At 52.1% G+C, this 258556-nt stretch overlaps 76 protein-coding genes and 5 non-coding genes across 81 annotated transcripts; 46 read left to right on the forward strand and 35 right to left on the reverse strand.

Annotated features, from left to right (window-relative positions):
• The first annotated feature begins 463 nt into the window (after nt 1–463).
• Nucleotides 464–3046, forward strand: B0T23DRAFT_143035 (uncharacterized protein). Its single transcript, XM_062832387.1, has 5 exons — nt 464–632; nt 710–842; nt 903–1187; nt 1250–2036; nt 2087–3046. The coding sequence occupies exons 1-5, from the start codon at nt 559–561 to the stop codon at nt 2980–2982; spliced, it is 2175 nt and encodes a 724-aa protein (XP_062692938.1). The 5' UTR covers nt 464–558; the 3' UTR covers nt 2983–3046.
• A 528-nt stretch (nt 3047–3574) lies between these two features.
• Nucleotides 3575–4934, forward strand: B0T23DRAFT_143114 (histidine phosphatase superfamily). Its single transcript, XM_062832388.1, has one exon. The coding sequence runs from the start codon at nt 3839–3841 to the stop codon at nt 4706–4708; it is 870 nt and encodes a 289-aa protein (XP_062692939.1). The 5' UTR covers nt 3575–3838; the 3' UTR covers nt 4709–4934.
• An 830-nt stretch (nt 4935–5764) lies between these two features.
• On the reverse strand, nt 5765–6209 carry B0T23DRAFT_428750 (uncharacterized protein; the record flags this gene model as incomplete). Its single annotated transcript, XM_062840154.1, has 2 exons — nt 5765–5954; nt 6172–6209. The coding sequence occupies 2 exons, from the start codon at nt 6207–6209 to the stop codon at nt 5765–5767; spliced, it is 228 nt and encodes a 75-aa protein (XP_062692940.1).
• Nucleotides 6210–8038: 1829 nt separating this feature from the next.
• On the reverse strand, nt 8039–9023 carry B0T23DRAFT_428751 (chromo domain-like protein; the record flags this gene model as incomplete). Its single annotated transcript, XM_062840155.1, has 4 exons — nt 8039–8122; nt 8181–8550; nt 8618–8697; nt 8757–9023. 4 exons carry the CDS (start codon nt 9021–9023, stop codon nt 8039–8041), a joined length of 801 nt encoding a protein of 266 aa, XP_062692941.1.
• A 2399-nt stretch (nt 9024–11422) lies between these two features.
• Nucleotides 11423–13837, forward strand: B0T23DRAFT_143158 (uncharacterized protein). Its single transcript, XM_062832390.1, has 2 exons — nt 11423–12456; nt 12514–13837. The coding sequence occupies exons 1-2, from the start codon at nt 11756–11758 to the stop codon at nt 13757–13759; spliced, it is 1947 nt and encodes a 648-aa protein (XP_062692942.1). The 5' UTR covers nt 11423–11755; the 3' UTR covers nt 13760–13837.
• A 920-nt stretch (nt 13838–14757) lies between these two features.
• B0T23DRAFT_143186 (putative nicotinamide mononucleotide adenylyltransferase) lies at nt 14758–16697 on the reverse strand. Its single transcript, XM_062832392.1, has 5 exons — nt 16162–16697; nt 15716–16090; nt 15460–15625; nt 15272–15344; nt 14758–15198 (listed from the first exon to the last, which is right to left on the reverse strand). Exons 1-5 carry the CDS (start codon nt 16334–16336, stop codon nt 15028–15030), a joined length of 960 nt encoding a protein of 319 aa, XP_062692943.1. The 5' UTR covers nt 16337–16697; the 3' UTR covers nt 14758–15027.
• Nucleotides 16698–20434: 3737 nt separating this feature from the next.
• B0T23DRAFT_143222 (uncharacterized protein) lies at nt 20435–22849 on the forward strand. The gene is made up of 3 exons (XM_062832393.1): nt 20435–21044; nt 21111–22334; nt 22409–22849. The coding sequence occupies exons 1-3, from the start codon at nt 20600–20602 to the stop codon at nt 22591–22593; spliced, it is 1854 nt and encodes a 617-aa protein (XP_062692944.1). The 5' UTR covers nt 20435–20599; the 3' UTR covers nt 22594–22849.
• A 1974-nt stretch (nt 22850–24823) lies between these two features.
• B0T23DRAFT_143262 (P-loop containing nucleoside triphosphate hydrolase protein) lies at nt 24824–30072 on the forward strand. Its single transcript, XM_062832394.1, has one exon. It carries the CDS (start codon nt 24968–24970, stop codon nt 29954–29956), a length of 4989 nt encoding a protein of 1662 aa, XP_062692945.1. The 5' UTR covers nt 24824–24967; the 3' UTR covers nt 29957–30072.
• A 780-nt stretch (nt 30073–30852) lies between these two features.
• On the reverse strand, nt 30853–32689 carry B0T23DRAFT_317626 (C2H2 type zinc-finger-domain-containing protein; the record flags this gene model as incomplete). Its single annotated transcript, XM_062835010.1, has 2 exons — nt 30853–32473; nt 32538–32689. 2 exons carry the CDS (start codon nt 32687–32689, stop codon nt 30853–30855), a joined length of 1773 nt encoding a protein of 590 aa, XP_062692946.1.
• A 1310-nt stretch (nt 32690–33999) lies between these two features.
• Nucleotides 34000–38466, forward strand: B0T23DRAFT_316227 (uncharacterized protein; the record flags this gene model as incomplete). Its single annotated transcript, XM_062834920.1, has 2 exons — nt 34000–36373; nt 36440–38466. The coding sequence occupies 2 exons, from the start codon at nt 34000–34002 to the stop codon at nt 38464–38466; spliced, it is 4401 nt and encodes a 1466-aa protein (XP_062692947.1).
• A 1893-nt stretch (nt 38467–40359) lies between these two features.
• B0T23DRAFT_395844 (uncharacterized protein) lies at nt 40360–40845 on the forward strand (the record flags this gene model as incomplete). The annotated part of the gene is made up of 1 exon (XM_062838216.1): nt 40360–40845. The coding sequence occupies one exon, from the start codon at nt 40360–40362 to the stop codon at nt 40843–40845; it is 486 nt and encodes a 161-aa protein (XP_062692948.1).
• Nucleotides 40846–42276: 1431 nt separating this feature from the next.
• B0T23DRAFT_317781 (uncharacterized protein) lies at nt 42277–44459 on the forward strand (the record flags this gene model as incomplete). The annotated part of the gene is made up of 5 exons (XM_062835022.1): nt 42277–42723; nt 42783–42884; nt 42982–43021; nt 43298–43350; nt 43740–44459. 5 exons carry the CDS (start codon nt 42277–42279, stop codon nt 44457–44459), a joined length of 1362 nt encoding a protein of 453 aa, XP_062692949.1.
• Nucleotides 44460–45851: 1392 nt separating this feature from the next.
• Nucleotides 45852–46553, reverse strand: B0T23DRAFT_428760 (uncharacterized protein; the record flags this gene model as incomplete). The annotated part of the gene is made up of 2 exons (XM_062840156.1): nt 45852–46150; nt 46547–46553. The coding sequence occupies 2 exons, from the start codon at nt 46551–46553 to the stop codon at nt 45852–45854; spliced, it is 306 nt and encodes a 101-aa protein (XP_062692950.1).
• Nucleotides 46554–47646: 1093 nt separating this feature from the next.
• On the forward strand, nt 47647–49049 carry B0T23DRAFT_404554 (glycoside hydrolase; the record flags this gene model as incomplete). Its single annotated transcript, XM_062838917.1, has 3 exons — nt 47647–48241; nt 48399–48545; nt 48706–49049. 3 exons carry the CDS (start codon nt 47647–47649, stop codon nt 49047–49049), a joined length of 1086 nt encoding a protein of 361 aa, XP_062692951.1.
• An 872-nt stretch (nt 49050–49921) lies between these two features.
• Nucleotides 49922–50992, forward strand: B0T23DRAFT_442127 (uncharacterized protein; the record flags this gene model as incomplete). The annotated part of the gene is made up of 1 exon (XM_062840807.1): nt 49922–50992. The coding sequence occupies one exon, from the start codon at nt 49922–49924 to the stop codon at nt 50990–50992; it is 1071 nt and encodes a 356-aa protein (XP_062692952.1).
• A 2087-nt stretch (nt 50993–53079) lies between these two features.
• Nucleotides 53080–53577, forward strand: B0T23DRAFT_143304 (uncharacterized protein). The gene has a single exon (XM_062832395.1). The coding sequence runs from the start codon at nt 53183–53185 to the stop codon at nt 53519–53521; it is 339 nt and encodes a 112-aa protein (XP_062692953.1). The 5' UTR covers nt 53080–53182; the 3' UTR covers nt 53522–53577.
• Nucleotides 53578–55175: 1598 nt separating this feature from the next.
• On the forward strand, nt 55176–57065 carry B0T23DRAFT_143316 (UDP-Glycosyltransferase/glycogen phosphorylase). The gene is made up of 3 exons (XM_062832396.1): nt 55176–55841; nt 55898–56454; nt 56517–57065. The coding sequence occupies exons 1-3, from the start codon at nt 55413–55415 to the stop codon at nt 56917–56919; spliced, it is 1389 nt and encodes a 462-aa protein (XP_062692954.1). The 5' UTR covers nt 55176–55412; the 3' UTR covers nt 56920–57065.
• A 1203-nt stretch (nt 57066–58268) lies between these two features.
• B0T23DRAFT_395850 (uncharacterized protein) lies at nt 58269–60459 on the reverse strand (the record flags this gene model as incomplete). Its single annotated transcript, XM_062838217.1, has 6 exons — nt 58269–58442; nt 58627–58715; nt 58814–59020; nt 59109–59157; nt 59334–59552; nt 59842–60459. 6 exons carry the CDS (start codon nt 60457–60459, stop codon nt 58269–58271), a joined length of 1356 nt encoding a protein of 451 aa, XP_062692955.1.
• A 668-nt stretch (nt 60460–61127) lies between these two features.
• B0T23DRAFT_379819 (uncharacterized protein) lies at nt 61128–62536 on the reverse strand. Its single transcript, XM_062837171.1, has one exon. It carries the CDS (start codon nt 62259–62261, stop codon nt 61200–61202), a length of 1062 nt encoding a protein of 353 aa, XP_062692956.1. The 5' UTR covers nt 62262–62536; the 3' UTR covers nt 61128–61199.
• A 252-nt stretch (nt 62537–62788) lies between these two features.
• B0T23DRAFT_358088 (uncharacterized protein) lies at nt 62789–64274 on the reverse strand (the record flags this gene model as incomplete). The annotated part of the gene is made up of 3 exons (XM_062836199.1): nt 62789–63521; nt 63589–64036; nt 64101–64274. The coding sequence occupies 3 exons, from the start codon at nt 64272–64274 to the stop codon at nt 63157–63159; spliced, it is 987 nt and encodes a 328-aa protein (XP_062692957.1). The 3' UTR covers nt 62789–63156.
• A 1739-nt stretch (nt 64275–66013) lies between these two features.
• Nucleotides 66014–67182, reverse strand: B0T23DRAFT_315939 (uncharacterized protein; the record flags this gene model as incomplete). Its single annotated transcript, XM_062834893.1, has 3 exons — nt 66014–66512; nt 66572–66894; nt 66949–67182. 3 exons carry the CDS (start codon nt 67180–67182, stop codon nt 66014–66016), a joined length of 1056 nt encoding a protein of 351 aa, XP_062692958.1.
• Nucleotides 67183–67980: 798 nt separating this feature from the next.
• B0T23DRAFT_395854 (uncharacterized protein) lies at nt 67981–69189 on the forward strand (the record flags this gene model as incomplete). The annotated part of the gene is made up of 5 exons (XM_062838218.1): nt 67981–68047; nt 68152–68204; nt 68285–68440; nt 68931–68962; nt 69012–69189. 5 exons carry the CDS (start codon nt 67981–67983, stop codon nt 69187–69189), a joined length of 486 nt encoding a protein of 161 aa, XP_062692959.1.
• Nucleotides 69190–71209: 2020 nt separating this feature from the next.
• B0T23DRAFT_143419 (uncharacterized protein) lies at nt 71210–71808 on the forward strand. Its single transcript, XM_062832397.1, has one exon. It carries the CDS (start codon nt 71326–71328, stop codon nt 71653–71655), a length of 330 nt encoding a protein of 109 aa, XP_062692960.1. The 5' UTR covers nt 71210–71325; the 3' UTR covers nt 71656–71808.
• Nucleotides 71809–71874: 66 nt separating this feature from the next.
• On the reverse strand, nt 71875–75262 carry B0T23DRAFT_317510 (TUP1-like enhancer of split-domain-containing protein; the record flags this gene model as incomplete). Its single annotated transcript, XM_062835005.1, has 4 exons — nt 71875–71987; nt 72056–74719; nt 74790–75083; nt 75226–75262. 4 exons carry the CDS (start codon nt 75260–75262, stop codon nt 71875–71877), a joined length of 3108 nt encoding a protein of 1035 aa, XP_062692961.1.
• Nucleotides 75263–76562: 1300 nt separating this feature from the next.
• Nucleotides 76563–77119, reverse strand: B0T23DRAFT_395856 (uncharacterized protein; the record flags this gene model as incomplete). The annotated part of the gene is made up of 3 exons (XM_062838219.1): nt 76563–76640; nt 76714–76806; nt 76925–77119. 3 exons carry the CDS (start codon nt 77117–77119, stop codon nt 76563–76565), a joined length of 366 nt encoding a protein of 121 aa, XP_062692962.1.
• Nucleotides 77120–79311: 2192 nt separating this feature from the next.
• On the forward strand, nt 79312–80954 carry B0T23DRAFT_143473 (nucleotide-diphospho-sugar transferase). The gene is made up of 3 exons (XM_062832399.1): nt 79312–79965; nt 80030–80468; nt 80539–80954. The coding sequence occupies exons 1-3, from the start codon at nt 79421–79423 to the stop codon at nt 80857–80859; spliced, it is 1305 nt and encodes a 434-aa protein (XP_062692963.1). The 5' UTR covers nt 79312–79420; the 3' UTR covers nt 80860–80954.
• Nucleotides 80938–82720, reverse strand: B0T23DRAFT_143478 (uncharacterized protein). Its single transcript, XM_062832400.1, has one exon. The coding sequence runs from the start codon at nt 82343–82345 to the stop codon at nt 81050–81052; it is 1296 nt and encodes a 431-aa protein (XP_062692964.1). The 5' UTR covers nt 82346–82720; the 3' UTR covers nt 80938–81049.
• A 614-nt stretch (nt 82721–83334) lies between these two features.
• B0T23DRAFT_379837 (uncharacterized protein) lies at nt 83335–84002 on the forward strand. Its single transcript, XM_062837172.1, has one exon. It carries the CDS (start codon nt 83469–83471, stop codon nt 83691–83693), a length of 225 nt encoding a protein of 74 aa, XP_062692965.1. The 5' UTR covers nt 83335–83468; the 3' UTR covers nt 83694–84002.
• Nucleotides 84003–84315: 313 nt separating this feature from the next.
• Nucleotides 84316–85178, forward strand: B0T23DRAFT_143491 (uncharacterized protein). Its single transcript, XM_062832402.1, has 2 exons — nt 84316–84657; nt 84758–85178. The coding sequence occupies exons 1-2, from the start codon at nt 84432–84434 to the stop codon at nt 85087–85089; spliced, it is 558 nt and encodes a 185-aa protein (XP_062692966.1). The 5' UTR covers nt 84316–84431; the 3' UTR covers nt 85090–85178.
• B0T23DRAFT_143488 (uridine-2'-O--methyltransferase TRM7) lies at nt 85091–86611 on the reverse strand. Its single transcript, XM_062832401.1, has 2 exons — nt 86401–86611; nt 85091–86333 (listed from the first exon to the last, which is right to left on the reverse strand). The coding sequence occupies exons 1-2, from the start codon at nt 86501–86503 to the stop codon at nt 85267–85269; spliced, it is 1170 nt and encodes a 389-aa protein (XP_062692967.1). The 5' UTR covers nt 86504–86611; the 3' UTR covers nt 85091–85266.
• Nucleotides 86612–87020: 409 nt separating this feature from the next.
• On the forward strand, nt 87021–89626 carry B0T23DRAFT_143518 (P-loop containing nucleoside triphosphate hydrolase protein). The gene is made up of 2 exons (XM_062832407.1): nt 87021–87342; nt 87404–89626. Exons 1-2 carry the CDS (start codon nt 87118–87120, stop codon nt 89492–89494), a joined length of 2316 nt encoding a protein of 771 aa, XP_062692968.1. The 5' UTR covers nt 87021–87117; the 3' UTR covers nt 89495–89626.
• Nucleotides 89626–90580, forward strand: B0T23DRAFT_143499 (uncharacterized protein). Its single transcript, XM_062832403.1, has one exon. It carries the CDS (start codon nt 89758–89760, stop codon nt 90376–90378), a length of 621 nt encoding a protein of 206 aa, XP_062692969.1. The 5' UTR covers nt 89626–89757; the 3' UTR covers nt 90379–90580.
• B0T23DRAFT_143506 (uncharacterized protein) lies at nt 90581–92869 on the forward strand. Its single transcript, XM_062832404.1, has one exon. It carries the CDS (start codon nt 90783–90785, stop codon nt 92586–92588), a length of 1806 nt encoding a protein of 601 aa, XP_062692970.1. The 5' UTR covers nt 90581–90782; the 3' UTR covers nt 92589–92869.
• A 54-nt stretch (nt 92870–92923) lies between these two features.
• On the forward strand, nt 92924–93011 carry B0T23DRAFT_t175. The gene has a single exon. It is a non-coding gene; the product is annotated as a tRNA-Lys (tRNA).
• Nucleotides 93012–93333: 322 nt separating this feature from the next.
• On the reverse strand, nt 93334–94311 carry B0T23DRAFT_143510 (trimeric LpxA-like protein). The gene is made up of 2 exons (XM_062832406.1): nt 93730–94311; nt 93334–93621 (listed from the first exon to the last, which is right to left on the reverse strand). The coding sequence occupies exons 1-2, from the start codon at nt 94192–94194 to the stop codon at nt 93433–93435; spliced, it is 654 nt and encodes a 217-aa protein (XP_062692971.1). The 5' UTR covers nt 94195–94311; the 3' UTR covers nt 93334–93432.
• B0T23DRAFT_143509 (uncharacterized protein) lies at nt 94312–94714 on the forward strand. The gene has a single exon (XM_062832405.1). The coding sequence runs from the start codon at nt 94430–94432 to the stop codon at nt 94631–94633; it is 204 nt and encodes a 67-aa protein (XP_062692972.1). The 5' UTR covers nt 94312–94429; the 3' UTR covers nt 94634–94714.
• A 205-nt stretch (nt 94715–94919) lies between these two features.
• Nucleotides 94920–97007, forward strand: B0T23DRAFT_338019 (NADH-ubiquinone oxidoreductase 51 kDa subunit, mitochondrial). Its single transcript, XM_062835835.1, has 3 exons — nt 94920–95379; nt 95455–96442; nt 96504–97007. The coding sequence occupies exons 1-3, from the start codon at nt 95056–95058 to the stop codon at nt 96671–96673; spliced, it is 1482 nt and encodes a 493-aa protein (XP_062692973.1). The 5' UTR covers nt 94920–95055; the 3' UTR covers nt 96674–97007.
• A 601-nt stretch (nt 97008–97608) lies between these two features.
• On the forward strand, nt 97609–99291 carry B0T23DRAFT_317285 (uncharacterized protein; the record flags this gene model as incomplete). The annotated part of the gene is made up of 3 exons (XM_062834995.1): nt 97609–97997; nt 98072–98238; nt 98384–99291. The coding sequence occupies 3 exons, from the start codon at nt 97609–97611 to the stop codon at nt 99289–99291; spliced, it is 1464 nt and encodes a 487-aa protein (XP_062692974.1).
• Nucleotides 99292–99453: 162 nt separating this feature from the next.
• On the reverse strand, nt 99454–100874 carry B0T23DRAFT_143544 (uncharacterized protein). Its single transcript, XM_062832408.1, has 3 exons — nt 100027–100874; nt 99859–99934; nt 99454–99788 (listed from the first exon to the last, which is right to left on the reverse strand). The coding sequence occupies exons 1-3, from the start codon at nt 100622–100624 to the stop codon at nt 99617–99619; spliced, it is 846 nt and encodes a 281-aa protein (XP_062692975.1). The 5' UTR covers nt 100625–100874; the 3' UTR covers nt 99454–99616.
• Nucleotides 100875–101552: 678 nt separating this feature from the next.
• Nucleotides 101553–103622, forward strand: B0T23DRAFT_379852 (SRP40, C-terminal domain-containing protein). Its single transcript, XM_062837173.1, has one exon. The coding sequence runs from the start codon at nt 101709–101711 to the stop codon at nt 103191–103193; it is 1485 nt and encodes a 494-aa protein (XP_062692976.1). The 5' UTR covers nt 101553–101708; the 3' UTR covers nt 103194–103622.
• A 2727-nt stretch (nt 103623–106349) lies between these two features.
• Nucleotides 106350–108929, forward strand: B0T23DRAFT_143696 (uncharacterized protein). The gene is made up of 4 exons (XM_062832409.1): nt 106350–107555; nt 107612–107991; nt 108051–108441; nt 108498–108929. Exons 1-4 carry the CDS (start codon nt 106561–106563, stop codon nt 108721–108723), a joined length of 1992 nt encoding a protein of 663 aa, XP_062692977.1. The 5' UTR covers nt 106350–106560; the 3' UTR covers nt 108724–108929.
• A 1993-nt stretch (nt 108930–110922) lies between these two features.
• B0T23DRAFT_404569 (uncharacterized protein) lies at nt 110923–112563 on the forward strand (the record flags this gene model as incomplete). The annotated part of the gene is made up of 1 exon (XM_062838918.1): nt 110923–112563. One exon carries the CDS (start codon nt 110923–110925, stop codon nt 112561–112563), a length of 1641 nt encoding a protein of 546 aa, XP_062692978.1.
• A 3639-nt stretch (nt 112564–116202) lies between these two features.
• B0T23DRAFT_143846 (cross-pathway control protein 1) lies at nt 116203–117730 on the forward strand. The gene is made up of 3 exons (XM_062832410.1): nt 116203–116466; nt 116525–116543; nt 116601–117730. Exons 2-3 carry the CDS (start codon nt 116534–116536, stop codon nt 117395–117397), a joined length of 807 nt encoding a protein of 268 aa, XP_062692979.1. The 5' UTR covers nt 116203–116466; nt 116525–116533; the 3' UTR covers nt 117398–117730.
• Nucleotides 117731–118457: 727 nt separating this feature from the next.
• B0T23DRAFT_379864 (P-loop containing nucleoside triphosphate hydrolase protein) lies at nt 118458–121182 on the reverse strand. Its single transcript, XM_062837174.1, has one exon. It carries the CDS (start codon nt 120954–120956, stop codon nt 118707–118709), a length of 2250 nt encoding a protein of 749 aa, XP_062692980.1. The 5' UTR covers nt 120957–121182; the 3' UTR covers nt 118458–118706.
• Nucleotides 121183–127473: 6291 nt separating this feature from the next.
• On the forward strand, nt 127474–131652 carry B0T23DRAFT_143902 (uncharacterized protein). Its single transcript, XM_062832411.1, has 2 exons — nt 127474–127785; nt 128078–131652. The coding sequence occupies exons 1-2, from the start codon at nt 127768–127770 to the stop codon at nt 131480–131482; spliced, it is 3423 nt and encodes a 1140-aa protein (XP_062692981.1). The 5' UTR covers nt 127474–127767; the 3' UTR covers nt 131483–131652.
• Nucleotides 131653–133128: 1476 nt separating this feature from the next.
• B0T23DRAFT_379876 (beta-tubulin) lies at nt 133129–135612 on the forward strand. The gene is made up of 7 exons (XM_062837175.1): nt 133129–133438; nt 133677–133700; nt 133775–133800; nt 133869–133910; nt 133976–134030; nt 134104–134894; nt 134952–135612. The coding sequence occupies exons 1-7, from the start codon at nt 133427–133429 to the stop codon at nt 135343–135345; spliced, it is 1344 nt and encodes a 447-aa protein (XP_062692982.1). The 5' UTR covers nt 133129–133426; the 3' UTR covers nt 135346–135612.
• A 732-nt stretch (nt 135613–136344) lies between these two features.
• B0T23DRAFT_t176 lies at nt 136345–136416 on the forward strand. The gene has a single exon. It is a non-coding gene; the product is annotated as a tRNA-Cys (tRNA).
• A 14765-nt stretch (nt 136417–151181) lies between these two features.
• B0T23DRAFT_420295 (uncharacterized protein) lies at nt 151182–152629 on the forward strand (the record flags this gene model as incomplete). The annotated part of the gene is made up of 3 exons (XM_062839731.1): nt 151182–151194; nt 151685–151860; nt 151909–152629. The coding sequence occupies 3 exons, from the start codon at nt 151182–151184 to the stop codon at nt 152131–152133; spliced, it is 414 nt and encodes a 137-aa protein (XP_062692983.1). The 3' UTR covers nt 152134–152629.
• A 1-nt stretch (nt 152630) lies between these two features.
• Nucleotides 152631–153912, forward strand: B0T23DRAFT_379889 (uncharacterized protein). The gene is made up of 3 exons (XM_062837176.1): nt 152631–152919; nt 152984–153540; nt 153605–153912. Exons 1-3 carry the CDS (start codon nt 152679–152681, stop codon nt 153725–153727), a joined length of 921 nt encoding a protein of 306 aa, XP_062692984.1. The 5' UTR covers nt 152631–152678; the 3' UTR covers nt 153728–153912.
• A 13598-nt stretch (nt 153913–167510) lies between these two features.
• B0T23DRAFT_338041 (uncharacterized protein) lies at nt 167511–170061 on the reverse strand (the record flags this gene model as incomplete). The annotated part of the gene is made up of 6 exons (XM_062835836.1): nt 167511–168773; nt 168833–168988; nt 169053–169135; nt 169207–169429; nt 169507–169851; nt 169954–170061. 6 exons carry the CDS (start codon nt 170059–170061, stop codon nt 167775–167777), a joined length of 1914 nt encoding a protein of 637 aa, XP_062692985.1. The 3' UTR covers nt 167511–167774.
• A 1348-nt stretch (nt 170062–171409) lies between these two features.
• On the reverse strand, nt 171410–172838 carry B0T23DRAFT_379902 (DOPA-like domain-containing protein). Its single transcript, XM_062837177.1, has 2 exons — nt 172280–172838; nt 171410–172201 (listed from the first exon to the last, which is right to left on the reverse strand). The coding sequence occupies exons 1-2, from the start codon at nt 172453–172455 to the stop codon at nt 171820–171822; spliced, it is 558 nt and encodes a 185-aa protein (XP_062692986.1). The 5' UTR covers nt 172456–172838; the 3' UTR covers nt 171410–171819.
• Nucleotides 172839–173519: 681 nt separating this feature from the next.
• Nucleotides 173520–175045, reverse strand: B0T23DRAFT_144106 (peroxisome biogenesis factor 20). Its single transcript, XM_062832412.1, has 2 exons — nt 174732–175045; nt 173520–174653 (listed from the first exon to the last, which is right to left on the reverse strand). The coding sequence occupies exons 1-2, from the start codon at nt 174849–174851 to the stop codon at nt 173553–173555; spliced, it is 1221 nt and encodes a 406-aa protein (XP_062692987.1). The 5' UTR covers nt 174852–175045; the 3' UTR covers nt 173520–173552.
• Nucleotides 175046–178285: 3240 nt separating this feature from the next.
• B0T23DRAFT_144130 (protein transport protein sec-13) lies at nt 178286–179717 on the forward strand. The gene is made up of 4 exons (XM_062832413.1): nt 178286–178372; nt 178465–178512; nt 178581–178696; nt 178760–179717. The coding sequence occupies exons 1-4, from the start codon at nt 178370–178372 to the stop codon at nt 179505–179507; spliced, it is 915 nt and encodes a 304-aa protein (XP_062692988.1). The 5' UTR covers nt 178286–178369; the 3' UTR covers nt 179508–179717.
• Nucleotide 179718: 1 nt separating this feature from the next.
• Nucleotides 179719–182076, reverse strand: B0T23DRAFT_144147 (uncharacterized protein). The gene is made up of 3 exons (XM_062832414.1): nt 181946–182076; nt 181662–181857; nt 179719–181577 (listed from the first exon to the last, which is right to left on the reverse strand). The coding sequence occupies exons 2-3, from the start codon at nt 181823–181825 to the stop codon at nt 179816–179818; spliced, it is 1926 nt and encodes a 641-aa protein (XP_062692989.1). The 5' UTR covers nt 181826–181857; nt 181946–182076; the 3' UTR covers nt 179719–179815.
• Nucleotides 182077–182273: 197 nt separating this feature from the next.
• Nucleotides 182274–185259, forward strand: B0T23DRAFT_144173 (voltage-gated potassium channel). Its single transcript, XM_062832415.1, has 2 exons — nt 182274–182750; nt 182823–185259. Exons 1-2 carry the CDS (start codon nt 182638–182640, stop codon nt 184945–184947), a joined length of 2238 nt encoding a protein of 745 aa, XP_062692990.1. The 5' UTR covers nt 182274–182637; the 3' UTR covers nt 184948–185259.
• A 695-nt stretch (nt 185260–185954) lies between these two features.
• Nucleotides 185955–187633, forward strand: B0T23DRAFT_316766 (soluble quino protein glucose dehydrogenase; the record flags this gene model as incomplete). Its single annotated transcript, XM_062834955.1, has 2 exons — nt 185955–186242; nt 186320–187633. 2 exons carry the CDS (start codon nt 185955–185957, stop codon nt 187631–187633), a joined length of 1602 nt encoding a protein of 533 aa, XP_062692991.1.
• A 227-nt stretch (nt 187634–187860) lies between these two features.
• Nucleotides 187861–190122, reverse strand: B0T23DRAFT_144191 (uncharacterized protein). Its single transcript, XM_062832416.1, has 4 exons — nt 189670–190122; nt 189123–189614; nt 188626–189065; nt 187861–188570 (listed from the first exon to the last, which is right to left on the reverse strand). The coding sequence occupies exons 1-4, from the start codon at nt 189761–189763 to the stop codon at nt 188106–188108; spliced, it is 1491 nt and encodes a 496-aa protein (XP_062692992.1). The 5' UTR covers nt 189764–190122; the 3' UTR covers nt 187861–188105.
• A 579-nt stretch (nt 190123–190701) lies between these two features.
• B0T23DRAFT_144218 (ribosomal protein L6, alpha-beta domain-containing protein) lies at nt 190702–192002 on the forward strand. Its single transcript, XM_062832417.1, has 3 exons — nt 190702–191133; nt 191354–191467; nt 191560–192002. The coding sequence occupies exons 1-3, from the start codon at nt 190848–190850 to the stop codon at nt 191925–191927; spliced, it is 768 nt and encodes a 255-aa protein (XP_062692993.1). The 5' UTR covers nt 190702–190847; the 3' UTR covers nt 191928–192002.
• B0T23DRAFT_144219 (uncharacterized protein) lies at nt 192003–193503 on the reverse strand. The gene has a single exon (XM_062832418.1). It carries the CDS (start codon nt 193362–193364, stop codon nt 192078–192080), a length of 1287 nt encoding a protein of 428 aa, XP_062692994.1. The 5' UTR covers nt 193365–193503; the 3' UTR covers nt 192003–192077.
• A 1019-nt stretch (nt 193504–194522) lies between these two features.
• On the forward strand, nt 194523–195747 carry B0T23DRAFT_379917 (uncharacterized protein). Its single transcript, XM_062837178.1, has 2 exons — nt 194523–194921; nt 195005–195747. The coding sequence occupies exons 1-2, from the start codon at nt 194609–194611 to the stop codon at nt 195610–195612; spliced, it is 921 nt and encodes a 306-aa protein (XP_062692995.1). The 5' UTR covers nt 194523–194608; the 3' UTR covers nt 195613–195747.
• Nucleotides 195748–196471: 724 nt separating this feature from the next.
• Nucleotides 196472–196561, reverse strand: B0T23DRAFT_t208. The gene has a single exon. It is a non-coding gene; the product is annotated as a tRNA-His (tRNA).
• A 127-nt stretch (nt 196562–196688) lies between these two features.
• Nucleotides 196689–198649, reverse strand: B0T23DRAFT_379920 (3-carboxy-cis,cis-muconate cyclase). The gene is made up of 3 exons (XM_062837179.1): nt 198010–198649; nt 197833–197941; nt 196689–197760 (listed from the first exon to the last, which is right to left on the reverse strand). The coding sequence occupies exons 1-3, from the start codon at nt 198154–198156 to the stop codon at nt 196916–196918; spliced, it is 1101 nt and encodes a 366-aa protein (XP_062692996.1). The 5' UTR covers nt 198157–198649; the 3' UTR covers nt 196689–196915.
• A 942-nt stretch (nt 198650–199591) lies between these two features.
• B0T23DRAFT_453605 (Intradiol ring-cleavage dioxygenase) lies at nt 199592–201461 on the forward strand. Its single transcript, XM_062841182.1, has 2 exons — nt 199592–200286; nt 200360–201461. The coding sequence occupies exons 1-2, from the start codon at nt 200030–200032 to the stop codon at nt 200994–200996; spliced, it is 894 nt and encodes a 297-aa protein (XP_062692997.1). The 5' UTR covers nt 199592–200029; the 3' UTR covers nt 200997–201461.
• Nucleotides 201462–201575: 114 nt separating this feature from the next.
• Nucleotides 201576–208586, reverse strand: B0T23DRAFT_379923 (uncharacterized protein). Its single transcript, XM_062837180.1, has 5 exons — nt 208170–208586; nt 207934–208000; nt 207731–207843; nt 205781–207666; nt 201576–204717 (listed from the first exon to the last, which is right to left on the reverse strand). Exons 1-5 carry the CDS (start codon nt 208211–208213, stop codon nt 201977–201979), a joined length of 4851 nt encoding a protein of 1616 aa, XP_062692998.1. The 5' UTR covers nt 208214–208586; the 3' UTR covers nt 201576–201976.
• A 609-nt stretch (nt 208587–209195) lies between these two features.
• On the forward strand, nt 209196–210516 carry B0T23DRAFT_144344 (NADH-ubiquinone oxidoreductase 30.4 kDa subunit, mitochondrial). The gene is made up of 2 exons (XM_062832420.1): nt 209196–209680; nt 209802–210516. Exons 1-2 carry the CDS (start codon nt 209335–209337, stop codon nt 210305–210307), a joined length of 852 nt encoding a protein of 283 aa, XP_062692999.1. The 5' UTR covers nt 209196–209334; the 3' UTR covers nt 210308–210516.
• A 1713-nt stretch (nt 210517–212229) lies between these two features.
• B0T23DRAFT_t207 lies at nt 212230–212301 on the reverse strand. Its single transcript has one exon. It is a non-coding gene; the product is annotated as a tRNA-Pro (tRNA).
• Nucleotides 212302–213289: 988 nt separating this feature from the next.
• B0T23DRAFT_358161 (C3HC zinc finger-like-domain-containing protein) lies at nt 213290–215837 on the reverse strand. Its single transcript, XM_062836200.1, has 2 exons — nt 214646–215837; nt 213290–214589 (listed from the first exon to the last, which is right to left on the reverse strand). The coding sequence occupies exons 1-2, from the start codon at nt 215343–215345 to the stop codon at nt 213466–213468; spliced, it is 1824 nt and encodes a 607-aa protein (XP_062693000.1). The 5' UTR covers nt 215346–215837; the 3' UTR covers nt 213290–213465.
• A 91-nt stretch (nt 215838–215928) lies between these two features.
• B0T23DRAFT_420311 (E1-E2 ATPase-domain-containing protein) lies at nt 215929–220614 on the reverse strand (the record flags this gene model as incomplete). Its single annotated transcript, XM_062839732.1, has 2 exons — nt 215929–219927; nt 220566–220614. The coding sequence occupies 2 exons, from the start codon at nt 220612–220614 to the stop codon at nt 216026–216028; spliced, it is 3951 nt and encodes a 1316-aa protein (XP_062693001.1). The 3' UTR covers nt 215929–216025.
• Nucleotides 220615–221908: 1294 nt separating this feature from the next.
• On the forward strand, nt 221909–225597 carry B0T23DRAFT_379938 (uncharacterized protein). Its single transcript, XM_062837181.1, has one exon. It carries the CDS (start codon nt 222217–222219, stop codon nt 225307–225309), a length of 3093 nt encoding a protein of 1030 aa, XP_062693002.1. The 5' UTR covers nt 221909–222216; the 3' UTR covers nt 225310–225597.
• Nucleotides 225598–225719: 122 nt separating this feature from the next.
• Nucleotides 225720–227952, forward strand: B0T23DRAFT_379939 (iron-containing alcohol dehydrogenase-domain containing protein). Its single transcript, XM_062837182.1, has 3 exons — nt 225720–226005; nt 226080–227124; nt 227246–227952. Exons 1-3 carry the CDS (start codon nt 225976–225978, stop codon nt 227674–227676), a joined length of 1506 nt encoding a protein of 501 aa, XP_062693003.1. The 5' UTR covers nt 225720–225975; the 3' UTR covers nt 227677–227952.
• A 141-nt stretch (nt 227953–228093) lies between these two features.
• B0T23DRAFT_442164 (uncharacterized protein) lies at nt 228094–230002 on the forward strand (the record flags this gene model as incomplete). Its single annotated transcript, XM_062840808.1, has 1 exon — nt 228094–230002. One exon carries the CDS (start codon nt 228094–228096, stop codon nt 229525–229527), a length of 1434 nt encoding a protein of 477 aa, XP_062693004.1. The 3' UTR covers nt 229528–230002.
• B0T23DRAFT_144403 (uncharacterized protein) lies at nt 229926–233553 on the reverse strand. Its single transcript, XM_062832422.1, has 2 exons — nt 233265–233553; nt 229926–233208 (listed from the first exon to the last, which is right to left on the reverse strand). Exons 1-2 carry the CDS (start codon nt 233421–233423, stop codon nt 230101–230103), a joined length of 3267 nt encoding a protein of 1088 aa, XP_062693005.1. The 5' UTR covers nt 233424–233553; the 3' UTR covers nt 229926–230100.
• Nucleotides 233554–234007: 454 nt separating this feature from the next.
• On the forward strand, nt 234008–235852 carry B0T23DRAFT_412589 (DHHC palmitoyltransferase-domain-containing protein). Its single transcript, XM_062839490.1, has 2 exons — nt 234008–234432; nt 234492–235852. Exons 1-2 carry the CDS (start codon nt 234344–234346, stop codon nt 235690–235692), a joined length of 1290 nt encoding a protein of 429 aa, XP_062693006.1. The 5' UTR covers nt 234008–234343; the 3' UTR covers nt 235693–235852.
• A 1-nt stretch (nt 235853) lies between these two features.
• Nucleotides 235854–237539, reverse strand: B0T23DRAFT_379947 (uncharacterized protein). Its single transcript, XM_062837183.1, has one exon. It carries the CDS (start codon nt 237431–237433, stop codon nt 235919–235921), a length of 1515 nt encoding a protein of 504 aa, XP_062693007.1. The 5' UTR covers nt 237434–237539; the 3' UTR covers nt 235854–235918.
• A 339-nt stretch (nt 237540–237878) lies between these two features.
• On the forward strand, nt 237879–238232 carry B0T23DRAFT_428815 (uncharacterized protein; the record flags this gene model as incomplete). The annotated part of the gene is made up of 1 exon (XM_062840157.1): nt 237879–238232. The coding sequence occupies one exon, from the start codon at nt 237879–237881 to the stop codon at nt 238230–238232; it is 354 nt and encodes a 117-aa protein (XP_062693008.1).
• A 1837-nt stretch (nt 238233–240069) lies between these two features.
• B0T23DRAFT_144476 (uncharacterized protein) lies at nt 240070–242905 on the forward strand. Its single transcript, XM_062832423.1, has 2 exons — nt 240070–240337; nt 240401–242905. The coding sequence occupies exon 2, from the start codon at nt 240403–240405 to the stop codon at nt 242608–242610; it is 2208 nt and encodes a 735-aa protein (XP_062693009.1). The 5' UTR covers nt 240070–240337; nt 240401–240402; the 3' UTR covers nt 242611–242905.
• Nucleotides 242906–242910: 5 nt separating this feature from the next.
• B0T23DRAFT_453618 (uncharacterized protein) lies at nt 242911–245109 on the reverse strand (the record flags this gene model as incomplete). The annotated part of the gene is made up of 3 exons (XM_062841183.1): nt 244117–245109; nt 243794–244036; nt 242911–243723 (listed from the first exon to the last, which is right to left on the reverse strand). Exons 1-3 carry the CDS (start codon nt 244900–244902, stop codon nt 242911–242913), a joined length of 1842 nt encoding a protein of 613 aa, XP_062693010.1. The 5' UTR covers nt 244903–245109.
• Nucleotides 245110–245991: 882 nt separating this feature from the next.
• Nucleotides 245992–246075, reverse strand: B0T23DRAFT_t206. Its single transcript has one exon. It is a non-coding gene; the product is annotated as a tRNA-Tyr (tRNA).
• A 58-nt stretch (nt 246076–246133) lies between these two features.
• On the reverse strand, nt 246134–247866 carry B0T23DRAFT_404595 (uncharacterized protein; the record flags this gene model as incomplete). Its single annotated transcript, XM_062838919.1, has 4 exons — nt 246134–246319; nt 246363–246385; nt 246550–246604; nt 246712–247866. 4 exons carry the CDS (start codon nt 247864–247866, stop codon nt 246134–246136), a joined length of 1419 nt encoding a protein of 472 aa, XP_062693011.1.
• A 1082-nt stretch (nt 247867–248948) lies between these two features.
• B0T23DRAFT_144549 (carbon-nitrogen hydrolase) lies at nt 248949–250742 on the reverse strand. The gene is made up of 2 exons (XM_062832425.1): nt 250401–250742; nt 248949–250185 (listed from the first exon to the last, which is right to left on the reverse strand). The coding sequence occupies exons 1-2, from the start codon at nt 250443–250445 to the stop codon at nt 249184–249186; spliced, it is 1047 nt and encodes a 348-aa protein (XP_062693012.1). The 5' UTR covers nt 250446–250742; the 3' UTR covers nt 248949–249183.
• A 799-nt stretch (nt 250743–251541) lies between these two features.
• B0T23DRAFT_144512 (activator of Hsp90 ATPase) lies at nt 251542–253027 on the reverse strand. Its single transcript, XM_062832424.1, has 3 exons — nt 252595–253027; nt 251720–252455; nt 251542–251652 (listed from the first exon to the last, which is right to left on the reverse strand). Exons 1-3 carry the CDS (start codon nt 252815–252817, stop codon nt 251634–251636), a joined length of 978 nt encoding a protein of 325 aa, XP_062693013.1. The 5' UTR covers nt 252818–253027; the 3' UTR covers nt 251542–251633.
• Nucleotides 253028–258556: the final 5529 nt, after the last annotated feature.

The following is a 258556-nucleotide window of genomic DNA, read 5'->3' on the forward strand; positions in this document are numbered from 1 at the left end:
GGAAACCTACAAGACCCCGCAGCTCCGCGTCTACAAGAACACAACCGAGCGGGACAGGGGGGAGGTAGGTACGTACCCCGGCCCTTGGATGCGCTACAGGCACTGGGTCACCTTGGGGGCTTGGGCCGCGGCAGAGCATGGATGGTCGGGGCTCATGCCGCCTGTCATACGTAACCAACGGGCAGGCAGAAACGACCTATGTATCTAGCGACAGGCACTCGTTGTCAGTGGCTGGGAGAGGTATCCTTCCTGCCATCTCCTACCATACTTGCCGTCTTCCTGCTCCAGGTCAGCATCGTATCTTGGTCGACATCGGTCCGTTGATACTACATCATTGGCCGGAGAAGCTACTCGGCAACCCAGTATAGTATTGGATGCCTTTTTGGAAACAGAACCGACTTTGAATCATTCGGCTGGTCAACAACGACAACTACCTACCCAACCACTCGAAATACCCTCCCGCCTTCACCACGCGACACGGCGATATCATCCCCCTCTCCAGCCTGTCCAGTTTGACGCTAAGCACCAAAAGCGCGTACTCGAGATAGACTGTCCAAGATGATGAGTTGGTGGTCTTCGGGGGCCAACACTGCCCTTGACGAGCAGATAGAAAAGGCCACCAGTAGCAGCTTGTATGTTGTGTCGTCTCGTGGTTCCCTGCTCGCTTTTGGTACGAACCTCTGTCTAACCTGTCCGGTTCCTCATGTAGGGAAGATATCGCACTCAACCTCGAGATCTCCGATGTCATTCGCTCCAAGACCGTCCAGCCCAAGGAGGCCATGCGCTCGCTCAAGAAGCGCATCAACCACAAGAACCCAAACACACAACTGAGCGCCCTCAACGTATGCCCACCGCTACAACCGTACCCCGCGCCTAGGCCGCGTCATGCTAACAGGCACCAGCTTACCGATACATGCGTCAAAAATGGCGGCGCACATTTCCTTGCCGAAATCGCCTCGCGCGAGTTCATGGAGAACCTGGTAGGCCTTCTCAAGGCCGTGGGTCCCGCCGCTCCGAACCCCGACGTCCGAAACAAGATCCTCGACTTGATCCAGTCATGGGCTATGGCTGCCGAGGGCCGCTACGAACTGTCATATATTGGGGAGGTCTACAAGACGCTTCAGAGGGAGGGCTATTCTTTCCCACCCAAGCCTACGGTAGCAAGCAGCATGATCGATAGCAGCGCGGTAGGTGTTAGTTACAGACGGCTTTGTGACCATGTGCCAGAGCTAACTAGGAACAACCACAGCCTCCTGAATGGGTTGACTCGGACGTGTGTATGAGATGTCGGACCGCCTTTACGTTTACCAACAGAAAGCACCACTGTCGCAACTGCGGCAACTGCTTCGACCAGCAATGCTCGAGTAAATCCCTTCCGCTCCCTCATCTCGGAATCATGCAGGCAGTCCGTGTGGACGATGGCTGCTACGCAAAACTTACCGACAAAGGCGGGAAATCCGGAGGGTCCGACCGAAAGCACCATTCATCAAGCCGCCATCACCACCATCACCACAAACACAAGAGCTCTTCGTCGATGCAGCCGCGTGACGCTCGGGTGGACGATAGCTTTGACGAAGACCTAAAGAGGGCTTTGGCTATGAGTCTGGAGGAAGTAAAGAGTTACTCTCGCGGTCACTCAGAACCAGCGAACAACACACAATACAAACCGGATAAGCAGTCTACTTCGGTTTCCAAGATTGCGGAGGAGGAAGATGAGGATCTCAAGGCTGCCATTGCCGCCTCGCTCGCGGATATGGAGGAGCAGAAGAAGAGACATGCAGCCGCCCTCAAGGAACAGACTTCCAACGTCGGAAGCTCTTCTTCGGCCGCCCCCTTTACGCTTCCAAAGAATGATTATGAGCTCACTCCAGTGGAAGCCGAAAACATCAACCTTTTTGCTACTTTGGTGGATCGTCTCCAAACGCAGCCGCCTGGGACTATCTTGCGCGAACCCCAGATCCAGGAGCTTTACGATTCTATTGGCGCCCTACGACCGAAGCTTGCCCGCACATATGGGGAGACGATGAGTAAACATGGTAAGTTGGGCCTATTTTCTGGATAGGCGTCTCAAGCTAACCTGAAACAGATACCCTTCTTGACCTACATGCGAAACTGTCGACTGTCGTCCGCTATTATGATCGAATGCTTGAGGAACGTTTATCCAAGGCGTATGGCCAACACAGCATTGGCGGATACAATCTTCCGGCTCCTCGACAACCTACTGGACCCTATCCCACGTTAGACCCGAGTGCTCCCAGCGCTCCGGGGGCAGCAGAAAACTTTTATACTGGCGAGCAACAAGCAGACTACAGCCACGCACCTTACGGACAATACCCACCGCAACCACCACAGTCACAGTACATGCCATACGATAGACGAAGCTCCATGGTTGGGCCGTCGAACCCTCAGTATCCTCAGCAGCAGATGCCACAACGGACAGGCAGCTGGGGCAATGCTCCTCCAGCACAGGCACCACAGTACAGCTATCCAGGCAACGAGGTGGCCCCTAGCCAACCGGGTCATGCTCAACAGGCGCAGCCAGGTGCACCGGAGTCAGCTCCTGGTGCGCCTAACAACGATCCGAACGCCTCATATTACTACAATCCCGGTCAGCCTCAGCAACAACAGCAGCAGTCAGCGCAGCAAGCCCCGGCGGCAGCTCCTGACCATAGTTATCCCACCCTTCCTCAGCAAGGAAATTCTTACCAGCCATCAGTGCCACAAACGCCTGCTTCTGTACCTGTCCAGCCATCGCAAACCCCACAGCAAGCCCACCAACGGGCACCACCGCCTCAGCAGGCTCCGCAACAGCCATATTGGCAGCACTCAGCGGCGCAACAGACTCCTTTACCACCTGTGTGGCAGGCTCCTCAGCAGACTACAACATATCCGGGCTATGATCAGGAAGCGTTCCCTTCAGCGCCACAGCATGCGCCAGCCCCAAAGCAGCCTGTTGTTGAGGAAGCACTTATTGAACTTTGAGTAATTGTCACTTTTGGAGATTGTGCCATAGTAGTAGTGCAATTATCTGCATGGGAGGCGATGTGATTGAGACAAAGGAAGATGCCATGCGTATCATAAGATAGGTATGCAAATTGAAGCTGTGGCCCTCAATGGGTTTTACAAAGCACGATTTGGTTGATGATTGTACTTTTGCGTGCTTCTCCCAGTTGAATGCCACTGCTGATCAGTATTGAGGTTCCGGGGTTGATTTGGAGCTGCGGCTTACTGCGTACATCAACTGGACCCGCCTCGGGGTCCTTTACCCCGGGACCCGGGAACCGCAAAGTGTGGAATCCACCGGGACCCATAGCCGGTCTGGCGGCATGCGGAGAACGGACCAAGATCGGATGAGACTTGAGAACCCTGAGGGTTGCCGGCCGACAGCGCTGCTTCGTCGTTGGTTGTATGGTGCGACGGTCACCTCTGATGGGCCGTATCAGAAGCTGCCAAGACTGTGATCTGGGAAGCCGGTTGACGTATTCGTTGTTCCAGATGTTGGGATGTGCGTTTCATGACTTGTCTCCGTTGACAAGAACAACTTGTCTCGATTTCGACTCGCCCTTATTAGTCATCTTCCTGACTACCTACCTACACTGACTCATAGTCAACAATACTGTCCGACAGCACCGTATCTTCTTTAAATCGCGAATTTCCCAACTTGTTCCAAGAACAAACACCAATTCAATCTACGTACACGTTGTCGCGAGATATCCTCCCATCTCAGCTCAGCTTCTCACAGCAACAACAAAAACCCGCACCCACCCTCAAACCTCACCATCAACCAATTGTCTACATACCCAACCATACCCAACCCGTACTCGCAACCACATTCAAAATGTCACCAAAAACCTACATTCACCTCGTCCGCCACGCCCAAGGCCATCACAACGTCAGCCAAGCCAACCACGTCTTCGCCGACCCACTCCTCACGCCCCTCGGCGAATCCCAATGTTCTGCTCTCCGTGACTCCTTCCCCTACCACGATAAAATCACCCACCTCGTCGCCTCGCCCATGCGACGCACGCTTTACACCTGTCTGTTGAGTTTCCAGCCGGCTGTTGAGCGTTTGGCAAAGGGGGGAAAGAAGGAGGGGGTGGTGGTGGCCCTGCCAGAAGTGCAGGAGGTGTCCAACTTGCCCTGCGACGTGGGTTCAGCACCGGAGAAACTGCACCAAGAGTTTGACGAGGCCGGGTTGGTCGATTTGTCCCTGGTCAAGGACGGGTGGCAGGATAAGCACTCACCTGATAGTCCGTGGAAGCCCGAGATGGAGAAGGTGAAGCGCCGGGCGGAAAAGGCGAGGAAGTGGTTGTACGAGTTGGCGCAGCAGGATTCTACTTCTTCTGCTATGGCCGGGGCCGGGGCTGAGTCCCAGGCTGATGGAGGAGAGCAGCAGGAAAAGCACATTGTGGTGGTCACCCATGGCGGCTTCCTCCATTTCTTGACGCAAGACTTTGATGGAATGGACTTGAATAGGGGGACTGGGTGGGATAATACCGAGTGGAGGACTTACGAGTTTGTTACGGACGCTCAAGGACAACATGGGGATGTAGGCTTGAAGGAGACGGAGGAGAGCTGGAGGAAGAGAAAGGGAAGCGCGAAGCCACTGACGCAGACGGAACAGGAGGAGATAATGGCGGCTGTTGATGAGAGGTTGAAGCAGGCGTTTGGGGATGGGGTTAGGAGAGTGGGGGGAAAGAGGGTGTAGGGAGAGAGGGTTGATGTTTAGAGCCGGCTGGGTTGTGGGAGGGGGAATTGGGAAAGATGAGTGATTTAAGCGTAGACTAGAGCCTTGTTATTGGGTTGTAGAAGAGTTAGTATTTTTTTATCCTAGGTTGAGACATGTCTAGCAACTTATGCGGACCCTGTTCATAACTGATAGGCCCTGAATTGCAGTCTCACACAAGAAAAGACCCCTACTTTGCATCGCCTTCCTCATTTCAGAGAATGATCACTTTCATATGTTCCTCTATTCTCATACCAGACCCATACCATAATATTTGCGTAAATAATCTCATAATCATTCATATATCATCTCCGTACCTTGTCATCCTTCACCGACATCCAGATATCCAAGAGAGCCAGCGAGTAGTCCCGGAATGAAATCGTAAACCATACATACATCCAAGCATAAAAGAAGAAAAAGAAAACCCCAGAAAACGCCATAGTGATGGTGTCAGTCAGTTAATAATAACCCAATCCAACCCGACCCGATCCGATCCGATCCGATCCACCTTCCAAAGGTCTCCTCCCAATGCGCCCAAAGTATATCCAAAGATATAAGGTGATCAGGTATCATATACTCGTGTGCCATCAATTTTCATCCGTTTCTTCCCAAGTGTCGTGTCTCGTGAAACTCAGACACGTGTGATATGGGTGTGCATAGCCATGTCCAGTCTCAGCTTATGCTTTCTGTGTCCCGCGTTCGTCCCGTTCGTTCCCATCAATCGATAGAAGGTATCGAAACGAAGAGACGGTTCCTGTTCGTCTGGTCTTCTTCTTCTTTCGATCATTCATCCAATGCCGTGAAATGAAACGACCCGTTTTGGCGTGATTTGGTTCAGTTTCCTTCCCATGGATTGGGGGCCAAGCTAGAGGTACCTAGTAGCTAGGCAAATACCTATGCATGTGCAAGGTTCGCTGAAAGAGCGCGCGCACAGTTTTTGTGCCCTTTTCTGCCGGAATTTTAATCATTCCACCACCCAGCTTCTTCCGAGGAAAGAAAAAAAAAAAAATTTAGTTCAGCGCATGCGTTGCACTTCACTTAACGCCCCCTCGAATGCGAATGCTCATCGTCATCCGTCAAGCTGGTACTGCTCCCGCTCGACGAGGTGGTCACGGTGCCGTGGGCCTTGCGCGCCACGCTGACGAGGCGGTAGATGCCAAAGGCGATGGCGGCCAAAACAATAAAAAGGACAATGATGATGATGGCGATGACGTCGTTTCCCTTCATTCTGGGCGATTGGTGTGGTTTTGAGGGTTTACTTTATTCGGATATTGGCGTTGTCAGGTTGACTCGCGGTCTAAAAGTGTTGGGAAGTGTTGGTGGTAGTTCGGCTTGGAAGTTGGAATCGTCAGCGTTGGAAATGGTGGTGGTGTTGTTGTTGTTGTCGTCGTTTATGTAAGTGGTTTGAGATGAACGATGGGATAATGAGACGGTTCTTCTATTACATCGTGTTAGCTTCCTGGAGTTCTAGCCCTCTCTTCATATCTGTGTGTCTGTGTTTGAAAAGCCATCGAGTGATGGGGGATTATATTGCCCCTTGGGATTCGATTCGCGCAAACTCACCCAAGAAGCATCCGTCGCTTTGTGTTCGTCTGAAGATAACGAGAATTGGAGATTGTGGTTATGGGGCAGCGTCTGACAGAACAATCCAGATCGCCGAGCTTTATACTTTGAACTTTTTAGGCGTTCTTCGTTCCAGACCGCTTTGGCGCTCAAGAAGCTGTTCTCCGTAACCGATGCTGGCTAATGCAGGTGGTTTGTTGACATGAAACTCCGTATTCTGTGATAGGCGGTATAGCTTTGGTCGTTGTCCTCTGCGGATTCCGAGTCGACCTCTCTCTACCTTTGCCGTTATCTTTCTCAACTCAGTTGTCTTTAGAGACCTGTTTGTCGGATTGGAGAAAGTAGAATACAAAGCAATTTCGGAATCGCAGACAATAAGATCAGGAAAAGCGGTATAGCATCACAGTCGCATTTCAGATCCAACGGCGGCAAGCAGGGCAGCGCGTGGTAAGTGGGCGGTGGGCGGGCGAGCATAAAATAGTCAGATCTGCCCAATTCACCCCGCCACCTTCTTTACCATTTGCTTACAAGCAGTTCGTAGGTAAAAGACCTGCCCGAAGGCGCATCGTAAGTGGTCTCAGGGCGGAAAAAGAAGAAGGCTGGTAAACATTGGAGCGTCGTACCTTGCGGACCCCGCCAAGTTTGACCTTTATTAGGGCGCGTCCCCCGGTTAGGCTGGCGACGTTGAGATGGACAGGGGTGCAGTTGGGCTGGCTGGGCTGGAGCCACTCATCCGTCCGCATTTAGAAACCAGCTGGACATGGAAAGCTACATATCTAGGAATTGGTCAGTACACTACATAAGGTCAGGCACTTGGAGCTGTTACCCCTGTACTGGAACTGACGGGAGCATCTTCATGTGCAAAGCTCGTGTTGGTTTTCAAGGCAAAACTGTGTGATGGAATTATTCCCGTGATGTTGAATTACTTGTGAGCTGGTGGCTGGAATATGCTAAGCAGTACATCTATGACTTCTAGATGTTGAGTTCTGTAGGAGGAAAAAGTGTTCTCTGCGCCCCTTGAAGATGTCCTAAGTAGGAGGCACTGCCTCTTCAAACAGAAGCTCAGAAACGGGACAGGTATTTTCCTTGAACGCCGCACCCAAATATTGCTATGCCTCGAATGGATACTCGACTGCACTCCCTCGTTAAATGCTATGATACAGGCCTTTTGGATCCGCCACTCCTTCAAGTGAAATTGTGAAGATGAAAAAACTCGCCGAGAAGTGATGTGCCGAATTCGCTCTAATGATAGAGAGCCGCAAGGCTCAGGGACTCTTCTCGAGCCAACTTTCATTTCCAGCATGATATTTCAAACCCCCATCCTCCAGGCACGCGTTAAAACCAAAAGAGAAGGAAAAGACTACAGACCCAAGCCGATTGAGATCTTGATGAGAAACAAACTTAAACTGAACAATTCACACGTTTCTGAAGGAAGCGTGTCGAGACTCAAGTCACAAATGGAAAGCCCTTCAACGCGCAGCCGAAAGGTACAGGCAAATCAATGCCTTCGCGGCCAGCTGAGCAGTAGACAACTCGAGCCGATCATGGCCAGTTCCGGGGCCCGACCATCAGGGGTACCATCCAGCGACCTCTTCGCGGATCAGAAGGGTTGATATGCGGCTCCATTTGGGTGACCTTAACCGAAGAAGGATGAACGTAGCGGTGTCATTTCTGTGCATGGCGGTCGCTTCTGCGCCGAGCAGGAGGGAGTTCTGACGCGAGTTGTTCGAGAAGTGCTACCTCGGTCTTCTATTGCGAGACGCTGCCCTCGCGATCCTCGGAGTCGGGGTCCCTCTTGATAATCCTCACATGTCGCTCATAAAATTGGAGCATCTAGTAAATGATATCAGCCGAGACTCCTAAGACATACACAGGAACAGGCAGAACATACCTTTTGGGGGCACCTCTTGTAGATGACGTCAGTTGTGTGCTGGGTCTTGTGGCCATTTTTCCACGTCAGATAAACCATGAGCTTGTGTGTTTCCTCATCTTCGCAGGCATCGAGTTGAGCAATATGCTCTTCCCAGCTTCCCGCTGGGGGCTTCCAGGCAGCGTTCTTGGCGGTCTGGGGCTCCTCAGAGTTGAGGGGGTGGTCGCCGTTCTTCCTCGACCGTTTGTTGCTGCTTGCTTGGGGAGTGCCAGAGTTTGAAGAAGGCCGGCCACGCTTCTTGGTCTTCTGCGCCGCAGCGGAAGCTTCGAAAATCTTCTCTCGACCGCCAATCTTGGTAAAGTACTCCTTGAGCCTCTCCGACGCGCCCTCTCTGTCATGAGCAACGCTATGTTAGCAAAATAGAACGAGTCAAGATTCAAAGAATTCGCGATCCCTACATCAAAGTGTCCTCGGGCTCCCAGGTCTGGTCGGACTTTTTCTCGTAACCCTCCCACTTCACGAGGAAGAGTGGTTCGTTCTGCAGTTGCGCGTTAGTACCGCGTGCTGGATGACTTTGGATGCGGCAGTGTAGCGTACATCGTCGTTGAGCATATGGTCGAGAATTTTCTCGACGACGTAGACGTCCTCCTCCTCCTCGTCACCTTCCTCGTCATCCTCACCGCCTTCATCGGCGCCGTCTCCGTTCTGCTCCTCGTCTTCAAAGTCCTCGGGCTCTGGAATTGTGTACTTGACGGACTTTTTGTCGCGAGACTGTTTCTTGCTGCTCGAGGTAGCCGAGCGAGTGTCGGGCTCAACATCGGAGGCGGCCTCCTCGTCGCTGAGAGCCGATGGATCGTAAGGCATGTTTATGAGCTGGTGTGAAGATTGCGGTTGAAGTGATGCGACGAAGTGTTGCGCTGTGGTCGGAACGGGGGGCGTTGCAGTCAACCGTGATGCGTGACAGGGCGCGACGCGAATTCGTTCTCGGTGGTTGACGGTATATCGATGCGCCGGTAGTCTCGTTACCGACTCCCAAGAGGTAAGACTGTAAACACGAGACTTATAAGTAGTAAGATGAGGCTGAGCTGAGAACTGTAGAGATAGAATCCGTATGGACGACGGTAGAGGTAGGTAGTAGTTCCCGGTCGATGCTGTGCACTATCTAGTAGGTGGTTCGCGAACGGGGAAGATCCGAACGGTCCAGATTCAGTGCGCTACGTACTGGAATTCAGTTCCAGGCCTGCATTAAAAGTGATAGAGCTGGTTGCAGCAAGTGCTTGTTCGTTCCATTGCCCGCCGCGCCGACGCGAAGAAGTGGGGAGTGGCAGTGAGGCTGGGACCCAGCGAAGTGTGGCTCGTGTGTTGCACGTGACCTCGCGTGAGAGAAGTAGGATATGATTTGTGGCTAGAGTGATGCCGGTTGGTCAATTTGCAAAGTCTAGACTCACCAGATCATTTGCCGACTTGATAGTAGTAACCTATGCAGAGTGATATGACATACATAATCAAGTTCTGAACGAGAGAGAGAAAGATGATGAAGGACGAAGAAAACCTCAGCTGAAAGGAAATTCCGAAAGTCGGTCAATTGAAATCATCTTGGGAATTCAGTTCCGTTTGCTCAGCGAAGTGAAAGGAAAGTGCCGTGCACATCATATGGCTTACAATCAGACAACGCCCCTTTGGTGACGTCAAACGAACAAGCGGAATCATTGACGGTTATTTTTTTGTGCAGCGGCTCCTTTCCAACCGGCCTCCAGCTATACAATTTGGATGGGGTAGAGGCGACGGAAGCTCTACTACTGTGCAAGCTGGGTAAGTAACCTCATCGAATATCAGGGCTCTCGGATAAAGTATTGTTTGGAAGACTCTCAACACACAGTACTTATCCTTGCAATCAAAACCAAACATCCGTCGCATGGCGCACCAAACACAAAGCAATCACAACATCAGATTAACTCTCAGAAGCTGCAATGTTATGTTCTCTCTTTCTCCGCCGAGCAGATGGTAGAATGCACTACATGACAAAAGGCACAACCAGCTGCATGTAATGGAACACAACCCACATAGGACCCTTTCGTTGTGCCTAATGGAACCAGTCATCGTCAAGCTATGTATGGTGCCAAATATAAAGAGTCGGGTTCACGCTTTTACAATTGATTGTATCGCAGATGGCCGAGACAGTTGACAGCATCTCAACACAGAACCTTGCGTCGACAGAGTAATAGGAAAGGGGCCCATCAGATCTCTTGTCCACTATACATAGTAGGTCTGAGTTTGGATATTACAGCGCGGCTCGGATGGCTCATGCTCGACTGAGCGAGGAGATGGGACAAAGCCGTGCTCGATGGCGTAGATAAACCAGAGTACTGGAACTAGACATCAGTTTTCCGACCTCTAGACAACTGGTATGAGATGGCAGCTGCGTCCATGGATCTTGGTGTCTTAGTCGAAACATGTGCAAATTTGGCGATGCATCTTTTACGCATATGCAACTTCTCCACCTGCAGATACCGTCCCGCCCCGGTCCTGGGTCAGAAAGGTACGATCCTATTCCTAAGGTTTCCGAAGAAGTTGAGACTACAAGTATATCCCATGAAGTAGAAGAGTATGTGTCGATCTGAGTGAGCGAGCACTAGCATGGTCTTTATACTGAAAAGATAACTACCTCTACACTATGTACTCAGGGCACCTACTTGATCATTGGATAGTCAACTAAGCTCGAAATGGGAAAAGGTGTAAAGTACCTAATGCCAAGCCGAGACATGAGCTGCTTACATACAGAAAATGTTACCGCTACCCCTTGTTACAGTGCGGTCCATGAGTCCTTGTTGGCTTATAGTGTACAGTACCCCCTATACTGTGCGGAAAGACTAGAAAAGAATGAAACGGAAAGGGTTCACGGCGGGTCTGGGGTCCTGGGCCGCTCGTGAATTGGACGCGATATCTCGAACTTGTCAAGTTTTCCATTTCCATGGTCAAAGTCAGTTGGGACCCATTTTCTGAAAATACTCACATTACCTTGCAACTTTGACATACTCACCCAGCTAGGTCTGAGTCTCTTAACGCAGCAACAGTATCTGATGAGACCTCAGCGAGGCAGTTTCCGTCCTCAACCCTCGACAAGACAACCACTTGGGTCTTCATCTCAACTTCCCCAGCCGTTGTTACGTTGCGCGTACTTGTATGCCGAACGTTCATCTCATATCGACCCGATGAATCACTAACTACATACCGCGCATCCATCCGGTAATTCCAATTGAGGAGCTTTGCCCTTCGCTCCGAGACAGCAAAATACAACTTTCACAAGAGCGCCGTCAACTGTTTCCGAACCCGAGTGGTAAGGTCCGGGGATCCACATCCGATAGACCGGATTTCTCGAGCAACAAAGCGCTCCTCTCCACCAATACTGCGCAGTCCCAGTTGCGCGTCGCGGGACAGCCCCATTGTTACCGTAGTTGAAGCTCTTTCATTCCGAGTCTGGGACCCGAGATCTCGGGGCTCGACATCTCAGTTAGCGTTCCGGAAGAAACTCCGCCTCTCTGGAACCGGCACCGGCACCGGCACCGGCACCAGCCCGGGATTGCCTCACAGACACAATGGCCGGGACAGAAACACCAGCTCTCTCGGTTGAGTCAAACCCAAACACGCCAAAGCACGTCAAGGACAAAAAGTGCCCTTGGTGCGGCCAACCATTCACTTCATCCTCCCTTGGCCGCCATCTCGACCTCTACATTAGACCTAATAATCCCAAAAAGCCTGACGGCATTCACGATGTCACGGCTATCAGACGTCTTCGCGGCACGATAACCAGGAGGAGAACCAAGGGTACCTGCAGACGAAGAGACGCCTCAGCATCTGCTGTCGGCAGTGCAACACCATCGGGAGCACCCTCTAAGGATGGCATCAGTCCTGCACCCTCCGATGTCGTCCAATCTCCGGCTCCGACCCCTATGCTCGCTGGAACTCCCGCTGCCACCCACAGCAACCGGAGAAGTGTGAGCACGCCGTTTGGGAGGAATTTCCCCTTCAACACCCCTTGGGAGGCCACCGGGGTTATTGACTTATCCCGAAGAAGCAACGGCGTTCCTTCACATCTTGAAGAGAGGCAGGCTCTCCCAGATGGCTCGAGGTCGCTGGCCCCTGTACCACCACCACTGCCACCTCATACGTCTTCTTCTGGCCAACAGCCTCTGCATCACCAACCTGATCCGAGGCAACTGATTCAGGATGCCCAGGATACAGCGAGAGCTGCCGAGCTTGCCCTGCGTGAGATGATCTGCTCATGGAGGGCTGCTAAGTAAGTTGTCAGTTATACACAGTAGTCCGATGTGAGTTGCTAACTCCAATTTTGAAGGCTACACGTCGACCTGCATACGATGCCCTTTGACTTTGACCCTCTAGCTCTGGATTTCCCTGCACTCGTCCTCCAATGCCTCGAACCACCACCCACCATATTCTCCTCCACTTTCTACCCAACCTCCACTTCCTGGTCCCTCCAGCCGCCCGGGTGGGATCAGTTCAAGGCCCTCGAGAAGTACTTCCAAGACGAGTTCAATAAATGGCACATCAACTGCAGAGCCGCCACCACCGCCGTCAACGAGGACCTCAGCTATCCGCCGCCCGTCAACTTCATCAATGTTGACATCAAGGAAGCCATCCGGCGCTCCGAAACCATCAACAAGTCCCTTGAAAAGTCCGTCTCGGAGCACCTGAAGAAGACCTTTGGCGTCTGGGAAGCCTCGAGCCAGTTCGACCGCGAGAAGATGTGGCAGCTCGAGTTGGCGCGCAGCGTGGCCCGCAAGCAAAAGGATATCAACACCCTGAAGGAGGAACAGCACCGCGTCCGGCAGGAAAACAACAACCTCAAGCTGCAGATCGAACACCTTAACGTGCTGCAGCAGCCGCGCGAGTACAAGTTGCAAACCCCCGCCACACTCCCCATCGAGAAGAAGCTGATCGACTACATGTCCGAGCTGATAGTCGTTCATGAAATATCTGGCGTCGGGCTGGAGCATGGTCATCGTCATCATGACCTCAACACCGTTTGCAAGGAGGCAATTGACCGCTGGAAGAAGGTGGTGCAATCTGGACGGCAAGGCCCACCGCCACCGGCACCGGCGCCGGCCCAGGCACCGCAGCAGCAACAACACCAGCCTGTCTCTGAACCTCAATTTCCTCAATCTACGTCTGTGCCTGGTGGCGGCCCCTCTTCGCACAATCCGCTAATGTTGTACAACTCAGCGATAGCGGCTAATTATGCCACGAAGAATCCTTCAACCTCGTCAAGCGCAGCTCCATCGCGCCCCCAGCAGCAGCAGCCAAACACAACGGCCCAAGCCATGAGGGATAGAGACAAAGACAGAGACCCTGCGAGTGACGAGGAGGATGGTGATGGTTATGAGGAGGGCGAAGAGGGCGAGGAAGGGGATAATGATGAAGATGAGGAGGGGGGAGACGAAGATGCCGAGATGGCCGACGCAGAAGCAGAAGCGCAACGACCAAATTCGAAAAGGCAGTCACATCAGCAGGCTGACGGCTCATCGGGAGAGATTGGAGGAGGTGGTGGCAGTGGGGCAGGCGAGCCGATGAAAACAAACTAGCAGTCTTCTGGAGATGGAGAAAGTAAGAGGGCGGGAGTTGCACAAGGCTGAATGCATTTGCGTAAAGTTGATGCACCTCCATCAACCCACCAAGTTGGAGATAATGCATGCTTTTTACCTCCACCCATTTTTGGATACGAATGCATATTGTGAACACTATAACCAGCACTTGGATGTCATGTACGTGGGAGATTTTGAACAGTGAAGTCTAACAATCACCTTACCTGCATTGGACAGATTCGGTTTCACTCCTCTCTTCACTCCTCTTATATGAAGAACGAGTGATTGATAGTCCCAACATTGATTGTTTGTCATTCAGCGACAGGTCAAATGAATGTAACTGATTACTCAGTGGGTTATCGTACATGTGTGTCTGCTCAGAAAGTCTCAATACGTGACATATGCACCGTTTAATTTCCTCAACTTGAGAAGGAGGAAAAGGGGAAAGAAATGGGTATCATGAATTAATTGCCCGGCTGCCTCTCACACTCGCTCGAGTATCTCTATAACAGAATCAACAAGATAACTGACGGGCTGGCTGACTGGCCCCGGCGATGGGTAAAAGGGTATCATTCTGAACGCTTTTCAACGCACGATGGATTTGAAGAACAAGGGCAGACTGGGTGGTATTCCAATCCATTTGCCTCAACAGAATTGCATGAAAAAGAGTCAGCAGATCACGACAGCGCCTTCAGACAACAAATTACCCTCGTCACCCTCAAAGCATGAAGAGTAGCAGCAAGCGAATCGCAGCACCCAAGGAACCAAGCGACAATGGAGAGTGATGTGATGATCATGATGTGAACAAAAACCTCCTTTCCTAAATCTCACTATCCATATCTTGCTCAGCGCGCGTGTAACCAAAATGGCTCGAATCAGTCATCAAGAAAACCCCCCCTTCCACCCGCCAGGCTCTTCCACCTGTAATGAAGAAACACCATTCCATCCATGACCTGAATCATTCGTGTTCATGTTCATTCATAGCCCGAGTAAGAGAAAAAATATAGTCAAATGAAAAAGCCAAAACCCCGTAAACGCCATTTACCCGCTTTCTCCGCGCCTCAAATCTTTCCTGCCCCAAGATCAATGATCTCGCTCTTCTACTCCTCTCTCTAAAAGGCGATTCTCGTCATTTCCAAAAAAAAAAAAAAAGAGTGGTTCATCCTCCGTGAACTCAGGTGCCTGAAGCTGCCACGCTGACTGAAGGTACGACTTTAAGCGCAATGAAGCCGTTCATATCGATGCATAGAAGACCAGCTCTTAAGCTTCTAGCTCTGTTGCGTCGTTTCCTCGGTCGAGCTTGAAGGGGTACTTGTGCCGTCGGCGGTCGTTGGCTTCTCCTTCTCCTTCTCCTTGTCCTTTCCTCCTGCTGATGAGGTGTCACTGTTCTTCTTCTTGCTGGACTGTTCATCCTGAAACAAGCCGTGCTCTTCAATGTACTAGATGTATACCGTGTTAGGGTCAAAATTCCGCCACACTGGCTGATAGGAGGGCAACACGATAATAACATACCTCGACAACAGGATCAGGAATGAGATATCGCACGCTCAGATCCTTCTTCAAGAAGAGACGGACTTTGGTGGAGCTAAATGTTGCGGTAAGACGAGTTTTGCGTGTCAGTCACTTTGCCACTAGCTTTACCCGATGGTGTGGTGGTACAAGGGTCCCCTAAGGGTCCCATCCCAACGGGATCGACGAACCTGATGTCATTCTGTATCACTTGGCTGATAACCCAAATGTTGTCTTCGTACTGCCTCAGCGTAGCAAGCGCCTCATCGATATCGGTTCCCGAGCGCTCAATGATGAAAGCGCCGTACTCCCCGAGGATGACTCCCAAATCAACCGGCGACCAAAGCCCGGGCTCTCCTGTACAAAGAGTCAGCTTATTGTGCTATGATACACGGCAATATCCTTCAATGCGACGTCGGTGGCGTGTGGAAGGGAAGGCGTTCATACCCATTGACATGACCAAATCTGCGCCAGCAAGAAGCGCAATCTTTGCCTTCCTTCGCACACCATCGGTGCCCTCAATGCCACCCAGTACGGTGTTGATCTCGTGGTCGAAGTGTCGAAGCACCCGCGCCGTGGGAACGTAAGCGGGCTCGCCATTTTCGTCGCAGTTGACCGTCTCAAAGGGGTCGACCATTAGCCAGGAAGAATGTTCGACGGCGCGGGAGCACATCTCGACGCGATGATGACCGGGAGCTAGGCCAGCCTTCTTGTAGGCGTCGCTGACGGGGGAGAGGTAGCCGCCGCAGACTTCGAAGCTGGTATTGAATCGGACAAAGTCGGAGGCCATTTCGAACATGCGAAGGTGGAGGAATGTGATGGCTGCAGAGGAAGAGGGGAAGTGTTAATGGAGTCCTTTTTGCCAAGATACTGTATTGCATTCGAGTACTCACGGGAGAAAGAGCCGCAAGCCACGAGAACCAAAGGTGTCCTCCCAGGCTGCGTTTGTTGGAGCTTCAGCTTGGCCTGGGGGAAGGTATAAGGCACTATGGTGTTGCCGGTGGAGGCTTGCTCGGGAGGGGGATAGGTGACGGGGGTCGCCATGCCCGTTGAAGTTTGGGAAGACATGGTGACTTGTTGTATTGTAATGTTTGTAGGTGTCGTTTGCCGTTGAACTAGGTCAGTGTAGATGTTGCGATACTAGGTACCGGCAGGGTCGGGTGTCGCAAAGTAATGCGTCCCGGGAGACGGGTGACGCAGCTGGGGTGGAATCGGTCGCTCAAGGCGGCTTGCCGTGGATGCGATGCGAGATGATGCAGCGGCCAGGGCGCAGAGTGTGCTGGGAGGGGCCACAATGCGGGGTGTCCCAGATGTTGTATAAGCGGCGACGGCGGATCTTGTTTGACGAAGGTGACCGGGTCAAGGTGGATGTGATGATGTGAGAAGGCAGTTGCCGAAAGCCGGATAGGTCGGTAAGGTGTTCGGAAATCCTAAGATACGTCTTGGTGTGTATTCCAATTTCGGACTGCACTGTTCGAGAGGTCACAGTTCTTCCAGCGAAGTAGGATTCGAGGGTATATTTAAGGTAGGTAGTTGTAGATAGCTGCCGGCTCGGATGTGTCAGGTGTTGCGGCCGAATTGATCTGACTAGGGAGGACGAGCGCGAGAGTTGGGTGGAGGGCGGATAGTCTGAACTTTGAATCGATTTGAAAGCAGACTAGGAAGTGTGTGAAAGGAGCAAGGAGAACTGAAATTCTGGAATCTCGTGGACAACCAGCGCGTCGGGTGTGTGCGTCTGTCTGGCTGCTTGGGAAAAAAAAGAGCTGATGAGCAAATTGTAGCTATGCACAGATGCAGGGCGACAGCGATGGCGTGAAGGATGAGCGGGCCCTTTTTTCTTTTTATCAATTTTGTCGAGTTGTTGAAAGGTTTTTGATGGGAAGAAGACGACGACGACGACCACAACGGGAGGTGGCACAAGCAGGCATCAGTTGCGCGGGGTCCAGGTCGGGCGAACGGGGAGGATTGCCAATTGGTTTGAATAGGTAGTTATATACCAAGAGATATGATCCAAGAGGGTTGGTTGTTGGATGATAAATACTACAAGTACGGATGGTTCCGATCTCACTGTCTCAATTCAGTTCCTCACTCTCGGGGCAGTGTGTTTGTGGTAGGTTGCTGCGCCCGCTGTCGGCGGCGGGGGCACAGGCTTTGCGGTTGCATTCCCACAATGACTCCATCGGAGGCTGATCCACTCGACAAAACCCACTAAAAAAAACGCAACCCACTTAGCGACTCCTCTCACCATCCTCAATTGCAACCGACCCTTGCGCTTATCCATGGTCACTTTTCTGTCCTGCAGGTCTGCATGTACAATTGGCTGCTTGATAGGTACCTTTTGCCTGGGGAAGTGGATGCACATGAGATACCCACCGGTCGACCACCGTGACTCCAGCTCCCGCCGTCAGCCCTCCCGTGCTCCCGTCTCTTGTTCAGTCTGCGGTGGGGGTACAACAGAAGTTTAGTGTAGAGAGGGCCGAAGGGCTCAGAGATAAATTGGGTACTAAGGTAGGCAGCGGTGGTGAACTTGGGGCATACGAAGCTGTGAACGGCCAAAACCTGTGTTGCCTGAGTGTTCTTAAGACTCGTCAGGGTAGGTATAAGTGACCCAGACAGCCTGGTTGACCGATGACGGAAGCCCAAAAAAACTGGGATGTGAGGGAATGGAACTCCGGTAATTGATGTTCTAACTTCCATCTTTCCTGGCCGGACACATGCGCTTCAAGTCGAGTAACATCCACGGAAGTCTCCGATCAGAGGAAGAAACCTCATTTTGTTTTCTACCTGCAGGTCTTCACGGTTATTCACGGAACTGTGACGATTGATCGGGGGCAAGTTGTCAGGTTGAAAATATGTGCTCTAGACAGCTACCTGTGCTGATTCTCGCCGTTTCTACCTATATTCGATCCTCCCAAGCTTCATGACCTATCCCCGGGAAGCCGGACTATACACAACCTCACATAAGCGTTGTATCAACCAATCAACTTTTTGTGTACGTTTCGAAAGCAATTATTGCTTGTCGGGGTTTTATAGTCGGTAAGCCCAACGGGTCAGCGCTTACCCTCCAGATGCCGAGGAGTGTTCGGAGTTCTCTCGCAGTGGGGCGGCCAGGCACTGGTGCGATTTATAAGCCCAGCTTATGCGGTCCAGCTCTCCTTCTGTTCGGTTTATTTGCGGAGCAAATAATGATTCTCACGCCTGAGTTGTCCTTGCAAATATTAGTTAGCCAGCTCTTTTAATTTGGTGATATCTAGATCACTTCATTTGCTCTGGACAGTTAGGTTTTTTTTTTCTTCATCTTTTGACTTGAGGGAGTTACTAAGTTGTCAGTACTAACATTGCTGCCTGTGACGTCGCACTTCAATCCCCTCTTTCCAGCAATGTGTCTAGGAACAAGAGACCGGAAACATTCATGCGGGTAACACACACCCTGTTCAATTCCAACACAAGGTCCAGAACTACCTTTGCTTTTGTGACCATCATTTCGGGGTTTCTCCATGATGCCTGCCGTAACCAGTTCACGTGGCTTCGATTGCTTCATTCAAATAGATCGCCTGTACTCTTCACTTTATAGTCCGTTGCAATCATCAAACCTCCCAAGAATAATGGGGATGTTGCTGGAGCCGTCTGAAGCGAAGAATTAATGGCAGACAGCCTTGATTTTTTCGACAAAACGATTGGCAGCTGGCGGGGATAAACATCAGTCATCGAGGTGCTGGGGAGAATTTCCATTTGGTGGTGGCATCGATGCCCTACATGGATAAATAGATCCGTGGTCCGTGCGTTGATGTTCATTGATGAGGACGGTGAGGACGGGTCTGTCGGATAGACTGGCCGTCCGGAACGGGCTTCTCTCTTGCACCTTGCAACTTCATGTTGTCGGCGAGAAACAACTGGTCGTCTCCTACACGTGAAAGTCTAAAAGTGCCTTTTCACCGAGATGGCGAATAAATGGCCACCGCTGCGCTTTGCTAGTTTAGGACACGGGAAACAGCCTCTCAAAAACACCTAGAGGTTTTTACTCGTTTCTATTGCATAATGTGCTAGAGCTGTGACAGGCGAGCCTCGAAAGGAACTATTGCTTATCACGCCAGGGTCGGATATGCCCGGTCAGGAAGTCAGGTGGGTGGTTGTTTACTTGGAGAGCTTCAGAGGCTTGTGATCCCTCCTTATGTCTAAACCTTTCATGGAAGAGACATTACGTTGGGATCAGCTGATGGTATTTGAACGACGTATGCGTCACTGCCAGGTGTTCTTGAACCGCTTCATGATAATATGAACTTTTTGGAGTGGCGTTCATATTCTACTGTGCTGCTTTTCTTGTGACCTCCAAAGGCAACTTGTGACATGTCGATGGTGCATCTCATCGCGAGTTTCCATCCTGATAGAATATAGGCCTGGCCCAGTATAGCATTCCTCTTTCTCTTCTTACTATCCACACCACCAAATTTTTCAACTCTTTTTTTTTCTTTGCGCTTTAGTTCACTTCAACGTAGTTAGCCCTGCATAGGTACATATTTCCTACAAATATCCCACTTCACTACATCGCGGTGCATACTAGAGGTACATACCTGATCTTACATTGCGTACACCACAAATTGTAAAGCTCATTTGATGAAGAGATAACGAAGGGTAATTGACCTCTTTTAACGCTACTCGGCGTTGGGAAGGTGTGCTGCGCGCATACTAGGAAAGGCATCAAGACTTGGAATGTGGGGGCCGCCGTGGTCAGCTTTTTCGACGGAATCAACCTACCAGGGCAACTCTTTTTCCCAAATGACTCCCTCCTGGCCGACTGCACCACAATGGCTTTGAGAATTTGCTTAAAGACAATTCAAGGTACAATAGTGAAGCCCTAGGGAAATATACTTAACATCAATATCGTTCTCGGAGCAACTTGAACTCAAACGTTGTCTGGCGAAAGCCGAAGAGCCCTCACTCACCTCGCTCGCACCCCCTTTCAATGTAAACATGTGGCAGTGCTGATAGCCACAGCGCATGAGCCACACTTGAACAGAGTCAGTACTACCCGCCTAGGTACTGGCCCGGTACAGTGCCCTGACGGCGGCGATTGACTGACTCACCCCGCCAGCCGCCTGTAGGGCGGCAGTCCTTCCCGTCCCCGTTGACGGCGCTGAATCGAAAAAAATACCCCGCTGTGGATTCCAGTGTGTCAATTGAATCGCGACCGCTGCAGTGTCGCCTCTAGCAAAAAAAAAAACTAAAAAACTAGACGATCTCCCTTGCAACCCGCCCGTCAAAAAGTCGCAACTTGTATCTGCGCATTGTTTCTTGCTTGTCCCTTTCGTCCCGGACAAACACATCATAACCATGGCGGATTCGAGTGCTACCACCCCCGCGGCTGCGGCCGACCAGCTCGCCAACCTCCATCTTGACGAGGTCACCGGAGAGCGCGTCTCCAAGAGCGAGCTCAAGAAGCGCCAGAAGCAGCGCCAGAAGGAGGCCGAGAAGGCCGCCAAGGCTGCTACCGCTCCCCCCAAGGCTACCTCCAGCAAGCCCAAGAACGCGGCCGGCGGCGAGGAGGACCTCAACCCTAACCAGTACTACGAGATCCGTACCCGTCAGGTTAACGAGCTGCTCAAGAACCCCGAGACCAACCCCTACCCTCACAAGTTCCAGGTCAACTACGATGATTCCAACTTTGTCGAGGAGTTCGGCTCCCTCAAGACCGGCGAGACCCTCCCTGAGAAGGAGCTCAGGATCGCTGGCCGTATCTACAACATCCGTACTGCCGGTTCCAAGCTGATCTTCTACGGTACGATTTCCTGTTTGTCGAAGCCAGACAAGGACAATGCGCTAACCTAAGTGTGATGCGCAACAGACATCCGCACCTCTGCCGACACCAAGAGCATTGGTACCCGTATGCAGGTCGTCTGCCAGGCTCAGTTGGCGAAGGAGGGTGGTGTTCCCTTCGAGAAGCAGCATGCCCACCTCCGCCGCGGTGATATCATCGGTATCGTTGGTTTCCCCGGCCGCACGAACCCCAAGAACCTCAAGGAGGGTGAGCAGGGTGAGCTTTCCGTCTTCGCGACCGAAGTCCAGCTTCTCAGCCCTTGCTTGCACATGCTTCCCAGTGTCCGCTACCCCTTCGCCGACGCTGAGCAAAGAGCGCGCATGAGGTACCTTGACATGCTCTGGAACGACAGGAGCCGTGAAACGCTCTGGCAGCGCAGCAGAATGGTCCGCTACATCCGCGACTTCTTCCACGAGCGCCGCTTCATCGAGGTCGAGACCCCCATGATGCACGCCATTGCCGGTGGCGCCACCGCCCTTCCCTTTGTCACCCACCACAACGATCTCGACATGGACATGTTCATGAGAGTCGCTCCCGAGCTCTTCCTCAAGAAGATGATTGTTGGTCAGTTCGGCAAGGTTTTCGAGATGGGCAAGAACTTCAGAAACGAGGGCATCGATCTCACTCACAACCCCGAGTTCACCTCTATCGAGTTCTACTGGGCGTACGCTGATGTGTACGACCTGATGTCCATCACCGAGGAGCTCGTCTCTTCACTCGTCAAGGAGCTTACCGGCTCTTACAAGACCAAGTTCACCAACCAGCACGGCGAGACGTACGAGGTCAACTGGGAGGCTCCCTGGCGCCGCGTTGAGATGATTCCCGCCCTCGAGGAGGCCACCGGCGAGAAGTTCCCTCCCTACGACCAGCTCCACACTGACGAGACCAACGCCTTCCTCCAGAAGATTTGCAAGAAGATGAACGTCGAGTGCCCGCCACCCCTTACCAACGCTCGCATGATTGACAAGCTTACTGGCGAGTTCATCGAGGAGACGTGCATCAACCCCACCTTCATTCTCGAGCACCCCCAGATGATGTCTCCTCTGGCCAAGTACCACCGTTCCAAGAACGGTCTCTGCGAGCGTTTTGAGGCCTTCGTCTGCAAGAAGGAGATTGCCAACGCCTACACCGAGTTGAACAACCCCTTCGACCAAAGACTCCGCTTTGAGGAGCAGGCCCGCCAGAAGGACCAGGGTGATGACGAGGCCCAGCTCGTTGATGAGAGCTTCCTCAACGCCCTCGAGTACGGCCGTATGTATATCCCTACCATTGCAATTTTCTTTGTTCTGTATAGAGGAAGTGGTGCTAATACGTGATGTATACAGTGCCGCCTACCGGTGGTTGGGGTCTCGGTATCGATCGTCTTGCCATGTTCCTGACTGACAACTACTCGATTCGCGAGGTTCTTGCCTTCCCCTTCCTTCGTGAGGAGAAGACTGCCCACAAGGAGAAGTTTGCTGCCGAGATTGCTGGTGTCCAGCCTCTTCCTGAGGAGGGTATTCGTAAGTGATTTCTGGTGTTCATGGTAGAATGCTTGATGTAGAGACGCTGACTGGTTTGATACAGCCCACAAATAGATGTCTGAATAGCGTAGCGTAGTCTAGATGAATGTCGATGAATACCATGGATGAACGAACATGACATGTCCTCGGTTCGCTTTCCTTATTTCCTTAAAAGTAGGCCATGTTGATTGTCGAGATATACTCGAAAAGCGAATTGCTGATGAAGTCTAAACTACATTGTGGCCATCGATCTAAAGGGAGACGAATGTATCGGCCTACTTTGGCCCGCCACTAGCCAGGCAGTCGATGTTGTCGACCTGACGAGTATACCACTTGGCACCGTGATAGCGAGGCGCAGCTTCTTGGAAATGCTTGGGATGACATCCTCATGCATCTGATATTAGGACGACCCTGTGGACATGTCAAGAGTCCCCTCCAGCGATAACCACTCTGCTTCTCAAGCTGTCCGTTGATTGAGCCTTTACGAGATATACCTACAATATATATAGCACAGCACATGTCATACGATGATGTGAGCCGCCCAGACTCTTGGCGCGAAGCTCGCAAGCGCCTGAGAAGGTTGTTGACTTCTTGGTATCTCCAATACGGTAATGAATATTTGAAGCCAAGAAATGGTTCTTACGTGTACAACTGCGTATATCACTGCTGACAAAGTCACACAGCAAAGAAGCAGAATCGAGATTCTGGTAGGGCTTGGCAGGTTTAGAGATCTCGCTGGATCATACCTGAATGGGGAAAGCGGGATTTCGGTTCCAGGAGGGTTAGCTGCGTTGTGAGGCGTCGTGAGTGGATGGTGAGTTGCAGAATTGCGAGGCGGTGGATATTCTGGAACGTTATTGGTGGATACTGTCATGAGTAAGGCATAAAGTGGGGGGACGGGGCAACAGAAGAGGGTTGAATTAATATAAAAAGCGTATTAGGTCGATGATATGGAAGTCTTTTGGTCGGTTTGGGGAACGATGGGAAGGTGAGTGAGTCTGGAATCCCTGAAAAATAGAGCTACAATAGGGGACTGCGGTGACTAGACTGGGTGGGATAGGTAACGAGGTGAGAAGTCCGACGAAAGCGATGTGAAGAATGTTAGATGGGAGTTGTGGCTGTCACAGCCGCAGCCTGACAAAGTTTCAGCTTGTCTTTTGCTGGCTACATAGGTAAGGTACCCTGCTGTGCACGTTCCCGTCTTTGCCTCCGGTCTAGTGTACCTGATGTATAACACGCAGATGTACAGCGTGAAGAGCACATTGGATTATCTCCGGCAGGCGTCCGACGCAGTCGTGGCAGTGTTTTACGGACAACGACGACAAACAGACTGTATTGGATAATTTCAGTGAGATGTTGGAAGATATGAAAGATTTGATGGATACACTGCCACTGCCACGACGGACTTGGTTGAAGATGTCAGGGACGACAGTGCGGTACGGCACCGGCTCGGTTTCCTAGCAATGGTTGAGTGTCAGGGTGTGAAAAAGGACCCCGAAAAAGGGTACATGTAGTGTATGATTCACAAAAGGGAACCCTTCCAGATCCGGTAATTCCTGGCCTTGTTTCGTTGGAGATAACGAGTGGGTGGGGCTCTCTTACACCCGGACACTTTAATTTTGAATCTCGGGCTGCCCAAGAGCCCGGCTTGTGTCCAACTTGTCTTGACTGACGATCTATGTATCCCCGGATCCTTGTATTTTTCTACAGTACTTTCGTGGGCATTCGGCGGAGAACTGAAGACAAAGGGAACAAGGGGCCGTATGGCAAGAAGGATATGGATATATGGACATGGAGAAGAGAGTGGGCAAAAAGGGCAGGGGAAAAAATTGAAGGCCAAGACCTTTCGGGAACTAAGCCTCTCTTTTCCTTCTTCATGCCCGCCTTGGCTGGATATTGAAGGCACCCCTCGCATTCGTACACTACTTGACAACCTTGAAGACCGAGCCGAGCAAAGCCTGGTCGAGGAATCTGTGATAGATACTGTGTGATGGAAATTGATCGAGGGAACCAGTGAACTGGAGAGGAGCGGATTCCGGTTGCCTTCATCAATCTGCTTTTCTCTCTCAATCCCCCTTGCCCCCCTTCCATCCATCTCTTCAAACCCAACCTGTGTTATTAGTACTTTTGCATCTTATATCTTTATTGTCCATTGTGTTCAGGTTATCGCATCCACGGCTTCCATTCATCTTTATACACCAGACTAATCCCTCCGAGGCCGCACATCAGACGAACGACTTTCATCTCATCCTGCTGTCGTGACACCTACTTTTCGGCAGCCACCCCCTGTGTACGCCATAGCTCAACGCCAGAATATAGGGCTGAGATATCAGTTCTCATGGCTTCGCGGCGCTAGTCACCCTAACGGAACTAACCGCCAACATGGCGATAATCAGTCAAACATGGACGCTCACGCGCAAGAATCTGCTCATCGTCCTTAACCGACACACCAACGCTACAATCATCCGCGCTTTTGTCCTTCCCGTTCTTGTTGTCGCCTTCCTGAGTTTCGCCAAGAACCTCTTCGTTCCCTACGCCGTTTTCGGCATCAGCAAGGTCCATCCTGTGCGCTCTCTTTCCGACGGCCTGCAAGCCTCCAGCGGGACCGGCCGCAACACAGTCGCCTTTGTCAACAACGGCCTGCGCGGCGGAGAGATTGATCGGGTTATCCAAGAGCTGGCCACCGTTGTGCGTGATGCCGGCAAGAACGCCTCCATTGCCGAATCCGAGCAGGATTTAATTTGGACCTGTCGCGCCTCGCTACGCGGCGTTACCCCTTGCTATGGCGCCGTCGTCTTCTACTCTTCGCCTGATGAGGGTCCTGGTGGGATTTGGAACTATACGCTCCGTGCCGATAGCGCGCTGGGTACCGGAAAGATCAACGTCGATAAGGATGACAACGACGCCCAGGTCTATATGCTTCCTCTACAGCACGCTGTCGATGCTGCCATCACCCGCAATGGCCAGCAGAAGCTGCCTGAGAGACAGGACGAGTATCCCTTCACCTCTTTGACCAAGGAGGAGCGCGCCGACCGTGTCAGACAGCTGTACCAAAAGACCATATACAACGTCCTGGGCGTCACCTTCCTCATCAGCGTCATTGGTGTCTGTTACCATCTGGTTGGGTTCATGGCTTCGGAGCGCGAGACGGGCATGTCGACTTTGGTGGAGGCCATGATGTTCACCAAGAGAACCTGGGAGGGCCAGGCCGCGCGACTGCTGTCATATCATCTCGGCTTCACCCTCCTGTACCTGCCTGGTTACATTGTCAGCTCCATCATCATGTGGGCGGCCGTCTTCAGGACCAGCAGCGTTGGTATCCTCATTATCTACCATATTCTCGCTGGTCTATCGTTGGCTTCCTTCTCTATCTTGGGCGCCGCTTTCTTCAAAAAAGCACAGCTCAGCGGTATCTCCATCGTCATTCTTTACATTCTGCTCGGTGTCATTGCCCAGATCATCACGGCACCCAAGACTGCCACGGTTGTCGTCCTCAGTTTGTTGTTCATGCCTTGCAATTACACCTACTTCATCGCTTACCTTGCTCGCTTTGAGGCCAAGGATATGGCAACCAACCTCGGCAAGAGTGCTCCTGATAGCCCCTCGCAAGTGGCCGGTATCGTGTTTTGGATGTTCCTGATTGTTCAGATTTTTGCTTATCCCATTCTCGGTGCTATAATCGAGAGATACCTCCACGGAACCACTTCTTCCACCCGCAACATCGCCTACGGCGAGAACTCGGAGCTGGGACCCGACAATGCTGTCCAGCTGGATGGCTTCACCAAGATTTACAAGCCGGGCCCTTTTCGCAACATGTTTTCCTTTCTGTCTAAACCGAGAGAGCCCGTTATTGCTGTCAATGGCTTGACCCTCACTGCCCGTCGCGGTCAGATTCTCGTTTTGCTTGGCGCCAACGGTAGCGGCAAGAGTACCACGCTCGACATTATCGCTGGCATCAACAAACTTTCCAGCGGCAGCATCACCGTTGACGGTACCGGCGGTCTCGGAATTGTTCCTCAGAAGAACGTTCTTTGGGACGAGCTCACGGTCGAGGAACATCTTTGCATCTTCAACCGGCTCAAGTCTCCCAACCAGCTTGCCACCAAAGAGGAGATCTTGGAACTTATCAGCGGCGTTGATCTCGCCCAAAAGGTTGACGCAAGATCTGGTACTCTCTCTGGCGGCCAGAAGCGCAAGCTCCAGCTCGGTATGATGTTGACAGGTGGCTCCGCGGTCTGCTGCATCGATGAAGTCTCCAGCGGTATTGATCCACTTTCTCGTCGCAAGATCTGGGACATCCTCCTTGCCGAGCGTGGGCGTCGCACCATGATTCTCACTACTCATTTCCTGGACGAGGCTGATCTTCTTGCTGACCATATCGCCATCATGTCCAAGGGCACGCTCCGCGCCGAGGGGTCTTCTGTCGAACTCAAGAACCGCATGGGGGGGTACAGAATCCATCTGAACAACGCCAAGTACATCTCCAAATCGCCCAACGTCTCTGGTGTCCAGAAGAAGGTTTCCCCTGAGGAGATTACCTACATCGCTTCTACCTCGGCCGCGGCAGCTCAAGTTATCAAGGAGCTTGCGATTGCTGGCATCTCGGATTATCGCTTCTCTGGACCTACTATTGAGGATGTGTTCTTGCAACTTGCTGAGGAGGTTCGGGCGGAAGATGGCGCGAGACTCGACCAGTTCCAAAGCACCGCCGCTGTCTTAGGCGCGCAACGGAGTACGGAAAAGCAGTCTTCGAGCGAGATGGTTAACGATGCCCCTGTTGACGACACAACCAAGCCCGGCCTTAACCTCCTGTCTGGTCAGCGTATCGGATATTTCAAGCAGGGTGTAGTTCTCTTCCGCAAGAGGATGACCATCCTCAAGCGCAACTGGTTCCCGACCCTCGCTGCATTTGCCATTCCCATCATCGCTGCCGGTTTAGTCACTCTGTTCGTCATGGGCAAGGACCCTGTTGGCTGCAGCCCTGCAGATCAGTCTTCTCGTCGTGTTGCAACTAACCTCTTCGCCTCCGATTTTGACCTCTTCATGATAGCTGGTCCCTCGGACAAGTTCTCGGCTAATAACCTCGCCCGTCTTTTTGCTCCCATCTACATGGCTACCCAGGACAACGCTACCAGCAGCGGCAACTCTTCGGGTATTGGCATGAACCCCCTGGACCTGTTCAAGAACATCACGCTGGTTGACACTGTGGATGAGTTCAACTCGGCTGTGGTGCAGTATCGCAAGAACATCACTCCCGCCGCTGTCTGGCTTGGGGACGACAACTCTGTCCCGATCATGACCTACAGGTCCGACAGCGTGGAGATGTTCACCGCTTGGTTCGGCCAGTGGATCACCGACATGATGCTGTCCAACACTACGATTGCTTCTCAGTTTGTCAACTTTGACATTCCCTTCGCTCCCGACACCGGCAAGTCTCTCCAGATGCTTGTCTACATGAGTCTCGCGCTCTGCGCCTACCCCGGTTTCTTCGCTTTGTACCCCAACGTCGAGCGCCGTTCGTTTGTGCGTGGCTTGCAATACTCGAACGGTGTGCGTCCCCTGCCACTCTGGCTCGCCTACACCACCTTCGACTTCCTTATAGTCCTCATCGCGAGCGCCATCATGACCGCTCTGCTCGCCGGCCTGGCCAGTGTCTGGCACCACGTCGGATATCTGTTCATCATCTTCGTCCTCTACAGTCTCGCCTCGATTTTGCTGGCCTATGTTATCTCGCTCTGGAGCAACAACCAGCTTTCGGCCTACGCATTCACCGCCGGTGGCCAGGTAGTCATGTTCCTCATCTACCTGATCGCCTACATGTGCACCATCACCTACGGCCCCGTCGACAGGGTGGATGATATGCTCGTCGTGGTGCACTTCGTCGTAGCCATCTTCGCCCCCATCGGCTCGCTCACCCGCGCCCTCTTCATCGCGCTAAACCTTTTCTCAACAGCCTGCGACGGCGACAAGCTCGCCTCGTACCCGGGTGGCATCCTCCAGTACGGCGGTCCGATCCTGTATCTGATTCTTCAGTCCATCATCCTCTTCATCCTCCTCGTCTGGGTCGACGCCGGCAACCCCGGCTCAACCCTCAAGCAGCTCTTCAAGCGCAAGCCGCGCTCCGCCCCGCCCACCGTCGCCCAAGAAGCAGACGGCATCTCCGACGAAGAAGTCGCCCACGAGCTCGTCCGCGTCAAGTCCACCGCCACTGGCAGCGGGGTCGCCGGCACCAAAAACACCGACGGTCTACAGGTCGTCAACCTAACCAAGACCTTCGGGCGCAACACAGCCGTGGACAACGTAACCTTCGGCATCCCTCACGGGCAAGTCTTCGCCCTCTTAGGCCCCAACGGCGCCGGCAAATCCACGACCATCTCTATTATCCGCGGCGACGTCAAGCCCGACTATAATTCAGGCGGCGACGTCTTCGTCGAGCAATCCTCCGTCGCCCGCTCTCTCGCCGCCGCGCGCTCCCACCTCGGCGTCTGCCCTCAATTCGACGCAGTCGACACCATGACCGTTCTCGAGCATCTGCGCTTCTACGCGCGCGTGCGCGGCATTCCCGCTTCCGGCATAGAGTACAACGTCGAACAAGTCATCCGCGCCGTCGGCCTGACCCAATTCCGCGACCGCATGGCGCGTGCGCTATCGGGAGGTAACAAACGCAAGCTGTCTCTCGGTATCGCTCTGATGGGTAACCCCACTGTGGTGTTGCTTGACGAGCCCTCCTCCGGCTTGGACGCGGCCGCCAAGCGCATCATGTGGCGCACCCTAGCCGAAACCGTGCCCGGCCGCTCGATCCTGCTCACCACCCACAGCATGGAGGAAGCCGACGCTTTGGCGGGCAGAGCCGGCATCCTCGCCAAGCGCATGCTAGCCATGGGATCGGTTGACTCGTTGCGCAAACGCTTCGGCGATACATTGCACGTCCACCTCGTCTGCCGTGGCGCGCCGCGCACGTCGGACGCCCAGATTGCGCACATCCACGCCTGGGTTGAATCTACCTTTGGCTCTGCCGCCGCGATGGAGGGGAAGACATATCACGGGCAGATGCGCTTTTCCGTACCCGCCGCTGTCGTCCTTTCCCTCACCACTGGCATTACTGACCAGCGGGCAGATAAGGGAATGACAGCGGAAGATATCAGGGAGACGGAAACCCAGCAAAGCACGACGAGCGCGATTGGGAAGTTGGTAGTGTTACTTGAAGAGCAGAGGGAGGAGTTGGGCGTGGAGCATTTCAGTGTTAGTCCGACGACGTTGGATCAGGTCTTCTTGGAGGTTGTGGGGAGACATAATGTTAGGGAGGAGGGGTATGCGGCTCCGGAGGAGGGGAAGAAAAGGGGGTTGAAGAGGTGGTTTAAGAGGAGTTAGGAGAAAAGTTGTGATATGGAAAAGGGGGGGAAATGTGTGAAGAGTAATGTTTAGGCTTTACATGTGTTTTGGATATTTGATGGTAATGTTTGGTTATATATCTTCCATGCTGCTGCTGCAAGCGTTGTTCTAGAAAATGAGTAAGCGAGCGAGAGCGTTTTGGAGTTGAAACATTGAAGAGGTGGTGATAAGAGAAATGATTGCATGATGAACACAAGCGACCTTTCAGGGTTATGATGGACGGCACATCAGCCAATTTATCCTCGGTTGGCTCGGAAGTTCTCTTTACATCACACATATTTTGTTTTTTTTTTTTCTACTTGGTTTCAGAGGATTCAGGTTTGTTGTATATGCCCGATCTTTCACTATCAGGTTTCACGCATCAAATATCGTACAAACGAATTCTATGTTAGACATTCTCACAATCGACCGCGCTGCATGCCGTTATACCCGGCGTAATGGTCGTATGAACAATTTGAAGACGTTACGGTCCAAGTATCATTACACGTTATTGTGTGGCATTAGGCATTTGAAAGCATCTGGATTGCGGCCTTGAAATTAACTTGTAGACAGTTACTGTAAGGAAGAACCCCTAAATAATACTAGCCGCTATGCTTTCAAAGCAGTGTGATTTCTGACGGCCTTTCCTAGCCGTAGCAAGCCGTAGTAGATTGTCTATATCCGGTTTATCATGCATCAAGAGACCATGTCCGTATGTGTAATCATCCTGACCCGTTGCGAAGTAGTAGAAGCGACGACGACGACGACGATGCATAAAATGGTATCGGTAATATAAAGAGAACTCATGCAGAAAATCCTAACAGAAACATACAGGAAGGAAAGAAACCCAAGCCAAACCCCAGGACACAAACGCGTGGCAACAAGCAAACGACCGCTCACCTGAGGTAAGAAACAGGATTCCTGTGTCTCTCCTTGAAGTGCTTCTTCATGCCCACCACCTCAGCGCGCTTATACGAGTCCACCTCCCTCTGGCGACCCTTCTCCACCACCTTCCGCACCTCCTTGCTCTCCACATCTCTGATACCGTTGGCGCCGATAAGACCTCTTGTCTCACGCGTGATGACGTGCCTGCCGTGCGCCTTGCGGTCTCTAAGCTGAACCTCCATGTTTCTCCTGAATCTCGGCTCGCCGTCGCTGTCGTATTGCATCTCCGCATCTTCGCCTTCTTCACCACCGGCAGCTTCGAGAAGGAGCTGCTGCTGGCGCTCTTCGGGCGTGGGGTAATTGTGCAGGTTCTGGCGGAAGTAGCGGTTGAGCGAGCGGTGGCCGACGGAGCGGCCGGATGGCAGGTGGAGCTCGTACTCGTCGTAGTAGACGGCGTTGACGCCCTTCCTGCTGTGGGCATGGAAGCCGTCCGCCTGGCGGTGGGGACGCGGGTCGTCGCGCGAGTGGTGGCGGTGGCTGGCCAGACGCTCGTACTGGTGGTAATGGCCCTCGCCGGGGACGGCATGGAGGTCGTCCGAGTCGAGAGACGAGGCCGAGCTGTCAGTCTCCCAGCCCTCTTCGTCGCCGCCTTCACCTTCGCCTTCTTCGCCTTCGACAACCTCGACCTTGGCTTCGCGTTTGCCGCCCAGCTTGGCGCCGCCAGCTCCTTCCTCTTCCTCTTCTTCCTCATCCTCGGTATCCCAATCGTCGCCGTCGGAGTAGGTGCTGCGGAAGTCGTAGAATTCACCGATCTCAAGCTGCTCCTCCTCGGTGGTGTAAGGAATCTGGCAATGGCCCTTGTCACGCATGTGTGTTTGCACGGCGAAAGTGTTGGAACGCATTTTGCCGCACATCAGACACTCGTTCAGCTCAAACACACGTCTCCTGAGCGAACCGAGAAGACCCTCCAAATCAACGAGGTACTGCTTCTCGGGGATAAACATGCCGTGTATCCTCTCCATGTGGGTAGCGTTGAGAGCGGGAGTGGGGGACTCGTAGTTGCAGAACAAGCACTGCTTAAGGACGGTGGCATCGGCTTCGGGCTGGGTAGGGGTGGCGGTTCCGGAGGACTCGGGCTGTTCGCTAGCAGCAGCGTCTTCCACGGGGTGGTCCTCCTTGTGCTGGTCGGCGGCAGAGAGATGGGGGTTGGCGGGACGGTCAACGGGCGAGGCAGTGTCCTCGATCTTGGCCTGCTTGATACCCTCAACAACCTCGTTAAACTCCTCCTCAGCATCAGAATCGACTTCGGACTTGGCCTCCGAAGCGGGCTCGCCCAGAGAAAAAGTCGAGCTCATAACCGAGCTAACCTCGTCGTCGGCCTTTGTGCGCCCAATGGCGGCAGGGCCCCTCGAGGCCAAAGCAGCGGCCCTCATTTTGTGGTTCTTGCTGCTGATGTGGTTCTTGTACGAGTTCTCGCTGTAGTAGGTCTTGGAGCAAGCTTCGCAGGTCATCTCGAAGCTGGCCTTGTCTGTTTGCGCGGTAACCTCGGCGCGGGACTGGAGAACCTTTTCGGTAAAGACCTCGGAGGAAATGGGCGGGAGGGATGCGACGCGGCGCTTGAGGTTATAACGACTAGTGAACGAGATCAGTCATCTGTCAAAAATCAAGATCACGAGGGTTCTTGGAAACAGCATACTGCCAGTCACTGCGCATGTGACCCTTTTGCAAGTCGATGTTGCGGAATGCGACTTGACAAGTGTTGCACGTAAACGGATGAGTGGTTCCCTGGTCCATCCTCGAGACATCGGCGGCCATGGGGACCGTCCTGCTGACGGAAATAGTAGCCATTGTGGTGGTGTTGCTTGGAGATGATGGTGTTTGCGACACAGAAAGATCTCGTGAGGCTCGGGAAAAAAAAAAAGAGAGTCGGTTTTGTAGAAGTTACTCTTTATTAATAATCAGGCAATATGCGCGTGCGGTTCGTAGTGTAAAGCCGGGGTCGTGATGGGTTGGCCCGAAGGATGAGGAAGCCGGGGGGAGTTCCTGCTGCTTCTCTTTTTGCCACTGGGTCACTCGTCTGCTGGCGAGTGAGGTGGTGACTGGCGTCCGGTGATGATGTTGACAAGAGACAAGAATCGGTGGTGGTTTATCTAAATTTTCCAATGGCGGGTGGACACTTCGGTCGCTGTTACTGCACTGATAACCCGGTGCAATGGGTAAGGTGCGTCAGTGGGTGGGGGACTAACAGGCATCCGCTGAAGGAAAACACAGCGACGCAAATGTGCTTTCTTGGTGGCGGTTTTGCCTTGCCTGCCCGCGGCTTGCTGACACTGCCCCTCCAAACGCCCGCTAAATCGCAAATCTTTTGGTGGGGCAACCAAAGTCCCTGGAAATCCGGGCTGGACCCGCAGGGGGAGCCCCATTGTGAGCCATTCTGACGCAACTGAAGTCCCGTCACACACAGTGGGAGTTTCTCTGCTGAGTCAGACGACGGACGGAGAACGGAAATCCGATGGTGCCGGCAACAACTTCACTATGTATTTTCAACAGTGGGCATTTCTGGGGGAGGCCCGTGCGCTTCACGCGAGCATGAGCCCAGGATTTGACGCCGGCCGTGACGGTGAGCTTTCCAATCCCCTTGGCTCCGTTCAACGGTAGCAGCAGCAGCCAGCAGCAGCGACCCCAGGCGACACCACCAAGGGAACAGGGGCATTGTGCACTTGATGACCCCCCAGCACTGGCGGCGCATCCAATATCCATCGTTCGATCTTCAGCCTTGCCCGGATTCAATCGACATTCCATTCTCCGGGGTTTTCCTGGTCTCGGACTTGCTCCAACTTCCACTCTGGCGGCTGCTTCCCACTTCCACGATATTGCTATACAATACTTATTTCCTCCATCGCCTCGTACGAACCTACGGCACCGAAAGCGCGGCGACTTACGACGGAATAAACGCCGATTGTCCCGACACCAATCTCGACTGGACCTCCCCATGCTTCCATCCGACCCTTGAGCTGCTGCTTTCGTTGCGCCGACGTACTCGTTCGCATCGCAAACGATCGCATCATATCATATCGCATCCCGTCACACTTTATACATTGCTATCGCGACACTTCGCTTTCCCTGCCCGACGCCAAATCACGCCGCCAGTTGATGTCATGACTCGAGATACTCTCCGCCCAGCCGATGCTACCCATAACAGCAGCCCCGAGTTAGACGTTCTGGCCGGCCTGTGGGAGGAAGCGCGCTTTGCCAGACTACCATGGGATGCCCCGGAGGAGTTGAGGGAGTTGGTGGAGGAGATTGACAATCCCAGGAAAGTCTACGCTGTTCACAAGGCTAGTCGAAGACACAACTTCCAGCTTCTAGTCCAAAAGTTCATTTTCCAACTCCGCGAGGGCTGCGGTAACGAAAACTGTACAACGCCAACATGCTTCACCTGCCGTAGGAGGCTTGCTGGCCGAGCACCCATCCGACGATACAATACCACGAGCGCGAGGACCTTGGCCATTTACCTGGCGAGTCAGGACAATCCTGAGAATGGACTATGTCCTGGTTTGCGATTACCCAAGGCACCACCGGCCGCTCTCAACTCACTTCGTTTCTCGCCAGCTCCGAAAGCATTTTCCACAAAGGGGCCCAGTGTTGCTGGCGACGCAAGTTTATCCAAGAATACAGGAGGCGGGAAAGGAAACAAGACACCAAATAATGACAGTGGGAAGGACAAGGAACGGCCGAAAAGCCCAACTCAGCATGCAGAGAAGGACGGGCCAGGTTTCAGGGTGATAGAGAGGCCGACAAGCAAAGATTACCGATCCTTCGCCGCAAATGTATTTGGGACCGTTGCTTTCAAGATGATGGAGTGGCTCACCCCGGCTGCCATGGAAGAGATGTCGCGACTTGCAAAAGCTTACGAAGCAAGCGAGCCGGCACTTCCACTAAATGGCCAGGCTGGAGCGCCAAAAGCCTCAAAGAGCGGGTCGTCAAGTCAACAATTGGGCGCTGGACAAGTCGTACCGCCCGCTCCTCTTAAGGAGGACAGGCCCAAGGATGCAGAAACGAATGGCGAATGGAAGCAAAACGAGGACAATGAGAAAACGACAGTGAAGGAGGTCAGACCAGCAAGCGAACAGCCAAGCCAACAACCACATCGCCCTAATGGCCACCGCCGGAACTCGAGTGCAAGAGTTCGGGCACCATCCGGCCCAAAGCCTAAGCGCAAACTATCGATTGACCATTTCACCACGGATACTCGCCCCAACGGTACCGCAGACAAAGGATTGCGAGGTCTCAAGGCAGCTGGCTCGTCACTCACACGTCCCATCTCCCAGCTTTCGTCGGCCGGTTACTTTGACCATGTCAGTTTAGAGAAGATGCCTCCCAAGTCTGCCGATCTGAGACCCAAGGCTGGCATTCGCGGGCAATTGGATGGGTCCAAAAGCAACGAACCGAGTCATCCGTCAAAAGTGACCTCCAAGTCCGGGGCTGCTGGCGTTCAAGGGGGAAAACGAGCAGTTGAGATCGAATCCGATTCCGAGGATGATCACATACTGCCTCAGACTTTGTCAAGGCTCGATCCCCGGGTCGTCGACTTTGTGTGCGATGTGATACAGGAGGATGGCACCGCCGAAAGCCACATCCTGGAACCACGAGCAGTGACCAAGTTCCACAAGGGATACGCGGATCAACGTAAGGAGCTGGAAAGGAAGATTGAACCCAAACGCGCTCGTTCACCCAACATGAAACTGGAATGGAAGCTGTTTGTGGAGCAATCTCTCTTCCATGTGTTGAGTGATCCACATCAAGCTATCCGATCTTTCACCACAAACGGGCAACTCTACGATTCGAAAACGCTGTGGTATTGCATGCTACGCATGACACGAATTTGCCCCACCCTAGTCTTCCATAGTCTGTGGATGGCTGCTGCCAGTCTGTTCGCTCCGCCAAAGACGCTCCAGTCTCTTCGTTCGCGAACCACAAAGCTTTTTCCCAAGTCCGAGAAGGCACTGTCAAACGAGGAGGCTGGTCGGCTTTTGTCCATTTGTCTACACGCCTTGGTCGCTGCGGCCCCTTTGGTGAATGACGATAGACAGCTATATGACATGTCGAGAATAAGGGCGCACGGTCTGATATTTGCTGGCAGTGGCTCGCCAGCCTCTCAACCCACTGATCTGTGTCTCCAGTACGAGGATGCTTTCTCTGACGAACTGGCCCTTCGTCTTGCGAAACGGGTTCTTGCAGCCATCCCCACACGTCGTTATTTTGATGAGCTGAAGAGGTCCAACTCTGCAGACGATGATACCAAAGAACATGACGTGCTTACACCCCTATTCTCGCAACTGGATTATTTGAACGAGGATGCCTTGTACATCCTCAACTTTCCCTTTTTGGACCGCACCGTTCATGAAACGCGCGTTCCTATTCTTTTGCTGGACTGGGCAAGAGCTGTGATGATCAAAGAGTGGGATGGTAACCCCGAGGTGCCTGGAGATGGGCCCTTTGGTGGTGCCCTGGCCCTCATCGATACTATGCGTATGTTATTTCCTGACCAATTCTTGATAGCTTGTCCACAATACTGACGTTTCCCTTCAACGATAGACAAGAAACGGGAGGACCTCCTACTCCGCGACGTCCAGTTTCACTCCAAGTACTTTGCCGATCGATTAGACGTAGTGGAAGCGCCAGTTGGCTGGCTCGCGCACGCGTCTACCCGCAAGAAGCTGCACTTGCTAGATTTCCCTTACCTGTTCGACAGCAATACGCTAGTGGGCTTCTTCCGAGCCATCAACCTTTCACGCATGAACCGCTATTACGAGCAGTCGGCCTCAATCCAGGAGAGGTTCGAGGTCTATATGGGTAGATCGAGCCCGATGAATGAGCACCATAAACGGGTTATCATGGACAAGCTCAAGGTTGCCAGTTCCAAGTACCTTGTCCTAGAAATCAGACGCAATAGGGTTATTAGGGATGCTTTCGACCAGCTGTGGCGGCGCGAGGAGCGGGAAATCATGCGGCCGCTCAAGATCCATCTCGGTGAGCGTGCTGGCGAAGAAGGTTTCGACTCTGGTGGTGTCCAGCAGGAGTTCTTCCGCCTGGCGATGGCAGAGGCCTTGAACCCTGACTATGGTGCGTTCACGGTAGACGAGAGAACCAAGATGACATGGTTCCAGCCTGGGTCCGTAGTAGAGGAATGGAAGTTTGAGCTTATCGGACTGCTCATGTCTCTAGCCGTCTACAATGGCCTCACCCTTCCAGTCACCTTCCCCAAGGCGCTTTACGCCAAACTCCTTGGCGAACCCGTTACCGACCTCGACCATATCGCAGACGGCTGGCCAGATCTAGTCAGCGGGCTAACCATGCTCCTCGACTGGGATGAAAAGGAGATGGGTGGTTCGGTCGAAGATGTGTTTGCACGCACTTACGAGTTCTCGGTTGAGAGCTTCGGCGAACAAGTGACGAAGCTCATGACTCCTCCGCCTCCGCCCATTTCCTCTCGCAGCGGCAAGTCGGCCGCCGAAACGGACGCCTTCTCTCGGGAAGAACCCTGGCCTCAATTCTCCCCTGCGTTTCGAAGACTCAGTGACGCCTCGTCTTCCGCCTCTGCCCTCCCACTTGAAGAAGAAGCACCACTCGTCACAGCTGCCAACCGCGAGCAGTTCGTGTCTGATTACATCCGTTACCTGACCGATGTATCCGTCCGCCCCCAATTCGAGGCCTTTGCGCGCGGCTTCCGCACTTGTCTCCACCCCAAGTCCCTGTCACTGCTCACCCCTTCGCTCCTGCAATCCCTAGTCGAAGGTGTACAGGAGATCGACATCGCCGAACTCCAGCGGTACACGCGCTACGTAGACTGGGACGCATCCCACCGAACGGTCCGCGATTTCTGGAGCATTGTGAAGAAGTACGACGATAAGATGAAGAGGCGGCTGCTGGAGTTCGTCACGGCCAGCGACAGATTGCCGGTCGGAGGCGTCAAGAATCTGGTTTTTACCCTTCAGAGGAACGGTAAGGAGGATTACACTGATGTGGATGATGAAGATGAAGAAGATGAAGAGCCATATACTACGGACGAGGGGTGGGAAGTGCAAGGTGAATATAGCACTGATGAGTATACTTCCGAAGAGGAGGATTTCTGGGGGCAGCATGAGCAAGAGGAAGAGGAGGACGACGGGGTTCGTCGTGGCGAGGTCGTTATTGAAGATAGTGGCGAGAACCATGCTCGGGCTCGGGCCCAAGCTCAGGCCCAGGAGGCTCCTGAAGGTTCTGCCACCAACAATAACAACGCCGCCGAGGATGATGCAAGGCAGCAACAGCAGGAAAACACGCCGCCGCCGCAGCCGGCGACGCCGGCGCAAAGACCCTCTACTTCCTCAGCTAATGGACACAGAAGACGGAGGAGCGAAAGAAGCTCTCTTAGTCATCGGGCAAGACGTCCCAGTACCCGCAGCGGCAGTGGGGAACAGCAAGAGGAAGCACCAAAAGAGAAGAAGAAAAAGGCTCCGAGACTACCTACTGCTTATACGTGTTACGGCATCCTTCTGCTACCGGAGTACAAAGATAAGGAGATGTTGAGGGAGAGGCTGGCTATGGCGTTGGAGAATGCCCAGGGTTTCGGGTTTGCCTGATCTTTGTCTGTCGAGTTCACGATGGTGGGGTGTGGTAGTGTGGAAATAGGGGAAAAATGACGGGCTATACATAATGGCAAAAAGCGAAGATATGATACGGAATAGCGAAATTGTTCAAGCAGGATTCGCTGCTGGGATAATTGGAAGGCTGGTTGGAAGAAGCACTTATCTACATAGCGGAATGGGAGAGGAAAAGCGTTGTCAAATTTGGAATTCTGACTTTGTGATACACTTCCTTTTCTTTGCACGACTTTACTTTGATAATAAACTTGTTCACTCGTTCCTCTATATCGTGATTGCTCGCTCATCCAGACAGGGTATGTCTGTCTCTCTTTCATCAACCTCTCCCTCGATTATTTCACCACGTTGCTGACACCAATTCAAGCTGCTCGTCGCTCGTCTACCATCTCTTGCTCAACCATCTGTTTCCTCTCTTGCCTTACCTAGACGGACCATACGAACGGCACAACAAACTACGCGAGCTGTGGTAACTAGGCCCAAACCCAAACCCAGACTCGAATCCTCTGCCCGGATGTTTCACGAACATAGTAACTGCTATAGTACCCACTACCTGGACTCCTCGGGGGCCTGATCTTTGGAACCCTTCAGTCTTTTAATTGTCACCTTCAAGTGGCTGTGGGGTTCCCTGCCACCTCCGGGTTATTCTTCAAAACTGAGTCCTTGATTACCACCATAGACGCGAGGGCGTCAAGCGGGGCGGGGCTTTTGGGGGGGGGGGGGGGGGGGGGGGGGGGGTTGTTTCTTCCATGCCCGTTTTGCTGGGGGGTTTTTTTTTTTCGTTTTTTCCTTTTTTTTTCCTTTTTTTTTTAATGGAAAGGTCGTGTCCGGTTGTGTGCCCTTTTTGTAGGGCTCGGATAAGGTAGGTACAGGTATGTAGTGAGCGTGGTGTAGATAGGTAAGGTGAGATACTGCTTAGGCTGTTGTCGGTTGCGTTGGGGTCTCTTTTTGACTTGTTTGAACTTGCAAAAGAATGGTTGGCTTGAGAATATACCTCTCTGGTGCGTTGATTGGGTTGGAATGGATGTCGAGCATGATTAGGTCGGACTGGTTGAGTGTGGCTTGGATGTGTAAACGGTGTTTGGCGTGCATCGTACCTCGGCAGCGCGTTTACGGGTGTATTGGGAATAAAGGGGTGTTGAGGGCGGTGATGGACTCACACACAGATGGCGGACGGCGTCACGAGCGTTGGCGCTGTTGCTCAGGTACATTTGTCCAACGTTCACAGGAATGGAGTATAGGAAGAAGATGAAGGGTGAGATGATTTGACGCCATGGTCCTGGTGAACGATTATCCGCTTCGGTGTTGTTCAATCTGTCACTGATGGTTTGCTAAGTAGTTTTTGATCTGAACCTGCTGCCACTAGACTTGGTTGTATGAACGCTGAACCTACGAATTTTCGAGTTGTGCATACCAGGTCTTCGGTTCCGCCGCTGACAAACGGGAGAGGACGGGAAGGTTCCCTATCCAAGATCCAACGGCCAGTCCTTTGTTGGCTTGACAAAGACCCTCTGCGAGCCCTGTTCAGCGGCACGGAAATCGGACGGCGCTGGTGGTACAACGGCCTTTAACGGATGGCGGTAAAAGCGCTCGAATGGCTCATTGTGGGTTGAATGTGCAGAAGCAGTCGGCACTGGCTCGTGAAATCTTATATCTGTCTCTGACCCCTCGGCTCATCTTCCCGAGGAGATCGATACACGTTCGGGATTTCCATTACGCGGTAACTCATCATAGCCAGCTAAGCCCTTAGAGCCTCTCAGTGGAGATTTATTGCGCTCAGAGGTGTTTAGTATGCCTTCGCACAGCAAAAGACAACGCTTCTCACTCGCCATACCACGCCGTACATGTACACAACCGCACAGCCCGCTAGTAACCATGGAGAACCCGATTGACAGCCAGGATGTCTCGCAGAAGGACCTGTTTCCTGTAAGCGAGGAAACATTAGTGTCCCTCCTCGTTGATCCGGAGACCCGTCGTTTTCACAGTTGGCTTTTCGATATTCTGATGGATTTTTTCTTCGAAGAGAACGAAATCCAAGGCGATCCTCGCGAAGAACTCTTGGAGACGCTGGTCAGCCGTTGCCACGATGCCAACGGTATGAGCCAAGAAACTCGCGAGTTTCGCAAGAATGTCTTGAAAATCTTGATACAGGAAGGGCTATGCAAACCACATGCTACCCTTTCAGGTCGAGGTGCAGACATGGAAAATTCAATACCCAGCTCCGAGGTGCTGCAGGAGCTCAAGGACGAGTTAGACGACAAGCGACGCGAAGAAAGGCTGAAGAGGAAAAGGGAGGAAGACGAAAGTCAAAAGTTATTTTGGCTCAAACTTGGAACTCGGAGACCTTTAAGACCACAGTGAAGTGCGCGTTTCACATTTATGTTCATCTTCGTGTATAGCTTCATCCAATGTACAAACAGCTGACTAGGATTTAGGCGGACATTTAATGGTATCTCTCTACCATTGCTTCAAGAAATTGTACTACGGAAGATGCAAGCGTTGCTCAAGGCAGTGAAGGGAACGGGTCTACATCTCTTTCCGATAGAAGGGTACCTGGGATAGGCGGTGGATCGAAGCGGACTAGGTAGATAGACTGAGGGAACTGGAAGACTAAGGGAACTGAAAAGACATGATACGAGCTTAGGGGGGTAATACCATCGTTTTTTGGTTTGAGATGATGAGATAGTACAACCTGAAACGATATTAATTCTTTTCCTCCAGCGGTGGCCACTCGTCCGTCATTTCTTGTCAGAAGGTCGAACCCTTACAATGCCCACCGTTGCCAACGGAACCAACAGTTTTGGCGCTATCACTTTTACGATTACTACCGCCAACACCACCATCACTGCCTTGATCTTGGAAGTCGCACGTCTGCCTTTGTGAAATCTTGGTGGCCGACGTCGGATGTTTTCTGGTGACATGGTTGATCTCTGTGTTGCTTTCATCTTTGCACATCTCGTCGAGTTTTCTTGTGAGGAGAGTTCGGTGGTTACTAGACTACGAGGATGGGAGGTAAACTGATGAGTATATTTACAAAGGTATATGTAGCAACAATGACGCTTCCTTAATGAGCGATTGCTCGTCAGCCAAATTCTACGATGACGATGGATCTGGTCCAAGTAAAAGCCCCAGGGAGCTGATCGAAGCATGACTAAAACGTCAGCCACTGACCCGGCATCTAAGTGCATCATATGAAAGACATAAGTCCTGTCTGACCCAACAGATTACTGCTACAACTGCGGCTCGTTTGTTCTTTGACTCGGAGCGAAGTGTCGTAGCCGCTTCACGGGCAGCAGGCGGCACCAACACACGTCTCGAAATCAACAAGGGATACTGACACAAAGAGCACCATGGGAATCTTGATCGTGCACAAGGATGATACCCTACCTATTCTGATGATTCATCCTAATCGGGCGTATCATCACAGATAAGGGCGGTTACACACTTCCAGGTTGCTGAAGCCCTTCTTATCCCCTTACGAATTTCAGGTGTATATAGATCACCTTCCTTCGACCTCGTATTCACGGAGCACAGCATGTGAAATGCATCTTTCTCCGTATAATCAACGAGAATCAGTCATTACCCAGGACACCACCTCCGAGCTCTTTCACATCTTGAGCGAGAGAGCACAAACTCCTTGTACTTGTATATCGAGAATACGAAGATCCATCTCACTGCTTTTAGCGACGTAACCAAGCAACAATGCCACTAAAACCTCAAGAAGTTGCCAGCGCGCCCTTCAAGTTAGCTTGGAAAGCTAAAGCTGTCCAGGAAGACACCATAATAACTGCCATGGAAGCCCGGAAGCCATTTGAGGCGCAAATCGAGCCGGCCCAGACTGTCTGTCAGCCATCATCGGGCTTGGATGCCGAACCGAACCCAGAGAGTTGTGTGGAATCCCGTTATTCGTTAGGAGCACAAACGCTGGATAATCGTCTTGAAGCTGCTAATGAAGCGGTATCGTCCATCGATAAAAGCCTCCCTGGACTCCTCAGACTGTTTTTCCACGGAAAGAAAACAAAACTCACGCGGGAGGCCAGAGCAGCAAATGAGCCGGTTGCCCCGACACCGATGGCCATCGAAGAAGAGTTGGCAAAAAAACAGAAGGAAGACGAGTTGGCAAAACAGATGGTAGACCTGCACAAGCTCGTGTTGGCATATGGGGCAAATTTAAAGAAGCATAATTCGGAATTGGGCAAAGGGTATTATAAGGATGAAGCTAGGGAAATAGGTGAAGAAGTAGGTGAGAAGAAGGCATAAAGATGGTTGATGCTTGTCGTGTCACGGACACAAATCAGACGTTTGACTCCCACGTGTTTGCTAGAAAGGAAATTTTACAGGAAGGAATGAGATATGTTCGCTTCGGTGACGGGCTTGAAGCGCAGAGAAAGAAGACCTGGGTTCCATAGAAGACTGAGCCCAATGCGGGTCTTGTTGTTCTGAAGAAGAAAAATACCTATCATATGATCACGGCTATGGTAGTAGTACGAATGTGAGGCAGAAAGCGTTGTGATCCAAGGCTTGCCAGATGCGGAAAGTGTGGATGTCAAGCGGCAAGTCTTTGAGGGCCGGGGACCTGGCACCTGCAGGCCACACCGTACGAATTCGGCATAATGTAAACAATCGAACAGCACTCAAAACATCACATCCTTACATGACTTATTGTTGAAATATGTAAGTTACTGGAAACGGGAGGCATGATGGGCTCGGTTGGGACTCAGACAAGGGCGATGCAAAAAGGGAAACAAGCACCAACACTGCTGTTGGATCGACCCTTTGGGTGTAAAAACCGCTTCACGATAAGCATGGAAAGATTCAAGTGTCGATTTCGCAATGTTGCTGCCACAGTATAACCTGCCGGTCGAGGTACGTTGTTAAGTCCAATGCAACATGCAGGATCCAACTAAACAAACAGCGATATGCAGGATCCAACAAGCAGCAGCATCCTCCTTTGACATACCCCGCCGACAAACAATGGAACGAACAAAGCGCAGGTCTGCCAACCTTATCAGTTGGGAATCGTGAACGAGCCTCGACTTGTCGGCTAGCGAAGGAAACAAGGAGACAATTGATGGTATACATAGTGTAGGGGTTCCCCGTCCACCGTCTCTTCCACACTTCTCAACACGCAACACGCCGCTGAGGATCTTGGACTTCAAGATACACATGTCCACAGAACGGTAGAAAGAAATACCCAAAATTGCCATAAAAACATCGATTCTTGCTGCGATCATATCTACGCTACATTGCGATAGTCGATTATCCTCGAGATGTTCTCTCTCTTTTCCCACCTTCGGAAGCTCTTCAGGGCAAAACCCTCAGCCAAAGAAGAAGCGACCGACGTAGTCGAGACCAAATCCATCGAGACGACCCAAACGGACGCTTCCTATTCAAAAGAGGTTGAGCATCATCAGCCCATGCCAGCACCAACATGGGCTCTCCCTCTCTGCGGTCCTCTATTCAACAAATTTTCACTCAAAAACGATACGCAAAACAAGACGAGCTACAACAACCTCAAGTCCACATCAACTCTCTGCGCGCCTTGCATCCCCGAGAAGGACGATCTCGTCATCATCGATCCACCTACCACAGAAGACGCTCCAGAGGCAGATTCCCGGCCTGTCAAGGAGCCCCTATGCGACTTTGAGATCCAGAACGAACCAGGAAGGAGAAAGTTCGTGATGTACTTGACGGAAGACATCGACGAGACTATTAACGCCGAGGGAATGATGCTTATCGCGAGCCTTTTGGGGACTCTGAGGAACGGCGTGGTGGGGAATGCCCCCATCAATTATTCGACCCGGCGCTCGGCGAACTTGATCAAGATTAGAGCCGCGAGGTGGGCGGATGAAGTGGGTAAGGAAGCGGACAAGTTGCTCAAGAAGGAGGCTGTCAAGGTAGCGAGGATTCGGAGAAAAGCACAGGAGGACAAGGAGGTAAATGGTGAGGAGGCGGATAGTAACGATGTCAAATAGAAGGAAGGGGTTGTTCGAAAACGATATCCGTGAGAGGGTGCTCAAAGGTATTTGGAATGATGGAGGTTGAGGATGGATGTTTGGCATGGGAGGTTAGGTTGTTTTGGGTTTTGCATCTCCAGGAGGCAATTTCTATCTATGCGCGGAACAAATTCCGAGTAGGGCGTGGAAATCGGCGCAGTCATTATTTTAGTTTCTTATGCTATTCCCAGCTGCATACATACGTGACAACTACAGCTTCTGGTCAGATTCACTTTCAGTTATTCTTTGTTCATCCTTTTGTAGAAGATTGCTGGCGGACTTCTCCAGAACGCTCACATGCTGAGACAAGATCCTGCAAGTCGTCATCGGCTCTCGCGAGAGCGCTTTTTAGTGCTGTAGTTATTTTGTCTAGCTCTGCAAATATCTTGTTGTAAGTATTGAGCACCTCATCAACTTCTTTCTCTTGGTATGCTTCGAGGGCTTTCGCTTCTGCAGCGTCTCTTGTACGTTCGAGGTCTCTCAATCTCGCTCAGGTAAGCAGTTTGGTGGCTGGGTCGGCCGGCATTTTGAGCTGTGGGCTATGAGCCTTCAAGTAGTCTGTGCCAGTGATGCAAGTGCAGGAATACGATATGTATTGGTGGTTGGTTTGTGTGTGAAGTGTTGATTGTAGGCCAGGCGTAGACTGAAATGAGAAGAAAGCTACCGAATTTATGTTCGCTTTCTGTATCATAGAGCATATTTTCTAAGTGATTCCTTCTAGCAGTACCTATGATCATGGTCCATTGAACCCATCCCTCGAATGAAGCAGTTGAATAAGGTATGAAACCAACCAATTCATACCCACAGAAATCGCAGCATCTTAGCAATAAGCAAGGTTTCCATTGCTATCTCCGAAAACGTAACGTGATTTGACATTTTGGGAGAATCCAATGGGTCAGTTCGGCACTTTCATCTATCGACAACAACACAGGCAAAGACCGCACCATTCCAGACGGCCACCACGGTGAAGGAAAATAATAATACCACAAAGAAGATAAAAGAGCATAATTCTTGAATCCTACTCTCTCAGCCATATTATTCTTTATTTTGGTGTACCATCTGTTCACGAGTGTCCCGGTTGTGTCCATGCTGACCATGCCAACGTGGAGCCCGCACACAACACAATTATGGGAAAGAATCATCAAAGTTCTTAATGTATCACTCCTGAATACTTCCTGTTACTTTTATTCTTTCTGTGTGTCTGCATAAACTTCATGGCTTCCCCTCTTGCCAACTCCAGCACTTTTTGATTCCCTCCTTCCGTTGATGCACATTTTCGCGGTTTTCCGATCCTCGCAACATGCAACTGGGCTTTCCCACACGAACCCCAACTCCTCATCCTGAACCTCTTCAAACCCTTCTAGCTTACATCTAAGAAGCCCTCGAAATCTCTGCCTCAAGGTCCTCCTTTGCCTTCGGAATATCAACAGTCCCGCCATACTCAACAGCATCCGCCAAGCGCTTCACTGCACGGTAGATCGACGATATGAGGCTGTCTCGAGAACTTTTGCCTGATGTCTTCCACAGTAACGACTCGCCCATCCTGCCAGCCTTGGCGACCTCGGGGTCGGAGTCGCGGGCGTACTCGCGGATGTCACTCTCGTATTGCTTGGTGATTTCGGACATGGTGAAAGTCGTGTTCGAAAGTGTGAGGATGTAAGTGGGGTGGACTGTTTAGCTGAATGTCAATGGTAATTGCGATCAGGTCGAGTGCTGATTCTGCGTTGATGACGCTTTGAGTGTCACACTGGCTATCGAGAGCCTTTATGTACAAGAATTCTGTTCGTGCTTTGCTCGTTCAAGCTCTTCGTAGCCCAACTTGCACCAAAACCGATGCATCACTCAAGTAACTGGAAATATTAACCGTTTGTCGAACAGTCTACAAGCAAACCGTGACTCCATTGGGACGAGCGACATCTGGAAAACAATCCAAGGGTATCACACCATCAGATGCTTTTACTAAAATTCAAACGTACCCCTTGGACAGCGAAAGATCGTGGCATGGTGGAGATCTCGAAAACCACATTAATTACGAAATTCCAGCGAAATTGGTCTGTGCAACATACAGAACATCGATATAGGTCTGCCTCCTATGCACTCGAGGTGCGTCAATTATCCATGGCTGAACTGCATGAGCACGAATGAGGCGGGTCCGACAGCTCTTCGGTCGTGGCAAATTGTTACTCCGTTGTTTGACCGGGCGTTTTCTCGTCAGATCGGCAGGTTATGCCGCAACGACTCGCCCAACGGCCCGTCGGTTCCCTTCAGCGCCAACGAGATGACAATGCCGTTCATTCAACAACGAACAACGAAATCTACTCATGACCATCTCTAACGCCGTACGTTCGTCTCAGATCCGTTCAGAAGTTATGGACTATTCTCATAGCACTGAGTTCGAAGTTCCCAGAAGGGAAGCTGACGAGAATATTTTGAGTGATTATTGTGACCAAACATGGGAAGAATCAAATCACACCAAGACACGAATATTATACACGTTTTGGGATTTCGACCTCGGCCTATCCACTTCTCTAGCTAGGGCTGGAAAGGATAGACGTCAAGCACCTGATCTGGATACGTACTGAGAGAGGGAACGGTTTTTCTACGACATATTTCACGACTGGAACAGGATGATTTGTACCAATGACGTTCTTGGATAAATTGGATGGGGAGACAGAAGGAGAACTTATTCAAAAGCTGACGGATATCGAAGAGAAACGTTGGTCGGGTAGGGGACCAAGATCACGTCCGGGTGGAGAAGTGATAAAGATCAGTTTGCTAGCTAGGGAAACCCCCCCAGCAGTGTTGCCCATATCTGGAGTTAGCTGTTACACAAGAGATTGACGGATTTAGTGCCCATGTAGGTAGCTTCGACAACAAGAAAAGGAGCAAAGTGGAGAGCAGAGACGTGTTCACGAGCACACTCGAAATCAGGGCCGGATCCATGAGGATACAAACATTGGGGAGAGACAAAGGCTTTCTTGCCCCCAAGTCCCAACCAAAGCAAAGAAGTACAAGTGCCAACATACCGAAACAAGCTCCTTTGTTCCCGCCACAGGAACAATCCTTCTTCAACACTCAAGGACGCGACGCAGTCCACTCAGCGGTTACTCGAACATCCACCATCGTCAATTTCTCGCGTATGCACTTTGCATCCAAACTAGCAGTCATGATCCGTCGAAAACTTAGCAGTTTACTGCTATCCACCTTTTTTCTCTCACTCTTTCCACAAGTAGCAACCGCCCAACAAATCGACACCGGCATACCTGAAGTCCATCCCCGTTTCCGCACCCAAGAATGCACCGAATCAGGCGGCTGCAAAACGCAGCAGACGTATCTCGTCTCCGACGCCCGGCACCGACCCTTCCACAACACCGAAGGCGAAATCGTCGAATGCTCCGCCGCCAACAAGGTGCTCTGTCCCGACGAGGCCAGCTGCGCCAAGAACTGCATTCTTGAGGGCGTAGAGTACGGCAGCTTAGGCGTGCTGGCGAGCGACACGGCCGTGACGCTACGCAACTATCTTTTTGATGGGAGGAAGCACAGGAGTATCAGTCCGCGCGTGTACCTACTTGCAGAGGATGGCGAGAACTACGAGCCGATCAATTTGTTAAATCAGGAAATCAGCTTTCAGGTGGACGTGTCAAACATTGGTTGCGGTATGAACGGCGCGCTGTACCTGTCCGAGATGGATTTTGCCGGGGGGAGGAGTAAACTCAACCCGGCTGGGGCGAAGTATGCGACTGGGTACTGCGATGCGCCATGTCCCAAGAGCGACTTTGTTAATGGCGTGGTAAGCGAGAAGCATCCCATATTTTATCCAAACAATCCGTTTTCGTCCCTTATAACTCTCCATTTCTGCAGCCCAGGTAAACCTGGATTCCTCCGGCGCTTGCTGCAATGAAATGGACATCTGGGAAGCCAACTCGCGCGCCACGACCATGACTTCGCATCCTTGCAATCAAACAGGCCCTTTCCTTTGCAACGGTGATCAGAGCGACGAGTCAGAGAAGAGTGGAAGCGGTATGTGTGCCAGAAAAGGTTGCGGAATCAATCCGTTCAGGCTTGGTTGGTGCCCCAGAGTTCTACGGCAAGGGCCAGGAACACAAGGTTGACACCTCCCGGCCGTTTACAGTCGTCACCCGCTTCTTTACAGATGACAACTCGACGACTGGCGCCCTCACCGAGATTAGGAGGGTCTACATTTAGGATGTAAAAACGATTCCAGTCACCTACAGCTCGAATATTAAAGCTCCCATCCATGCCAACATTTCGCCCAGCGGTGGCAAGTTTGAAGGCGCGTTGACGGAGGGGTACTGCAGTGCTCGGGATTTCGACCACCATGCGCGGTTGAGTGGCTTGAAGACAATGGGCGAGGCACTGGGTCGTGGTATGGTCATGGTCTTGAGTATCTGGAACTCCGAAAGACACTCAATGGCGTGGCTGAACGCCGGAAAAAACGGGTCATGCCAGGACGGTGAAGGGAAGCCGGAGAGGATTGTCAAGAAGACGCCGAACGTCACAGTAACTTTTTCTAACATCAGGTGGGGCGATATTGATTCGACTGCATAAAGGGATGTACTGTTTGCAGGTAGGCTGGAAAAGCGAGGGGATAACCAGCGGTGCGGCCCCTCTGATATTCACCCTTCGATGGTGTTGTAATATTGCATGGCTCTTCCTATTCCAAGTGCCGACCTGGAGTAACCAGCTACAAGTAGCCAACAAACCCTGAATGCTGGTAAGTGAACTCGTGCTCGTGGAGAGCGGTGTGTCTCCAACCTTGTCGTATCTCTGGCCTTTTCATCCTTACTCTACCCATTCACTTGGGCACAGCCTTTCCATCCGAGGCATTGAGTTTTTCCTCCTGCAAGCCTCAAAGAAGCCTGCAGAAGCTGGTATCTTCACGTGCGGTATAAAATCCCTCCTCACAAGTAAGGCACCTCCTTGCTTTTTCCTCCTAACCACCAACAAAACCGTCCCCCAACTTTTTGTCAGCACAAGAACTCCTATGTTGACAGGCTCAGGACCACATATTCCACTCCATATCCATCAAGAATAGCACAAAACAGCGACTCTATCGACCCTAGCTTAAATAGCAACGGCACTGCTTCATATTGAGTGAGTCCCGAAGTGACGACCACCAGCAGGGCGCTGCCCGGTTGGCAACCTCCGCCCTCACCACCACTCAACCACCCTCGGTCCTAGCTCGATTCACAACGTCGCCGAGCCGAAACCCTGACAAGAACCTCAACCACAACCCTGATCACAACATTGCTCACCCGTTACCAGGCCTCGGCCGCGGCTCTGACCATAGCCTCAACCTTCTTCTAGCAAAACCGGCTCTGTACAAGGCTGTTCGAGGGTGACATTGCTACACAGAAACCTTTTTCTGCATCGAGATTCCACCAAACTCCCACGTATCAATATCTCGTCAAATATTCACCATGTCAGCCCCCGTGTCGGTTGTTTGCCGCAAGCGATTCTCCTTGGGCAATGAGGACGCTTCTTCCAACGAGAGCTCGAAAAAACGTGCAAGGTCGAGTTCCCGCACTCGGAAAGCCGACCAGAACCAGTTTAACGATGTGGATCCGTTTAAGATGAACAATATCAAGCAGCTTATCAACGACGTTGCCGAGAAGATCGAGAAAAGCCGTCATGCCAGTAGCAGCCATACCTCCGAGGCTGCCATGAGTGTCGGCTCCCCATCCTCTCACACTTCCACCAAATCCACCACCTCCGGCCAGGTCGACTTTGGCTTCGGCGTCGACACCAGTGGTGATGCCTTCACTTTCGATCAAAGGCCCGTCTACAAAGAGTTGGCTGAGTTGCTCACCACTTCGCCGAGAGCTCGTAGCGCTTCTCCGTCTCCAGAACCCCTTCAGAAGAAACGTAGTAAAACCCAGAAGCGCGCCGATGCCTTGCGCCGGCAAAAAGCCAGACAGCAGGCTGAGAAGCAAGCCAGCCAGGCCGAGGCAATCAACCAGGCCGTGGCAGCCCCAGCAGCCGAGAAACGCAGCAGGACCCAGAAGCGAGCCAATACCAAGCGCCGACAGAAGATTAGAGAGCAAAGTGAGAGGCAAGCCAAGCAAGCTGAGGCAGCCAAAGAAGCCGAAAAGCTCAGACAGGCCAAGAAGCTCCAGAAAAAGCTCAACGCCATCCAGAACAACAGCATTCCGCCGGCGCCGCCGTCGTCACCGATGTTGATGCAGTTGGACGCACAGATGGACGAGGATGTTGAAGCCTGGAGTGCCCGCCTCCAGAATGAGCTTATCGAGGCCAAGAATGAAATGTTGTCGATGAAAAGGACCAATGACTTCCTCACGGCCCAGGTCCAACATTTGCAGGCGAAGGCGGACAGTCTCACGGAAGCCAATCAGGCTGCGCTGAGGGAGATGCAGGCTGTTCGTACCGCTACCGCACGATTCCTTGACAGCGGTCCGGAAATCACCATTGAAGACATGGAGCGTCGAATTTTGAACGACATCACGGCCGAGGTGCCATCGTCGCCGCTCTGAAAGGGATTGGAGATCGCCGATGAAATTTTTTGACCGATCCGCAGAGCTATAATATTCTGATTTGGGTCTGGATGGCCTTCCACTCAGAACAAACGCAACAATGGTATCAAGTTTTTCGTGGAGTCTGGCAGCAGAGGATTGATTTTGGCTCCCACGGCTTTCAGAGCGATGGCATAGCGATGACAGACAGGCGTTGGTGTGCACCGGGCATGGTTTTTGGCGTCAATCTGCATATGGATTGTGGTTTCTCGTCTACTTCATCATTTCTTTCTTTTCTCCTTCTTTTCTTGCTATGACCGATAGCTGGCGCTGGATGCGAACTTCTTCTCACTCCTTTTGGTGGTGGGGAAATCGACATTATTTGGGGGTCTACTGTTTGCCAAATATTATCTGCGCCAGGAGAACGAATCGTCAGCTCTCTGTTATCACTGCGGCGGAACTGAGCGTACTGCCCTCATTCTGGCATGGACTAGATGGGCGCAAGTACAGGATTGAGCTTTTCGGTGCATGTTCGTCCGGGGCGGGCAGTTGGGAATCCGAAAGACGGGGAAAGCAAAATGGGAGATACACATACAGGAACAGAGATTAGTTGCTTTACTTCCACCGTTCTGATGATTCAGTAGTAGTTGGATACTCATCCATGAGCTTGTAAGTTGTGATTTCGAAGGCCGGCCTGGATGCTCAATCTGAACCAGAAGATCGCAAACAAATATAACGCTTCAGAACTGTGATTGAGTACTGCCATACTTAGGTACCTTTACCTTGACTGTAGAAAGACTCTTGTAACTGTGTGGTGGTGATATCTAGTGATCTTGAGGGGCAGATGCCTTGGCTTTACAGGACGTTACAGTTACTTGTGATAACTCCCATCTGCACCTTCCGCCCCTTGCTGTTGTGAAAAGTCGGGTTTTCCTCCTGGACAAGCAGTGGAAGGAGGGGCTGATGCAGCTTCGAGCTGATACTTGGGAGAAGGAAGGAGGAGCGGAGAAAGTCGGAGATGACGAAATACCTCTAGGTATTGTACTGTAGGTATACGGGCATCGGCCATACATGCGATGCTGGAAAAGTGGAAACCTGATGGAGTCTACAAGAAATGGGGATGGTGAGAAAGTTTGGTTAGACACTCGCTTACAGAACCGCTGGTCTCTCAATGAGCCCCTCGAGAATCACCTGAATGGTTTGAAGACCTAAATGTATTTACTACTTAGCCCTCTTCCCTGAGTAACACTTGATGTGCTTCCTCAAAATGTGACGATCTGGAGTATCATGACAACGGTTCGAATTTCTTGTGCCCCGCTTTTTGTAGGATTCGAGATTGCCGAGGCGTGGCCGCGTGGGAAGGTGCAGTGCGCAGCGGGACGGAAGTTGACAGATGGTGTGCTCGGGGGAGCCTCAATTCCACACAGGCTGACTCCTGTCTCCTTAGGTATGCTGTCCTACATGTGGTACTCTTAGATCCCAAAATCTCGTTGCGAGTAGTAAACCCCGTCAATATTATCAAAGAAGAACATCGGCCCTGCAAGATCTCGTTTGGGGGTGATGTGCGACAAATGCGGAAGTTTGTTTGTCTTGGCACACAGCACCCCTGAATTGTGGATCACCGCTGCTCTGAGGACCCCGCATCTCCCCCAAACTCCCCGCCGGTCAACGCTTTCCGGGCCCTGATTTGCCTGAGGAAATGACAGACTGAAGAGTGCACTCAACCTCAACTCCGATGTGTGCTTCAAAGTCGCGCTCAATCCTTCAATAATCAAATCCCATGCGCTATTCAAGGGTGGGAATACCCTTATGTCATCTGAAGCCATGATCACACACTTCTCTCTCTACGTTGGGGCCCTTCACGAATCCTTGAGGAGTCGTTTACTGCCTTGGAATCCAGTCTGTCGACATGTGGAAGCTCATGACGCGCAGCCAGCTTTGCAGATGACTCTATGCATGGTCCCTGAAGATATATCTTCCCAATTCTCGACACACTTCCCTTGAAGGCGGCGCTTTGGACCAAGAGCCCTTCAACTCCAGTGTGTTCTTCCATTCAATTGCCCAAATGCATCAGGTTGGCTATTCGATTCATTCACTCTCTGAATATCTCGGTGCTATCTGCGACGGTATCGTCACCACAACACAATGTGCGCCAAGGTCGGGAAATAATGCCACCTTAAGAGGTGACGAGGGCCTATTTCACAAGGAAAAATGGACGTCATGTCGTGGGGAGCGAAGTCTACCACTACAGTGGCTCAGTGGTACCCTCTATCATCGTATGGAGATTCCGCTTCGAGCGAAGGGGTAGTCGCTGTGGACGGCATCCGCAATGATCGCATCAAGATGTCGAGGTGTCGTGGCGCCATATCGCGCGAACCTCGGTTTATGTTGATTTTTTGGAATTTTAGGCGGGGCAAGTCGCCGCGGCAGCTGCGGTTGCTTTTGTTGGACGAGGAAGTAGGCGACGCGTCGGCAGCAACACAGGCTATCGGTATTAAGACACCCACGTCGTTTCGACATTCCGTTACACGGCTGACACAGAGACTGTAAGCTTCAGGCTTCGAATGGATGCTGTGGACGTAATGTTCGACGAACCGGGCGAGTGGACGGTTTACATATGGAGGACCGTCAGCTGGGAGAAGATTGGTGATGGACTTCCAATCACAACCACATTGGAGACGGGAAAGACGGGAGTTGGGCTAGCACCGCGAGTGTCGGCCAGCAGTGACTGCGCTCAACATGGCACTGCGCCAGATGAGGGCAACCAAGGCGGAGCTGGGCCATTTTACTAGGCTGGCCATTGCAGGGCAGGACTGACTTTTCTCTGATGACCTCCTTTTTCTTGTTCATTTAAAGATTAAGTTGTACATGTTGCACAACCGAGCGCACAGCGGTAGCTTGGTAGCCTGAGCTGTTGCCTGTTCCAGAAAGTCTCAATTGCCTCGTCGGCTGCCGACGCTTTGCTGCGGGCGTGGCAACAGAGAGGGAGGGAAGGCGCTGTGTCGCAACCTTCACCATTTAGCCTCTTCATTGGGTGGTTTCCGCTCGGTTTGCCCAAGGCAGAGATACCGTTTACAATACCGTACTGTGAAAGGCAACGTACGAACTAACAGTCACGACGTACTGACTGCAATGTTCGTGTTACACCTGACTCAAACTCGCACAACGGATGCTTCCCCGTCCTTCTGGTGTATGCGGTGCTCTGAGCTCTGATTCAGAGTTAAGCTGCACTTCATGCTCATGACGACAGGCCTGCCATCAACATTGTTATGGCGGGTAAGTACCGCTCATGCCCGGGGTGCCCTTATTGGCCTTGAGGTTGCTCTCACCATGAACTTGGCGGATAACTTCCATAGACCTGAAGCGGGCTACTCACATCCGATACCCTACCATCTTGTTCTCAATGTTACACACGCAACTCCGTCTACACATGGGCGCCTTCCGTTGGGGACCTGTATGGTGGAACTCTCATATCGGGCCACGGCAATTAGAAGCCTGCACACGGCCAGCACGACCCGAGCTAACATGATCCCACGCGCTGGCAACCCACGCTTGTGGTTGCAGCTTGTTTGGGACACCCATCTTCAGAGAAGTTGTTCCTGCAAGTGCTTGGACTTTGCGCTGCAAGCAACAAACCGCTTTCGAGCGACAGAAACTGAAAGTACCGTGAACCTGCTACGTCTGGGTACATTAAGCCTCACTGTCCCTCAGCTTTCATGGAGCTTTCTTGCTTTCGCACGACTGTATCTGACGTACTCATCGGCCAAGATGGCCTACCTACCACCTCCCGTCTAGACTAGGTAGACTAGTCCTCAAGCTGCCTCGTCAGATCCCTCATCCCGCTTGCTGTCGATTGTGCCCGTTGTAGGGTTGAACGGGCTGTTTGTATCCCCCTGCACAGGCTTTTCCGTCCTTCTGGCCGAAATCCACCTTGGGTCTGTATGCAGTCAAGATACAAAGTGCGCATTTCGTCATCCCATCAGGAAAGCGGCCAGCTAGCCCGAGCTCCCACCGCTACACTTTCGAATGAAACGCTTGAAGCACTGGCGCGTGACAGATTTCAAATGAGGCTCATTGTTAGAGATGATAGGGGGATTTTGACTGATCCCGTTCCTGGTATTGAAGTTGTGGGGTGAAGGAAGGCACTTCGCAGTTTCGCACTTGGGACGACAGGTAAAGTTTCTTATATCGTACCTTCCAGTTTCCCTCTTAAAGCCCACACCCTGAACAAAACCCTTCTCCCCCTCCTCCTCTCCTCCTCCATCCTCCTCTTTCACATCTTCCTTTCCTCACCAGCACCATAGAGACCTCACAGCTTTCTTCGTCATTTTGACTAGGTTGCGAGACTCGACTTCTCTTCTTTTTTGAGCTGACTTGACTTTTCAAGTTGTTCGTTCCTTTTTTCCCTCTCGACGGTCCTTTTTCTCTCTCGACGGTCACCATGACCATCTCGACCGACGCTCCTTACGGACCCTGCGGGGTGTCCAACGGTGTTCTGACGACGACCAAGATGCGCGTCTTTTTGGTTCAGACTGCGCAAGGTCTCACTCCCTCCTCAGGAGGCTACAAGGCCAACGTCAATCTCCTTCGCCAGTTGCGCCTGTTTGGCCATGATGCCGCTCAGATCTGCTACGGATTTGAAGACGAGGTCGAAAAGTACGCCGAGCTGGCCAGAGCCAAAGGTGTCGAACCTAACGTGACCCACCATTCGGGTCTGCCAGTCATCGACTCCAAGGGAAACCAACACGAACTTGATGTCAAGACATTCATGGACGAGCATGGCATTCACAATATCGTCATTTCTCGCGTCCCTTTCAATGAAGCTTACCCCACTAGGGAATTCTGGCGGGACACCCAAGATTACCTTGAGGTACCTTTTTCCAATCCTCCAAACATCAAGATCGAGGGCTAACATTCGTTTTCTAGGACCGCTCCATTACTCAGCGCATGCGGACCTTGATCGACATCTTCTCCAAACATATCACTGCGTACCGTCCTACTCATGTCGTCTTCAACGATCCCGTCACGATGAAAGTCACGGCTGACCACGCCCTGAGGCCCACGTTCAAGAGAATCAATGTCATCCACACTGCCGAGCAGCTGCCTTTCGGCCCGTACTGCAACGGCATTTTGGGTCATTGCTCGTCCCCTAAGGTCGAGGACCAACTGCTTAGAGAGCTTGAAGGAATTTGGGTGGTCTCGAAGGCCATCGGAGACTACGCTTGGCAGCACGGCAGACTCAAGACGACGTTCCTTGTTCACAGCCCCCTCACCTACCTCGATGCTCGCACTGGGGGCATGCCCGTTCAGCGGTACAACATCGACAAGTTCGAGGTCGGCATGGTTAATCCCTGCCCTCACAAAGGCCTTTCCATCCTTGTTGAGCTCGCCAAAAGACTGCCGCAGATTCAGTTTGTCACTTGGAGCAGCTGGGGCTCCCGAAGCAAGCACCTTGATCAACTTAAGGAACTCCCCAACATGAAGTAAGTCCATATTCCCTTGTCCTCGAGCACAACCCAACGCTTACTTTCCACTACGAATCAAGGGTCATGCCCACCACCAGCAACACGGATGAAATTTGGGACCGCATCAAGGTCTTGCTTGCACCTTCTGTCTGGCTCGAGGCGTGGGGAGTTGTCGTGACTGAGGCCCAGCTTCGCGGCATCCCCGTCATCGCTTCCAATGCCGGCGGTCTCAAGGAAGCCAAGATTGACTTGCCTTACTGTCTCCCTGTTAACGTTGTCACTGGCGCCAAGCACGAAAATGGTGACTATATTGTCCCGGAGCAGAACATCGACCTTTGGGAGGAGGCCGTTCTTCGGCTGATGACCTGCCAGCAGAACTATGACAGGGTTGCGCGAGCAACTGCCCAAGGCTCTGTCAAGTGGCTCAACAGTCTCGACCCCCGTGCCCACGAGAAGTGGTTCCTTGGGATGATGACTGCTTGAGCTAAGCATATTTCCTCCGAGCATCACTGCATATCACACCATGTTTGGCGTTATTCTCTGGATTTTTGCTTTTATTGGTGGGAAACGGCATCTTTGTTTACCATCACCGGATTGATAGCGTATGCCAGATCGGACATCTACGGAGCAATACCAATACAAGTCATTCTTACTATCTCTTCATGTTCCTGACGGTTGTAAACTCACGTTCTTGGCACTTATTACCTCTTTCTCACAGGTTATGACGCGGACTGGCAGTTGGAATGCGCTTCCTTGACACAAGAGCCTTGGAAACATGAGGCTGGGTAGTGTAGATGTCCAAACCCTGCATGGTGTGGTGGTTCTGGCTCCAATGTATACTAGACAGTTGCTTCGAGCGACTATATCAGCAAGGCCTGATATCCGTTTCTTGCGCTTTGGCAATTTTCCGCCGAGTTTCCAAGTGAAAACCAGTGCTTTCTCATGTGTAGGTGTTTCATTATGCCTGATTGACCGGACAGGTACATTATCCCGAATATCGAGGCATCTCCGTGGGGGCAAGTCTCACAGCTGCGTCGAAGCCAAGGCTGTTCCCTCAGTAGGATCTGTTCTTTCCACTACCATGGCAATCCATCCATACGCGGCCGCTTAAGATCGCGGGATCTTGCCAGCCGTTGTGTCCCTTCCATACTTTGGTCGAATCTTCCATGTTGTGTTCCAGAGATGACAAGTAGAATGACAAGTACGCGGCGGACGCAAGCAACCTGACGCGTGTGCTACTGCACTTTTAGTATGTCAGATCTGAAAAAGTGTGCTCCTGCTCTAGAAGCATATGTCGCCGGTCCAGTCATGCCGTCCCATGGAAACGTCATTTCACTACATGAGGAAGGCGCAACCAAAGGTAGCAGGAACAAAGCGAACTGGAAGCAGCGGGTGTGTTTGGATCCAGGGCTCTCGTTTACCACGGCCACCAATTGTGATGATTTTTCTATCGAGATTGCAATTCTAGCTAGCTAGGTAACCCATTCCCAGTCTTTGTCCGGCGTTCTTTTACATGCTACAGTATGGGACAACCTTTTTCCAAATTCTCTGTCCAGAAGAGTGGAGGACAAACGGCTCCAGGGGCAACTGGAACAAGAACAACTTCTCTCTGACACGCTCAGCATCTGTACAAACCAATGGCAAGAGGATGGAAGCTGACCAAACGGCAACTGCATAATAAAAATACCTGTAGGTTGATTGATCCATTCATTTCAGCTTCCGTCCTATCATTCCATGTGCCGTTTATACCCGTTACCCCTATTTCATCATAATATCGTACATTATCCAAACGGTAAAATCTAGCGTTCGCCGTCATGGCTTTTATTGTTCCATCACTGCTCCTCCTCCTCATTCTTACGGTGATGGTGTTTGTTTTTGAAATGGGTCGCTCCAGCAATTCCTTGCTTGAGCTTCTGCTCCTTCTTCCTCAACTCCGCCGCATCCTCCTCCGCCAACTCCTTGTCAATGAGAGCGCCCTTGCAGGGCTTGTTACCATGGAGTTCTGCCTGTGGGAGCAGGACATGATGTCAGTCAGTCATCCCTTTCTTTCTGAGACTCGAAAATTGGACTGAAGATTTCATGTGGACAAACGCGAGGAAGAGGAAGAGAAGAAAAATGATAGGAAAAAAAAAAAAAAAAAAAAAAAAAAAAAACCGAGTCACGGAGTGGAGTATGGGTGGTCAAACTAACAGCACGTGTGGGATCCTTCTTCATAGCCTCTTCCCTCAACTTTTGAGTCTCTTCCACGAGATGTTCGTTGAGCGCGGCGGCTTGTTCCCCTGTCATGGTGTCATGGAAGTCAGTATGGCATTACACAAGGTACAGCACACGTCTGTTTGTTTGGTAAGTGCTGAGAGAGAGGGACAGAGAGACATACGAGGGCGGTAGGCCTTTATGTTCTTTCCGCTGTGCTGAACGAGGTTATCGACCTCGTCAGTAGGAACGTTACGCTGATCGCCATCCTCATAGATGTTGGGGAAGCCAACTTTGGAGTGTCCGGCGTAAGACATGATGATGGTGATAGATGGATGGAAGACTTGGGAGGGGGTGTGATGTGTCTGTGCGTTTGTCCTTGATAGGTGGTCTGGACTTGTCGGTCAGCGGCGGTTGTTTGTATGATTCGGTGGTCGTGGCTCGAGATTGTTTCGTCAGAAGTCTGGTTCTAGACTTACTCTGGGGAATGTTTGTTTGAGAGAGTGTGCTTTGTTCAATCTCTTCTTTCTATTGCAGCTTTCTTTCATTGGGGTTATCACTTATATCACTGTCGAGGAGTCGAGGGGATGGGTTCCACTCTAAACGTCATCCACTCGGACGCGAATCACCGGAGCATTGGGACGGACCATCGTTGAACGACCCTGCAATGACAGCGCAAAGCGTCATAGGTACCCAATAGATACCCTGTCGAATGTACCTTTCGGCCTCAATAACTTCTCAGTTGGTGAAATGGAAAGGTATGGTCGTCGGTCGACGCTGCTCCGATGATGAGTGTCCATTGGGTGGTGATGGGGAGGTGGGAAGGGGGACCAATGTCGAGACCTAATCCCCGTTGTGACGACGACTGTAAAAGTATTATTGCAGACGACGACACTGTTATCGTCAGGTGCCAAACTTGAAGCCTGAATCAGTGTTTTTGCTTCGAGTTGTATTGCTAGGTATCATAAGGGATAGATCGATGAGGTCTCAAACAACATGGCTAACAAATGCCTTCAATTATCCAGTCGCTAGTAGACTGATTCTATACGACACCACATTTCGAACCGTTCCTCCAAGTCACACACACGCAAAATAACTTCCCATCCACAACTTATGTCAAAGCCGATGAGCGCGTCTGTCCTCGTTCTTCCCCATTCCCAGTCGACCAGCCAGTCTTTCCAATCCTACCTTGATATCCTCATCTTGACTCACCTTTCCATCTTTACCCTCATCGTCCTCCCCATCTCCATCCTCATTCAACTTACCCAACACCCCTACCAAATCTCCCAGATCATCCACCTCACCATCATCATCCTGTTTTACCTTTCCTTTTCCCCCTTTTAGCACGTACTTCCCGGCCTTCTTGAGAAATACCCCTCTCAAGTCCTCCACCACCCCAAGTACCCTCCTCAACTCTCTTCTCGTCTCTTTTTCTTCGGCAGTCATGTCTAGAACATGCCATCCTTCTTCCTCTCCTTCTTGTCCTTCTTCTTGTTCTCTGTGAATTCCAGAGTAGAAATCCGAGCGGCGTAAATAAGCATCAAAAGACCGATTCACCTCCTCATCCAACAAAACATTGGCATCGCGGATGAAGCATCGGGTTGCAGAGTTGAGTCGGGCAAGGGAGGTGCGGAGGAGTTTGTGGGTTTCGGATGCATCAAAGGCGATTTCAAGTGAGGAACGTTTGGAATCGGACACTCGGACGGTCAGTTTGAGGAAGCGAAAGTCGCGCTTGAGAGAGAGGGATGTTTGGAGGAGGGAGTGGGTGATGGAGGGGAGGGTTGGGCTAGTGGTGGTAGAAGGGCTGGAGGCAGCCGAGGAGGATGGCATTGTTGCGGAAGCGGTGATGGTAGTAGTGATAGTTGGGTTGTAAGTTCAGCTGTGTGCGTCTCTTGATCGAGGTGAGTAAGACTTGGAACTATGCGTTTGACTTGGTGGGCTTTTACTTGAAGACCTACGCACTGGAATCTCGTGGTTTTTATGTATTTTGACAATCGTGTTTAAATCCCAGAGAGTGTTTCGAGCTGTTCACAGATTTTTATAACAGAGCGGAAGAACAAGCCCATTGTCCGGGTGAGTTGTGTGCTGCCCCGGTTTCAAATGCCTTTGTGAGCCTTGTCTGCCCTGCGCTGCGGCTGGATACCGCGGGTAACTTGTCCGTTGGTATCCATTGTGCTTTTCGTTGAGGCATTGGATCTTGATAACAAAGAACGGGGTTGCTCAGATATGATGATGTTCGGACTTCGGAATTGGTGCCGCGAGACGGTGAGGACGAGAGCTTGTCCTTCTTTCAGGCTTATTGTTCTTGTCTGAGTGGACAGGGCGATGGTACCATGGATGTTTGAAGATGGTTCGCTGAACAGGAATGTTCAGCATGAATACGTTTCTACATCATCAGTATCTGTGTCGGTGATGTTGGTCACCACGCCGATAATCGTAGCAACGAAACTAACCTTCAATGCGGATCAGAGCTCGGTCACAGGCCACACTGATCTCCAAGGGTTGTAAGAGGGTATCATTGACAAAATACAACATGAGAGGTTTCAGATATTCCTGAAGAATAACCCCTCCTACTTCTGACGCACATTCTTCGGTTTCCGCTTCTTGAACACCACAGCCGGAACCGCGTCCGCAGCCGCAGCCGCAACATCAGACTCGCCCGTAGCAAGCGGAGGGGCAACTTCATCAGCAATCCCCGACAGAGCCTCGTTGGGCTCGCTCTTGATAGCCGGGATCTTGGAAATGGCGTTGTCCTCCTCTGCATCGGCATTCTCTTCCTTCTTCACACCCCCTTCTACACCGTCCTCCTCTTGCTTAACACTCACCTCCCCGTCCTGTTCATCCCCGTCTTCCCTCTTGACATCCTGCTCCTCCTCCGTCTTGACGGTTCCCTTCTCCTCCTTCTTGAGTGGAATCCCCCCACTCAACAACTCTTCCAACTCCTTATCCTCCTCCATCTTCGCCACCTTGCTTCCCACCCCCCACTTCTTCGGTCTCTTAAACAATCCTTTGATAGCCTCCTCCTGTTCCTTTTCCTCTTCCGTCCGTTCCCTCTCCCTCTTCACACCTACCGCTCTCCCCTCTGCTCCCACAGGAATCACACCTGCGCCACCTGCACCGGCATTCTGACCCGCCGCTGCACCATCTGCATCCTCATTGACAACCCTAACATTAGTAACCTCCCAGTCCCCCGCCAACGCCATACTCCCCCTCAGCTCCGTCGGGATATTCACGCCCAACTCAGCCAACTGCTCCAATTGCCTTTGTCTGTCCGCTTCGCTTAATCCAACAGCAGCAGCATTAGCACCCGTCGGTCCTGCTCCTCCTGCTCCACCACCAGGTTTATGTCCTCCTTTTGGTCCAGCGCCACCACTCCCGCTCCCACTGGCCCTTGGTGTTGTTGAGCCAGAGCCAGTAACGACCCCATTCAACCGCTCAACTTCCCTTCTCGCTCGCTCTTTTTCTCGTTCTTGTTGGTCTGCGGACCGGTGTAGATCGCGCAGGGAGCGCTTGATGGCGCCCTGGTGCTTGGCGGTCGACTCATGGTTTCTGCGCTCCAGAGGGGTGTCGCGGACGAAGACGGAGCAGTGTTTGCACCAGTATTTGGGCGTAGATTTCCAGTATTCTGCCATGGTTGCAAGATGGCGCAAGTATACTGCGGCTTGCTTGATAGTCGGGTCTGGAGACTCGAACGCAATGTTGGATGGGTGCTTGGAGTGACAGATGGGCGTGCGAGGAAGGGGGCAGCTGCCACAGATAGCTTCTAATCGTGAGCTTGTCGTAGATTGGATGGTGTCTTTTGTTGATTATTAAGCCCCTCGTTGGAAGCAGCAATAGCGCCGTCGGCTTTGGAAATGCCGGCGATTTTGTGGTCGCAAAAAAGTAAAATGGGAAGTGGACGTTTACGCGACAGCGAGGGTTGCAGGGCGACCTCGAGCAGCCGTGACGTTTAGTCCACTGAAAACCGGGTGGGTCCTGCAACGCTAGGCTGCCTGCCGGTTGCACTTGAACGCTACACTACTTCCCTTTATGTTTGTCCCGCAATTGGTTCAGAGGGCTTCAAGGCCTAGCGTACGGTACCTCGGTATCTACAGAAGTGGTCCCCATACAAGAAACCGAACATAAACAGCATCAATAACAATTCAGCATGTCGGCCACAGCCCATTAACAATTTCTCCATTCAGGAACTGCCCAGAAATCAACTTTGAAGGTATATTAAAAACTTTTGAATGCAAAACAAGAGCATACCGAAAGTGGAATGTCCTGATCGAGATGCGTTCAGTTACGACCACTCGGGAATGTCAATCAACACCACGCAATCGAGAAACCCATGTGCATCACCAACTTCGTAGTCACCAACTTCACTCGGCATCAAGAGGTGGAGAAAGAAAGGACAAAGTTAGCCCCAAAACCTGTTAAATGTGCTCGCTCTGGCGTGACTCCCTAATTTATGTACATCACCGACTTCTAATCATGTATTCATCCCCTCCTCCCTAACACATTATCTCACTCCGCCACGACATGTGCTCAGATGAACCGCATGCCACCGAAAACGCCCAGGGCAATGCCTATGTATCCGTTGATACTGGATAGCCAGCGGCGGCCGGCATCGTTGGTGATCACGACGCTGGGCTTGGGCGGCACGACAATGACCCCGGGAGGAACCTCGGTATTCTGGGCTGGCGGCGATCCGGAAGCAGGAGTAGTCGTCAAAAAGATGTTGGGAACTGAATTAGGGGGCGTAAGCTGCGACTGGGGGTTTCCAGGTGTCTTAGGGGCAGGAGGTGTCACTTGGATCTGACCATCGGCATACTCAGAAACAGGTACCAGGTCCGTCAGTGGCGTGGGGAACTCAAATTCGGAACAGAGGGTCGGATGTCCCTGAATCTGACCTTCATTGGTAACGTCAGTTTCAACACAACACTTACAAAAGGTAGGAAGGGAGAGACAACGGCATACCATCTCCGATCTGGCCAACAGAGCATAGCGGAACAGCTGCCGTAGTAACCACGGCCTTCCCCTCACCATCACTCTGTGGGATAACCACTGTCGTGGGTAGGATTGTGGTCCCGACAACGACGCCGTTGATCGCAGCGTCCTGATGGCTGTCACCACAAGGGATTACCAAGATCTCTGCAGGACTGCACTGCTCAGCCCACCAGCGGTCGTAAAGGTTTTGGAAGTCACCGGAGCGGCATTGATAGAAGACGGTGGACCCGCCCAACGCCAAAGAGCCGTTGTTGCACACCGAGAAGCCAGCCGTGTAGATTGCACCAGCCTGAGGGGGACCGTCAAACTGGAACTGGAAATTCGAGGCAATGTATCCGGTTCGACCATGGGCGTCGGTCAACACACCATCCACAAGCTGGGAAACGAGAGTGCCTTCGCCATGGCACTGGCGGAGCTGCTGTTGTACGGTGGTATTGTCAGCATCCATCTTGGTCACCCGAGTCTAGACACTCAGGCCATACCTCGCTTCTTTTGGTTGGGTTGCCGAGTTCCAAGATGTCCAGCTCGAACCTGTCGTTGAAATTCAGGCCACATCCCGTGGGGGCCTTGGCTTCGGGGGCGATCTTGGCCGTGACACCCTGGGCAGCGGCCGAAGCCACGCAGGCAAGGAGAGTCAGGATCTGATATTGCTTCATCTTGTCGTGATGGAGCACTTGCTGAGAGTTGTTTTCACTGGATGATGGTGGGGGGTATCCAGAAAACAGAAGGCGAAAATGGAAGCGGCTAAGGAGAGACCGTGATGGTGGCAGCAGTCATGAATGGGAGAGAATGCGGCGGACAGTGTCTGGCAAAAGCTATGTTGGGGATGAGAATATCATAAGCAAAAAGTAAAAAAGCTCCCGAAGCTGATCTTGTAGAAGATCTGGAGGCGGAACCGAGGGGACGGAAGGCCGGATTTAAGTGGAAAACTTGGAGAGCCGAATCGACGTGACTTGGTCTGGCTTCTTCAATTGTTTTCGTGTCTCCTGGGATACGGATGTTGTTGCTTTTGTTCACCCATCTTGTGGTCGGACTGGGCAACCACGGATGTCCGTCATTCGGGTACCTGGGAAGCCGGTCTGCCAGGTATCACCCGTCAGACCTCCACCATTCTTTCCTGGATCAATTCGACGAGTCCTTCCTGCATGGGCTCATATCTTTGACCACACTGTTCGCGGACTACAGTAAGGCACTATGGTGGTGTTACTGGGAGGCACTCAGGACAAAGAGGCGTCGATGAAATGGCACATGCAAGAATGAGTGACACCTTCAAAGAAAACTGCGCTTGTGGTTTCGATTGAGAGACAGAGCTATGGAAAAAGTCATGCTGTTCTGACGTCCTGTTGACCGAGCCTGGACACATCGACACTCAAGATTGTTTGTTGACTCGGCGGATCGTGGAAGGATCTGGGCCAGGACTGTGATCGGTACCTTCCTTGAACAACCCGAGACCCGTTGGACTCGGTGTTGTGATCACTGGGCATGCAACCACTGTTCGGTCCCAGCCGCGTGAGTTGCATATGTCAGAGTGTCACTTGGTCGCGACTGGCTGAACAAACATGTCTCTACCAGTCGTGACTGCTTGGAATCATTTGAAAAAGAACAACGAACTTGTGAAGAGCGTCGCCAGGAACGAAGGAACTGAGTGAACCACAACGACGACAAATTCAGCCGGCCACCATGATGATTGTCCACTGAAGTGTGGCCTCCCGCTCATATGACAGTCGTGACTACCCTTTGGGCAGCTCCCTCACAGAGTACGACATCTGTGGCCCCACCCTGAGAGCCTCAAGTTGGCAGTAGTACCTTCCAAACTATTGAGCAGCAGGGGCGAATCACGACACACCGTCCAGTCTTGCTACTTCATGCGGCCGTACCTGCCTTTTGCTCAACTAGAGGTATGAAAAAAAAAAGCAAAGTGTCCGAGGCGAATACACGGAGCAGGCATCAATGGTCCAGATCAGAGTTTCACACCTGAAGGACGGCACTTGAGGTTGTGTATTGTTACACGCATCATATCGATCTCAGCTTCTGCTAGTCAACACACCCTGCAGCTGTCAACATTCAAAATTCAAAAGTGGTATCATTAGCTCCTGGATCATGGTGGAAACAGGCCCTCCATCTGGTGCTACACAGCATGCCCAACTTCTCCAAAAGGGTTTCAGGACCGAAGATGGATTCTTCTCGGTGTTACCTATCCCCAGCTAGGTATCATAGATATGCACCGGCCAACGGCACAAGACATTCCGCACGCATCAAAACCTGGACCCCTTACACATTCATTGCCGGATATCCAAAATAAACATCAACCAAGACAACGCGCCTCATGACTTGTATGGGCCAACTTCGCTCGCCATTCCTCAGCACGAGTCGACCATCGCACAATCACTACGTCTCACTGTGGGAATGAGGTAGGTTGTGAATATCCTTGCGAGTGAGTGGGCATCTCATGCGTGTTGGGGCTGTAGGACTGGGTAGTTTGTTGGTACTGGGCTGGGGTGTGACCTGGGGCTTCGGCATACTGCTGAGGAGGGTGGTGAGCCGGGGCATACTGAGCGGGAGCCTGCTGTACCGGATATTGCTGTTCGGCATGTCCATATGTGTATGGCTGTGGGGATGGGGTCGGGATTGAGCCCGGTGCCGGAGACGTTGTAGGCGTTGGTTGATACTGCTCTACCGGCTGTTGTACGGGGACCTGCGGCTGGTATGCTTGCTGATTGGTGTACTGTGGGTATGATGGTGGTGCAGGTCCTCCTTGTTGGACGCTAAGCATCGGCGTCTGTTGTGCGTTCATCTCCAAGGCCCCGTTGTGAGTAGTCTTGGGTCCTTTGTTGGCCTGGTAGTACAGACGGAACTTATGCGCGTTATAGGCAAAGGTTGCGACGAAGAGGAGCCTGGTTCAACCGCCAGTCAGCGACAATCAATCATCAGGAAATCCATTGCTGAGACTCACATTTGGATGGCACTCAGACCGGCGATACCAGACATCATTGCGAGACCGGCTTCGCTAGCGACGGCGCCCCGCTTCACAAGCTCACGCTTGCTCACGATGCAGTGATGGGCACTGATGCTGCTTCCGTCATCGTAACATCCCTCGACATTGACATCCACTGTGAACGTTGCTCGGTTCGCCGCATTTGCACCCATGGAGGCCAGCCAAAGGATGATCATGAAGAAATCCAAAGACAAAGTCGCCCAGATATTATACGCCTTTCGAGCACTCAGGACCTTTTCGCTGACCAGTGACCAGATGCAAATGATCCAGGTGAACAGCGACTTCACAATGTGTCAGTCGATGACATCAAGGCCGTCCACGAAGACGTGACTTACACAAACAAGACCAAACGCGACAGCGTCCATCAGATAACCATGAATGAGATAACCAGCCAATCCGGCAATCACAAGACCGAAAAATATCTGGAAACCTCGCACAACGGCATGCCAAATCGGTGTTTCGGTGGTCCAGGGCTCCTCACTCCCCGGGGCGGCCTTGGGTGCTGACCAAGACTGCTTCCATTCTGCGGATGTCGCAACAGTCGGTTGTTTTGGTTCATATGATGCCATATTGAGTCGAGTCTCTGTAGTGCTGGCTGAACAATTATGCTGTCAAAATCCTTTGTGAGACTCGGAAAGGAAAAGGAGTCGTAGGTCAGAAGAAACGACTCGAGCCTGAGTATATACGCGGATGGCCTGACTTAAAAGAAAACCAACATGTCAGGGGTCCGCCAGACACACTGCATCGAACTCGACCCAAAGTGGCACCGAGCTCGAGGGGTATCAAGCCCAAAGTGACTTGTTCTGCCGATCTCCTTCAGCCAGCTTGACTTTTGGTCGGTTCTCTTGCATTGGACGAGGCAGAATCTGTGGACTCTGTAGCCAAGAAAAGACACACGGCAAGCCATGAAGGCCCCTGTTTGCATATTCTCTGGTTATTAGGATCCAATGAGAAGTCAGGGCTTGGTAGATTATTGCTTCAGCCGCAAACCAGACAAGGAAGCATCCTGCCATTTAGGTCGGTGGTTGTTGGTGATGATACCCCAATATCGGGACCAGCCATTCACTTGCATATCTCGCAAGGACGTTGGATTTCGGAGCTCGCAAGCCCCAGATGATATAGACCCCTTGCACAATGGTCTAGCCCTTGTGAGGTGGCTGTTGTCCTCGTATTGGCTTCGTTGAATCACGGACGAGTTGAGGCGAGAGGTCATAAGTGCCATCTGAACCACATTCCACCAAGGGACTTGTTTATCTCCCATCTGCGGTCCCTTGGGTTTCCTAGTGAACGGCTTTCATGGTGAAGGATAAGGTTCAGTTTCTTGCTACGGCTCGGCTAATTTCTCCATTCGATGACTGGTTTCCATGATGTGGCTGTCGACAGGTATCGCGACTATTGGCTTGGCGTTTTACAGCCCATCTAAGAAAGGAAACGGTACGTAGCAGACTGTGTCACATTGTATCTTCGAATATCTTTTCCCCCTCTTTATCACCGCCGTGGAAAAACAATGTAACCCCGTTTTGATGTTGCCCCGCAAGCCTCATCCGACGCCTCGCTGAAATCCTATTTCTGGCAAGACAGGTACGAAACCGTAGGTATATATATCCCATTGGGCCTCAACTAATTCCTCTTGTCGTCCTAGGAACTCCTCTTTACAAATTTTTGCTACAGCTTATTCTGAATTTCCGAAGAAAACGGGGACCAGGTACATACCAGACAAGTTCTTTCCCCTCTGACAACCAAAAATGTGACCCTGCGTCAATCACCACTTCCCAAAAGGGCTTGCTGTGCGAAAACGCCAAGACCCGGGCCGTTGATGTGGTGGCTGTAAGTGACTTTCGCGTTATCAAGGGAAACTGGGGTGTTACATCGCGCAAAGAAGCTTAACCATAAATTGACAGCGTGGCGAGGCCCTGCTTCATCATTGGTTGAGGTGCAGTGTAGTCACCCTTCGTTCGTTGAGTGCACTGTTTCCGTGTATGGGTGAACCAGTTTGGGTTGACCGCACGCCTTGAAACAAAGAGATCGGTTGAGAAGAAGTCCATACTCCAAAGAGTTTGGCCGGTAAATGTATTTGTTTTGTGAAGAAAGACTATAGGATGAGGAAGTCTTCATGAACCGCCTAACCTATATTTTCTAGCCCCGTCGTGTTGCTCATCAAGTCATTTGCAAACTTTTCGCTTCTCTTTCAACATCTCCCATCCCTCTACCTTGAACTCGCCACGTTATTTGGTCTACTTATCAAGCATGGGACTTGTAGGTGTCGAAAAATGCACAACTATAGGTTTATATTCAAGCCTAACTGTTTAACATACAGGATACCGGACTGACAACATACGCCGAGTACGGGTAATAAATTCAATGAATACCTTGCACTACTGTGTCTCTTCTGTGCAAGTTTCTCGCCGAATATCCAAACGGACTTCCAAGATCTACACTACGTGGGGGCCGGGCAGACCCGCACAATCACTCGACCCACCCGGGCCGCTCCCGAGGACCCACTCACGAGTTTTATGGGACCCTCGAATCCGGGATCCGGAAAGCCGCCGGGTGCCATGAGCAATAGGACCTCATAGTGTCTGGGGCCAGTACAATCCAACAAAAGCTTCTAGTTTCAAAGTTGATATCATCGCAAATTGGTTATACATCAGCTATTCTCAGCAACGACACTTGCCGACAACACTTGCATCGTCGACGACCATCTTTCCCCTGGACACATAGAATCAGCAGGTCAATGTAAAGTTGCTTCTCTTTTTCTACATTTCCCGTCCACCCATATCGTACATATACTCAAAACACCAAGTCTCTCATCCTCACAATGCAGTCAACCCTTCGGCTTCTCCACCGACCGAACCTCCAAAACGAAACTACACCAGACATCTCCCTTCATCCTTCCATCTATAGCTCACCAGATCCGCCAAGTGCTCGATTACCTACCACCAACGACAATCCACCTTATACCCCTTCAGCCCTTTCTCCTCATCAGAAAAACACCCGTCAATACCAATCACCACTCCCGGATCTTTGCATCCCTGCTCTGTATAGACCGTCACTAGGTAGGTATCATCAATGTTAGCACTCGTCTTTCCACTACCCTGACTTTATATACCTCCTTCCCTTTCAAACCCTTCTACCACATTTTGATTCCTTCCTAGGTAGTATAGCTCTTCTCTTCCAAAAGTAGAGTTCCCTCCCCCATACCTTGACCAAACCCATCCGCTTCCCATACCTACCTACCAAAAAGAAAAACAACAGCCAGTGATGATATCAAGAAGAAAACCAGATGAGAAAGGGACCGCCTACCATGACATCTAGCATCCAGGAATCCCACGCTTAGACTCCGGCTCTCGTACAATCCTATACAAGTCCCCGTGGCCTGCGAGCGAGAGAGGGTGTACCCCGTTGACCAGTGTTGCTCGTCACAGTAAAGTTCGGTGAAGGATCGGAGGGAGATGATTACGGGGTCTGTTGTTGTTGTTGCATTTGTTTTTGTATTATTCTGACAGCGGACGGTTGTGGTTTGGGCGAGGAGGAGGAAGATAGAAGTGAGAGTGGGGGATTTCATATTTGCAGATATTGGTTGGTGGCTTATTGGAGGAGGTCGGATGGGTTGGCAAGACGGTGAGTTGTGAAGTCAAGGGAGAGATGGGAAAGAAGAGAGAGAGGGAGGGAGGAAACCATAAGGGTGCCCGGGTAAGGGGATGTTACTTGGTTGGTGCCTTGGAAGTATAAGCCCCTGTAGTTGCAACATCCCGAACCTCTGATGCTTGCACCCTAAAGAAACTTACTACAAAACCAGGGGAATGTGCCAGATCTGCAAGCCCATACTGGGACACCTAACTGCTGATTGAAATGCCGGTGATGACCTGAGTTTTGAGTCAACAAGGGTAAAGTTTTGGTAGGAGCAAGCACTTACACCCTTATATCGGGGTTTATTGACCAACCTTTCCGGTCCATCAGGAAACTTCTATAGTGAAAGCCCCTGCAGATGCCAACCCCCCCTTTTTGCTAAAACCCCACTTGTTGCAAGAAAAATCGTTGCCGGAGCTCGGTTCCGACCATAGGCGCTTTCACAGTATATATCCCGTATGAGAAGGTACTAGTTATATTGCATGCTTGTTGTGTCTGAGGCGCGTAATCATAGCTGCATTTCTTCTTCGCGTGTCATTCATACGTCTTCGTCAAGTACAATATTGGGGACTGTGGACGACACTATCCCTATTTATATTATAGGAGGATCCAATTCACGAAACGAAGGCGCTGTTCCATTCTCCTCCCCCGCTTCAGGAAGTTGTGGAGAATGTGATGCCACACTGCTATGCCGGTGGTCAACTACAGCGTGGGTCAGCCCGACACCATCACTATATATCCAGTCGTGCTACAAGTTACGCCTTTTGTATGCTTCGCCGATAGCCTCAGAGGTTATGTGCGCAAATTCAATCAACATGTTTACCTTCCTGCACGGTCGATGACTAGCTGAGATGTTGCCAGATGCTAACATTAAGATCAATAATATCTGCAGAGCGTAGAAGTCTCGACAGGTGAAATTAATACCCGCGTAAGCTGTCTATTTGTTTGATGGTAATGCATCACGTTGCTATCTCCTAGAGAAACCTCCTGTTAACGCCGAAATGTAGTAAAGGCCTCCCGAACCATAACCCAAGACAGATTTGACCCTTTTGATCATCTGACAGGCGAAAGATGTGAAGATAATGTTTTTGGTTTGTTGGCACAGGGGGCTTGAGAAGCTATTTTGGTGGTTCGCATTCCTTCTTCGAATGCCTGCCTCTTCCTATTTTGGGGGCAAGAGTGCGTCGCTCGTTAGTTGCGAAAGTATTTACGAAGTCTCGCATGGAATAGCCCTTGTTCCCATCAGTTCTCCCCCGCTTCGTTTGCTCTTGCCGCAAAGCAACAATCGCCTTGTGTTTCAGTGCATACAGCACAGGCCTGTGTGGGATCCCCAGGTTGAAAACTTGTGTCATACCCATTGTATAGAGCTGGCGCTTACGACAAAGATACCTGGTCCTTCATCCGCTAGATGAAGCCTTAAGTTTTGAGGCAGAACGGGTGACTATAGGGGACTTTGCTTTGGGACCTGTCCCCTTGTGGGGGGTCTTTGGACTTCTGGGCGTCTTGGTCCTTTGTTGATCTTCGACTCCGGTGCCACCAGACAGGGAGGTGGTTGAACTGATGGCATTGATATGCTTGGGCTGCACAACCGAGGGGCAGGGCCCAACCAAGTCAGACACGAGGCTAGACGCCTAGTCCTCCACCTCCATGCCCTCATCGGTGGTTTCCCTTTCCTCGTCACCCAAAGTCATGTCCAATATTCTAGCGTATTGCACAGTCAACCGGTGGAGATCGCGGAATTTGCCTGTTTTTGTGAAGTTAGAACAGTCATGCATAACACGTGTTGGAAGGAAGTAGCACTGGTAGACTCACCCAAGATTAGGACAACACCCTGTAGAAGGTCCTTACGGTCCCACCCGCAAAGCTTGTCCTGCTTGCTAAACCAACCCTCTCCATCATCTGCGTCTTGCAAAACACCTCCAATCAGGCTATTCAGTAGCTCCTCAACCTTGGTCTTTTGATTTTCGGCCCCAATCCTTTTGGCGTACATGAAAAGGTAGAGCCTGAACTCTTCCCGTGCGCCCAAGGCAAGAGCACCCGCAATGCGGTTCTCAAGGTGAGCAATGCTGACACTGCTTTCGAAGTTCTCAAACCCGTCTCTTGCCAAGAGGGCCTTGACGAGGCGCTGAAGTGTGTAGGCCCGGCCTTTGAGCAGGAATTCAGTCGTGGTATGGCGTTCGAGGTATGGGATGATTCCGGCTGAGACGTTGGCCTCTCCTTCCCCGTTCTTAGCTCCCGAAACTGGGCCCACGGCTGTTGTCTGTAGCGCGCTGACTGAAGAGTCGTTGCTGTTCCAGTACTGGCTTCCCACGGCCCACCAAGATTCCGATAGCCGTTGCCAAGCATACAAGCTCGTTGAATAGTAGAAGCCGTCTCCGTTGCTCAAAGTCACAACAATAACACCAGAACTGTTCAGATGAGCAGATGTCACACCAGGCGCTGGAGTCGCGCCGTGAGGTGACAGCGAGGTCATTGCAATGTCAAGAATGGGAGCTAGAGAAACAGGTGGGTGAGGTGACGACATCGTCTTGATGTTGTAAACATGGCATAAGCCAACCGCAGTAACGCAAAGCAACCACGAATCTCTTGCTTCGAGAATGACAGGCTGTGATTCCAGCATGATGGCATTCATAAGCCTACGTCCCGCTGGGCTCCATGTGTGAAGCGTTCCATCCTCACATGCCGCAGCCCAGAAATGCTTGCTTCCAGCGACCAGGATGATGGCACGGGGTAAGAAATCCTGCCATAGCAGGGCACCACGTTTAGTGGCAGTGATACGTGCGGGTTCGCGGATATGCGCGGGATTTTTCGCCTCCAGAATAACGTTCTCCGGAACCTTTGTTGCGTCTTCTAGGCTGGTCTCCTCTTGCAGAACGCCCCTTTCAAGCGGTCGAAGAATGTGCGATCGAATCTTGGGGACAGCCAGCCTGACCTGAGAGTAGGCAATGTTGGGGCTAATGACGGCCGGTCGTAGGAATTCAGGGGTAGGCACAAGGCCGTGAGCGGGTGCCGAAAGAGGCGCTGGCTCCAGACCCTCAACCCCATTTACTACTATAGGGACAGGACCAGTAGCTGAGCGTTTGGCAGAAGGCTCCTCCTCCTCCTCATCCTCCACAATAACTGCCTTTCTCTTGTTTCCCAGTAGCATCGCCGCAATACCGCCCCGAGGCAGACCGTCATATGGTTTTGAGAGATCCAATATCGTTTGGGGGGTGTCGCTTTGCACCGGTTTTGTCGAGCTTGCGCCAACAAGCTGTGCCTGCGGTAAAGATGATAAGCCTGTTCCGGATGATGAAACAAGCAAAGGCGCAACTCTCTTCTTGCCATCCTTTGTGATGGTAACACGCGATTTCAACTCGGCAATTCGCTCGGCCGTCTTATCGGCGCTTTCCTCCTCGGGCTTCTCTGGGGGAGCTGGGGTTGTTGTGCCGTTTGTATCGGCAGCCTTTCCTGCTGGTTTGACCCCATTGGTTGTAGTGGCGGTTTCCTTTTGCGCAGGACCAGGATCCCCCATCAGCGCACCCATTCTTGATTCAGCTCCTCGTAATTCCTTCTCCTTGCTGTGGTTCTCTAGGTGAAGACCGTCAACGTCTTCGGCGGTCCCCATTCCCTTTCTGGACCCGCCATACTTTTGCAAGGCCTTGTCATTCTCTTCTGATTTCGCTACCCATCCAAGCTCCCCCGTCTCGAATTGGGCAGCGATCACACCACCATCTAGACTAGCAGCGAAGACTGTCTGACCATCTGGAGTCCAAGCGAGATCGGAAATCGATTTGGACGCTATGTCCTGGACTATCAGGACTGGCCGAGATGTGTTCGTGTTCCAGATAGTCAGGGTTTTATCTTGTCCGGCAGAGGCAATGACTGTTACTAAGCCGGGGGAGGCAGCGCCATTGGCGTTCGAGTTTTCGTCTGGTTTTTGGGTATAGAACAAGCGAGGTGAAAACATGCAGACCTCAGTAGGGGCTTCATGTCCAATCAAGTTGATCTCGCTGTCCCAACCAGTACGCTCTATGATAGCAATACTGCTAACGGGGCCGTTAACTGCATTGGCCGCAGCAATGTGGTTACCGTCAGGAGACCAGCTGCACCTCCGGAAGTATGTCGTCAGCGGCGAGTGCTTGAACGGGACGCTAATCGAGGTTTCCAGGATGAAGTTGTTGACCATATCGTGCTGGGTTGCGTTGGGCGCTGGCGCGGTGTAGCGGAAGATCTTGATAGTCCTGTCATCGCTTGCCGTGGCAAAGAACTTGTTGGCCGGATCGAACGTGATGCCTTTGACGTGGCTCTGATGTACCGCCAGCGTCTTGAGTTTCTCAAACGTATGCCCAGACCACACAACAATCTTGGAATCGAGACCGACAGACACGAGGAGCGAGTTGTCAGGGGACCAGGCGAGGTCCTGCACATCGTTGTCGTGGCCAACTAGTCGCTTATACGTCTTCCAGTTCTCGACTGGGGGCGGTTCGTTCGTACCTGAGAACCTAGTCAGCACTGTGGCCCTCTGCCCTTGACTGCGCATCTGTCCCAGCATGTCTGACCATACCAAAGGTGGATGTGTGAGATGGCGGGTTGCTGTCGAGATGGTAGATGCAGATGATTTTGTCGTCGGCGCCGGAAGCGAGATAGCGGCCGTTGGGTGAGAACCGAACGGAATGGATAGTTCCGAGATGGTGGCTCATGTGGCAGAGCTGCCGGGGTTTCGTGTAGTTTCTGTCATGGGAGTTGAAGATGGCCTCGACGGACCAGACGCGGACATGGCCATCTCCGCCGGCGGTAGCCAGTCTCTTGCCGTCGGGAGAGACGTGGCAGCTGTAAACTTCAAAGTCCTTTTGTTCGCCTACAAGCCAAGACGAGACAACAGTTAGCTGGGGATTCGATCATAAGCCAAACAATGTGGCGTGCAAGGTTGTCGATTGCCGCAAGCTGGAGACACAATGGAAACAGAAGGCGTGCTCGGAATCTGACAAGGTCTAACGCACCACTATGGCTTAGCCATGAAGGCTTGATAAGATGCATGTTTGGATCGAGTCTCTCAATCGATATGGTGTATTCATGTCGGGTGTGACGCCGCCAGTCCAGGGGAGTTGTCCGAGCAAAGACAACAACGGCCGGCCAACTTTTTTGTGAAGGTGGTACTGTAGTGGAAATGGGTGGAATGGAGGGATTGATTGGGATGCGCGACGGGCAACGGGGACGATGGATTGCCCGCGCCGCGTCAGGCAGATGCCCCGGCCTCCTTGCTCTTCGTTCCGCCCGTCCAGGGGTGGCTGTTGTAGGTTCTACCTCTAGTTCTGGAAACAGCCAATTGATAGGCACAAATAGGGCCCAGAGACACTGCTGTGACGGTTGTTTTGACGCCCGGCAAGAGCCTTTCCTGCTCTGGGGCTGGCTGGCTTTAGTTGGGATGGAGCTTGGGAGCTTCCACGGATTGATTCCGTCCCCGGCCGGCTCCCCTCTGTGTGTGAGATACATAGGTGTACACGTCTTGGCAGGCCCAGCACCTCAACCTTGCAGTGAAGCCGGGGTTTCCAAGGCGCTATTGCCCCCGGCATCTACGTGACGGGATGGGCGGGCGGGCTTGCCTGCCCTGTGAGAGATGCAGCTAAGCTGTGGCCGAATAGCTCTGTTTCCTTCCACCAACCTTCTGTAAAAACTTCTGTGGAATTTCCTCATCCGTTCCAACTTTGAACAAATCATCACCAGGCAGGACCTCGACGGCCTTGGTCGCTTTCGTCGGTGTTTTCCGGCTCTTTACTCACTTTTCATATCAAACAGTCCCTTTGATAAAATGTTAGCATGGAAGTTCAGCCAAATCCCGTGGAATCGATCACGAGCGCCTTGATTCTAGACCACCTCCATCACCTTCCCGCTTCAAAACACTTGGCCAGGTACACACAGCACCCTACAGTTTCACGGCGCACATCTCACGCTGTGCTTTGTCACCAGGAACATAAAAAAACGGCAAACCTGGTCAAGTCCTTATAAACTCTACCCGGTCTCGATTGGCCTCACTGGGCAAGACTTGTCCCACATATCATAGTCAATCAAACGGAATATGGCCGGAGGTCCACCAGAGTTCGGTAACACATTCGCTATTTGCGCTTTCATACACACATGACACACCGACAGACAGACCAAACAAAAGACAGAATAACCCAATATCCGGATTGCACGATTCACAAACTCCAAACATCAACCGGCAGAGATATCCAAACAAAGAAATGCATGACGAGTGACGACAAACATGGGCCAAGCTCCTCCCGCCTTCTGTCTCTCAGTGAAGAACGGGCGGAGACGGTTCGGATGGTGATCCAGTTTACTCGGCGGCAGCAACAGGAGCAGCGACGGGGGCAGCGGCAGCCTTCTTCTTGGGCGCAGCCTTAGGCTTAGGCTCCTTCAGTGCCAGACGTTAGCCAAAGTGAAAGATGCCAGCGGGGGAATCAGGTGGTAGGTGGATGACACGGTACCTTTGGCTCCACGGCCGCCTTGTCGGCCTTCTTCTCCGCCTTGTCGGCCGTCTTTCCAGCCTTCTTCTCGACCTTCTCCGCCACAGCCTTGACCTGTAGCGTGAGTTAACATCGAGATGCCGCACAGGGGAGTGATCATGCACTTCGGCCAAGAGGGCCGGACATGACCACCATAAATCTAGTAGGGGAGAGCGCTTGCCTTCTTCGCAACGGTGCTCTCCTTCTTCGGGACCGCCTTCTTGGTTACGCCCGTAGGCTTGGCGCCCTTCGCGGGCGCAACCTTGGGTTCCTCAGAAGCTGCGGGCTTGGGCTTAGTAGTCCGCTTGACCGCCGGCGCGGTGTCGACGACGGGGAAGACGCGCGGCTTGGAGTTGCCGGTTTGCGACCGAGTACCTTCGCGAGCCATGTTGTCGTGATTAAAGTATATATGAAAACTGAAAAGGCAGACGTATGAGCGTATTATTACGGTTGAGAGAGCGCGACTACAACACAGAGCAAAGCGTTGGGCGCAGATGTGGTTGCGGAGGAGATCTCGCGAAACAGGCCCCGCGCAAACCTTGCGCAAGCGACACAACGTGCGATGCGCCAGATGTCGCAAGCTGGGGGGTTCGACTTACAGTACAATAATACAACAGCAGCGAAAATGAAGCAAAAATGCTTTTCGCGAAGATACCGTGGACTAAAGCTGTTCTCACAAAAAGGCCAGATGGGAAGGAGGAGAGGAGGGGAGGGAAGAGGAAAGAAGAGAGGTGTGTCTTGAGGTACGTCGTCGCGGGCCGCAAACGAAAAACAACAATGGTACGGTAGGTCGGGCGGCGGGCACCACACACCAAAACAACGAGGTTGGGGCCTCGAGCATCGGCGGACTATTGGACTCGTGATAAACACCCACCTTTTCTGATCAAGCAGGGCTACGACATTCGTGGACCTCACAAGCTCCTCCTTTCCGCTTTTCTCGTTGCAATGGCGGCCAGAGCCAGCGCCGGGAAAGGAGCTCCAACCGGGCCTCGAGCTGGCGGATGTCGGGCGCTGTGCCGTGCTGTGCTGCTGGCGCTGCTGAAATGAGCAAGGAGCTTGTTTTTTCTGGCCGCTGATAAGAGTAACCTGTAACGCTAATAGCTTCTCCAGGAAGCCCGGAGGCGTCTCACCAAGCGGCCGCTGGCGGTAGACCAGGCAGTGGCCCGGCCCGGCCTAGGCTCTGAGTGGATGGGTCCATTGGCGGTAGTGGTAAGAAAAAAAAAAAAGCTACCTCACCACATGATGAAAAAGGACATTACCGCCCTTTTGCTCAGTCGACCGACTCCCTGACCGGCAACGGGAAAGTTGCAGAAAGTCGGGTGGTGAAACAATGTGTTGTAATCCCTCGGTAACAGGATAGCCAAGGCCTTGTTGGAGATACTTGGGTATGGTCGCCATGGTTTTGCACAGTCTGTACTGACTGACCGTAGGCGGTTGCCACGTTGTCAGCCTACACATTAATTAAGCCTGTGCCGCACGGAACCCAGATGTGGAATGGAATGGGCTTCTGAGCATGACACTGACGTAGCCAGGGCAACCTGAGCGTCCGAAGACCGGCGGTCCAAGTCTGGGTGACTGGAGAGAGCACCACTGGAGGATGTTTTAGGAAACAGGAAGATGGTCAAGATCAATTGTTTATGTCGAATTCGAGAGCACCATCTGATCTCTGTCTGCAAGGGAATGCCCTGTCGGCCCGAACGCCCGTTTTCCTTTGGTTCCCAAGCTGACGGATCATAGCTCTGCATAGCTTTGTCGAGATCGCACGGTAAGGATGGGACCCACAAACGTCTTTTCCCAGGGGTCATCGGTCGGTGAACCCCACGTGCATGGTCCCTGGGATCGGTGCTTGGGTAGGTGAGGATCTGAAGCTATTCAGACATTTGGGTTGCGTGGTGTTGGTAGCTCACCACGGCGGATGGATAAAGCTTCGGAGTGAGGCGTAGACCACTTGACACCTGAACGGCCAAGTGAAAACATGTACTCATATCAAGCCATGCTCACAATAAAGTCGGAGAGTCGAAGCTCGAGGCAGGGAAATGGAAAGAGCGCAGAAGCCACGATCACCGACAGGCATCATCCGTCGTCGAAGTACCGGGACGGTGTAAATCACCCACAGCGGGTACAGTAGAAGGAACCCCACGCTTCAGGGGCAGGAGCAACTGCAGGGTCCAACAGAGCAGCAGGGTAGCTATAGCGCACTACACAAACACTACTGCGCAGTAGGTAGGTAGAGGTATACAGAGAGGTACCTAGTTGAACGTATTCCCATAGATTTTATCTAATCCTGATCCAAAGAGTTCACAACAGTAGAAGTACTCACAACTGAGGCAGGGTGTACACGGTACTTGGTTCGTCTCAGTCACTGGCGGGACTCGCATCGTTCCCAAACTCAGCTGGAGATTGGTCGATTGAATCCTATCCAGACACTCAACAACAATCCACCTCATATCTCTCCTCCATGGTTTTGCCATGGTCAGACTGCGGGCATCCTTATTTGTTATGAGGATGCTCAGATAGTGATCTCCACCTGCCGTCGAACCTCGACCGTCATCGCACTAGCAAAGCGGATCACCCAACCTTTAATTATTTGCCTACGACTCCCGCATCTTAAAGCTTTCAACTTTCAATCTGGCGGGCACCCGGAGCCTGACTCTTATCCCCCTACTGTACCCTTTGACACCCGCGGGCGATGGCCCGCCTACGCCCCTCCTTACGGCTATTCCCCCCAGGTCTACCGCGCCTTACACTCAGCCGCCACACGCGATTCGCGCTTCTCCTCATCCTGGCAGCTGCCCTCATCCAAGTCTTCCTTCACACACAACGATGGGCCGTCCGACAACCCGACCACGAGCTCGACGAGCCCTTTTACACGTCATGCCAAGAACCCGCCATTGACCAACCGCGCGAGAAGGCAGCGATGGTGATGCTGGTCCGCAACCAGGAGCTGATGAAGGCGCTCAAGACGGTGCAAAGCATTGAGAAACACTTCAATCAGTGGTTTCACTACCCCATCGTGTTCCTGAACGATGAGCCGTTCAGCAAGGAGTTCATCAGCGCGATGAACGCCACTGTGAGTGGGGAAGCAAGGTTCGGGCTCGTGCCGAAGAAGGACTGGCTGTTTCCCGAGTGGATGGATGTGGCGGATGCGAAGGCATCTATCAAAGCACAGGGGGAGGCGGGGATTTTGTATGCTGGGTTGGAAACTTATCATCACATGTGTCGGTTTTACTCTGGGTGAGTCTAGCCACGGTCTTCCCACCACGTTTCTTCTAACCCCCCATTCTGTTCCCCTTTACAGCAAATTCTACACCCTCGAAGCACTCAAAGACTACGCCTGGTACTGGCGGATCGAGCCAGACGTCGAATTCTACTGTTCCATCACCTACGACCCTTTTGTCGAAATGGCCAAGCACGACAAAGTGTACGGTTTCACCATCGCTCTGCCAGAGGAGCCGCGGACGTGCCCGAGCCTCTTCCGCAAGATGGCCGACTACAAGGAGTTGAACAACATTCCGACCACCGAGCTGTGGAAGGCCACGGTAGCTGCTTCGTGGGTACCTTGGCCACTCCGCCCCTTCATGGGTTGGTTTCGGCACCGCGACCGCTCTGGCGATGGGTGGAGCTTGTGTCATTACTGGTCCAACTTTGAGATTGCCAACCTGGACTTTTTCCGGGGAAAGGACTATCAGCGGCTGTTTGAGTATCTCGATAAGACAGGCGGATTTTACCACGAGCGGGTACGTTGTTTCTTATTCCCACCAGGACAGTCTTCAGACCAAAGTATTAACACCTCTATGTCGTTCTCAGTGGGGTGACGCAGCCGTCCATTCTCTCGCTTTGCACATGCTTCTTCCCTCCCACAAAGTTCACCACTTTGAAGACTTTGGTTACCGTCACGACTGGTATTACCAATGTCCAGCCAATGCACCAAATGGTCAACTGTTCGAGTCGAAGCTACTTCCTGATGGACCATACAGCCCAGAACGTGAAGGCGGTATTGGATGCCGGTGCGAGTGTGACGGGCGGAGGACTCGGAACTTTCCAGCGTATTGCACGAATAAGCTCAAAGAACCTAATACGGCCAGGCGTCTGAGTATGGTAGAATCGGTTCGCAGCTGGTTCCCATGACGTCTTCCAGAGATAAGGAGAATCTGAAGATGAAACCTTTTCTGAGCTGGCACATAGAGATGGAAAACTTGAGAACACCGAACGCTGAATAAAGTGTTAACCGCACCATACCCCTCCAAACCGGAACCTTAGGATACCCAGGGGTCGCCCATTACAACTCTATTTCCTCTTTCCGACCGCACTCCCCCATCTACAAGTCATCCTCCAAGAACCTTCTCACCAACAAATTAAACCTCGTGTCCTTCGTCCTAATCACCTCGGGCGTCAACCACTTCAAATATCTATCCCAGGCCATCTGCCCCCAAGCATGGTACGCCATCTGATTCTCAAACAATCCTCCTCCATTCTTGGCGATCTGTCCCTCCCAAAAGTCCTTTTCCTTCTTCGTCTTCAACGGGGTATGCATCCACTCGATGTGTCTCCATGTCCAAGTGGGCCAGAAGAAGGCATCAGGAGGTAGGGCGCAGACATCTCCCTTTGCTGCATCTATCCCATCTTTTCCCCTTGCCTCTTCTTTACCTAGTACCACATCGTCACCGCTTTCGTCGTTTCCTCCTTGCTCAGCAAGTTCCTTGGGCAACAAGACACTCCGATAATTCCACGCCTCCTTCTCCAGATCCACGTTCTCGTAGGTGTCCAGCCATCGCCGGATAAACGTCGCGTTGGGCCGAGCGACAATAACAGCGTTGCATAGACCCCAGCGGCTGCCACCTTCGTAGCCTAGCAATGTGTCCCAATGGCGACCACCACCACCTCCTCCTCCTGGGGATAATAACAAGGGGGAAAAGGAGCGAAAAGCAAAGACGTCTATATCCAGATAAATCCCCCCATGTTCCAACAGGATTTGCAGCCTCAAAGTGTCAGACAGATGAGCATACTGCGTTTTGCTTGTCTTGCTACCACCTGCTCCTTCCTCTTCAGGTGGTGGCGGGTGGTGGACCAGCCTAAACTTGTCCGGCCACTTCTGCGCCAGCCTCCGGATCCAGGGGTTAGAGAGCGGATCGGCGCCCGGATCAGGAGACGGGGGAGAAGAGAGGTACGTATAGTGCAAGTTTAGGATGGTCGGCTGCAGAGAAACCAGAGCGGCGCGTACTGCGAGGTAGGACAGGAAGTCGAAGTGCCCGGCTGAGGGGTGAGACTGCGGATTTGCGAGACCGTAGATGAAGTGGACTATGTTGGGGATTGAGGCTTCTCGTGAGAAGTGGGATGGGTGGCCAGTTTCGTTTTCCTTGTTACTGTTGCTCCCGGACCCAGATCCGGGAAAGGAGCCATGGCCGCCGCCGCCGCCACCACCACCACCACCACCACGGAGACAGGCGAGCTCGGAGTTGGTAGGTGTGAAGGCTTGTTCGATGGAGCGCTGGCCGGAGAAGGGATTTGTTTGGCGGACGTAATCACCGTAGTAGTAAAGGCTGGGGAAGAGGATGTAGGTGAGGATGAGGCCGGTTATGACGGGTAGGACACGCCGGGTGAGTTTTGTTATCATGATTTGAGTAAGAAGTGAGTCTGGAAGCCTTGACGAGCTGGCGGCTTGTGGACAGGGATCAACCCAATAAAAAAATCAAGAACGGTAAAGTTAAAAGGTCTGGAAAGGCTGGGTTATGGTAGTCGTGATTTGATGTTTCGTCACTGTCATATTAAACTGGAGTGCCTTCCAAAAAGGAACTGGTTCAATATAGTAAAAAGTCGAAGGAAGGGAAGTGAGGGGAAGACATGGAGACAGACGCCGTTGCACAAAACCGAGCATGTTTTCTAGTTTAGCCCGCGCGGTCATAGTACGGAGCTCAGAGGACGGCGATCACCTCCATTCTTGAGTATTTAGAATATCAGCTAGACTTACTTGATGATGGTTGTGGGGTTTGGGTGGGACCTTTTCCTCAAGGCCCCCTTTTTTATGAGAGTGGATTGACAAAAGCTACTAACAACTCCCGCCCGCCCAAGCTCCAAGTGCATTTTGCCTCAGTTGTGAATATTGTGAGTGTATCATGGTACATTCCCAATGCGCGCATGCAGTGCCACAAGCGTGTTCAGCCGCGGAAGAAACCTTCGCGCTCGCTGTCTCTCCGCACTTGCCGCTTGTCCTTGGTTGACTGCGGGAATGCGCATGTCCACGGCCCGGTGCAATTGACAGAAACCCAGCTACACAATCGTCTGGCGGGAGGACAGCTTGAGACGATAACTTCACTGTAACGAGTTGCCTCACGCTTTCAAACACATGTTCGGACGGGTCCAAACAAGTTAAAATATCTACCAGTAAGTTTCTGCCAGATATGTTTTGAGGCGACAAGCCCTTTTCCATCAGTTCGCACTCTGCCCTTCACATCCCATCCAAGCCGGCTGTGAAGTGAATGTGTGCCTGCTACCGGCTCGAACGATAAGTCAACGAAAAGCCCAAGGCCTTGTTGTTTGACTCACCTAGGTACATACACTTGTCAGCGAGAAATTTTCATCCCCCCATTAAGTGTTACTAACCTGATGAGAATGAACACGTTACCAGTTGAGCGCACACCGTACATAAGTAAATTTGATCTTACAAAAGGGAAAACCCAAAAAAATAAATTGAAGAAAAAGAGAAAAACTGGGAGCATAATAGACGACTCATCCCTGAAATGACCGCACTACAGCAACAGATTTGGAACGGGCCACAACCGTTACCGCTCCATGTCTTGGTATATCTACCCTCTAATACTGCTGTAGAGGGCATGATAGTTGTGCTGAAGGGTTTATCGCACGGCTCGAGACTGATGGCGGTCAAAAGTCGAGATGGAAGTTTGAGTGGTCAATCTTGGGGCGTTGGTGGGAAGGCACAAAAGGGAAACATACAAGTCCCTTAGATGATCGACTCCAGACGGCTTGCTGCAACTCTTCCTCGTCCTAATCCTTTCCATTCATTTTTCCCTCATACCCTCGAATAGGCCCCTGGTCGTCCGGCCTTCATCGGAAGAAGGGCACCGATTCTTGAAATAGTTTTGTCAACTCGCTCGTCTGTTGCGCGTTGTTCATGAGCAGATGACATCGGGCATTCTGAGTTTGGTCAACTAGTTTCAGTTTCAAGAGGCGATATGGAATTAAGGACGCGGAGTTCGCAGTTGTGATTCTTCTCGGTGGTTTTCCTTTAGTAGAGAAACAGCTTCAAGGTATTTGATACTCGGGATTAGCAATAAAGCACCGAGAACGGATCAAGAACAAAACGACACATATGGAGCTGTTACCTCGTGACTATGCCATTGTTGACATTAGGTGCAGTCAATGACAATAACAGGGGTTGGAGGTTATGATACGTTCGGATACATGTAGAGGCTCGGCCCGGGTGACCAAGTCCCACTAGCCGAGAGCCCATGCCTTTTCTGGCGTTGTAATGAGTCATTTGCATTGATACTACCTTGACTTGTAGTAGTAGGTTAGTATACACGAAGGAGTTATGGCTCCTTCTGAGAACGGTAAATATATATAGAAGGCACGTCTTGTGCATGGAAGTAGTCACTCAAGTCGAGAAACACATTCAAAACCAACATTGACTATTTTCGTGATTGAACCAACTAGGCCAAACCGCAATCCAGACAAATCTTAAGATGACTCCCAAAGACCACATACGCAGCTGGACCCGCGAGGTCGACAACACCATCTACACTTACTCAACCGACCCAAACCTAGTTGACCTCGCCGCCCTCAACGCCGCCCTGGCTTCCGACACCGTCTGGTGGGGGCGAGACCTGCCAGAGGAGGCGTTGAAGCGGATGGTAGAGCACTCATATAACTTTGCGCTATATGTCACAGAGAAGGGATGCAGTGAACAAGGTAAGGGCTTACAGTTCAAGGACAGACAGATACACAAACACACACACACACACCGAGGCTCGCTCATGCTAACACAGCCCCACCTTCCACCTTCAAAAAGACGACTCCAGCCAGCAACCACCCCAAAAGCAACAAATGATCGGTTACGCCCGCCTAATAACCGACTACGTAACCTTTGGCTACCTAACCGACGTCTCTGTGCTGCCCGCGTACCAATGCAAAGGGCTCGGCGCCTGGATGATGGAGTGTCTCAATGAGGCGCTGGAGCAGTGGCCTGAGCTGAGGCGGGTCATGCTGTTCACGGGCGACGCGTACGCCGCGAAGCTGTACGAGAGGACGCTGGGGATGAAGGATACGAAGGAGAGTGGGGGAAAGTTGATAATTATGCAGAGGAGGGGGCCGGGGGCCGTAGCAAGGAAGATGGGGGATTAAGTCAGTACGGGGAAGAGAGACACAAGAGGGATTTGGTTCAATGGTGGTATATCATGAGACAAACGAGTTAGTTATGTTTTCTGAGTTTGGTATGTGCAGCAGGCAGGTAGGTGTCGGCAGATGTTGATTGGTTACTGGGAATTTTATATTGAACAGAAATTAATGGGAAAAGAAATTTCACGCCTTCGCTGTTGCTGTTCCCGTTCCCGTCTTCTTGTACGCCCCGCCGTTTTGCCTCCTCAGCTCAATGGCACGCTTATACGGCGGTGCCGTGGGCGGCTGAACAGGGTCGAGCGAGACGTGGTCATCTGGGAGCTTGTAGGATGCATCCGAGTCGAAAGCGGACAAATCGCCACAGGCGACAAAGGGGGCTACCCATCGAATATCCTTCAGGGGCTCGTTGGTAAGGTCCTCCACCTCGACGTCGTAAATGCCATCCTTATCTGCTGGCGTCTGGGTGGCACTTTTTGTTGTTGGTTCCTCCTTGGCTTGCTTCTCGGCCAACATCTCGGCAAGCTTGTTGCCGACACCAAGAGGCTCTTCGAGGTTGGCTGTGAAACCCTCGGGAGGCTGGAAGTTGATGCAGACGATGAAGGCCTCGACACTGCTGGCGCGCGAAGAGCGGGGCTTGGCGACGTAGACCTTTTCAAAGAAGACCTTTAGCTGGGCGTAGAGAAGGTCGACGTTGCGGCCCCGGAAGATCTTGGCGACGAACTTGCCGCCAGGCTTGAGGACGCAAAGGGCGAGGTTGAGGGCTGCGAAGAGGAGCTGCGACTGAACGTAGATGTCAAGATCATGCAGACCTGTGACGTCGGGCGCACCATCGCTGATGACCAGATCCACTGGGTGTGACGCTTGCTGGTTCATGGTGCTGGGATCGAAATCGGGGTCCAACGCCTTGAGCAAAAGCGGGACGGTGGCGGGATGTGTGATGTCGGCTCGGAGAGTGATGATTCCTGGCAGAGGGCTGATGGGCTGCAAATCGATCGACACAATCTTGACCTGTTCCCTGGGCGCCGGCGTGCTCTCCTGAGTCGCTTGCACATCCTGAACCTTATCCTGAGCGTCTTGCTTCTCGGGAAAGACGTTGAGCATCTGTTGGCGGAACTTGGCCTCACGGTCTTGCCAAGCACAACGGCCGAACTTCTCTCCCTTGATGAGAACCCTCGATAGAACCTGAGACCAGGAACCGGGGGCAGCGCAGAGATCAACCACACGAGTGACATTTTCAAACAAGTTGAACTCTGATGGGAACGCTCGGTGTTAGCAGTGATACACTTCTTTACATACTATGCAATAAACAGTTCTTACCTTCGTCTAGTTGAAGAAGCTTGAAGGCACTTCTGGCACGCCATCCTTGCTCCTTTGCAAGGCGATAGTAGGCATCACGCTTGTCTTTTGATGATTTTCCCATTTTGACTGCTTCACTCTCACTTACTTGGGTCAGATAGTTAGTTACCTATGAAGTGCGAGTGGGTGACGAGAGTGAATGACGGGAGCTTGTGAAAGAGACTGGGCCCCACTTTTGCCCTGTGACGGGTCGCTGTCGCTGGGCGCCGATTTGGGTCCGTCTGCTGCAAATAGTCACCGCCAAAAAAGATTCTGCCGGCAAAATTACCGAGCACCTTGGCGGCCCTAGCACTCGCACACCACAGACGCGCATACTTGGAGGGAAAGACTTTGGCGATGAACGAAAGCTTTGAAATATAAGATGTCGTCTCATGTTTTGTTTCCTCCATCAAAATCAGGTTGATTGTCTCCGCGTCCTGTTCTATCGGCACCCTCCACAATGCAAGCTTGTTAGCCAGACCTGGAATAGGTAGGCGGTGTCATCTACAGCACATGGGCTAGCCTGATCCAGCTAGAGGCTGCTGCAACCTAGCTGCAAGGTGGAGCCAAAATTTCCATTTCACTTTTACAGCCATTTTCACTGACCAGTGTTAACACCCTTCAAAGTTCACCATTGCATCCAACAAGCACTGAAACCCAACACCCTTTCCCACACTAAAACGACGACATATTCACACCATGGCCGTCGATAAGAAACGCAAGAACACAAAAGCCCCCGCCAGCGGGCCAAAGCGCCGCAAGACGCAACAGCCGTCCAAGCAGATCAAGCGACCTGTTTCCGTTGATGCGCTGGCATGGAAGACGGTCGACATTCCCGAAATGTTCGATGATGCCGAGGGTTTCTTTGGTTTGGAAGAAATTACCGGTGTTGACATTGTAAAGGACGGGGATGTTGTCAAGTTCGTAAGTTTGGTCATGGATGATGACAGCGACAGGACATGAATGAACTCACATATGTCTTTAGATGGCTGCGGTCCCCAAGTCAGAGGCGGAGGTAGAAGATGACGGCGAAGAGTTTGGTGGTTTCGATGATGAAGAGACACCGAAACCTGCTGAGAATGCGGACCAGGAAGTCGAGACATCAGAATCCAAGGCCGAGGCAGCGAGTACTCCGGCCAAGGAAAAGAAGGCCCCCAAGGACCAGAAGAAGGCCCGCAAGAACGAGAAGACCACTGTCGAGCCGCGGGACCCCGAACTAGAAACCGATCTTTTCACCAAACTGGAGGAGCTTCCTGAGCCTGAAGAGGAGGAAATCGATATGTCCGAATGGGTACCGCTCGACTTGTCACCTCGAATGATCTCGTCCATCGCCAAACTCAGGTTCTCCAAGCCCACCGTGATTCAGTCCAAGGCTATTCCCGAGATCATGGCTGGTCACGACGTTATTGGAAAAGCATCCACCGGTTCGGGAAAGACGTTGGCATTCGGCATTCCCGTCATCGAAAGCTGGTTGAGCGCTGCTGAGACGACGAAGCAGAACAAGGAGGAGAGGAAGGGCGCTACAGCGCTGATTTTGTCACCCACCAGAGAACTTGCCCAACAGATTAGAGACCATCTTCAAGCGCTCTGCAAGGGTCTTCCTACAGCACCTTACATTTGCTCGGTTCTTGGTGGCATGGCCGTACAGAAGCAAAAACGCCAGCTTCAGGTCGCTGATATCGTCATTGCGACCCCGGGCAGAATGTGGGAGGTTATGAGCTCAGACAACTCTGTGCTCGCTTCTCTGAGGAACATCTCCTTCCTTGTGTTGGATGAGGCGGATAGACTTTTGAAGGACGGTCACTTCAAGGAGGCCGAGGAGATTTTCAAGGCTCTTGACAGGCCACCGGTGGAAGAGAACAATGAGGATCAGAAGATGGGCGGTACTGATGAAGAGGGACAGGAAGAGGAAGAAGAGGACAGTGAGGAGGAGGAGGAGGAGGAAGAAGAGCACGTCAACAAGAGGCAGACTCTCATTTTCTCCGCCACATTCAACAAGAACTTGCAGCAAAAGTTGGCCGGAAAATCCAAGTTCAAGGCGACGAGCACCCAAGACATGGAGTATCTTCTCCAGAAGCTGAACTTCCGCGAGACCCCCAAGTTTGTCGACGCCAATCCCGTCCACCAAATGGCCGAGAACCTCAAGGAGGGTCTCATTATGTGCGGCGACATGGAGAAGGATCTATACCTCTACGCCACTCTTATGCTCCAGCCCACACGGCGCGCGCTTGTATTCACCAACTCGGTCAACTCTGTCCGTCGCCTAACTCCCCTCCTCGAGAACCTCAATCTTCCGGCCTTCCCTCTCCACTCGGGCATGATCCAGCAAGCCCGTCTGCGCTCTATCGACCGCTTCAAGGCCAACGAAGGCGCGAAGAAGAAGAACGGTTCTGCCGCTATCCTGGTCGCTACCGATGTTGCCGCCCGTGGTCTCGATATCCCCGACGTCGACCTCGTCATCCACTACCACGTCCCGCGCGCCGCCGAGGACTACGTGCACCGCTCCGGTCGTACCGCCCGTGCCTCCAACTCGGGCACGAGCATCCTGCTCTGCGGGCCCAAAGAAGCCGTGCCGACGCAGCGCCTCGTTGCCAAGGTGCACGCCCAAGCCGAGGTCAAGGCTGGCAACTCGGGTAACAACACCAAGAAGCTCGTTTCGAGCGGACTTCGCACCATCGATATCGACCGGCGCATCGTCGCCAAGTTGCGGGAGCGCGTCGATCTGGCCAAGAAGATTGCGGATGCGGTGCAGGCCAAGACCATGGGTGGAAAGGAGGACGATTGGATGAAGAAGGCGGCAGAGGATCTGGGCGTTGACTATGACTCGGAAGAGCTTGAGAAGGCGGGCAAGTGGGGTGGCAAGGGTAGCTCCAAGAAGCAGAAGCAAAAGGAGGCACAGCAGATGAGCAAGGGCGAGTTGGCGTCGTTGAGGGCTGCGCTAAGGGACCTCTTGAGCAAGAGGATCAACACGGGCGTCAGCGAGAGGTACCTCACTGGATTGGATGTTAGTGAGCTGCTGAAGGGCGAGCAGGGGCTGTTTTTGGGCCAGGTGGACGGATTGGGCTTGGATGATTAGACGCGGATTCATGGCTGTGGTATCGCATGTTTCTTTTCACAGTTAACCCTTTAATTCTGAGCGGTGATCTACATATAGTATCCGGTCTCTTCACTCTGAGCATGATGTCGCATTTTTCTCAAGTGTTTTGTTCTATTTAGGAACTAGAAGAACGGTTCACGTCTTGGGCTGTGCTGCCAAGTAAGACAGGGTCCATGGGTCCATCAAGGTCTCCATCTTCCCCATGGCCTAGATTCTCAGTTGCTGTGGAAAGTTGAGATTCGATGCGACGTTCCCGGTTTCGGTTTCATCATCCGGAGAACATTCCGATCCGCCGCTATGATCTTCTCCACCCGGCCCGTCGAAGTACCCCACCCCGAGCAGCAGGGTGTGCGAACTTGTTGTCAGGCTTGTCTGCTGCTTGTGCAGCGAACGTGACGGCCAAGCATTGGGGCACTTTGTTGTCATTCTGCTTCCTGTCTAGGCGGGCCGTCGGTTTGGTGCTTCATTGGGCATCTGAGCAACGGGCAAGGAAAACGTCACTCTTGCCGCGCCGTACAGTCTGCTGCGTGGATGGCCTCAAGGGGTTTCACAGAAGAGAGGGACTGACTGACGATTTAGAGAAAAAAAAAAAAGAACCGACTGACACCCCACTGTATCCGGACTCTCATTTGTACATTCAGTACACTATACAGCACCTCGGTTTACGAAGTGTACCTAGAACTAATCGCGCACCTCCAAAGGACGGGAATCTCCCGTGTCTCAGCGATTATCTCCCGTCACCCACCTTTCCCTTCAACGTTCGACATGTGGCGCCTTTGATTCGCCCTGTACACTGGAACCACTCGCCCACCAGCAAACAGTTCATTCCCCCTCTTTGTTTCTCACGATTTCTCATGTCATAGCCTTTTGCATAACCTGACAGTGACAACAATAATACTCTGATCGTAAGACCAGTGTCGTCATTCCGGACCCTTTTATCCGACGGTTTCCGAGATAAGCCAATCGCAGTTCGCTACCATTAATTTTGGTCCATTGTCGCCCAATATCGGCTCAACACGACAACATATACGGTGTTTTGCCAGCGGGCAACCCGCCTTCTGATCTATCTCAGGCAAGTATCCACGGTGAAAGAAGCGCAATATACACCTAGTTCAAAGCCTGGAACGACGGTCCGATATTCTTTCTCGAACCCAACTCAAACACAAACACTGGGCCCTTCAATATTTCGAACCACCGACCGACCGACCGACCGACCGACCGAACGAAGGAGCGACAACAATACGCCTAATACCGCCAGCTCGCCGCTATGGCTGGCAACGGTTCTCTTTCTGGCCTTGCAAGCAGAGTCTCTGCTATCGAGCGAATCCCGTCTACGCCATCGCTAAGCGAAATCCAACGTCCTCGAAAACTTCGTCTCCTGATTGCCGCAAACGGCCCTCGAGATGTCGCCTTCGCGCAAGCTATCGCCGTCCGCCTGTCGAAAGAGCCGCAAATAACAACACGAGCGATAGTAGACGACATGACCCACCGGTTAGCGCAAGAGATTATGGTATATAAGAACAGGAACTTGAGGGCAGATGGGCCCGATGGCCTTACGGGCAAGGAGATGGAAACATATCAGCAGCAAGCCGACGAACTGGTAGAATGGGCCGACCTTCTCGTCATTGCTCCCATCGATGCAGACCACTTGGCAAGGATGATGTGCGGTATGGCGGATACACTGTTGCTGGAGGTCTTGAGGGGCTGGGATGCCTCCAAGCGGATACTTCTTATACCTGGCATGACCACTCACATGTGGGAGAACCCAATGACTAAGAGGCAGATCAGCAAGCTTCATCGGAAATGGAGCTGGATCCGGGTTCTTGCCCCCATTCTGTGGCACTACGACGACAGCCCGAACCCGAAACGGATTGTGAAATGGGATGCGTTCAACGAAGTACTGGCCATCATCAAGAACCAGGCCGACCTGCTCAAGATTGGTCACACTGTCGAAGTATCCGTTCAGCAAGGAACATCCGCCACAACAGGGAAGAAGGCCAGAAGCACACTACCACCAGAACTATGGAGCATGATCTTCGAATACACCAACGACTGGGAGCTAGCCACCTCGATGGGCGTCTTCACCACCATTCCGATGCCCGAGAGCGAAGGCTGGCGACTGCAGCCCAAAGACCCCAACGACCCGCTCCAGGTGTTCATGCACGAGCTTGAATGGACGCTCCTGACAGCCAACACCAAAGCCATCTGCGAAAAACTCTCACAAGCGCCCGAATCCTTCCAAGACCTCTCGGCGTTAGCCGTCCACCTAATATTCAAGTTCGGCCTCACCGAAGTTCTCACCTACATCGAGTCCAACTTCCCGCACCTCTTCAAGTGTTTCGACGGCAAGACGATCCCTACCAAAGCCTCGGCCTACTACTACCGCACCGACATCCTTGAATGGTGGGCGCGATCCCCTTCTTTCTTGGAAAAGCAGTATGACACGGAAGCACTCAACCTAGCCTCCATGCGCGGCTCCATTCCCGTGCTGGAGTGGTGGCGCCGCTCCGGCCTTCCCTTGAAATACACCGAATCCGCCTTTGAGCTAGCCACCTCTCGCGGCCATCTGGACGTGCTACAGTGGTGGCGGGACGCCTCCCAGCGCGAACACCCGTCCCGAAACATTTCGTTAAAACCGGGCCGCTCCCTGCTGATGGCGGCGCAGTACGGCCACGTGGAGATCATGCGCTGGTGGCTCGAGCAGTCCGGGGTGCCCTTGGAGCACCAGGAGCACGTGTGCAAGATAGCGAGTAGATGGGGCCAGGTCAAGATTTTGGACTTGTGGCGCGAGCTGAGGGGGGACGATAAGATGCAGTTTGATAATCAGATTCTTATAGAGCCGACCTTTCATGCGCATATACCCGTCCTGGAATGGTGGCGAAGGTATGCGCATGGGGAGCTACCCGGGATGAATGGGAGGAAGGGCAAGAGGGTGGAGTACAAGACGATGGATATCGAGGAGGCGCTGGAGGATTCGTTGGGTGATCAGACGAGGGTGAGGAGGTGGTGGGCCGAGAATGGGTTAAATTTGGGGCTGGGGACGAGTGAGTGGATGAAGGTTAGGTATTTGTGATGGGATGGAATGGGATAGGTAATGCAAGTTGGAGATTGGGGGATAACATAACTCGGACGACCAAGGCGTCATGACACTAATGATTACGTCAAAACTGGGATTTCTATAGATGGTTTTTTAAAAAGGGAATATCACGTGGGTGCAAGGGGAAGGAATAAACATATCCTGATATCTGGTAGCTTGGGTGGGAATGCAGTGAAGGAATACCCGCCGTGACAGAAAAGAGGAGGCATTGATTGTTTTGGTTGCGTTGAACTTTAGGATTCCTAGTGAAATGAACATTATAGGACTTGGACTCGGTCCTCCTCCTATCAAGGAGTGATTGATAGCCGCTTGCCCGGCTAGCTCAATCGGTAGAGCGTGAGACTCTTAAGGAGTTCCTCCGTAATCTCAAGGTTGTGGGTTCGACCCCCACGTCGGGCTCAATTCCCGATCGTTCCTTCAATTTTTTGCATTTTCCGCAACATCGGAATCCGAGCTACCTTTTTCCCTCGGTGATGCATTTCCACTTCGTCAATATCCATCTTTTTCCTCTTCTCCCATAGCACGATCGTATTCCTGTCACGACACGCCAGTTATTTCCCTCTTTTCTTTCATTTTTTTTTTTTCCCGCAGAGTCGAGCTGTACCTCTCCTTTCTTATGCATTCATAGCTCTGGTATGGCGGGAATTGATAGCCAAAGCCCTTTTGACATGCCTCTTTCTGTATGCCATGCGATATCGGTGGGTTCTGGGATGCAATCATCGCAAGATTTCTGTGATGATAAGTCGCCTTCACTTGCAGCCAGAACAACAGAGCACCGCATGTGAAGTCATTACCAGCACACCAGGGAGTCCTCTGGGTATCATTGGAACTTTCCAGGGTTGCTGGGTATCATTCGCCTAAGAACATCGATTTGGCGCGCTTGTGCTTTGTTCTTCAGATCCGACACTCCTCTCCTGTCGATTCTCCGTAGGCCGTTTGAGTAAATCACCGTGTAGTCTGGAATAACCTCACCTGCTGCAACGGTGCTGTTGGCGGTTAGAGTGCAATGCTGTGGCAGTATCAATGCGTCAGTCCAGTCCAGTCAAGTCTTATAAAGGCACGACGACACCATGAGCACTGGAGCGAGATCACCCCATGTTGTTAAAGTTGAACTTACCTTCCCAACAACAGCCCCCGCCCCAACCCTCGTCCCAATGCCCACCGTCGTGCCCTCCCCAATCACCGTCCCGCCGCTTTCAACCTGCGCGCCCACCTCGACAGTCACGTAGTCCCCCAGCGTTACCGCGCCCATCGAGCGGCCCTCCTTATCCGGACTCCCCTTGTGGTACCTCCCCTGGAGGTCAGCCGCCCCCAAGCAAGCTCGCTCATGCACGATGCAGCGCCGTCCAACCGTGACGCGACCGCCTAGCGACTCGAGCCGCGCGCGCGGGTGGATCACGCTCTCGGTGCTGACGATAATGGTGTGCGGGCCCGTGAGCAGGGCGCTGTCGGCGATGGTGCAGGACGAGGAGAATTGCACGGGGGGCTTTGGGCCGGATTGGGAGACGGCGGGCAGGATGGAGTGCCGTTTGTGGTGCCCGTGGGCGGAGCTGGGGACGGGGGAGGGGGTTGCTGATGACATTATTGCTGTGTTTCGTTTGTGTTTTTGGTGCCAAATCACTTATGGTGAGTGATGTGTTGTCACAATGGGTGTTTATTCGTGATTGTCTTGCCAAAGAGATCTTGTCTCAAAATCTGGCGGTCGGTCCTTTGGTTGGTATTGGTCGCTCGATCGGACGGAACTCTAGATCTCGGATGGCCGATGCCCGGGGTGGAAGCTTTGGAAGCTTCAAGCTCGGACGCTATCGTCAAAGTTTATGGAGTTGATGGAGATGAAGATGGAGGTCGTAGGGTTCGGTGGGCGGGGATTTGCTAGTCATGCATGCTTGACGTTTGCAAAGGGCATCCCTGACTCGCGGATGATGGATCTGTTGGGTCTGAGGTCTTTAAATTCTCATGGACCTCTTGTAATCTTCAACTCTTTCCAACTTTTGATCTGGACAACATGCGCCGCTGCATAGCGCACCTTGGGACGAAAGAGAAGGGCATCTTTGACGCAGGAACAAAGCGCAAGATGTCGGTCGACGGAGCTGGTCCAGCCAGTTGGTCACAGCTTCCGACTTCATTGCACCCCTCCGTCTGGCGTCTGCAGTGCACATCGGAGCACCAAGCTTCCGCCACAGGCCCAAGCGCCACACCTAAGCCTACAGTAAACGGCCAATCAGGATGAGGGAAGAACCGGTTACGTCCATGAACTTATAATGTAGCGAGGCAAACCAGCCCCAACGGGGGACCGAACAGGTGGGAAAGTGGAATAACCTCAACCCACTCCTCTCGAGTCCCCATCCCCGACAACGACACCCCAGAGTCCGCCCCTCCCGCTCCCGGCCTCCATAGGCATACCCCACACTGCTCTGAGTCTGGAGCAGATACGACTTCCATCATGCTTTCACGTACCGCGGCGCCCACCAAGGCGTCGGCCAGGACCCTCTCGCGCGCCGCCGTCGAGCAATGCCGAACCTTTGCGACCGTCCAAGATGGCTCTGCCAATCCCGTACGCCACTACGGCGGTCTCAAGGACCAGGATCGCATCTTCCAGAACCTCTACGGCCGTTACCCGCCCGACCTGAAGCATGCGAAAAAGATGGGCGACTGGCACAAGACCAAGGAGATTCTCCTCAAGGGTCACGACTGGATCATTGGCGAGGTCAAGGCCTCTGGTCTTAGAGGCCGTGGTGGAGCTGGTTTCCCCTCGGGACTCAAATGGGTGTGTTTGCAAAACGGGCTTCTAGAAAATAAATTCAATCGGCATGCTTACTGACTGTTATCTCTTGCATGTCAGTCGTTCATGAACTTCAAGGACTGGGACAAGGACGACAAGCCCCGTTATTTGGTCGTCAATGCCGATGAGGGTGAGCCGGGTACCTGCAAGGACCGCGAGATCATGCGCAAGGATCCCCACAAACTTGTCGAGGGCTGCTTGGTCGCCGGCCGTGCCATGAATGCTACTGCTGCCTACATCTACATCCGTGGCGAATTCATCCAGGAGGCTGCCATCTTGCAGAACGCCATCAACGAGGCTTATGCTGATGGGCTTATCGGAAAGAATGCCTGCGGCTCCGGCTACGATTTCGATGTCTACCTCCACCGCGGTGCCGGTGCCTACGTGTGCGGCGAGGAGACCAGTTTGATCGAGTCTCTTGAGGGCAAGCCCGGAAAGCCCCGTCTGAAGCCTCCTTTCCCCGCCGCCGTCGGTCTGTTCGGTTGCCCTTCGACTGTTGCCAACGTCGAGACTATCGCTGTCGCTCCCACCATCTGCCGCCGTGGTGGCAGCTGGTTTGCCGGCTTCGGCCGTGAGCGCAACCAGGGTACCAAGCTTTTCTGCATCAGCGGCCACGTCAACAACCCGTGCACTGTTGAGGAGGAGATGAGCATCCCGATGCGTGAGCTTATTGATAAGCACTGCGGCGGTGTCCGCGGTGGCTGGGATAACCTTTTGGCCGTCATTCCCGGTGGATCCTCGACGCCTATCCTGCCCAAGCACATCTGCGATAGCCAGTTGATGGATTTCGATGCGCTCAAGGACAGCCAGTCCGGTCTGGGTACCGCCGCCCTTATCGTCATGGACAAGAGCACTGATGTCGTCCGCGCCATTTCCCGACTAAGCCACTTCTACCGCCATGAATCCTGCGGCCAATGCACACCTTGCCGTGAAGGCAGCAAGTGGACCGAGCAGATTATGAAGCGTTTCGAGAAGGGTCAGGGCCGCGAGAGGGAGATTGATATGCTCCAGGAGTTGACCAAGCAGGTTGAAGGTCACACCATTTGCGGTAGGTCTATTTGCTTTGTTCCATGATCATTGTTGATTGGTACTGACAATGGTTGGTTCAGCTCTCGGCGAAGCTTTTGCCTGGCCTATTCAAGGCCTCATCCGCCACTTCCGGCCCGAGCTGGAGGCCCGTATGCGGAAGTTTGCCCAGGAGAACGGTGGTGAGGCTCTTGCTGGTGGCTGGCAACGCAATGCCAGACAACAGGGCAAGCTCGTCTCGCCTGGCATGTAAGCGGTCTAAAGACAACAGTGCTTGGTGCATGGCTTTCAAGTGAATAATCAACAACAGGATGGAGGCCGAAGAAAGTGCGTTCCCAGTACGCATAGAGCCTTCTTTGTTATAAGCCCAACATAGAGAAAACCGGCCGCTTTTAGAGCGTGTCTGTATCATACGTCTGTGCACAAAAGCCATGCCGTAGAAACTTTAGACTTCCTCAGTTGGGCTTATGTTATTGTATTTATTTTGGCCTTTACGTCTTGCAAATATGGTGTGCCCTTGACCAGGTGGGGCATGAAATTTGGATGAGACACAAAGTGGTGAGGCGAAATGTCAGATATTGTCGATGATCCCGTCAGATCACATGTGTTGTTGTTTTGGTGGTGATGATTTTCATTCCGCTATGGAACCGTTGACAACTCAGGCCCAGAACAGATCCAGCCATCATCCCAGCAACCTCCACTTAATGTCCGGGGAGCAGTTCAGGGTGCTCCCGCGCGCGTGTTTCCACTCGTCCACAACCGAGAACGGCCTTTTTCTGGGGACCCTGATGACCTGTCAATCTTCCCAGGGCTCCATGCCTGCCCAATGAACACCTCTCAAGACACCAAAAACACAGCTTCACAGCCTTCTTCTGCCCCTCGGTTTTTCCTAATTCAGGTTCATAAGGGGTCGTAAACAGTCACGCCGATGGGTCCTGTTTTGGCTGTACAAATCGACTCTTGATTCACATTACAACAGGCTTGCTCCTGAAGATCATCTCATTCAAAAAGCTCAAATAATCTTTACCGCTTTTATGGGAAAAATCATCTACTCTCAAACACTCACAACCTCACTACCTTCACCACCAGACCGCAATATTCTTGAATTCAACAAGCTTCAACCCTCTACTGGACTCCCTCTCAAATAGCAAAATACAAACACATACACACCCACCCTCACATCACCAAATGCCCCCAAGCGGCTTCTCCCACCAACGCTCCCAATCCACCTCCTCCCTCCCACCCTCATCCGCCTCCATCGTTGGCTCCTCCTTCGGCATCCACGCCCGCCACGCATCCACCTCTCTTGCCCGCGGGCCCGGCGCGCACATCACCCGTCCCACGAGCATCCCCAGTTTCCGGGGTTATTATTATTATTACTCGCTGTCGCTGAGGACCGGGTCGACTCAGGACGTGGGAGGATTGTTGGCTGGTCCGTTGCTGGGTGGTCGGCAACAAGCCGATAAGGACGCAAAGGAGAAGGAGAAGAAAAAGAAGAGGGGTACGCAGGGGCAGGGCAAGGGAGGAGGAGGAGGACAGGGAGGGGGAGGCGGACCAGGTGGTGGGAAGGGGACTGGGTCTTGAAGGATTGGTGTGTTGAATTTGTGTTTGTGAGTTTGAAGCACACATACCTACATACACGCACGTCGAGTTTTGAGGTTCGTGAGGGGATGAGTCAAAACATGGACACCACGATGAACGAACGGGGGGCGGCTGTGGCTGCATCTGATGGCAAGAGGGTTGTGGTGATGGTTGAGCGGATAAAGGTGAAAAAGCGAAGCAACTTTGAGACTCTCATCAAGTTTGGGACAGATGCCTGTGAGTTTGATGCACTCCCTTTTCGTTCTCCATAACCTTGCTGAGGGCACTTAATACTCTCTCTACTGCGCTTTTCCAACCCAACACTCATCCACTGCAAACCACAGTCCGTTCAACCTGGATTAACGCCCTCTTCTTCTCTTAGCTGGTCTCGAACGTACCTTCCGCCTCTTCCAGGCCCTCGCCCAATGCATCGCCCACATCCCCTCCATCCGCTCCATCTTCGTCCTCATCCTCTCCTCCCTCCGCATCCTCCTTGGCTTCTTCTTTTTGAGCAGCACATCCAACTTATCTCCACCCTCCAAAGAACTCTTTTCCCCGTCAGCCAAAGCAGAATCCCAAGTCATCACCACTGCTCTAGGCGTCCGCTCAAGATTAGCACAAGGCCGCCGCTTCTTCAGGATCTTTCGCTTCTTGGACAGTTTTCATTCTGCTTCGACTCTCTATTACCAGTACCAGGCACAAACTGAAATCGACAAGAGCGAGGTGGGTATGTACTGCATGTGGTTGGACATCATGTCCAAGAGTTTCAATGGGATGTACCTCCTCTTCGAGACGCTGGGATTCTGCGCGGCGCTGGGCGTACCGGGGCTGGACCCGTGGGGCCCAGAGGTCAATAGGTTTTTGCATGTGGAAGGTCAAAGGTTTTGGTTGTTTGCGCTTGTTTGCGGGGTGATTGGGGGTGTGGTCAGGCTGGTGTATGACCGCGACCTGGCTGGTGGTGGTGGTGGTGCTGCCAGTGATGGAACTTCTGAGACGGAAAAGGAGAACGAGACAGGAACACAAGCGGATGATGGGCATGGCAATCAACTCAAGGAGGAGGAGCGCCAGCGTGCTGCGTTGGAACAAAGGGCAGAAGAGGAGCAGAGGATGGCGATTCGGATGGATCGTCGTATGCGGACCAAACGTAGGATCACGGCTGATTTGCTTGATCTTGCTCAGCCGGGTGCTGTTGTTGGGTGGTTTCCAGACTGGCCGGGCATGATTGGGCTTATGATGGTTGGAAGTACGTGGCTTACTGGCGTAGAGGTGTGGGAGAAGTGTGCGCAGTGAATCAGTGGTGGTGGTTCATGTTCATCAAAGCCTAGATCTTGGATACAGCGACGCTCGTATAAAGCTGTGCGGGATGAAAAAACAAAAAAAGGGCAACATGTATATTATTTATCCGCAAGCTAAGGAGTCTGGCGTGTTTTTATCCATGTTGCCAGTTTTCGGTTTTATTCATTGCATATTGTCGTCCGTGTAATAGCTTCTGTTCATCGTCCGTAAAGTTACCAACTCACAACCTTGTGCTCCCTCACCACTGTTGCAAAGTTTCAAGATCCCAGACGAGTCAGTGGAAGAAGTCCCTGTTTACCGTATGTATAGAGGCGTATAATCAAGCGGCGATGGACATCGGAGGATTCCCTGCCTCGGCCTCGGTCTCAACGGGGAGTTGAATGTAATAATCCTTTTGCACAGGTCCATCACTGTGGTATGCGATTTCGATGGTAGTTCTCCGGCCAAGCGGCTTGATCTGGTCGAGGATGACGGCGAGAAGCTGGAAGCTTCTGTAGATATAGATGGAAGATATCAGTACTGAACACAAATCATGGGCTTCGCGTTCAGATAGTAACATACCCGATAACATATCCAATGATGAGAGGAGCTTGCCAGCTGTTCAAGTAGTACCACCAAGCATCGTCGAAGGCGCACTCTAGTTGATTGCCGGTTCCGTGTCAGTAGTCTATTTCTGTTGAATGGCCTGTTCCTCGACTCGAAAAACCAGTAACCTATGGGGGGACTTACTCGTAAAAACGATCAACGTTATCCCAAAATACAACTCGATAAACACCCCAAACAGCCTCACAAGAAGGCGTCTCACTCTCCACGTCTTCTTATCACCATCCATCCACTTCTGCCCCAAGAAGTCCTTACCGCCAAGGACACAGAACCAGTCTCCAACCGCGAGTGAGATCCTAGGAATCTTGAAGTTAAGACCACGGACATTGCTGCGCCGGTTCTCCCGCACCAGCTTCAAGATAAAGCACCCGTTCGTGATCAACATGAAGATCAGTTCAACGAAGATGACCACCACAAAGCCGTTATTGCCAAGTCTTCCGGCGACGGCCCAGGTGATGATGTTGGCGAGGGTGAGAACGAAGAGGATGAGGCGGGTGATCATCACCAGGGAGGCACTGATTCCGAACCTTTTGGTGACCTTGTTGTTGTCGTTGTCATCATCGCTATCGAAATCATCGTCGGCGGCAAGGCAGCCCTCGGTTTCGGAAGGGGCAGAGGCGGGAGAAGGTTCGAGGAAGAGGGAGGCGTTGAGACCAGGTCCTCCTTTGGGCGGGTTGGTGTCTGTTGAGGCGAGGACGGGGGAGGAGGGAGAGGTTTCGCTCATCTTGGTAAAATTTGGCGATGGAGTTCTGGGAAAGAGAAGTCAAAGGCGGCAACAAGTGATATCAAGAGTACAAAATGTGATTTACAGTAGAGATTCAGAAAAAGTAGCCATCATCAAACAAAGTCAGGATTTCTCATTTATAGATCCCTGACTCTAGCAGGTGCTGAGCCTCACATATCCCCTCTGAAATGGTTTCATAAGGCAGCTCCTGCGGGGCCATCATCGCCGTGACGCGTCCGTTGCCAGCAATACGAAGAAACAGCTTTGCCTTAGCGATGAATGGCCTCCACCCGTCAGCAGTTTTGTGGCCAAGGGGCACTGAATCTGGAGCTCCTTATGCTGTCCGAACATTGAAACGCTGCAAGCGAAAAGTCCGAATATGAGAGCAAATAGGAGTCGAGCTTATTCGGCTGCCTGGCGGAATAACTGCCAACACCCTTCGTGGACCAGCGAAAAGTAAGCCGTTGAGGGGCTTCGTGGCGATGTGAGCCTGGAGTCGAATGACTTTTGAATTATTAGTAAGGCGTCCATCTTTCATTTCTGAACGTGCCATCCAATTCTATAAACGATCCAATATCAACAACTGGATCACGAGTGTTCAAGAAGGGATGTACTCGTCTAGTCAGACGGTCGATTTTGAAGACCTGACGAGTATGGGTTGTGAGCAGGGTCAGCATCGGCGAACAATAACAGTTTATGCCAATGAGTGTGACTATGCATGTAAGAGCATACACCGACAGTAGTAAGCTTTGACCTTATCCCGTCGCTGGGGACGATACAGCAAGGATACCCCGCCTTGCCACTGGCCGACAGCTGCAGCAAGAAACATGGGACGAGGTACCCGAATACAAGATGCCAAGGGCAGGCCAAAGGGCGGAGAAGTGCGGCAGAAACCCAAACTGGAAGGCGGTCTGGCCCAATTCGGCCAAGGCCCCGTAAATTTTTGCCAGTCGTCCGTCGCGGGGCCCATTGAATTTCGAATTCCACAGTCGATCCTCGCCCAGCGCGCCCGCGTCCTTTGTCCAGAACCGATCTTTGTTCGAGTTTCAGAGGATCCTTCTGGTGTTTTTGCATTCTCACCTCCATGTCCGCCCTGCCTTCCTGGCTCTTCTCCAACAACACCACCTCCTCGTCGACCGCTCCTGCCTCAGAGCCTTCTACTGAACAAAAACCCAAAATGGCCGGCACCAAGAAGGTCGTCAAGAAGTCGGGCGACAAGAAGAAGGCTGCCGCCCAGCCTTCCGCCCAGCTCCTCGCCGCCGTTGAGAAATTCCTCACCGAGAACAACTTCGGAGACGCTGCCACCGAATTCACTAAGCAGATCACCAAGAACGGCTGGGAAAAGAAGTCCTCCGACGCTTCCCTCGTCTCCATTTTCCAGACCTGGGAGGCCAAGCCCAAGCAGGCTGGTAGCACCAGCGGCGATGATAGCGACAGCGATGACGAGAGCAGCAGCTCTAGCGAGTCCGAGTCTTCGGACAGTGACAGCGATAGCGACAGCGAAGATGAGAAGAAGAAAGAAGCCTCCGCCAAAAAGGCCGAGTCCTCAAGCTCTAGCAGCAGCGACTCTTCGAGCGACAGCTCTAGCGACTCCAGCTCCAGCGAGGATGAGGCCAAGAAGACCAAGGCCGCCGCCTCCGCCACCAACCCTCTGAAGCGCAAGGCCGAGTCCAGCTCTGAGAGCTCTTCCTCGTCGTCCGATTCTTCCTCCAGCGACTCTTCCAGCTCCGAGGACGAGGCCCCCAAGGCCAAGAAGCAGAAGGTTGCCGAGTCTTCTTCCTCCTCTTCTGAGTCTTCATCTGACTCCTCCTCCGACTCGTCTTCTTCCTCCGAATCCGAAGACGACAAGAAGAAGCCCGCCGCTAAGGCTGCATCCCCCAAGAAGGCCGCTGCCGCCAAGAAGGAGGAGTCTTCGGACTCGTCCTCTTCCGACTCTTCGTCCTCCGAATCTTCTTCCGAGTCTAGCTCAGACTCTTCTTCCTCCGACTCTTCTTCTGATTCGGATTCGAGCTCCAGCGATTCTGACTCATCTTCGGACTCTTCGTCTGATTCCGATTCCAGCTCGGACTCCGACTCTGACTCTTCTGAGTCCGAGGCTGAGAAGAAGGAGGTCAAGAAGGAAGCCAAGAAGGCTACCAAGTCTGACAGCTCCTCCAGCGACAGCTCTTCTAGCGATTCTTCGTCCGACTCTGAGGATGAGAAGAAGACTGAGAAGAAGAAGGCCGCTTCCACCAACGGCTCCGACTCCTCCGCCACGCTCAAGGCTTCCACCGAGTCCACTCCTGTCCCTACCACCGAGGAGAAGACCAACAACCGGGGCAAGGCCAATGGACCCCTACCCAAGAAGGAGATCCAGCCCTTCTCTCGCGTGCGCAAGGACGTCGTTGTTGACCCGCGTCTCGCTTCCAACGCTTTCGCCGGTCACGAGTGGGGCCAGAAGGCGCACGAGGATTTGATCGTCACCAGAGGCAAGGGCTTCACCAAGGAGAAGAACAAGAAGAAGAGGGGCAGCTACCGGGGCGGGCGCATTGACACCTCCGCCGTCGGCGGCATCAAGTTCGATGACTAAACGGTCATTGATAGACTGATCTGTCCTGTCAGACTTGTCTCCTTTTCTTTCCTTGCTAAAACTCGGTTCTTCTCTGGTATAACAAAAGCTTTGCTTCCTCTTTCCGACCAGTCAAGGATTTCTCTGTGTGCTTTTTGTTTGCATTTGCGATATACCAATTTTTCTCTTTCCTATCTTGATGCATTGTCCGGGGGTGGGCGCGTGCATCTTTCTTCAACTTGGCTAGAGGACAGCATCATGTTGTTATTCTCATACTTGGCGATATGTAAGACATAGATGGTGACGGACGGGTGACTGGCCATAATCGTTGCCGCCCTTACCATCTTCTATATGTATAGACTAGAATCAGGATAGTTTCTAGTATGGACTTGCGCGGAGCTTGATTGCGATGCGTGGGTACCGAGTTATCGAAACCATCTATAATGAGCTTACATCAAGTTTACTTACGGGAGATGTATTGTGAATAAGAATCCGGCCGTGTATCGCCCTGGACAGCATGCCATGTCAAGTCAAACCGTTTAACGCAGGTCCGGCGACTCTGGCTGGTGATTCATGCCTCCTTCCTGGCCTACAGCCATGCGATAAACGTAGTGCCCATGCCTGGCTCCTGTTATCTAGATGTCAGATGAGTTATAAATTGAATAGAATCCCATTATACTAGTCGCGGTTGTTGTTGTTGCCTGCTATGACCCCGAATCGAAAATCAAACCAGAGGTAGTTTTGGTGTTTCCGCGCCGGTCGTGAGAGAGCCTTGTGAGGTTGAAACACTCCACGGTGAGACAGTGATGTCCATGTCATGTCATACCCATTGATCAACACTCCCTGTGACCTTGCCAGTTTTTCTCCATCGCTCTCAGTATCATCAACGGCCAACTGTCAAACTAAACCCGCTTGCGTTCGGTATACTGTACACGGTATGACAGCCTGGAATCGTTGTCTCCTTCTTTGCCAGTTCATCTGCCGGATGGGGCTTGCAAAATCACCCTTCTTTACGAAATACGATGACAGGCAGTGAAATGTTCCACTTTGCTCGGCAGTGATCAAGGCGGCTCATCGGGCTACCATGTTGGTGGATTGGTGGATAGTCTAGTTTGTCAAAATGGGCAGATCTGAGCAACCGTTGGTGTCCCAAGGGACCGGAAACAGTTGAACCTCAAATTGACAAGCGGGTCGTTTAGGGCTGAGACGAACCGGCACAGCCTCGCTCGGATGGACAGTGGTTGGTTGATTGGTTGCGCAACGCATTTCCATTGTCTTGTGAATGCAGAAAAAAAAAAAAAAATGATGGGGTTTATTAGCCTGAGGCATTCAGAAAGGCTTCTTTCTGATCTGTTGGCACACATCTATTGCCGAGCCGTTTGTGCTGGCACATGTTGGAGAGGGTATGTCTTTCACATGTTGGACCGAACGATGGTAAGGGAAAGATACTGTTAGTCAAACACCCCAGTCCGTCCGGAAGTGTACAAGGTGTATGATTAATCCCAACTGGAAATTTCAGTTTGCAAGTTTTCAACCTGTTCCAACAGACAGATCATGTATTTCACCGCATCCGGTATCAACTTGCCGCTTAGTATATGACTCGTGCAGGTCCGGAATGTCAGGCGCAGATTTGATCATCTGTTGACTGGGTGTTAGGAGCTTCAAGGAAACTCAGTGGAGACGTATTCATAAAAGACCCAGAGGATGATCGGCGTTTTGATATCTTAACTTCGCTCATCGATTCGATGTTTGAACCAGCTAGGTAGTAAGATGCACCAACTACCTAGCTTGCCGGTACGTCTGCTTACTGGAAGTCCGCTCGCTGCGTCAATACACTTTGGCTTTATGTCATTTTGGTGGCTTGGTATTCCGCTCTAAGGTCTGGCTATCGGTGCATGGCGGATGATCTCAAATGTTCGGCGGCCGGCTTCGGTAGGTGAGCTCAATATGTTTCCTGGTGATTCTCTAATTGCATATGACACTCCTCTGAAGCTCGTGAGGCTGGATTTTCCTAACATCAGCTGATGGTGTGCTACATAAAGGGCTACCACGGCGCTGGATGATGCTTCGAGCAAGTGGGCAATTATTGAAGTGGTAAACGGTCACGGGCTGTTGGTCTTGCTTGCGACGGCATCAAGGCGGCGTCTCATATTGACCAACAGAGTAAAAGATGTTGTCGGTTGATTGAACCATGGAATACCAAGGGATAAAGTACATCGTCAATCAAGGAATAGCGGACGGTGTAAGTCATTGTCAGGTGGATTGGTGTTGAATGATTATCTAACAGCAAGCTCGTGTGGTGGGCGGAGGTTGTTGAAGTTGGAGTTGGCCATTGGAGTTGGCGTTGGATCGTGCATAAACCACTACAATCGAGACCCCTAAAACTGCATGACCGCCGAAATCCATGCAGTGAATGGCCTATATGCAGCTTCTGGAAGCGGGGCTTGAGCCAAGATAGCTATTTCAGACCTCAGAATCCTATGCAATAACTAGCATATATGCAGTATCTGGAGTATGCAATTTCATGGATCTCAACTGTAAATGATTATGCCTGTGTGCCAAGATCTCTCACACAGCCCACTGGCTCCTACGATAGGTCCCTTGCGATTGGACATCCACACCCGCCTGAGGAGTTCCCTTGAGGAGGCGCAGCGGGATTGCAACATGACCACTTTTTTCTTCCAGGTGAAAAGGGACGGGAGATGGCCGGGGGCATGACTGTGAGCTAGGTCGGTAGGTATGTATGAGTGTACCGTGACAGCTGTTTACCTTACCGGAGGCACACAGGCTCCCGTGTGGCATCCATCCTGAATAGGGCATTCCTACCAGAAGGCGCGAAGCGAGGGAAGCGCCTTTGTGAGGGGCTGCTGCCCTTCCTTGGCTGCTGCCGCTGCCTCGTCGTCTGCTGTGCCTTACAGCCCTGCCGAGACTTGTGACGCTCAGATTTCAGTTCATCCGAACACATCTTGCTGCTCACCTCAATTTGGCCTCAGAAACCAACACGAGGTACTCTTCAAACCACTCCACGCGGCTCCACGTTTTAAATCCCTTTGTTTTGAAAGGAGCTACCCCCTGTTTGGCGCGATCGAGCTCATCCAACGATGCCGACTTGTCCAAGGTCGTCATAGGCTAAGAGCGTCAGTATCGACGCCCGTTATTTTCTCTCTACCCAGCTGGACCGCCCTTTCATTGTTATCATCGGGCTGTTTGGCGCGATCTGTCGAGCAATCACTTTTATACTTGAAAGGAAGATTGCCAACGACGGGCTCTTTATCATCTCAACTAAACCGCCTGCCGGATGCGTAAAGGGAGGACGAGAGGGAGCCGTTGCGTTGAACCCAAACCCGCATGTAAAAGGTTATAAAAGTCCTGTCGGTTCTCCCACGAGATGTGTGGCATGGCTCAAAAAAAAGACCCAAGTTCTCCTCACCCATTAAGCAAGCTACGAAGGATCTTTCCATTTGTTCCGTCAAGCAAATCATCATCCCCACCTATCTCAGGCCAGATGGCTTCAGGCGACGAAAAGCCCCGGGCGCCTGCCCCCAGGCCGTATGATTTGGTTGAATCATTCGACAGAGTGATTGCAGCGAGGGACCAGCACAAGTCCACACCCATCAAGCTGCTCCAACAAGACATCAACACGCCCACGCCCCCGAACGCGAAGGAATATTTCCAGCAGCGTGATGAGGTCATAAGGCGCGAAAAGGCACTTGGGTTCGACCACCATTGCACAAGCGAGGCAGATAGCACGGAGATGAAGGCAAATGCGGTGATCCAAAGACTGAAGGACCTAGATGTCACCGAGGTCTACGAAAAGGAGGCCCGAATCGAGGGTTATGCTGGTCAGAAACACAAGCGCGTTCCCGGGGATCGTTTTCTAGTCAATGCCCCAGTCATTGAGAAAACGAGACTATACCGGGCCATTCAGAAGATGCCCAAAGGCGCTCACCTTCACATACACTTTAACGCCAACTTGCTCCCCGAAGTTTTGCTCAACATTGCGAAAGAGCAAGATTACATGTACATCATGAGCGACATACCCCTGCTTGACAAGAAGGCCTTTGAGCGATGCCATCTGAAGTTCAGCATTCTCAGCGAAAATAACTTCAAGACAACTTGGTTGGGGCAACCAGACCTCTTCACACGAGATGAATCGGATCTCAATGGAGCCAAGGAGGAGGATGAGTCTGGCCAACCGAAACACATTATGCTTTTCAAGGAGTTCTGCAACGGGTTTGCCAAGAAGTACGAGGAGGCCTATGCAAGCGATGAGAAATCTCGGCTGAAGATTATGTCTGGGAAAGATCTTGTCGACGAATACCTGACACGCAAAATCGTGTTTCAGCCGGATGAGGCTTACAATCCACATCAAACGGCCAAGGGGTAGGTTCTACGTGGATTCTTGATTCGTGCCAATCGCAAAGCTAATTTTGTCCAAGTGCCTGGCAAAGGTTTAATGCTCATACACAGATGATGAAAGGGCTTTTCAATTACGAGGCAGCTTACAAGGAGTACACGCTAAAGTGCTTGGAGGAGTTCGTGCACGACAACATCCAATACGCCGAGATTCGCCCCAACTTTATGGAAACCAACCAGGTTTGGCACGACAATGGCGAAGGCAGGATTGACAACGAAGGAATCATGGACCTCATTATCGGTGTGTATGAGAAGTTCCAGGAGACTCACAAGCACAGAACCTTCAAGGGACTCAAGATCATCTACTGCACACCACGGTCTTTCAACCCCAACCAGGTCAAATTTGCCCTGGACCAGTGCTTAAAGATGAAGCAGAATGACAAGTATGCGAAATATATCGCCGGTATGTTGTATTATGCACCCGCCGACACGGGGAAGCGAAGGCTAACAGAAGCTCTGTAGGATTCGATCTTGTTGGCGAGGAAGGAGCAGGTCATCCACTCAGTTACTTTATTGAACAGTTTCTCGAGTTCAAGGACAAGTGTAGGGACGCAAAGGTCGACATTCCGTTTTTGTTCCATTGCGGCGAGACTCTGGATGTCGGCACGGAGACCGACGGCAACTTGGTGGACGCTCTTCTTTTAGGTTCAAAGCGTATCGGCCATGGCTTTGCGTTGGCTTGGCATCCATACGTCACGCAGCGAATGAAGAAGCAAAACGTCTGTATTGAGGTGTGTCCTATCTCAAACGAGATCTTGGGCCTTACCCCTAGGATTAGTGGGCATACGGTTTACAGCTTGTTGGCGAACGATGTGCACTGCACTATCAGCACCGACAACGGGACTCTTTTCAGGTTCGTTTCTCTGGAATCCTGCTCGGTGTTCAGCCTGCTAACAAGTATTCATACAGGTCTCGCTTATCTCATGACTTCTACCAGATTATGGTCGGGAAGGCAGATATGTCACTTTATGGGCTACGCCAACTGATCGAGTGGAGCATTGACCACTCCTGTATGGATGACGAGGAGAGGTACCAAACCAGAAGAACATGGGAGAAGCTGTGGAAGCAATTCTGTGACCAGCTGGTGCGGGAATATCCGGACTTGGTGCCGAAAAGCTTGCACCAGAAGCTCTAGATTCCATGCCTTTGGATTCTTGGCGGCGAGTCATGACCGATGTTACGAAGAGATGGCCTACGATACATCCATGATTGGGATTTTAGCGCTTTGTGGCGTTTACTCATTTTTTTTTTCTCCATTATTTTCTCTTGAGGGATCCTCAAGGACGACGGGATGGACGCTGAGGGGTGGCAGATTTAGAAGGAAGGGAACTTGAAGGTTTGTGGGCGCAATGATTTTACAAGTCAATCCAGAAGCGGTGGTTTTTTTTTTCTTATTTTGATTCAAGCGAGATCTTTGTGGTCGTTTGTACACGCTAGAGAGGCCTCTTTGATATCCTTTCCTGTTGACCCGTGGTCAAGTTCTTCTACTCCTCGTTAAGAAGCACACTGGACCTTGATTAGCTTTCAATTTATTCCCCTATAGCTCATGCTTTGTACCCTACCGCCGTTGCTTCCTCCATGCTCTATCCGCTGCGTATGTACAAACTTCCCCATCTACAACCTCTTCGACTCGGGGTCGTTATCCGCCTTTCCGAAGCTCGACAAGCGGCACGGCTACCAACAGCATATGCTCACAGCCTCAGCACCCAGTTAGGGGCTGAGAGAGACACGACATGAAACAGACCATGATCCGTTGCACAACACTGCACATTTCATCTCCCAGGGCGTCCGAAGATCAACCACCATTCCAAACAATTACGGAGAGCCCCGCGTGGCTCAACTAAATTACCATCTTTGCCCGTCTGGTGTCTGAGGTCGGCCGCCACAATGCAACCCTCGGCCTTTTCCCCGTGTCGCATTTCGACTGCACACAGGCTCACAAACCAAAGTGCGAGTTAGACGAACTGCAAGGTGGTCATTCAGTTAATCTTGAGGGTAGGAGGGAAGAGGGAGAAGGGGTCTCATGCAGCCTGGCGCGTTGGATCTATACTCAAAATGATACGCAGCCCATCAGGCAGTCCTGGTGGCATAACCAGCCAGGTTGGTCGGGAATAACGCTGCCTACGGACCAAATGCAATAAGGCTCCAGGCGGCACCCACCCACCATCCCATTTGTGGTTCAGCCATTGCGTGCTGCATCTTAGTCTTTTCTGTGCTTGGTGGCTCGCTATCCACAACAAAGTCTCGAGGTCAAACATTTCACTCAGTCACTTCCCTTCATTTGTCATAAGGGTTTGGCTGCCCGATTTCGAATGGGGGGGAGGGGGGGGGGGCTTTTAGGCGCTGGGAGTTTCTGGGGTTCTGAGAGGCTGTGATGGTTGAGTTGTTACCGCGAGGGTTGCATTGCAGCATTCAGCCCAGGCGCGGTTCTACACTAGTCCGGGTAACACTTCAAGGAGGCTCATATCGCCGATCGAGAACAGGATATTAGGACGCCTTCAGAGCATCATTTTCTCCTTCATGCGATGAATATACCTACCTACCCACGAGCTGTTATACCCTCTTCCATACACCACTTTTAAGTGTAGGTGTCGCATTTGTCCAGGTAGGTAGTTGATTTCCAGGTTTACATTATTTTTATGTTTACACCAAAAAGCCCCGTCCAGTTATTACTTCTTCATTAAGCCTCCTGTCAAGTCACCCTTGTCGTTAGAACCGACCGTTGAAAGGTGAGAGGCTGGTTTGCCTATCGCCTAGCTGGGCGCGTTGCAGCACTCTGATCCTTCACAGGTGGAGACTCCGCTTTGTTGGCGCTTTTCCAAAGATCCTCACTTTGAGAGGCCGTTGGAAAGTAGCGCTGACGCCCCGTGATTCGAGACATAGCCTGATTCGTTAAAGGGAAAGCTGACTTGTGTCTGAAGATTCAAAAAGGAGGCTTGGAGACTCGAGAACTTTTGCGACCTCGCACCTACTTTTGTGGTTGGAGCTTGGTTTTTCGTTTTCTTTAAAGTACTATCTCGGTATGTCTGTACTTCTGTAGTTTCATGGAGCTCCAGAACACTCTCTCATGTATGTACAGCTAACAAGGCGTTAACAGACTTTTATAAACTCATTATCATCCTTCACATTTATCCTCGGTCGGACTACCAGACTAAAGGATTGTCTGAGTAGACGTTCGCATCTCAATCGCATTTGAGCCCTGCCAGCGGCATAGCACTCGTCTACTAACCGAGGACGTCAAGCCATTGGCGACTGTCGGTCTGATATACTCGAACGATTCAAGATAGACCACAAATCAGAACCTCTGGTTTGCTAGACCAGTTGCTTGAACATCATGCCCGACGTCGACGATGATGGTTTCTATCACTGGTTCCCCTGGGGCAAGAACATCAATCCGGGATGGAGCTTCGATGTCATCACGCTTTTGGCCATCATTGGCGAAGGCAGCGTTGCTGAATTCGCTCAAACCATCACCGCCAGTTCTCTCTGCATGCTTCCGCGCCTGATTCCCGCGCCCCAGGCCCTGCTCCGTCCGCAGCGGCCCCAACGACTGCCCGAAGTCCACGCCAAACTGGCAGGCGTCTACGGCGGTACTCTCCTCGACTCCGTCGGCTTCTTTGCCAACATTCTGCACCCACTCGACGAGTACAAGGCGTTCGACTTTAGAGTGTTTGAGATCAAGCATACACATCTTCTCCAGCCCGATGTCAGCAGACGGCTGGAGAAGGAAGGCTTTTTGGGAACTGTTTTCGGTCTCCGATGGCTTAAGAGGAAGAAGGCGAAGAAGCAGGAAGATAGGAACAGCGAGATCACATTCAACAACACAAGAGAAAACGGCATGAACGGAGGAAGCCACGAAACCAGCACCTACGCGAGCGCGAAAACAGACGCAGGCGCCCTCAGGAGGCAACACGGCACCAACAAGCACGTCACCCTCGACGTCGACCCCGAGCAAGGCGACCATGTCCCCACGCCCGGCATCAACCGCCAGCCAACCATGTCCGAGCGCATCACCGACATGGTCACTGCGCCCAAGATGATGACGCCCCAACGCGTCGCCAGCAGCCCCAACGCGCGCTACACCGTCCCGCCTGCCCTGGACTCGCCCATGCATGTCATCAACGTCTTCTCCTTCCTCCTCACCGTCACGATCCTCATCATCACAGCCTATTGGAACGACGGCGCGGCCGTGACCGCCATCGTGACCATCTCCCTCGCCGCCACCGTCATGGGATACGCCTCGTGGTGGTACCCGCTTCTCATGGCGCGACAAGCCAATGCCAAGGTGCCACCAGGCGACGTGGTCATCCGCACGCGCGAGGGCGCCTTCCTCGTGGTCAAATGCACCGAGGAAGTTGCGCGCGAGCTGTACCAGGGCACGGAAGAGTGCCGCTACGTGTCGACAAAGTTCCACCGTCTGTTCATGGGCATCGCCATGGTTTTGCTCATGGTGGCCGTGGTGCTGTTGGGTAACTGCCGGTGGTCGTCCCAGGCCTTGATCGGCGGCGCCTATGTCCTGCTCAACAGCATCTACTGGGTCTGCGGCCTGCTGCCGCAGCGCTTCTTTTGGGACCTTTCCCGATACACGTTCACGGACATCACGCCCGCAGACGTCATGAGCCACGATCCGAACGACGAGCCGCCCAATTTCACAAGGACGCTCTGGTATGCGATTCGCGAGACCAAGAAGGATGCGTGGGTGGATAGGTCTGGAGCCCTGCCTGGCACGCTCCAGTGGAAGAAGTGGCTCGAGGAGGCCCTCAAGGCGGCGAAGGAGGGGAACTATAATTGGGATGCGGTGGGCAGGAAGGATGAGATCATGAGAGAGAATCCGGATGCGTACGTTTCTAGGGAACCGTCAAACCCCGTGAAGCAGCATCAGAGTGGACACTGGCCGAATGATCCAGCGGCGCAGAAGGCACCGTTGGATCAAGTGCAGCCGTCGCCTTATCAGCATCCCGGGGGGACTCTGTGATGTGCTTCATGGTTTGAGTTGACTCCGCTTGAGGTTCTTGCATGATGTTTTCGTTTTTCTTATGCTTGGTTTGGATATGATATACCTGGTCATGACCAACTGGCCGCTTCGAATAGCAAAGTGTTTGGTTCTACATGACTGACTAGACGGTGACAAGAAACCGACACCTAAAGACAAGGTGTTGGGAAAAGAACAAGGTGTAAATGCATGGACGAGTATGGATGAGAGAATAGGTTGACATGTGCCAACATGAATATGAAACACCAAAGTACACTCGAACAAAGAAGGTTGCCGTGTTGAACTGGTGAGGCCTGTACTTGCTTTTGAGCAAAGCCACCCAACCACTTTTCAGGTGAAAGGCCAAGACGCTCTTTATCAACATGTGATAATACCGGGAAGTAACGAACCTTGAAGCTCTGCTCCAGACTCGTGTCGTGTCTGTCCCGTATCCCCGTGTTCGATCGTGTGGGTGTCCTCTTGTCCATGAACGTTTCGATCACCGCGGAACTATCACCGCTCTTTGCTTGCGATGATATTAGCTTGCCATCGACTCGAGCTAACTTGACTGCTTGAGAAGGTTTGATGCTCCACGATCTCCAAGACGATCAACATGGCGTCTAGCGTACACGGTCTCTGGGAGTCTCGCCCCCCACGAAGCCTGCCAGGCCCTCTACGGACCCCCACTTCAACAAGGTCCGCACGGTCCGCAGTCCGGTGGCCGTAAAACTTTTTCAAGGCTCGGCGCTTGGTACGGTGGGCTGGCGAGACTGGCAAGCGATGGCGACATTTCTGTGGGGTCTCCGGAGAGTAGTCCGGATAGGCATCGGTGAACCAGGCCGGCCGTGGAAGTAGTGTTCACGATTCCGGGCTCTCGAAAATATCCATAGTTGCCCCGTGGTAGACCCGTAGTTGATCCGCGAAACGTGGTCAGGGCTCCAGGAGGGGGACCCGAGTCGTTATCACCCAAGTGTGCGGCATGCGGTTCCACCGGGGACACATATCGAGATGTCAGGGCAATGCATCGATGCATGAGCGGGCGGCATTTTGACATCGTGATGGTTGCAGCTTCGGGTGCGCATGTTGTTTGGAAAAAAAAGTTCTTCTTCAAAACTTTCTGCCCTCACCACTGTACCTGCCCTGACGGTTGGGAATACTGTGTTGTTTTTTTGGCTCCTAGATACATACGGCAATACATGCCTGGTCCAGATGGAAGCATCCATCCTCTTTGCCAAAGAACCCTCATGCCTCAAGAACTGCCAAATGGTGTCGTCAGCTGTGGCCACTCCTCGACGTGCTGCGTACTTGTACATAATGACATCTTCAACAACCTTTGCTCTCATGATACCGTAACATCGTGATGAGGGTATTCGGATGCAGATCGATAGTTTCCGTCGGTTACGGCTTGCTCGGCTGCCGGTATCACAGGTTTACAAAAGGTGAAAAATACCTATCTTTCAGCCGGCCGACAACCGGTAGATCCTTTTAACGCACTTGTGCCATTGTTTCCGGTTGTCGGTGTACGTACTGTATGATTGTACGGAACTGTAATCTCCAAATGCCTCAGAAGAAAAAAGACGAAGGGATTCTGCGCGAATCAACCTGTCACAATTCCCACTCTGCTCCGCTGCTACCACTATATCGCGCTTTCGTTTAAAATCTTGTTTAACGCTATTCACGTCGAGACCGTTCGCTGCTGCATCGTAAAGCGTGTCCAACACAACAGATCTTGTTTCCAGCGTTCGCTAAAAGAACGAAACGCTGTTTTAGCGCATCGTAGCTGGTCTATGTAGTAGTATGCGATGAGTCCTGTGAGTCAAAATGAAACGTGGAAACCCTTCTTTGTACCCCGCTCAGGTCGCCCTGACCGCCAAGCTCTCCCACACAAAAGTTGTGAAAAGTAGTGTATCTTGGCTTCCCCGCGGAGAACGTCTGTTGAGGAGAAAAACTGCAATTGACTTTTGTGATTCGACGACAAAGCTTTGTTGATCTTAATTATTTCCCAGAAGAAGAAACCAAATCCAGATGCCGCCAGCCTTGTCCGTACGAACTCAACTGTCCGATATCGGTAGGACAAGGAACTCAACCAGGTCTGGCGTCGGTGAGCTTCTTTCATGGTTGGCACATGGACCGCACAGCTCAATAAGGCTAGCCGAGGAAAAATCCGCACAAGAAGCAAAACGCAAAAGAGAGTTGTGTAGTGTAGTGTACATACGTGCTGGTACCTACACGTGAAGTATACCCAACTGGTGGGTATGGTATTTTCCGCTCAATCATTCCCAGCGACCGTCTTCACAGCGCCGTGAAAGCAGGGAGGAGCCATGCAGGAGACTGTTGCGCAATTCTTGAGAGGTGGAGAAGAACGGAGTCGGCTTAAAAGTTCCAAACAGGAATCGGGATCTGATCGGTATCAAATCGGCTGCATTGTTTTTTATGTCTTCTCATGCGGACCGGCAAACCGATGATGGCATCGGTTCGGTTCGGTCATCGCAACCTGGAAAGTTCCCAACTGTCCCTGCCTCTCTGGGCTGGTGGTGGACTGGCGGGATGAACTGAAATGATGGATGCCTGAGGTGCGGATACGCGTACAGCTCGACGGAAGCTTTGAGGTTGCTGCAAGCTGGCTTCAAGCCATCCCATCCGAATGTGATGCGTTCTTTCTGGGCCGTTGCGACTTTGGAGATCGTCTTTCCCGCGCCCTTGGTTGGAGGCCCTGTCTCCTGTGTCCCTTGTCCCTTCCAGGCAAGCGAGCGAGGTCCATTCAGATGGTGCTCCATCAGCGTTGGCTTTCTGTCTCTATTGGCTCTTGGCAATTCGGTCAGCGGGGCTGACTGCCTCAGGTGGGGCAGTGCTAGTGTGTGTACCGACCCGCGGGATTGGTGCTTTGCCCAGAGCTGTACAGAATAGCGCTACCATCCATATGTTAGTTCTGCAATTTTCTTGTATCGGTGCTGTGACTCATACTTCCCCCTTTGGCTGGCTGTGCGGCAACCAATAAGAACGCACAATGCAATCTTGCAGGTGGGGAGTGGATCCATGGCGCCTGCATTGGCTTGGGGACGCGCACTGTCGCACACTTCCATCTGACCTTTCAGAAGGGTTTCGTGGTGGGCAAGGACCAACCGGTTGCGCGGCCGTGCGTGGGTGCCTCGCCCGGCACTGCCAGGGCCACTGCACTGCAGTTTGCTGCCTGATACAAAATCCTTCCCTCCGCCCAGTTTTCCCTCTTTGACCTTCCTTTCTCTTCTCTGCAACCAAATCCACCCTATCAAACCAAACCAGTATCACGAGAAGCATCCATCAAGATGCGTTAAATCGCTCCCATTTCCCCGTTCTTTCGAACTCCAGTTCGGTAATCGTCAACATTAAACAATTTTACGTTTCCCCCTCTCCGTCAACCCCTTCAGCTCTTCCTTCACAGGTAGATCTGAACTTCAGCACCCAGCTTCGTAGCTCGCGCTCAAGTTCTCTTACCCCCACCGCCACCATTCACGGCCAAGACTTTCCAGTCTTCACCACGGATTCCCAACAGTCAACATGGCTTCCCTCCAGTTCACCGAGCCTGCCGGCACTCTCCGCGCAATCACCAGCACAACAACAGCCACCGCTTCAGGACTTTGTCTTGTTCGATCAGCCGATCAGACCACACCGTCAACATAATCGCAACGCTCTCCAGCCTCCAACCCGAGGTATCAACCTGAATCAGCAACATCGTAGCCAGCATTTGTCTCCGTCTTTGCAAAACCAGCGAGTTGCAAACATCATCCAGGCTACAGGGCACCAAATCAATTCTTCGGCTTTCACCAATCGGTACAGCTCTTCTCAGAACTCGCATCCGCAACAGTTCTACGCTTCCTCAGCACCTTCTTCAGCTTCAATCCTGAACACCCAGAACCGCGCACAGCAGCGCCCTCCTGTTCCCTTGTTTCCCAAAAGTACCGGTAGTATTTCGTACGGAAAGCAGGGCAACAAGATGTTCTCAGGTAATTACACCTCTTATCGCATGCCGCCTCTCAACATGCGCTTACAATCTCGCACAGAACTGGACCTGCTGGATTTCGCCACCTTTGACGGTGGAGCTACCACCGAGGCGGCGTTCGCTTCGCCTGCCAACCAGACATACGATCTTTCGAGCAGCGTCCCTAGCTCCGTCTCCAACATGGGCACTGTCTCGCCTCAAGAGCTTCTGCTCCATGAGCCGTATCTATCTGCACCTAGCTCCACTGCTCTTACGGCTTTGACTTCGCCTTCGCTCTTCGACGGTTCGCCGGATTTCGATACCTTCGACATCTCTCCTAGTTTTGGACATAGTGACCTGGAAAACCCAGACACGTGGTTCTCACTGTTCCCTGATGCCAACCCGCTACCTCAGGCTCAGGTTCAGACCCAGCCTCAGACCCAGACTCAGACTGAGCAGCAAACACAACCGCTGCCTGAGTTGATTCAACCTGTGCAGCCGACCGTTCAGCCGACCGTTGAGCAAACAGTTCACTCTGTTGAAGCTTCACCTGCTACCCCATCTGAGGATCTGGAGGTTCTGTCTCCGGGCTCTGGTCATCAGAGGAGGAAGTCGTCTGTCAGCCCTCCCAGCGGTCGTCACTCGTCGGTCGCTGGTGTTGGCTCTCGCCGTCGCGACAAGCCTTTGCCCCCCATTATTGTTGAGGATCCTTCCGATGTCGTTGCCATGAAGCGCGCCCGCAACACTTTGGCTGCTCGCAAGTCTCGTGAGCGCAAGGCTCAGCGCTTGGAGGAGTTGGAAGCTAAGATCGAGGAACTGATCGCAGAGCGCGACCGTTGGAAGAACTTGGCTCTGGCCCACGGTGCGTCTACGGAGTAAACCGAACCTTTCGGCTCCTTGAACAAAAAAAAATATCCCTCGATGACGGGCATCGAGGAGGGGTTTCATTGTTTTTTTGTGAAATTCTTATCTCTCTTCTTCTTTTTCTGGTTATCATTGATTATTGAGTGTCGCTTGATCTATAGATCGCGCCTTGGGATATTTCTGGTTTCGGAGTTGTCAGATACCTTTCCTAGCTGTTACATCCAGCGGAAACCAAATCAAAAGTTTTCAGTGTTTTTAAACCATGTTATCACAAAGTGCCTTGTGTGACCGCTCCGAGTTTGTGATTTCCAATGTCTTCGTCGTGATGTCCCTTGGCCCCTATGTCAATACGAACGCACCCTGGTGATGGAATGTTCAAGGACTTTGTTCACCCGTGTTCAAGACTTAAAGCTGGTACAAGCTTTCACCACACCGTCTATTTTGCTGTAATGTAGGAATACAACTGGTTATACCCTTGGCCTCGACTACAAACACCTGTTGATTGCATTGTTAAACACGCTCTCCTATTTGCCCTCGTCATGTGAGAGATGAAGGACATGATTGGTAGGCGTTCCCGTCGCTTGCCACTTGCGATCTATCCCTTGATGACTGCTGTCTTCCATCAGTCATAGTCAGTACCTCCCGACCATATCGCCACCCATTTTGTTTTGTTCTTAAATATTATTGAATCAATGTTTTCAAGGGTTGTCGCGAAGTGTAATACCATTCAGTCCAACGCGGAAATATCGCTCGCAGGCGGGTTGTTGACATTCCGTGGCTTAAGTGATCAACGACACCACCACTAAACTCTATGTTGAGATAGATGCGGACGTGAGATCAGATATCTAATGCCCATCACAAGGATACAGAAAATACATGATTAGGTCCTCTTCTACCTACAGGTATTTCGCTCGTGCACATTGCCGACTAAAGTAGGAAATTTTACTATGTTGAACATCAAAAAACGGTTTGGCATGATCATGATCTTTCGCAGTTAGGGAGGGCCAACCTCATCAAGGGAAACAAACTTTTCTATAAATAACCCGAGCATTACATATATGGATGCTCAGTCAGAGTTCCAGAGGACGGCCGTATGATCCCTTACTACCTTGGGCTACTTCACAGCAGGAAAAGCACGAAGTAGAAGAATAAGTGAAGAACCATTTCTACCATAGTCACACAAAGCATGGAAACAGAGCACAACAATCTATAACACTTTATGACCGCTTTATCACCCTTGAGATTTTCGCTTTGTACAATCTACATCAATTTTTTCACACCTCCCACCCAACCACCACCACCACCACTTTTCCATCATCCCATCTTAATGCTTCTTAACAACTCCCGCCGCATCCGCCTGCGCCGCAATCCTCTTCTTGTACGCCTGTACATCACCAGGGAACTTCTCCACTGTTCCATTCTCGCACACCCACAAGCTCTTGCACACCGTCTGTAACATGGTAACATCGTGAGAAACCATCAACACACCGCCCTCAAACTTCTGCAGCGCTTCCGAGAGCGCATCCATGGCCTCGATATCCAAATGGTTCGACGGTTCGTCGAGAACCAAAATGTGCGGCTGCGTGAGCGCCAAGCAGGCAAAGGCCACACGGGACTTTTGACCACCGGACAACAAGGCCATCTTCTGCAGACCTGTGGTACCGGTGATGCCAAAGGCGCCCAGCTGGCGACGGTATTCCTCGTCCGTCTTTCCTGGGTACGTCTTGGCCATGAAGGAGACGGCCGAGGCGTTGAGGTCGAGGGCGTCGACGTGGTGCTGGGCGAAGAAGCCGATACGGAGACGCGGGTGCATGGTGATGAGGCCCGAAGTGGGGGAAAGCTTGCCGACGAGCAGCTTGAGGATGGTGGTTTTACCGGCGCCGTTGGGGCCCACGATACCGATACGGGAATCGAGTTGGACGTCCAGGTCGACGTTGCGCAGCAGGATCTTGTCGGGGCTGTAGCCGAAGGTAACCTCGGACATTTGCACAATGGGCGGCGAGAGCTTCTCCACCTCGGGGAACTGGAAGTGCACGCTGTACTCGGTCTCGGGCGGTTCCAGGACGGGCATCTTCTCGAGCTTCTTGATGCGCGATTGGGCTTCTGAGGACTTGGCCGCGTTGTACCGGAACTTGTCGATGAAGGCTTGCAAGTGGGCACGCTGCGCCATCTGGTTCTCGTACTCGCGCTTGGCCACCTTCTTGCGCTCCTCGCGCGTGGCGTAAAAGGAGTCGAAGTTGGCGCCGCGGTAGTAGTCGAGCCGCATGGAATGCTGGTGGATGATGTCGGTGGCAACCTCGTTGAGGAAAGCTCTGTCGTGAGAGACGACGAGCACGGTGCTGGGGTAGGTTTGGAGATAGTTGGATAAGAACGTGATGGAGGGGACGTCCAACATGTTGGACGGTTCGTCGAGCAGCAGGAGATCGGGCTCGCAGAAGAGGGCTCGGGCGAGGGCGAGACGCATACGCCAACCACCGGAGAACGTCTTGGTCGCAAACTGTTGGCGTTCTGGCGAGAAACCCAGACCGGCAAGAATGCTGGCCGCTCTCGACTCGGCTTTATCCGACTCCATTTCGGCAAGCTTGCCCTGGATCTCGCCGAGCTTGTTGTCCTGAACCTCACGCTCCCTATCAAGCTTAGCGGCATCGGCTGAGGTGTCGGCCAACCCGACGCGCTGAGCCTCAATGTCGGCCAACTTCTTGATGATCTCGGCCTGCTCCTTGAGAAGAACCTTACGCCAAACGTCGGCGTCCAAGACGGCCTGGATGGCAGGCGTGTCGTCACCCGTGAGTTCCTGTTCGACGTGAAGAATGGAAATGTGCGTGGGAATGGGAACCTCTCTGCGAGAGAGGGCTCTGAGAAGCGTAGATTTACCGACACCGTTGTGACCGACGAGACCATAGCGATGACCGTAGGCGAGAGTGAGAGTGGTGTCGGTCAGGATTCTGAGACCACCGATGGTAACGTCGATGTTGTCGATCTTGATGTCCTTGGTCTTGCCGGAAGAGCCGTTCATCTGCAGAGGGTTGACGGCCATGTAGAACTCCTCGTACGACTGAGCAGGATCGACCTGGTTGAGCAGACGTGAGGCCTCATACTCGACCGTCTTGAAGGTCTTCTTGTTCTGCTTGGCCGCAATCTTCCTTTCGGCCTTCTCCAGCTTCTTCTTGTCGACCTTGGACTCGACCTTCCTGGCGTTGGCCGACTCAAGATCAACACCGCCCGTGGCCACGGCCAGAGTCGACGAGATGTTCCTCTGAGCGCTCACTTGGATAGTCTGGTCAAGACGCTTCACAGCCGGACCCCTCTTCTCCTGGCTGTCGTTGGCAGCAGAATACCTGTCCACCCACTTGTCGACCAGCTGACGGATCTTGTCCTGCAGGGCGGCATTAGTACCACCGGAGGCCGAGATCAGCAGGTCGGTGATGGCGGAGGCGGCCTCGACGAGTGGAGACGGGCCGGTAGCATCCTCATCGCCGGACCAGGCCGTTGAGGCATGGGTGAGATAGCCGGCTGAATACTCGGAGATGATCGGGTCGATGTTGGGGAGAACGGTCCTGATTTCGGCTTCCATTTTGGCTATGATGGTCTGACAGGCGGCCGATCAAATTAGGGTTTAAACAAACACTGTCAGTTTTCTCACGTTTCCTTTGATCTTGAAACGTAGCTGTCGGAGTGCGATATCAAAGTGGAGTTCAACTTTTGATACTTTCACGGCGCCGGTCCGCCTCCCGGGCGCCCTCGTCTTCTGGGCGCGGGGCGGAATTTGCCGCCAACTGACCGCTCGACGGTGGGGTTCATGGAGAAGCTATGATTGGTTTGTTTGCACTCGAGGAAGCTAGCTGTTACTGTTAGTGCAGCAGCGCTAACGCCCGCAAAAGGAGCAACATCATCACGAGAAACTTCACCACCAGTGGCGGGCATCGAATCCTTTCCCTTTTTAACATCATCAGCACGGGCAGGCACCAGCTTTCTTGCATGGGATATTCTTTCCGCCTTCTAGAACACGCATCGTGCACGGGCAGTACGCAATAGAGCAGTGTAGACCCTCCAAAAGGGAAGGGTACATTCAATCAATGCCCACTAGCAACCAACTTGACCTGAGTCGAAGACGCACAAACCTTACCAAGTTCTTTGCAAACATGTCGACTGAATTGAAAAGACATCTGCCTTTGACCATTACACCATCTTGAACACAGGGGAAATCCAAGAAGCCACTTCAGCAATCAACCGCTGCTTGCTTACTGAGTGGAGCGTCACTATCACAGAAAGAAGAAGCGCGAAGGAGCAATTGGAGCAAATAGTACTGACCAGTACGAATCTTACAGTGCCCGGAGGACAAACATGCAAAAGCACACACATGCCCGAAGCCGCCTTGGTGTCGCCTATTGATGTCCTTCGCCGCCCATCAAAAGCAGGGGATTTTACTGGGCGTGTAAATTGGAATTGATTCAACCCAACAAATCAACATGTCGCAACCGACGGAGGTTCGATGGTGTGTGTGTGTGTGTTTGCCCGCGCGCGGGTGGACATCTCTTTTTATTCTCTATTCGTTCAGTTTTCTTTGTCTGTCTCCCTCACCTAATAGTAGAACTCCAGACAATATTCAAATCAACTCGGGCGAATTTTCCAAGACAAATTACCGACGGCGACCAGCATCACTCATCGTCTGATTCAGCCTGCCAGCTGTGTGTACCAGCTACCGCCGAGCTAATCCCTACCTCTAGGTAAGCTCTACCCTACCCCAACCTGCCCTGTCCCGTTACGGTGATAATTTGTTGGCGAAGCGAGTAGGTAATAAGCAAGCGATTACCACCCCTTGCCGACAACCAAAATATAAAACAAACCGCGCGTAAAATGCGGTTACAATGTGTGTGATAGTCACCAGCGGACATTCCCAATCCCCACTACTACACTACCTACCCTGGCGATAGCACCATCGAGCGGTGCTCTTTTTTTTTTTTTTTTTTTTTTTTTTTTTTCGGGTCTTACCAAGGTTAAATCGTTATTGGATGTCTGTGCTGTGGTTTAACTTCACAAACCTTTGCGCAGTTTCAATGAACAAGATTTCATTTTCGCCCTTGGACCTGCCTATCTCCTACCTATCTCTCTGCCCGCCACGGGCGCCGCCGTATGTATGTATGTTTCGGAGCAGAGTCAGAATCAGAATCAGGTAGATGCATGTTGCCAACAGCTGTCTATTCCAACTTTCGTGTGTCTCGGACAACGGAACGGCCCACGATTAGGGCAGAGGCGGCGCAACTGAGTCTTGTGGAGAGAAATACTCAAGGGATCGTTCGCCGCCTGTTTCTCCCCAGTGTCTCGCTAGATCGTTACGAGACTGTGGCTGACACAAATGGCTGGCGGGATGTGAAGTCGAGCAGAGAAGGGAAAGATAATGCAGTGGCCGAGGTTCATACCAGTAGTAAATGGGGGTATTGATCTTCGTTTCGTACCTCCTGTAGAAAGGCGACAAGGTGAACGATGGATGCTTCATAATATCAAACTTCTATATCCTCTAGTGGCGATCAACCCATCTACATACTAGCCTGCACAACAATGCTGTGTCGTGGAAACACAGCAATTGCTTGTGTCCTTGATGATCTGCATACACTGCCTACGCGCTATCGCCCGCCGCAAGATACATCGAATGATGATGTTCTTTTGTGTATCCCATCAAACATGTGGGTTCAGAGAACAGAAGCAGTTGAAACGATCTCAGCGATAGTTTTTAAGAGGGCGCTCGTGTTAGGGTATTGAAGCCCGCGGATATGTTGTGCGATGTGTGGACAGTGTAGGTCGCCGCTTCACCGGGATACTCTGGGTGTATGTATGCATGTTCTGGCTCACCCAGGTAGGTCTATTTGCAAAGTCATATATCTGCTAGAGCCTCAAGGGACCGACGTGTGTTTGATGGGTTCTTTGTGTGAATGAGAGGGAAATGAGTAATTGGACGGACGGGAATTATCGTAGTGACCAAAACATTTCCAGCAATTGATATGTACGTGTTTGTACGGATACTTGCGCCTTCAATGGGCGTCTAAGAACCATCCATCTGTAACGCTGCCGCGGGAAAGGGAAACTGAGCGGCTTTTCGTTTATAATAGAAAGCTCGCTCATTGGTAGTGATCAATCACATTTCCCTCATCGGCTTCGCGCGCAAAGAGAAAGAGATGATTATTGAAGATTTGTGGGGGAGTTTGAACTTCAACCTCCAAAGAGGTGAAGGATTCCGAACCATGAACAACCAAACATCACCAAGCAGACGTCCCGCGTTAATACCACCCACTCACTAGTCACCATCCACCACTCACTATCTATTCCATTCGCAACCCTTGTCACCCACATTCTTTTTATAGCATGGCAGCCATGCTTTTTCAGCCTTGTTGCTGCCAAGTTCTATCGATTTGATTGAAAATGAAAAGGATGTTCGACGTGGACAACTGTCTTCCAAGGGATTGATAACCGCCACAGTCTCATCCATCGCTCAGCTTGCGTGGGAAAGCCACGTTTCGCCAGATCTGTTCACGACATTGGGCCCCCGGTATTTGATGCGCTTTGGGACAATGACAATAACAATGGCAACAACGATGACGACGACGGCATAAAATATAATTGGGTAGCGAGAAATGAGCTAGTATCAGAGTTGGACGCAACCAAACCCGGCCACCCGCAACTGGAAGTCTCCCGATCCTGATCGAGTATTGATAGTTTTCTTGTTATAGGCAGGCATAGATGAACACAGTGTTGTGTAGTCGATTACTGAGGTGTATTCTGAGGGGGTTGCTAGCTTGCTAGCTGGCCGGCTAACAGCTCTGACACGGCTTGCAACAAATAATCCGTTGCGGTATAGGGATCGCCTACATGCCTTGGTAAGCCAGTTATCAGTTGTGAGCTTCGGGGCCAGATATACCCCGTACCAGATCCTTTCCTCCCCCACGCATCTCTGGGGCAAGGGCTGTGGCATAGAGACTCCAGGACTCGACATGTCAATATTCCCGGTTTCTCTCTCTGTATCGAAGTAGCTAACCTCTTCCGGCGTATGTGGTGAACTAAATCATGAAATAGGTAATTCGTGAAGGAGAAGAGATAAAATCACACAAGAAACGTTTCTACATAAAGGCGAACCAGGTGGTGACCAGTGGTGTCTGGTGATGGCCAGACAGCAAGTTGATGGACAGAGGGAAGAAGTTTGTAGTTAATAAGATGGTCCTGGCATAGGGAATCGGATGACTTGTGAACTGGCTACTCTTTGGATATAACATTGAATACCGTGGATGAGTGCTTTGAGCGAAGCACTGAGGATAGAGGGCGGGCTGTTATCGAGTGGATGTGTCGAGCGAGTAGTCATGTTGGACGTGGTCGTGGCCTGCTGGCCGGCGTGGCCTGCTGCAAGGTTCAACTCCGCAATGAAATTCAATGAGAGAGAGAGAGGAAGATCCTTGTTTCACGGAAAGGCAGGCAGGCTTCAGTTTTGGTGTGCATCAAGAGCTCCTCCCAGAAACCAGGGGTCGAGGATGTTGCGTGGTGTGAGCTGTAGCTTCCGAGGCACACATCGCATGCGGGTTTCAATGCATCATTTTTGGACGCCATCTGTGTTGTCATCGTTGTTGATGGTATCAAAGAATGAACCGAAAGATGTTGGACGTTCAGAGTCAAGAGGCAAGGGGTACAACATTGTTTCATCGGATCCACGGTCAGATAATTGTGTGTAGGTAGATGGATCGCAAAAGCAAAACCCCAAACGACGCAGTCAACCTACTGTACCGTTGGAGACAGAAGAAGACCGGAATCAGCGGGCACCAATTGTAAAGATAGTCTCTCAAACATTGTCTCGCTCTGGGTCGGTACATAGGTACCAGGGGAAGAAAAAAAGAAGCATCGAGAGATGGCTCAGAGCGGATACCCATCACAATATGGCAGGAGCAGATGATGGCACGAGGATACCACGATACACGGCACAAAGCTCGTACTCGGTGGAATCCATGACGTGCATCATCTTCTCACAAGAAGCTAGGGATGAATTGGCATCTGCAATTCTGCATGCTCTTGTTTCGCGTTTGTGGAGGGCTTGGGTCGATTGGTAAAATTGGCGAGTGGATATGGGATTGGGGATGCAGCCGGCGTGCACTGCATCTCAAAGTCTGGTTTCAAAAACAAGCAAAAACAACGTCAACGGCCGGTGAGATTGGAGAAGAAGAACAAGAAGAAGAGGCATGGCCAAGTCAAAATGCTCCACTTTGGAAAGCGTGGCCATGTCTTCCTTTCGTTGCTCCATTTTCATTCTTCCTTCAGTTCCTTCTCTCCAGTGTTCGCGCGCACCCGCCGTGTGCTACATCCATGCCGGGATACGTACCTCTAGGTACCGCTGGCACGAGCGCAGGCACGCACCGCGCGCTCCCCGTAGCCCGCCGTGTCCACAGGTGGAAGCAAGCGAGTAGCTGACAGCCGGGGTACAGACAGGCATGAGAGCAAATCGCGCCAATCCGAACGGCTTCCCTGACCCGGCACCAAACTTCCACTTGAGTCCCTCTTCTGTCGAGCTTCGTCCAGCAAGGACCTGACCCAGTCGATTCCCTTGCCAGTGGACCCACCCCTCGCAGAGGTCGGGTGCCATGGATTTCAGCACCGAGGCAGGTCCCAGTGGGCGGCCGGCCGTCACGGTCCAGGGCCCCTTGAAAGGTGGTAGTAGTTGGAAGGACGTCCAGTCGCAGCCATCGCACGGCTGCAAGCCGAGACGGGCGACACGGGCGACAACCTCAGGACGGACGGGAGGTGCGCGACCTTTTCTCGCCTTTTGGGGGGGACGGAAGAGCAGAGGAGGACCTGCGTGAGGTGACCTGCATTGACCTTGTTGATTTTGCATGTCTCGAGCTTGATTCCATTGATTCAGTTCAACCACACACCCACCACACAACAACCTCTCCCTTACCTTCCTTTCCACCACACAAGGCGCCTGCCGTACTCCCGTTCCAGAGGTCTAACCCTTCCATTCACTCATTGGTGACGCTGTGGTCAGTCTGTCTCTGTGTTGAATGTGGTGGTGTGGTGGTGGCTTTTGAGAGGCTCCTCCACCATTGTCTTGTCTAACACATTGTTTGTCTCTTTCCCCTCGTTTTTTCAGTGTGGTGGTAGACACCAGAGGTAACTACACCTACCTGGACCCTCGAGCCTACCTACTTGCGACAGCGTGCTGTACACGCCAGACTTTCTCTCACTTGGACCCTTCAACCTAGGTTACCGCGGGCCTCTGTTCAGGCCTTGACGTCCATTCATTATTCAGATAGATCATCTTTGAATCGAACGAGGTCGCCATTGAGGGTTGAGCAAGCTACCCACGCCAGCGACACTTGCTCGAATCTGTTTGGCAGCGATCCCCTCGCCTATCGAACCGAACAACAACAACAGCGGTGTCTCTGTTTCCACCCCAGTGTCCGCCACAGCCGTGTCGGCAGTCTGGAGTCTGTACACACTACATACAGCAAAGGGAGAGTCGGATCCCTTCGTCCCTCGCAGGTACGGATTCGGTTGTGCATAGAGTGGCCCCAGGTTCTGGTCACTCACTCGTCAGCGGTCCCCAGCTCCGGCTTGCAGGTTCAGGTTCAAGCTGTCTCGTTCACCTCCACCACCCAAAAGCGGCCAAGTCCCCCAAAGGGGCCCCAGGACAGGCCACCTACCGCCGGCCCAGCACGAGTCCGGAGACCCAGCAGCGAATTCATTCCGTTCAGCAGGGAGCGAGCAGACCTTTCCACGGACTGGATGAAAATTCCAAACTGCCCAATTCTGTCGTCAATCATCTCATCACTGTCGCTTGCCGACTGCAACTGCAATTGCAATTGCAAGCCGAACCGGTTCGTGCCTTGCGTGTTCGGGCCTGTTTGAAGGACCCTATCGATCCCTTACCGCGGTGGACTTTGGTGCCCACCATTTTTGCAGCGTCCTGGAGGTACCCTGCCGCCCTGCAGCAGTTAGGCGGCTGTCAACCCACGGCCACCTGCCATCCCATTTGCGACCACAACGGGCGACTACACTCGATAATACACAACGACGACCATTGCGATTTACAACCTGTTGCGCTTGCGCTTGCGATTCCGACTGTGACTACGGTTGCCCGGGGCGACTGCGATCCATCGACCAAAGGTGCAAACTCGGTGAAGGGACCAAAGGGGAAAGGGGCTTCGACCGCAAGAACGCGCCTGTATTGTCCACATTCCTCCGCCGCCTGTTGTCTCCTTACCGCACCACACACCAACAACACCCGCCCAAAGCAGTAATGTCCTGACGATGCAAACCGCCATCTTTTGCGAACCACGACTTTTCCCTTGCTCCCTCTTCGTTTCCCGGCGGTCAGTCGTTGACATAGCTGTCCCCCCCGTCCGGCCAAGATGCAGGCCGTGCCGAGTGTAAGTGGACAAAAAGAAATTCAAGGTCGACATACTCCAGCACCACCAACGACAACAACATCATCATCGTCATCATAATCATCACCTTCACCCACCATCAACACCACCGATAGATACTACCTACTTTTTCTGCACATCTCGGCATCCCCACTGCGCAAACAAAACCCACTGGAACACACACGATCCCCCTTCTGGACTTATCGCGGCGTCCTTTCCCTCTGCCATTTCCCGCCTGCACGTAGCCGGTTTTCGTTGCAGGATCCCCGATGCTAACTTCAATGCTTGCGTGCAGCTTGTGGGAACCGGCACCGTTGTTGCGGCCGCCACTACTGGTCTAGTATTTGGCCAGCCTCCCGACCTCGACTACCCTCAGCCCATACCCAAAAGAAAGATGGCCCGGGACTACGATCTATTTCGAATGCCCATGGCATCTCCTCGACCCGGCACTAGCGGTATCCTTCTCACCTCTCCACAATCAGAATACTTCCCGTACAGCTCCTTCGAACCACCACTTGATGTAGTTCCGGGACCCCTTACGTCACATCCCACAAATTCGACCGGCCAGCGCCCCGGCAGTTTACCCCCACCACCTTCGAGAGGGAACCGAAGGCAGTCATTCATACGGAGCCATAGCGAGCGGTCCACGAGCAATAGTGTGCGGGATTCGAGTTCGTCGAGGGAGTCGTGGTTGAAGCGCTTGTCCATACGTCCTCTATCTCAGCATGAAAGTAGTCCAAGGTCAAGCATGGGTCCAGACTCGCTTTCGATCAATTTCTCCAACAACGGCTCCGAAGCGCCCATGTTGAGGTCCAACAACACCACTGCGTCGGGGCCACAAGCGGCACCAAACAAGCTGGTCAAGAGGATAACAACTGGGCAAGGAGGAAACTCGGAGACAAAGCAAAAACGAGGATCGAGGCCACAATTACCAACGTTGCGACGACCAGCCACCAGCCACCAACGGTCCATGACACTCCAGCAGCTTCAGGGCACCTTCTGTCCAACACCGGTGGATCCCAAGTTCTCGCTAGAAGAAGAGCCGGAGCTTCCTCATCGTACGACGAACCCACAGGCGGATGCGGGCGTTGCCAAGGGTCGCGGGCGATGGACATCGTTCTTCCATGCTCGGATACTCAGGTCATCCGGCCGGAGAAGTGGTGCGCGGTTGAGCGAAAGTAGCCTTGATAACCTTTTGCTGCCTTCCAAGCGTGTGCAAGTACACACAGACAATGCACCCAGGCCCTACCTAACCAAGCCAGATTACATAGCGGCTTGCCCAACTCCTGAAATGAAACCACGGCAATCTCGACCGGAAACCCGAGGAGGACGTTTGGAAGGCCTCGACAGTGCACCACTTGCTTCTCCAACTAGGCAGTTGAGAAGGTCGCTGTCGTTTCGAACTCTCGATTCACCCGAGACAAGGGTCCTGAAGAGTACAAACGCCCGACGTCCAAGACGAGGCACTACAAGCGATGCCGAGGGCTGCGGTAGACATGCTGCAGGACCGGAACCGTTGGACGATTTTCTGCTTCCTGCACCCAATCGTGCAGATCAGCCCAAGGCCAGACCGACTTGGGATGGAATTTCTCCACCAACTCAAACAACACCAAAACATCTTGAAACAGGCTTGAGGCCGGGCCTTCGTCTAGTTATTTCTCACAAAAGAAACACTTCAGCCCCGCTTGTTCCCATGTCCCGCATTCCAAGCCTCGACGTCGACGTTACACGAGTGGATCAACCCGGCTCTATCCCCTCATTAGCTTCTCCAAGTCCATGTCAAGACCCAATCAACGACATGTCGGCCACACAGGGCCTTGCGGTGCAACCAAACAGTCGATCGGGCGGCTCTGGCGAACAAGCGTCCACATTAGCTGGCCCAGAATCGATCGACGGTCGGGATGGTTTGTCGGGCGATGACGATGACACAGACCTTCGAAGCGACGGCTTGTATGATTCGTTCCGCACCGGTGCCTCCTCCAGTCGGCTGAGGACGGTTGAAACGCCACTAGAGTCCATGTTTGACGAGTCGCCACCGGGCACCGCTGGTAACAGCAAAGACAAGAGGTTGTCTATCCAAGAAATTCTCGGGCAGTCGTGGGATGGTGCTACCAGGATCATGGAAGAGGACGAAAGTCTTCCGCCAACCTTGCGCGCCGCGTTTATGTCGGACACAGCCAAGATCGCTCACAATGGAAGCGACCAAAATAGCTATGAGCTTGATCCTACACCAACCCTCACTTTGGGCGAACATGACTTTGGTCGCTTGTCGCTCGATGATGATGATGACGACGACTGGGCGCGAGACGATGATGAGACCTTTAGTAACCATCTTTCACCGCCGTCTACGACAAATTCAAGTCACGTCAGTCCCGCGATACGACAAGCGCTAGCAGGCCTGTGCGAGCAAAACGATGCAGACCTTGGCCACGATGCACTCGACGACCGATCGCGGAGTAACATCTTCGACTGGTGTGAACAACCATCGGTTGACAAATTCGACCACGATGGCCTATCATTGCGTCCCAAGACGGTGCACGGAAAGCACGAGCTGGACTTGAGGGGAGGCCGCTCTGTGATTCGGAAAGGACCCAGCGCAGTCCACATACGGAGCCAAAGTGTCCCCGTCGTTCCTGATCTTGCTGAAGGCTCAAAGCCTACTCCCAAGTTCGGCACGTGGGGGCTGAGTTCCAAAACCGTCAGCGAGGACTGGGACGACGACTTTGATTTTGACGAGGTGCCTGTGAGTGCAACCGGCTGCAAGGACTCGGCCACGAGCTTCTCGATGGTTGTCCCTGCTTCCATCCAAGCGAGCCAGCCTTCTGTTAAAGCACATTCGGGACAAATTCGCGAACTTTCTTTGTTGGTCAATGACCTCAAGCGGCTTTGCCGTCATGGAAAGGAGCTTGATATTATGAATGGCCCAGCAGCATCGAAGTGGGAGGAAGCTGAGAACGTCATTGAGCTTGCTTCGCCAGATGAGGAGGACGAAGACGACGCCGACGCCGACGCCAGCTCACAGTCGACGGAATCAAACATCTCAAGCATCGATGAGCGTTACCTGGAAGAAGGCTTTGACGGCTCGATCCTTGACCAACAAATCGATCCGTTTGAGGCCATACCGCCTCCCATGGGAAAAACCACGGTGATACGTGAGCGACAAACGGCACGGCGACGATCAGTCTTCTCTCCCGACGATGACATCTTTGGTGGAGGTTGGCCGCTTACGGAGGGAAGCCCAAAGGCGACGCGACCGCATACCCCCGAGCGATCGACAAGTCCCACCGAAAAATCGGCAATGATCGCGACAGTTATTGAAGCCATGCAACAGCAACGTTCAACGGCGGACGCTGTTAAGCACGTGGCCCCAGTTAAGCCTTCAAGTTCGAAGCTGTTTTTCGACACAAACAGCCTTCACGAGTTGGTTAAGCGAGCGGGCCAGCTTCGGGATTCCCTCGCGGAAACTGTTCGGCGGGCAGAATTGCTTACGCAAACTCCCATCAGTACTCCCCGGGTTGAGCCACCGAAACCTCGTCATAACCTTGACGGCAGCCCGGCGTTCACTCGAGTCTTCACGGACCCCTCTGCAAGCCCACAGAGTCCGCAGCGGCGGTTACCCAAGAGCCATAGTACGAATTCGGTCCTAAGGAGGAAATCATCAGTTGATTCTCCACGGTTGCATATGATGACCGTTAGCTAGTGGAGGATACGAAAACGACGGCACGCCCGACGCCCAACGGGATTGAAAACTCACTGTATATGTATAAATAATATATTTCGCCACGAACCCCTCGACTATGACGGAACATCATCCTCTTATGTTTGAACCGGCTCTTGAAGTGGGCTGGATCGAGAATATGAGTGGTTAGGGTCTTCCTGCTATATTAGACTGAGGCCATCGGATACGAAGATATACTGGAGGAGGGGTTTCGACCGATTAAAGCGAGACATGAGGGGATGCGACAGCAAGGCGGGTCGCACTGCTCTACTGTAATGGAGGAGAGAGGGAAAAGCAGGAAAATGTATGGGGACATAATGGTCATGGCATAGCAGGGCGTGCGGCATATTCATCGTTCTTGTTTTCTTGCATGGCGGGATCTTCCTTGAGCATCAGCAGCACTTCCTTATACCATTTGCATTGCTTCTGGGTTAGGTTGTGGAATGGGGAATGGAGGGAGGGAAAACACACAAAACCGAACGCACGGGGGTTGAGCAAGCGGAAGCATACCCTACGCACAGCATGGCAAAGAAAAGCCATCAACAACAATGATCAAGTCATGAAATAGCCTCATGAACGGGTTGATCATTCTTCTAGTTAAATTAATATGTCAATGTCTATCTACAACTTTCACTTACTGATTCCGTATATGTTGGGGAGCATTCCGTGCTTGTCCAGCTCCATCCTTCTGTTGTCTCTGTCCCCTCAACTTTGTTTACATGTACACCTGACTGACAAGAAGATGGGGAAATGAAGGTCATCATCCCTGCCATCATAGGCGACAGCGAGATGTTGCATGGCTGCTGCAATGCAGTGGACCTACATACTTCTAGTGTACTGCTCAATGTAAGGTACAAGTAACGAGCGATCCTTTCGTTATTTGGGTGAATGAGATCTCCTTTTTTTCCCCAATCCCAACTTCCGGTGTTTTGTTCGATAAATGATATGCGACAAGGTTCAGGAGAGCGGGCTCATCCTTCCCTTCTGCGGGCAGTTGGCAATCAAGGTACACTACTACCCCAAATTGCCAATCAGCAGGCCCATACAATACCCCGTACACTACCATGAGCTGCGAAGCTGGAAGCGTGGAGATGGAGGGGTAGCTTGCTTCCCTTGGTTTGTATGTTATGGATGGCATCAGCGATACTAGTGTATAATGCCGCGTCGAATTGAGGAGTTTCCATCTATGTGTCTATTTCTCCCTGATATCCAGCTTGGTAGTGTGCAGGTCGGCTTCAACAATGGACGTGAATGTAGCCCCCTATGGTACGAGTCGCGATGCCGTCCCTGATCTCCCAAGTCTGGCCGGGCCAGTGAGTCGTGCCCAAAACCAACAGCCAAATCCAATTGGAGGTTGTGACAGTTCGACAGCGGTCTCGAGCTGGCGACTTACCCCACATTGGCAGGAGCATGTGGGACCCGCCGCCCGGCTGGTTTTGCCTGCCAACTCTGCCAGCCAACCAGAAGCAGACTAGCGCGTCGCGCTGGCCCCGAGAGACAGCTGGGGGGGCCCGGGGGGTTGTGTTTGGCGAAGGTCAACGCGTGAGGAATCAAGAGTGCAGGGACCACCCAAACCGAGTCGACAGGCCTTCCACCCTTCCAAAAGTTCGACAGTGCCTGATGTCCCCACTTTGCAAGCGGCAACCCAGCAGCAGCCCGGCGAGCGGCGGCGGCGGTGAACGAGAAGCTGGTGCTGGCCGGCTGTGGCCCGCTCATTTCTTGCACCAAAAATCAACAAATCTCCCTTTCCACTCCCAAGACTCCCAGTCTCCCCTAGGCCAGACATCAATCCTCTCCACTTTCACCGACCTCCGTCGTCTTCGTCTATCCGCGTCGGCTTTATCACCACTCCCATCTTTTTGCTCTTCCATCTTTCTGCCTTCAACCTCCACATAGACCCGTGTTCGTCATCACCAAACCGTCAAGATGCGTGAAATTGTAAGTCTCCCTTTGGTGACTACTGCGCCGCGGCACGCAGAGCAATCCTTTTTTTCTCTCTTTCCCTCCCAAGACCCCTGATTGCTCTACCCCACCAAACTGCCTCGTCTCCTTCTGTGCCTCTGCCTACTGCTGCCCGATTCATCATGATCCTGCTCGCTTTCTCGCCATCGCGGACTGCCATCTCTCGCGAATATTATGGATATCGACGCTGACACGATTTCTTCACGTGCTATAGGTTCATCTCCAGACCGGCCAATGCGTAAGTCGATGATGGCTTCCACCCCCATCGCGATCCCACGACAACAGCAGGACTAACACAACAGCCACGATCAGGGTAACCAAATCGGTGCTGCTTTCTGGTACGTCGTCATCATCGCGAACAACTGCACTTTTGAGCGACGGAACCCGACGCTGACAGAACAAACAGGCAGACTATCTCCGGCGAGCACGGCCTCGACGCCTCCGGTGTGTACGTAACCTCGAGCCCAATAACCATATCTGGTGATGGCCTCGAAAGCTCACCGCCCACTACAGGTACAATGGCACCTCTGAGCTCCAGCTCGAGCGCATGAACGTCTACTTCAACGAGGTGAGCAACAACCAGTCTCGACGATCTCCCCCTCATAGAGAATTCGCTCGTTAACTAGCTTCGCGCTTGAAAGGCTTCCGGTAACAAGTATGTCCCTCGTGCCGTCCTCGTCGATCTCGAGCCCGGTACCATGGACGCCGTCCGCGCCGGTCCCTTCGGCCAGCTCTTCCGCCCCGACAACTTCGTCTTCGGCCAGTCCGGTGCTGGCAACAACTGGGCCAAGGGTCACTACACTGAGGGTGCTGAGCTTGTTGACCAGGTTCTCGATGTCGTCCGTCGCGAGGCTGAGGGCTGCGACTGCCTCCAGGGTTTCCAGATCACCCACTCCCTCGGTGGTGGTACCGGTGCCGGTATGGGTACCCTCCTTATCTCCAAGATTCGTGAGGAGTTCCCCGACCGCATGATGGCTACCTTCTCCGTCGTGCCCTCCCCCAAGGTCTCCGATACCGTTGTCGAGCCCTACAACGCCACCCTCTCCGTCCATCAGCTCGTTGAGAACTCCGACGAGACCTTCTGCATTGACAACGAGGCTCTTTACGACATTTGCATGAGGACCCTTAAGCTCTCCAACCCCTCTTACGGCGATCTTAACCACCTCGTCTCCGCCGTCATGTCCGGTGTCACCGTCTCCCTCCGTTTCCCCGGCCAGCTCAACTCCGATCTCCGCAAGCTCGCCGTCAACATGGTTCCCTTCCCCCGTCTCCACTTCTTCATGGTCGGCTTCGCTCCCCTTACCAGCCGCGGCGCCCACCACTTCCGTGCCGTCTCCGTGCCCGAGTTGACCCAGCAGATGTTCGATCCCAAGAACATGATGGCTGCTTCTGACTTCCGCAACGGTCGTTACCTCACCTGCTCTGCCATCTTGTAAGTTGCTGATCATGGAATGCTGCTTTTGACCACTAATACTAACGAATCAAACAGCCGTGGCAAGGTCTCCATGAAGGAGGTTGAGGACCAGATGCGCAACGTTCAGAACAAGAACTCTTCCTACTTCGTCGAGTGGATCCCCAACAACGTCCAGACTGCCCTCTGCTCCATCCCTCCACGCGGTCTCAAGATGTCCTCCACCTTCGTCGGTAACTCCACCGCCATCCAGGAGCTCTTCAAGCGTATCGGCGAGCAGTTCACTGCCATGTTCAGGCGCAAGGCTTTCTTGCATTGGTACACTGGTGAGGGTATGGACGAGATGGAGTTCACTGAGGCTGAGTCCAACATGAACGATCTCGTCTCCGAGTACCAGCAGTACCAGGATGCTGGTGTTGACGAGGAGGAGGAGGAGTACGAGGAGGAGGCCCCCCTTGAGGGCGAGGAGTAAACCATTCCACTCAACATTCAGGCTCCTCTGCGCACGTAAAGTGCCAAAGGCAATACCCTGCTCGGTGGAATACCGCCGGGCTTGTCGATTTTACGCACATATGCGCATTCTTGACTTGAAGCGGAGGAGTTCTTCGTTGCGGGTTACAGTGTTTTAATAAAAGAATGATCAAATCAAACTGCTAGATATACCTGTCAGACACTCAGTTGTTGACCCCTATACTCTTAATACATCAGACAGTACATGCATGTTGCATGATGATGATAATGTCTGTTTAGATTCCAAGTGTCTACTGCTGGCCAAGCTTTCTCTCTACGCACTCTGTAACCATGGGAGCGTGAGACGTCTCAAGAGCCCTTAGGTTTAGGGGACTATGTCCATGTTGTGCGGTATGCTTGTGAGCTTGCAAAAGATGCGCCAGATCTACGTAAATTGGGGATTATCATAATTATCCATGACATGATAGCTGTTACGCGGCAGCGGCAAAAGGCAGTCGGTTACTTTTAGATACTCAATTGTTCGCCCGCTTTTTCATGTGCGTTGAGTCATGTAACCAAGGAGTGGCGTGAACCCGACATGGTCAACAGAGTCGGTGATGAGATCCCCAGCTTCGCGCAGTGAGTATTTTGCAAGACCGAAGGCTACGACAAAACACCAAGTCCAAGTGAACTGTCTTACAAGCCCATAAAGGAAACTCTCCATTTACCCAACTGCCTAGGTACTAGTAGTTCTGAGCACTTGACTTCAGATAGGATGTGGAAAGCGCAGTTAGGTGTGAAAGTTCAACTGACTGCTGTATTAGGTAGAATGGCCAGGAAATTGAGGGATGTTATGGTGTTTGGTGGGTATACAGTCATAATTTATGTCGAGGAGAATAGAATCAGAATCGAATAATGGATGGATAACTCGGATCACGAAAGTAGGCAAGACCTGCCTCAAGGGGATGGAAGCAATTACCATTGTTTTATGTAGCAGGGATTTGAGCAACTAGTAAATTAAGGACCGGTAGCTCAGGGGTAGAGCGTTCGGCTGCAGTCCGAACGGTCACGCGTTCAAATCGCGTTCAGTCCTCAAATTTTTTCCCTTTTTTTTTCTTCCCCTTTTTCAGATACATCTTGTTTTGTTCCTCCTCTGTGGCCTTGCCTTTCTACGATCATTGTTTTCGAGGAAGGTGAAACTCGTAAATTCAAATATAACTTATGATTAAACTGAAAGGAGTGTTTGGTGACAAGTAAAAGATGACTATATAAATAGGAGATGTTGATGATAACTATTGACAAACGGAGTTTGAAAGAAAAAGGAGCGATGCTAGTGACTGGGTATCAGTACCGTGATGGGAATGATGGCAGGAGTGTCCCTATCCACAACTTCATGTTCATAGATCCACTGGGAGGAAGTATCGAAGAGCCCAGCGTGAAGTTTTGAGTTCACACAGAATGGAAGTTGCTCCCGAGGCGGCATATAACTTAAGTCCGCTCTGGATGCAAGAGAAAGGAACACTCGATGACTTCTTGCATTCGGGCTAAAATCTGTGAGTGCTTAGAATAGCGGGCTTAACCTCCTCTCCTTTCATATACCTATACTTTTTCTCTTCATTCTTTGCTTCCATTTTCCCTTCCGTTGGGAACATCACTATGTTTCTTTACTCTTATCGTGAATCTCGCAGGTTCAAGTCATCAGACCTGCTAGCATGTAATACCTAAGTGTATGGATCTCCATCCGATCTTCAAAAAGAACAAGTCAGTGAACGTCTGAAGCGAGCAAGTGAAAGATTAGCCAGTGAGCTTGTTGGTTTCCATGCCGGGCGTATGTCACTGCATGCCTGACGGCCCTTTTCCAATGTTGGGAATGGAGTCAATTTGCGGGCCTAAGGTGAAGTTATGACCAATACCTACCTCTACGTAAGCAGGGTATGACACCGACGCCATAGTGACTTGTATGGGATGGACAAATCTACAGCCATTATGCCATGACATGCGTACCACTTGCTCCCAACTGATTGTTCACTAGTGTACCTACTGGCCAGATGAGGCTTAAGGGATGACTTACTCCTCTGAACTTAGCCTAGGCGACCGACCGTGGGATGATAAGGATAGTACCGACACCAGTCGTGTTGTTCCTTGTATTGTGGCCAAAAACTATCCACTTCTGATTTCCCTTCAACTATAGTACACCCTGGAGAGAATCGCTGACAGTTGATAACTATGTCTACCTACGGAAAATAAACACATAACCAGTCTCCCCTGACTAGATTATCAATGTCCAAGCTGCTGAAAGCTGTAGATTGGGACAATCATAGTCTCTTGAAATCCTCCAAGGGATAACTATCCAATGTCACATCGGGTTTAAAGGGAAGGTAAAGTCATGATTCACGCTGACACCGAGTCGAGGTCATGATGATGATCTTCGAAGACCGTTCATAGCGAGGGGAGCCAGTCAAACTCGTTGACTACATGATAAAGATGCAGACGAAGGAATCGAACTGATGGGGGATTTCTGTAATGGTTTCCCTGTCTGGTTTCATCATTTCATCACGCAAACAACTGTGCTTTACGAGCTATGGGCACTTCGATACGTTCATGATCCACATCCGTCTTCCCGTTTTTCTCCTAATATATATATTTTGGTTAATTTGAAATAAACTTCCTTGTTTTATAATTTCTCTTGTCAATACTACCGGGTGTTGTACACTTGGGAGTAAATTGCGCTTCCTGCATCTTAGTCCTCTTACCACAATAGGGGTGGACAGCGTGGGCATGGAAGGGGGTGAAAGAGGCCTCTCCTGTTAATTTTCCCTTTTCATTAATCCGTCGCAAAGTAAACAGTGGTTGTTGTGCGCGGGTGCCAGGCGAGTCACTGAAAGGGGACACAAAAGTCAACATAGCCTCGGCTGCAGGGACTTTGCCGTGTTGCAGAAATCTTGATAACGGAAGGCTTTTAATAGCCATACTCGGGAGTTAGCACCGGAAAAGGGAACGGGGAAGGAAGGGACCGTTAAGGGAAAGCCGACCTTAGTATCTCTCCGAATCCTGAACCAATCCACGCCATGTCGGACGGAATCCCGGAACCTATCACACTACCCAGCAACACAGCAAGAAACCACAGCCAACGAACGCCTCCTCTACCCCGACTCCAACCGGTCAGTAGCAATGGCCGCTGCTGTACCTAGCTATAGCTGTAGCCGTAGCGGCAGTACAGTCAAGACACATAAGTCACGTCACCGAGGTAATCACGCCCAAACCCACGCCCACGCCGCCGCAGATCGCACAAGTAACCTACTTTCTCGGAAGAAATGCAGAGAGGGTATAGGAGCAACAGGACCAAGCTCCCGTACCTAGAGCTACCGTGCAGAGATACATGAAGTGTGTATGTGTGTGTGTGTGTGTGTGTGTGTGGAGAGAAAAATAAAAATAGAGATATATATAAAAAAAACGTGTTTCTTCTTCCCATCTCCCAGCCACGCCAAAGCCCAGAAGCCCCCCCTCCTCCACACATAGCACACACACACTACCCAGCTACCACTTCCTCCATCTTTCCACCTAATCCCGCACATTGCATGGGTTGTTGTGTCACATGGACTTTCCCCATTCCACAAAAATAAAAACATGGCATGATAGGAACACTCAGCCGTACATTCTGTTCTTCCGAATCCCGAGTCCGTCCATATCGTCGTCATGTTCGCTTAATAGATAGAGAGGGAGAGGGCAGCCTACCTAGTCTACTTGCTAGATTCGGCAGGGTTGATACCGCCGATGCCGACGCCGACGCCGAAAGCTACCTACCTAGGTAGCACTTCCCGCTTGTATATGGATGGGATGGGATGGACGAATCCTGAGGGAAGAAGAGAGAGAGAGAGAGAGAAGGAATGCAAGACTGGGGCGCCTGCAAGCTTAGTGGTGTGACGAGGAGTGCATGTGTGTGCATCGTTTTGGGATTTTGGGTGTTTGGTAGATATATGTGTGTGTGTGTGTCCTAGCTATTTCTACCTGGCGAATTGTCAAGTTGAAGCTGCTACGGGGGCTGATGATTTGTGGAGAGAAATGGGAGGGATGTGAAAGGTGGGAAGGAGAGAAGGAGGACTCCAGAGGACAAAAGTCTCCGTCGGCGATGGGGAAACCAACACGAAGGAGAGGAGAAGAGTTGAAACGCTAGACCCTCGACTTGGTCAGTGAGGAGTGGTTATCGTTCAAATGGCCGTTAACGGCCACCACACACTTGGTCAGTTCGACTTGGTGTGAAAACATACCTACCTACCTATGTATGTATCGTCTCGACTCCCAACATGGAGATCAACAGTTCGGAACTAATAATCTTGGATCATCCTTGAACAACAACATATCAAAATCCACAATAACCTATTGCTTGCTAGTCATTCATCGTCAGGCTTTTTCGGAGGCGGATAGGTGGTGCGCCTGTCAGCACTAGAGGTCGAAAATGGGGGGGACGGAGGGGAGGGAGAGTCGTTCTGTCAGCCCTACGAAGAGCAGCGGAAAGATAGGGTTCTGACCCCATTCCGACCCCAAAAAACGTCCGGCCTCGTCCCGGTGGGTTGGGTCTTGGTGCTTGCTTCCTGTCCACTTTGTTCTATTCGATCTGATCCGCTGATGTGATATGTAAATGCCATGTTTTGGAGTAGTGCAGTGTACCAATGCTGTGGTAACCGATCTGATTCACGGGCAATCAGTCAGGGTCAGGGGCAATGGCTTGCTGCTTGCTTATTCCGCCTTCCCGAGGAAATGGGTGCATGTGTGAGATATATAGAGTTCAGTGTGTAGTAATGTTGAGCATGTAGATAGTTCTTGAGATTATCGTCAAACGTCACGATAGTTTGAATCATGCCTACCTAGCCGTGATGGACACCATAGTGATGGCAGTGGCTGTGGCAGTGGTGTTGATGGTATCGTTTACTTGCGAATCAACCATTCACCTGGCCGTCTACCTATGATTGCACAGATTGAATAGCCGGAGCAGCCTCCGACCACCTTCGCTTTAAAAGCCAACAATGTCATGACCGCAGACGGACATGTCCCAAAGTTGTTGTGATTGTTGCTTGATCATGGTTGGTGGTCAACCGTCACGTCGGCCGACTGAGAGACACGGGGGCATGGCACAGCCACCCCGCCTTTTCGGTCGTCACAGAGCAAGCTGTGACTGATGATGGCTCTCGAGTGCCACAAGACGTCGGGCGGGCATCATGCAGCAAGGAACATGGTGATTGAGAAGTGCGAGGGATCCACGCATCAGGCTCGCTCTACGCTCTAGGTATGGCTTCCCTCCTCGAAGCGGGTTAAAGTCCGACAGATAACCTTGACCGTAACAGGACCTGTAAACGAAGTTGCTCTCGGAGAAGGGAGCTGTTTCATCTCCTCGGTACCAGAACGGATGTCTCTTTCCAGAAGAGAGGTTATAGAAGTTGCAATTACAAATCAGGAGGTTGATGACACACCCCTTGGCTACTTACTTGCCTTTCGTTTTGCTCTGAACTGAAGCATGCCGGGGGTGAACATGGCGCTACATATTCCCAGCGTATGGGGTAAAACCAACACCTGATTTCCCGGTCGTGGATGTCCAGCATGAATACGCCGATCAAGGGACCAGAGATGGATGGCGTGCTGATGTTGGGGCTAGAGGTGCTTTGCTGAGTGGTGATCATGAACTTCACTTTTTGCGTGTGGAGATGGGGGAGTGTCTCCAGAAGGGAAACCGCACTTGATGCCAAGAAGAGGTTAAATCCGTGGATTGTGAAAGAGACAGACTGCTGGGCCCGGCCTCGTCCAATCACACCCTCATTTCAGAGGGACCCCTGCTCCTCCGCTCTTTCCTGCTGGCAGTGGCCCCTGCACCACCGCGAACTGGCGGAGTGGGGCACTTTTGGGGTTTTTGGCAAGGTTCAGGGCAGTGTCGGGACCGGGTGCCCCCCAGTGCCCCCAGTGCGTCCCATGTCCCCACTCTGCACCACCACGGTAGCACCTGCAACCAACACCCACGGCATCACACACGCAGTCACAGAGCAAAAATACGACTGTAACGACAAAAACACCCGAGATTCGATTCATCAGCCAGCCAGCCCAGCTCGTCGAGATACGGTTATCGCCGGTTTCTCAACACATGCTTCCGGATGTCCACATTGATGGTGATGTACCCACGGCGCAGCTCCAATCAGCGACGGGAAAGCGAGAACCGTGCATATGGTGTTGTAAATACAACATTTCCCGAGTCCGATCAGTACCTTTTCTCTCTGTAATGGCAATACACACTCACAGAGAGAGAGAGGCACATAGCCTGCCATCCGCCTGTGTCACCATCTCTCTGCCGCAAAGAAATTGCCGAGTGACTGACCAAACATGTCTGTGGTTTCACAAGACTTTCCCCTCTCTCTCTTCGCATTCGCCCGGGCAGCCTCTAGTTGCGTGTCCTTCTTTACCCGCCCATGGTTACCCAGAGGCAATAGAGTCGCTGGACAGCCAATGCCTTTAGCGCATGGTGCCACGGTGCAATCGCTTCATGGTGGGACAAGGTGGTTATCTCGCTTTTGTCGTCTTCCTTTGCCAAGTACCTGTATTGACGCTTGGAGGTATCGATACGTGCACATGGATACATCATACCAGACGGATACTGCAACTGTAGGCGCAGTGTTTTCTGGTTCTGATTGCTAATACAACCATCTACTCTTTCCGATGATGCCGACTGACACCGTATTGTTGTTCCGTTGCGAGAGTTTCAAGATAGGTAGCAGCCGTACGCGCGTCAATCACTCCGCCGGCCGCCAGAGACAATCAAGGAATTGGGATGTTGAGAGAAACAGCAGAACATAACGGAGCAATTCATTGTCCCGCGGGCGGCCGGCGAGAAGACTCACTCGGTCATGCATAAAGTAGGTAGACATCATCAGCCCTACGCAGGTCGCCACAACCCCGACCTACCTTTGCAGCAACCTGCCTGACCCAAACGTTCGCTGCAAACCTGCGCAACGGCGGCGGCCATCAAAACTCCCACCGTGCTTGTCTTTAGCTTGCAGATGGTCATCGACGTCGCGGCGAAGGATTGATTGCTGGAGCTACAGTGTCACAGTGTCAAGAGGCGGGAAGCCTGTGATACAACTGAAGCTTCGTAGCGCGCCTTTCATATCAAGAACAATGGTACTGAGCCTCCAAAGCCGTATTTCGGCAAGTCAAATTGGAGATTTCCATCTCGAATGTCTCGCCCCATCGTCATAGTGGACGACGTATCACGGGTAGTGTGAATCCCCATTCTACTACACAGTATATACCATGAAATGGGTGGCTGTGGAGGTTGTAGATCACTGAACTCTAGCGAGCAATGCCTATCATGTAGTGTACAACCTCGACCTCTATTTCCGATATGAGCAACCTACGCGACCGGTCCAATCTTTCGCCAATGCCACCCATGATACTCTCAATCACCATTTCAGTGTGCGATATCTGGCTGAACATGTTCTTTCCTTCACCGCTCATATGAAGGGGTCAATATCTGGCATCGCACGTCAACAAAACCCCGACGTCACTTTCAACCCTCGTGCGTTGCGTGGGACAGTAGATATCTCAAGGTTGTCTGCATACCATTGTGCCCCGTAATGAAAATCCCATGACTGAAATGGACCGGTTACGGATTCTTAATGGCATGCTGGCGTAGCAGTGTAGTACTGTACCTACTAGTAGCAGCGCAGAGGACTTTTGGCCGAAGCTTTATATCTCTACGGTACTTACTCTCTCCCCTACCTTGCACAGACAGCAAAGCACAGCAAGCACAGCCATCCGGTCGGTCGGTCGGCATATTGAGACGCCCGGTTCTTGGATGAACACGGATGAAAAATACACCGAGCAGAAAACGGACGGGAGTCCGAGCCGACAAAGTGGGTTTTGCCAAGTATGATTTCCGAACGTCACAACCGGCGCAATATCTGAATCATCATTATTCAGGTAATGAACATGGGAAATAAGGGAACTGTTGTAGCCCCATTGTACTTATGTACCACAGCCGGCTACCAAGTATTGTCTGTTGCGTCGCAAAAACGGAAACTGACAGTCAGAGTTGGGGAACCCTGGACTTGTTTGTACCTCGAACTCTGCTTTGTGCCTTTTTAGGTGTGGAGAGTTGGAGAGTAGGTAGGTAGAAGAGGTATGCCCCTGGGGAGTTGGAGAAGGGGTGGGACGAAGAGGGGAAAAGGAACGAACATGGAAAACGCGGCGGCCCGCCCACTTGTCCAGCCCAGCCCTATGGGCGTTGCCAGTGCGTTCGCTGCGTTCTTGCGTCCTGTTGCCGCCGTCTTGCCGTTGCACAGTACAGTACGGTACGTTTGCGACTGTAGCAAGGTATGTATGTACTCAGCAGTACAGTGGCTGACAAATTGCACATTGTAGCAGATAGATACTTCTGTCACTTTGAATGGCTGTATACCTAGTTGATGGACGAGGGAACAGGCAGTGTCTATGACCACACCGCGGGGACGTCGTTTGTCGGCAAATGGCCTGCGTAAGTCCTCCGAGATGATCAACTTCATGTCGAAACGTTATTGTAAAGTTACGGGTTATCTCCAAAGTTTCGGAATTACAACACAAAGTTGCAGTTGCAATCGGGCAATCCCAGACCGAGACCCCGTACATAGCTATCATACGCCTTGGTATCTGCGGTTCCAGAGACTCGAGCAGGCACGTGTTCGTTTGGTGACACCAAAAACGGAGGCAGGGGAGGGCAAGAACCGTTGCGAGCTTCGATTTGTTGTTCGTCCCAGCTTTAGGTGGTGTCGCACCTTGGGCTACTAGTAAAGTACCCTGATCTCAAAAGGCCGCTGCGTGTTAGTGGTGGATGGTGATTGGTTCAAGTATAAGGATGGGATGACCTGCTAAATTTGGGTAATTAGGCCAAAATATCTCCAACACCCCTTTTTTTCTGTGACTGTCGCACAACCACCACCAAAACTGATTGGTGTCCCAGTCTTTGGAATGGCTTTCCAAGCGCCCTTTCCTGTATGCAGGCGAGTCCGATGTTCTTCCAGTTTCCATCTTGAGTATGATGCCTTGTGTTGACTCTCCTATCATCATCCATCTTCTTTTCCCAAAATGAGTTCCAGTTTGGGTGTGCTGCGGGAGCATGGCCTGCATGCTTGGCCTTTTTTTTCTTTTCTTCCACACCTGCGAACATTTTCTAGTACCCACTGGCGGAATGGGAAATGCTTTTTTCAGAAGCTTCTATGCCCCGGTCTTCGAACATTCTCAGGTACGCAGCACGCAGCATGCAGCAACGTCTTGGGTGTTGTAGTGTTCTGAAGTCGGACATATAGTAGGCTACCATTTTTGCAACCCCACCATCTGTTTCATTTGTTCCCAACACCCAAGGTCTTGGTCCCGCCGGTGAAATCCCGTTGTATAGAGGGCAGATAAACAGGAGTACGCGCTCATTCTGATTGATACCTCTTTGAACAGGATAATATCCCAACCAGCAACAAAACAGGGCCTTGAACCGTCGAAAGAGAAGCTTGATATACGACCTATATGTAAGCGGAGGCCAGGAATGCTTCAGGTTAGGGGCAAGACGGGCCCGGTGCAACGGGTCATGTAAGCCTTCCCTCATCTTGCCTCAGCACCTTTTCTGTACCTAGGCCGCGTGTGTATGAAGGTGTGCTAGATGCATACTTCAGGGGACAAGGGGGGCGGACACCACAACCGTATAAATCCGGGACGCTCACACTTGCTTGGCTATCCACTACAATGAGCTAATGGACGCACGGTAGTTAAGAAGCCCAGACTGGAGGCTGACTTCCGAGGAGAGAGGTCCGAGCCGGCCCGTCGATAACATTCATGCTGGGGGTAATGAGATCAGGAAAACTCTCATGTCTATGATCCTTGAAGTTCTTTGAGGATGTCTCACCCGAACCCCTGAAATATTGTTGGCCGCCTGGCGCGCTGCTTGGCCCAACGAGACTCGAGAACTAACATCTCAGCTTTCCTTTTTGAGAACAGAGAAGCAGCAGTGGTCGGTCGCCAAGCTCGCTCTCTTGTCTTGGCAAGTCCAACATAACAGGCTCAGATGACGACCGTTTGAACCAAAATTCCGTTTTTAGCCCAGTTGGCATGTTCGGCATTGTCAACATGGAGAAACGCAGCAAAAGAAGTAAAACCCCGACCCTCAGCCGCTCTTCTTAGGCTGACATCCAACGGCCAACACGAATGATGGAACGCAAAGTCTACACTACCAAACTGTCCGCCGCAGGGAAACAATACATAGGGAAAGCACAAAAAAACCACGAAGCTGTAACGAATTCAGTGGACCTAGAACATGAGCATGATGTACAGATACAAAAGGTGAGTTAATTTTCGAATCGCTACGAACACAAAGACCGGAGGAGGCCAGCGGTATTTTAGTCCAGACGATTAATAAGAGGCGTGGGTTGTGTATAGTTGCCGCTAGAGTCTGCGAGCCACGCTGGCGTGGTGCGCTCAATACTGCCTCTGCACAAACTGACTCGACAAGTTAAAGAGGCCCTCACGCCTGACTAAGTACAGAAGCGCGATGACAATTTTTGGAGCTTCACGCACGTGGATATCCTATCAAATGAGGAAACCGACACGGCACGGGGGTGCTTATAGGAAGCTTCCCCAACGACAGGCTCTCAGTCCAAATTCCAGCCCTACAGATTCCGTAACCAGTAGCGGAGACGCTTGATAATGCAGGGACTTCGTGGCTTGTCCAAGGCAAAGATGGTGGCGACGTTGGAGAGGGGTCAGCACCTTAATGTGCAAGGCAATGGGCTAAGATGGAGACTTGGACCTGCTCGTGATAGGTTAAGTCAACAAGTGATCTGATTGTGCCTGTGCCACAGAAGTGGATTGTGCTCCATCAGATAGACTACTTGGAAATTGCGTGCATGGTTTGCTGGGACTGTAGATACCCGATGTGGATAGCTTCTGATGAGTGTCAAGAAACATTCACTCTTGTCTGTCATTAGCGGTGGTTTCCGTTAACAAATCATTCAATAGTCCCAAAGTTGGCCTTGAGGAATCATCAAGATAGCAAACAAAGACAAAACGATAACGAGCACTCCGTCTAGGAGGGGGCTCCGAGCGGTTGGACCGAAGGGGGTTAAAAAGCCAGAAGGCTGGTCCTGGCTGGAACACGGAGCAGTGCCACTCCTTGTCGCTCCCAGCACGCTCAAACCTGGCCCCAATTTTAACACTCTTTGGAGTTTCTCGCCCTAACAGGCTGTAACCGCGTGATCGTGGCTGTTCGAAGCCATGAGCCTGAGACCACGGGTGGATTGCCGCGATAATGCTACAGACATTGCTGCTTCGCCTTCGAGGGATATCCTGGTGCCTAGAACGCGGGCCGGTCAACCGCGAGGGGAGAAGAGAAACTTACTTTGAGGTCTCAAGCCGGTCCTGAGGAGCCAGTGGTTCGAGTCTCAGCAGCTTTTCTGGAGCTCTCTGGCTAGGACCTGAATATGGGCGATTACTGATCCCACAGGTTGATTGCAGGCTTGGATCTTAGACACGAGCGGTAATGTGATGCACCCGGTGGTGAAATTGGTGAGCGCACTGCCACTGCCCCAAGTCAGACTGGTCCGCGTCGAGTTCAACTCGGGCCGGGCGCGCGCGTTGTCACTTTCGGACTGTTGGCTTTGTTGTCGGTGTTTACGGTGGATATATCCATCGTAAAAAGGATTTGGAAGCAAGGGGAAAGGTACGTTAACCCATTACATCCTGGTATCGACATTGAACAGTGGGCCCGTTATTTGGCCAATCACAGAGCATTATTGTGCCTGGTAATTTTCAACCCATTACACAGTTGATTTCTTGGCCAACTCTCACTACAGTCGAACCCCCTGAAACTGCATCCTCCAAATACTGCATATACGCCAGTTAGAGCATAAGAATCGGCGGTCTAAATTAGAAACCATTCACAACTGCATATCTACATACTGCATACGATCCATAGTATTTATACGCTAAGAGGAGGGGGTTGTATTGGGTAGGAAGGGGTTATAGCCAACTAGAGACAGCCTTCAAAAGGGGAAAATATAGGGATTTTTAGTATTGTAGCCTAAACCGAGGCTTAAATTACCCCCCAAACCTTATCTCACTAGGTATATAACCCGCTAGCTCTATACTCTTTATACTTCCCCATATTCCAGAGACCACTTTTTGCAGTAATTTATTAGCAATTTTATCCCCCAAAATATTCCCTATTATTCTCTATTATAGCCCGTAATTCGAAATTTAAAAAGACATCTAAGTAACGCTACATCCACTAGGATACCCTTACACCCTCATCCACCCCCAACCCTACTAGAGAGTTTCTTACTTAGGTATAAAGGCTTGAATTGTAATAATAGTTCTATTCCTAATAATTTCGCCCGTTTCAACATATTGCTTAGGAATAGATTCAACGCATGTACGGCGTAGAGTTCCTATAGTATACTATCTTTTGCTATTTCAATAGGAAGAATAACCCGCCAAATCTCCCCTATATCAATTATAAAGCCCAGCAATTTGAGGGTAAACGCTTATATATTAAATAATAGCTAATATTTAAGGAAATCCTCTTTAAATGGTAGAAGGCTATTCAATTTCGCGGTTTTAGTACTTTAATAGAGCTTTTGTAGTAAAAAACACGCTAAATCTAAATAGAGTACCCCGAAGTACGAAATAACAAATCCGTTAATACCTCTCAATACCCTTCCTTTAGTAAAAAATAATATTAACTATTTAAATAACAGTACAATATTTCTAAGCGCGCATTCTATAGGGAGGTAACTAACGCTCCTATTGGGGATCCTTTCACAATTTAAATTATAGTAGATTTCAAAAAGTTTATTACTATATTCTCTCCTAGTAATATCTATAATATAAATAAGACTAGGTTGTACTAGTATTATACTCCTTCTATAGGTCTTGCTTCTATTAGCCTCCCTAGTATTAAGCGGAATAAAATATATATTTTTTTAGTATTAACGATAAATAATATTAGCAATAACGCTTTTAAAATCTAGGCTATTAATAAAGTAAAAATCCCCCGCACAATTAAATACTTCAATTAGGATAGTTACCGTATCGTTTAGAGAAGTAATAAGAAGGTTTAGATAATAGGAGTAATTATAAAAGAATAGTTCTAGGCCTTTTATACCTATATTATTTACAAAAAGCCTACCTAGTGCGTACTTTTATTGTTAGATAATTTTTCTAATTATTAATTTGGTCTTAAATTTGCCCCTCCACCCGACAATATTATTATTAAATTCCTCCCTCCTAATATTACATCCCTATATTAACTAATAGATTAAAGGATTATTAATAATTTTAAAGCACAATACCGTCGTTATTACTTTAAATAGTTATATATAACTATAATTAAATATTCAGTTACCAACCTTAGCGCTAACCCTATTAGGGAGATAAACCTTCGTCTCTCCCTTAACTGGGTTAGTAATATATAATTCTTTAAATTTAAGTAAAAAACTATTATTAATTACTAGTAGCGGTTAATAATATTAGGAGACTCTTTACCGAAAGGGGAGTTTATTAACGTACCTAGTAATATACGCAAACTCTACGACCGTACTACTATTATTACTTATATCTGTAATAAGATGGACTTGAATAACTTTCTCAACCCTACCAACGAGAACTAGGCTCCAGGAGAGCCTTTAAGTATTGAGGATGTCCTATAAAATATTATTTCTAATTAGTAAGCTAATCTAAAAGATATTTGTAATAATAAGGATAACGAGGATGACCAAAATTTTACGTTATCGGGCATTATCAATTTAAAAGCGGTGGCAACGAATCTTATTAATGTACTGGATTAGGTAGTTGAAAAGACTCTATTTGACTTCAATAACGTAATAGCACTTAGGAAAATAAAAAGGAAGATCGAGGGATACCTACTTAATCGCTCTAAGTAAACCACTTTACTGGATTTCTGGAAGTTTGGTGGGCAGTACGAGGAGGAGGAGAAGTTTCTAGAGTAGATTCCTATAGTAAATGACCCCTGTTCATTCCTCTCACGTGATTTCTAGAAACTGCATATTCGCCATTTAGTGCATGGATTTTGGCGGTCTGAATTACATGCAGTTTCAGGGGGTTCGACTGTATGTGGAAAGCACGTTACGTGCCTGCAGTTGAACAACCCCCGCCGTACCAAACAGAAAGGGTTACCTGTTGCCGCGAGGCTCAGGTCCTTTGCCAGTAACAAATTCGACGACATCACATTGCAATAGAATCGTCCCATCGCAACTTCTAGCGCTTCCTCGGGGTTCAAAGTGAACGGTGCTAATATCAATCTTCCGGTGCTGTCTTCACGTTCGACTGTTCCCAGTTTGCGGTGCCATTAGTCTTGGTGCGACAGCCACTTTAACTGGGTCGTGAGAATAGAAAGGTAGGCTGATAGTAGTTAGCTACTGCATGCCGCCCAAGGTCTTACGAGGTCAAGCAAGCTAATGTAAAGTCGCCATTGGTCAATCAGAGATCTTTTTCCTCCCGGAGAGCACTCCGTTGGCCCCCAGCATGGGCTACATATCACGAGTCCTGCCATGTCGGGAATAACACGACAACAACCTAACAGCGACTCGCTAGTATTCGTTACATCGGGGGCCGCGCCAACATGGCCCAGCAGCAACAGAAGGATATTTCCAAGAACTTCAAAAACACCAAGAGAAAGCCCTCTGTGGAATAGGACTGCAGTTGCACGGGAACCATTACTGTGCCGTATCTCTGCTCAACGACCACCAATTACCACCGAATCATAGTTTGCCAAATGTCTGGAGAACTGGGTAATCTAGGCACTGGTGGGTGGAAAGACCAGACGTGTTCGAGGTCAAGAGTTCAATAATCGGATTAAGATCCCTATACATCTTCATGAAGTTGAGGAGCACCGCAACGAGACCCTTGTTTCGGACGTGCTGTTAATTACACGTCCGCGGCGTCTCTTCTTCCGTCCTGACTCCTCACCCTGGCATTGTTGACCCTCTGAGTTGTCCACATATTGCTGGATCTACAAGAACACGATACTGCAGTTGGACCGTGGACATTGTACAGGCTATAAGTCATGATGTCGTGCCGAGTGGGTACCCCAACAGGAGTTATTAATCATGTGAAGAAATTGGTTATCATGATCTACTCATTTGGGTCACCACCTAGGCGTACCTGAACCACATTGTTTTTACTCTTCAGTGGTGGTCTTCTGGGCCCATGGCCTATGCTTTCACGGATTTAAGCAATTCAAAGGCGTAAACTGGGACCCTTTATCATTTCAAGGAGCCCTGAACACCTGGAGAGGGGGGGTGCTCGACCCCTGAGATTTGTTGACCAGTCAACTTTCTTCTCGACGGTATCAGGCAAGTGTAGTTTTTTTTTTTGGCGAAAGTTGGCGAAGTTGGGCAGCACGACAAGCCAGCTAAAACCCTGGTCCATCCAACGGCGAGCCGGTGACTTGTCCAAAAGGCAGCTTCTGACCTGCTGGCGTTCCCGCTGCTACGGCACGGCCGCCTGCCCAGAGGTACGTACATATAGCCTACACTACAGCCAGGAAGTACACACGCCATTCATGATGCAAGAAATCCGGGGAATAAGGTATGGCAGGCAGGGATATTCGGTTTTGTCGTTGTTTGGGACCGAACCCTTTCCCTGTATATCGTCAGCCAAAGAATACCTATTCAAAGCGACGAAGGCGACGAGAATTTGTTCCGCACGCTTCAGACTCATTCTTCTCACCGCTAGTGGACGGATCTCCAGTCAAAAGCCCTTTGTAGTGAACATAAATGAGACGCAGCAAGCCCTCGCATTTTTCCCAAAATATCTCCCTCATGAGGGTGTCAAGATGCGATGTCCGGCAGGGGTAAGTCGGGTTAAATGGCTAAATTAGGATACAATATCCTGCTTTGTGGTTGATGTGGAGTCCCTAAATTAGCCCGCATTCTGTGGCAGGGGCTCTCGTGGATCATCTTCTCGAAATATGGCAGCCTAGAGGCGAACCCACTGGGTTAAACCTCTTTTTGACAGCGCCGTTTGGTAAACACTCCACTAGAACCCACCGTTGGGGAGGCGTGCATCCGTACTAGCGCTATCCGTAGCGCACCGTTCCTTTTCCAGAGGTAGCGTCACCGTCTCTGAACCCCAATGACCCCACAGGTACCCGCACTGCCCGCACCGGACGGGGCGTCCATCAATCCACAGCATGGATCGATACATTCGCGACGGACCTCCACTTGCCGTCTTTTTTACCTGGAATCTCCAAATCACATCCGAGTCCCACTCACCACCATTGGGGCATCGATTGTACCCCAAGCACACCTCCTGCAATGGCTGCTCGTAAAGTCATCCACCAGCGCCCGAGTCCTTTTTCAATGGATGCGGGATTCACATCGGACAAGTCTTCCATTCATTCACACCCCTCCCCTCCCCTCCCCCCAAACATGACGACGCCCTCGCCCTTTGCGTGACAACCCAGTGGTACGGTTACCATGTCCATGAATTTCATGTACACTTTTCTTTCCAAAGTCATGTAAGTTACAGCTAAGCCCTGCTTTCCCAAACCACTATTCTACAACAGTACCCACGAGAGAGATTGGAGGCTCCCATGTACACTAATACCTACATCATGACTGAGATCCTCGCACACGGAATGATGGTCGGTTTCAACATGACAACTACTTCGTGGCTTGCGAGACATGCTGCCGCTCGCAATCTTGAGGCCTGGATAAGAAAACAACAGGAAGATGGGGAGGCATGGGCAGGTGGGTCAGGAGCCCAGGCGATCTGGTACACCCGGCACTGATGGCATTGGACGGGACCAGGCAGGTAATTAGCCCTCGAGGGCAGAGGGGGATCACTGGGGACAGCCGAGAGAGGGGACAGCCCCGATCTTGAGGGGCCAGGGTTCAAAGGTGAGGTGCGCTGCAGAGTTCTCTGGATACAGGGATTCAATGGCCGTCCCAACCACTGCAGTGTCTCTTCATGCAGGCTCTTGGCCCAGCCTACCTCTAGTGTACTGCACCGTTCTGCAAGACCCGCCGAGACCAAGAGGACTCAGCCCAAGGCGGTTGCAGGGTCAAGGGTGGACGGATGTTCGATGAGAAGGAACCAAGAACCAGACTGCCAAAAGCACCCAAGTACCATCTACACACCACGGGGCTGTGTTTGGAATGGGTACAAGATGTACATATGTAACACCAAGTAACTCCGTACCTCTCATTCACACCCTTCTCTTCGGCGATTTGGATATATAACACGATAGCCTCCTCCCCCCTCCCTCTTCGAGTTGCTATCCCACCACAGTGTCTCCTACCTCTACCATCTTGACCATCTGCAACACACACGCACATGTCTGTATATCTTCAGAGTCGAGGGCTTGAACCATACCCATCATCAGCCATGTTCTCCATGCAGCAACAACACCACTACGCCTACCAGGCGCACCAACCCCAACCGCCCCGTCAGTATTCCGGCCACGGAACAAGCAGTGCTTTCAGCAGCTCGGCAAACCCTGATGAGGACTGGACAAAGATCTCAGATCTGGCTGAGCGCAGGAGAATTCAGAACCGCATTGCTCAGCGCAACTACAGTATGTCATCACAACGGGACTTGCAATAGTTGGTAAGAGCTAGATGCTAACCCTCGCGCTACAGGGAAGAAGCTTAAGAAGCGCCTGGAGGATCTCGAGAGGCGGGCCGGCACATCAGATGACTCCTCGTCGTCACCCGGAACAGAAAAGACCAGTCCCGCCAGCAAGACCACAAAACGCACCCAACAACAAACTGCAAAGGCCCAGAAACAGGCCTCGGTGTCGCAGCAAAAACCGGTGCCGGTCAACAAGAATCAGTTCACACCCCCGATGCATCCCGAGGACGACTACACCTTTGGCGCTTCGTACGACGAGAGGGACCGATCGCTTTCGCACTCGCCGCCCATGTTCACCTACCCATCGTACCCCCCTCCCCCCGAGGAGATGCTCTACGCGCCCGTGCACTCGTACCGGGCGGTGACAACAGAGGCGCCCTACCACGATTACTATACAACTGCGCCAGTACCGGTGACGCTCCCCTCTATGGCACCTTTTAGCGACGCCATCAAGCGTGAGCCGGGCTATCCCGGTGCGGACGACACTGTTTACATGAACTACGGTTATCTCCCGAGCGTCGACATGAATACCGGGGCTCCTTCACCATATGACAACATGCCTCACGTGAGTTCCCCCACAAGAAGCTATATCAGGCGGGAACATGGTTGCTGATGCTGGATGGCCATAGACTCCTCCTCTGCAACACCCATACGATCACTCGGCGAGCTGCTCCGATTCCGGTAGCTACGAGTACCCTAGGACACCCTTATCGATACCTAGCTCCCCGGGCATGGTCTCGCAACACATGTGAAGCCTCTCTCTCTCTTCACTTCATGATGACTTTGGCCATTGCCAGTTGTGGGGATGGTCAGGGGCAAACTTTATCTATTCGCTTCTACACTGTACAACTTTTTGGTGCTCACAACCCATGTGGGAATTTTGGAGATTTAGGGGGGGGGGGGGGATGGACTTATAAAGGAAAGGGACAAACCGGTTGGACGATCACTCTGCTCTTTCTTTTGTTTGAATTTTCTATGACTTGAGGCAAGGCATGGCACAGGTTTTCTTTTTTGCGGATATCATTTTTTTTCCACGGGATTCCAGCGTTCACGTGGGTTCGAAGTGCTCGAACACGCTTTACGAATAAAGATTTCTGAAATTCCTCAATTTGTTGGGGTTAAAAGACCATGAATACCATCACATCTATCCACTCAGAATCTTCTCTCTGTTGCTGTTTGATTCTGTGACTTTTGAGTAGTTTGAAGCTTGGCTCAAATGGTAACAGTAACCTACTCGGTGGAGTGGATTCCCTCATATGATTCTACTTAGAGTCCTACCAAGTCGAGTAATCTGACAATTCGCATTCGCATCAAAATCCGGTCTCGCTCCAAGGCAATAGTCTAATCTCGTGATTGAGATCACGGTAGCGTATCACATCAATAGTGCTGTCTGTCCCAACTGGCTTGTCCTGGCACGACCTGCTCCCCACTTGGCTTGGACGGTTGAATCGGCACTGGATGATTGACGGTGCCCCCCCCCCCCCCCCCCCCCCCCCCCACGTTACTCACGCTAACTCCAAGCAGCAAAGACAGACGACGGGGGCTTGGGGGTAGGGCTGATGGGGGAGTTGATAGCTGATTAACAAGAAAGCGACGTTAACCGCTCAGTTTGTGCGGAAAGCAGTCACAGGTGAACAGCAAGTCTACAATTCCTTTTTTTTTTGTTGTCACCGTCGTTGTCGTCATCGTCGTCGTCGTCATCAAACGACGGTGAGGGTAGCATATAGTCTACGAAAAAGCAAAAGCACACCATATAACCACCTACCGTAAGGGAGGGTGAGTCGGGTTGGTCCTGACGGACCCGATGGACTGGTGAGAAAAGACAGTGAGGAAGAACTAAGAATCTGACAAAGAAGCCAGGTACATTTCCTTTTCGGGACACACCAGAATCCTCCGTCACTGGCTCGACTGGCACAAAATCCTCAACTATACCAGTTTCGTGACTAGCGTTGCCTATCAGACTTCCGTTCTAGCTCGGCGTTTGACAGCCTCGAGATGGGACAGACTGACGCAGCAAAGGACTGGACTTGCAGGGATTTTATTGTGTTCCTAACTCTGTCGTTTCTGAACGGCAAGAAAAAAGGACGCGCAAGTTCAGGAACAAACCACCGAAAGCGAAGCGAGCGACATACCTACATACGTAACATAGATTTCAGGGCAGTAGTAGGTATCATGCGAACCAACAGTGTTCATGGTGATGCTGTACTGTCGTAGTGGCATCACTGCCCTGGATGAGCGGGTATTCGGTGCACACACTGTTACTACGTACCTAGTTCAAGTCTGAATGAAACAGAACGGCATGGCATGGCATGGCATGGCATCGAGCATGGCACGTTCATCGATTGTTGGAGCAAACCGCAGTTGTTGATCGGACGGCAGTTTCTCACGACATGGAAAGACACCAATGAGGAATGTATTCTGAGTATGCCTTGTTCGTAGTTCCGATCCCCTTCGGCGTTTAAACTATCCGTCTTTTTGTTTTTCTGTTTTTCCTTTGAGACAAGAACTCCTTCTTCTGTTTCTACGCAGCTTGGCGAGAGTTCCGAATACAGGGCTCTCTCTTTCTCTCTCTGTTCTTCTTTCCCAAGGCTCGAGAAGACCTAAACAGTATCGTGGCGGCGGCAGTGGACGCTAGCTCGGCTGGTACCTCGTCTAGGTACGATGGCTCAGGCAACTGAGACATTGCAATCCTTCGGCCGCCGGTGGGTTCGGTCCCGTAGCGTCCATCCATGGGTGCGCAGCGCATGTTTTTCCAGAGATCAGACAGAGACAATGACACTAGACTAAACCTTTTCGACAGTCTACCTGACAGGGCGGTCCGGTGCCTAGGTGGCCCCTTTTTTGCTCCCCGCCATAAACCCACAAAGAAGGAAAGCAAACGTCTAGTGTGGTCTCGGTTCCCCATGGGAATTGAAGCCAATCGCATGCGTCAATTCAACCCCCTGATCGGTTCTCGATGCTTATCGCGTTCTTCCACGCAGCAGCGATCCTGAATGATCGATCCTCAACGACGACGATCCTCTTTTTCAAACTGGAGACGACGACGAAGGCCAGGATCCAGATATCATCCTACCTACCTAGCCTCAAGCTACAGTAGTGTAGTCAAGCCCGACTAGAATACACTAGTTTAATTAACCCCCCGACTAAGAAACCCTGAAAATTGTTTTGATAGTATACAACCGGCAACCAACAACCAAGACATCAGAAACCAACTAACTAACTAACAACTGAACCAACTCCTCCCAACTTTTTTTTTTTTTTATTTTTTTTACCTCGCCCCGCTGGCGCTATACGCGGCCGGCCGCCCCTTGTTGTCGAGGCTTGTCTCTCCCCCACTGCCCGTCAAACAGCCCGTCCGCGGCGCAGCAAATGTTCGCAAGGGCTTTAATCACACACTCTCTCTCATATGTGTGAAGACCCTCGCGTATCGTAATCTGTTTGTTTGCCAGCAGCGGGACCGTCCTATCGTACCTACTACCCACGTGATTTTCCATTCCAAACTTGTTGGTCGGTACAGCTGTGCAACCCGAAATGGCCGACGACTGGTATTTGTCAGGGTCAGTGGTATATAACATACAAGTGGAAATTCGTTAAGCGGCCCGGACGACCGCGGCCGGCCGGCACAGTAACCCCGGGTTAACCGTCGCCCGCCCGTTCGGATCTGCAGTCCGGCCCATCGTTCCACCTCCTGTTGTTAACGCCGGCTACCTATCCTACATGATTACCTACCTACCTACACCTACACGAGTAAACGTATCTACCTACTTATCTATCCATATGGGGGGACTTTTTCTGACATTGGAAGAAGACCTGACATGTGAAACCTGTGTGTTCTTGTCATTCGAGCCGAGCCCTACCTACACATGTTGTTATCTACAAAATGTGTTTGTCTTGGTGGCAACATTCAGTGCAAGAAAAGAGCCGAGGTTTCATATCTCGCTATCGTCTTCATTGGTATGGCTAAATTTCATGATATACGGATACGAATCACGCAGTAGACTCACTTTTTGACTCTCTTCAGTTTGCTCCCTCCTATACCTACGTACTCGTATCCCCGTATACCGGTCTCCGGATCTACATTTAATAGTAAACCAGTCTCTCTCGTTTCGGACCGTTACCGACGATTAGTGTAGAACAAAAGTACTGCTCCTTAAGCTTGCTCTGAACAGGCATAGAAATAAAACAGCAATTAAAAGGACCATTTTGCTAGGTAGATAGGTAGTCGGCTGGGCCGGGTCAAACCCCAAAGGGCCACGAAGGGCAGGCAGGCGGGCAGGCAGGCAGGAAATGATGGCGTTATGGTGGCTTAAGTCCGAGAGAAGCGGACCAACAACTGTCGGAGTTTGCTGGGCAGGGTAACGGGCAAAGATCACGCTTATTGGGCCCATACATACTTAGCTACGAGACTGGTTGACGACACCTTTGACTTTATGCCAGGCTCGAGCCTGGTTACGAACGGGGTGTGTACTACAAGTCACTTCACTACAATCAGATGCCCATCGTTAGAGCATCTACCTAGGTATGTTGCCGGGGCATGTCGGACTTGACTTGGTTGCGCAAGATGACGACAACTTTTCTTTCAGGGTTCGAGCGAGTTCTCTGAACTACCTATTTACCTACCCATCGGTACTGATACTAGGCGGTATAAGAAATACCACACCATTCGACCAGCCGATAAGGCTGGGGTGACACCCACTTAGCTGCCAGACGAGGGGAGGAGGCGGATGATTAATAAACATGAAATCCGTTCGAGAGATGCAGATCCCCAATGTATAGGTAGACATGCCTTTTCTTTCCACTCATCATCGAGATTCCCGTCTTTAAAGGGCTGGCCGAGCAACAAAACCAACTAAGCTGAAGGGGATAGGTCGACTGACTCAACTGGCCGGAGATTCGTACACACTGAATGGGTAGGATTGACAAGGACGTCGCAAGGGTCTGGTTTACCTTTGGGTGGTATGTAGGCAGTCAAAAAACGGACGATGTTGCCTAGACGACACTTTTGCACTCGTAACTGAGTTGCACTCAATGAATGGGAAATGTTTCGTTACACATGACCGCCGGTGGTGACTGGAACCTTGCAGTTCATCCATCCTCCCCTCCGACTTCCGCCATGCTATCTCGATTGGGTTGGGTCAGTCAGTCAGTTCAGTTGGTTACATACCTACACAGTTTGGTGATCCGATCGTTACTGCTTTTTGCTCGCTTGTTGGGATGTTGTGTAACGTCACACAAGAGCCGAGAGAAGCGCAAGACCAAACAAAGAGCAAGAGCTCCGCGAGATTGAAAGGGAACTTCGGCTCAAAGCCCGACCGACCTGCAGTTGCAGTGCTTTGCAGTGAATGCGTGGTGAATGCATGCGTGAATGCTGCAGTTATTTGCTGAGTCAGTGAGTTGCGTGCAGTGTGTAATATTGATCAGTACCTCTAGGTACTTCAGTTTATGCAACGGGCGATGAATGGGTTCGACAAGCACGCGCACATGTGAAAGACGAGCCAAGTAGGACCTCGAGCCTTCAATCAGGTGTCAAAAAGTCAGGGCAAGTATGCTTTGTCAGTGGTACTTGGTTTGCCGCGGAGTGTTTGTATCCAGCCAGGTCATCTCAGTTCGCTCAACAGCCCAGCTGTTTAGTTTGCAGTCACGATCAATGTCGAACAAGTGAGGAAAGAGCAGTGGGCATTGTCCCAATCTGAATGGCTTTCCACCGTACCTACCCGACTCTCTCGCATTACACTGCACTGCACTGCACTGCACTTCCCTGCACTACACGACAGAACTGGCAGCTGCTGTGTAAAGGTATGCAGCACGAACGCCCGAATGGACTGCGTGTACCACACAACCGGAAGGAAGCGACGGGAATTGTTCGACTGTGACTGCTATTTCCGTGGCTCACTCATTCACTTTTCTGAGGCCTTCTTTGGATGAAACTGAAGTGGAAGAAGGAGCAAGGGTTTGTTGTTGCGTGCTTGCGAAGCTGTGACGACTGACGACGACGACCACGCAGCAAATTCGAGTCAAGACTGTCAACAGCCACTCACCACACACACGTCCGCCCATAGTACCCAGCCCAACCGTTTCCGTTGTCATGGATCAAATTGAACGTTTTTTTTTTCGGACTTGCCGAGCCCTTATCATGCAGTAGCCTACAGAACCTTGATGGTCTGCCTTCCCCCGGCCGTTGGAAGAACCACGCAGAATGGCGGGCATGGCCAAAGAGGCGGAGGGGGGGGGGGGGGGCTACGTGGATGAAGGGTGGATGAGTGTCCATTCGATGCTACATTGGGGATGGGGATGGACAGGCAGGCTACGGCACCCGAACGGGCTGGTATTCAGTCGGACTTCATTCTGTGTGGTGGCAGGCTGTTCATTCATTGAGCATCTGGACGGATTTCGGTGGACATAGATATCATAAACTCTTGAGGAAGTTTGGAAAGGTTTGGTATGATGAACAGACTTGGACAATCACATGCGCAAAAGTGGCTGCCCCCCCCAGATGGTTCTCGTAAGGAAATCCACTAAATGATAATACTTTACATGAAGACATGGGGATGCTCTCAAGAGCAAGAACCGCGAATCGCAATGCCAGCGAGCGAGCAGTAGACCATTTTCGGAAGAACTGACGGAAAGGAAAAACTGACATGATTCTACTTATAATTGCGGTACAAGAGTTCGGTATCTGAAGACTGCCTTCCTGGAACTTGGACCTCCCTCACTCGCTTTTGTACCTATAGCCAAGTGGGCCGTTGGCTCGAGTCAACAAAGTCTTCCAACAGCGAAGTGGACGACTATCTTGTCCGCGCATCTTGTGAGGTGCGGATATACTTGAATGCTGTAAAGTTTGATGACCGCTAAGCAATCGATGTTTCTTCTTAGAGAAACACAGCTATACATTCTCAACCACCAGCTAAACTTTTCAAAGACAACAAAGTAACATGCCGACTGTAGAAAGAAAGCTCTAAACACACACCACTTGCCACAAGACAAGCCGGGGATACTCATGATGACAATGACAGCGATACTAATACAGAAGCAAGTAAAGAATAAGGCCAAAAAAAAAAAAAAAAAAGCCTTGTAGCCCATCCATCCATCCATCCGTTATCGCACACGTCAAGCCAAACCCCTATGCCACTTCTCCCTTTCTCCATCTCCAGCAGCAGCAGACCAATAAGGCATGACACAATCCACGGTCTCCTGTATTGTTTTCCTCAATTTTCTTTCATCTTCCACGCTCGCAATAACCGCCCGTTTCGCAGAAGCGTGTAGCTCAAAGCTCTGTTGTGACGAAGTCTTATTATCAACAAGTTGATCCCATACATAACCACTGCTTTTGCCATTTTCCTTATTCACTTTAAGCTTCAACTTGACATAATCCCCATCCAGCCATACCATTCTCAAAATGCCCTCTTCCGTTTCCTCCAAGGAGATTACCGGATCACGCCTCCTAGTTACTATCTCTTTCTAAGCAGCACCGGCACCGGGACCCGCGTTTCCGCCTCCTCCTCCTCCCGCCGCTCCTACTCCTGCTCCTCCCCCGGCACCTCCACCGCCGCCACCCACGTTGGCCCCACCACGAGCTCTCTTGGGCCCTCCTTGGTTTCCTCCCTCTCCGTCACCTCTAGGCCGCTTGTTGCCAGCGGCTTGCTGACCGGGTTGGAACTCGCCGGCATGGGGATTCATACCGCCACCTCCTTGGGCGGCGTTGGCTCCGCCACGTCCACCAAAGCCACCGCGACCGCGTGGCCCCTGACCGCCGCGGCCTTGGGCCCCGTATGCGCCACGTCCACCACGAGCGTTATTCGCGCCTCCTCTAGCAGTAACTGGGATGCCGGTACGGTTACCCTGTTGGTTCTGGTTCTGTTGCTGCTGACCACCAGGGAACTGGCCCCCTTGTTGCTGTTGTTGGCCAGGCTGTTGCTGACCAGGCTGTTGCGCTTGTGGAGCACCAAAGGGGTTTGTGGCTGGTGGTTGCTGTGGTTGCGCGTTCTGTTGCTGCTGGGGCGCGGCACCGAAAGGATTGGCAGGTGGCTGCGAAGTTACCGGGGATTGAATCGCTCCAGGCTGACCAAAGGGATTACCAACGACCTGTCCACCTACAATAGAGCCTTGCCTGGCCGGAGCGGGCGCCGCCTTGTTGGCAGGAGTCGGGGTGATCTGAGGCTTGGTCTCCTCTCCAGGAGCAGGTTTAACTACTACAGCAGCGGCGTCTGAACCATCATTAGTATACTTGGTCATTGATTCGCGGGCACGGTGGGACATACTCAGGGGGCCGGGCGGTGTGGCCGCCGGTGGTGCCGGAGGCGGGGCAGCCGGCTTAGCAACCTTTGCAACTTCCCATACTTCGACAACGGGTTTCTGCGGCGTTTCCTTTGCTGCGGTCTCAACGACAGCCGTCTTGGCCTTCTCGGTCTTGAGCTGTCGGTCGAGCATGTTAAGCCGGAGGGCAGATTTCTTCTCGGTAAGAGCAGCCGCTTGCTCCTTCGCTGAGGCGATCTTTTGCTCATACTCCGCCTTGACGACCACCTCCAATTCTTCGCGGACCTTCTTGGACTCTGCGGCGATATTTTTCTTGACATTACTCTTAATAATACCCATAATGACTTGGTTAGAGCTAATGAGCTCGCGAGTCTGCTGATCGGTAAGATTGGCGAGATCCGGGAGACCAGGAGTACCGGCACCTGGGGTCTGTGCATTTTGGGCAGTGGGAGGCTTCGCCGGTGTCGCCGGCACGCCATTTTGAGACACGCCGCTCTGCTGCTCGGCCTTCAGGATCGCGAGCTCTTGCTGGAGCTTGAGATCGTATTCAGCCTGCAACTTCTGTCTCTCGTCCTGCGTCTGCTTCTCCATGGCCTCCTTCGACTCCGCCAGCCTCTTGTTCAGCGCAGTCTTCATCTTCTCAGAACGCTGCTTGACAATGGCATCGGCACGCTCTTCCAGGTCCTTGGCCTTGGCCTCGAACTCGGCAGCCTTCGCCTCCGCAGCCGCAATTCTCTCCTCCAACGCCTTCCGTTCCTCATCTGGGAGGCCGGTGCCTTCTTGAGCAGGTGCTGGAGCAGAAGCAGGCTGAGCCGGGGCCTCAACATCTTGCATCTCGGTGTCAGTACCGTGCGTAGAAGACTGTAGGCGTGCGACCTCTGCGCGCGCTTCGTCGCGTTCAGCGATCGCCGTCGCTAGTTCGGCCCTGAGGCTTTCGAGTTCGGTCTCAAGCGTGGCCTTCTCTGATTTGACTGATTCTAATTCTTGTCTAAGCGCATCCAGCTGCTGCAGAAGCTGGGGGTCTTGTTCTGCAGGAGCGGCCACAGGAACGGCCGAAACAGTCTGTTCTGCAGACGCCGCTGCAGCTGCCGCTGCAGCCTGCGCGTGCTGTTCCTGAAGCTGCGTGTTTTGCGCCTGCAAGTTGGCCAGATCTTGTCTTGCCGACTCCAGATCCTTCTCAACGGCCGACAACCGTTCATTAGCAGCATCCAGGGTGGTCTGAAGCGCTTGCTTCTCAGCAAGAAGCTCGTTACGCTGAGTCTTGACGTTACCGAAGCGGGTCTTGAAGTCCTCTGCAAGTCGGGCCCGCATGTTCTTCCAGTTGGTCCGCTCAGTCTCCAGGTTCGTCTCAGCTTCCTTGAGCTTCTCTTCAAGCGCGGCTTCTGTCTGCTTGAAAGCTTCACGCTCAGCTTGCAGGCTCTCGACCGAGGCCTTGAGCTGCTCGACTTCCTGAGGGTCAGCCTGGCCGTACTTGCTGAGGATAGACTCAATTCTCTTCTGTAGGCCATCGCGAGCTTCCTGCAGTTGCTTGACCTCGGCCTCCTTGAAAGACTTGTCGAGTTCGAGCTCAGAAATCCGGGCTTCCAAGGGCTGGATTCTGTTTTCGAGGTCTTCAATCTTTCGATTCTTCATCGCAAGCTGCGCCTGGATTCGCAGGTTCTCGTTCCTGAGAGTGACATTGCTCTCACGGATCAGGTTGAGCTCGTTCAGCTTATCCATCAACTCCTTGTGGGTAAGTGAGTTTCGGGCGCTGTCAGCTTGAGAGCGACGCTCCTGATCAAGCTTGAGACGTGCTTCATCGAGCTGTGATTGAGAATACTCGAGCTGCTGCTGAAGCCTCTTCGCTTCTTGAACCTTGAGATCAAACTGTACCTCAAGGATCTCCTTCTCGCGACGCAGGTAGTTGTTGAGTTCCCGAAGACCTTCAACAGCAGTGTCATTGGCCGAAATCTGTGTGCCTTCGGCGGTTTCATCCATCGCGGAACGCCTTTGCTGCAAAGCGCTGATCTGAGAGGTAACGCCATCGAGCTGTTGATGTAGGAGTTTGTTCTGCGCAGTGAGGTCGTCCCTCCTTGCCTTGATTTCAGCGATCTCTTGTTCAAGCTGCTGTCTCCGCTCCTCCCAAGATTGTTCACTCTGTGTCAGAGAAAGCTTGGCCGACTCAGCCTCAGCCCTCCATTGAGCTGAATAAGTCTTGAGCTGATTGTGCTCTTCCCGAAGCTGCTGAAGCGATTTAGCTGCTTCTGCGTGTTTAACAAGTTCTTGTTCGTAATCCTGTTGGGCCTTGGTGGCAATTTCAGCCTGAGCTCGCAAGTCTTGCTGATGGAACTTGAAGGTTTCCTTGTATCTTTCCTCCTCGTCCTTCAAGCGAGCAATTTCGCTGTTGAGCATGCGCTCCTTGTCTTCAAACTTGCGAGCGACATCGGCCTGGGAATCGCGGAGCATGTTAAGCTCGCTGTTGGAGTTGCCCAGTTCGACTGTAAGCCCTTCAACGCGCTGCTGCAGTTCGTTGATCTTGCTCTCCTTGGCTGCGAGATCCGCATCCATCTGTTGTCGGTATTGCTCTTGGGTCTCGTTCGCGCTCGTGAGTTCTTCCTCCATTTCGCGACTGAGCTGCTTGAAGTTATCACATTGTTGCTTGGCATTCTCAAGCTGCGCGTTGAGCAAGTCGATGTTGTTTTTAAGATCCTGGACCTCATTCTCGAGCTCTTCAATACGAGCCTGAGAATCATCCTCGGCAGATCCCTGCTCAGCATGCTGCGCCCTGGCTGTTGGCAGGGGACGGAGACGGTCGGCACGTTCTTGGGCGTTACGAAGCTCGACCTCGAGTTCACTGACACGTGCCTGAAGATGATCACGAGTAGTCTTGGCGGCCACATTCTCCTCCTTGACCTGGCTGATCATCGTAGTGAGCTCATCAATGCGTTTCTGGTATTGCTGGGCGTCGAACTCTTTCCTGAGCTGAATCTTCTTGCTCTCGTCCATCTCCTCAGAAAGCTTGCGCTTAGTAGTGGAGAGTTCAGCCTCAAGGGCGTCGATCTGGGTTTGTTGTCTGCGTTTTGCCTCGGACTCGCTGAGTTCGCGTTCGTTGAGAAGGGATTGCTGATTGGTCAACAGAGTGTTAAGCCTTGCCTTCTCCTGTGCAAGACTCTCGTTGTCTTGGCTCAAACGCTCTTGAATCGTCTTCCACAAGTTCTTCTCCGCCTTGAGGTTGGCATTCTCGCTGCGGAGACTCTCAGCCAAGCCACGAGCCTCAACCAAGTCCTCAGCAATCTGCTGTACCCGCAAATCTTGCTTAACACCAGACTCGGACAAGGCCTGATTTCTCTTCTGTAGCTGCTGATTCTCACTCTGGGCTGCCTTGAAATTGGATTCCAGCATGCTGTAGCGTTCCGTAGCGAGCGTAAGCTGGCTGGAGACCTTGGCAATCTCAGCCTGAAGCGAGCCCTTCTCCGAAGACAGTTTGTCGATCTGCTCCTTGAGAGACTTCCGTTCAGTCGTCTGGTCGTTTCGATAAGAGTCGTATTGCGCCTGTAGCTCCCTATAGGCCGCGGCGAGGTCTGCATCTTCGGTGGAGTTTTGCTCGATACTAGTGAGAACTTCTCGTTGGCTTACATCCTCGCCCAGGGCAGCGCGAATTTCGGCAGGATTGGCTCGCTGTTGGAGCATGCGACGGAACATGTCTCTCTCCGTCATGTAGCTCTTCATGCGGACCGTAATCGACTTGACCTCATCTTGAAGTGTCGTGACAACAAGACGAAGTTGCTGGACCTCCTCATGATCCTGGGCTGCTTGCTGTTTTTCAGCCATTGCCTCCTCGTTCTCCATCTTGTCGGCAAGGTCGCGAACCACACGCAGGAGCTCCTGGTTCTTCTCCTGCAGTTCGTAGATGTTTGTGAAAGCGACGAACTTCTCGGTAATGTACTGGTGAGTGTCCGACATGTCGTCAAGGGCATTTTCGGTAACTTGGCCCCTCTTGAGCCTTTCGAACTTGGCAGCTTCTTCTTCGGTCAGCTTATCGAGACCCTTCTCCTGCGCATGAATGTTGAAGCAGAGGACATGGACTTGAGTGCTCAAATCGCGTAGCTGCCCGCGAAGAATCTTGACCTCAGCTTGAGCCGTAGCTGCAGCTGCCTCGGCCTTCCTCTGGGTCTTGACGGCAAGGTCGCGCTCCTCGTAAGACTGCTCGAGGAGTTGTGACATTTGAATCGTTTCATTCTTGAGACGTTCCGACTCGGCATTAAGCTCGTCGATTTCAGGCATCTTCGCTTCCAGCATCGCAACAGCATCGTCAAGTTCTTCCTGTAGCTTCTTGCAGCGCCTCTTCTCACCAGCAAGCTGACCCTTGACGTTGTAAAGCTCCTCAAGAGCATCGGTAGCACGCTGGCCGGCTCTACCGCGGATGGAGAGCGGGGTACCGAAGGGAGATCCCGCGCGAGTAGCGGCAAAGGAGCCGTCACCCTTGGGGGTTTGTGGTCCAGCGCCGGGAGATCTACCGCGAAGATCGCCGGATGCCTTGATGCGGTCGACTTCATTTTGCAACTCCTGAGCGCGCTGCTCCGTCTGTGCGTGATCCTCCTTTTCTTGTTCGAGCTCGCGTCTGATGCGTCTGATCTCGTTGGCGTGATCATCCTTGATCTGCTCCAACCTCAACTCGACCTCCTTCAAGCGGTTACGGTGAGTCTCCGACTGTTGATCCTTGAGCTCAACAAGACGCTTGGCGGACTCGAGCTCCTGCTTGAAACCCTCTTCGGTACGGGCAGCGGCTTCCTGGAGTTGCTGGACCTTTGTCAAGGTCTCCTCGGCCTTGTCCTGTGCCTCCTGGAGTCGCTTGCGGAGAACCTGCTCACTTCTAGTGAGTGATTCAATGGTCGAGTTCGCGTCCTCGTTTAGGCGTTGCAGCTCGGCGATGCGAGCACCCTTCTCCTTGCGGAACTTGATCGCCTCGGCATTCTTGGTCTTGAGCTCGTTGTCCAGCCAGTCGTTGGTGCGTTTCGCGTGCTCCAGTTCCTGCTTCAAGGCCTCCTCACGGTACTTTGCGGAATTGGCGGCCGTCTGCGCGGTCTGTACAGCCTGATTGAGCGACGTAACCTCCTGGTTCAACTTGAGGATCTTCTTGTGCTGGGTTTGGAGCTCCTCGGCAAGGGTGGCGTTGGCCTGGGTCTTGGAGTCGACAATGGCCAGGGTTTCGCGATTCGAAGTCTCGAGCGAGGCAATGCGTGCACGGAGGGTCTCAATTTCGGAAAGGGAAGTCGATCCCGACGACTTGAGCGTCTGTAGCTCGTTTTCTATAGACCGCCGTTTGGTCTCTGTGCGACCCAGACGTGTTAGCAGCAGGGCGCGGCGAGGCTTAGGTGGAGGGGGGAAAGGATGGACTTGCCTTCATCTTGTAGTTTCTGACGGAGCTCGTCAACTTCCTTGAGAGCCTTGTCGGTGGTGGCCTTGAACTGCTCACAGCGCGACTCTGAGCTTCGGATGGCGCCTTCAAGCTCAATGCCCAGCTGGAACTTGTCCTCTTCGAGGGCACGGATCTTTGCTATCACAGCCTGGAATATGGTCTTGACCAGGTCTGGAGTCGGCTCGGTAAGAGCCGTGTTCAGATCGGGCTCAGGTACGCCGACCTGGGTCGAGAGATAGGCCACGTCCACCTCGGCCGCCGCCATCTTGGGAGCAACGGCTCAGCGGTGCATGAATGGGCGAGACCGCGAACACACACACACACGAAACACGCGACGAAGAGTCGATTGAAGAATAGACGTAACAGATGTCAGGTCGACTTGGGGACGCTGCTGTCGCTGGAAATAAAAAAAAGGAGAGTCGCGAAGGTGGATGGCCTCGGGGTGGTCGGGAGCGCAGTGGTGATGCAGAAGTGAGTCCAAGTGTTGGTTGGTTTCGTTGTGGGATTTCTTTGACGCTGCCACCAAGTCGATTGAAAGTCGCAGCTGGAGGTGCCCGCTGCAGGCCAGTCTTGCTAGGTTGGTTGGAGTGACGGGGCTGCACTGTTTGAGTGGTGCACTGCGACCTCCATTCCCCAACACCTGCGACTGCTTTGGGTTAGCGCCAAAGTGTCGCGCTGGCCGGGCAGCAGGGTGACGGGAGCGATCCAGCTAGAAAAGCTTCTGTGGGGCCGCTGTCTTCCAGGTAGAGGTACCTACCTACCTACCTCCCGTCTCCACCTGTTAGAGCATCTCTGTACATAGCACGCACTTTCTGATGTTGTCTGTGCGTTTGGACTTTCCAACTTCAGTACTTCTCGTTGTTGGACCTGTAGTGAAAGGAAGTCACTTCTCCCAAACATCACAGATCCACAGTTCTCGACATGAAAGGAACAAGACTCTCTACAGTACTTCCACTGGACCGGTTGACGAGGCCATTCACTCAGCATTTACACTTCTCATCATGAAAACTTCCATCTTTACTAGCATTTGGCTCAATAAGCAGCAAGTCGAATCCTCGGTCAAGGTAGAGGATGCCCTGGTAGAGCCATGGAGCTTGAGGCTCCCTTGTGAACATGGATGCTACCCCCAGCTCCCCCGGCTTCCGTGATCAAGGCTGCCCACCACTTCCTCTTCCATGCCCATCCATCTCATGATATCCCAGCACCGGACCTGACTGCCACGCCGTCGGCTGTAGTTCAACCGGCCGCTGTGGTCCCATCATCTCGTGCCTGTTCGACATAAACTGGGGAGGCGTCCCCTGGCCTTGCAACTCCTGCCGATTCGGGCCTGGATACATTCCCCCACTTCCCTGGAGCTCCGAGGCATTGCTCAACATCGGAGAAACTGACAAAGGACCTTGACCCAACGGTTGCGATGGGTTCTGTGGTACACCATACGGTGCGTGCAATTCGGCAGTGTTCGGCATTGGAGGGTACGCAGGCGTCTGGCCGTGAAGCTCGGTGCTATTGAGCGGATGCGGCGGTCCTTGACCTTGGAGTTCGGCCGTCAACTGGGGAGGGGGAAATCCGCCCGCACCAGCCGACACTGGGGACACACTATTGACTCTGGTTCCGTCCTTGAGCATGCTTGCGGAACGACTTGGCGGCGAGGGCGGGACGGTGGCGGCGGCAGCAGCAGCAGCAGCAGCAGCAGTAGCAGCGCCGCCAACAATAGGATTGCCAGCAAGTTCGGGCTTGCCTTCCCCGGCAAGGACATCATGGATGGCATTCGAGGAATTGGTCTGCTCCATGTTTTCACGCTGCTTTGACCTGCGGATGAAGAAGAACAGAAGAGCGGCAATGATGCCCAGGCCAACGAGAACGCCAATGACGGCGCCAGCAATAACCCCCGTATTGGAGGATTTTTTGCCTGTGTTGCCGCTCCCCTTGCCGCCGTCATTGGCCCCTCCCGTACTGTCATCACCGGAATTGCTACCGGAGCCGGAGCCAGACCTTGAGCCACTTCCGCTGCTGGCCGTAGCCTGGGCACCACCGTTGGCTCTGCTGCCACTCTGGGCTGTTGGAGTCGGGTCTGCTTGGGATTCCGAGGCGGTAACTCCATTTGCGACGAGCTTGTTGTTGGCAGCATTGCAGTACAAGTCCAGGACCTGTTGTGGATCGTTAGCCACGAGACGTTTGGACAATGATTGAGAGTTCATGCACTTACAGCCATTGCAGATGAGATATCGTCAGTTGCTGTTACACCACAACTGTATTTGACGCTCGCGGTGATGGAACTTGTCACCAGACCAAGCATTTGGTCTTTGAGACAGACACATGATGCAAGTGCCTGAGGCCCGTCAGGGCACAGCTCACGGGCTTGCTATTTCACTAAAGTGTCAGCATAGGAACACGATCTTACACAAGAAACCGCATGTTGTTCTTACCCCTTGAACAGCATAGGATACCGCCGAAGCAGCACAATTGGCCAATGAGCTATACTGCGGCAGGTCCTTGATATAGTACGTCACTTCCCAACAAGTGCTCCATCAGCCATCCAAACTATAGCCAAAAGTGTATATCCATCACTGTCAAACTTACTATCACCGGGAGGGTTACTCGGCTTAGGAAATGCTGAAGTGCCCTCATTCAGCTTACACCACGCCGACCACATTCCCTGGGCTGACGAGACATCGGCTGTGTGGCCTTCGCAGTAGTACTTGACTGACGAGTTAATGAGCTGGCTCGCCAGCAGAGAGTTCTGGTTCTTTTGGCAAGCGCAGGTGGCATAGGCTGCCAAGTCCGAGGGGCATCGTTCGCGTCCCTGCGAGGACATTCAAATCAGTATCGTTACCGCCTGGTCGAAGAAAACGTCCAGAGGCTCCCGGTTTCCCAACTAACCATTGCCCTGACGGCATATCCAAGCGCACTAAACGCACAAGGCGCTAACGCAGCCACCTCGGGAACATCAGTAATGTACTGCGTCACCGGAACTGATGGCTGCGGAAACTCCGGCAGCTTGTCCTGGCTGCAATACGCGCTGAGCACTGTCCCCGCCGACGCTTGGTCCTCAGTGGCCGTCGACCCGCAATAGTAGTTGACGGACTTGGAGACATCGGACTTGATGGCGGCGAAGTTGTTGTTCTTGGTGCAGACGCAGCCTTGGAGTTCCCCGACTGCGGCGGGACAGGCATCGCGGGTTTGGCCTTGGACGTTATAGGAGATGGCGGTTTGGGCGCATGGTGCCTTATTACAACATATGGGAAATCATCAGCTCTATTGTCTTCGAGAAAGGAGGTATGCAGTCTCATGAGACTGGAAGGAATGAAGGGGAAGAAGGTCAAGTACCAAGGAGTTGTATATCGCCAGGTCGGTAATGTAGACGACTTGTGCGGCTTTTGCGACTCCTAGCAAGCCTAGGAGCGGCAGCGGGGATGATCGATGCTGGCCACGCATCGTCCTAAGGAAAAAGACCGTCTCAAGAAATCGAGAGTGTATAGGTTGAAGGCAACAGAGAAGAAATGGTATCACTGTTTGGGAAAGGGACGGCAGCTGGAGTTGAACAATCTGGACGGGATCAAAGCAGAGTGATGGTACAGAAGAGCCCACTCAACCGCACAACACCAGAGACTTGCGTGGAATATGTCAAGTTGATACACGAAGGGGAGACCAGAAAAGAAAGTCAAGTTGAACATTTTCCGCAAAAGCCACTTCATTAGAACCACGAACCCAAGCCTGTCTCCCAATTACGATAAAGGTGCGTGGGCACCAGATCGGCGCTTAACAAGGCGTCTTCCTCGAAAACTCCTTTTACCCCTCCCTCATCTCCTCCAAGAACTGCTCACGATAACCGTCCATCTCTCCTTCTCATTATGCACACTACCTTTTTTCCGTTGTTAATTCGATGTCGAGGCAGGAAAGGATACCTCCTTGTTGGTGTAGCAAGACCCCTACCAGCTGAAAAAAACAAATCAAGATAAAATGCAGGCACACGGCAGGAAGCTTTAGCCAGTCTGGGGAGGAAGACCAAGCTTTTCGAAGTGTGACCAACAGGAGGAGTACTTTGGCAATAGTAACTTGGGTGTATCTGATCAATCTTCGACGATATACCTACCAATCTTCCTTATTCGCACATTAATGTTGCGTTGAAGAGGGTATTCGTTACTCGGTCTTCCACCGGCTGTCCTTCAACAACCAGTTGCAACGCCCCATACGTCCCACAACCCCTAAGTCACGAACAATGACCTGAATATTGTCACTCTATTGTACATTGATGATCTACCACCAGCAACTCGGGATCTTGAATACAGCGGCATAGGCCTTGATAAAAAATAATTAAAAAAAGAAAAAAGTTATGGTTCACAGGGTCTTCTGTCCTACATACCTAGAAACACGCCAAGACCAAGCTTAAACCTCAACCACACCCACCCGACCAGGTCGACGACCCACGCCATTCAACCCAAGAGGTAAGACGGAACAATTATACACACCCAAAAGGGACAAGATCAACAAGCTCGTCCACGATTCCATAACTGTACACGACAACAGACGCGCTTGAGGCGTCACACACAGCAATCAGATAACGTGCCCAAATAGGAAAGTTTTGGAGAGAGAAGGCTTGAAGAAAAGGCTTATATTCAGCCATGCGAAGCATGGCGCATGGTGTCCGGGCGGCTTTGGTATGATTTGAGGGGTGCCGAGGAACGCCACGGTATAGTACCTATGTATGGGTGGTTCAGCGCGGTTAAATTAGTATTACACTCAAGTGAACTGCGGTGGGCTGAAGATGTAACAAGCCGATAGGCAGGCGAAGAGATTGTTTGTCTCGTTATAAATTTATTTAGGGACAGTATCTAATAAACAGTGCTTGTCTAGAAAGGAGAACGCCTGTAGGGTATGAGAGGATTAGGATGGAGTTGTTGGGATTTTGGAAAAACCTGATCACCAACCAGTTTCATTCACTCAGTGACACGATATTGATCGCAGACAATGAGTGGTCGAATCAGGGCTTCTGTCATCCTTCCGAAACATTTCCCTCCCAATGACGCTTTCGTCTCCAGCCCAAAAACTTCCGGTAGGTAAGGTATCTTATTTCATCACGCCCTACCATATAGGTAGGTACCTTAGGTAGGTACCCAACCGTTCTCTACCCAGGGTCCAGGTCCTCCTCATGTCCCTACTTCCAAATGTGAATCCCCGAACCAGAGATAACTCTCAGCGATCCATGACCTCCCAAAACATATCCGTATTCAGCAACACCTTCTTCCCCATCCAAATTGCCTTATCCGTATGATTCCTCGCCTCCTTCTCCGCCTCACTGATCTCTCCCCCCTCACTTAGGGTCTTCTCCGTCGTATTCGGATGAATCAACACACTCAACGGTCCTCTCCAAACCGCCAACCAGCCCACAAAGGCACCAAGCTGCGCCGGCGTAAAAATGTTCACTTCGAACATGCCGATCGGGTGAGGACCGACGGGTTTGCTCCAAAAGGTGTAGATCCGTAACTCGGGGAACTCGTGTCTGATGCGAGAGTGCAGCTCGGAGGCGTAGCGGGCTTGGGCGGGGTGGTTGGGGAGGTGGTAGATGTGGACGTCACTTTGGGGGAGGGGGGGAAGGGAATGTTAGTGGACTTATAGAAGGAAAGGGAAGAAGAGGGGGGATATAAACTCGTACAAGGCACCTCGTCGCCCGTTATCTAGAGGCTCGGGAAACTTTTCATAGGCGCTGCTGAGCACGCCGGTTTGGTTGTTGAGGAGGCTCTTGCCGTCTTCGGCCTTTTCGGTGGGGAGGGGAGGGGCATTTTCGTAGCCTTCTAGGGGGGATTTGTAGGTTGGTTTCTGAGAGGGCATGTTGTTGTTGTTGTTGTTGTTTGATTTGGGCGTCTAGAGTCTCGGGTTCAATGGGTTCGAGGTGAGCAGATGGTGGGTGAGGTGAGCAGAATGGTCGGTGTTGGTTTCTAAATTGAGTTTCAAAGTATCTACTGCGTGAACTTTGGTGTGAATTGGAGGCAGTAATTGAGGAATATTTTAGGGGCAAGTTGAAGTCAAATATGGTGTCCGAATAGCTTCATCGACGTGATGTCCTCATGAGTAAGCATTACGAAGGTGACAATACGGATGACAAATAATGGCGGTCGTTTGAATGCCACGCTATGGGGTCCCGGCATGGCATCATTCCATCATCCCACCCGTGGCCGAATGGCGATCCCGTCCGGGGAAGCCCCACCCCCGCACGGCGGCATCCCGACTGGACAGTCGGCACACGGGACCCCACGAGTCTCATGCCCCCTCCGCTCACTTGGCCGGGAATGACGACTCGACGGGAAGCAAAATCAGTAACCAAAATTCCAGTCCAAGGTATTCACACGTGTCACCAATATCAGTTATGTGAGTCCACGTTATCATGTGAATGATAAGCCTCCTGCTTGTTGTTGTGAGCATAAACTAAAGTACAATAACAAATGCCTATTACGCCGGTGTAATAGTAATAATACTCCGAAACAATGCTGACATGTAACAAGTAGTGAGAGAAAGTATGAACCGTGCGCCTGCCTAGCCTCCTGTGGCCTTCTTGAACGCCATGCCCAAACCCGTGGTACCGGAACCTGACCCAAGCCATGACTGAAGCAAATCCTTTTGGTACCAAACAGTTCCGTCTTCATGTGAACCTTTTCCTTCTATCCCAGCAATGTGAAAATACGTCCCTTGGAAACCAGTCCATGCTCGGAAATGCGCAGCAACAAAATCGAATGCTCGACACAACATCGTGTCGATGTCCCCTAAACCGTAATAAAGCCGTAACAAAAGCGAGAAATTATGTAACGATGCGATGTCGCGCCTGCAATGATATCAAACTGGCCGTCCCAGTCCCCATACAGTGAATCGATTTAATCAGCAGGGAGCCAAGGTCCAAACACGGTATCCTCGACTTTGAGGTGCCGAAAAACTCAAGCGGAAGAAGCAGGCTCAGCGGGAGCTATGCCCTTGTCGTTCGCATCCGAAGGGCCAGAGACATCGTCGTTGGGGCCGAAGTCGGAAGGGCTGGTGCTGACCTTCTCGCCAGTCGCTACGTCGACCAGCTTATCACCATCGACCTCGACCTCTCTGTTGCCGATGCGACGCATCAGATCCAGGAAGGTCGACTTTTGAAACTTCTCGGATTGGTTGTCGGCAACGGAGGTCAAAATGGCGTTGGCTGCCTTGGCGAGCTCCTCGTTGCCCTCGCGACGACGGGCCTCGGCTTCTTCCTTGGCTTCCATCTCTTCAGCGAGGTTCTCCAGATCAGCATCGATGGTGGCCATCTCCTCGTCGGTGGGGGGGCCGACTTTGGTGTTGTTCTCGGCGCTCGGACCGTGCTGCGCCATCCACTCGGCCTCGGCAGCCTCAAACTCCTGCTGAGCTTGCTGAGCCTTCTCGGCCTTTTCCTTCTCGGCCCACTCAGCGAGTTCTTGCTCAAAGGAAGACTCGTCGTACTCGCCAAAGGCTTTGTTAAAGGCTTCGATGTCCAGAGCCGACTCGACGTGGTCGGTGAGGCCGAACTGCGGCTGCTGGTGGGTGAAGTTGTTCGTGGCTGTGCCATGCATGACAAAAGGATCGTCCATGGACATTCCCATTCCAATTCCCATTCCCGTACCCACACCCATTCCCATACCGCCAAACTGGCGAGTGTTGTAGGCCATATGGTCATCCTGCAAGCCCATCATGGAGTTGTGGGTTGCAGTAGACATGGCTGCCGGCATGGTTTGAGACGACATGGCCGGGGCCGCGTGAGCTGTGTCCTGACGGAGCTGCATGCTGGCGAACTGGTCGACCCAGCCGTGGGCAGCGGCACGGGAGGAGTGCATGGGACTGGCCGTAGCCGGCGCACCTCCGACCGCATGACCAAAGACACCAGGCGCTGGACCAGCATGAAAAGCCGGGACGCCTGGGTTGTTCAGGAACGTATTATTCGCGAGGCCGAGGGAAGGACCCGGGGCGTCGAGCATAGGGGCTTGCTGAAAGGTCTCAAAGGCACCATCAGCAGCGAAGGAGGGGCGGTTTCTGAAGGACTGGGATGGGATGTTAGCACCGAGTTACGTTGGGTATTCTACGACAAGACAAAACAAAAGAAAGCGATCATATCATACAGCACCGGCAGCCGAGTTGGGCGAGTTGACCAGGCGGTCCTGATGAAGAGTGCGGTCGCGATCAGCGTGCGCAAGAAGGTTCTTGGCACCGTTGGACGGGCCGCACATGCTGTCAGACATGTTGAGCGAGGTTTGACTTGTTGGAAGCAAAAAGGCGAGAAGCGCGGGTGACGGTAAGTTTAGAGAAAGAAAATACAAGAGTAGAAGGTTATATATATAAAGAGTGAGGAACAAAATGTCCTTCAAGAGAGTATATAATTATTGTAGAGCGAGAAGACTTGGATGAGTGAGCGAAAGGAGAGTTGCAAGTTGTAAGTAGTGTAGATTAGTGGCGCGAAAGTAGAAGCCGAGGTTCTTTGAACAGCGCGATAGTCGTAACCGAACCCGTCGGTATCTCGAGTCTTCAACGGTATATTTGGAGAAAAGTAGTTGGAGAAGGGGAAAGAAGGAAACAAGAAAAAAGGATAAACAACGCCCAACCGAATAACCACGAAAAGGACGCGACTGATTACTGTGCGTAAAGAATTCCTTTTGGCAAGCAAACAAAAAGCGTCGTTGATTTTGAACAAGTAGAATAATTCTTCTGGTTGAGATTCCATCCCAACTTTTCCCAAGTGAACGCTGCCACGGCACTGGCGAAATTCCCGTCGGGGTAGCCACGCGCTATCATGTGCACGGCATGTTCAGTGAACTTTTACAATCTAACCCTGGTATATTTGTTAGTTTAGTACAAGCAGGGGTAGAATATAGGGATGTAAAGCTAATAGAATCTATTTATTTTAAGCCAATTTAAAGTAAAACTAACACACTATAAACACCATTATACATTATTTAACATTAAAAACAGGGATTTTAACGTATAAAAACAGGGATTTAAAATATCAGAGATTAGTATCCAATATAACCGCTATTTGCAATAATAATAAACTACAACCGCTTAGGCATCGAATACACCAACTTTTTCATATAAGACTCTGGGCAAGTAACCTATACCTCGTCGATAGCTTCCCTAAGGGTATTCCCAATTAATCTAACCGGGTAATTATACTCAATCTAGCGTTTTATTTAGAGTTAGACGTACTTAATAGGGTTTAAATTAAGCGAGTAAGCCGGCTACGTAACTTACTTATCCATTAGGAAAAACTCGTTTAATACCGCTTTAATTGTATAAGATGTATAAGCGGGCGCGTTATCTTACTATATTATATGGTTGCGGTCCGCGAGTTAGAAGGAGTACAATAATGGTACAATATACTCTTAATAATTAGTGGAATTGATCTTGCCCTATTTCTTATTCCAAACTAAAGAAGGCCCTTTAGCGCCGCCGGTAAAACAACCCTAGAATATCTAGTTATTAGCTCTCTAGCGAATTTAGGCTATATCGTTAGAGTCTTCTCCCGGGAATATAATAATATATTTACGCCTAGAATTAAAATTATTAACCTAAATTTCGTTAGACTATATTTAATTTTCCTATTAGAGCAATATTAATATAGCTTAGCGGAATACAAACTATAAGCGCGCTTACTGATTTTTAAAGAAGAGGGGTTAGTAGACCGGCTAGAGAATCCGCCGGACGCCAGATTATTATATAACGGCTTAAATCGCACAGGCTCCATACGGTTCGAATAGCGGGAGAGCTCTACGGACCTCTAACTATAGTAGAAATTACTTAAATTTACGAGGAGTTTGTAAAAATATAGTAATTTTTTAGTAAATTTCTAGCGGTACGATAGGTAGGCGATTATATAATCCGTACCTAGGTTAGGTAGTCGCGGTAATAGTATATAAGATTTACCGTTCTATAATATTAAGAATACGAATAATTTGAAGTATAGTGAAATTAGTGTAAAAGCGGAGTATTTTAATTATAATCCGCTCTTCGTATAATATAGGTATTAATTTATAGGCTAGACTAATATAATACCGGGTAAAGGAAATATTGGATATATTATTAAGGGGGGTATGAGGGGGGAGACGGTTAATTAGTGGCGGCGTAGGACCTTTGAAGCCGGGGGTAGACGATATTGGGTTGGCGTAATTGTAAGAATATAAAGCAACCGGGCCGGGCGTGTCGGGCGCTATTAAAATATTAATCCGATGTATTAGAGTAATTAAATTATTATTAGTATGCGATTTATATAGATAGAAAGATTGATTTACTAGGTACGGCCGGGAGACGAGGACGAAGGTTTGGATGGCGAGGGTAATAGATTGGTAGTTTATTCTCTTTATTAGATTTAGCTGTTAAATTAATAATATTGCGGGGTAGGGCGGCCGCCTCTACTACTATTAGAGTACGGCGGTCGTACTATTTTTAGAAAAAAGGCGATATATTAAGGCGATTTAAATTAATCTCCTATATTACTTATTTGTAGGGTATTATAACGAGGGGACTAGTGTAGTTATTATTATTATTATTATTGTTATTATTAGAGGGGTAAGTTAAGGTATTAGAATTATACTTATTAGAATCTATTTTATTATTAGAATAAAGGTCGTACTTACTAAAGGAGATAGGGTTGGCCGAATTAAATTTAATAATATAATTGGTTCGGTTAACGAGCTAAGGAAGCTTACGGACTATTATATAGACGGGTAAATCTATTGAAGTAATTTAATTAGTTAGATAAAGTAATAAGATAAAACGAAGTTGGGGTGAAAAGTAAATAATATATAGGAATGAATATACGATTGTGAGTGTGAGAATCTTGTAAATAAGAGGGAAGTCTGGCTTTTTTAATTGTGAAATTAAGCGATTAATTCTGGCTGATTTTGGTTGATTTGGTCGATTTGCCCGTTTGGTCGTTTAAATAAAGCTATTTAGAGATTACGCTTTATTAAAAGCGTTTGAATAGCAGTAGTTTTAGTATGGTTAGTAGGCTTTTAAGTACGGGTAAATGCTATAATCCCCTATAATCTAGCCTAAAAGGGTGTCCTATACTCTTGTGGGCGCGGTAAGGTACGTATGTGGCGCTTTTGACCCTTGTCATTGTCCTATGTCGAGTATGACTAAGTTGACGTATAGACTAGCTTGGTATTGTTGAGCCAATTAGAAGGCGTGTATTTGGGCGCACTGGCCATCCACACCCCTGTCTATGGGTGGGTCCCAAGAACCAAACTAACAAACAAACCAGTATTGTATTGTACAGCGGGACGGGCCCCTGCCTCACCTGCCCCACCTAGGTTGCCTCAACAAGAGTCCACTTGGAGCCTCCGACCCAAAGACATACAGTAACATAACGTCACACCACGGTGAGCCTACGAGGGAACCGACCAAGGCTCCACTTACCGCGTCTCACCTTGCTCACCTCGACTTCTTGCCAGCTGGACCACATCGCTCGACAGGGATCACTGCGCAAGCGTCAAGCTCCAGCGCAGCAAGACGGGTTCACCTCATATCGTGTCGCCTGGGCGTCCACTGCCTGTAGCTTGCAGCTTGGTTCCATTCCAATGCCCGTGGTGGTGATCCAACTCAACAGCAATTCCCAACGACGGCCCTTTTTCCTTTTTGCTACCTCTTAAGTAGTGTACTTCATAACTCCTGTCTGAATTCATTCATAACCCAAAGCACGCAAATACAACGCCATAATCTTTTTGTCTTTTCCACAATCTTCAATACTCCATAATTAATCAAGATGGTACGTCCTCTTACACCCCAAAGCTGCCGGCGGCGTCCCCCCCCTTACTTGGCTACCTATCCACTAACATGAAGCTATCGCGACAACGACAGACCGCAGGCGCACAGGTTATCGCCAACTCTGGCCACGATGATATGATTGTACGCTGAACATCGCCCCCTCGACGTTTCCCGACAACCATCCCTCTGTTTCTAACCGACCCTCGCAGCACGATGCAGTTCTCGACTACTACGGCAGGAGGTTAGCGACATGCTCCTCGGATCGCACCATCAAGATCTTTGAGATCGAGGGCGAATCACAGCGACTTGTTGAGACACTGAAGGGGTATGTTTGCGATGGGCCACAATCGCCAAACAATGTGGGCAATGGGTTAACTTCTTCCAACAGACACGATGGCGCAGTTTGGTCCGTAGCATGGGCGCACCCCAAGTACGGCAACATCCTCGCCTCGGCAGGCTACGACGGCAAGGTTCTCATTTGGCGCGAGCAAGCCGGCAGCTGGCAGCGCATCTTCGACTTCGCCCTGCACAAAGCTAGCGTCAACATCGTGTCCTGGTCTCCCCACGAAGCCGGCTGCCTCTTGGCCTGCGCCTCTTCGGACGGCAACGTCAGCGTTCTCGAATTCAAGGATAACAGCTGGGAGCACAACATCTTCCACGCCCACGGCCTGGGCGTCAACTCGGTCTCGTGGGCCCCCGCCACCACCCCCGGCAGCATCGTCAGCAGCAACCCCGGCCCCGGCTCGACGGGCAACAGACGCTTCGTGACTGGCGGTTCCGACAACCTGCTCAAGATCTGGACCTTCGACCCCGCGACGAATGGATACAAGCTCGAGCGCGAGCCCCTGGCGGGTCATACAGATTGGGTGCGCGACGTTGCGTGGAGCCCGACTGTGCTTCAGAAGAGCTACATCGCAAGCGCCTCGCAGGACAAGACGGTGCGCATCTGGACGAGTGACGCGGCGAACCCGGGCGAGTGGAAGTGCAAGGTTCTCAACTTTGATGCGGCCGTCTGGCGCGTTAGCTGGTCGCTCAGCGGAAACGTGCTGGCCGCCAGCAGTGACAACAACAAGGTCACACTATGGAAGGAGAACCTTAAGGGCGAGTGGGAGAACGTCAAGACCATTGAGGAGTAAAATCACATGGAAATTGGGTCATGTTATGATGATGATGGGTGGCGAGCGTTAGCATAATATTGGTAGGTAGGATATCTACTCATCATCCAGAGTGGGCGTTATCGGATAATAGATAAGGAAGGCCAGCGAAAAGGAGCAGGCCTGCCTTCGGATTCACAAGAACATATCCAGATTGGCTTCACATCAACTGCTCGGGGCAATGAACACATCAAACCAAGTTCTATCTTTACACTATCACATTACCTGGGGCTTACAACCAGAGTATGGCGGAGAGTACATTTGACCAGTACATCCCACCTCCCAAGTCATCAACGCGCCTTATCCATCTTCTCTTCCAACCATCCCAACACAATCTCCCTTCCCCTCTCATCCAGATCCCCAACCCCTTCCAGATCGCCAATCACCATGTCCTGATCATCCACCACGCCCACGTCCGCCACCTTGACCCTCCTCGCCGCCTCCAGCTCCCAGTGGTGGAGGTCGATCAGGTAATCCTCGTCCCACTTCCGCCGCTCTTTGAGTTCCAACATCTCAATGCTCCGCTGCATCAGCAGCGCCAGTTCGTACGCTTGCGTGCGGAAGCTGTTCTCGCCAGCGGTGATGGCAACCGGGGGGTTGCGGTGTTTTCGCGTTTTGAGACGAGGGCGGGGTTTCTTCTTTTCCTCTGCTTCGCCTTGTGCTGAGTCGCCCTCTTCGTGTTTCTCTCCCTGGTTTTCTGCTTCTTTTTCCTCCTTTATCTTCTTCTGCTTCTGAGTACTACTAAGCCCCTTTTGATTTCTGTTCCGGGCCGCGGTATTAACAACCCCATCCTTCCCCCCCTCCGACCCAATCTTCGCCAAAGCATCACACTTGAACGGCAACTCCGCCGACGGCGTCTCATACAACAATAAAGTATCCGGGAGCTTAAGCATGGAGTGCCTCGGCGGGAAATGCACATAGCTCTTACGTGGGAACTTGCCAGGTAGAATCTCTACCTTGAGAGTTTGCTGGAGCATGTCTTCGGCCGCTACCTCGTCCGGCTCGCCTTCGGCGTCGTTGATCATCGACATGTGCATACGGTAGTGCTCCGAGTGCTCCGAGTTGTCGGAATCGAGGTCGTCGGTGGGGTTTTGACTGGCTGGGAGGGGCGGCGGAGGTTGGTGAGGAGGGGGAGTAGAGGGGGAAGTAAATGGGTCGTAGGGATCGCTGTGGACGTCCGCGGGGACGTTGATGTCGCCGCTGCTGACACCATTGGCACCGGCACCGGCACCGGTAATCAATGGCCCCGGAGGTGGCGGATAAAGCCATTCAGGAACATACTTCTCATCAAAAGTCGTCGGAACAAAAAGTCCCGCTGTGTGGAAGAACAGACAAGCGCTAGCAAAGCTGTCAAACAGTCCCGACGGCGAGCCAAAGAGGTCTTCGAGCCGACGCTGATAATGGGCAATGATGGGTGAGGTGGCAGCCGGTCCTGCATCTTTGTCGAGGTCGCGGTTCAGCTTGTGCAGCTGCTCCTCGATAAGGATGCGGTCGTCGCCCTTGGGCCGGTGGATCGGGTGGTCAGGCAAGAACGTGGTCCAGTCGTAGATGCCGTTGTAGGCGAGGAGACCGCGTACGGCCATGCGCGCGTGCGGGTACGACTCGGTGAGGGCCAGGCCGGCGGCCAGACTGGCGCCGAGGTAGGAGCCGCAGATGTAGACGTCTTTGCGTTTGGGGTATCTTGGTTGAAGGTTTTGGGTGATCCAGGAGTAGCCAAAGAGGACGTCGTGGATAGGGGTGGGCCAGTGGAGGGGGGTTATGCTGATATCTTCTTCCTCTTCTTTGGGTAATCCCTCTTCTTCTTTGCTATTAGGTGTCTCGCTCGATTGATATCCTTCATCGTCAAAATCGGGCTCTTCAATCTTTGGCTTGAGTTTTGGCTGTGGCCTGTCGTCGTATAAGCCAGACCATCTGTAGTGAATGACAGCGGCCGAGTATGTGTGAAGCCATGATGGGAGATGATAGTTCGGGTCAGTCTCGTCCCGAGCAGCAAAGGGGGGGATCCAGATGATTAAGGGATCGGTTGGTGGCCGGTCAGCGACATTGTACAGACTGAGCCACAGATATCAGTCTAAGATTGACCTTCGATCACCCACAGCTCCCAAGGAGACTGTTGATGTTATGTTGACCACCTACCTGACGGTAATTTCACCAGAAGAGGCGCAAGGAACGGTATAGCGTTCTATCGAAGGCTCAAATGGGGGACTGCTACTGTAGAATCTTTCATGGGACGTTTGGCGCGGGAGTTTTGAAGCGACAGTAATGCGCCTAAGTCTCAGTGCTACAGTCCATCTGGGCATCTTCTACGGAGTCGCCAGTTTATGGTGAAGTTCTGGCATAGTTTCTTTGTCAGACCCTTTCTCATTTCACGATTTCACAACGGAGTAAGAGGCCTTGGACACTGAACCAGAAATTCTTACTCGTCGTAGCACCAACTTATCCCTTCGTCTCTTTTCTTTTCTAGACGCAAGAAAGTACCCCATGGGAGGTTATGACATGCCAAGCTGGATAGATCAACGTTGATGTCACGATCAAAGCTGGGTGTTGTTTTGGTGTTTGGCTGCCGCCAGAAATTGTTAAGAGACGACGACCATAAGCAGATGGAGGTACGTACCTACAGCACATCACTGTCTGGCATCTGGTGACAGCTGAAGTTTATGGAAAGTGGGGCCATGTGGTTCCTCCACAGAACAAGCTTACGTTGAAACAACCTTGGCAGAACTTGGCTTTTAGCGATCACCGCAGCCTCCAGAACGATGTTCTTGCCCAGGACGTCATATGATGGATGGGGACGGGAATCAACGTGACAAACAACCCGACATTTTCTTCCAGCTTGGAAAGGGCTGTCCAGGTTATGCCAGGAAAGTATCAAGCCAACTTGTCTTATATCTCTACAACCGTTCCTACCTAGGTAGTCCCAATGAACCACCACCGATATTCATTCATGCTTCGTCCTTGCCGCCGTGATGCTACGATCATTCGACGATGACATTCAACAACAAGCGTCCATAGGGGAACCCATCCCGATACCCTATGACACTTCGCTTTACAGTTATCACCATTCATTACAGTATTTCTTTTATAATCGCCCTAATACTACTTAGCTGACAACATGGAGGACGCTGGTGGTGAGAATGTGGAGGAACATCTTCAAGAGGTCGATGAGCAGTACAAGGCCTCACTTCCCAAGCTTATGGGAGAGGACCAGGCCCATCGAGATCCCAGGTAAGTCATACCAGAGTTCTCGGGTACTCAGTTCGTACAATAGTATATACTGACGGTCTGGACTCCGTCAAGTCGATGGTGGTTTGCCTCGGCTGCTTTTCCCATGGTCGCAGGCACACTTGGGCCCGTTGCAAGCGCCTTCAGTATCTGTGCTCTAGTCCGGCCATGGAGACAAAATTACACCAAAGGGGCTGACATCAAGACCGCCACCTTCATCAAAGACCCAGCCTGGCTGATCGCTATCAATGCAGTCCAGCTTGCCATTGCGCTAAGCTCCAACCTGGCGCTACTCCTTAACATGACCAGGAGACTCCGGTTCTCCGTCGCTCAACCCGTCACCATTGTCGGATGGTACCTCTCATCCATATGCTTGATAGCCCTCGCAAGTACGACAGCCGGCCCGCTGAGACCGGAAAATAACGACTTCATCTGGTCTGAAGCTTACTTTTACGGCATCTACGCCGCAGTCCTGTACTTCGTTGTCGCTTCGCTCATGGTAGTTACCGTCTGGGGATCTCAGCAGGGGCACTACGCAAAGGATTTTATGCTCACACCCAGTCAGAGGACACTGATGCTACAGACCATCTCGTTCCTCATCTACCTCCTCATCGGTGCCCTTATCTTTTCCAACACCGAAGGATGGAACTACCTCGATGGCGTGTACTGGGCGGCCGTGACGCTCTTTACCGTGGGATTTGGCGATTACTACCCTACCTCAACTCTCGGAAGGGCTCTCCTCTTCCCATATTCCCTGGTCGGCATTATCAGCTTGGGTCTCGTTATTGGATCCATCCGCACTTTGATGCTAGAGCGCGGCAAGAAAAGACTTGATGCACGTATGGTGGAAAAGCTCAGACATCGCGTGTTAAGAAAAATGGCCAAGAAGGGAAAGGATGGTATACTTACACCCATAAGAGATACACATTCCGATTCCCCTGGACTGTCTTCCAGCTCTGGTCTGACCGAGTTCCAACGGCGACAATCCGAGTTTGAGCTGATGAGAAAGATTCAAAAGCAGGCGACTCATAGGCATCGCTGGATAGCTTTGGCTATCTCTACAAGCACGTGGTTGGTCTTATGGCTGGTGGGTGCCAAAGTCTTTCAAGAGTGTGAACGTCAGTATCAACAATTGACCTACTTTGATACCTTTTACATGGCATATGTTAGTCTAACAACCATCGGATACGGAGATATCACACCGATATCCAACGCCGGAAAGTCCTTTTGGGTCTTCTGGGCACTCCTCGCTCTTCCGACTATGACAGTCCTGATCTCTAATGCAGGAGACACCATCGTGAAGGGTATCAAAGATGCCACGGACAAAGTGGCTACCGTTACCATTCTTCCTAGCGAGCGGGGCTTCAAGAGCGAGTTCAAGGCAACCTTCAATGCCCTTTCCCATGGAAAGCTGTTTACCGAGGATATCGAGGAGTCACCCCCAGGAATACATGGAGCCTCACAGCGCCATAGGTACAGCAGCGAGGAGAACAATGACGAGGGTGAGCTAGCTCAAGATCAAGCAGATGCTGATGCCGAAAGCGCAAACACGGGTCTGATAAAGCAGAAACAGGCGAAGAATGCAAGAAACGAAGAGAGTCATAAGAGGCGAGTGGAAGGTAACGCAGCTGAAGAGGACAGTGGCGATCGTCCTGATCGAGCAGTTCGCTTCGATGACTCCTCTACTACGTCAGGGAAGAAAGGAGGGAACGGCCGGTCAAAGAAGATGGGAAACACGGATGACGAGGAGAACCCGTGCGACCAGAATTCGAACTCAACTCCTCAGCTTCCCGAAATGACGCGTGCCGTCTCAATACCACGCCAGGACTTGCCCCAAAGCCCCATGGATCCGGCCGAGTACCACCTCAGGCTGATCGAAGAGATCGGGCTAGTAATGCAACACCTCAAGAGCCACCCTCCGCGGAAGTACACTTTTCAGGAGTGGGCATGGTACCTGCGGCTCATCGGAGAGGACGAGAGCGACGCAGCTAAGCACCGAAAGCCTCACGCTCATCTTCGTAGCAGTAAGGATGAACTGGAGGGGAAAGAACGGGCGAAGTGGAGTTGGGTCGGCAGCAGGAGTCCGTTGATGAGCTCTCAAGAGGAGGCTGAGTGGATTCTGGAGCGGTTGATCGAGACGCTGACTGATGAGCTCAGAGGCGTCAAGGCCGCGAGGAGGAAGAATGAGATGAAGAATTAGAAAAGTCAGCAAACGGACACCTTCATGCCTGGTCTGTAAATGTTGTTTCACTATGATTAAAAGGGTCACAAGTGAGGATTTTCAGTCCGAAATTCGAGACATGGTATGCCTCACACATGGTGGTTTGTGCACATGATGCTTCCCCTCATCTTCATCGGTTGTTGTAACTGGCAATTCGTCAGAAATTCAACCGTAGCATGGCGTGGCTGAGGTTCTATCTCTGAAGCGCAGGCCAAGATATTTCTTTCCTATTCCGGATGACCGACGACCCTTTGCTCCCGCTCCTATTACTGGGTCAAGACAGCAACATGTCAGTCGACGCAGAACACCTCCTTCCCGAGCTGAGTCTGGAACGCAAATGACATCACCCTATTACAAACTTTCAGACATATCTTTGAACACAAGTACAACAACCTCCTTACCGCTACACCTATTCGGTTGAGGAACCACAAGGGTATCTTGCCAATCGATCACTTTTCTGCGACGGAGGATCCAGAGAATACTCAAGGTACATTTATCTCTCTTCATACTCGCAGTGCCTTACCCGTTCGCAGTCGTCTATGCTCGTCCATTTTGATTTATTTGATGTTACTCTACCACTCTGTACCCTTCCGACAGCAACAGAGAACTTCTTCACATTTCCATCATCGGGTCAGTTGGGAACACCGTGAATCTGCCAAATAGGAGAACTTCGCTCCTAGTGTAAAAGCAACTAAACCGGGCGAGTTTGGTATACTTTTGCTTCCCACTGCCTCATGGTGCAACCTACCAACAACACGCCGCCACTTGCATCCAGGCATCAAGATAAATCCTAGATGAGAGGCTGACTTACACATATGTTTATGCGCAGATACCCTCCCACCTTTAGCCAATCTCTACCAACAGCTTTCCCAGATTGGAAACCTATATCAGCCAGTCATCCATTAGCTTCACAGCTATACGAGAGCTTGGCCACACACACACAAATGTTCAACATGTTTCCGAGGACTTGGAAGTTCACGGCACTGATGTTTCCCTCTTTGTTCTTCTGGCTCTCCGGTACTTTGGTCCAAGCAGCAGCGTCGACATGCCCGGCGCCCGTGCCTGCGTCATATCCTGCACCGGTAGTCCGTAATGGTTTCGAAGCCCGGCTCGTGGCTACCGGACTCAAGAAGCCGAGAGGCGTCATCGTCGATTCGAATGGAAGGCTATTGGTCGTTGAGGCTGGTAAAGGGATCACACACATGACTATCAAGGACGATGGATGGCCCTGTTTGTCTGTCGACAAAACAACGACACTTGTGTCGATGAGTGATGTAAGATGAATTCTCCATCCTGACCGGCCGTCACCTTTTCATAAAACAACGTGAAATAAAGACTAAAACCACAACAGCTTAATCATGGCATCCAACTCTCAATCGACGGCAAAACCCTCTACGCCTCTTCTTCGAACTCAGTCTACAGCTGGGTATATGACGCAGACGCCATCCGCGTCAGCGACGAGAAATCTCCCAAGACGCTCATCACTAACATGACCAACGCGGGCGGTGGCCACTCCACTCGCACACTCTTAATCTCACGCAAACAGCCCGGAATTATGCTCGTCTCGCGCGGCAGCGGGAGCAACATCGATAACGGCGCTACCGACCATTCCTCCGGCATCTCACAGATCCGAGCCTTCGACATCTCCGACCCCAACCTAGGAACACCTGGCGGCGGCAAAGTATACGACTACCCCAGCGAAGGCTGGACCATCGGCTGGGGCTTGCGTAACTCGGTCGGAGTCGCCGAGGACCCCAAAACAGGCGGCATTTACAGCGTCGAGAACAGCGCAGATGGTATAAAGCGCTTTGGCGTGGACATCCACGAAGACAGCCCCGGAGAAGAAATGAACTACCATGGTGTCCTCCACTTCCCCTCTAATCGATCCTCTTCTTCCGGCCAAGGACAACAGCAAGGCGGAAACCACGGCTACCCCTACTGTCTCGCCCTCTACAACTCCTCTGCCTCCCCTTCCTTCCCCTCGTTAGGAGACCTTAAAACCGGCTCCCAATTCACCCACGACTCGACGCCCTACTCTATCCCCTTTTTGCCATCATCCGAATCCTCCTCCCCACAAGCAAAACCAATCAACATCACCACCTCCGACACCTCCTGCTCCTCCACCAACTTCATCCCTCCCCGCCTCACCTTCCCCGCGCACACCGCCCCTCTCGACATCAAGTTCAGCAATGGCAATGGCAATCAAAGTCTAGTAGGTCTAGCGTACATTTCTTTCCACGGAAGCTGGGACCGCTCTACTCCCGCCGGGTACAAGTTATCCGCTGTGTGGTTTGATACAAGCAAGGGAGAACCGGTAGAGGCCAGCGATAGCACGAACAGTCTTGTGGATATTATGTGGAATCGGGATGTGAGCAAGTGTCCGGGGCAGTGTTTTAGACCGGTGGGGCTGGCAGTTGATGGACAAGAAAGGATGTGGATGACGGATGACGATAAGGGGGATGTGTGGGTTTTGAAGCAGGTGGGGGAGGTGAAAGATGATGAAGGTGCTGATGGGGGAAGTGGGAGTGGAAGTGTCAATGGGGATAGTGATAGTGCCGCTGCCCCAATACGTGCCAAGAGGAGTGGGAGTTGTGCGGAGTGGTTGGGTGTTGGGATGTCGGCTATGGATGCGGTTGCTGGGAGTCTGTTGTTTGCTGTGTTGTGAGTAGGTTATAGTTTCTGAGATTGGGGGAGCAAGGTATGTCTACGATGATCATCAGTTACAAATGGGGGTATTGCTTGATTCTTTGTTAGCCCATGCGCACTGAAACAAACTTGTGAGAAAGGAGATGATGATAACCTCTATAACAGCTACCTAACTTTTTGCGTCTACTTGCTTGAAATGCTAGGCTTAGTGCCGGTGCATTGCTCAAATTGCTGGGATATAAATACGAATAATTTTCCTAGCGACTATACGCAACCTAAAATATGCCGCTTGCCCATATGAAGGACTATCTTTAGACTCTTATTTCCCCCAACTCTCTCCTAGATTGACCCAAGTCACCGTGGCCTGTCTCATCCCCCAACAACCAGAGATTGATACCACCAAAGGTAGCGTGTGTGAACAGATCGCAAGCATATGGTTCCACGCCTCTTGAGTAAGAATATATGCACCTCAAATTACTCCCAGACTAGCATCAAATTTCATAGGGCGATGCAGTCGTCGTGTTTGTAGACGCTTGCCAAACCGACGAGTAGAAAGGGGCTTCAAAAGACTGCAAAGCACCAGCAATCTGCTCATACGACGAAATCATGAACCCAGCCACCTCGCCAAGCGCCAAGAGTGCGAGGTTGCGAACAGCAGAGGGCGGTAGGCCATACGATCCCATAACGAGAGAAGCGGTAGGGCAAACGATGTAGGGCCACCAGCTGCGCGAGGTAGCACCGGTCAACAAGGATTCGTTCACAGACGATGCCGCTTCCGCGGTGTCCTCCAGTATGTCGAGAATCTCGTTGGTGATGTTGGAGGCTTGTTGGAGTCTTTGTGTTTGGTCCTCGTATTTGGTGGCTAGGGTCTCGGTGACGGCGAGGAGACGGTCCATTCCTTGCTCGAGGTTGTCTTGACGGCGGGCTAATGCGGCGGCTTGTTGGTTGGAGAGTTCCTGTTCAGGGTTAGCCCCAATGCATGCGATGGTTACTGTAAGAAGGATGACCTACAATCTGCTGTTGCAGTGCGGTGGTTGATGCTGCGGCTGTGGCAACCACCGCAACGAGGGCTCCAATGCCATCGTTGGCTCGGACGGAGACTTGTTGAAGGGCATGTTCGTGCGCATGGGCTACTCGTGAGTGACCCTCAAGAACACCAGTAAGCAGTAGGTTGAGCAGTTTCTGCAGGTCTTCGGCTTGTTGTTGGCTGTCGTGTAGGGAGGCAGAGGACTTTCGGAGTGTTGCTTCAACATCGGTCGCCAAGTATTCATGAACCATGACAAGCCCATCTTTCAGTTTATTGATCTGTGGTGTAAGATTGTCGAGATTCTTGATGGACCGTTGTGTTCGCAGGTCAAGTTGATTCATTTGCTTCTGAAGCTGAGCTTCCACGCCTTCTGTAAGGTTCTTCATCACATTGGTGAGTCGTTGATAGAGGAGAATGTTTTGTGCTGTAGATCACTGTCAGCCACGACTTTGGATGGTGTATCTCAACCCCGATACCATACCTTTCTCATTATCCGCTCTGGCCGCCTCACAGAACCGCAAAGCCTTGTGCCGATAACTGATCCACGTATTCCACGCAGCATCTGACGACTTCATGGCTGACAGACAATGGTCGATTTCATGACTGCTGACGTGGAGTTGTGCTTGGTCCCGGATCGCAATCTGACTCAGGGCCGGTTCCCGGAACTTGGCACATTGCGCCGGAATGTTGAACCTGCCTCGCTCCAAATCACATATCGCTAGACTGGCAGCGTAGGAATCAACAAAGTCGCGAACTTGTCGACCAGTGTCTGTGAGGATTGTGGCGTCGTTCTTTCCGTCTACCAGCTGGCAGTTGTTGACTAGGAGTTGGGCGGCCACACGATGGCAAAACGGTTCTGATTCGAGTTCTTGAAGTTCACTTAGGGCGACGGCGTAGATATTTGGTAGGCGTGAGGACGCTCGAAGCAGATCCGAAGGCTGGATGTTGCGGTCGATGTTGACTTGATAGTCGGCTGTGTTGTGGTCATATTAGTCAAGCCCTGTAGGCAGTGCTTCCATATTACTTACGAACTGGCACTTTTCTTTCACCTCCCCACGAAAAGGCCAGAGAAGGTGTAGCTGTAACGGCACAGAGAGCCGTGAAAAGAAGAGCCATGACCATAGTTACCGAGTGAGTGAGATGCGACAGACTGATGATGATATTTCGAGAGAGTCAGATGCGTCCAGAAGAGTGCCGTCGAAGGGACTTCGGCAATAAGAAATGGAGATTCTGGCAATATTGGTAGTGCAATTTTGGCGATCGAAGTTTGTGGCCTTGCAACTGAAAATTGTGTGGTGTTTCTGAAGAGAAGGAGCGATTCACGAGAGGGAAGGAAGGTATGTGAGGGTAAGTTGGCGATCGCGACTGCCCAAGATAAGAGAAGCGGACTTGAATTCAACGGGAAGAAAATCACTGGATTTTGAAACCGCGAAAAGGTTTCCTGTGAAATGACTTCACTTGAAGTTCGCGTTGAATATGACTGTGATTGTCTGCCGAGCTCTACTTTTGCTGGCTCTCAATCGTCTGATATGGCGCTGTCCTCTCCAACAGAAACGAGCCTAGACAAAGATTTGGGATGCAGACCACTTGTCTTGACATCACTGGAATCTGCATCTTTTCATCCGGTATCAAGAAAGTGCAAACAGCTCGCTTGAGACAGTTTGGAACACTTCGACCGTGACGGGTGCCCTGGGTGGTGGTGACTGTCGTGAGGTTGACATCCGTAAAGTCGTCATCGGAAAGCTGGACGATTGTCGAACGGGAGATTAACTTTCAATCTGATCATTGTGAAACAATGTGTCCTATCGAGTAGTCTCCACACTTCCACGCCCTGTGCCATTACTTTGGGGAGATTTCTTATTCGAGATGAATGATGTCGGATGGAATAACATCTGTTGGTGTTTGTCGTCGTTTCCTAGCCTAAGCGACTAGCAGCAGCAAAACTATGCGGATAAGACCCTAACCCTGGTGTATTTGCAGCCAATCACTAGCTGCATTGCTGTGCCGCGTCAGGTCCGATACATTTTTTGGAGCTCTCCGAAGATCCACTCGGTTCATCCCACCACCCAGCCGGCTGCCATTGACTCGGTGTTGCCCTTGCGACTGCCAGAACCTCCGAACTGGAGCGCCGCGTCTCTTCGCCAATTCCGGTTCCGCATCGCGACGACGGCCAGCCACCCCGCCAACGACGACGACGCTCACCACAATGTTCGCCCCAAGCCGAAGGAGGGTCCTTGAGGCCGTTGCCTCTTCCTCATCTTCTTCCGTCGTCACACTCCCCGGCTTCCTCGTGCCCGCCTTCCAACAGACTGCCGGTGCCGCCGCCCGGCGCAACTTTTCCGCGACGACAACCCGCCCGTCCAAGCTCGGCCGCACCCCTCTCAGCATCCCTCCTGGCGTCGAGATCACCGTTGGCGAGCCCTTTGTCAAGCGCGACATGACGCAGTGGAAGCAGCAGCCTAAGCGCAAGATTACGGTGCAGGGCCCGTTGGGTTAGTTCGTTCTTTTCCAAACTCGGACTTGAAAGAAAGACCCGTTGGGTTTTTCTTGGAGGATTCGCGACGAAACTGGCACTGGCGCAACGTATGGGCTGGGTGAGGCGCGAGAGAGAACATGGATTATGGGTGTTTGTGCGAGAGTGCAAAGGGGGGCTAGGATGGGAGCAGAGCAGCTGGCTGACTTGTTGCACGTGTGCGCTGTGCTTTTTCGCAGGACAACTCGAAATGGACATTCCCGACTTCATCAAGATCGACCACGACGCCGAGGCGAGGAGAGCGACCCTCAGCGTAGCGAACCGGGATGAGAAGGAGCAGAGAGAGATGTGGGGTATGGCAAACACCTTCCTTGTCTTGGAGAATGTGGAAAAGTTACGGGCGGCCAGTCAGCTGACGATTTCAAATCTTTCTTGGACAAAACAGGAACGACATGGGCGTACCTCAACCGCTTCATTATGGGTGTATCAGAAGGTCACACGGCCGTGTTGCGCCTGGTCGGTATCGGTTACAGAGCTACAATCGACACCCGCCCCGAGAAGGAGGAATACCCCGGCCAGCAGTTCGTCTGCCTCAAGCTCGGCTTCTCTCACCCCGTCGAGATGGGCGTCCCCAAGGGCATGAAGGCCAGCACGCCGCAGCCGACAAGAATCCTGCTCGAGGGCATTAACAGAGAGCAGGTCATGACCTTCGCCGCTGATATCAGGAGGTGGCGTGTACCGGAACCGTACAAGGGTAAGGGTATCTTTGTCAACGGCGAGACCATCAAGTTGAAGCAGAAGAAGATCAAATAGAGGACGCGCGGTGGGTTTTGGTGGTTGATATGGTTGTTGATGATTATAAGGGGGGAATATTGTACATTTAGTCTATTGTTTTTTTTGGCACACACATGGCCTCATAACGGCCCGATACCTGCCATAACCTGTACACTATGACACGAGGCTTTACTGCTGCCCGAGAACTTCCTGAACGACCTTGATGACCTGGTCGTGGACCGCAGCAGGCGCCGCAATGACACCCTTGTTTTCAGCCAACGTGCGGCCGACGCTGAAATCCAGGCGGTTTCCACTCACGTCGGTAACCTGACCACCAGCCTCACGCACAATCAGATCTCCAGCAGCGTGATCCCAGATCTTCTCCTGGTAAGACTTGGAAGTAGGCAGACGGAGGTAGATATCACCCGCGCCACGAGCAATAGAGCCGTACTTGGCCTGGGAATCCATGCGCACACTAGGCTTGGTGATCCCGAGCTTCTGCGCAATCTGTCCAGCCACGCCCTGATCCGAGTGACCCGCCTCCACGCTCTCGCAGAAGCTCGCGTTGGACATCTCTGTAATAGGCTTCATCGCAATCGACTTGCCCTTCGCAAGACCGGCGGTGCCCAGGGGCCTGCTAGTCGCGCCCTGGCCCTGAACGGCCGAGAAGATGACACCCCGGCCCTCATCGGTCGCGTTGGTGCCGATATCCGCAGTCAACGGCGCAGCGTCGTCCACAGGCAGGTTCGGGCAGCCGAGAACGCCGACCTTGACATCACCGTCCACCATCAGTCCCAAGCACACGGCGTACTGTCCACCGCGCAGGAAGCCCTTGGTGCCGTCAATGGGGTCAATAGTCCATATCCTGCCCTTGGCGCCGCCCTTGCTGTTGCCCTGGTCAATGATCTCCAGCATCGCGTCGGCATCCTTGATGGCGCCGCCAAGGAGTTGCTCGGCAGCCTCATCGTCAAGCTTGGTGGACTTGACGAGCTCCCAGATCTGGTCCCGCAGAGGGGTGTCCTCGCGCAGCTGAGCGGCCTCCTCCTCAGCCACAATCTCGTCCGAAGGGAAGTTGGCCTTGAGGGCGCTGATGATGAGCGCCTGAGCGCCAAAGTCGCCAATGGTCACAGGGGACTTGTCGTCCTTGGAAACGGTGCCCTTGGCCTTCTCATGGAAGACGCGCTTGGTGAGGCGGGCGGCCCGCTGGACGGCGAGCTGAGCTACCTCGAGCTCCTTTGCGTACTGGGAAGAGGCCATCTTCTGTGTAGATGTATTTGTAATGGCTGAGCGGCTGGTTGCTGTGATTGTGTTGGCACTGCCGGTCAAATGACTTGCAATGAGGGAAAGCCGGGGAAAGGAGATGCGGGAACTGAAGATAGCCAGGATGAGGACGATGAGGGAGAAAGCGAAGAGAATTTTGGAGTAGAAAATATGGGACAAAGCCTTTTTCGGTTGTTTAATCTTATCCACAGTCATACAGCCGCGAGAGGATCGATAAACCTCGGGGAATTTTCAATCCGTAACCGGAATACGTATTCAGTCCAAGTTGTTGTTGAGTGGTTGAACTTGGGATTCTGGCTGTCAAATGTTCCCCGCACTGATTCTGTAGCGGCGAAGCTGTTGACGTATGACTGCCTTTTTTGTCCTTTTTTTCCATTCACTTCAACTGGTCCCCCGCAATGCCACCAACCGCTCACTCTTTCCACAGCTGCAGACAAGGGAGTCTCAAAATCTTTTGTTTACTTTGATGAGAATGCTTCATCCGTTTCTTGATGCTTCTTTTTTTCTATTTGGCGCTTTTGAGAGAATGCCCGTCAAAACAGCAGTGATGACACGGCTCGGTTCAGGGTCCTTCCCATGTTAAACATGAGCACCCACGGATAAGCTAGGGAGCTAGCCCCGAACTCGGAGAGAGATTCCTCTTTCGACTCCAATGTTCATCGCATTCTATGGGATTTCTGATTTCGATTCCGCCGACAACACTCAGACGGTCTCGGTGACCTCAAAGCGAACTGCTCAGCAACAGCAACTCCTGCACCTCGTTATCAATGAAAAGGGAACCAGGCTGAACGTCCAACCCTTCCATTCAACGAGCCAACTGAGTCTGAGCCGAAAAGCTGCAGCAACCATCCCGCAGCCTGCCAAGCCAAGTGGCTTGCCTGGATCAACTCCCATTCAGCAACTCAAAGCGCTTATGGAGACACCATCACAGGCTGTGTTTTTTGTCATTTCGAGCTGCTCTCAACTTGCCTTGGGCTTTTTCGAATATGCGGCAATGCCACACTCAGAGTTCTCTCAATCGCCCGCCTATGCAAGAAGACAGGCCGGATAAGGGAGCTCTATAGGTAAAGGGGTGTGGGACCAATTCTAGTCATCCATCGAGAACGACGGGAAGCCATTTCGACGATGGTGTGTTGCCCTGCGCTTCAGACTATTGTTTGTTCAATGCAATCACATCGATGCGAAGGTCGAGCTGAAAAAGCCCTGGCATAACCTAATTGCCAGCCTCATGGTGTTGCTGGTCACTTGATAAGTATGGACAGGCCGTCGTGGCGCCCACGGTTGTGTTTTCACTTCTATCAAGTTTGCATTTCCTGATAACTTTGTCAATCTCGTTCTTTTCCTTTTTTTTTTTTTTTTTTTTTTGTTGTTGTTGTTGTTTTCTACAAGGTTTGGTTGCTAATATCCAGAGAGAGAGAACTAGGCGCAAACTCGCAACAATGAATTCTACTACATCTTCCCTCTTCACGATACTTGTATACCTAGCGGCACAAGCGCAACAAGTACGAGCCGACCCAAATGCGCCGTGTTACTTTCCTGGTGGCGAGTTCGCACCAGGCTACTTTGCTTGCCAGGCCTTCAACGCTCCAGTTTCTTCTTGCTGTCCGGCAGGGTGGACATGTTTCAGCAATGCGCTCTGCATCGCGACGACAGAAAGCAACTCGTTTCCCAACTTGACTCTGGGCGCGGTGCAGCGAGGAGCTTGTACAAATCCTCAATGGAATAACTATATCTGCGGGAGTGCTTGCCTTGGTAGGTCCAGTCAAGGCTGTCTGATGGTCTGTGTCAGTGTCAACAACTTACTAAGTAACATTCACCTTGCTTTCATTCAATAGAAAACGGAAACCGCAAGGGCGAATTAGCTGCCTGTGGAAACGACCGATTCTGCTGTGCGGCAGACTTCAACGAAGGGAAATGTGACTGTTCATCAAACGATAAAGATAGCAGTGCATTCACCATCAGTGTTGGCCTGGTGCAAACCATCATACAAGTGTCTGACACGACATTCACGGGAATTCCATCACTCAGCATCGCGTCCACGAGGGTCAGCACCGTAGAAGCATCCGCCACAGGAACAGGAACTACCACCCAGATAACCGATGGCCCATCATCAACCTCCCTGACCTCCGGCCAGACCTCCTCATTTGCGCTGACGACAACGCCAGCTGCTCCACCCATTGCAAGTTCCAAGGGAGACGTTGGTAGTGACTCCAGCGACTCTAGTAGTAGTAACGGTCTCAAGATTGGGCTAGGCGTTGGTATTCCGGTCGCTGCCTTGGCCGCTGCGGGAGCGTTGGCCTATTTTCTATGGTGGAAGCCGAGGCAGACTGAGCGCGCGCGTCGCATTTCGCAGCATGACCATTACTTTGTGTCGACGGATCTGGCGGAGAATGATCCCCATGGGCCGGCTAAGTATGAGCCGTATAGGCAGGCGGCTACATAGTAAGGATCGGTCGGTGAGGGTTGTGTGCTGTGCGGTTTCGATATCAGGGGAGGATGGAGGGACATCTGCTTTTTGGAAGTAACGTTGATCAGGAGGAGAGTAATGATGACAATATACTCTTTACCTTTGCTGGAACCTAAATTCGCCATCGTACAACGTGGTTCTCTGGGATACATCAACGCACGTTGTTCCATTGTCTTGGAAAGGGGGCTCATTACCGGTTGAACGTGCTGCACAGCATACTAGCCATGGCAAATGACGGAAACACAACTTCCAAATGTCGAAACCTTCCTTCAGTCCGCCGGTGTAATACAACACATTTGAAAAAGGATAGGTTTTAAAGATGGGTGACAACTGAACCAACCATAGCCTTCAGGAACTAAACCACCTGAACTTTCCGTTTACAAAGACTCATGATGCATTTTCACAGTGACAATCCAGACCTGAGTAACGCTGTAAAACTAATACCTTCCAGCCTTGAAGGTCTCGAAGAAGACGGAGATAGGAATAAGAGAATACCTTACCAAGGCTCTCTGTAACCTCACAAGACCTTGCCATTGTATAATGTCACTTTGAACAGAGGACACTTTCTCTGTCTGTTGAAAGGCTAATAATTTAACAGCTCCAAAACTTTCCTGTTCAACCCGTGATCGAGGAACCATTACTAAACTAACAAACAAACCAAGTATACCATCACAACCTTCTCTCTAACCTACCTGAACGTTTGGTGTTGATCACTAGCGGATATTTTCGCAAAGAAAGAAGGTCTGAAGAGACCACAAAAAGAAAAGGAAAAAAAAAAAAAAAAAAAAAAAGAAGAGGTTTGCAGGACCATTTTATGCAAAATGCGCAAAAAGAGTGGGATTGCCAGGAATCGAACCTGGGTCCTCTCGGATCGTTGTGTACAAAGAACCACAACGAGAAGTACTGACCACTATACTACAATCCCTGTTGATGAATAAAACCTCAAGTAAATGTATCCATATATGTCGAACGATCAGACGCAGTGGACTGGTGAACTCTTGGGATAAACCTTAACCACGGCTTTGCGTTGGTTCACCACTACAGCAAAGACCGGAAAATCTGGGAGTGGTATAATGGACGACTTGCTTCCCAATTGCAAGCTTGCATCGTTCGTGGTCTGCGCGTTCAATCCTTTTCTACTTCATTTTCATTATCATAGATAGATATATCTTGTTACTGGCTCATATGTAACGCATCTTTCGCTACTTACCTCTTGCGCATCCTTCGGGGGGTACACCCAACATCATTCCTTCATCAAAACGACGGAACAGCATTCCATCTAATTGTACCAAATGGCATTCATCCCAAACCCAGGCTCCGGAATCCTGACCCTCGCAACCCTATGTAAGAACTCATCCTTCCACCTATAAATCTCCAACCAGCCCTCTTGATCGTCCGTAATCGCCATCCACTCATCACTCCACGGGCACGGGCTAACCGCATTGCTATGCCCACCGCTCGTCGGCGTCGGGCTAAGGAACAGCTGCTTCTCAATGCTTCCGCAGTCCCTGAGCTTGAAGCCCGCAATATACCCCTGCAGCTCGAACTTGTTCGCCCGCGAACTAGCAAACATGTACTTGCCGGTAAAGGTCAGCGCGCACACGTCGGCGCGGTAGAGGCCCTTGCCGGTCTCGGGGTCCCGATCGGGAATGCCCGGGGGGATCAGCGGGAAGCTGTGATGCGTGTACACGGGCATGTGCGTGGCCGGGTCGATGACGTACTCGCAGATGCGGTTGCCGGCCTCCATCAGGGCATACAAATAGTTGCCCGTGGGGTGCATGGCAACCCAGCGAGGGTGGTCGCCCGGATCAGGGGCGTCGACGGAGCCGACTAGTTCGACTTCGCCCGAGGCCAGCTTGCGGTGCGTCCAGAGCTTGTTCGCGGTCAGGTCGGCTGAGTAGAGGTAGGTCTCGGTCGGGTCGAACACCATGCCGTGGATGCCAGTGTTTTCTTGATATTCGTAGTTCTGGACGTTCTTCTCGAGCTTGCCGGTCTCGGAGACGGAGAAGACATTGCCATAACCGGCGAACTTGTAGAAGGGGTTGGCATAAACGGCGTAGGGGGGCTGCTTGGCTGCGAGGAGGAAGATGGCGCGCGTGTTGGTGTCGGCGTCGTTGGCCCTGGCTGTATACAAACACAAACACGTCATTTAGTCCGAGAACATTGGGTCGTGATATAGGAGTTTTGGTAACGTACGGTGACCACCGATGGGGTGCGATGCCTCGTGGACAATCTCAGTCGGGCTCTTGACGGCAAAGCTGCTCCATTTCTTCATGGCAGCGCCGTAAATGTTCTTCCTCTCATGCTATTCCCATCTCCATTGTGAGCAGGCAAAGTCGCAGTACTCTAGACATTTGATGATGGATCTCATACGTCAAAGGTCATCCATGATATCGGCTCATCCTGAGGAATTTCTGTTCTCTTGATGAGCTTGCATGTGAGCTTCTCGTCGTCGAACTGAACAGTGAAGATGGCACCTGGCGGGGTCCAGGTACCAATCATCAAGTGATGGAGGGGCATCTTGGAATGACGTCGGCTGGGAAGAATAGGCGAAGCGACTGCGCTTGTACCTGCGACTGCGACTGCGACCTGGAAGATTCACGTCGGCGTAGGATCACGAAGCGCGACAAAAGGATGTTGAGAATTGGGAATATCTCGAGGACCTTGACGGACGAAGTTCCATGTTCCCAAAATCCGACCAGTTCATCCCATTCCCCAACTCGAGATCCGACATGATTGCCCGGCTGTCGCGAGACGGGGGTTGCATCGATTGTTTAGTGTACACCTGAATGGAGCTGCGACCGGCATTGGGAAAACGCTGGTGTTAGTTTCGTTTTGCCCCCCACTTGGTCCCCAGCTTTCGGTATCCAATGGTGGGGAGAATGTTTACACGGGCACGAGGTCGGGACTCGGAAAGCGGCAACGGTAGATTTCAGAAGGAGTGGTCCCGATCCTGCACTCGACTGCACACAGATTTTGACGGGCTTTCTTCCCAGTGGCCGTAGCGGACTTGTGTGGGATTTTCCATCTGTAGCGACCAGTGACCACTGTTGCCCGCCTCTGCAAGGCCCAGAACGCCCCGAAAGTCGATTGGAAGGGAGACCAGGGGCAGGGCAGGCCTCCCTTGCCCGCCGGATGAACACTGGAACCCCGATGCCCCCGTTCCCGAGCCCCGGGGGCCTGTCATGGGAACCTTGCTGCGTCCGGTCATTGCACGGGCAATGACAGGCTGGGCGGGAAAAGGCTCACCCATCCCATTCCTTCATTCATTCATTCATTCATTGCAGAGAACAGTGAACTCATTACATACAATGCTGTATACACGGCACCTCGAGTGGTGGTGGTTGTTGTACTTTGGAACACAGCCTACAATGGAGACGGCTACCTATTACTGCTACAGTAGGCAACCAATTGGTTACCGACATGAAAGGCAACCAGATCCAATATATCGAGGTTTGGGGTCGATAGATAGGTACTGGCATCTGAATCTTTAATGATGATGGGGAGGCTGATGGTTGAAGATACATACATAGTAAACAGAGCGCCTATTGTAGTATATTTTCTCCTCATGCTCCTCAATGCCGAGATCTGGAGAGTGGATTCGCGGGCAATTGTTCGACATTAGCCGCACGATTGTTGCCAAGACGGACATAAGATTCACACCGTTTGGAAAAAGTCGAGATCGCCTCCAAGCATGTCAGATCAGCAGTTCTCGATGTCTCGAGTGATTCACCGCAGTCGAGCAAGGGTTGAACTCAATTTAGGAACAAATTTGTTGCCTTGATTGATACTATTGGAAGCTACAGTACCGGGAATTCTTTGCAAGCTGAGACAACGCGACCATCCCGGCAGCGAACCGGCAGCAGTTTTGAAGATCCAGGGTTAGGGGCTACCGTGACGCAGGGCTATATTTCTCCCGCTTTGCCTCCGTTTCTCCATAACCATTAACCCCACACTCACATCACACCCACAGTGACCGACATAGGAATCTCAACCTGCCGCAAGTCCGTCCGGATCCAGAGCTCTCAAAGGGCAGCGGGGAAACATGGAGGCACATGGCACCATCCGGGCACCTGGACACCTGGGGCGTGTGCGATCCTATCATGTTGCGTCCATTCACAATGCCATGAAGATCCAGGGTGTGCGTCGAGGGAAAGAGAGATCCCAGTTGTACACTACGGTGACGGACTGCTCTGTATAGTCCCTTTTGTATATAACATTCTTCGAGGAACCTCTTGCTCCGGCTGTCCCCCTTCTTCTTTTCTCATTGTAATCGTCATCAAACCACCTATAAGTTTGGATCTGCCTGTTCCATACTCTCTATCCTCTTGATCCTCTCCGTATTGTTGATTCCAGTGTTTTCATCATCGTCATCATCACCACAACAGGCAAAATGGCTTCTCACAGATTCGACCCCAACTTCACCCAGAATGTCATTGACGGCATGGGCCCCAACACCACTCCCCGCAACCGTCAGGTTCTTGGTGCTCTGATCCGTCACATCCACGACTTCGCTCGCGAGGTTGAGCTCACCATGGACGAGTGGATGGCTGGTGTCAAGTACATTAATGAGGTCGGCCGCGTCTACAGCGAGTCTGGCCAGACCCGTAACGAGGCCCACCGTCTCTCCGACATCTTGGGTCTTGAGACGTAAGTTTTTTCTGCTTTCTCACAGATGATCCAATAAACTCAAGAACTTCCATACTAACAACTTCCTCTTCAGCCTTGTTGATGAGATCGCCCACAAGATTGTCGTCGAGGAGGGTCTTGAGCCCACCTCGTCCTCGATTCTCGGGCCCTTCTGGTCCCCCAACGCCCCCTTCCGCGAGAACGGTGGCTCTATCATCCAGGACGGTGTCCCTCCCAAGGGCCGCGTGACCAAGATGCACGGTGTCATCCGCGACATCACCACGGGCAAGCCCATTCCCAACGCCGTGTTCGACATCTGGCAAGCCTCCGCCAACGGCAAGTACGACTTCCAGGACCCTCAGAACCAGACGCCCAACAACCTGCGCGGCAAGTTCAAGGCCAACGAGAAGGGCGAGTACTGGTTCTACTGCCTCCACCCGACTGCTTACAGTCTGCCCACCGATGGCCCCTCGTATGCCCTCCTCCAGCTCATGGACCGCCACCCCATGCGCCCCGCTCACATCCACATTATGGTTACTCATCCCGAGTACCAGGGCTGCACTACTCAGCTCTACCCCAGCGACGACCCCTGGATCACCAACGACACCGTCTTCGCTGTCAAGGATGATCTCGTTGTGACCTTCAAGCCTCTTGAGGGTGACGAGAAGGCCGTTCTTGAGCTTGAGTACAACGTCAACCTTGCTCCCAAGGGCTTCAAGGGCAAGGTCTAAGCAATGTCTTTGGCTTGGCTTGGTTGATCGTTGATGAAGAAGAAGAGAGAAAAAAGAATCCCTTTTTCTTGCTTTGTACATTTTATACCCGCACATATTATCATTGGGGGCGCGTGTTCACAAAACGATAGGGAACTGGCTTTTGTATAACCGCGGTGCTTTTTTTTTTTTTTTTGGTTGGGTTTGGTAGCATTGGATTTTGTATATGGCACTTTTGGCATGCATGGAGGATGTATGATGAGAGAAGAACGGCGGCTGTAAGCTTGCTAGCTACCTGTTCAGCGTTGACTTTTTGGATGAATGAGATGATGACTCGGAACAACATCTTGGTGCGATAACCCGTGTGTGAAATTTCGTAACATGAGATTCTGGTACCAAGCCACGCTGCCATGGCCGCTTCTTAGGGATCTTTATACCGCGGTAACAAATACGGCTTAAGAGCCTACTTCGTCCGGTCACACGGACAAAATCTCAAGTCAATATTATTTTCAAAGTATCCGCTCCATCGACTCTCTTTATTGCAGAAATAAGTAAAAACCGTAGAATCCCCCCATTATTAGGCCAATCGGAATATTTACAGCTATCGTTATTACTAATACCCTATTCATCTACTACAACGACTTTAAAGCCTACTATACGGAAGGTTTTTAGATAGCTTGAGTACGAAACTTATATTAGTATATAAACCTCGCTCGGAGCGCGGAGCTACTAATCTAGAAATAGTTCGATGTTGCTTCCTTACTGGCGTACCCAGCTAATCGACCTCCCGCTCTCCCTCGGCAAAGTAACTACTCAAAGGCTAGTCCTAGATAATTCTAGACTTTTGGAACCCCGGCCGATAAGGAGCCGTGAAGATGGGGTGTTCGACGGAAAAGACAAACAAGCCGCCGTGATGGTCATGGTTGCTGTGTGAAGGAGAAAAAAGAGATGACGAGAACGAAGATGATGGCGATGAACCGAAAAAGACTATCGAAGCCTAGTCAATGCGCGCCGCCGCCTCCACCAGCAGTAGCAGCAGCAGCAGCATGAGCGCCACCGCTACCACCTACTGAGACGGGATTACCCATGGCCATCAGAAGTCTCTTATTCTTCCTGACGGTCTGGTTAAAGTGCTTCTCGATCTTGTCCCCTTCCTTACGGGCAGCCGACAAAGCTGACTCGGCGTCTTCGAGACTCATCAGCGGTACGTTGCCGAACGGGCCGGGAGCACCGCCAATGTTGAGGCCCGCACCGCCCTTGTGACCTATAGGATCGTCTAGAGCAGATGGCGACGGTGAAGGGGGCATGTCCAGGTAGGATCCATGCGCGTCGGCAAACGCGCTGACGGGGGCGGGATAGCTGATCTCTGGCGCCACAGCGTCGTTATCGTGCGGCGACGCAGGAGAGCCAGCGCCGTACATCCATGGAGCAAGCGAGCTCAGGCCGGCGGCGGCCGGGTTCCCGCCACGCTGATCCGGGTGCCAGTTGGACATGGCCTTGGGGAAGCTCATGTCTCTGGCGTTCAGGTTCAACCGCGGCAGGACGTACTGGTTGATATAGTAGATCGCTTCCTCCCGCTGGATCTTGTTCACAGGATCCGTCGGATATTGGCCCGGAGCCTGGGGAAAGTAGCCCGGTGGCCCATTGGGCACAGCACGCCCTTTGATCAGACTGAATCCACCACCGGCTTCGTGGCGAGAGGAAACAAACGCGGCAGGGCTTGAAGCGGTCTCGGCGATGCGAGCCTGAAGCTCCAAGAACCGATCCTCCTCTTCTTCGGTCAGGTTGCGAATGCAGTCACCGTTGGGAGTAAGGAGAATGCGGACGCCGTCAATCATTTTACGAACGGGGTGACCCGCGAGGAGAGCTGCCTGATCCTCGTCAGTCACAATCGACTTCGTAGGCGTCATGGCGTTCCGAGCCGCGTTCTCCCTGGCAGCAGCGTTGCTATGATCATTTCTCGACTTCTCAAACCCAGTGCTTGTTGGCTTGAAAAGAGGCAGGTCATCGATCTTCTCGGGAACAAGCCCCGACTTTTGCAAATCTTGGAAGATCGTGCCAGGTGTCGGCAAAGTTCGAGGGGTTGAGACCGCATCTGACTTTGGCGTCTCCTTTGCTCCCCTGGTCTTAATCGGAGAGGCGTCATCCGTCAATGTCGTCGTTTCATTAGCCGTCGATCGGTAGGTTGAAGACTCCTCCTTGACCTCCTTCACCTCCTTCGTGGGTGGCGGGGGCGGCGTCTCCTTTTCCTTTTGTGCAGGTGTTTCCGGTCTACTGACAGTGGGTGTTACGTTTGTGTTGGTGGTGCTTGGCTTTTCCTTCTCCTTCTCCTTCTTCTGCTTCTTCTTGCGGCCAATGATGGGCCCGATCTCCTCACTCGGATCAGACTTGACAGGCTGTGCTGCCACAGCTGCTGTTTCCTTCTTGAGCTGCTCCTTCCTTGCTTTCCTTTGCTGACTCTTGGTGGTTGCTCTGACAGGGGCAGAGCCGATCTTGGACGGCGGCGGTGAGCTGGTGCGAGATGCCGAGACCGAGGCTGAAACGATGGACGCACTATCCGAAATCATCTCACTAGCAGGAGTCTCGGGTCTAACAGAAATAGAAGCTATAGAACGGGCCGCGGAGCCCAAGACGCTCATCACACCCGCATTGGCGGGTGTGGAGGGCGTCTCAGCCTTCGGAGTTGAGACAAGTCTAAGCGTCTTTGCTGTCCGAGCGAGCGGCGAAGCCACTGAAGCAGTCGTTGGCGTAGGCAGGGCAGGGAAAGCTGAGTCTCGATCATGGGCAGATTTCTCCGTCGTTGCTGATGAACTCTCAGCAGTCTTGACCTGGGCAACCTGGGTAGCTGCAGCGATGTTGAGAACTGGGGCAGGCTTTTTGTCTATAGGGCGGGGCTCTGGTTCGGGTGGAGTGGGCGCTACCGCTGGTATAACCAGCACAGGAGCAGGCTTCTCCTTTTCCGCAGCCTTTTCAGCCTTCTTGGCTGCCTTAGACTTGGTTGCCGTAGTCTTAGTCGAAACGGCAGGTGTCGTGGCAGCCGCCTGGACCTTGGGACTGTTAAGAGCAGGGAAGTCCTCGTCTGCCAGAACCTTCGGTGCCTTTGCCTTAACCGTTGCGATATCCCTCGATAGCCCACTCTCCGCAGCAAGAGCTTGGATGTTCTCCTTGGAGTTCTTCTTGGCCTCAGGCGCGAGAGCTGCGAGACGGAGCTTCCTATCGTTTTCACACGAATCCATGTGTCTCTCCGCTTCCAAAACGTTGATAGTCTTGCCATCCTTGGCAACAGGCAAATCCAAGGCGCAAAATGGACAGTATCGCATGCCCTTTTCCACGCTATTCTTCCGGTTCTTGCTGACAAGTGGGCTGGGAGCTGTTGTAGGCGTTGACGTGGTTGACGCTGCGGTGGAAACTGCCACACTAGATGCCGTTGCGGTTACGGGTGTACTCGTAGGCGGTGCCGTAGACGCTGCGGTAGACGCCGCTGCTGTGGTTGCCTTGGGAGGTACAACAGGTACGGCGACCGGCGGTGTCTGCGTTCCGGCTCTCAAAGATGCGTGAGAAATCGCAGGGGAAGGATGGTTGATTGGCATACCCAGTCCCGGAGGAGGGGCAACAATAGGAGTCCCGGTGCGGCCGAAGTTATCGAAGGCTCCAGGCGGTTGACGTATCGTCGTGATGGGTTCATCAGAAACCAGAGCGTCTACGCTTGTCGTGACTTCTTCGAACGAGGGAAGATCATCATCTACAAAGCTATTAGCCTCTCGGATGGAAGAACAAATTTTTCATCTGATGTAGTGCGGGCTTTGGACCGGGGACCACTTGGTAGAAAGGGAGCACCAAGACAACAACGACAACGACAAGAATCGCGGCACAAGTTATATACAGGAGGGCTCTTTGTTTGGTCACGTCAAGACTACCATCATCGTCTTCCACGAGGTTGGGAAACGGAGACCCGCTTACAGCAGCGGTAAAAATGCTCTATTTTTGACCTTTGCGCCAACTGAACTCAGACCGTACGAAAACTGGGACCGACGTTAACGTACATGTGGAAGAGAAATCTCGGAGGAAGACGATGAGAGCTTGCCTGACGTGACCGATATACCCCAGTGATGCAGAACCCTAAAGCCTGTGCGGGAGTGAATAGAAGCGAAGTTGGAATGCCGTTGGTTTCCTCGAGAATCTCTCTTCCCTTCTCAAAATGCAAATGACGCCAGTGTAAACAAGGGGCTCCCCTTCTGAGAGACCGAATGTTGTGGTGCTCGAAAATCAAAACGTGTGCCATTCCTTGACTGTCTCATAAACACCCATCCCGCTTGTGCCGTGGACGCCGTCGTGATATATAATGTGCCTTTTTAAACGAAGCAACAAAAGTGTCTCCCCAGAAAACAAGACAGGTAAAATAAAAAAATTAACTCCATCGCGCAAAGTGAAGTGGTCTAGAAGAGCAGCTCTCTACCATCCCCGATATCCAGCAGAATACATCATGGCGGGATTAGTGTACCCACCTTGCGACTGACCACCAAACACCTGTCCGAGACCGGCATTGCTCTGTTGCTGCATATGCTGCTGAGACTGCATTCTCGCCTGCAAGATACTCGGGTCCGCAAGATCTACTAAGCCACTCCCCCCAGAGGAGGAAGTGTTAGCGTGTCTGTGCTTCTTCCCCTTCTTCTTCTGCTTTGCACCCAAGTCTTGGAAGGCTCCAGGCTGGGAACCGTAGAGCGATGCCAGGCTCGGAGCAGGAGCTGGGGTAGAGGAGGTAGAGGGTGGGTACAGTGGAGGAATGGAAGGAAACAAGAACTCACGCTTTCCCGCATCATGAACCTGGCTACCGGCACCTCGGCTGCGGTTGAGGAGCTGAAGAATCTCGTGTGTATCTTTCGTGGCGTTACCGAAAGCAGAGCCGAAACCGTGTTGCCCAAACATGCTCGGAGGGGTGCTCGTAGACTTGAGCCCGGGCGGAGGGCCGGGCATGGAGCTGGCATAGAACTGCGTGTTGGGTTGACTGTGGAAGGACGAAGGCATCATGGAGGCCTGCTGAGCCATGACCCTGGGGTTTGCCGCAAGCTTGACCGAAGTGGCAGACGTGGTTTGGCCCTCGTTCGCGAAGCTAAATCGAGAGCCCTGGCGGTTATGTCCCTGACCCTGGAAAAGGCTCGCCTGAGAAGTGATTCCGGGAGGAAGGTGATCGTAGCCTGTGGCCTGCGGACGCATGAAAGCAGGCTGCTGCGGTGTCATGGTACGACTGCCAATAGAGGCAAGGTTGGTCGAACCCTGGCTGAAGCCAGACCCGATCGCCGACCCAAACAGTCCGTCGTTGTTAGCGCGTTGAATGGGCGGCTGCGCACCTCCCCGCAAATTGAAGTCACGTCCAGGATCCCGGTCCTCAGGCTCACCTCCCAAAGCAAGGCTGCCACTGCTCTCAGGCTCGACCTCGGCTGGTTCGGTAGCTGCCGCGGAACCCTCATGCGACTCTGCCACGCCGGTGGTGACATCGTCGCGCAAAGCTCTCCGCTTTTCGCCACCCCTCACATCAAACAAAGGTGGGTAAGCAGACTCTGTGGAGTCATCTCCAAGCTTGGGCCAGGCGAGAGAGCATCCATTGAGTGATTTGAGAAGCTTCGTAAGCGTGTCCTGAGAAGCGCTCTTAGCCTTCTCGAGAGTGGACTTGGCGGATGTCTCAACCTTGGGTGGAGCAGGCGCCGCAACCGGAGCAGTAACGGGGGCCGGTGCCGGTGCCGGCGCAGGAGCCGGAGCTGGTGAAGCTTCTTCAACAGGAGGAGCGGGCTTTGGCGCAGGCTTTGGTGCCGATTTGGGCGACTTTTCGGTTTTGGTCTTCTGAGGAGGAGGAGGATGATGCACCGTGCTCTCGATCGGAGGGAAATCTTCGACGGCTTCTCGGTTGGATTCAGAAGTGACTGGAAGAATGTTGGAGATTGCAGGACTGGGGGCGGCGCCGCTAGTGGCATGGCTTCCACGTCGGCTACGGACCTGAGGGTTTCGCGCCCAGGTAGCTGAAGAGGGCAGCGCGGGGCCATCGCCGTTTTCGGATTCCTCCTTGCTAGAACTCCGGATCATCGGTTGAGCATTCGAGGGCGCGGGCGAGGGGTGACCCGTTTGGCGGGATGCCGACCTAGAAGCACCGGCAACCGGGAGGGGTCGTTGGCTGCTAATGCTATTGATCGAAGACAGGTCTTGGCGAGAATAGCTGTCCTCCTCGTCGCCGAGCTCGTGCAGGAACATACACTGCCTGTTCGTACACACCTCGTGACGGAGCCAAGCTGAACAATACTTGGTGGTACCCAGTTGAGCTCTTAGAACCCTGTCGCCGTTTTGGGAGCCATTAACTGCTTGAATGCACCTGGCAGCATCCTCCTTCTTCTCGAAAGTGACGTAAATCCCGAGGGACTGATTCTGCCCGTCTTGGCTCTTCCGATTGCTGATGGATATTTTTTGGATATTGCCATATTGTCCGAAAAATTCGGGGCGCCGGAGTGTCTTGAGCAACTCGTCCTCGCGTACCGTAGGCGTCAACCCAGTTACGTAGACCAGATTCTTCTGAACGACCCGGACGCCGACCAAGTTCTTCCGATTCTCCTTTTCGGCTTCGCGTTTTTGGGCTTCCTTTTGGCGTTGCTCGGCGGCACGTCGCTTTTGGTTCTTTTGAATATTCGCTCGGAACTCGGCAACCCTAGGAACTGTCAGCACAGACGCAGAAGGTCACGGATTGCAAGCGGGATGTGGCGACAACGTACTCTTCCTGAGTGACTACCTTCCATTGAATGGTCTTGTCGTCGTATGGTCTTCTGCATGCCGGACACAGGCCATTCATATTATTTCGGATATTGTTGAAACAGAACTGGCAGATCTGGGGTGGGGCGGCGGCGTTAGCGCTCAGGTTGAGCCAAAAGAAAAGGGGGGAAGGGGGGGTTGGAGGGGTAGGTATTCGGCCACGTACCTGGTATCCGCAGGGGCATGGTCTAAAGTTACGATCAGAAAGATCAAACTCCTCGATACAGAGAGGGCTATAGTATACTAGTTAGTCTGATGTGTTCTTGTGGACGGCCGAGGGCGTTGTGACAGGGGGTCGGCTCGAGGCTGAGGAAGGCGGAGAGAGCAGGCATGACGAGGCCATGGAGGGGCAGGGGCAGTCGTCATGGATTCGGCTGGAGAGAGGTCGAGCAAGGTGCATACCAGGTCTCTTCTTCATCGTCGACGAAGCTATCTTGCGGCGCCATTGTGGTGACTGGAAGATGGGGTGATGGTTCGCGGTGGGAGTGACGGCAAGCTGGAGGCTGCTCCCAGGTAAACGGGGACGACTGTAAGGTGTCGTCGGGTCGAATACGGATGGATGGAATCCTTTTCCACTTGTCGGTAAGGTAGGTATTAAAATGGCCGTAAACTAGCGGCGCGAAAATTGGTCTATGGGAGAAAGAAGCAAAGGAGGACCTGATAATAACGCCCGTGGTAATGTAAGATACAGAGAATAGAGGGTCGGTGCCTCTTCGTTTTTTTTTGAGGGGGTGTGCTCGTGTCAACAAATGGGGATTATTAGAGAGAACAAAGTTGGCCGGATGTGGGTGGAAAGGAACTGCGTGGACGGGATGCGGGTGCAGGCAAGTTTGAGCACAGGTAGAAGCGAGCGAAACGCAGAGCCTTCCAGCAAAACGTCCCCGGCTGAGCGCTAGTCCTGTTTCGGAAAGAGCCAGCTGGCGAGTGTCACGCCACAGTTGGAACACTCGACAAGCACAGCAAGCTGCCAGCTGCCGCAGAGCTGCCGGAGTGGTGTGTACGAGTCGGACGTTTTGATTTCGGAAGCATGAACAAGGAGAAGGGCTGAAGAGTTTCCACGACTCTGGAGACACTTTGAAGATTGCCATTGTTTCGGCAACACCACGTCGAGATTGATATTTCACGCTATGGGCAATGCGGATGCTACTACCTCCACCACCTTTTCAGCCTTTTGGCGATGTCCAAACACACCACGTACGCAAGAATTCAAGTATCTTCCAGGTGATCGTGCACGTGACTTTTGCGTAACCATCCTGGGAGGGGCCAAGCTCCCAATCGGTACTAGGTAGTGGGAGGTGGTACAGCGGGTTATACTACAGTACTACTTACCCTAGCTCCGACCTGGTTGACGGCAGGTGGTGTGCGGTTCCTTCAATCATATCGTTCCCGTTGTCGCAAGTTTACCTCTATCCTACTAGCTTGGAGTCTGGACGTTTAAAGCTTCCCCTCTGAGTAACTCCGCTTTCCATCGTCGAGGCTGCTGGCTGTTGTTGTTCCGTGATCCATTGGCACCTCCCGCTTCACAGCCTCGCCCATCTCGTTCAGGCCATCGCCAGCAACCTACAAGATGGCCAGCAAGCTCTGCAGAAGCAGGGCCCTGGCCTCTGCCCTGCGCTCCGCGAAGCCGTCGCCAGCTATCAGGTGCCTCGCGACCACCAGCCGTAACCGTATCAACATGCCCGAAGGCCCCAACCCGCGGCAGTTCCCCCGTGAGCCCCTGCCGGGCGCCCTGAATGCAGCCGTGGTCAACCCGGCCGACAAGTACCAGTCCAAGGCCGACAATCTCCACAAGTACGGGTCGTGGCTCATGGGCTGTCTCCCCAAGTACATCCAGCAATTCTCGGTTTGGAAGGACGAGTTGACCATTTACATTTCTCCCGCCGGTGTCATTCCTGTCTTTTCGTTCCTCAAGTGTAAGATATGCCAGTTTTATTGATACAGGTTGTTTGGGCGCAAAAGAATGTCTGGTGGACGTCGTTCTTGTCGTGTGGTGGAGGTGGACTGGAGATAGCGACTGATTCATGATCCTTGCAGACAATACGGCGGCCGAATACACCCAAGTGAGTGACATCACTGCGGTTGATTTCCCCACCAAGGACCAGCGCTTCGAGGTCGTCTACAATCTGCTGAGCGTGCGCCACAACTCGAGAATCCGCGTCAAGACGTACGCCGACGAGGTGTCCCCCGTGCCCAGCATCACCCCCCTCTACGATGGCGCCAACTGGTACGAGCGCGAGGTCTACGATCTCTTTGGCGTCTTCTTCACCGGCCACCCGGACCTGCGCCGCATCATGACCGACTACGGCTTCGACGGCCACCCGCTGCGCAAGGACTTCCCCATGACCGGCTACACCGAGATCCGCTACGACGAGGAGAAGAAGCGCATCGTGACGGAGCCTCTGGAGATGACACAGGCCTTCCGCAACTTTGAGGGCGGGTCCAGCGCTTGGGAGCAGGTCGGAGCTGGTATCGACCGCAAGCCCGAATCTTTCAAGCTCCCAACGCCGAAGCCGGAGACGAAGCCGGAGGAGAAGAAGTAGACGGAAAGAAACGGCACACCAAACACCACTTCAAACGCGAGATTTGGGGGAGTGGAGAAAGGTTGTAGATATTGGCTGGGTATGGCAAGCCTTCTATATCCAGCTGGTTGGTTCTGTGGGTTTGCGCTTTGTAGATAGTTTGCTCGGAGCACAGAACGAGAGCTACTACTTAGATGGGGACGGCAATACAGAACGTCCACCACAGGACTCCAATTTATGACACTGCGAGTTATTGTACGCCAAGGGGTCGCAAGTCAGCATATCGGTAGTATATGGGAGTTCTGCTAATCAAATTGGAACGCTTGATGACTTTTGGTAGGCGGATTTACCTAGATTCTCAGGTCTATAGCTATTCCTATGCTGTGGCTCTGGACGGCTAACCTCCCTTTTTTACGGAATCGCGGTAAGAGGTAGCGGTCACAAAGTCAATCTATGAACAGGAAAAGTCAAGCACTTCAACCAAACCGACCTCGAGCTTCCCAGCAGCGTAGGGCCGTAGTATGTGGTTGAGCTATACTCGTGCGAGCTTTGCGTCGCGTCGTGTTGTTTCTTTTTGCTCTCCACGCCATAAGCAAGAGGAGTGGGCGCCATTGCTGGGAAAAATCGATACACATGGACATCTACACTAGACCGGAGCTTCATGGGTGAGTTAAAAGGAACGGAACGGCCAAGACAAGGAACAACTCCAGAGCATATGTGATTATGGCAATTCATCCACCTATTGACGTACATTGGTCAAAATGAATTTTCTTCATGTTGTCCAGAGGGTGACATGCAACTGTTCATTATCATCTACCTATGGGACTTACTCGGGGGCCACTTTCGTCACCTGTGGGTTGACGATATGTGATACAAAAGCAGTCCGCATGACTGCCAGGATGTTCCACAGAAACAGACATCAAATTGTACAGTCCAGTACTGGTTTGTTTGTTAGCTCGAGACCTTGCGTCAACCTTCCTATGCGTTTTGATTAGTTAACTGATGCGTAATCTTACCTTGGAAAGGCTATTTCTGATATTGAATATGCCACCTCAATGAAGGAAAGGTATTACATGAAAAGTTTGCCTGGTTTCTTTGCTTGGAGATTCCTTTCGCATGGCATGTTCCCCTCAGTCTCATCAACACGAAGGTTAAGGGAACGATAGCCCATGGCTTGGTTCTTTTAGCAAGATCCATCATGCTCGGTGTTCATGAAGTGATGCGAAATCCGCGAACCTCGGCGGTATCTGCACTGCAGGCTGGTGACGAGCAAATTCTGGGCGGTGCGTTGATGCACAAAACCCGATAAGTAACAAGTTCTGAAAACCCGTTGGCACAGAGTTGGGGAACAGACAGGAAACCCGAAGCCCCCTCCCCAATGAGTACTATCTATCTACATTGCCCATTACTAAGACGACTGAGCCCTCGCATCTTGGAGTAGGTACAAGTACAAAAGACGATCTCACATGCTCAGATTCATTTCTTTCAAGAATCACGTTGGGTTGAGGAACAGGCGAGAAACTGTAGACGCGGCTGGACTGTTGTTATCAGGACAGGCAGCGTTACACAAGGCGGGCCAGTTGCACGAAGAGACCAGACATTCATGTTCCTCTGTCTCCTCGTCTTGATTTACCATTTTGTTTTTCAATTCGGAATCGGCCTTTCCGTCTTCCTTTCGACCTCTCAACTGGAGATCTTTTATCGTTGCATGTGATCAATCTTGTTCATTCGATTTCCCGCACACAAAGAACATGACTGCATTAGCTTACATCGACACGACTCCCACCGAAACGAACAACCTAACAAACAACATACAACAACGTAACAACTTACCAAAAAAAAAGAAAAAAAAAAAGGCGAAAAAAAAATTCAAAGACACAATAAAGTACTACAATTCATTCAGAAACTCCAAAGAAGAAGTCAATACAACTTCCAAAAAAGAGGGGCTCAGCCGGGGATTGAACCCGGGACCTCTCGCACCCAAAGCGAGAATCATACCACTAGACCACTAAGCCGCCGAAGTTGATTATTTGCAGGAATAATCGGTTTGTTGAGATGAGTACATTTTTGGTCAACTTATATAGTGCCAGGAGGGCCGCGACTTGTGTAAGATCGTTACCATGAACAAAAAAAAAAAAAAAAGGAAGAAGAGGAGTAGGTGGGGGTGGGCGAGGTGGGGGAAAGGGACCGCAGTGTAGGTCTGTTCTGTTCTGGTTACGCAACGTCTTTCGAGGAACTGGGTTCTTTTTGGTGAGTTGTGCAATTTAGCTTTTGGCTACTGTAGATGAAGGTGAGGAAAACTGCGCTCTCGATGAGCGATCGGTGGTTATTAGCGGAGTGTTGAATGGTTATCGGTTGCTTGGTGGGTTGGTCGACTGGTTTGGCAAAGTTTTGAGCGCAAAAAAAAAAAAAAAAAAAAAAAAAAAAAAAAAAAAAAAAAAAAAAAAAAAAAAAAAGGTTTGTGAAATTGGCCCGCCGCCGTCTGTCAGTGTCCATGTTTAATCTGAGGAGGATTCGCACTTATTGACTTTTGGCAAAAGCAACTAAGCCTCGCATCGCGAGCATTGCATTGCATGCTTGCTTTCTCAGTCAACATGGTTTCTCCGTTGTTCTGTTCTTGTTGCAGTGTTCTAACAAGACACAAAAAGCCTGCGACGAATGTTCCGCCCTACCCGAAAAGAAAGAAAAAAAAAGAAAAAAAAAATCTACAAAACTAAGAAGATGCAAACAGGGGTCTTGATACGGCATTTCTCTTTCGCCACGTGCTTTTTCCCGTTGATCACTGACACGGACGGATACGGCGGCCTTGGTTTTTTCGCCGTTTCGGTAGCCGGCCGGGAAAGGTGAGGGTTCACCGTGGCTTGCGTGGGACGACGGTGTACACAAGGTAGTACTTAACCCCTGGAGGTGATCCGTGCTCACACCTTGATGATGATGGTTTGACACACAAGCAGCACGCGCCGGTGTGATCGCGGACTTGCCAGACCTCAATAAAGATCTATCATTGAGCTGATTATTTGGCGACGAGGTGATTGTTAACGCTAAAATCAAAGGCTATTGATACACCTCTAGAATACAAAATTTTGGACGATAACATTGTTCCCCCAACTCCATGCGTGTCAACGCCCGCCAGCCAACCTGCAAGATGATGACGATGAACAATAGCCACTTCCCTTACATCACTCAGCAGGGGCGTTTGTACTGACTCCCGTAGTCGCAGCTGTCCCCGACGTCCCGGTGGTCCTCGTAGAATGCGAAGACCCCGGCCGAGGACTATCCGACACATTAACCGCTGCCGTCCCCGTTCCCGCGGATCCCGGGGACGGCGACGGAGACGCCCCCAACTTTTTCAACTTGCTCCCCTTCGTATTGAATAAGGTCTTGACCCTCTTCAACCTGCTCATCATAGCCTGATCCTTCTTCTTCCTTGCCTCCTCCGACTCATCATCGTCCTCCTCCTCAAACCCCTCTTCTTCGTCCCCTCCTCCTCCTTCTTGACCACCAACATGAAGACCACCCGGCGCACTATTCGGTTGTTGCCCCGTTACTCCCCTGCCGTCAGGCGTCATCGGCACTCCCAAGAACCCACTCGTGCTTCCCGTCGCCCGATGCGGTGTTCCTTTCTTCCCTCCCAGCCCAAACCCAAACCCAGAAGAGGAGGACTTGCTCCTTCCGTGCATTAAATCCCTTGCTTTCTCTCTCAGCCGGCTCTCGTTCTTCAATCCTTCCACTAGAACCTCCCAGGCGGCTTTGTCCGTCTCGCCCCTGGCCAAGGGCTTGGCACCCGGGTTCCGCTGCGCTTGCGGGTTCTTCCACGGACAGAAGAAGCGGTGTTCGCGTAAAGGGTCGAGGTGGTCCATGGGCGCGGGAACCAGAATTGTGTTGGTCTCGGGGTCGACTTGTTTGGATTTGAACATCCAGAGACCGAGACGGCGGAGGCAGGTGTGGCAAGAGGCGGAGTTGGGGACGGCGGTGCCGAGGCGCGGGTTGGTGAGACCTTGCCAGCCGAGGAGGGCGAGGGCTAAGGCGGTGCGGTTGACTGCTTGTGGTTGTTGTGAGGTGGATGGGTTCGGACTAGCGGGCTGTGAGGCTGCAGAAGAATCGGCGGTGCTGGATGCAGGAGGCTCGGCGAAGAAGTTGGGTGGCAGGTACGAGAGGATGATGTCGATGTCGAGACCTTCTGGAAGACGGAGGTTGAATTCATAGGGGAGAAAGTCCTTGCGCTGGCAGAGCTCGTCGTATCGCTGGCGTAGGGTTTCGAGGGCTAACTTGGGGTTAGGCAGAGGCAATCGTAGAAGTGAATCTGGTTGAGGAAACCGTTAGCACAGTGTCAGGACTCTCCTGCATGCAGATACTCACCGTCGCACCCCTTCTTCCTCCACAAGCAATCCTCCCGGTGCGATGTGATGATCAGCTCGACGTATTGATCCACCACCGACTCAGCAATATCTGCGGCGATCAGCACCGGAATCTCCTTCCCATCGACCTCCTTACGATTCAGCTTGACAGCCAGTTCGTTGTTGCAGAGCGTGCACTTAACACGCTCCTTGCCCTGGCACACCCAGCCGCGCTTCGCCCATTCGATCTCGTTGACCCTATCGGGTTTTGGTGTCCAGTCCGTCAGCTCTTGGAAAGTTGCCAATCGTCGCACGAGCTGGTCGCGGTCGCCCGGGCAGTATTTGGGTGGTTGCAATTTCGTAACTGGGCTATCCCCCTTGGCGCTGCTGCCGCCGCCGGCCCCGGGCGCGGGGCTGCTCCCTGGACCGCCGTGGGAGTTCCATTTTCGCAGGGTGACGTTGGAGATGGTGGTTTGCCCTTTCGCCGGGGTCGTTAACGTGATTGCGCTCGGTGTGGAGGGCAGCCCGCCGACACGGCGCTTCTTACTGAGATAGTCGAGGCTATCGTTGGCCATGTTTGTAAACCTCGAGCTTGAGGAAGAGGCAGGTGTCGAGCTCAGCGAGTCATTGTCGCGCGTCGAGGAGGGGGAGTCTGGGTTGGTCGGCCGGTTCCCGATGCCCTGGAGCAGGGAGTTGAACTTGCGCTTAACGGTAGCGTTCATGGTGTCTGACTTTCCCGATCGTGAGGGTATCGGTAGACGGTTGGACGCTTCGGGGGGTTGATGAAGCAAAGGCGCTATCAGCGACCGCGTCGCTTTTGCCGTGCTTTCGAAATGATGATGATCGTAGCAAGTTGAGTGGCCGAGCTCGCGTAAATGGTCGTTTGGTGGTTTTATTTTATAAGTATTCAATCAACGCTCGGACAATTCCGGTTCGTCTGTTGTTTACTGGCTTCCGATCGATGGTCTTGAAGGAGGGTAGCACCGATGGCGGTTGTTGGGAGCTTCACAGCCAATGGGCCGTGTTGAAGCAAGCAATGGTTGTGGTGGGCTTCAAGTGGAAGTCAAGAACCAAAAAGACCAAAAGAGAGAAGATGCTCGAGTTGAGGTTCGGTTCCTGGGCTCAATGGACATGGACAGGGGAGACACGAGCGGCTCCATAACAGTGGGTCTGTACAGTAGCCGGAGCTACCCTCCAACCCTGGTTTGATTCCTTGTTGGCCTACCCTGCCTAGCGCCCCACAGGCCATCTCTACTGCTAGGTAGTCACCGAAACCGAGGGACGTGATGCGTTTATCACCGCGACAAACAATCGACCGACAAAATGTATGCATGCTCGTTACTCGCTGTTCATATTGGACCTATCTCCTCCTTCAAACATGTTCTTTTCCACTCGCCTCTTTCTATTCCTCTCCAATCTTCCTCGCCCGGAATCCAATCCCAACCACTCTGCTCCGTAAAGCCAATGAGCTCAACACCACGCTAATACTGCTCAACGCCATGGCCAAACTAGCCCACACCGGATTCAATTTGACATGGTGCCCATTACTGACAATGGGATAGAAGGCGCCCGCCGCCACAGGAACTGCGATGCAGTTGTACACCACCGCCCACCCAAAGTTGAATTTGATCCTCTGGAAGACCGTGGACGAGAGATCGAGGAGCGTCACCACCCCGCGCAGGTCGCTGTTGATGAGCACAAAGTCCGCGCTGCTAATGGCAATGTCTGCCCCGGATCCGATGGCAATGCCGATATCTGCTGTTGCCAGCGCTGGACTGTCATTGATACCATCGCCAACCATGGCCACCAACGCACGACGGGTACTGGATTCGCTGCCCTTGCCAACGCGCGCCTTCTCTGTTCCTTGCAAATACCTAATCTTATCGGCCTTTCCGGTAGGGAGCACTCCGGCGATGACCTGGTCAGCGGGAATGCCGAGTTGGTGTGCGACCGCGGCTGCCGTAACGGGGTTATCACCGGACAGCATCCACACGCGCGTGCCTCGGGACTGAAGCGCGTTGACAATGAGTGGTGCTTCGGGGCGAATGGGATCGGAAATTGCTAGGGTAACAGCAAGGAGCCATCCGTTGGGATCAACGCTCTGGTGTCGCCGTATGGCAACCAAAGCAACGGACTTGGCTTCACTTTTCCACTTCTGCAGCGTCTGGACAGTCTCATTCGACACGGTAACGGAAAAGTCCTCCATCAGGGATTCGTTACCGACAATGAGATCAAAGTCATTTTGTGAGTCCACACCTATACACCTGGCCTTCATCCCCTTGCCAGCAATCTCCTGCAAGTCCTCGACTTGGACTTTGGCCGACGTCTTTGCCGCACAGAAAGCGACGATGGCTTTCGCTATCGGATGACTGCTGTTCTCTTCGACTGCCTTCAGTGCCGCAAACACGATGCCAGCTTCATCATCTTCTGCATCATGGAAAACTTCCGATTCCGTGATCTTGGGCTCTCCTCCCATCGTCAAAGTGCCAGTCTTGTCGAAAACGACGCAGTCGACCCTACTAGCCTTCTCAAACGCTTCACCTCCTCCCTTGGCCAAGATTCCATGTTTTGCCGCGATTCCACCACCAACAAAGATGGCCGTTGGGGCAGCCAGCGCCAGGCCGCAGGGACAAGCCACCACAAAGACGGAAATGGCGAACTGCAACGCAAAGACAACCCAACCGCCCTTGGTGTCTCCAAGCAAGTCGTTTGACACATGACCACTATATCCAACAGCAAGCCAGATGATCCAAGTGGCAACCGCAATGGCAATGACCACGGGAACGAAATAGGCCGTCAAGATATCCGCCACTTGCTCAATGGGAGCGCGTCTGGTTTGGCCTTCGCGGACCGCCTTTACGACCTCGTCCAGCATCGACTTGCCAGCAACGCCAGTGACCCGGACCAAAAGCGGTGCGTCCTTGTTGACGGTGCCCGTATACACCTCATCGCCGACGACCTTCTTGACCGGCCTGGACTCGCCAGTCAGACTCGACTCGTCCAAACTGCCTTCGCCGCGAACAACTATTCCATCTGCCGGCGGGGAGGCGCCATGTGGAATGCGCACAACGTCGCCGTAGTCCAACGAGTCTGCCTGTACCACTTCATCCCGCTCTTTCTCGGTGCCGTATCCTTCCACCAGGATCGCCGTGGTCGGGCGCAGCTTCCCCAGCATCTCCACCGCGTCTCCCGTACGCGACTTGCTGTACGACTCAATCAATCGGCCCACGAGCAAGAATAAAGTGAGAAACACGACCGAGTCAAAGTAAAAGTTGGCATCATCAACCATGTGCACCTTCTGCGCTCCCGCCGCGATCATCTGGCAAACGGACGAGACGTAAGCGATGGTCGTGCCCAGGGACATGAGCGTGTTCATGCTGCCGAAGCGGTAGAAGCGCTGGAGCAGAGGGACGCGACTGGATCGTCGCCACAGCGTCCTGATCTCCTTGTAGGCGCGCTTATGGAAGATGTCGGCGGCAAACAAGTAGACGGGTGTGGCCATGATGAATAGGGCGATCTGCGCGCGCGAGATGCCGGACGTCCATGGTTTCATCAGGAACTCGCGAGACTTGTTGCCGGAGGAGGCCTTCACCAGGGTCATGTAGACGATGCCGATGATGAAGGTTGGGATCGCGACAACAAAAGAAAAAATGACGCGCCAGAGGATTTGTAGTTGGTGGTGGCGCTGGATGGCCTTGGACTGTTCCTCGAGGGAAGGAGGGTGGTAGATGGATGCTTTGAAAGCCGGGTCACTCGCCTCAATCGCTTTGAGGATGTGCCGGATCGTGAACTCGGGAGCGTCAGGGACATACACTATCTTGACGATCGGTCTCTTATGACTTGGCTGGCTGATTACGTCCAGCTGTCTGCGGAAGCCTGCCAGACTGGCCGAGACTCGTGAGGGGCAGTGTTCGCAGTACAGGCCCTGGATGCGAATCTCGACTTCTCTTCTTTGCTGCTGTTCCTCCTCCGGGTTCGGCCCCCCTTCGTGGATGGCGACGTTGACCAAGGTCTCCTCGTTGAGCGTCGCTTCGAACCCGAGATCCTCAATCTCTCCTACCAGCTTGTCGGCGTTTTCTCTGCCAGCGAACTCAACAGTCGCGCTGTTGGTGAGAAGGTTGACCGTGATGTCTTGCACCCAGTCCCGCTTCTTCATCTCGTTGGTGATGGAGTTGGCACAAGACGCGCATGTCATCCCGCCAATGGACACGGTCGCCCGCCATGCATCTGATAAGATTTCGCGGCCGGCTTTTGGCTTTGGTGGTGGCTTTGACGGGTCGGAGAGGGCAACGACCTTGTCGAATCTCACGTCATAGCCTAGGTCCTCGATGGCTTCGATCAGCTCGGTCGCCCTGCTTTCGTCGTGAATGTCGATGGCAGCGCTGTTGTTGATCAGGTTGACGGAGACGTGGGCGATCCAGTCTTTCTTGTTCAGTTCGTTGGTGATGGTGTTGACGCAGGCTGCGCAGGTCATGCCGCCGATGGCTACTGTTACCCTGTACAATGGTGGTTGTTGAGAGGATGGAACTCTTCCTCCAAGATCCACCACGGTGTCGGTTGAGAAGGACTTTTTGGTTGAGGTTGATGCCATGTTCTTTGGCCGAGCTGTCAACAAATCTGGAGGTGCGTGAATACCCCTGACTGCTGATACCGGAGTTTCCTTTTCCTTTTCACTTGTCTTTTCTTGTACTTTGTGACCCGTTGTCGCTTTCGATGTACGACACTGCGCGCAGTTCTGAAAATGTGTTTCAGCCCGCTTCTGAGACCCAAAGGGGCTATTAGTACGTCGTGAAGCGGTGGTGACCCATCGTGAGAAGGTGGAAGATTCGCCTTCAGCTTGGATGCCGAGATCCCGAACCAGGAAGCCGCCGTTGTCGTCGTTGTCATTGTCATGGTCACTAACAGTAGCCGTCGTTGTTACACCGCTGACCTCGAAGCCACTGTCTTCCAAGGCGCGGTGCATGTCTTTGATGACGGATGTTGCGGATGCGGCTGAGTTGTTGTCTGAAGAGCCCGAGTCGTGTTCCACGGTGACGACCGAAGTGACTACGTTGGGCGAAACCCATCGGATATGTGAGCGGGTTGATGGCTCGCCAAGGAGAACGTCTTTGATAGTCGAGACACACGAGGGACAGTGAAGATTGGAAATGAGAAACGACGTCGTGATGGTTTTGGCGGGTATATGGGATGTCTCAGTCTCAGTCGCGCTGCTGGATTGCTGCTGCTGCTGCTGCTGCTGCCGCCGCCGGTGCGTTGGCATGCTGTTGGTGGGTTTCATGCCTGCTGATGTACGAATGTTTGGTACTATATTAGAATTGAGTAGTTGATGATCGGGGTTTTCTCCTGTCCGCACTATTCCCGTCCAATGTACGTGGTGGACGACGAGTCGGGGTGTGAATGAGTAGAACTGTTGATGCGAGGATGTGATGTTCTTTCCCTGTTGCGAGGTTGTGCGTATGCGTGTGTATATTTGTCCGTGTCCCGATTAGGAAATTCGGACTTGGGGATGGCGAGGTGCTTGTACCTTTCAAATAGCCTGAGTCGCTCTGGGCGAGATGATTGAAGGCTGGAGAAGAGGGTTTGACAGAAGGGTAAAAGTGTCTGATTGATGTTTGACAATGTGTGTTTTTTTGTCGGTTCAGACTTGGCTGTTTGTAGTTTGCTGTGGTGTCTAAATGTGTCAAACGAAGAGTGTTGTTGTTGTGGTTGATGAATGAAGAGAATGGAGCGTATAAAGGTGGGTTCGACAAGGTCAGAAAATTAAGTCGGTTGAAATGCGACTCGGAAGCATTAAGTGATTTGAAAAGCCAGCGAACGGATGATTCACAAGGAATGTCGTGGTTTCCATTTGTTTCTTCCTCATCTTCTCTCGATGAATGAAGCACTCCTTATACCCAAGTCCCTACTTCAAAGTATCGCCTTCCCATCAGATCGTTACTTACTCAGCTGGTTACTTTTCACGCACAATTCACGCAACGCCAAGCCAGACATCACTTTGCCCGCTAAAACAACTCAATGCAACATGGGATGAAGTTGGCATCTGACGAATGGACGGTGCTGCTTTATGCAGGAACAGGCATCGATTCTGCAACAACGAACTTTTTGGTTTGAGAGGAGGCTCGAGAACATCCATGTTGGATTTTCTGCAAGAAGTAGGTAGTATGGGGAGCGCAGTGCAGTTGGTGATGCTGGAGCAAGGGCGATGATGTTGGAAGGCTAGAACAAAGAAGAAGAAGACTGCAGTTGCGGATAAACCCGCCCCAAAACATGATATCAGTTCTTGAATCTTGATATTCGCATCCGAACGTAAACCCGTGATGGCGCCCGACGAAAATGGCAGACCACCACACGGGATTGAAGGTCCGAGGCGGGCAACCAAGGTGAGGGGGCATGGCTGAATGCCTGTGTTGGACAAGCAGCGCGCATTATGTCGCCAACCTGAACATGTTTTGGCATTGCGTGAAGTCTGCTACCTATCTGGACAAAAGAATGGCAAGACGAAAGAAGACCTGTTTTCTCCAATGCATGTTACAGTCAAACGGTTACCTACACCTTTGATGGCCGTCAACGATGCGATGGAATGGAGATCTTCCCGCAGTTTCACCGTTCCACAACCGCTGAAGCTTGTGTTCCGGGTCGCGGCAATCGGTAGATCCGCATGGCACCGGAGGATAGTGGAACCATTGTGCTCCGGATTGCGACTGTCTTGTTGTCGGACACGGCAGTAAAATGTTCGGTGTCGGGGACTCCATAACACCGGAGGGCTCCCACGGAGGCGGGGGGCCGCTGGGCAAAGACTGGAGGCGGCCGATGCCGAAAACGGAGCTGGCGAAAAAGCGCCACACGAAGAACAACCGCCATTCAGTTGCATTGCCACCCCCCAAAGAAAGCGAATTTGTAATTTTCGCACGTGATCCGACCGACAGCCGGCCGGCCCAGGTTCGCCTGGAACTCGGCGTGTGCGGCGTGTGCGGAGACTAACCACAAACGGTTAGGTTGAATCACGCAATCGACATCAATCGCACGCAGTTCGGGCAGCGGCAACTCCAAACTTGTGAACTTTTTTTTTTGTTAGTCGCGGGATGAACGCCCTCTCCCCAGTCTCAGAGAGTTGATACCACCACAACGAGCCGGCATTGGATCTTTTTATTGTCGCCTTACGCTAGTCCGTAGGGAAGGGGGGGGGGGGGGGGGATACAACTGGGGAGATGTGATGGGTTGGGATGTCCCGGTGCTGCGGAAACGGAGGCAGTGTTTCTGATACTTAGCTATTACCGGATCTTGGATGGCTCGATTGTTAGTGCCTCGAGGCGTCAAGTTCGCTTTGTAATAAAGCTGCTAGTATCTCTCTTCCTTCTTGAGTCACCTCCATTTTTTTTCTCTGAAAGATCGTCTCTCTCTTTCTCTCTCTCTGTGTCAACCCCATATCTGCGCTGAGGAAGCAGTTATTGTGTTCTCTTGCTTCTTGCGTTGATACGTCGTTGCGCGGGGCAATACCTTTTGAAGAAGTGTTTGTCTTCAAAGGGCATCATTATTTCTCTTTTTTGTTGTTAGTGATATCCTTATCGATACCCCCATTACCACAACGTCAAGATGCCGTCTCTCTCCTCCATCTCCGGGCCGACCTATGTCAACAGCCAGCTGCTTGTCCAGCAGACTGCCTACAAGCTCTCCGACAAGATCTTCTCCTATTCTCCCGAGACTTTCGACCTCGATGTCGCCGTGAAGGAATGGGCCGAAGCCAACGAGAAGAACGTCCATGGCGAGACCACCACCGTTGTCCCTCTCCAGACCAGGGCCGGTGCCGGTGCTTTTGCCCTTGGCTACATCTTTTCCAAGGATTTCGACTTGGCCAAGCGCCATGTTCCCCAGACCCTCCTGGCCCCCTCGTTGAGCCTTCGTCACCTCCGCTCTTCCCTCGACCAGCTCGCCCTTCTCTACGGCGTCTCCAGCCCCTTTGTCGCCCATGTTGCCGCTGCCGACTACAGCGCCGAGAAGGGTCTCGGTGCTGACTACGCCACCGCCCTCCAGATCGCCGAGGATCTTGGTCTCGCTCTCGTCTCCAGCTCCTCTGCCTATGAGGTCCAGCACATGTCTCTGCTCGCCACTCTCCTGGCGTCTGTCCTCCCCACCCTCCACATCTACGACGGTATCCGCACCGCCCGCGAGTCCCTGAGGGTCGTCGATGCCCTTGGCGAGGCTCACATTGCCGATGTCTACGCCAAGATCTCCAAGGAGGCTGCTGCCCTGAACAAGAGGCTGGATACTGCTGGCAAGGTTGTTGAGCTTCTCAAGGCCTTCAACAACGAGCTCGGCACTTCCTACGCTCCTTTCGAGTACCACGGCGACGAGGCCCCCGAGACTGTCCTTGTCGTTTTCGGCAGCGCCGAGGCCCAGCTCGCCAAGCAGGTCGCTTCCGCTTTGGCCGCCGAGGGCAAGAAGGTCGGCACCATTGTCGTCCGTGTCTACCGCCCCTTCGTTGAGGAGGCTTTCCTCGAGGTTCTCCCCGCCTCTGTTCGCCAGATTGCTGTTCTTGGCCAGGTCGCCGATGCTGCCGCCGTCGAGGATGCCAACGTGCAGTCTGCCCTCTACTCCGATGTCCTTACTGCTGTCTCCTTCACCGACAAGCTGTCTCAGGCCCCCGAGGTCGTCGATGTCCGTTATGCGGTTACCGATGCCCACACCCCCAGCTCCATCGCCTCCATCTTCAACAAGCTCACCAGCAAGGGCGAGGCCGAGCCCGTCGCTTTCAGCCTGACCGCTGTCGAGGAGGCCCAGCAGTACGTTTTCTGGGATGTTGACAACTCCTCTGCCGCTGCTTCTGCTTCTGCTGTTGGCAAGCTCCTCGAGACTGAGCAGTCCAACAACGTCTATGTTCACCAGACCTACGACAACCTTGTCCAGGGTGGTGTTGTCCGCACCGACATCCGCGTTTCCCAAAAGTCCATCGAGGCTCCCTACCCTGTTGAGAGCGCTGACGTCGTCTTTGTTGGTGAGGAGAAGCTCCTCAAGGAAATTGCTATCGTCAAGGGTGTCAAGGCCGGCGGCAAGCTCATCGTTCGTCTTCCCAACTTCAAGGAGGACGAGCTTGAAAAGCGCATCCCTACTGCTGCTCAAAAGGAGATTCAGGAGAAGGGCATCGAGCTCTACGTCCTCGACTCCTCTTCTTCTCCTGCTCTTGAAAAGGAGGCCGGCCTCCTTGTTGACGTTGCCTTCCTCCGCGTTGCTCGTGCTGATATCACAAAGTTCGACTCGCTCTCCGCTGACCAGACCGCTCTGACCGAGGCCGTCAACGCCCTTGATCAGTCCGTTCGCAAGGTTGAGGTGCCCGCCAAGTGGGCCGAGGTCGAGAACACTGTTGCTCCTCTTGTTGACAGCGTCAAGCCCAACAGCTTTGTCGCCTTCCAGAAGGAGGAGGAAGAGGAGACTTCCAGCCTCGAGAACTGGCAGTCTGCCGCCAAGGGCTTCGCTTTCAAGGAGGCCTACGGCACCCAGAACCAGCTCCGCCCTGACCTCACTGTCAAGACCTACACCATCAAGGTCAAGGAGAACCGCCGTCTCACCCCCACCGACTATGACCGCAACATCTTCCACATTGAGTTTGATCTCGGTGACTCTGGTCTCACTTACAACATTGGCGAGGCTCTTGGTATCCACGCCGACAACGACCCTGAGCAGGTCCTCCAGTTCATCCAGGCTTATGGCCTCAACGCGGATGACCTTGTCCAGGTTCCTTCCCGCGAGGATCCCGCCGTTCTGGAGACGCGGACTGTCTACCAGTCCCTCGTCCAAAACGTCGACATTCTCGGCAAGCCTCCCAAGCGCTTCTTCGAGGCCCTCGCCCAGTTCGCCACCGACGAGGAGGAGAAGAAGAAGCTCGAGCGTCTTGGCAGCAAGGAGGGCGCCGACGAGTTCAAGCGTCTTACCGAGGAGGATACTGTCACTTATGTTGATGTGCTCGACATGTTCAAGTCGGCCCACCCCGACTTCAACGACCTCGTCCGCATCGTCGACCCCACCAAGCGCAGAGAGTACTCTATCGCCTCTGCCCAGGCTGTCACCCCCAACTCGGTCACTCTCATGATCGTCGTTGTCAACTGGGTCGATACCAAGGGCCGCACCCGCTACGGCCATGCCACCCGCTACCTCTCGGGCCTTGCTCCCGGGAGCACCATCACCGCCTCGGTCAAGCCTTCGGTCATGAAGCTCCCCGTCAAGGACACGGCCCCTCTCATCATGGCTGGTCTCGGTACCGGTCTCGCTCCCTTCCGCGCGTTCGTCCAGTACCGCGCCATGCAGAAGGCCCAGGGCAAGGAGATCGGCTCCATCCTCCTCTACCTCGGTTCCCGCCACCAGCGCGAGGAGTACCTCTACGGCGAGGAGTGGGAGGCTTACCTCGACGCCGGCGTCATCACCCTGCTCGGCGCCGCCTTCTCGCGTGATCAGCCCGAGAAGATCTACATCCAGGATCGCATGCGCCAGACCGTCACCGACATCGTCAAGGCCTACATCAAGGAGGAGGGCTCCTTCTATCTCTGCGGTCCTACCTGGCCTGTGCCTGATGTCACTGCCGTGCTTGAGGAGGCCATCGCGGCTGAGGCTCAGGAGAGCAGCCGCAAGGTCGACCCCCGCAAGGAGATTGAGAGGCTCAAGGAGGATGGCCGCTATGTCCTTGAGGTGTACTAGGCGTGTCTTTTCTATTTAGAGTATCTGCGTGCCATGTGTTCTTGAGCGTGTTTGTATGTATGGGACTTGGTTCAACAAAATCTGGGTTGGGCGGTATTTTGGCAATGATATCTGGACAAAAGCAATTCATTTAATTGGCTCCAACATGAATGCCTCCCTATGGTGAAACCACCTAGTGAATCGTAGTGAATGATGAATGGTGAATGTCACTGGAGAAATCTCGGAATGTGGTTGTTCGTTTGGGGGCAAAGGGGTGCCCCTACAAAGCCGGGAAGGGCCGTGTCTACCCCGCATTTTGCACACACCCCGGACTGTCAATGGAGTAGCTCCGTAGATCCGGGGAACAGTTGTTAACGACAGCTGCACTTCCCCTCACAACAACCACTTATTCCCGGAAACCACTAGCCGTCGGTCTACTGCCATGTAGCAAGATTGGGGTAAAGGAGCTGAGGGGAACCGAGGGGAGCCGAGGTGACGAACCGTCGATGAAGCCCAAGATGGTTCACCGGTTCCGAGTGTCGGTGACGACTTCTTCTTCTTCTTCTTCTTCGCAGTTCATTGTTTCTCGCAGTTGACATTTGGAGAAACCTCCGCTATTCTTGCCTTTTACAGATTCTATTCAACGATTACATACAGAAATAACCACGTTTCAATCAGTATACAAACATGAGCACAGCTATTCGTGTTGTGCCCAGTGTAAGTTTACCCACGATACATCCCCCAAGACAAGACAGAGTGACGTAGGTAGATCTGTAACTGACGATTCACAGAGGGCAGCCAGAGCAGTCAACTTGCTCAAGACAGTTCAATACACCCATCCTCCATCATGTCCATGCCACTCCAACCCAGGCTATCACCAAAACCAGACCCGGTCAACGGTGTCCCGATACAATGACAGGACCTCCCGGCGTAACTATGCCACACCCCAAGACACCTCCCAACTGAAGGAGTACGCCTTTGAAATGGCCGCCTCCTCCATCCGCTTCGGCCCTGGCGTCACGCAAGAAGTCGGCATGGACATTGCCAACCTCAACCCCTCCGGCACCGTCGCCGTCATCACCGACTCAACCGTCGAGAAGCTCGACGCTATGCGCCAAGTCCGCGAGTCTCTCGACCGGGAAGGCATCAAGTACAAGATCTTTAATAAAGTCAAGGTCGAACCCAAGGACTACTCCGTCAAGGAAGCCATCGACTGGGCCCGCACCACCGGCGACTACTCGGTCTACCTGGCCGTCGGCGGCGGCTCCGTCATTGATACCGCCAAGCTTATGAACCTATACTCGGTCTACAAGGACGCCGACTTTATGGATTTTGTCAACGCCCCCCTGGGTAAGGGACGTCCCGTGGACCGAAAACTCCACCCGCTCATCGCTGTACCGACCACGGCGGGCACAGGCAGTGAGACTACCGGCACGGCCATTTTTGACTTGGTAGCCAAGAAATCCAAGACGGGTATCGCCCACCGCAACCTCAAGCCCTACCTGGGTATCTGTGACCCGCTAAACACGCGGACGATGCCGAGTGCCGTGAAGGCTAGTTCGGGGTTGGATGTACTTTGTCATGCGCTGGAAAGTTACACGGCTATTCCATTCAACGAGCGGACGCCGAGACCAACGAACCCGATTCTCAGACCGGCGTATCAGGGCGCTAATCCCATTAGTGATATTTTCTCACTAAACGCGCTGAGGCAGACGGTCAAGTATCTGCCTAGGAGCGTAAAGGATCCGGAGGATGTGGAGGCACAGACCGAGATGTTGCTGGCGGCAACGTTGGCAGGTGTGGGATTTGGTAATGCTGGTGTGCATTTGTGTCACGGTGCGTCACTGTCTTTTTCTTTTGTTTTTCTTTCCTTGTCTCTTCATCCTCCTGAGTCATCATGCTTCTTGTGTAACCATTCCCTTGACTCATCATCATCATCGCTGACACTTTTCGCAAGGCATGTCCTACCCCATCTCCTCCCAAAACATTGCCTCCTACAAACACGCCGGCTACGACGTACCACACCCCATCATCCCACACGGCGTCTCCGTGGCCGTGACAGCGCCCGCGGTCTTCAAGTTTACAGCTGCTTCAAATCCGGACAGACATCTTGCTGCCGCCGAAGCCTTTGGGGTGGATATCTCCAACGTCAAGCGCGAGAGCGCTGGCGAGGTTTTGGCAGAAGCCATCGCCAAGTTCCTGGCTGACTTGGGAGATCAACCCGCTGGTCTGAAGGCTTTGGGCTTCGGAAGGGAACATGTCGAGCAGTTGGTCGAGGGAACGATTCCCCAGGCAAGAGTCTTGATGTTGGCCCCAGGACTGGCGAAGGAGTTGCAGGCGGAGAGGGAGCAGTTGGGACGGTTGTTTGAGGATGCGTTGGAACATTAATTATGAGTGTCTGGTGCGCCAGAGGTGGTGCCTACCTCTATGGATAATGGTGGATGGTTTGGGTTGGGTTGATATATCGGGGTTAGGTTGTTAGGTAGAGGTATGCTGGTAGATGCAGACTGCATGAATCGATGCGGATATCTGCAACAACGATGAGTTGGGAAGAAAGGGGGGATCTCGCTTGTCTGAGCCAACTTCCTTATTTGTGCCTTCTTTTCACTTCCTCCTCCTCCTCCTCTTCGTCTTCATCGCATCATCCCCTCGACAGCACTGCCCGTGATCAAGTTCAAATCATGGACAACATCTAGACGATACAAAAGATGATCTTGAACGAACAACTCTTCTAAACTTCTTTCCTCCCTTCTAAACTCTTTGCTGTCTCTTTACTTTGCTTTCCTCCTAGCTTGATCACAAAGGATGTATTCGTCATCTAACTCAGAGGTCACCGAGCCTACATACACCCCTTCCCAGTTCTCCCAGCTCTTCAGCTGTCTCACCTCCACGATGCCGTCCCCTACAGAACCCCCTGGACCTCGGGGGACCAACGCCATCAACAACATCAGCGACACCAATAAGGACAAGGGTGCACCCAACCCCAACCCCAGTTGCTCTGGGACAGATCCAATTTTGTTTTCGCTTCCACTTTCAGCCGAATTCGAACATGCAGGAGTACTCTCTACGACTCCTGGTGAGGCGTTGCCGGGTACCTTTATGATCACCGACGAACACCGCAGAGATGATGATAATGATGAAGATCAAGATGAAGATGACGAGATTCTCTTCATGCGGTCGACCCCTAACAGCAGCCACGCCTCCAGCTTGCGGGTTGGTACTATGTCCCGAAGCAGATATAGTATGTTAGGGACCACACAACCGGATGGGAAAGATGAGAGTCACAGTGACAGTGACAGTGACAGTGACAGTGATGGTGGCGCTCCCCTCTTTACGCCGTCTAGAGATAAAACCCTCGGCGACAGCAGCCGTGAAGAAACCCGGGCCAAAAGATTCGATGGTTCAGATCTCGGTTGTCCAGCACAACTGGTTGACAGACACCAACAAGAGTTCCAGCATGGCCACTGGGCCAATTCGAACACAAAAGCAGATGCTCTGAACATACACCACCACCGACCCAAGACGCTGCTTGCCTCATTTCGTCCTGGGATGCAATTACCGCTAGGAATTCGAACCGAACCTGATCCTGATGCCCACCCCGCGTATTTTTCGACGCGCTTTATAGTCAAACGTGCTGTGGCCCGGTTGCAGGCACGACGACTCAACCGTCTCTCTTCTTTAGATCATTCGGGTCGGATCGAATCCTTGATAGATGGCGAGCAGCAGACGAACGACATCGAGCAGCAGACGAACGACGTCGAGCAGCATCATATCAACGGTAGAGGTACTTATTACAACCCCCCTGCAAGCCCTCTTCCAACCCAAGCTTCCAAACCACTCACCACAACTACCACTACTAGAAAACCCAACTACTCCAGACCGCCCACAGAAACTTCCACCACCGAAAATCCCACCCCCTCCTCCGTCCAACTAGGACCCTTCACCCTCTCCCCTTCCGACGTCGCCCTCCTCGCCTCGTCTGAAGCGTCCTTCAAGCGACTTACGACGCCCAAGTTCCATCCTGCTTTTAGCGGTAGCAGCGGCAGCAGACGCTCCTCTCATCGGGTATCTCGCCTGATTCAAGATAGCGCGGAGGAATGGATGGATCTTTCACTTGATGTTGGAGCTAAGCTTGGGCCGAAGAAGAAGAAGATGAAGGAGGAGGAGGAGGAGGAAGAAGATAAAGAAGAGTGGGAGTGGGTGGATCATCCGATGGGGAGAAACAGGGGGTATGCATAATCCTAATGGGGAGAGGAAGGGGATATGTGAGGAATGGGGGGTTTGGAAGGAGGGAGGAGGAATAGGAGGAAGGAAGGTAAGAAGACAGTACTCACACGTGGAGTAAGTCTAGTGTCGCTCAGCCATCTGAATGGGCGGGTTTCTTTTTGGAGGATAATAGCGTTGATATTGATGAGGGGTTTGTTGATATTCGTCCTGGTCGTGTGATGAAGAAGCAAGCGTAAAATGAAAAGTGACGGAGAAGAGACTTGGATAATTTCGAGAACGTAATTTGGATACGGAGAGGGAAACGCGATAGTAATACACGTATGGGATCCAAGGTAGCAATTTAAGTGTATCCTTGGAAAGAATCGATTGTACAGATGTCTGTCATTCATATAAGTGAATTGATAGAGATAGACATCATGGGAAGAGCGTGAATAGATACCTCCAGGTTGGGAATATCTCCAAGTTGCCCAACGTCTCTTGTTCCTTTAGTACCTGCACAATAAAAGTTCACTTACAGTTTTAGTCCCCTCATAACTCCTAGCAACCTGGGTAATCCAACAACAACAACAACACCATCAAATAAGCTCATATCAAGTACCGACTATCATCTTTCCTTCTCGATTTACCCAACCCATCCAACTCTTTGAAGAAATCCATTCGCAACTTCATCCTCTTGCGTCCATGCTTCTCCAACAATCTCTTCTCCACCTCTTTCGCCTCCTCATCCATCTTCTTCCCCTTCTTCATCCTCCTCTCCCACCTCTCAAGCAATCGCAACCCGTCATCGTCAATCTCTGTCCAAATCCCCGGCACATTATCCGGCAACCCCCCTCCGGACTCCAACGCATCGATTGCCCTACCGGCCACAAGAGGATCGTGCGTTGTCGCCCGCATGCCCCGGATGCAGTGCCGCTGCTTGTAGCCACGGGCGAGGTAGCGGTTGATGATGGCTAAGGGATCTTCCGAGGCAATGCCGTCACCTAGGTCCCGGCCGGTGTGAGGTGATGGTTTTGGTGGGGCTGTGGATTGCGGATGTGGTTTTTGGTGGCGGTCTTGATGGCCGGCGGGGGCTGCGAGGGAGGATCGTGAAGCAGAGGGTCGGGGAGGGGCATGAGAGGATGCTTGTGGTTGTGCCTGGTGTTGGATTTGGCGTGGTGATGTACGGCGCAGGTTGCTGCTGCCTTCGTCGTCTGCGGCGTAGGGATCGGGGGGAATACGGAAGCGAGGTGGGGGGCTACGAGAGGCAGGTGCGGTATCTCTTGGGGGAAGTTGTCTGCGAGCTGTTGGGATTTCTATGGAGGGGCGAGGGACAGAAACAGGAATGGGAGAGCGTCTTTGCTCGGGAGGAGGCCGAGGAGAGTCGATAGGCGGGCCGAAGGCGTCGCTGCTTGAATTGGAATCCGAGTCAGAGGAGATATATTGGGCCTGTGTCTTTGAGTTTGGTTGAGTAGCAGATTTTTTCTGCGCTGATGAAAGCTCTTGCGATCTAAAGGCTGAAGAAGATCGTAGGGACGAAGCCTCTTCCACTGTGGGCTGCCAGGGTTGTTGTGGCTGTGTGATGAACGGGTCTTCATCCTCCTCCCTGTACTCATCCACTCCATCGTCTTCCCCATCATCTCCAAGGATGGGCATATCGTCAGCAGCATCGTCCTCGTTGTCTTTGTTGATCAGAGCGACATCGGCAGCCAGTTCTGGCCTGGAGGTTGCTTCCAGAATTGGTGGGAGCGGAGATTGCCATCTCTTAGGCGGCGATTCTGGGACCTCGTCCTCCACATCGTATCGTGGTCGCTTACTTGTCATTCTGTCCAGCGGGGAGGTCATCATCTGATCAGAGTTCCTCTTCAAAGCCCCTGAAGATTTGAGGGCCCCTATGATGGGAATGGGTGGAGAGGACCTAAACTCGGTGGTATTGGGGTCTTGACGTAGGGTAGTGTCTTCTGCTTCATTAGCATCATCCTCCTCTTCTTCCGCCTCAATTTTGTCATTGTCCACCTCTTCACTCTCTTCTTCTTCTTCTTCTTCTTCTTCTTCTTCTTCTTCTTCTTCTTCTTCTTCTTCTTCTTCTTCTTCCTCGCTATCCTCGTCTGTCCCTTGATTGAGCTCAAATGATTGGGCTTCCTGAAACTCCTTGTAGTAGTTTTCGAATTCAGCAAGGTGTTCCTGGAATGCTGTTTGTAGCTGGTTGGGAACATCTGGCTCGGCGATCCAGTCAAAGTCCAGCAGTTCAGCAATCTCTTGCCAGTCCCGTGCATTGGCAGGCACGTCCTGTTCCGTAACCGCCGTCCATAGATCCCACATGTCAACAGCTTTACCCCCAATTGTTACCCAAGTGACTGGATTGGCCTCAATGGCCTCTTTATACCGGTTGAGATATACGTAGAACTGCTCTCTCGGTGTTTGTGTGGGCACCGAAACTCCCTCTTCAAGTGGGTGTCCGAGATCAACGGACCCTTCATCCTCACTATACTGCTGAGACTGGGACTCAAAGGCAGGTGCACAAGCCCATCGGACCAAAGCACCCTGTGCAAGAGCCTGGAACATGATTAAACTTTGCCGCTCGGGGTCTTGTTTCCGGGCCTGGTAAGATCGCCAGGCTCGTTGAATGATAGAAGCACTCTTAATCTTCTTCTTTTCTCCATGAACCAAGCGAGCTCGCTTGTTTATTTCTTCGAGCCGCGAAGGTGTCGAGCGAGGCGGGGAGTGTTTGTGTGCAGAGCTTGTTATTGTAGCTTTTACAGGGCCCATGGGTGAGCTCCAGCTCTTTGTGGGGACATCCTGACGCGTTCTATGCACAGCTGCTGAAATTCGCCTCTTAGGCGCGGCTTGATCAGCACTCTGAGGCGTCGCCTTTACTTGGGGGTGAACGGTAGCCCTTGGAGTTGGCCTAGGAAGGCTGGGCTCAGGAGGATTCGGGGCGGCAAGATCATCTTCGTCCAGGTTCGTTGTAGCCTGTAGGGTTTCAACCCATCTGTTTCGCCAAGACTGCCAACTGTGACGTGGGTGTTGCTCCGCGAACACTTTGTAGATGAGGTTCCCCTGTAAGCTTTCTCCTTGCCGTTTCATCTGCTTGAGGTATCCGATGAAATCCTGGTCATCGTCTTGGGTGAAGGTGACTCTGCCGGTGGCGGGTGCAGACACAGCCTGTGAGCGGTCTGGGGCTGGTGTGTGTACTGTGCTAGTTGTTGCGGGAGGCGTGCCGGGTCTGACATTCTCCTCTTTGCGGACGGGTGCAGGGGCTTGATCTGGTGGTGGTGGCGGCTGATAGTTATGAGGAAGCAGTTCAGCTAGACCGTGCCTGTGTTGATGATCGTATTGCTTCTTGAAGCGATCTTTCCATGACTGCCATGTGTGTCGGGGGTACTTTTCGGCAAGGTCGATATAGATCTGGTTGCCGCGGATATAGGCGCCTGACCTCTCCTTCTCCAAGACCCAATGAATCAGGAGGTTGTCGTCCTGTGGTGTATAAGGGGTCCGGGTGCTCTTGGTAGACGTGGCTGAGCCGCCAGGACGCACTCCCTTGGCAGTGGCATGGTCGATTGTGTAAAGGTCTCTGTCGGCCAGCTGACCCTCATTGATGGAATCTGTGATGTACTTCCAAGATAGAGAGCCAGCAGGGGCAAGATTTTTCTTGGCATGGTCTGCAATGAGAATATCTGCATTCTTTTCCAGTTCTACCTTTTTCCCTCCATGGGCCTATGTGAGGTGTCAGTGATGTGGTCAGGCGCAGACAAAACAATTGCGCAACATACCTTGACTGACTCAACTAAGGACTGGCGAGCTGGCACTTTTAGGGAGATCCAAAACTTGAGTCCCTTGAAGAGAGTGCCCTCGGATGGAGTTTGGTTGTTGTTCCCATCCGGAGTCTGATTGGCCAAGGCCCCTTCGTACACGATTCCGGCTGACGGCATCTTGAAGTGTGACTGATGGGCTATTGCCCTAACCCTGGGTCTGAGCTCTTTCAGTCACTTGGCAGCGCAAGAAAGAAAGGCTTCAACTGTACACTTTAATTCATGGTTGTGAACGGCGGAGGGCTTGAGTGTAGAGCGTGGTTAGTTTGTTGATTTATTATAGGTGTTTGGCGAATTTGGCAATGGCCTCACTTTGTTGTTGTGAGCGTGGCGTCCGTTGGGCACAGTCAAAGTGAAGCGTGCGTTGGCGGGCGGGCGAATCACGGTGGGCCAGCCAACCCGGAGCAGAATGGAAGTGAAAAGCAGATGACGAGGGAGAAGCTGTACCTCAAGATGGATGTTTGATGAAAGCAATCGATCGATGTCAGCATCAACATGGAACCTTCCACCGAGTTATGTGTGAAGCGCCGTGCCTTCCCTCTCTTTGTTCGCGCGTGTTTGGCGTGGAGATTCGACCCTTCGTCGCGCTCTCACGGGGACGAACAGGGCTCTGACCCTAACCCTACAGGCTAGAGGCATCCAAAAACAGAATGTCGGTCTTGGCATCGACGACGACTGAGGTGGTCCGAGCTGCCAAGTCACAGAGCTGATTCCCCCCATATCCTCCTCTTCTTACTTCTGATTCTTGCCATCTTTTTTATTCTGTTCATAAAGTCTTTCCTTGGTGTTTTCCATTTCATTCCTCTCGGTTTGCCCCTCCTGAGAACAGCTGTATGTTGACAGGGGTGTTCGCTGGCCGAGACACCCGCGGCCTCACAAAGAGAGGAGACCCAACTTCACCTTTACCAACTGAACTGGAAACATTACCCTCCACCTTTAGACCTGATCGATTTGGGCAAGACTCATCCATAATTACCAACTCGTATTATGATTCTCACCTCCCGGACAACAAGTGAAGGAAAAAACGGGGACTCGACACCATGGGCACCATCGCAATCATCGCCGCCGTCATCCTTGGCATCTCATTCATGACCTTTGTGGCCTTTTTCGGCAGACTACCTGCACTACGGTACATCAACCATTCTCCCACCCAAATACTTGATCTTGATTGCTAACTGTGATAAAAAGAAACACTCCCATCTCCTTTCTCCACCGCCTCATCTGGATTCACCTCCCCAATGGCGTCCTCACCGTCGACCGCACCTTGACCAACGGGCGCCTGACCACCTCTCTCACCCGCCTCGGCCGCCACCTCTGGTACGACCAACACCCGACCATCCTCATCTTCTTCTTCCTCTTGCTTTCCGTTGGCGAATACCTCTACCTACCCGTCGCCTGGCCTCACTTCTCCTTCACCCACAAATTCTTCGGTACCATCGCCATCCTATGTCCCTATATCTTCCTCTACCTCTCCGCCTTCACCGACCCGGGTGTCATCAACGCCAAGACTCATGTCCGCGAAATGGCCCGCTACCCTTACGACTTCACCCTCTTCCACCCCGGCACGAGCTGCGAGACGTGCCGCCTCCTGAAACCCGCGAGGTCGAAACACTGCAGTATTTGCAAGAAGTGCGTCGGGAGGATGGACCACCACTGTATCTTCATCAACAACTGCGTCGGGGCCAACAACCAGCGGTGGTTCATCTTGTTGCTGCTCAGCACGGCCATCCTCACCCTCTACGGCGGGGTTCTGGGGCTGGTGATTATCCGGGCCAAGATCCAGGCGAGGTTCCCCTACTGGACGTTGATGCCGTGGTGGACTTCCACTCAAGCATGGAACAGCGGCGACCTGGATTTTCATCGGTGGTTGCTCCTCTGGAGCTGGGGCCTACAGTCGGGAGTGGCCATGGGGGGCGTTACCTTGTTGGCGCTGCTGACGACGCCGTTGGTTTGGGGGTTGCTGGGATACCATTTGTGGCTGGTTTATTGTGGGACGACGACGAATGAGAGTATGAAGTGGCAGGATTGGCAGGCGGAGATGGATGAGGGCGGGGTGTATAAGCGGCGGATGGCGGCGGATGGAAGCAGGGAGAAAGACCTCAAGGTCGAGCCGGCGTGGACGAGGTGGCCCGTTGAGGCGGAGCAGATTATGGTGAGGACGGAGGATGGAAAGCCCCCCAGGTCGAGTCATCGGTTGCCGGGTGAGGGAGAGTGGGAGGCCGTTTGGAGGTTGAAGGATGTGGAGAATCTCTATGATATCGGGTTTTGGGATAATCTTGTCGATGTCTTCTTGCCGTATTTCATGTTCAAGGAGTCAAAGGGTAGGAGTCCTGTTGACGAGCGCGAGTTTGGAAGGGAGAGAGGGAGAAGTAGGAGACGGAGTTCTTGAGTGGTGTTTTGAGATTTGGGATACCCATTAGACGTGTTGAGAGCAGATAGATGCTAGCAACTAGAGACCAAAACGTGTTTTTCACTTTGTCTACGGGCAAAATGAGGAATGAGTTTGGTGATGATTTTCATACTTACATGTTCCAAGGGGTATCAAGTCTATTGGCATTGCTTCGAATCGTACATAAATATTACAGTGACTTCCAAGCGGACATCAGATCATCCACCTAGAACGACGCTTTCTCCCGGCTTCCCTTAGACCCTGCTGTCCCCTGATGCGGCGTTGCCCATACGATCTGGTCAAATGGTATAATCTTGCTCACCGTCGGCGCTGGCTTCATCACCACACTTCCCAGCTCCGGTGCCTCCTCATCTGCCAGCGCCCGCTCGTCCCTAACCAGACCAGCCATCTTTGCAATCGCCAACCGTGCGCCTGCAATACCCAACCCAGCATTCCTCGGGTCACCCGCGCCTGTCACCCACAGCTCCCTCTCCCACCCCTTACCCTCCACCCACGTCAAACTCTCCTCCTCAATCTTCCTCAACTCCTCCCACACCTTCACACACATATCCCCAATCGACCCCTCCTTCCTCTCCTTTCCTGTCCCCTGGCGATACTCCTCCATCGAGTCAATCTTATCCGCCTTGGTCAAGATCACCGTCGTCCTGACACCGGCATCCCTCAACATACCCAACACTGTCCTATCATCCTTCTTGACCCCCGCCACCGAATCGATCAGCACCACGGCGCCCTTGAGCATCTTCCTCTTCTCCAAATACTTGGTAATCTCCTTGCCCCACTCCGCCTGCGAGTTGAACCCATAACCGGGCATGTCCACCAATATCAGCTGATTCGTCGGTTTCCTTTCCTTGTTGAACTTGTTCTTCTCCTCCCTCTTCTCCGACCGCGACTTGATCGCGTGTGACTCCCCAGCCTCGGGCTCCGCCTCCTTCTTGGGCGGCGCCACTTTCGGTGGCGGGCCAAACCCGTATGCGTTCATCGTCTTGGTGCTACCCGCGTGCGCGGACGTAATGGCCCGTCCGGCCCGGCGCGCTTCGAGACCGTGAGCGCGACCGGCGGCGGCGCCAGCGGCGCCCGATAAAGCGTTGATCAAGGTGGACTTGCCCACGTTGGAGCGGCCCAGGATGCACACTTCGGGCACGTGCGTGTTGACGGGGAAGTTGAGGAAGCGAGGGGCGGCGTACATGAAGTAGGGTTTCTGGCAGGTGAAGATGTGGGTGGCGGCGAAGAGGGAGTTGGCGGTCGGGGCCGGGGCGGGAAGGGCGCGCTGGTTGGGGTCGTTGGAGGGGGGTGGGAGGAAGGAGAAGGATGATGGCGCTTTTTCGACTGGCCCGGTCTTTTTGATCTTCTTGGGCGTGTCTTTGGGTTTCTCTGCTTGTTTGTCTTTGGATGTCTCCGGTTGTTTCGCTTTAAGTTTCTCTGGTTGCTTGGCTTTGGGCTTCTCTGGCTGTTTGTCTTTGGGTTTTTCGTGTTGCTTCGCTTTGAGTTTCTCCGCTGGTTTTCCCTGGGTTTTCCCTGGTTGTGTGGGTTGAGATCGCGACGTAGATCGTGCCGCCGGGCGTTGTCGTGCTGGGTTCGCTGTCGTGGAGCTGAAGAGACGGATGGAAGAGATCGGGGCAGCAACTGTGACGGGTCGGGAGGCTGCGAGTTGTCGGAGGACTACGGACCTCAGGTTGGGAGGCATGGCCAAAATACTGGCCATTGTCCTTTGGTATGTCATGGCGGAGTATGCTGCCGACAACTGAGGTAATCGGGATCTTGTCTGGCGCAACAAGACAGCAGTGATGGGAGAGAGAGTCGCAGATTTCAATTCGACTTTCTTTCTGTCATTGATAAGGTATGCCATGCTAAGTCCCGATAACACCATCTTGCCTGCCGCGGAGACTAATCATCTTTCCGATAAGCTGTTCAATACCAGGGGTTAGGGTCAAAGGTGAAATCGGATGGAGCTCTCTTGGAAGCTCGGGACATTTTTCTGGAGCGCAAGCTGGAAGTCCAAACTGACCTCATCTTCGATCCGCCATCGCATCTCGCCGCGTCCTCTTCCAGTCCACACCCGCCCGCGTTCTGCCGTCGCAAACTCTCCCATTTCCGACCTCCCTCTCAACCCAACCGCTATCCACCACTCCCACATCATCACCCAACCAGACTAAGTGAACGCCAACATGTCTGCCGCAAAGACCAACATCCTCCATCTCTACCGCGCCCTCCTTCGCGAGCTCCCTCCCCGACCCTTGCTCACCACCCCGCGCGCTCCCCTCCACCAGCGCCTTCGCGACTTCGTCTCTTCCGCCGCCTCCCCCGCCTCCGCCGGCGCTAGCATCCCCGTTCACAAACCCTCCGTCGCCGAAGCCGAGCAGCTCCTTGCCTATCTCCAGGCGCAGCGGGAATACGTCACTTTGCTGGAGCGTTACAACCCCGGCATGGGCATGGACGAGGAGACGAGGGTCAGACTGACGGCCAAGAGGGTCGGTATGGACCTGCCCAAGGAGTTTCAGGAAGGGGAGGAGGACAAGTAAACTGTGCAGGGTCAACCGCGCCATGACCGCACCGTATGCGGGTGTACAAGAAAGACAGACTGTATTATTGCTGGGTTGAATATGGATGGAAGAAAGGCGTTATGGGAGTTCGATCTGTTTAGACATGGGATTGGGAAGCCAAGGAAGACGGGGTTTGGAGCCGCGACAATTGCTTTGGTTGAGCAGGAGAAGGGGGGAAAGGGTTTGGGATGGAATAAGATCGGGTCCGACTAATACCATGACGGCGATGGCATCGACAAAGACCAAGCATGATGTGCGAGATCCCAGATCAGATGACCGATAGGATCCGAAATCGATGGAAGCACGGTTTGGGAAGGAAGGGGGGATTCGAAAGACCACAAAAAGTCAAAAAAAGCTCAGTCGCCCAAGTTTGGAGTTGAACTCGAGGAGACCAGCTGCAACCTTCGAGAACTTACAACCTACCATATACCGCGCATCAGAAGTGTTTCCAGGCTCCCGCACACCATATCGCTCACTTGGCCACGCACAAGGCGGAATGGGTACGAGAGTTATTGGGGAATCTGGGCTTGCGGCTTACATGGTCCAAGGTCTGCCGTCTGGACATTCGCCCGCTTGCCGTTGCCGGGACTTGCGAAAAAGTGTACGCGGAGTTTGCTATCGGTCGTCGACGCAACAGGCGGGCCACTTCCGAGTTTGGCTTGCACCCTTCAACGACAGACGACAGATGCGAATTCATCTTCATCGACATTGATCGTACGAGGATTACCAATGTGATTATTGCAATAGTCATTGGTATCACGAGTTCTCCGAGGTTCCAAATGTGTTGATCAGTAGACGGAAGAGTGCTTGCTTATAATTGAGGACCCACCTCCAGTATTGTGCCATCACATGCCGGGAAACCCGAGTCAACAATGACCTCACTCGCAACATCAGGAGGATATCACCTATGACCATCACCGTCTCCCCGGCCGTGTTTGCCTTCGCCATAGTAAACAGACGCTTCGCTTTCGCCCTGGCAACGATATATCTTGCCTTATCCTTTTCGTCTGAATTCAGTACACCTCATTCCTCCGACCTTTGCATATCCTGGTCAAGTGAGACTTCCTGATGGGACCATCTAGTCGTACCGAGGTCACTCGAGCAAACAGTCTACTATATAGGACTGAATTTGCCTTGCCTGAACAGGACCATGACTTGAGGTTCCAAGCCAAGATGCCTCAGTTGGAGGAGGGCCCGATTCGAGATATCCTGGCTGAACTGCTATTTGCATCCACAGACCCTGTTTCCGCCGGTTTGACACTATCGCCATCTTCTCGCAGTCTCTCCTCCGCCAAGTTAGTGCCCAGCAGACTACCTGCTTGTTTTCCCACCAGAACCATCAGAAAAAATCCCAATCTTCAGTACTTCCTCACCTCCACTCATCCACTTGGTGTCCTTGTGTTTCCATCCCTCTCGATACCAACAGACTCATCCGATACATCGCCTCGGCTTCCATCTCTACCTCCGGGGCGGGAGCCGATTACCCTCCCTCTACTCTCCATCGACACTCGTACCCCATCGCGGCTCAGGGTTCTCCCACCATAAAAAGGCCTTTCCTTCTCTTCTTCCGGTGACCATCTTCTTCTCCTGACTCTCAACGATATCCTCAACAAGCCTCGGGTAAGCCGGTTCGACAGCGGCCTCATTCTCTGCTTATATCTTCTCTCATATCCTTCCCTTCCTATCATCCTTTCCTTCGCCGGACATCTATATTTCCCTCAAAACATCATATCTCCATCAACTCACTGTTCATACGCCATCCGTCTTCACTAACTACAGCGAGTGCCAAACTTGAACACTTCGTGGCCATCGGATCTGATCTCAGGTATCCGTTTCTCTTTCACATTGAGACATCCAGGGGATCACAGACCATGGACGACCTTACGCCACCACCCACTCTCAATGGAGACGAGCCAAATGAAGAAGGGCCCTGTACGAACACGCAATGTGCCCATGCTCGTGTCATTCTAGTTGGACTTAACGATACTCTCCGAGACGAGAGGGATCGAGCCCGAGAAGAAGCGGATGACCTCAGGAGAGAGATTGACAGGTTGAAGGCGAAAAAAGCAAAGCACACACAAGTGGTATGTAATAGCAAAGTAAGTTTGGACACTGGACAGATACTGATATCAACTAGACCTGGCCAGAAATGCTACGCCAACACATTGCAACCAGACAACCGCCATGGAAAACAGTATGGAAACAATGCAATAAGGAGGAGAATATGAGCGTGCGAACCAACTGGGTGCATCCCAATATCAAGTTCGTTACGCCAGAGGAAGGAGAGGCAGCAGATCCATCTGGTCCTAGACCCGCCGACGACAGACGCTTTAACTTCAATGCCCTCCCGGCCGAAGTCCAGGCTAGGATTTTCAAACTCTGGCTATTCAAAAAGGACAAGCTTATCCACGTTATTTCCCGACTCGACCCCTTCGTCCCAAACCAGGATTTTCCAGAAGAAGCGGCCCTCAGAAACCGAAGTGGTCTCAAAAATGTCTTTTTTTGGGGGGAGCGGCGCTGTAACATCACTAACAGCGGGCAAAACCCTAATTCTCTACTCCGTATCCTTCTTGTATGCCGTCGATTCTTCTTCATTGGCATCCACTGCTTTTACGGCCTTAATACATTCGCTTTCTCCAGCTTGGGCGAATTTTCACGGTTCTGTCAAGGGATCGGTCCGGCCCGTATCAGCCGCTTACAGCACCTTGAGATTACACTGATGGGAAATCAATACCTGACCGTTCCTTTGGACCGAAATGGTCGTATCCCTGTCTCGCGCCGCACCTCCCCTCTCAGCTTTCTCCTGGACTGTCATCGTCTCAAAAGTCTGGTTATTTTCGTCAATGAAAGTGAGAAGAGATATACCCGTCGTCGATATGAAAATTCAATCATCCAGGACATTATGGTTCGCCAAACCGCTGGCCAGCCTAACCAGCGCAAGCATCGCGCCCTCCGCTGCATTCAAGGAATGGATTTCATCTATGCCCTCCGTGGTCTGGAATGGATTCGCTTTTATGACTTGTATAAGGCCATTACATCTACATCCAGGACCGCTACCCGTGAGTCAGTAGCGGACTGGTCGTTCGTCGAGGACGTTACAAATACTTCTACTATGCAGAAAGTTCCCAGCCGTCGGGAAAGCTCAAGACTGGAGAACCTGGAGCCTCTTTTCGGTAACAATAACCACTGGAACCCCAGCCAGGCAGATTGGGATCTCGTCAAAGGCTTTTATATCAACAAATGGTCGTATGACCAGTTAAGACAAGACTTTCCTCATATTCCGTCGCATATGAGTGCGAGCAGTAGTCCAAGACAGGGGCACTCTTCGAATTCGAGCTCAAGTTCTTCGTCCTCCAGTGGACCGCACTATGGGGGTGGAGGCCCGGCTATGAGTGTCACAGGAAGCTCCATTACCGATGCCATTGATCTTGGTAATTCGGAATCCACCCCCGGTCCCAATACAGAAACCGACTTACCACCTAGAAGTACTACCGGAAGGGCCGCCAGTGTGATGATCGAACTCTCATCTGATTCAGAGTCCGACTCAGACGACGATAACCTCTTTGTTAGCCAGCGCAACCACCAACCCCAACAACACCAGCCTAGTCCAACCCCTCATTCCTCAGAAGGAGGCCCCAGCGTCACAGCATCCGTCCCAGCCCGCCTCCATTCCCTCACGCCCATGGGTTCCATGACTTCCAGTCTTCTGGACAGAGGCTTCTCCGTCCCAGCCAACCTTGGACGTCTAGAAACTCCTTCAGGACTTAGTTCCAGGAGTAATTCAACACCAAGAGGACATGGAGGTCCCCAAAGCTTCGCTTCGTTGCTTAACATCCAACCAGCGTCGTCGGCGGCGAGGTACTTACCTCCTAACAACGCAGCTGCTCTGGAATCTGCTAGTGTTGTGGCTTTAAGGAGGGGTTCTATGTCTTTGTCCATGTCGAGGTCGCTTTCTCGGTCGCTTTCTAGATCGGTTTCCAGGTCTGGGTCGTTGGTAATTGAGAGAGGCAATGGGAATGGGAATGGAAGTCGAGCGGGGTCGGCGTCTACTTACAGAATACGGTTACGGTATAGATCTTCATCAGGGAGTTCAGGGAGTTCAGGATCAGACCTATTCGTTAGGCAGACTCCGAGGCTGTCCGAGAGGGAGAGTGTTGATTTGACGAATGTGGATGAGGATGGCGAGGATGACGGTCATAGTGGTAATTTGCTTGGGAGAAGTAGTGAAAGTGGAAATGGGGAGTTGATGACGATTGATGAGGATGATGATGAGAACGGGGATCAAGATATGGAGGGTCGGGACAGCGGGTATGAAGGGGCGGATGATAGCGATGTTGAGATGGTGGATTCGGTTTAGGCCTAACCTCATTCTGATGAGGCGTTCGAGGATGGAATTGAGGGAGTTCAGGTGGGCTTGCAATGTCTTTACTCGAGGGCGAAATGCATGGGTGGTGTTGGGGGAGGCGTTGGACTGAGCTGGTCGATACCCCTTTTCATTTACAGATGGGCGTATCTCTTGTGCGAAAATGCCTTCATCTGCTTCACAGACGCCTTAGATTATTTCGCTGATGCATTTTTGGTAGGCTTACGAAGTTACCATCTGGGTACCTCCAGCTTAGATATTTTCAGAATCGATGATTTCCCAACTCTTCCTTACTCAAACCCACCCACCTCCATTCCTCAAAATCTCCTTATCCCCCTTCCTATCGTCACAAAAACCCCCCATCCTTCCCTCCGGATCCCACTTCTTCCTAACCTCCCTCAGTTTCCTCGCACACTCGTCACTCCAAAACCTCGCCCTCCTCACCCTAAAGTCCGCGTCCCCCAGGTAACTCCCCACAGCATACTTCTCCACACCCTTAAAGATATCCCTAACCCACCCCGTACACCGCTCGTCGTCTTTTTCATCAGACCAGACTGTATAAACAGCAAAGTAGTGATCACTCTGCATCGACAGGGCCATTGGTTCTCCCTGGGGATCTAGAAGCGGGCGGCGGGATCGGGGGCTCATGGAGAACCAGAGAGCAGAAGATTTGACCGTTGGTAAAGTCGTGAAAGCCTTTTCGAGGACGTCGGGGACTGATATAGATTCCGCGGTCTCGTGTGCTGCAAAGCCGGATGAGGAGGATGGACCGGAAGACGACAATTCATTAGAAATATAAGCGTTATCACAGCAATACCTATGTCCCCACGGGCTGGCTAACAGTTGTTGTTTGTACTCTTGCCCGAGGGAAGTAGATTGGCAGAAGACCAGGTGTTTGGTGCCGGGCGGGTGCAGGTCGTGGATGGGTTGCAGGGCGGCGAGGGCGGCGGAGCGGGAGGTGGTGAGGAGGGTGAAGGAGGCGAGGATGGTGGGTTCGGGGTCGTAGTCTGAGTCCTTTGCCGGGTTCGGGTCATATGGGTTTTTGGAAGTGCGGAGGTGGGAGGAGACGCAGACGATTTCCATGCCTGGGTCGCAGGTTGGTGCGATCTGGAAATGGGCAGGGGTGGGTGAGTAGATGAAACTAGGTGGTAGATAGAGATGACTGGGGGGAACACACGTTGATTGCCCATTGCAGGACTTTCTTGAAGAGCGAGACAGGGTAGAAGTATAGGCTTTGGTACATCTCCAGAAGTGGCCGTGTACGGAGGTAGAGACGAGTGACGATGGCGGGGAATCCGGGGCCTGCTCCTCGCGCTGCCCAAAAGAGATCGGGGTGGGAGTCGTTGTTGATGAGAAGGTGTTGGCCATTGGCTGTCACGACTTCCATGCTGATGACGGATTCACATGCCCATCCCCAGTTCTATATGTGGTGTTATCAAGCTTCATGTCAGCATCGTAGAGATATTCACCTACATCCCAGATTCAAAGACTGGAACTCACCTTGCAATTCCACCCCATCCCTCCTTGCAGCAAAAACCCTCCCAACCCAACATCAGGACAATGCCCGCCCGCAAACATCCTCTCCTTCCCGCTTCCTCCCATCCACACCAAAAAGTCATTCAGTTCCTGCCCCGTCATCGACGGCGGACAAGCCACTACCTGTGACTCTTCATCATACCAAACACACGCCTCTGCCGGCTCCCTCTCAGCCGAATCATCCATCACTCGCTCCGTGCACCCGTACTTTCCATGATGCCCGAACCAATCTATCTTAAGGGTATCCGGCAGTTCCAACTCACACAAATCCACCAAGATAGCATCCCCCCTCACGCTCCACGCCGCCCAACTATGACCCCCGCTACGCACACTCACGCGCTTACCTGTGGCCTTGGCGTACTCGACTACGGCGATGACTTCGGCCGTGGTGCGCGGGTGGACGACGGCGTGCACGTGGGGGGTGAGGGAGTAATCGCGGCGGTGGTTGAAGACGCGGCCCCAGACTGCTTGGGTGAAGTGGTCGGAAGGGGTGGAGGAGGAGGAGGATTGGAGGACTGTTTTTCTGGGGAGGATTGGGTCGACGATGTCGAGATCCATTTGGTCATGTTCTGCTTCTTTTTCTTCTTGAGAAGCATGGTTGTTGATCGCGGCGGCTTTGGCGTCCGCTGCTCTCTCGGCGAAGCATGCCAGGATCCATGCTGGGACCGAGGAAGAGGAGGATGATGATGTGAATGAGGAGGGGTGGGAGGTGATGGTTAGGTGGTCCAAGTTCTGGGCGAGTGACTCCATCGACGTGGGCTTACAGGAGATACAAAAATACGATTTGTCGGTGTCGTTTGCCTTTTGAAGTGCTCCACGTTGAGGCTACCTATTCAACTGAAGGGGATCAAGGTGAGGAAGAGGAGCGAATGCCACCATCGCTGCATCCATCTCGCTGTTCTTGGCCTGCAGGCCGAACCCACTGTTACGCTCTAAAAAACCGCTAATGGACAACTGTTTTATGAAGGATATAGGTGGCTGTAGATGATCCTGACATGGGCTTCAGGTTGATTTGTTGGCGTCGAACACCCTAGCATTGGACATTGGTGTAGCCAATCATGAATTTCGAGGCTTGCGTTGTTCATGGTGAATGAAAAACTAAGTAAAAGAAGCACCTGAAGGCACTGCAAAGTCCAGCGCTGTACGAGCGGGGATCTCAATCATGAATAGCGCCTGACGGGGTTGGGAAAGGGGGTGTCAACATTCTCAAGTTCGGGTTAGGGTTGGTTGAATGAAATGCCCGAACAACACCGGCGACACTATGATCTCTTGTGATAGTAACCCTTTATCTGTTCATTTTATGCGGTTATTACAAGGATATGGATCATCCAAAGTGCTTTCATATATTTGAGCAAGAGTGAAAAAGTTCGGGAAGCTGGTCAACCGGGTGGAAACCTGGCGGTCATGCCTCGACAACTTCTACCTCGGAGCTCTGCCGCCCACGATACAGTGGTGAATACTTTTTCTACTACCAGTAGTTTGCATTTGCTTAACAAGATAGTTTGTTTCCTTTCAAACTTACTCCTTTAATCATTCAAAAGGGTAGCTCGGTGGGTGGTTTGTGTGCGATGACCAAGACGTTCGTTGGCACCAGACGCGCAGAACTTGGAAGACGAGCGTGCATCTTCATGAGGTCGTCTACACTGATAACTCAATTTTCATGTTCCTTATTCTCAAGCAGAAGATTAACTAACAAACAAACAAAAATACAATCAGCAGGTGATCAGTCAAAGTCAAAGTGGAAACACAAAGAAAGAACCCCCCCCAAAAAAAAAAAAAAAAATCGGCCGAATAACTTCATCCAAGCCGGATTACAGCCGGATAAAGGTACCCGGCCAGTGTCCGATAGGAGAGTTGAACTCCTGGCCTTTGTAGGTACATTTTCCTATACCTGCAACGCTCTACCAACTGAGCTAATCGAACTTTGTTATTTATATGGTCATTCTCCCTTCCTTATGTACCTACCTGTAGGGATTGAGGGCTACTTAAGCGGGCGGAAGAGGGTTGGAGGAGTTGAGAGGGTTGAAAGATGGCAGAGGTGCATGTGCAGGGCAGGAGTCCTGCAGGGCTGCATCATCACGTAATAAGAGAAAGATTTGGAAAGTTCAGAAATTGGAGATGATGATGGGCTAAGACACTGCATTAGTATAACTGAGAAGTCAAGTGCCTGTGGCAAATACCGTGGGCACCACGAAATGAAGAGGCTTGACCAGCAAATCCTCGAGTCTGGTCCCTAGATAAGTCATCCGAGTCCCATATGTCTGCTGGATGACAGGTATGTCTGAATGCAACCTCGACTGTGTCCCGAGCGAGGAGAACCAAGCCAAAAGATAATACATGCGATGAGATAGAAAGCCAGGAATAGCAAACCCCAATATGCTCCGAGATCCATCTCACCTAACACCATGTCTGAGATATCCCAGTCGAACAGATTGCCTGCCGCGCCCAACTCCTACAATTCATGTCCACAGATGATGCAATATGACTGATCCAGACTCCCAACAAGTTGAAGGTGCCATAGCCTTACACAGAAGGCTTGACGGAAAGGGGACGGCCTACCTCGTGCAACTCGCAGATCCACTTGTACTGGCGCTGTTCGTCTCCCTCAAAAGGCCACTCGAATTCCTCGGGATACGGCCCCTTCTCGCTTCCGCGGCGAAAAGGAATCTCATAACTCAATAAGAAGGGCAGAGTGCCGTTGACGAGAGGACTGCCAGTCTCGCTATCGCGCTTGAGAGTCAGGTGTCCCTTGTCGTCGTATTGGTAGACGAACCCGGCCGTCAGAGCGCCCATCTTGACAGCAAGGTCGATAATGTGGGCTTTTTCCTGAAACTCCTTTTGGCGGTGCTCGGGACTTCCCTCCATGATTCCAGCCCAGAATGCTCTCTCAGACTCCTCAAAGTTGTTGGGGATCTGCCAGTTCGAGTTGAAGTCCTCGCCGGCAACCATCTGGATACGGTGCAGGCCGATGCCGAAAGGCAGAGGAAACGAATCCTCCCAGTCAACGATGCCCATAACCTCATGGGTATCGGGGTTGACGATGAGATTACCTGCCCAGAGGTCGGCATGGGCCATGAACAGAGGAAGTTCGCTGATCTTGTCCTGGTGACGCAATATCTCCATGGCAAGGGATCTGTAGGGCTTCATCTCTGGCTCGAGGGTGAACAAGAAAGGGATCAGAAAGGGAAGGACTTTTCTGACGACTGCTTCGTGGCTTTTGTCCTGGATGTAGCCCTTGGCTAGCACGCGGCCGAGCGAGTTGCAGAGTTTGGGAAGGATATGGACGCCCTGCTCCTGGACAACCTGGGTCCAGGTTTTGCCGACAATGCGGTTTGATGCGTAGATCCAGGATTTCTTGGCCAAGTCCCTGGGGTCAGTGATGACGGCTACGAGCCGGATGTTGGGAACGTATTGGTCGAACCCGGGGCAGCTTCTGGCGCGCTCAAAAGGGGTGGTGTCGAGAGAGCGGAGGCGGAACTGGATGACGATGTCGGATCCTTCGTTCATGGACACAAAGACAGTCTTGCTGTCAACTCCCTGGTGCTTGCAGAAGGTGGCATCTGTAGCTTTGGCGCCCTGCTCGCTGAAGACGTTGGCCATAGCCTTGGCTAGCTCAAGCTGCTTCGTCTTGGAGTTGAGACACTCGGGCAGGTGCTCAGGAGTAACCCGACTGTACGGGTTATCCTCGACGTTGAAAACCTCTTCTCTGACCATGGTTGTATTTGGAAAGGGAAGTGACGGAGCGGTGAGTTTAAACTAGTCGCGATCCAGTCGCAAAGAAGGTGGAAGGGTAGAGGTGGGTTGTGTCGCGGAGTAGGACTTTAAACGTCGGAGAAATCAGGTTTATGTCGCTTCTTGATTGCGGTCGGAGCAATGGGGCTCACGCTTGATGTCCACGAGAGTTTGTAACTCGGCTGCTGACACGCTGCGCTGGCACGTCGTTGGCAGATCAGAGCTGTGACACTGTTGCTGGCAGATGTGTGGTTTGATGGGCGCAAACAAGAGGAAGGAGATAGTAGCCCGACAATGAGAGATACGACCCTTTTCTTTCTACGACTGTTTGACGCTTCTTTCAGTAAAGGCCCGACTTTGATTGCCAGGGTGTAATGCAATAGCGATGATGGAAGCTGGATATTGCAAGGGACTTCCGCGTTGGTTGTGCGTTGGGGTTTGGACACACCTTTTGCTTGTCAGATGTTTTAGGAGGCAGCGGCAAGTAGAATGAACGAACCGGAGTTTTCGGTCCCTCGGTGATACGTATCTCCTCCGCAAAACGGACGTTGACTCGACTTGCGCCGGAAATACGACGAGATACTGTACTTAGAGTGGCGGGGAGGGTTCAGTTTGGACGAAAGGCCGACAGTCAGTTTCGACGAGCACCTGACTTGTTGGTCTCGCGCGTGTCCTGGCTTGGTGGTTGTAAAGAAGCACCGGACCTCGGATAGGAATCTCCTGGGTTCGCTTCGTTGTGGTGCGAGGAGAAAGACGGAAGCGGGAAGAGGAAACGAAGCTGTTGAGGCTCGTGACTGCCCCGTACCTCCTTCCACACCGACCCGTCCCATACCATTCACCCGATTACACGTACAGTCGTAACTTCCGACTCTTGCTAAGCACGTGCTTGTCCTTCAGTTAGTATCTTCCACATCACCATGGTGAACCCTTCCAGTTGTGCAACCCCGACGTTTCAAACGGCTTGAGATGAGTGTGTGATACTCGCCCGCCTTCCAACTTAACCGCCATTGTGACCGTACTGCATGATAAGGCATCCCAACCCATGTTGGACACAAAATATGAACGTCGACAGTGGGAATTTGACGAGGCTGAGATGTGGACGTACACGAATGGGATGAATGAGCTTGAATGACGTAGGGTCATCAAGACTGCAAAGTGCAAACGCAGATGCTTCGGATGGTCCTTCACGGCGACTCACTCGAGACACCAAAATATGGGAGCAGGCGACATCCCATCATCATCACGCGGATTGCACACAAACACCCTTCCCTTCAGCTATCACTACTACCCGCCCTTCTCCTACTCCTTGGGGCCATCCCTCCAAAGCGTATAATCATAATGCCAGCCCTTCCCACCCATATCCATCCGAACCTTGTAATCCTCCTCCGCCACCCTCAACACCTCAAAGTCGACATCCACAATCTGCATCTCCTCCGTCTCCGCGCCCATCACGCCCTTCTTTCCATCCCACTCTTCCCCGACCGGCGGCAACACCCCCTTGAGCGGTAACGCAACCTGGCTCATCCCGCCCGCGTTACAAAACACAATCGCCGCCGTGTTCTCACACGCCCTCGTCACACACACGCTCCCCAAAAAGATCTTTTCCGCATCGCGGCTGATCTTGGCCGAATTCTCATCCACCGCCGTCACCCACCAGTACGACGGGACAATAATCATGTCAGCGCCGTCGGCAACCAGGGCGCGGAAGCCTTCGGGAAAGGCAAGGTCCCAGCAGATGAGGAGGCCCGCCCGGATAGGAACTTGGGTCCCGTTGGGGCCGGGCTTCAAAAAGGGGGTGTCAAAGGCCCGGTGGGGCCGGTGTCGCTTGATGTCCCCCGCCGTGAGGTGCGGCCGTTCGGGATGCCAGAGGTTCATCTTTTGGTAGGAACCGGCCAGGTCGCCGGTGGAGGCGGAGATCCAGTAGGCCATGTTGCGGATTTCGATGGGCTGCCCCTTCCAGGTGGCGGGTTCTTGCTTGCCGCTGTCGCCATCGTCGCTTGGCGGTTCCTTGCCCTGAAAAGAAGAAGAAGAAGAAGAAGAAGAAGAAAAAGAAGAAGCAGGGTGAACCTCGCAAATGGTCCCCGGCACGATGTTGATGTTAAGCTCACACGCTAGGGCTTGGTACCGAGCCAGGTAGCTGTTGTCGGCCGAGGATTCGGCGCACGCGGCCACGAAGGACGGGTGCTCGGGACACCAGGATGTCAGGTGGTACTCGGGCAGGACGGCAAGTTGGGCACCTCCCAAGGCCGCCTTGCGGATGTAGGACTCTGCCTTTTGGAAGTTTTCCTCGACGGCGACGTCCTAGAATTGTTTCCAACGAGTTAGTGGCCATGTTGTGTGTAGGTTGCATAGCTGTAGATCTGTAGTCTTGGAGTATGTGGTTGGTGATATAATTCACGCATGGTGATAAGGAAAAGGTTGGGTTGAGCAAAGACAACGGAAAGTGGCTTAATAATATCATTGATATTACCACTCGAGACTTCAGCTGTCGAATAGACTCCTACATCGCTACATACCTTTGGTTGAAACTGAATCAGAGCAATCTTGTAGTTGGGCGCCATCTTGGTGTTGTTGGTGTTAGTAGACAGTGAGTCTCTCGGTTGCTATGTTGTTCATGCGCAAGTTGGCGAGTCAGGTCAACCTGTGGATCGAAGCTTCTTGGATGTTGACATCAAGCAATGAAAATGACTGCCGCTTTCACTGTACCGAAACTAGAACACTGCCCGAAGCAACGGATATAAGGTCGTGTTGGCCAAAGGGCGTCCATGTTGGTTAAAGGGCGTATTAGCCCATAGGCGTGTCCGCCAAAGGGCGTGATGTGACTACCTAGAAAGAAATCTACTGCATAGGCGCGGAAATGGTCTTTACTGCTAGAAGTAGTAGCCTATTCACTCGGCTACCTAGCGCTTGTACCCAAATATACTAAACATGTATGGTACTTTTTGGAGAATACCATAGAGCAATATGCACAACCAGACGAGAGATGAGTCCAATGGGATTTTCCCGTTTTCCTAGCTAGCGCCTTTGGTAGGTAAGTTTCTTACGACTGAGCACTTGCGGTAGAGGTACACGTACTGTACAAGTCCATTCAGGGCAAACTTTCGAGGTTATGAAACTTCACAAGCCTCACATGCCGGAGACCCCATCCTCTTCATAACAAAACAGGTATTGCCAACGAACTGTAACCTCCACTGATTCCCACCTATCTTTGAGATCGGAACGATCTCTCAACGTGGATGCCCAGCGATGGGTCAAACAGAATATCAATCTATGCCAGAGCTTGCATCCATGTCAACAGGGGAAAAATGATCATGAATGTCAAATGACACGCCGAAGCGCATCGCTGGCAACCTAACCTTGCCTTGCCTTTTTCACACAAAGTTATCACCACTGTCCTTGAACAAGAAAAACAAAAGTTCAACTCGCAAATGCAAGTTCGATTGTCGCTACTTGTCTCGTTATACCGTGACGACACGTGTGTTCGCTGTCGTTGCCGCCGATCGCTGAGCCACTCTGCCTGTTCTAATCGGCTTCGTTCGTCGTCGTCGCTGGCGGATATGCCCATTGGGGGAATGCTGAATTATTTTTGCATTTGTTCACAAAAGTTGCTCTAGAATGCCACTGATGCCAGTTCCAACCAACCGTTCGATCAACCTGCCCACAAACCACTCGCTTCGCCACAAACGCCGTGTCATTCATTTGATCCCATTCGTTCGAAATGTGTGTTGTTATGATGCTGTACTCCCGGTTTAGAGGATAGTTCCGAAGCTGTGAGAGATTCCATGTTAGTGCGCCGTACATTGTAAAAAGACTAGTAACGAAACCCTAAACTTACCCAAAAGTCCTCTTGATGCTGCGGACGTAGTACTCATTCCAGTTGTTCTTGACAATCTCCTCCTGGCCGACGGGGACGCCAGTCCACTCGACGCGCATAACAGTAACCTTGTCAACGTCGTTCTGGTCGAACTCAATCTTCAGGGTCGAGTAGTGACCCTGGGGCCACTGCTCAAGACGCCACTTCTGGACAATCTTGGTGGGCTCCTGGAGCTCGACGTACTCGCCCGAAACATTTCCATCAAAGAGCACGAACTTGCCGCCCGGCTTGGCGCCCTCAAACACCTTGGGAGGGGCGCGAGTGAAAGCGGCCAGACGGCCGGGGTCAGTGAATGTAGCGTACAGCTCGTCTGCGCTTGTGCGGAACTCAGCCGAGTCTACAACTGTCGTCGTGTTGATCGCCGAGGAGGAGGAGGAGGAAGTGGTGGTGACAGCGGGGGCGCTCGAGGAGGCAGGCTGAGGGACGAACTTGGGAGTGGAGAAGCCGCTCGAGGGGTTGGAACCGGGAGCATGCTGGATGTCCTTGCCGTGCTCAGCGATGAGCGCCGGAGAGAGCTTCAGAAATTCCTTACGGAGCTGGGGAACAAGCTTGTTGCGCACAAGGTCCTTGACGGGCCTCTTCTCGTTGGCATCCGAGTAGATATCAATATCGAAAACGAACTCGTCCTCGTCCAGCTCATGAGACACCTCGGGAACGGTAATGGTGCCCGAAACATTGTCGTCGGTGGCAGTGGAGCCTACATGCGAAACGGAGTTTTAGCCCGCGGTCCTTGTTTTTCACATCCAAGCAATGGGTGCAGTGGCAGGTCTATTTAGGCAAAAATAAAGGAGGATTCAAGTGCAATGATGGCTCTATTCTATTACGGAACAACGTACCTGTGTACTCCAGGGTTAACTTGACATCAAAAATGGTGATCACCTTGCCCTTGCGCTGCGCAACATCGACATCTCCATCCATGCTAATAACCTTGCTAATCTTGGCAGTCACATCTCCCTCCTTGGCCTCAAGCTTGGTGAGGTTGTCCTCAAACCACTGCTTGGCCCACGAGGTGGCATCCTTGTTGACCCAGTGCCAGTTGTTGGGGTTGTGCAGAACCATTTTGACGGTTGTGCGTTTGTTTAGAGAAAACAAAGTACTAAGAATTAGATGGAAGGAATCTGTGAACCACTGATTAGCGCGATGCTTTGGCAAACAACGTCATTAATGTGCGCAAGAGTGGTGTAGAAAAGGCTACATCAGAGATGGTCCTGGTAGACCGCAGCGTTTGTCATCAAGGGAGGGAGTACAAGTCACCCTATGACTGGTGCCAGCTGAACAATCATCATAGAAGCCGTAGTGTGTCGCGGTGTCGGCGCAATTGCGTGCCATTCAGTGCAATGCTTGAGATGTGAAGGAGAGCGGAGGGAAGACGGAAAAAGAGAGGGATTGCGGTCTTACCTTGGAAAACACAAGCAAATGATAGTTGGGGTATCAATGGTCGTTGCTGTCGTCAATCGGGGAGAACAAGAACTGAAAGTGTCAAGATAAAATGGGCGAGGTTCGCCGGAGAAGAAAAACAAAAATAAGGAAGAGTCGCAAGTCGGGGAGTTTTGTTTGGAAAGCTCTAGAAAACTGACTCGGCTCCATTTGGGCGGACAGCAGGGGCAGTAAGGCTGGCTGCCCTGTCCGAGCTGTGACCACCATGCGGCGGGGTAATGGTCGGGCCTGACTGACTAGGTGACTGAGGGGCACCGTCATTCTGGGGTCCGGGTCCATGTTCTGGCAGTGGATGGAGGTGCTTCAGTGGAGCTGTGCAGCACGGGCACTGCAGCTTGAGCTGTCTGGCCAATCAGTCGATTCAATCAAAGGGGCACTGGCCAGCCTTCTGTCTTCTCTCGGATTCTGGACATGTTCGATGCTTCTGGGGCTTCTACTGTACTTGGACATGGTCAACGACCTCGCTCTTCAGAGATATAAACCCCCGATTGAGACTGATGTCAATTTTTCCATTCACTGTTCACTTTTAGTCGGAGAAGACGGACACCAGCCTCCCACGTCTCGGGATCTTCAGTTGCCTCTTTTTTCCAAAAGCCATGTCTCGATGAACATCAAGAATTGAATCATTCAGATTCGTCAAAAACATACAAACGGTAGGTAACGTCTGAGGCATTGAGGCAATCGATGTTCCTTCTATATCTCCCATACAAGGTACTCGGTCATTCAACCTTCTCAATGAATGGAACGATCAAAATTGGGAGATAAAGAAACAGGTGGCATGCTCACCTTGTGATACGGCGCCGATAAACTCGCTAGTATCACCATGTCGGCATGCAGACATTCTTTCCCTTCACATATTACATTACTGTTCTGCTGTGTGCTTCTGCCCTAACCCAGCATCTAACGGACCCTCTGTTTGCAAACCCGGTCAGCTTGAAGTGCTAGAAATGTCACACAATCACAGTCTGACTTGACTGATAGCACTATCAATGCACAGATGATACTGCTATTTATAGGCATCTTGCTGTTCCTGGAGACATAAATGGCAAACATTTCAGACATCAAAGGCCACTGTGAGCACAAGAAGACATGTGAAACCTCAGTCGCCACGACTTTGGAGAAAAACCATGTTCTTGAGGATATTGCGGACAGCCTGAGAGATGTCTGGTTTCGTACGATCAACACGAACATCTTGCAGCTCGGCACTTCAACGCCTCAACGCCTGACGAAGGGCCGGCCGGGTGCGCTTTCCAGATTCAGGTCCGTGATGCTGAAATCAATATCACAGAGACATGGACCAGGCATGTCTCACAGATGGGGCCTGAAGAGCTAGCTGGGGTCTTCAAGTGTGGTGTGTTCACTTTGTATTTGGAGCGATGAAGAATCGCGTGATGGTAACTTGGCACCAAGTCTTGACACCGAGCCAACCTGCCAATGATACTCATCGTCCTGGTCTTTGGACTCTTTTCTCCATGGATTGGTCCCTTTTCACGTGGATGATTTGGATGATCGGGAACAACAGCGATCCAGGGAACATTTCGAAGCGTAACAAAATCTACATACCTGGTTGTCGTCGTCAATGGGGGGACTTCAACGGGTCCATCGTGCTAATGCATCTTTTTCGAGCTTCTGAAGGAGCTGTCGAATCACACTTTGCAAAAACTCCAGGGGGATAAGCGCCAGCAACTATATCACGAATTCCACGAATCACGGATGAAGCACGGAGTTGGGAGTTTTGGGTCCCTTGTTCCAAAAATAAATTGCTCGGACACGCCATCTTCATTTCACCAATCGCCCCGGAGCTGCCTTCTGGGCCTTCGACTTTGAGGGCCCGCGATGTAATGCCAGAATATCCATATCTCGGCCGAAAAGACAGAAGAAAAAAAAGAGGAAAAAAAAAAAAAAAAAAACCGTTCGGCGATGAATTTCCAAACCCAGTCAAAGGCAACGGTATTCAGTGGAGCTGTCAGTCAATGATTTGCATGGGATACCGTACATCGCGGCGATACTGTGGGGTGAACTCCTCTTCTTCGTTAAAAGCTTTTGCTTCCTCTCTTGACATACCGCTTTGGGAAAACAACATTTTCTGATCAGCTCGTCAACGTCCATCGCGGGGTGGACTGTAGCACGACCTAGTGCCTAGCCAACAGTCACACGGGCACACCATCTTCTCCTGCAAATCAGGGGCCACCTCCGGATCTATCTATCTCCTTTGTGCCTGGGCTTGCTAGTGCCTATCGTAAGTTGGGCTGCTCACAGATAAAACTCTTGCCCATCTAGTTACCATGCGGGCGAGGAAACACACAGAGGCAGCCTCGACGGTGTCAAACTGTCAGGAGATGGAGGATAGATGAGGCCACCTTATTGACTTATTAACACAGCAGGCGAGGCCAGGGCGAGACTTGCAACCGTTTTCGTGCACATGTTCCCGTCCGTCTGCAACCTCACTGTATCCGCAATCAAGCATGTGGTCGGTACCATGGTATGGATGAGGCATCCCTCGTACACACCACCGTTTCATCTCCTGGAGCGGTGATAACAGACGACGGGACCTAGAGGGACCAGCAGTATTTCCGTCGGAAAACCACCTCCTCTTGGAGAAGGCCTGGCCTCCGAGCTGCCAAGATGGACCAGTCGTCTAGGCCTGTTTAGACAGGAGGCCGGTTCCCGCGTTTTATGCATTGGCAATGCTACACAACTAGCTCGCCGCCCGTGAGACCTATAAGACCGGGGTTCTTGTGTGTTGGTTAGCTTTTATCGAGTATGAATCTACGCAGTACACCCATGTAGTGTAGTGTGAGCGTTGCCGCACTAGGGCGCGGCCTGGGGCAACCTCTCCCTTTCTTTCACCTCCTCACAAACATCGCTTATACAGCCCAATCCAACGAATTTCACTTTATCTACCACACTTGCGCAAGCGGTAGATGCAACCTCCAGCTGTTCCTCAGCCGCGCCTTCAACCCACCGGTTGACCGGAAACTCTCATTGGGGCCTTTGTCCACCTTGTCCTGGCACCGTCTTGTGAGGACCTGGCCTTGAACAACAACCCCACGTTCCGACCATCTCCGACTGTGAATGGAGTTGCGACGACAATTTTGAGAATTATGCTTGGTGCGGGTTCGAGGCACGGTTTTGGGGATCAATAGGCATTCGGCACGTCGTCGACATCTCATCTGGCATCACCGGTATCCCATTGTTCAGTTTTTATTTTTTGGTCTAAAAGGGTTTACAGTCAGCCCGCAGGTCCTTGTGTGGATGCTGTGGTACCATACGGGCTAAATCAGGAACATTCTCGACAATCTCCAGCCATGAGTTCCTCAAGAGATCCCACGGCGCGCCTCCGTGCCGGCCTCAATCCTCTCTTGACGGCTTCACTGGGGGGATATCATGGCCATCACGCCAATACACCGCTCTCGGCCGTGTCGATGACTTCTCACGCCTTCTCATCGAACCAGACACCCCTAAGCGCAATTCAGCCATACAATCCGCAGGAATGGGTTGCGTCTCCGGCCATAGGCCCGGGTTCTGATCGTACTATGCAGCAGTTCCCACCACCACAGGGCCACCCTTATCTTGAGCCACAAGGTAAGTCAAGTCAACAGGAGGGTTGATCCAAAGGCCATGCTGACGATGTTAGCAACCCCTCCACCTCCACCCCCATATTCACCTCCACGCAGCGCAAGGCCGATGAGTCTGGTGCTAGAGCCGTCTCACGGGGCGAACATATCCGCAGCCCGAGCTCCACCACCGCCGGCACCCCCAGCTCAACGGCCTCCCACTGAGCCGCCACTTGCAACCGCGTCGTTTCCACCACCCCCTGGCACGAGAGAATCGTCAAGAGAAAGGCGGTTTGGGTTTCCGTCATTGAGCAGGCGACGAGAACAACAGGCAAACACTCCTGTAGACATTCATCCACCGGTCCGACACCAAGGGCTCATGTCTCGCGTTATGAATGGGAACGCGAACTCGCCGAGGCCTTTGACGTTGCAAATACCACAGCCTGAACAAACGGCGAGCCAAGCCCCGGCGGCACGAAGAGCAGTATCAACGCCTGCCATTGCTACGCCGACATCAGCCAGGTCCCGGTCTTCATCACAGGTTAGATGGGATTCTGCAATGCCCGTACCGCCTCCTCCACCGGGCCCTCCGCCGTCGTCAGCGCGATCCCAAAGTACCCAAAGTGTTCAACGATTTCCTTGTGGAAACGACCCCGTCGTCGTCTCGCTTCCCACTCGCAGGGCCCCTCCCAGCGGAGTCACTGCTTTGGGGCCTGTTCCGCCCACCCCAGCAAATTGGCAAGATACCGAGGTCATGTCGAACGCTCAAGCCCAAGCCCGAACACCATCTCCCAACAATAGGGTACCTGTTACAACGGAAACTGCGAGTGTCGCAAGTCTGAGTGCACATCCTCAATCAGCAGCGTCTTCAGAAGCCTCAATGGGCTCGCTGGCGAGGAGTTATGCTCAGAGAACCGACAAGACCATCCGTGAGCGAAGGACGGAAAGTCGGACAAGAGGGAGCGCTAGTAACTCCATGGATGGGTCGCAGGATCTTTCGGATATCGTCATTCCGGGCTCAGGTGGATTGCAGAGACGGTTGACAATCACCCGGGGAACACCGAGGTCCAGTCGAACGAGCGACGGTCTCAGGACGGGAGAGTCGATGGACAACATGCATGAATCTAGGGGCACCACGCCGCGAGCCATGGGCTTGAATCAGGCTCATTCTGGCCAGCTAACACCGACAGGGGTGTCATCGGAAACCCATCGGTATACCGAGGACAACCAGACTCTTTCACCCAAGGCTCTTCCGACACCACCCACCGGAAGCCGATCGTCTTCGGCTTGTCATGTGCCTGCTACTCATCTGACACGACACTCGGTCATCAGCCAAAGTAATGAGCAGTTCACACAAGCCACCATCGAGCGCTTCACAGCCTTTGCTCAAAAAGAAATGACGGCATCGAGTGATGCCGAGCGAGTCCGCCTGTTTGCCGAGTTCTTTGTCAGTGAATCCAGAATACGGAGGGAAAGATACGGGGCGGCTATAGGGGCCATGGGCTCCGAAATCCTTGACCTCACTCGCGACCTGTTCCGACCGATGGATACACACAACAGACGAGAGTCCTCGAACTCTGCTACAAGTGGGGTGATTGAACTGACCACACCGCAGTCCTCAGAGCCCAGGTCACATCGTGGCTCCATCGGTTCTGTTTTCAGCGGAAATCCCAATAGCCATGGACAAACGCCCATCACGCCGTCGAGCGCTAGTCAGCCGATGACGCCAGGAAGCAGCGGAAACACACCGAATGCAAACAACTGGCCGACTTCGAACTACATGCCCTCGTTATCGCCCATCCTT

This window comes from Neurospora hispaniola (genome assembly GCF_033458365.1).
Source record: "Neurospora hispaniola strain FGSC 10403 chromosome Unknown B0T23scaffold_4, whole genome shotgun sequence".
NCBI lineage: Eukaryota > Fungi > Ascomycota > Sordariomycetes > Sordariales > Sordariaceae > Neurospora > Neurospora hispaniola.

Bases quoted from the DNA above. Each gene is read 5' to 3' on its own strand.
- B0T23DRAFT_143035 (XM_062832387.1), top strand. From the start codon at position 559: ATGATGAGTTGGTGGTCTTCGGGGGCCAACACTGCCCTTGACGAGCAG. The intron at 633-709 runs GTATGTTGTGTC...TTCCTCATGTAG, and splicing joins AAGGCCACCAGTAGCAGCTT to GGAAGATATCGCACTCAACC. The intron at 1,188-1,249 runs GTAGGTGTTAGT...GAACAACCACAG, and splicing joins GCATGATCGATAGCAGCGCG to CCTCCTGAATGGGTTGACTC.
- B0T23DRAFT_143114 (XM_062832388.1), top strand. From the start codon at position 3,839: ATGTCACCAAAAACCTACATTCACCTCGTCCGCCACGCCCAAGGCCAT.
- B0T23DRAFT_143158 (XM_062832390.1), top strand. From the start codon at position 11,756: ATGGCCGGGACAGAAACACCAGCTCTCTCGGTTGAGTCAAACCCAAAC. The intron at 12,457-12,513 runs GTAAGTTGTCAG...CCAATTTTGAAG, and splicing joins TGCTCATGGAGGGCTGCTAA to GCTACACGTCGACCTGCATA.
- B0T23DRAFT_143186 (XM_062832392.1), bottom strand. From the start codon at position 16,336: ATGTCTTCCCAAACTTCAACGGGCATGGCGACCCCCGTCACCTATCCC. The intron at 16,091-16,161 runs GTGAGTACTCGA...CTTCCTCTGCAG, and splicing joins GGCTTGCGGCTCTTTCTCCC to CCATCACATTCCTCCACCTT. The intron at 15,345-15,459 runs GTTCGTCGATCC...CGCAACATTTAG, and splicing joins GTGATACAGAATGACATCAG to CTCCACCAAAGTCCGTCTCT.
- B0T23DRAFT_143222 (XM_062832393.1), top strand. From the start codon at position 20,600: ATGGCGGATTCGAGTGCTACCACCCCCGCGGCTGCGGCCGACCAGCTC. The intron at 21,045-21,110 runs GTACGATTTCCT...GATGCGCAACAG, and splicing joins TTCCAAGCTGATCTTCTACG to ACATCCGCACCTCTGCCGAC. The intron at 22,335-22,408 runs GTATGTATATCC...TGATGTATACAG, and splicing joins CAACGCCCTCGAGTACGGCC to TGCCGCCTACCGGTGGTTGG.
- B0T23DRAFT_143262 (XM_062832394.1), top strand. From the start codon at position 24,968: ATGGCGATAATCAGTCAAACATGGACGCTCACGCGCAAGAATCTGCTC.
- B0T23DRAFT_143304 (XM_062832395.1), top strand. From the start codon at position 53,183: ATGGACGTCATGTCGTGGGGAGCGAAGTCTACCACTACAGTGGCTCAG.
- B0T23DRAFT_143316 (XM_062832396.1), top strand. From the start codon at position 55,413: ATGACCATCTCGACCGACGCTCCTTACGGACCCTGCGGGGTGTCCAAC. The intron at 55,842-55,897 runs GTACCTTTTTCC...TTCGTTTTCTAG, and splicing joins ACACCCAAGATTACCTTGAG to GACCGCTCCATTACTCAGCG. The intron at 56,455-56,516 runs GTAAGTCCATAT...CTACGAATCAAG, and splicing joins AAGGAACTCCCCAACATGAA to GGTCATGCCCACCACCAGCA.
- B0T23DRAFT_379819 (XM_062837171.1), bottom strand. From the start codon at position 62,261: ATGGCAGAATACTGGAAATCTACGCCCAAATACTGGTGCAAACACTGC.
- B0T23DRAFT_143419 (XM_062832397.1), top strand. From the start codon at position 71,326: ATGTTTTTGGTTTGTTGGCACAGGGGGCTTGAGAAGCTATTTTGGTGG.
- B0T23DRAFT_143473 (XM_062832399.1), top strand. From the start codon at position 79,421: ATGGCCCGCCTACGCCCCTCCTTACGGCTATTCCCCCCAGGTCTACCG. The intron at 79,966-80,029 runs GTGAGTCTAGCC...TCCCCTTTACAG, and splicing joins ATGTGTCGGTTTTACTCTGG to CAAATTCTACACCCTCGAAG. The intron at 80,469-80,538 runs GTACGTTGTTTC...TGTCGTTCTCAG, and splicing joins GCGGATTTTACCACGAGCGG to TGGGGTGACGCAGCCGTCCA.
- B0T23DRAFT_143478 (XM_062832400.1), bottom strand. From the start codon at position 82,345: ATGATAACAAAACTCACCCGGCGTGTCCTACCCGTCATAACCGGCCTC.
- B0T23DRAFT_379837 (XM_062837172.1), top strand. From the start codon at position 83,469: ATGACCGCACTACAGCAACAGATTTGGAACGGGCCACAACCGTTACCG.
- B0T23DRAFT_143491 (XM_062832402.1), top strand. From the start codon at position 84,432: ATGACTCCCAAAGACCACATACGCAGCTGGACCCGCGAGGTCGACAAC. The intron at 84,658-84,757 runs GTAAGGGCTTAC...ACCTTCAAAAAG, and splicing joins GAAGGGATGCAGTGAACAAG to ACGACTCCAGCCAGCAACCA.
- B0T23DRAFT_143488 (XM_062832401.1), bottom strand. From the start codon at position 86,503: ATGGGAAAATCATCAAAAGACAAGCGTGATGCCTACTATCGCCTTGCA. The intron at 86,334-86,400 runs GTAAGAACTGTT...CGTTCCCATCAG, and splicing joins GCTTCTTCAACTAGACGAAG to AGTTCAACTTGTTTGAAAAT.
- B0T23DRAFT_143518 (XM_062832407.1), top strand. From the start codon at position 87,118: ATGGCCGTCGATAAGAAACGCAAGAACACAAAAGCCCCCGCCAGCGGG. The intron at 87,343-87,403 runs GTAAGTTTGGTC...ATATGTCTTTAG, and splicing joins ACGGGGATGTTGTCAAGTTC to ATGGCTGCGGTCCCCAAGTC.
- B0T23DRAFT_143499 (XM_062832403.1), top strand. From the start codon at position 89,758: ATGCGACGTTCCCGGTTTCGGTTTCATCATCCGGAGAACATTCCGATC.
- B0T23DRAFT_143506 (XM_062832404.1), top strand. From the start codon at position 90,783: ATGGCTGGCAACGGTTCTCTTTCTGGCCTTGCAAGCAGAGTCTCTGCT.
- B0T23DRAFT_143510 (XM_062832406.1), bottom strand. From the start codon at position 94,194: ATGTCATCAGCAACCCCCTCCCCCGTCCCCAGCTCCGCCCACGGGCAC. The intron at 93,622-93,729 runs GTAAGTTCAACT...ATACTGCCACAG, and splicing joins CGGGGGCTGTTGTTGGGAAG to CATTGCACTCTAACCGCCAA.
- B0T23DRAFT_143509 (XM_062832405.1), top strand. From the start codon at position 94,430: ATGGAGTTGATGGAGATGAAGATGGAGGTCGTAGGGTTCGGTGGGCGG.
- B0T23DRAFT_338019 (XM_062835835.1), top strand. From the start codon at position 95,056: ATGCTTTCACGTACCGCGGCGCCCACCAAGGCGTCGGCCAGGACCCTC. The intron at 95,380-95,454 runs GTGTGTTTGCAA...CTTGCATGTCAG, and splicing joins TCCCCTCGGGACTCAAATGG to TCGTTCATGAACTTCAAGGA. The intron at 96,443-96,503 runs GTAGGTCTATTT...TGGTTGGTTCAG, and splicing joins TGAAGGTCACACCATTTGCG to CTCTCGGCGAAGCTTTTGCC.
- B0T23DRAFT_143544 (XM_062832408.1), bottom strand. From the start codon at position 100,624: ATGAGCGAAACCTCTCCCTCCTCCCCCGTCCTCGCCTCAACAGACACC. The intron at 99,935-100,026 runs GTAAGTCCCCCC...GCAATCAACTAG, and splicing joins AACGTTGATCGTTTTTACGA to AGTGCGCCTTCGACGATGCT. The intron at 99,789-99,858 runs GTATGTTACTAT...CTATATCTACAG, and splicing joins ATCATTGGATATGTTATCGG to AAGCTTCCAGCTTCTCGCCG.
- B0T23DRAFT_379852 (XM_062837173.1), top strand. From the start codon at position 101,709: ATGTCCGCCCTGCCTTCCTGGCTCTTCTCCAACAACACCACCTCCTCG.
- B0T23DRAFT_143696 (XM_062832409.1), top strand. From the start codon at position 106,561: ATGTGTGGCATGGCTCAAAAAAAAGACCCAAGTTCTCCTCACCCATTA. The intron at 107,992-108,050 runs GTATGTTGTATT...GAAGCTCTGTAG, and splicing joins GTATGCGAAATATATCGCCG to GATTCGATCTTGTTGGCGAG. The intron at 108,442-108,497 runs GTTCGTTTCTCT...GTATTCATACAG, and splicing joins GACAACGGGACTCTTTTCAG to GTCTCGCTTATCTCATGACT.
- B0T23DRAFT_379864 (XM_062837174.1), bottom strand. From the start codon at position 120,956: ATGGAAGCCGAAATCAGGACCGTTCTCCCCAACATCGACCCGATCATC.
- B0T23DRAFT_379876 (XM_062837175.1), top strand. The intron at 133,911-133,975 runs GTACGTAACCTC...CGCCCACTACAG, and splicing joins GGCCTCGACGCCTCCGGTGT to GTACAATGGCACCTCTGAGC. The intron at 134,895-134,951 runs GTAAGTTGCTGA...CGAATCAAACAG, and splicing joins CTCACCTGCTCTGCCATCTT to CCGTGGCAAGGTCTCCATGA.
- B0T23DRAFT_379889 (XM_062837176.1), top strand. From the start codon at position 152,679: ATGTCTGTATATCTTCAGAGTCGAGGGCTTGAACCATACCCATCATCA. The intron at 152,920-152,983 runs GTATGTCATCAC...CTCGCGCTACAG, and splicing joins CATTGCTCAGCGCAACTACA to GGAAGAAGCTTAAGAAGCGC. The intron at 153,541-153,604 runs GTGAGTTCCCCC...GGATGGCCATAG, and splicing joins CATATGACAACATGCCTCAC to ACTCCTCCTCTGCAACACCC.
- B0T23DRAFT_379902 (XM_062837177.1), bottom strand. From the start codon at position 172,455: ATGCCCTCTCAGAAACCAACCTACAAATCCCCCCTAGAAGGCTACGAA. The intron at 172,202-172,279 runs GTACGAGTTTAT...CCTCCCCCAAAG, and splicing joins AACGGGCGACGAGGTGCCTT to TGACGTCCACATCTACCACC.
- B0T23DRAFT_144106 (XM_062832412.1), bottom strand. From the start codon at position 174,851: ATGTCTGACAGCATGTGCGGCCCGTCCAACGGTGCCAAGAACCTTCTT. The intron at 174,654-174,731 runs GTATGATATGAT...ATCCCATCCCAG, and splicing joins CCAACTCGGCTGCCGGTGCT to TCCTTCAGAAACCGCCCCTC.
- B0T23DRAFT_144130 (XM_062832413.1), top strand. The intron at 178,513-178,580 runs GTACGCTGAACA...CGACCCTCGCAG, and splicing joins CTGGCCACGATGATATGATT to CACGATGCAGTTCTCGACTA. The intron at 178,697-178,759 runs GTATGTTTGCGA...TTCTTCCAACAG, and splicing joins CTTGTTGAGACACTGAAGGG to ACACGATGGCGCAGTTTGGT.
- B0T23DRAFT_144147 (XM_062832414.1), bottom strand. From the start codon at position 181,825: ATGCCCAGATGGACTGTAGCACTGAGACTTAGGCGCATTACTGTCGCT. The intron at 181,578-181,661 runs GTAGGTGGTCAA...TCTGTGGCTCAG, and splicing joins TCTGGTGAAATTACCGTCAG to TCTGTACAATGTCGCTGACC.
- B0T23DRAFT_144173 (XM_062832415.1), top strand. From the start codon at position 182,638: ATGGAGGACGCTGGTGGTGAGAATGTGGAGGAACATCTTCAAGAGGTC. The intron at 182,751-182,822 runs GTAAGTCATACC...GACTCCGTCAAG, and splicing joins CAGGCCCATCGAGATCCCAG to TCGATGGTGGTTTGCCTCGG.
- B0T23DRAFT_144191 (XM_062832416.1), bottom strand. From the start codon at position 189,763: ATGGTCATGGCTCTTCTTTTCACGGCTCTCTGTGCCGTTACAGCTACA. The intron at 189,066-189,122 runs GTATGGTATCGG...AGTGATCTACAG, and splicing joins CAGAGCGGATAATGAGAAAG to CACAAAACATTCTCCTCTAT. The intron at 188,571-188,625 runs GTAGGTCATCCT...AACCCTGAACAG, and splicing joins CCGCACTGCAACAGCAGATT to GAACTCTCCAACCAACAAGC.
- B0T23DRAFT_144218 (XM_062832417.1), top strand. From the start codon at position 190,848: ATGTTCGCCCCAAGCCGAAGGAGGGTCCTTGAGGCCGTTGCCTCTTCC. The intron at 191,134-191,353 runs GTTAGTTCGTTC...GCTTTTTCGCAG, and splicing joins TACGGTGCAGGGCCCGTTGG to GACAACTCGAAATGGACATT. The intron at 191,468-191,559 runs GTATGGCAAACA...TGGACAAAACAG, and splicing joins GGAGCAGAGAGAGATGTGGG to GAACGACATGGGCGTACCTC.
- B0T23DRAFT_144219 (XM_062832418.1), bottom strand. From the start codon at position 193,364: ATGACTGTGGATAAGATTAAACAACCGAAAAAGGCTTTGTCCCATATT.
- B0T23DRAFT_379917 (XM_062837178.1), top strand. From the start codon at position 194,609: ATGAATTCTACTACATCTTCCCTCTTCACGATACTTGTATACCTAGCG. The intron at 194,922-195,004 runs GTAGGTCCAGTC...TTCATTCAATAG, and splicing joins CTGCGGGAGTGCTTGCCTTG to AAAACGGAAACCGCAAGGGC.
- B0T23DRAFT_379920 (XM_062837179.1), bottom strand. From the start codon at position 198,156: ATGCCCCTCCATCACTTGATGATTGGTACCTGGACCCCGCCAGGTGCC. The intron at 197,942-198,009 runs GTATGAGATCCA...AGATGGGAATAG, and splicing joins TATCATGGATGACCTTTGAC to CATGAGAGGAAGAACATTTA. The intron at 197,761-197,832 runs GTACGTTACCAA...GTTTGTATACAG, and splicing joins GCACCCCATCGGTGGTCACC to CCAGGGCCAACGACGCCGAC.
- B0T23DRAFT_453605 (XM_062841182.1), top strand. From the start codon at position 200,030: ATGGCTTCTCACAGATTCGACCCCAACTTCACCCAGAATGTCATTGAC. The intron at 200,287-200,359 runs GTAAGTTTTTTC...CTTCCTCTTCAG, and splicing joins GACATCTTGGGTCTTGAGAC to CCTTGTTGATGAGATCGCCC.
- B0T23DRAFT_379923 (XM_062837180.1), bottom strand. From the start codon at position 208,213: ATGGCGCCGCAAGATAGCTTCGTCGACGATGAAGAAGAGACCTG. The intron at 208,001-208,169 runs GTATGCACCTTG...AGTATACTATAG, and splicing joins GACGATGAAGAAGAGACCTG to CCCTCTCTGTATCGAGGAGT. The intron at 207,667-207,730 runs GTACGTTGTCGC...GACAGTTCCTAG, and splicing joins AAGGTAGTCACTCAGGAAGA to GGTTGCCGAGTTCCGAGCGA.
- B0T23DRAFT_144344 (XM_062832420.1), top strand. From the start codon at position 209,335: ATGGCCAGCAAGCTCTGCAGAAGCAGGGCCCTGGCCTCTGCCCTGCGC. The intron at 209,681-209,801 runs GTAAGATATGCC...TGATCCTTGCAG, and splicing joins TGTCTTTTCGTTCCTCAAGT to ACAATACGGCGGCCGAATAC.
- B0T23DRAFT_358161 (XM_062836200.1), bottom strand. From the start codon at position 215,345: ATGAACGCTACCGTTAAGCGCAAGTTCAACTCCCTGCTCCAGGGCATC. The intron at 214,590-214,645 runs GTGAGTATCTGC...TTCCTCAACCAG, and splicing joins GAGGAAGAAGGGGTGCGACG to ATTCACTTCTACGATTGCCT.
- B0T23DRAFT_379938 (XM_062837181.1), top strand. From the start codon at position 222,217: ATGCCGTCTCTCTCCTCCATCTCCGGGCCGACCTATGTCAACAGCCAG.
- B0T23DRAFT_379939 (XM_062837182.1), top strand. From the start codon at position 225,976: ATGAGCACAGCTATTCGTGTTGTGCCCAGT. The intron at 226,006-226,079 runs GTAAGTTTACCC...GACGATTCACAG, and splicing joins CTATTCGTGTTGTGCCCAGT to AGGGCAGCCAGAGCAGTCAA. The intron at 227,125-227,245 runs GTGCGTCACTGT...ACTTTTCGCAAG, and splicing joins TGGTGTGCATTTGTGTCACG to GCATGTCCTACCCCATCTCC.
- B0T23DRAFT_144403 (XM_062832422.1), bottom strand. From the start codon at position 233,423: ATGCCGTCAGCCGGAATCGTGTACGAAGGGGCCTTGGCCAATCAGACT. The intron at 233,209-233,264 runs GTATGTTGCGCA...CACCTCACATAG, and splicing joins CCTTAGTTGAGTCAGTCAAG to GCCCATGGAGGGAAAAAGGT.
- B0T23DRAFT_412589 (XM_062839490.1), top strand. From the start codon at position 234,344: ATGGGCACCATCGCAATCATCGCCGCCGTCATCCTTGGCATCTCATTC. The intron at 234,433-234,491 runs GTACATCAACCA...TGTGATAAAAAG, and splicing joins GGCAGACTACCTGCACTACG to AAACACTCCCATCTCCTTTC.
- B0T23DRAFT_379947 (XM_062837183.1), bottom strand. From the start codon at position 237,433: ATGACATACCAAAGGACAATGGCCAGTATTTTGGCCATGCCTCCCAAC.
- B0T23DRAFT_144476 (XM_062832423.1), top strand. From the start codon at position 240,403: ATGCTACGCCAACACATTGCAACCAGACAACCGCCATGGAAAACAGTA.
- B0T23DRAFT_144549 (XM_062832425.1), bottom strand. From the start codon at position 250,445: ATGGCGCCCAACTACAAGATTGCTCTGATTCAGTTTCAACCAAAG. The intron at 250,186-250,400 runs GTATGTAGCGAT...AAACAATTCTAG, and splicing joins TGATTCAGTTTCAACCAAAG to GACGTCGCCGTCGAGGAAAA.
- B0T23DRAFT_144512 (XM_062832424.1), bottom strand. From the start codon at position 252,817: ATGGTTCTGCACAACCCCAACAACTGGCACTGGGTCAACAAGGATGCC. The intron at 252,456-252,594 runs GTACGTTGTTCC...TTTCGCATGTAG, and splicing joins GTTAACCCTGGAGTACACAG to GCTCCACTGCCACCGACGAC.